The sequence below is a fragment of the Carassius auratus genome, chromosome 18 (genome assembly GCF_003368295.1).
Source record: "Carassius auratus strain Wakin chromosome 18, ASM336829v1, whole genome shotgun sequence".
NCBI classification, from domain to species: domain Eukaryota; kingdom Metazoa; phylum Chordata; class Actinopteri; order Cypriniformes; family Cyprinidae; genus Carassius; species Carassius auratus.
The window spans coordinates 15,324,881-15,579,651 of record NC_039260.1 but is presented as its reverse complement, the minus strand read 5'-3'; the positions used below and the strand labels follow the sequence as shown (position 1 = coordinate 15,579,651).

The following is a 254,771-nucleotide window of genomic DNA, read 5'->3' as shown; positions in this document are numbered from 1 at the left end:
TGGTTTTCATTTTCTTGGATTAACATTATAGCAGCCAGTAGCTAAATTAGGCGCGGTCACTTTAAGAGATGATGAACGCATCCAATATAATACACATCCCATTTTTTCCCCTCAACTGTTTACTTTCACTTAAGAAATAATTGACAGTTTTTTCGAGCATTATTTCCAAGGTGGATATTTTGACATCTTTTTTAACGCAGCACGGTGATGCCGATAACGGCCCACCACAAATATATATATATATAATTGGGGTTTTATATGTGACGCTTAATACAATTAATCTTAAGGTGTGGTTCATAGTGGTTAAATTCAAAGAAATTAAGTTCACCATTCTCATATGTATTCATAATCAAAATCTTTTTTAAACATAGTGTGTTCGATTTCTCTATAGGAAATCAAATAGCATTTTTACTAGTATAGTTATGAATCAATCACCTTTATTTATATAGTGCTTTAAACAAAATACATTGCGTCAAAGCACTGAACAACATTCATTTGGAAAACAGTGTCTCAATAATGCAAAATGATAGTTAAAGGCAGTTCATCATTGAATTCAGTTATGTCATCTCTGTTCAGTTTAAATAGTGTCTGTGCATTTATTTGCAATCAAGTCAACGATATCGCTGTAGATGAAGTGACCCCAACTAAGCAAGCCAGAGGCGACAGCGGCAAGGAACCGAAACTCCATCGGTGACAGAATGGAGAAAAAAACCTTGGGAGAAACCAGTCTCAGTTGGGGGGCCAGTTCTCCTCTGACCAGACGAAACCAGTAGTTAAATTCCAGGCTGCAGAAGAATCATCTGTTTCCTGTGGTCTTGTCCTGGTGCTCCTCTGAGACAAGGTCTTTACAGGGGATCTGTATCTGGGGCTCTAGTTGTCCTGGTCTCCGCTGTCTTTCAGGGCAGTAGAGGTCCTTTCTAGGTGCTGATCCACCATCTGGTCTGGATACGTACTGGATCCGGGCGACTGCAGTGACCCTCTGATCTGGATACAGACTGGATCTGGTGGCTACGGTGACCTCGGAATAAGACAGAAACAGACAAATATTAGCGTAGATGCCATTCTTCTAATGATGTAGAAAGTACGGTGTTATGTGAAGTGTTCCGGTTCCAGTTTACCTAATTAATGCAGCCTAAAAATCCTTTAACGGATTTGGATATTAAAAGCATATTAGTATGTTATGTGTATGCCAGGTTAAAGAGATGGGTCTTTAATCTAGATTTAAACTGCAAGAGTGTGTGATACAACCCTCTTAAAATGGTCTAGGGGTAAAAGGAGTAACATTCAAAATTCTTGTGGTAAACCTGTAAACCTGATGGAGGCAGGAAGAGACAATGCAGAGACACTGGCTGCCAACAAATGTGATTTATTGTACAACGTGAAAATCCAAATAACTACCAAAAAGAATATAAATCATTAAAGAGACAACCAATATATACAAATATTTACAACTCAGAAAACAAACAAAAAGAACACAAATAAACCCAAGAGAAAGAGGACGCTAGTGACGCCAAAAGAAAGAAAGAAACAAAACAAAATCACTTCTAACTTATTTTAAACCTCTAACCTAACTAAAGAAAAAGGCAAATCTTCAGTGCCAGGCGCCATAAACTTCCCTATTCTCAACTAATAAAAAAACCAAACATACAGAGGGTGGCGTTCACCTCTTACCTAGGGTGTCTAAACAGATTGAGTTACCTAAATGTTGCACAATGGAAGATGCACGACATCTTTCCTATCCACCTTCCTCTTGGGTAAGGAGTAAACGTCTTAGAGCCTAAGCTCAGCAAAGCTCAAAGAGCAACGCCATCCAAGTCACAAGGTGACAAAAACAAACAAAATGGCAAATCAAAAAGAGGCAAGGTTCAAAAGAAAAATGGTTAAAACAAGCTAAGTGAAATTTGGCATAAACAAAGAAACAAAAATCAAATCAAGAAACAAGTAACATGACAGCCAAAACCCCAAGAAAGCAAAAAGGTCTCTAGTTCACTTCCTTGCACGTCCTTTTATCTGATGGTGGAAACTTTTACTGGCACTGGATAGGTCGGTGTCACATTGATTAATGAAGACGGACAGCTTCCAGAGCCAATCAGCAGACAAGGGAGGCGCCTAAGAGATTGACAGCCAGGGAGGGAAAAAGCGAGAGAGAGAGAGCAGGCACTCACAGGAATTTATGGATGTAACAGTGTGTCTGCCTCCCGAACAATGTTAGGTAGGTTATTCCAGAGTTTAGGCGCCAAATAGGAAAAGGATCTGGCGCCCGCAGTTGATTTTGATATTCTAGGTATTATCAAATTGCCAATTGAGTTTTGAGAACGTAGCGGACGTAGAGGAGTATAATGTAAAAGGAGCTCATTCAAATACTGAAGTGCTAAACCATTCAGGGCTTTATAAGTAATAAGCAATATTTTAAAATCTATACGATGTTTGATAGGGAGCCAGTGCAGTGTGGACAGGACCGGGCTAATATGGTCATACTTCCTGGTTCTAGTAAGAACTCTTGCTGCTGCATTTTGGACTAGCTGTAGTTTGTTCACCAAGCGTGCAGAACAACCACCCAATAAAGCATTACAATAGTCTAACCTTGAAGTCATAAATGCATGGATTAACATTTCTGCATTTGACATTGAGAGCATAGGCCGTAATTTAGATATATTTTTGAGATGGAAAAATGCAGTTTTACAAATGCTAGAAATGTGGCTTTCTAAGGAAAGATTGCGATCAAGTAGCACACCTAGGTTCCTAACTGATGACGAAGAGATGACAGAGCAACCATCAAGTCTTAGACAGTGTTCTAGGTTATTACAAGCAGAGTTTTTAGGCCCTATGATTAACACCTCTGTTTTTTCTGAATTTAGCAGTAAGAAATTACTCGTCATCCAATTTTTTTATATCGACTATGCATTCCATTAGTTTTTCAAATTGGTGTGTTTCACCGGGCTGCAAGGAAATATAGAGCTGAGTATCATCAGCATAACAGTGAAAGCTAACACCATGTTTCCTGATGATATCTCCCAAGGGTAACATATAAAGCGTGAAGAGTAGCGGCCCTAGTACTGAGCCTTGAGGTACTCCATACTGCACTTGTGATCGATATGATACATCTTCATTCACTGCTACGAACTGATGGCGGTCATATAAGTACGATTTAAACCATGCTAATGCACTTCCACTGATGCCAACAAAGTGTTCAAGTCTATGCAAAAAAATGTTGTGGTCAATTGTTTCAAACGCAGCACTAAGATCCAATAAAACTAATAGAGAGATACACCCACGATCAGATGATAAGAGCAGATCATTTGTAACTCTAAGGAGAGCAGTCTCAGTACTATGATACGGTCTAAATCCTGACTGGAAATCCTCACATATACCATTTTTCTCTAAGAAGGAATATAATTGTGAGGATACCACCTTTTCTAGTATCTTGGACAGAAAAGGGAGATTCGAGATTGGTCTATAATTAACAAGTTCTCTGGGGTCAAGTTGTGGGTTTTTTATGAGAGGCTTAATAACAGCCAGTTTGAAGGTTTTGGGGACATATCCTAATGACAATTAGGAATTAATAATAGTCAGAAGAGGACCTATGACTTCTGGAAGCACCTCTTTTAGGAGCTTAGATGGTATAGGGTCTAACATACATGTTGTTGGTTTAGATGATTTAACAAGTTTATACAATTCTTCCTCTCCTATAGTAGAGAATGAGTGGAACTGTTCCTCAGGGGGTCTATAGTGCACTGTCTGATGTGATACTGTAGCTGACGGCTGAATGGTTGCAATTTTATCTCTAATAGTATCGATTTTAGAAGTAAAGTAGTTCATAAAGTCATTACTGTTGTGGTGTTGGGAAATGTCAACACTTGTTGAGGCTTTATTTTTCGTTAATTTAGCCACTGTATTGAATAAATACCTGGGGTTATGTTTGTTTTCTTCTAAAAGAGAAGAAAAGTAATCAGATCTAGCAGTTTTTAATGCTTTTCTATAGGATATGCTACTTTCCCGCCAAGCAATACGAAATACCTCTAGTTTTGTTTTCCTCCAGCTGCGCTCCATTTTTCGGGCTGCTCTCTTTAGGGTGCGAGTATGCTCATTATACCATGGTGTCAAACTGTTTTCCTTAACCTTCTTTAAGCATAAAGGAGCAACTGTATTTAACGTGCTAGAAAAGAGAGAGTCCATAGTTTCTGTTACATCATCAAGTTGTTCTGAGGTTTTGGATATGCTGAGGAATTTGGATACATCAGGAAGATAACTTAAAAAGCAGTCTTTTGTAGTAGAAGTGATGGTTCTTCGATACTTGTAACAAGAAGTAGAATTTACAATTTTGGCTATATGAAGTTTACACAGAACTAAATAATGATCTGAGATATCATCACTTGGCTGAATAATTTCAACACTATCAACATCAATTCCATGTGACAGTATTAAATCTAGAGTATGATTTCGACAATGAGTAGGTCCTGAAACATGTTGTCTAACACCAATAGAGTTCAGAATGTCTATAAATGCTGATCCCAATGCATCTTTTTCATTATCGACATGGATATTAAAATCACCAACTATTAAAACTTTATCTGCAGCCAGAACTAACTCGGATGTAAAATCACCAAACTCTTTAATAAAGTCTGTATGGTGCCCTGGTGGCCTGTATACAGTAGCCAGTACAAACATAACAGGGGATTTATCATTAACATTGGTTTCTCTGGATAATGTTATATGAAGCACCATTACTTCAAACGAGTTATACTTGAAGCCTGCCCTCTGAGAAATCCTGAAAACGTTGTTATAAATTGAAGCAACTCCTCCCCCTTTGCATTTTAAACGCGGCTCATGTTTATAACAGTAATCTTGGGGGGTGGACTCATTTAAAATAATGTAATCATCAGGTTTTAGCCAAGTTTCTGTCAAACAGAGCACATCTATATTATGATCAGTTATCATATTATTTACAAAAAGTGTTTTCGTAGAAATGGATCTGATATTCAATAAGCCAATCTTTATCATTTGTTTATCCATATTGCATTTGTTTTTTTATTTGTTGAACCTCAATTAAATTGTTAACCTTAACTTGGTTTGGACGTTTTTTGTATTTTCTAGTTCGGGGAACAGACACAGTCTCTATAGTGTGATATCTAGGTGAAAGAGTCTCTATGTGCTGAGAATTAACTGACCTCTGTGACGGGAGGCAGCTAGCAGACGGTCGGTTTAGCCAGTCTGTCTGCTTCCTGACCTGGGCCCCAGTTAGTCAAGTATAAACACTAAGACTATGTGCCATATTTCTAGACAGAAGAGTGGCGCCACCCCAGGAGGGATGAAGACCATCTCTTTTAAACAGGTCAGGTCTGCCCCAAAAGCTCGTCCAATTGTCTATGAAACCTATGTTATTCTGTGGGCACCACTTAGACATCCAGCCATTGAGTGATGACAATCTGCTATGCATCTCGTCACCACGGTAAGCAGGGAGGGGACCAGAGCATATTACAGTGTCTGACATCTTGCTTGCAAGTTCACACACCTCTTTAAAGTTATTTTTAGTGATCTCCGACTGGCGAAGTCGAACATCATTAGCGCCGGCATGATTAACAATCTTACTGTATTTACGTTTAGCATTAGCCAGCACTTTTAAATGTGCCAAGATGTCAGGCGCTCTGGCTCCCGGTAAACATTTGACTATGGTGGCTGGTGTCTCTATATTCACGTTCCGTACAATAGAATCACCAATAACTAGAGCACTTTCATCAGGTTTCTCAGTGGGTCCATCACTGAGTGGGGAGAACCTGTTTAATGTTTTGATCGGAACAGAAGAGCGGTGTTTTGACCCACGACTACGCTGCCTCACCGTCACTTGGGTAAAGTTGGTTTTATATTCGCACATTCGCCACTTTTCCCACATTTCCGCGTTCAATAACTTTCAAATTATATGTGCAAGAAAGTTTTTCTTGGCATATTCTGATCTGCGACATCATTGTGAACCAAACAGAATGGTTTCAAAATCGATCAAAATGTCCAAATATTGTTTTTATTGCATATTTAGAAGCGAATGTCCGCTGAATGTCCAACATAGTGCTGGATATTCGTTAGGGACCGTCTAAAAAGTTCGATGTTTTTTTTTCATTGTGTGCGAACAGACAAGTATTCTTGAGCCAACCACAAATGTGCCAGCAAATATCACTTACATGATGTCTTCTAATGCTATAGGTTTTCCTTGAGCAATAATAGAAATTATACAGATGTTTGAAGATATGTTTAAGAATTAAAAAATAATAAACGTACATAAAGTATAATTTATTGTATAATTTAACAATTCAGACAAGTGGAAAATCAAGTGTAATCTCCTGAACATAGTTAATGGCATAGTGTTCTCCAGGTGTTGATTGGAAAAAATGGCTGAACTCTTTGATGTTTTTCTGTTTTATGAAATCTTTGTTTAACATTGAACTCTCACAATTCATGTGCATTGATCAATGTCTGCAATCCTGCAAAAATTTTACTTTGCCTGGTACTGAATCCATCAGATTATTGACAAGTATTCAGAAATCATGAAAGCAAACACAATGTTGATTTTGGGTGAACATTTCAAAAACTATGGCAAAACTTTCTTCAAGATGGATTATAAAGAAGTTGTGCTTCACATATTTAATTTGACCATCATTGTTTTTATGGGATTCCTCAATGACAAGTCACCCACTTCAACAGCTTTTGAAAGAAGGGAACATGCTGAAGTAGCGATATATTTATGTGACCCAAGTTAACATGAATCCAGTCTTGTATTGTAGATGTATGTAGTGTAGACATTGAAAAAGATCCATACCTATGCACTTGTCCATTGACACAAATTCCAGTTCAATAACTTAAAAAAAGGCTGACATTGATGCAAAACAGGCTGCTAAATATTTATGTGACCTTGTAGAACATATCAGAAGTCTTTAAATACAAGTATTGGCCATAAACCATGCATATGCAGCATCACTGTGTTTCTTTATAGACACACCATAACATCACTTCCAGTTCAATACGTCTGCAAAAAAGGCTCACACTGTTAACAATGAAGTTGCAATTAATCTGACCTTCTTCATCATATCAGAAGTCATAAAAGAACAAGGATTTGCTCTAAATTATACATTTACCGCATCTCTCTTTTGCTTCATAGACACACCATTACTTCACTTGCAATTCAATACCTTCTTAAAAGAGGCTCACACAGTTACAAAACAAGCTGCTAAAGCATTATCTGACCTGGAAGAGCATCCCAGAAGTCTGGAAATACAAGTATTGCCCATGAAACCTACATTTGCAGTATCCATGTGATTCTTCATAGACACAGCATTACTTCACTTGCAATTCAATACCTTCTTAAAAGAGGCTCAGACAGTTACAAAACAAGCGGCTAAAGAATTATCTGACCTGGTAGAGCATCCCAGAAGTCTTGAAATTCAAGTATTGCCCATAAAACCTACATTTACAGCAACCTTGTGTTTCTTCATAGACACACTATTAATTCACTTCCAGGGTAATAGCTTTCCAAAGAAGGCTAACTCTGTTACCAATCAAGTTGCTAAATAATTATCTGACCTGGTAGAGCATCCCAAAAGTCTTGAAATACAAGTATTGCCCATAAAACCTACATTTGCAGCAACCTTGTGTTTCTTCATAGACACACCATTACTTCACTTGCAATTCAATACCTTCTTAAAAGAGGCTCACACAGTTACAAAACAAGCTGCTAAAGAATTATCTGACCTGGTAGAGCATCCCAGAACTCTGGAAATACAAGTATTGCCCATGAAACCTACATTTGCAGTATCCATGTGATTCTTCATAGACACACAATTACTTAACTTCCAGTTCAATACCTTTCCAAAGAAGGCTATCACTGTTACCAATCAAGTTGCTAAATATTTATCTGACCTTCTTTATTATATCAAAAGTCTTAAAACAACAAGTATTTGCTCTTAATGATACATTTACAGCATCTTTGTATTTCTGTATAGAGACACTGACCCTCACTTCCAGTTCAATAAATTTTTAACAGAGGCTCACACTGTTACAAAACAAGCTGCTACATAATTATGTGACCTTGTAAAACATATCAGAAGTCTTGAAATACAAGTATTGGCCATAAAACCTACTTTTGCAGCATCCCTGTGTTTCTTCATAGACACACCACAACTTCACTTCCAGTTCAATACCTTTCCAAAGAAGGCTCACACTGTTACCAATCAAGTTGCTAAATAATTATGTGACCTTGGAGAACATATCAGAAGTCTTGAAATACAAGTATTGGCCATAAAACCTACATTTGCAGCATCCCTGTTTTTCTTCATAGACACACCATAACTTCACTTCCAGTTCAATAACTTTCCAAAGAAGGCTCACACTGTTACCAATCAAGTTGCTAAATAATTATGTGACCTTGGAGAACATATCAGAAGTCTTGAAATACAAGTATTGGCCATAAAACCTACATTTGCAGCATCCCTGTTTTTCTTCATAGACACACCATAACTTCACTTCCAGTTCAATACCTTTCCAAAGAAGGCTATCACTGTTACCAATCAAGTTGCTAAATAATTATGTGACCTTGTAGAACATATCAGAAGTCTTGAAATACAAGTATTGGCCATAAAACCTACATTTGCAGCATACCTGTGATTCTTCATAGACACAGCATTACTTCACTTCCAGTTCAATACCTTTCCAAAGAAGGCTCACACTGTTACCAATCAAGTTGCTAAATAATTATGTGACCTTGAAGAACATATCAGAAGTCCTGAAATACAAGTATTGGCCATAAAACATACATTTGCAGCATCCCTGTGCTTCTTCATAGACACACCATAACATCACTTCCATTTCAATACCTTTCCAAAGAAGGCTATCACTGTTACCAATCAAGTTGCTAAATATTTATCTGACCTTCTTCATCATATCAAAAGTCTTACAAGAACAAGTATTTGCTCTTAATGATACATTTACAGCATCTCTGTATTTCTTTATAGAGACACTTACCCTCACTTCCAGTTCAATAACTTTTTAAGAGGCTCACACTGTTACAAAACAGGCTGCTACATAATTATGTGACCCTCTACATCATATCAAAAGTCTTAAAAGTACAAGTATTTGCTCTAAAAGATACATTACAACATCCATGTAATATATACCATGCATATATATATATATATATATATATATATATAAACCATACAGAATATTGTACTAAGCATTAAACCTGAAACAAACTAGACATTTTTTAAATTTAAAGGAAAACTAGGCTACGTTTTATTTTATGCCACTGTCCATGGTCCTGATGCTACCTCTACCTTAACATTTCCATAATTTTTCAGTATTTGCCCAAGTTAACCCCAAATCACTTTGTTAATAAGCACACTCCAAAGGGCAAACTATACCATGGGGATTGGCTTATGTATTACAGTTAGTTGACTTTGAAAAGCAGCTATGCATATATATATATATATATATATATATATATATATATATATATATATATATATATATATATATATTGGATGGAGGGGAGAGAGACACCAATGAACTTCTCAGCTGCTCTCACTTGCGTTGCAGACAGGATGGTCTCGATGGTGCCTCTGTAGAAGGTGTACATGATCGGGGGTGGGGCTCTGGCTCTTCTCAGTTTGCAGAGGAAGTAGAGACGCTGCTGTGATTTCTTGGCCAGTGTTTCTGTGTTTTCAGTCCAGGAGAGGTCCTCTGTGATGTGCACACCCGGGAACTTGGTGCTGCTCACTCTCTCCACAGTCGCACCATTGATGGTCAGAGGAACATGCTGAGTGTGTGCTCTCCTGAAGTCAACAACAATCTCCTTTGTCTTCTCCACGTTCAGAGAGAGATTGTTGTCTAATGGGACCCACCACAGTCGTGTCATCTGCAAATTTAATAAAGAGGTTGTAGTTGTGTGATGGTATACAGTCGTGGGTCAGCAGCTTGAAAGAAGAGGGGGCTCAGCACACATCCTTGGGGGGCCCCAGTATTTAGTGTGATGGTGCTGGATGTGTTACTGCCGACCGGTACTGCCTGAGGCCTTCCAGTCAGAAAGTCCAACAGACAGTTGCACCGCAAAGTGTTAAGCCTAAGCTGGACCAGTTTGTACTGTAAATGAGCTGTTGAGGGATGATTGTGATGAAAGCTGAACTGAAGTTTATGAACAGCATTCTGACGTATGAGTCCTTTTTGTCTATATGTGTGAGTGCTGAGTGGACTCAGTGACAGTGGCATTATCGGTAGACAGGTTGAACCGATATGCAAACTGGAAAGGGTCCAGGGAGGGGGGAGGGCAGACTTGATGTGGTGCATGACTAGCCTTTCAAAGCACTTCATGAGGATGGGAGTAAGCGCAACATGATGGTAGTCATTGAAGCAGGATGGAGATGGCTTCTTCATGACTGGAATTAAGGATGGTAATTTTGAAGCTTGTGGGAACAACAGCCTTACTAAGTGAGATGTTGAAAATGTCTGTGAAGACATCAGTGAGTTCTACTGCACAGTCTCTCAGTACATGCCCAGGAATGTTGTCTGGACCCGGAGCATTGCGTGCGTTGATCCTGCTGAAGGATCTCCTCACGTTGTCTGGGGTCTGCGTTATCACCTGGTCACCGGGAGGAGGTGGAGTGTTCTGTGCAGTGGTGCTGTTTTGTTGCTCAAAGCGAGGGAAGAAGGTGTTCAGCTCATTCAGCAGAGAGGTGTTGTTGTCACAGGTCTGTGGTGGGGGCTTGTAGACCATCTGATGCCGCAGGACAGGTTGGCCCTGGCTGTTCTCAAGCCCACCTCATCTCCTGCTCTGAAGGCAGTGTTCCATGTCTTCAGGAGTCTGTAGACTTCACCTGTCATCCACGGTTTCTGGTTGGCCCAGACAGTGATGTGTTTTTTTTTTAATTCAGTGATGTCATCATCTCAGTTCAGTTTAAATAGTATCTGTGCAATCATTTGCAATCAAGTCAACGATATTGTTTTAAATGAAGTGTCCCCAACTAAGCAAGCCAGAGGCGACAGTGGCAAGGAACCAAACCTCCATCGGTGACAGAATGGAGAAAAGACCTTGGGAGAGACCAGGCTCAGTCGGGGGGCCAGTTCTCATCTGACCAGACAAAACCAGCAGTTCAATGTCAGGTTGGAGCAAAGCCAGATTGGAAGAAGAGTCATCTGTTTCCTGTGGTCTTGTCCTGGTGGTCCTCTGAGACAGGGTCTTTACAGGGGATCTGTATCAGTTGGGGCTGTAGTTGTCCTGGTCTCCGCTGTCTTTCAGGGCTGTAGAGGTCCTTTCTAGGTGCTGATCCACCATCTGGTCTGGATACGTTTTGGATCCGGGTGGCTGCAGTGACCCTCTGACTTGGATGCAGACTGGATCTGGTGGCTACGGTGACCTCGGAATAAGAGATAAACTGACTAAGATTAGCATAGATGCCATTCTTCTACCGATGTAGCAAATACATCGGGTGTTATGGGAAGTGTTCCCGGTTCCGGTTTACCTGACTCATAAGTAATAATTATAATTGATAAGAATGAAATATTAAAATAAAAGGAACAGGAAAACAGACTCGGGGTTACATCATCTGAATACACCACACAATTTTTGTCTGATTGGTACATGTAAAATGTTTTTATATCTTATGTCCTACTAAGTCAACAATTCCACCCCCCCCCCACCCGTAAAGGTCAGCGCAGGGTTGATATGACATGACAATGAGGTGATACAGATAAGCTCAGTTAAAAATACAGATGCAACTGTGGTTTCTTATCCTACATCCTGTTGAAACATTACTTAATGATAAGAAAATGTACCTTTTATGTGTCAACTGAAGAATATAAATAATATAAATGAGTAATCCTTGAGTACACCAAAAGACTAATATCAAACATAAACCAAACACTACAAAAGTAATTCCATAACATATCGAATACGCAAGACACCTTTATTGCTGTTTAAACACACTTTCAGCATAAGCTCCTATGAGAGCTTATCAAAAAACGCTTGCTTTCAATTTACATATGAAGTCAACAGGCAGAAATGGCATAGTGAATACCCTGGTGCTTTGCTCCTCTGTTTGGCCTTTTTCTGATTTCCCACATACAGAGCAAAACACCTGTTTTGACACTGCAATTATTAGAAGGTAGATAGGATTATAATTAATCTCTGTGTGTCTAACATGGAAATAAACTGTTTGTTCAAAGTGCTTTATACCTGATGCCAGCAAAATGTCTATGGCCAACCTTTTCCAGTAGTGGCACATAATCTCCATGCAAGACAGCACACACATTCAGTACATATACAGGCCACTCTATTGGGTACAACTGTTCAATTGCATGGTAACACAAATTGCTAATCAGCCAATCACATGGCAGCAACTCAATAGATTTAGGAATCTAGCTGAAGTTCAAACCGAGCATCAGAATGAGGAATAAAGGGGATTTAAGTGATTTTGAACGTGGAATGGTTGTTGGTGATAGATGGGCTGGTCTGAGTATTTTTAAAAAAAAGGTGGATCTACTAGGATTTTCACGTCACAAAGCTCAAATTATCTCATACTGGTTTATTGAACATGAAAATAAGTTCACGTAACTGTAATGGCCTCCACAGTCACCAGATCACCACATCATTATGTAGCAGCTTGTTTTGTAACAGTGTGAGCCTCTTTTAAAAAGGTATTGTACTGGAAGTGAAGTTATGGTGTGTCTATGAAGCAACAAAGGGATGCTGCAAATGTATGTTTTACGGCCAATACTTGTATTTCCTAACTTCTGATATGTTTCTCAGGGTCACATAATTATGTAGCAGCTTGTTCTGTAACCGTGTGAGCCTCTTTTAAAATGATATTGTACTAGAAGTGAAGTTATGGTGTGTCTATGAAGCAGGGATGCTGCAAGTGTATGTTTTATGGCCAATACTTGTATTTCAAGACTTCTGATATGTTGAAGAGGGTCACGTAATTAGTTAGCAGCTTGTGTTGTACCCGTGTGAGCCTTCTTTGGAAAGGTATTGAACTGGAAGTGAAGTTATGGTGTGTCTTTGAAGAAACACAGGGATTCTGCAAATGTATGTTTTATGGCCAATACTTGTATTTCAAGACTTCTGATATGTTCTACAAGGTCACATAATTATTTAGCAGCTTGATTTGTAACCGTGTGAGCCTCTTTGAAAGTTAGAAGTTATGGTGTGTCTATGAAGAAACAGGTATGCTGCAAATGTATGTTTTGTGACCAATACTTGTATTTCAAGAATTTGTAACCGTCTAAGCCTCTTGTAGAAAGTTATTGAACTGGAAGGTGTCTCTCTAAAGGCACAACATGCAGGTGCATCTCAATAATTAGAATGTCGTGGAAATGTCCATTTATTTCAGTAATTCAACTCAAATTGTGAAACTTGTGTATTAATTACATTTATAAATAAAATAAAAGTAGTTTAAGTCTTTGGATCTTTTAATTGTGATGATTTGGGCTCACATTTTACAAATACCCACCAATTCACTAGCTTTACAAATTAGAATTCTTAATAGGACCAATAATAATAATAATAAATTAGTACAACAAGTATGTTCATTTACTGTACATGTACTCAATATTTGGGAGCACTGCTGAGGTGATATGGAAGCCCAGGTTTCTTTGGCAGTGGCCTTCACCTCATCTGCATTGTTTGGTCTTGTTTCATCTCAACAAATTAGAATATGGTGACATGCTAATCAGTTAATCAACTCAAAACACCTGGAAAGGTTTCCTGAGCCTTCAAAATGGTCTCTCAGTTTGGTTCACTAGGATACACAATCATTTTTGGCCCCTGCCTGCACTGCCAAAAGCACCAAAAGTTGGTTAAATGACAATGGTGTTGGTGTGCTTGACTGGCCAGCAAACTCACCAGACCTGAACCATATAGAGAATCTATGGGCTATTGTCAAGAGGAAGATGAGAAACAAGAGACCAAAAATTGCAAATGAGCTGAAGGCCACTGTCAAAGAAACCTGGGCTTCCACACCACCCCAGCAGTGCCAAAAACTGATCACCTCCATGCCCCGCCAATTGAGGCAGTAATTAAAGCAAAAGGAGACCCTACCAAGTATTTAAGTACATGTACAGTAAATGAACATACTTTCCAGAAAGCAAACAATTCACTAAAAATGTGTACTTATGAAGTATTCTAATTTGTTAAGATAGTGAATTGGTGGGTTTTTGTTAAATGTGAGCCAAAATCATCACAATTAAAAGAACCAAAGACTACTTCTGTCACGGAGACGAACCACGTGATTCCCTCTACTGGCCAGCAGAGGGCCCCATCTCCGGAATATTGACACTCACGCACTCCCTCACAACTACACTTCCCATCTACCCCGTGCATTGGACTCTGATCACCACTCAGGTGCAGCTCATGAGTACTGCTATTTAAGCTGCACAACCACATCAGTCTAACGCGAAGTCTTGTTTTGCTCCGGCTGACATTTCCAAGCGTTATTTCCCGTGTTTTGATTTCCCGTTTACCAGTTCTGTTTGTTTGCCGTTTCTTGAAACTTTGCCGCCTGCCTCTTGACCTTGGATTGTTTATTGGACTCTGAACATTGCCTGTGATCCCGATCTATTGCCTGTGTTTGACGACGATTCTCTCTACTGTTGTGTTTGCTGGTCCTGACCCCTGCCTGTACGACCACGAGTTGTTTATTAAAGCTTGCAAAATGGATTCCCCGTCTGGTAATGACTCATTACAGAAGACTTCGCCACAACCGAATCCAGCGGCTTACGATCATCTGTGTGCTACAATGGCAGCCCAGGCAAGTCAAATTGCTGCTAATCAGCATCAACTGAATCGTTTGTCTTCGATCACAGAGGAACTGGTAAAGGCTGTTCAAAGCCTCCACAGCACTGCCGTAACGTCACCACCACCGGCAGCTGCCGCCATTACCCACGCGGCAGGAACGCCAACACAAGTTAATCCACGACTGGCTTACCCGGAGAAATTTGACGGGGATTCTACCAAGTGTAAGGGCTTCCTACTGCAATGCTCGCTGTTCGTCGAGCAACAACCCACCCTTTACACTACTGATGCTGGTAAGATCGCCTTAGTCTGCTCACTACTAACGGGAAGAGCTTTGGAATGGATAACGGCTGTATGGCGCGAGGACGGAACAGCGTTCACCACTTTCACTGACTTTCTGGTGCGATTCCGTGAGGTGTTTGATCACCCCAGAGAGGGGAAAGGAGCGGGTGAGCGTCTGCTTGAGTTGTCGCAGGGGAAATTAACAGCAGCGGAATATGCCATGAACTTTCGTACACTGGCTGCTCAAACGTCATGGGTGAGTGACACGCTGAAAGTATTGTTTCGCAAGGGGCTTAATCACAAGCTGCAAACCGAACTCGCTTGCCGTGATGAGGGGAGAACCTTGAATGATTTCATTTCGCTCACTATCACCATTGACAACCTACAACGATCTCGCCGTGTCAGTGCTCAGCGCCTATTCCCCGTTACGACAACACGATCCGCAGAAACTACTGAACCCATGCAGATCAACTCCTATCATCTGACAGCTGAGGAACGCTATCGCCGCATATCTAACCGAATCTGTCTCTACTGTGGCGCTCCGGGGCATCAACGAATTACTTGCCCATCACGTCGCTCTTCTTGTACTTCTAAATCGGTGAGTGCCTCTTTGAATTCAGTCAGTTCCCTAAACTGTGTCTCAGTCCCTCTTGTAATCAAGACTAACAACGATCGTGTGGCTACCACTGCTCTACTTGACTCAGGAGCAGCTGGGAATTTCATCTCTGAAGAATTTGCCAAAAAGAATAAAATTTCTCTAATTTCATGTGCAAATCCTTTGTCTGTAGCCACAATAGATGGACGCCCTTTGGGGTCTGGACTGATTACACACCTCTCTCAAGAACTGCTAATGTTCACCGGTCTGCTACATCAAGAAACCATACAATTCTACGTGCTCCCTGTATCTAACACTCCTGTTATTTTGGGCTTGCCCTGGCTCAGACTGCATGACCCTCAGGTATCGTGGAAAGAGGGACAAATTCTCAGATGGAGTACCCAGTGTCATAAATCATGCCTTCCGACCATCTCTCCCATGCCTGTGCAAGTCGTCACGTTGGACTCGGAGTCCACCAGCATTCCCAGTCTACCCAAGGAGTATCACGATCTCGCCATCGCCTTCAGCAAGGTACAAGCTAACACTTTACCACCACACCGCAGTCATGATTGTGCCATTGATCTAATTCCAGGTTCCTCACCACCCCGGGGTCGAGTATTTCCATTATCTTTACCCGAGTCAGAGGCTATGGCAAAGTACATCGAGGAGGAGTTGGAGAAGGGGTTCATACGTCCGTCCACTTCTCCTGCTTCAGCGGGCTTCTTCTTTGTCCGTAAGAAAGATGGAGGTTTGCACCCTTGCATCGATTATCGTGGACTCAACGAGATAACAGTAAAGTTTCGCTATCCACTTCCACTGGTGCCCTCTGCATTAGAACAGCTACGAACTGCACAGTACTACACCAAATTGGATTTGCGCTGCGCATACAACCTCATCCGCATTAGGCAGGGGGACGAGTGGAAAACAGCTTTCTCAACCACCAATGGGCACTACGAATACCGGGTTATGCCGTTCGGACTGGTCAATAGTCCTTCGGTTTTTCAATCATTTGTCAATGATATCTTCAGAGACATGTTAAACAGGACTGTTATAGTATACATTGACAATATCTTGATCTATTCAGATACCCTGGAGGAACATATCCAACATGTGAGGGCCGTGCTGCAGCGTCTCATTGAGCACCAACTCTATGCCAAGGCGGAGAAGTGTGAATTCCATACCACCTCTACCACCTTCCTGGGGTACGTCATCAGTCCAGAGGGGGTCGCCATGGATGAGAGCAAAGTCAACGCCGTTCTCAAATGGTCCGAACCCAAAACACTAAAGGAACTTCAACGCTTTCTGGGGTTTGCTAATTTCTACCGTCGTTTCATCAGAAACTTCAGCTCCGTGGTCAGCCCTCTCACGTCAATGGTCAAAAAGGGAACCCATCGGCTACACTGGTCAGAGGCTGCTCTCCAAGCATTCCAAGAACTAAAAGGACGGTTTGTGACTGCACCCATACTCCACCATCCTGACCCATCTCTTCCGTTTCTCGTCGAAGTGGACGCCTCCAACACTGGTATCGGGGCTATTCTTTCGTAACGCCAGAATTCTACCGCCAAACTCCACCCATGTGCCTTTTACTCCCGCAAACTCAATGCTGCTGAACGTAACTACGACGTAGGGGATCGTGAACTCCTCGCCATGAAGGCGGCCTTCGAGGAGTGGAGACACTGGCTGGAAGGGGCCAACTTTCCTTTCACTGTACTAACCGATCATAAGAACCTGGAGTATTTGCGCTCAGCCAAGCGCCTCAATCCACGGCAGGCAAGATGGTCATTGTTTTTCTCCCGATTCGACTTTTCAGTTACCTACCGTCCGGGCTCCAAGAACACAAAGGCAGATGCGCTATCCCGTATTCACGAAGAGGAACAGATCTCATCCAAACCTGAATCCATACTCCCTTTCAAGTTAATCATTGCACCTGTACAATGGGACATCATGACGCTTATCCAGCAACAAAACTCTCAACAGGCACCTCCAACAACTTGCCCTCCTGATAAGGTTTACGTACCACCCACTCTACGCGATCAAATACTCAACCACACTGCCCGCATCCGGCCATCCAGGTATCACGGCTACCATTCATCTGCTTCAGAACCGGTTCTGGTGGGAATCATTACCCAAAGACACCACTGCCTTCATCCAACAATGCCAAACCTGTAATGCGCACAAGACTCCACGCCAATTGCCAGCCGGATTACTCCAACCACTCCCTATCCCACAACGACCTTGGTCCCACATTGCAATAGACTTTATCACTGATCTACCTGTCTCTCAAGGTAACACTGTCGTTCTTACTGTTATTGATCGATTCTCCAAAGCCTGCCGCCTTATTCCCCTGCCCAAACTGCCTACTGCCCTGCAAACTGCCAAACTACTCTGTAACTGGGTCTTCCGTCTCTACGGACTACCTGAGGATATCGTCTCCGATAGGGGTCCTCAGTTCATATCTCGTCTCTGGAAAGCCTTCTTCCGAGCCCTCAATGTAAACGTGAGCCTGACCTCCGGTTACCACCCTCAATCCAACGGTCAGGTCGAAAGACTCAATCAGGAACTCGGTTCTTGAGATCATACTGTAGTTCCAACCAAGAGGATTGGGCCCGGTACCTCCTTTGGGCTGAGTACGCACAGAACTCCCTGGTCAAGCCAACTACTGGTATCACTCCCTTCAAATGCATCCTAGGCTATCAGCCTCCCATGTTTCCCTGGTCCGGGGAACCCACCGACGTACCCGCCGTCACGGACTGGTTGCAACGCAGTGAGGAGACTTGGAACCAAGCTCATGTACATCCGCCATCCGTACATCCGGTGAGCTATCCGCCACCAAAAGGAACATGCTGACCACCGTCGGCGTCCTGGGTCTGTATACCAACCAGGACAATGGGTGTGGCTCTCTACCCGAGATCTTCGTCTTCGACTACCCTGCAAGTAGTTGAGTCCAAGGTACGTGGGTCCATTCAAAATTACTCATCAGATCACTCCTGTTTCATTCCGTCTTGCATTACCTGACACCTATCGCATTTCTCCCACGTTTCATGTATCTCTGCTCAAGCCCGCTGTTGCCCCTGGAGAGGAGGGAGAGGGGAGGTCCCGTGAGCAGAGTCCCCAGCCCGTCCAGATTGAGACTGAGGAAACTTACCAGGTGCGAGAACTTCTTAACTCCAGACGTCGTGGACGCATCCTGCAGTATCTGGTCGACTGGGAGGGGTACGGTCCGGAGGAACAATCCTGGGTCAATGCTGACGACATACTAGACCCCAACCTCATCACTGAGTTTCATCGATTACATCCGGAGAGACCGGCCCCTCGACCACGCGGCAGACCCCGACGTCGTCTACCATCTCGCGCCAGGAGTCGCTCGCAAGGAGGGGGCTCTGTCACGGAGACGAACCCCGTGATTCCCTCTACTGGCCAGCAGAGGGCCCCATCTCCGGAATATTGACACTCACGCACTCCCTCACAACTACACTTCCCATCTACCCCGTGCATTGGACTCTGATCACCACTCAGGTGCAGCTCATGAGTACTGCTATTTAAGCTGCACAATCACATCAGTCTAACGCGAAGTCTTGTTTTGCTCCGGCTGACATTTTCAAGCGTTATTTCCCGTGTTTTGATTTCCCGTTTACCAGTTCTGTTTGTTTGCCGTTTCTTGAACCTTTGCCGCCTGCCTCTTGACCTTGGATTGTTTATTGGACTCTGAACATTGCCTGTGATCCCGATCTATTGCCTGTGTTCGACGACGATTCTGATTATCTCTACTGTTGTGTTTGCTGGTCCTGACCCCTGCCTGTACGACCACGAGTTGTTTATTAAAGCTTGCAAAATGGATTCCCCGTCTGGTAATGACTCATTACAACTTCAGTCTGTCTGCATTGAATTTATTTAATACACTAGTTTCACAATTTGAGTTGAATTACTGAAACAAATGAACTTTTCCACGAAATTCTAATGTATTGTGATGGACCTGTATAATACAGAAATGCTGTAAATGTATCTTTTAGAGAAAAAACTTTTCCTTTCAAGACTTCTGATATGTTATAGAGGGTCAGATAATTATTTAGCTACTTGTTTTGTAACAGTGTGAGCCTCTTTAAAAAAGTTATTGAACTGAAGGGGGTGTCTCTATGAAGAAAAACATACAGTATAATACAGGGACGCTGCAAATGTATCTTTTAGAGCAAATAATTGTACTTTCAGTACTCATGATATGACGAAGAGGGTCAGATAATTATTTAGCAGCTTGTTTTGTTTTGAGACTCCTTTAAAAAGTTATTGAACTGAAGGTGTGTAAATAGAGAAACTGAATACAGTGATGGTACTGTACTTTTTGAACATCTATATTAAATACTTGTACATTAAAGACTTAATGTATGTAATTGAGAGTCAAATAAATATTTTGCAACTTAGCACTAGGTTCCTTCTTTCAAAAGCTGTTGAAGTGGATTGTGGAAAAGTCATTGTGGAAACCCATAAAAACAGTGATGGTACAAATTAAATATATATGTGAAGCACAAATTCTTATAAACCATCTTGAGGAAAGTTTTGCCATACTTTTAGAAATGTTCATCCAAAATCAACATCGTGTTTGCTGTCATGATTTCTGAGTACTTGTCAATAATCTGACGGATTCAGTACCATGCAAAGTGACATTTCTGCAGGAATGTAAACATCAATCAATGCACATGAATTGTGAGTTTAATGTTAAACAAAGATGTCATAAAACAGAAAAACATAAAAGAGTTCAGCCTTTTTGCATTTTCATTCAACACCTGGAGAACACTGTTACACTGTTAAGTCTTTATCATACTTAAAATCAGAAAAACAGAGGTGAATAAAACAGCAAGAGATGGGCTTTAGTATGTTCTGTAGTGTCCAGACTAGATGTTCCAACTTGCTTCAGAGAAGTTGACCCATGCTTTCAAAACCTATTGATATAAATCATATCATTGTTAAAACCAAAAAATCAACACAGTTCTTATTCATTTGCAGGCAAATAAATAAAAACAGATGTGTTTTTATTTATTTTTAATAGAAACGCGTAATTTGTAGATAGTCCCTCAGATAGGCGATGACGTCACGACACTCCATAGAGGTAAGCGTGTTCATCAGCGTCTTTAAAACGTCGAGTTCGACATAAAAATGTGTTCTGATATGTACTCATCATGGTCAGTAATGATACTTGACCGAAAGTGTCTTTTTCAAGTGCATATTAACAAAGTTATTGAACGCGGAAGTCCGAATGTCTGAATATAAAACCAACTTTACCCAAGTGTCACCGTCACCCAGTTGCTCTGCTGCAGGGGCTCTGCTGGAACCGGACAATGTACAGGAGTCCCTGAGCTAGACGCATCCAAAGCCGTATCTAGAGCCCTAACATTCTTACTGTCCTCAATTAAAGTTTGGATGCGTGTCTCTAATTCTGAAATCTTCTCTGTCAGCCTAACTATGTCCCTGCATTTATCAAATGTGAATCCCTCATCAGCGACAGAGATAGATAAACTGTACATGTGGCAAGAGGTGCAAATAACGATAGTAGGCGAAGCCATTACTCACCGTGCTTGATGAAATATTCTTACAGCGGTTGTTTGATGAACTTGTGAAAAACTGGAGCGAAAGAGAGGAGAGGAAAAAAGAAAACGCTAATGACAACATGCCCGTAGGCAGGGGGGGTTCGGGTGGTTCGAACGAACCCCCCCCCTCACTGCCAAAGGTCCAGAATTTCAGTCGTTTTTTTTTTTTTCATGTGATTATTGTCATCATTGTTTTAATCAATGCTTATGACATATATGGTTACTGTTTCAAATAAATATGATTATTGTAGCTGGATGTACGTGTACATGTGTGTGCCGCGCGTGCAGTTCAGAGAGAGTTCGAGAGTTCTTCTCGCAATACACTTTTCAAAGCAACGGTGAAGAAGCATCGCCTCTGAATGATGGGGTGGGGGTATTTTTATTAAAAGGTTTTATATATTTTATCCACTCAATAGTCTACAATATAATAGCCATATAAACGTAGCGTAATTATAATAATAAAACATAGTGGGAAATTCAGTGATATTGGCTGTGCAATATCGACTTTTGTGATTGGACAAGACCGACAGACTGGAGCCAATGGAAATGCTTCTCCTTCCGTGCGCATCTTATTCCTCTGAGAACTTGAAAGCAGACCGCTTGAGGTAAATTATCTGGAAAACTCTCACGCATTCACCGTGAGACACACGCAATTGACACTTTCCACATGTTCTTACGTCACACATCCATTTTCTCACGCACAGTAAAATCGCAAAGCAAAGAGGACACAGAGACCGACAGACAAGACAGAGCAGGATACTTAAAAATAATATCAGCTCTCAGATTCTGTCAATTTTATTACAAAATTCAAGCAATAAGTTTTGGCGATTGTAAATGTGACGTGACAGATCCCTATAGTGGCACGTGAACTGATCATCTTTAGCTAATAGTACATAAACAGGAATGAACAATGTTGAAAGATACATTACTTACCGAAATGTATAATCCTCCTCATATCGATCAATCAGTTTTATCAATGCGCAAAGAGGTCAATAAAACTGCTGGAGAACAATTATGTCACATAACATTTACCTCAGGAAAGCCATTTAATTACCATATATGTAGCACGTTAGTTGGCTAGAAAAAGAGAGTTATAGAGAATATTTAGCTAATTATCTGTAGGCCTACTATATTACATATTTATTATATTTTTACTTATATCATTAAATACAGTTGTTGTTATAATAATAAAATGCAATATATTTCATTTGAGTTATATGTAACCTAAAAATTACTACCAGCTGATAGGACTGATTAGGTGAGTTTATTTTTGTCTTGAGAAAAATGAATGCCTATATCTTGTGTAGCCTACCTAATATTTATCCAAATGAGTCAATATAGATTCAAATCACAAGCACTGAACTGAAATCATAAAATTTGTCAAGCACAAAAAACGTGGCTAACCAGAAATTGTACCATGTAAACAATATAACAATTAAACATGTTGTTACTAAACCTAATACAATTCTGCTTAGTTACTAAAATGTTTTTTTTACACCAATCTATCTGAAGTTGGATGTACATACATCTAATGAATGAAATTGGAGTGTTTAATCAATGACAAAGCTTCAAAAAAGGTGTTTTGACTGTTTTTATGTCAGGCGATACAACCAAATAGTGAGTATGGGGTGAAAAGAGCAGGAGAGACAGAAGAGAAAGCAGGCAGCAGCGTCATTGTCGCAGAATATTGAACATATGTTCAAAAAAACTGGCAAACAGGGTAAGGTTGTTATATTTACTACATAACCTGTTATATTTGAAAGCTAACAGTCGTCAACCCCACTGGAGCAGAAGGTAGCTGAGGTTATGAAAACAGTTGGATTCACTTTATACTACATCACTGACCAATGCATATACTGTATATTTACAGATGATTCACAACAGCTCAGGGAAGGTCTAGGAGAAATGCGACAGCTCAGGGAAGGTCTAGGTGAAATGCAACAGCTCAGGGAAGGTCAAGGTGAAATGCGACAGCTCAGCGAAGGTCAAGGTGAAATGCGACAGCTCAGCGAAGGTCAAGGTGAAATGCGACAGCTCAGGGAAGGTCTAGGTGAAATGCGACAGCTCAGGGAAGGTCTAGGTGAAATGCGACAGCTCAGCGAAGGTCAAGGTGAAATGCCACAGCTCAGCGAAGGTCAAGGTGAAATGCCACAGCTCAGCGAAGGTCAAGGTGAAATGCGACCGCTCAGGGAAGGTCAAGAGGACCCACACCCTGTCATGGAAGGTCAGGAGATATTTAATGATATTGGATTTTTCATTCAGGCCACAAAATCGGTTGAAGAAATCTTAGAGAGTGTGCGTAAGATGTCTGATGGCCAGAAATACCATTTACTCAGGAACCACAGCAAGCCTTCTAAAAACTTCATTTTTCCAACACAATTCCTTGCTGGCTGCAATAGGGCATTCAAACTCGGGTGGTTGGAGGAATATGGCTGGTGGTTGGTGTATAGTTCCAACCTTGATGGTCTCTTCTGTGTGTGCTGTGCCCTGTTTGTCAATGCCAAAGAGAGAAAACAAATGGGAGTGTTAGTAAATGCCCCATTCACAAAATGGCACAAGAAAAGCATGGTAATAGGCAGCCATTCAACAAAAGCATATCACTTGGCTGCAGTTGAAAATGCTCAGTTGTTTCTCCAGTCAGTTGAAAAACCTCAGACCCAAATCTCTGTCCTTATGGACAGTAAGAAGAAAGCCAATATCAAAGAAAACAGGCACATTCTCAAGTCTGTAGCAGAGAGTGTACTATACTGTGGTCGCCAGTGCATTGCACTTAGAGGTACATCTGAGAAGCAGAATTCTACTGGCAATCCTGGAAACTTTTTGGCCCTGATGAAACTACTTGCAAACCATGATGAGAAGCTGAAGCAGCACATGGAATGGCCAAAGCTCAGAAATGCCACCTACCTCTCGCCCCAAACCCAAAATCAGATGATTGACGTGATAGGAAAGCGAATAATTCAAGCCCAGATTTGCGCTCTGCCACGAATCACAGGCAGCCACATTGCAACCGCAATTAAGGATGTGCTGAGTCACCTCAACATAGAGATTGGTGATTGCAGAGGCCAGGGGTATGATGGTGCCAGCAACATGAGCAGTGAAAATGTTGGTGTCCAGGCTCTGATCAAGAAGGACGCACCTAAAGCAGTGTACATGCACTGTAATGGGCATTGCCTGAACCTTGTCATTGCACGCTCCTGTGCTCTTCCAGTTGTGCGCAACATGATTGACAAGATGAAGTCTACCATCATATTCTTCACCTACAGCCCAAAGAGGGAACACCTACTCATGGAGGTTGTACATAAGGATGCACACTCTATGGGACAGAGGAAACCACTGACTGACAAATGTCACACAAGATGGGCAGAAAGACATGACGCATACAGCCACTTTTATAGTGCCTTCGTCTTTATTGTGAAGGCTCTAGAAGTCATAGCACTTGGTCTCCATACAGAAGATTACAGCCAAGATGTCACCACTGGATGGCAGGGCAAGTACAAAGCAGAGGCCTATAGTCTCTTGTCTGAGCTCCAAAACTTTGGTTTCATCCTGACCTTCCTCACCGTCTATCAAGTTTTGTCCCACCTTACAGGCATCACAGTGAAGCTGCAAAAAACCTCAGTTGACATCGTGGAGGCATTTAGCATGGTAGATGAGGTCAAGAATATCTACAAGGAGCTACGTGAGACATTTGAGGATGACTTCAACCAGATCTACAAGCAAGCCATGAGGATGGCTGCTCAGGTCGATGTTCAGCCTACCAGTCAACCACGTGTTGCTGGAAGGCAGACACACAGAGAAAATGTACCTGCTGAAACTGTGAAGGACTACTATCGTCGCAACATGGCTATACCTTTCCTAGACCATGTCATCTTGGAGTTTGAATCCAGATTCAGTCCTCTATCTGTAACCGCATCAAGACTCCTGGGTCTAATTCCGTCTATACAGTGCAACTCAGGTGTGACAGTGGACATTTCTGAAGTAGTCCAACTTTACCAAGATGACTTACCTTCACCAGAGCTGATTGACCAGGAACTGAAACGCTGGACACTGAAGTGGCAAAACAAGCCATCAGAACAAAGGCCAACTTCATGTGCTGAGGCAATCAAACAATGTGATGCTCTGATCTACCCAAACATCTTCAAGCTTCTCAAAATAGCTTGTACTCTGCCAGTCACCTCATGTGAATGTGAACAGTCGGCCAGCACTCTCCGGAGACTGAACACATTCATGCGTAGCAGCATGGGAGAGGACCGCTTGTCATCCCTGGCCCTCATCCATACACACTATGACATGGCAGTCAACCTGGATGAAGCTGTGAACATATTCTCCAAATTGCACCCAAGAAGATTGGAACTGACCAGTGTACTAAATCCATAAGTGTCAAGACAAATACAGCAACAAGCAAATAGGCATTGACAGAGAGTCAAGAAATGATGATGAGAAAAATTATTATTAATATTTCAGTAAAGTTCATTAAATCTATTCTGTTGTTAGTGTGGTCTTTAAACTTATGAACAGTGTATGGACTGACAAAGGTGTTACATGAGGAAGCAATTTGACAACAATGCAGTAAATATTTTAGGTGTATCAAAGGTGTATCTCGTTAAGATACCAGCAGATAAACTAATCCAGCAAAAATTAGTGCATAAAACGTCACCAAAATGAAGTATTTGAACCTCATAATTAAATACAAAAGGTGGAGAAAAACTGCAAAAAGGTCCACTTTTTGGAAAAAAAGAACCCCCCCTTTCAATAGGCTGGCTATGAACCTGGAAAAGCTAACGGGTGCTAACGCTTTGCAGGTGTACTGCAGTCATGGAAGAGTGAACGATCAAAGTTAATTTGATAAGATTGATCGATAATATCAGAAATATGGTGTGAATTAAGTTATATTTTACAACTTAAAAAACAAACAAACAGACAGTGATAGTAAGAAAGATTATAGAGAAAAAATATAAAATAAAAACAGCTACACGGAGCTATGATTAGCTACAGAAGGCCAACAGGAAGTAGAGAAAACACTGTCCAAGAGCGACACCAACAGGCTTAGTGTGGTAAGACCCTCGCTCTCTCTCTGTGCATGTGTGAGAAACAGCACTATCAGCGTCCTTCACACAGAGTTTACGGAGTGTCAAATACAGGTGCACTGTGCATCCATTAGTATGAGTGAAAAAGTACAGATCGCTCTACGTTCCAAGATACAAAGATAAGGAGGCATATGTCAGTTGGGCTATACCTTCAGCCTTCATAAGGAGAACTCTCCCCTTTAAGGAGAGATCTCTTTGAAGCAAGAAGTTTAATTTTCTTTTAGTTTTATCAATTATGGGTTTTTTAACAATAATGATTCCTAAGTATGTAACACTACAGAAATGTTACAAATATCTAATAAAACACAGTCTTTAATAGCCATTAGTTCACACATATATTGAGAGTACTTTGGCAACTAAAATAATAATAATAATAATAATATCATCAGCTAACTGACTTATAATAATTTCTCTGTTTGCAGCTTTACGAAAATCTAAAAATAAAATAAAACAATATTCATCAATTAAATATGAATAATCTAATACATCTAAAACCAACCTTATATTATTCAAAATGTCTGTTTTCCATAAAGCCTGACTGAGTTTCCTGTATAATATATTCTTATACATTCTTAATTCTTTTAGCAAATATAGAGGCAATTAATTTATAATCATTATTTTTTTTTAAACGAATTGGAAACAAAGCTTCTTTGAAAATGCTGGATTCAATATATCATGCACCACTAAGATTTTTGACTAATTCCAATTTTCGTACTCATCATTGCAACTTGTATGAGAGTGTTGATTGGCCATCTTTGCACAATCGCAGGCTGGAACACTGGTATATTTTTCTTTTTAAGGCCATACTTGGTAACTGCCTCCTTATGTTCTCTTCTGACTCCAAAAGTCACTACCAGGAAGTGTTATCTTAGATCATATGGCCAAATCATGTATGATATCCCACAAACGCGAACTGTCTTAGGTGAAAGTGCTTTTAAAGTTTTTGCACCTTTTTCTTGGTATAAATTGCAGAATAAGCTAAAATTTGACTATTTACCGACAATGACACAATTTAAAATGAGGATAAAGAACTATTTGAGTACTAAATGCACATGTGCTGTTACTGAGTGCTGCTGGTGAATATGTTGAGATGATGTTTAAATTGCCAAAATGTATTTTTCTGTTAATTGTTTTTATATGTATTTTTAAAATGGAACTATTATTCTGCCGTCTTGGCCAGGATTCCCTTGAAAAAGAGATTCTGAATCTCAATGGGATTATTTCCTGGTAAAATAAAGGTAAATAACAACCCCAGAGTCATGGTAGATCGAAGAAAAGGGGCTAGCTACATGCTCATCAAATAACTTAAAATTCTGAGGTTAGACTGTCAGTTCCGGAAGATTTAATATTTTTTAAGTTATGAATTTAAGTGTTTATTTATTCTAAACTAATAGGTTCATCACACAAATCTAAATAATTATTATTATTTTATCTCTCCCACTGAATTAAAAAAATCATTTGAGGCTTTAGCATCATATGATGATAGTTTATGGTAAAAAGTGGAGCAAACCTCTGAAATCTCTTCAGGGTTTTATGATATTCAATCCTTAATTTTTAACTGATGAATAGTATATATATATATATATATATATATATATATATATATATATATATATATATATATATATATATATATATATATATATATATATTGTCACAGTGTCTGGGTTGTATTCCCTGGGAATCCACTAGGTGTCCTCCTTCCCCACGGTGTCTGTCACTTTAGGAATCACATTCTTCACGTCCTCTGCTTAATTATTGCACCCAGCTGTCACTAGTTACCAACCATCACACTCTATCAATTTCCCATTAGCGTTTGTCTCTCCTGGTGTATTTAACCCGGTCTGTCTGACTATGTGTCACGGAGTCCTTGTGAATTCATGTCCGTCAATCAGTCTTGCCCTTGCCCTGTGTTCATGTTTGTTTATGTGTTGGATGGATGTTTTGGTATTGACCCCTACCTGGACTGCTTAAGCTTTTTGGATTACCCCTTAAATAAAGACTTCCTCGCAATTGGTTCTCTCTCCGTGTTTCTTTTCATCACCGGTCGTGACATATATATATATATATATATATATATATATATATATATATATATATATATATATATATATATATATATATAATAAGTCTTAATAAGTAGGAGGTATTGCCTTCCTTTTTTCCGTTTTTCAGTAAAGAATTATTAAGTTTCATATTGAACATATTGAGAAAAATGTATTTGTAGTCAGTAAGAGGGGTTGGAAATGCGTCACCCAAAATATTATTGATTGCCTGAAGAAATCATTATTACACCAAGTATATGTTTTTTTATTTATATATTTTTGCCTCCAGATGTCTATTAAGTCACATTTCTCCATAAAGGTTTTTAATAGCAAATTACAAGGAGCTTTCTTTGGTGGCATACGATCTAGCATATTATCTGGAGCAATGTTAAAGTCCCTTCCCATACAAATTATACCAGATTTGTTTAGCCTAAAGAAAATTTTGTTTTCAATCACTTCAAACAGAGTAGTTTTCATTTGAAGAATTGTAACAATAAATGTTAATTAAAAAAAAAGAAAAGAAAAGAAAATATTATTAGTGTAAATAACCAAAATAAATTAAAGCTGCAAGCAGTGATGAACGGGCCCTCACACCCGGGCTCACCGCCAGCGAGTGGATTTAGTAAAAAGCTGAACAGTGAGAAATATGCATTTCAAGTCATAAACATAATTGGAATATGTCATTTATATGTCTTATCTTCATGTTGCCAGCAGGTGGCGCTATCATTATACTGGAATATTGGCCTTCAGAAGTGTTCATGCCAGGACTCTTATCAATCCTGTGAAGTTTGGGGAAGATTGAACATTTTATGCCTGAGTTACAACAGCTTATCTTCCTATGGCGAGACATCAAGTTTTGTCACAGCGCCATGGACACGCCCTTAAACAAAAACTCAAGATCTCCACAAATTAACATTGCAAAGGCCTTTAGATTAGACTGACCAAAATAAAAAGTTGATGTCATTAAATTTCTTGGGAGTAGTTTTTACAGCTTAAAACATGTAATTTCATGTTGCCAGCAGGTGGCGCTGTGACTATAACTGAATATGGGCATGTAGATCTGTTCAGGACAGAAGTCTTATCTAACATGTGAAGTCTGGGGCAGATTGGGCATTGTATGTCTTGAGTTACAGCAACTTCCTTTTCTCATGGCGAAACATCAACATTTGTCAGACTGCCATGGACACGCCCTTTAACAAAACCTCAAGATCTTCGCAATTTAACATCGTAAAGACCTTTAGATTACACTGACCAAGTTTGGTGTTGATCTGAATAAATCTCTAGGAGGAGTTTGTTAAAATACAACGCATGGAAATAAATAAAAAAAAAAGACACAAAATTTGCTCATAATATAAAAAAAAACCCGACTTCCTGTTGGGTTTAGAATTTTGCTATCGGTTATCGGCCCTAATAAATGCCCATGGGGGTCACAATAATGATGTAAAACATCACCAGCAAACGTACTATTTCTTGTTAAAACACCTGCCAAATGTTCAGTTCCATGAGAAAACCATGCATCACCTCTCCATTTTGAATTCCAGAAGTTAGTCATTTGCAGTTTAATGAGAATCTTGAAAGAAACAAAAATCGGTATTGTATTTCTTCCCCAAAAGAAAAATAGATTTAAGCTTCACAGAATCTTTCAAATCCCTGGCATTTAGAGAGATAAAAGAAAAAGAAATTATGAACAAGTTAATGAACAAAAAAAGTTACAGTAAAGGCTGATTTATAAAGTACTTCTGTGTTGGACCTACGCCGTAGGCTATGCGTCAGTTTTAATTTATACTTTTGCAGACGTGCAGTGCACATGCAAACTGCTAGTCTGCAGTGTCCACTGGCATGTTGCTGGTGTAACCTGCAGTACCACGACAAAGCCGAAAAAGAAGCGACTCTGCCGAGAAGCATTATAGCCATGACAGTGGCAAACAAATATCAAATTAAATTATTATTTAAAACTATAAAAGGAGACAAAATGGGAACAGGAAATGATGGAGTTCTTTCAATCTCCACAAGGACTTGTACCATGGCAGATCAACACTGTTGGTCGTGCACAACTAGTGATGTATAATGCTATGTAGTATAATAAATGATAAGACACTTTTTCTTTGCTTTGTTTTATTTTATATAAGAAGGTGTAACATTAAAATATATGAAAGTGCACAAAAACACACACAAAACTCAAGTACATATGGAGGAAGGGATTCTATCAGACCAATCACAGCACTTGCGGTCTGTGTAGAATTGATGCGCTGTTAGATTTTTGGAGAGGTGCACATCAGGCCTCAGCTTAAGGGAGTGTGTCTATGTGTAGGCTATGGCGTAGATCAGACGCTTAAGTATAAATCAGCCTTAAGTGCAAAAAGAGCACAAGTAGTGAGAATAAACCTGAGAAACGTAGCTTACCTGATAATACTGAAAGAAAATCCTGCTGTCAAGGCATGACAACTGGTTGCTGAAAGAAAGTACATTAACAAAAACATGAGCTGTAAAGGCTGATTTATACTTATGTGTCAGACCCACGCCAGGCCGATGCATAGACACTCTCTCTTACTCCGTAGCCTAATCTGCACCTCTCCAGAAATTGAATAGCGCGTCAATTCTACACATGCCGCAAGCGCTGTTACTCGGTTAGCATTAATGTCTACCATCAAATTAAACTAGAGAAATGGCTACTTAAGAAAGATATTATTTATTTTTATCTACATTACAACAAATGCTAGGAAAAAATATCTTGAAAATCACTTTTTGGTGATGTAATTCACAATCTTGCTCACAGACACATGGCACTTCACATGTCATCTCAAAATGGAGATTGGAGTGTATGATATGGATGATTTCACCATAGGTTGTTTCTTACAACTAACCCCATGTCACAACACTCCCTGGTCTCCCATATATATTCAAAATTTGGGATCAGAACTATTTTTACAGAGGTTTACAGTATGCTCACCAAGGCTGCATTTATTTGATCAAAAATACAGAAAAAAAAATATATATATTGTGAAATATAATTATGATTTTTTTTCTAAATTCAACATCTAATAAATTCAAATCTAATTTATTCTTGTGATGCAAAGCTGAATTTTCAGCATCATTAGTCCATTCTTTAGTGTCACATGATCCTTCAAAAATAATTCTAATATGCTGATTTATTGTAAGTGCTGGTAATTGTTGTGTTGCTTGATATTTTTTGGAACCTGTGATACTTTTTTCAGAATTCTTCGATGAATAAAAAAAGAGCATTTATTTCAAATAGAAATCCTTTTAAAAAAATCACTACAGTTAAATATTTTGACGTGTTTTTTTTTATTTTTTTTTAAATAACTTAAAACTTTTGTTCAGCATGGATCTGTTGAAGTGTTAAGAAGTGATAACAAAGATTTATATTTTTTAGAAAAAATGTATATATATATATATATATATATATATATATATATATATATATATATTATTCTGTTCTCTTTAAACTTTTTATTCATCTAAGAATCCTGAAAAAAGTATCGCAGTTTCCCCAAAAAACATTTGGCAGCACACTGTTGCCAACATTGATAATTCTAATAAAAAAATCTGCATGTTATAATGATTTCTTAAAGTCCCCATGAAATAAAAAAAAAAAAAAAAATAGTTTTTCGGGGTGTTAACATCAGTATGTTAGTCTTAAGGTTATCTATAAGGCAGTGTGCTCCAAAACAATGACAAAATTCACATTTAGAATATATAAGCATTTAAAGGTTGCAGTTCATCTTTCCCACCAAAATGGCTAAACTATTTTTTTGTCTCTCTTTTTTGATCTTCTCACCAATCAAATGTTCTCTAGAACCCAAAGTGCCTGCCTCCTGCACTTTAAATACAGAATCTGAAGTGCCGGCTGAGAGCAGTCACTTGTTCACAGTGTAGTATTTCCTGTACAGTGAATGGCTCGTAGAGCACAATGTAGCTGATAGGGAATGATTCAGACAGTGTAAAACTGCTTTGAGTAGGAGCAAATGAGGTCTGGTTTCATGATGTTTCACACAAACCACAGCAGCGCACACAGTCTGATTCGGACTTTGGCTCCGGTCTAGACACACGATCACACGGAGTGGATCATATGCGCGAGTTGGCATTTATTAAAAACTTTTACAACTACACAGCCTCAGCATGATTAAGACGACTATTTTGTTTTTCTAAAAGCTTCATATTGAATCTAGGGGGAAATCTTTTAGACTGTGGCTGTCAAATGTGGCTTTACCGACCGAGCTCAATGGCTCTGGCCTGAGCAGATATAAACAAAACAATATTGGCTATTTTTAAAAGGGGGTGGGGCTGCTTGATATGTCCAACCCTCTCTTCCTGTTTCAGTTGAAATTGTCACCACATAGAATAATGTTATGCATATAACTATTGTTCCCAGAAGGAGGAAACCAGGTACAACACGTGTAGCATATCAGACCCGAACCAGACAAATTAAAGAGTCAATTAGGATCGTGGTTGAAACATGAGCCGAATTCCTCAGAAAGGCAACAGGATGTTGTAAATCATTCCTAGTGCCACAAGTCAGAAGCAAGATAACCAACCAACCAACTCTTTCACGGAACAGCTTTCAACATTAACACCATTAGAACAATTATTGACAATTTCAATTCGGAGAAGAGATTGTCAAATTTGGGGCAAGTAATCCAGATTGATGGTCAAAGCGATACACATCCGACCATCACATGTGAACCCATGAGAGTAAATAAGATCCTTGGATTGACTTCCCCCCCACCTAGCAGAACCAGACTTTAACTTTGCTTCTTAGCTTTTGCTATTAGTCATGCCTGATTTTAGCATTGGCTTTTCAGCTGCTGCTTTTAGTGGTTCCAGCGTGCGTCGGCCTGCATGCTGCTACTTAGCCACGATGAGAAAAAACACTACCTAGTCTCGTCAAACTTCTGTTCTTTTACTTTAGTTTCTTTTCTTATCCATTTGGGAGTTTCATGTTCTGAGTTAAGTTTTGTAGCGCAGTGTCTCAGAGTCTGACCTCGAGGGCCCATTTAACTTCAACCAGCCCACACAACTTCGCATCGTCAGCCAACGGCCAACCACGGGCTTCCCAAGACATCACTTCAACAACTACTGAACTTCCAGCCAATCAGCAACCTCGGGAAACCCCTTTTCCAACCACAACAAAGATACTGTTGAAGAGTATGCACCATGAGCAAAGTAAAACAGCTAATGGGACAGGAAAGTGTGTTTTACTGACATCTAGGCTAGTCTAACAACATTTCATCAGACCGAAGTTCACAGTTGTTCTACTTAAGCTGATTTGGCTGCTGTAGCTTTTCCGCGCTCGTTTGACTTGCACCTGACGCTGAGGTGAAGCTGAAGTGCGCTTCTGAAAATTCTCCCGTTTGATGTGGTAATAAAGAGAGATACGGTGTTCCGCATCTTATGCATTTCTTGGTAACAAAAAAAGGGACAAAAACTGCAGTTTTGAGTGGGGTGGACGAAGGGGTGGCCAACCCCTGGCTCCGCCCCTGACCACAGAGGCTTAGTTTGTGTGGGTGTGTGTGTGTGTGTGTGTGTGTGTGTGTGTGTGTGTGTGTGGGCGGGCGGGTGGGTCAACCCTATGATTGAAGGCAGGGAAGTTTACATGTTTGTGTGGCGCGCGAATACTCTCTACACGTTCGAGATGTGTGATGAGATTTGCCCAAGCCACTGCTATTGCGAAGTTGATGGTCAAATATGTGATCTATTTGAATTATTTAGAATAAAAACAGCTGCTTTAAAATGCTATGGAAAAAGTAAAAAAAAAAAGTAGCTTAAAAAGGCAAATAAACTAAAAAGACAAGAAAAGAGGAGAACACTGTCTTGAACCAGCACTAAAATATTTTTAAACTTCTTATTATGACCGGCTTTACTAGAATTTATCACGTTTTATTGTAGGCTTGTTTATTGTGTTAAAACTATTGCTGAGTCCCAATTTGCATACTATCCGTCCTAAATAGTATGCGAAACTAGAATTAGTACGTCCCAAATCGTAGTATGTTGAAAAGAGTATTCCAAAGATACCCGGATGGTCTACTATTTCCGGTTAGAATTCGAAGTGCAGATCAATGCACACTCTAAGTGCTAATATTGCCCACAACCCATTTCGTGCGGGAGGGAGGAGCTTTTCAATGGCTTTGCGGTGATGTAAACATGCGCCCTCAGCTTTTAAGTGTAAGAATTCAAATGTTTAACCCTAATTAAAGTTATATTTTATTGTTTCATAATATCATTGGGTTTATGTTGTGCTAAAAAAGTACCGTGTTTATCTTGTAAGGTCCAATGAAGATATTGAGCGCCTCATCAACTGGCGCATTGCCAATGATGCCCTTTAACTAGGCAACGTTGTCGTTCACGTTGCATGACTTCATCGAAGTATGTCCCAGAATGTGCATACTCTTTTGCTACACACTCAGAAGTATGTACTTTTTCCTCACAAAAAAAGTACATACTTTTCGGTCGTAGTATAAGTAGGCGAATTGGGACTCAGCGTATGTCTAACTTGTTGTAGACTTTATATCAAATAATCTGTTAAGGGAATTGATTTTCCCTATGCTTTTGGAATAAGAAATAATATCAATATAAGAAAATGTTAAGTTAGATTGACTTCCCATGGCATGTTGAATTAGAACATTCTGTCAAACTACCTTACGTGCTTAAATAATATAAAATACATAACATAGTTATATACCATGTGAACAAGTAATTGTTAACTATGATGTTACTTTTATAGCACCAATTTTCAGTGGTGGACAGTAACGGGAGTAGCTTTACTTCGTTACTGTACTTAAGTACATTTTTCAAGTATCTGTACTTTACTGGAATAGTTTTATTTTGAGTAACTTTTACTTTTACTTCACTACATTCCAAAGCATAAGATCGTACTTTTTACTTCACTACATTTCATAAAACATATCGTTACTCCCTATAATATATCACGTGCTCCAACACGCAGAAGCAGTGTCTGATTCATCATGAACGAACTGAGTCTTTTCAAAATATACGCTGAGTCCCAATTCGCCTACTTATACTACGACCTAAAAGTATGTACTTTTTTGTGAGGAAAAAGTACATACTTTTGAGTGTGTAGCAAAAGAGTATGCACGTTCTGGGACATACTTAGATGACGTCATGCAACGTGAACGACAACGTTGCCTAATTAAAGGGCATCATTGGCAATGCGCCAGTTGATGAGGCGCTCAGTATCTTCATTGGACCTTACAAGATAAACACAGTACTTTTTTAGCAAAACATAAACCCAATGATATTATGAGACAATAAAATATAACTTTAATTAGGGTTAAACATTTGAATTCTTACACTTAAAAGCTGAGGGCGCATGTTTACATCACCGCAAAGCCATCGCAAAGCTCCTCCCTCCCGCACGCAATGGGTTGTGGGCAATATTAGCACTTAGAGTGTGCATTGATCTGCAATTCGAATTCTAACCGGAAATAGTAGACCATCCAGGTATCTTTGGAATACTCTTTTCAACATACTACGATTTGGGACGTACTAATTTTAGTTTCGCATAGCCTACTATTTAGGACGGATAGTATGCAAATTGGGACTCAGCAACACTTTTAAATCGGATCGCGAATCGCACCAAACGATTCGTTTACGAATTAGAATGGTCCGATTGGAGCTGTTCTGGAGTCGACCACTCACTGATTCAAATGAACCGTTTAGTGCGAGTCACCAGAAGTAAGAACCGGGAGATCTTGTGAGCACGCGTGCGTCTGTCGTCTGATGTTGCTAAAAGTTATTAATGTCGAAATTTAGGATTAATTATTGTAAATGAAAATCATATTTAGGTCAAAATTGTCAGTTGTTTGGGAACTAAATCCACTTAAACTAACACAGATTAAATAAAATAACTCATGCATGTTCAAATTCCCCGCTGCCGTCATATTATTAAAATGCTACCATGTCCTATGTGACGTCTGTTTTTATATTGTTTATCAACAGTAACGTTATTTTATTTTATATTTTATATTAACGTTGTTTGGATTAACTAGACGAGTAGACAGACTTAAATGTTTATTCATAACCGTACTGAAAATAAGTAAATATTGTTAGCTTATGCTAACTGTCTAGCTAACAAGCTTGCATGTGCTAACTTGAGGTAATTTTTATAAATAATGTCCATTTTTTTTTTATTGAACCACACACACACACACACACACATATATATAAAATATTACATCTGGGGAGAAAAGAAAGGATGTGATGTTGTGATGTAAAACAACAAACTTTAAAATACTTTGTTCTTACTGGTGAAGATCAGATGGTCATCTCTGTTTTCTCTCAGGTACATCACAGTGTAAGCTTCACAGTTAGCTTAGTCCATATGAACAACAATTGAATATGAATATTTAAAATAACTGTTTTCTTTTTTAATATATTTGAAAATGTTATTTATTCCTGTGATCAAAGCTACATTTCTAATATTCTGATATGCTGTTCAAGAAACTTGTTTTATTCAGCTGAGTACATTTTTTCAGGATTCTTTAATAAATAGAAAGATCCAAAGATCAGCATTTAGATGAAATAAAGCTTTCCAAAAGCACAGAGTCGATATTAATTAGCAAACATATTTAAAAATATGACAGGTACATCACAGTGTAAGCTTCACAGTTAACATCACTCTCATCAGTGTAGTCCATATGAACAACAAAAATATATCTTGACTCCATATAGTGGTTATTTTGGAAAAAAATCCCAGGTATTTTGAGCAGTAGGATTATTAAAAATATGTGCTAATATAAAATAAAATTAAGTAGCCTATATAAAATTGCAAACCTCTATCTTTCAGTACAAGTACATACAAAATTTAGTACTTTTGTACTTTCACTTGAGTAAAATTGAAAAAGGAGTACTTTTACTTTTACTGGAGTAATATTTTACTATATGTATCTGTACTTTTACTCAAGTACTTGATTTGTGTACTTCGTCCACCACTGCAATTTTGCAAAGATGACAGCACAAAAGACAATTTCACAAAAATAAATATATAGCCTAAGCAAACAAACAAATAAAACCTTATGAGTGAGCATGACTAAAACTAAAACAGTTCACACTTCAACCCCCAATGTTCAAACCAAAACTACGACCTTGCATACCCCCCACCCCAACTTCTACATAATCTATAGTGCAACCAGGTTGTTCCATTACATCGAAGTGATGTTCCACGAACTTTATTCACATGGCCCTGTGAGGAACTGTACAGACAGTAAGTTTCTCTCAGCCTGCATGAGGAGAGGCCCAATTGCTTCATAACCTAACCTTAAATTATGAATAATAATAGTAATAAATAAGTTATTTAAACAAATACAATAAATAAATGTCGTCTTTGAACACATTGCCAATTAGCTCCACATGATGGCGCTAAGAATTCATTGTTATTCACGACTAGCATCTCTATTGAAGCACTAAATATTTTAAAAACAAATTAGTTTATTAAGAATGACAAACTACAACTAATTTAGTTTATTAAGATTTCCTCTTATTAAGTATTTCCCCTCAAGATTTCCTCTTATTAAGCATTTCCTCTCTCAGTGTCGGAGCTGAGGAAGCCACTCACACTAGCTCGATCCTCGAGCGCATGACGTCACGTGAACTTGGGAGCTCTTTGCCCTCCCTGTCCCTGCCAAACTATTGCACTACTGAAGTCTCGATATGAACACAATCGACAGCGAAATCGTAAAAGACAAAGTTTTTGGAGTTTAGAGCATTTTCATGCTCTTTTTTTCTCTCGAGGGAAAGAGTGCCACGCTGGAATTATGCAGGCAGGAAAACAAGCGTAGAGAGCAAGATTATAACGTTAGTTAATCTTCACAAAGAGGTATGCTCCACTCATTTATAAATCTTTTAAAGTTTAGGTGCGAGCACTGTTTGTTGTTATTCCCTGCTTGAAAGTTACGATAATGGCGCACGTGATGAATTTGTGTACACGATGACGGGTGTTTGTCTTTATTTCCAAATACTTAGAACATTTACAAATCCACCAGCAATACTCAGCAGTGTTGAGTTGAGTTTATTTGACACAAAATGTAGCAATTTACGTTTACAAACGTATTGTCAAGGATAACACAATAAAGTTGCATTGTGGTCCTTGCTTTAAAAAGATATAAAAATAGATCAACAATTTCTTATACATTTTAAGACATCCTATGTGAGAACAGTCTCTTCACCCTTATTCTAAAACCATCACATTATTGTTTTATAATGTCATTATTCAAACCTTACTAACCTGTACAGTTATATTTGCGGATGATTAAAAAAACTACGTCTTCGCGCACAATTTAAAGGAATATTTCACAGGAAAAAAAGTAAGTTTTTCAAACATGTATGACTTAATTCTATGGAACAGATACATGATTTGCTAAATGGTAGTGATTGACAGCTAATCAATAAAAAAAAAAAAAAGAAAATGAAAAACTACAGTGAATAGTGACCGGGACTTTAAAATCTCTTGGTCTTCTGATTAAAGAAAGTCATTGTAAATACACGAATGTGAGTATGTTTTTATGTTTTAAAAGTGAACTATCCTTACAAGCCTTAAACATTTTTTAGTTATACGCGTTAATAGACTCCAGAGGTTAAGTGATCGGTATAGTTTCAGGGCACAGTTCAACTAGCAATCATGTAACTTTTTCTTTTCTCTTTCGGTTCAGACAAGGGTCATAATGATTGCTGAGTGATACGAATGGACTCATTATGGATCTTGGCAATGAAGTGGACCTCTCCAATAACAATATTACTCCTCTCTGGAAAAGACTGAATGAAAATGACATGAAGCCCAAGCCCAGACCACTCAGTTACCAAATAGATGGAGTTCTCATGACGGACTTTCCTGTGGATGATAGGTGTACTTTCACTCTCAAGCCGGCTGAGAAGATTACCACCACTGCGTCAAACACTACAGTGCTGAAACACACTCTCAACAAACCTGTGAGGACGACTAGGGTTGCTCGGAGCATCAGTATTGGATATTTATCGAATGGACTGTTTTCGCTGTCAAAGTTCTCTAAATTGGATGATGAAAAGGATGAGGAGGCTACTTCTTCCCCTAAAACAACATTGGCCAACAAGAATGGGAATGGCCTCAGTGTTTGGCGTGACATAACAGAGCCTTTCAAACGTCTCTCCAGTCAGTTCACTCTCACCTCTCAAAGAGATCAGATGGGGAATGTGTCTCCACTGCCATGCACTGTTTCACCAAAAAATATTGTATCATCTCAGAACTTCACACGTTCACCTCCACTCCAGTTGCAGGATGCCCATGGGTCTCCCGTTGACTTTTGCAGCTCCCCATCTCACAGTTCCACCTCCAGCATCCCCTCCATCTACTCCAACCTTAGCCTCCCCTCAGACCCCCCCACACCCCGCACCCCATCCCCTGCTGAGAGGACAGTGGGCATCTTGTTGCAAAGGCAGAGTTCAGAGTCACCTCAGGGTTTAGAGGGCAAGCAGCCAATCATACTGAGCACCCATAGTCCCACAGCACATAAGATCGGGACCCAGCAGATCATACCTAGGGGTCTGGTCTCTGACACACGCCTCAGCAAACCCTCTCAGATGTTTTTGGACAATGGTAAAAGTGCCTTCCGACCACGAAGCATGTTTGAGACTGGGTCTTCTTTCTCCACCAGTAAGGAGGATGATCTGGATGGAGATGAGAATGCAGGACTGCTGACAAGAGGCCAGCGCTCCAAATCGTATCGCCGAGCAGTGGTCAGTGGTGTAGATATAGATGTGCCGTCTTTAGACCCAAAGGCCAAACGATTGTCCCAGCCTGTGCTAAAAGGAGTCGCTGAGGAGAGACTGTCTTGTGTGAGTCCTTCCAATAGCAAAGTGAGTTGAAAACTAAATGTTGAGAAAAAAAAGTTATTTTACTTCTTCCTGCCAATGGTTATGATGTCTCTGTAGTGGTTAAACTTGAGATAACGGGATATTGCAATATTGACAAAAAATTATACTGAGATTTTGGCCATAACGAAAATTAGACAATATTTTTTTGCTGTTGGATCTTGTGCTCGTTCCTTGTCTGGTTTCAGCCTGTCATGGGTTGTATACATATATTCCCAGAGTCCTATGTTTGGTTGCACATAACAAACACATGATCAATGATCTGTTAACACACATTGAGTATTTTTTTTTAAAGATTAGGATTTATTTTATCTAACCCTAACCCAATATAAAAAGTGCAATTTAATACAAGCTCAACTGAAAAACACAGGTGGAGACGCCTTTAATAATTTACTTGTTGCTGAGAAGGTAGACTTTATGAAGGGCTTTCGTTAAAAAAATAATTGTTAGAGAATTAGATCAGTGCATTAGTTATCTAGACCATATGACAATTACATTTTTGAGTTACTGGAACACAGGTACTGTATTCCCTGGGAAACATAATAATGTGTTCCTTGTGTGCCATATAAATCTGGAGAACACAGGACACTGTGAACATAGTAGCAGATGAACAGATCATAGTTGATCCGTGATCAATACAGATCAGGAGCTTGTAACTTGAATCTGGTTTGGGTGGCTAACCAGATAAGTTTCAGATTAGTTTGCGCTAACTGGGTTTTAGGCAGCAATTTAGGGATGTTCATTTTGGTTATTTTTCCTTACTGACCACCGACGCTCGTAAACCAATTATTAACCGTTAACCGACAAGATAATTTTACATTTGAATTTAATTAAATTAGAAAGGATAAGTGTGTGTGACCTATTAAAAATACTAACATTTGTTTCCTGGTGATACATTTTACATGTGCAAAAAGCAACAAACAACAGAACATCTTCAAATCACACAACACACTTGCAGTGCTTCTGCGAGTGGAGAAAAACATAATAAAAGCTAGGCTATATATAGCGAATAAATAGGCCTATATGAGAAATATATTTTTACTTGAAAAATGCAGTTTCAGTTAATTTTTATGCTGTGCGAAAGGAATCAGACGACAGAAAGCGGCATCCAGATTTTTTTTTTTGTGAATGTACACAAATAAAGGCAAACCGCTTACAATTCCGATTATCTTTTTGATTAAAGTTGCTTCCACTGTTAGATGGAAAAAAAATTAAGTGATTGCTCTGTCACCGCATGCATGCACACAATAGGCTTTGCTACTTTGGCAATGCAGCCTGTTCATTATCATAATCACAGTCAGTCAAACATATGAAAAAAAAAAAAAAAACTGCTCAGTTTAAATATGTAATCAAATCTGTGCTGTTAAGTGTTATCAACGCACAGCCATGATGTTATGCAAAACATTTTGTTTTATGTGAAAATTGGAATGCAAGTGAAGTACTAGGCTATAATAAATAATAATTTGCCATTCAAATACATCGCGAATATGGAAACATTTGATTTTTGTGTCGAATGGGAGACCCAACATTGGTTTCAGTTTCGTTTTAGCCTAAATTAATTTGTTTTAGCTTGTCGTTTGCTATAACTTCTTATTGGCTATTTTTATTCTTGTTATTTTTTAAATAAGCAACTTTTAATTTAAAGGGTTTGTTGTGGACTGAGGGAAACAAAAATAGCATTAGCTATGTAATTAAAAAAAAAAATATATATATTTGTTAACATTTGCATCGGCATTAGGCTTATTTCTGAATGAAATAATAAAATGTAACTTATTAATAGGCAACGCGACATGTTTTTTTTTCTCTCTAAAATAATAAATAATAATTTATACACGTAGCATAGCCTATTTTAACAATACAGCAAACCTTTTTAAATATTTTGATAAATTACTGAAAATAAATAAATTACTTTTTAAACCTTTTAACTGATTATATTCATCGGTCAAAATTCTTAACGGTCGGTTAATGGTTAACCGGTTAAAATTAACATCCCTAGGCAGCATGAAAGTGGTTTTGCATTTAGTGGTGTTCATTGCTATAACATTTTTAGTTTTTCACTTACCACGCATACAATTTTTTTTCTCAAAAACACAATCATGTACATACATCCTGCACACATATTATTATAGCCTGGTATGTGCTGATTACAGTGAAATTAGACTTTAGCCATTTAAGTATTTATAAGACACTGAAAAAAGCACAAATGTCAGGGGATGACAAAACTTCTCCAGGCCCCAAAAATACCCTTAGACTCCAGAGGGTTAAAGTCAGGTTCAGTCTGTAGATTTGAGTTGACAGATTCCATAGAAAATATCTTAGTGTACAGTGTCGCCCACAAATATTGGCACCCTTGGCAAATATGATCAAATAATGCATTGTTAATCCTTTTGATGTTTTATTTGAAAAATTCACAAAAATGTATCCTTTCATTGGATAATAAGAATTTAAAATGGGGGGAAATATCGTTATGAAATAAATGTTTTTATCTAATACACATTGGCCACAATTAATGGCACCCTTTTATTGAATTATTTTTTTAAACCTGTATTTGCCAGTTTAACAGCTCAAAACTGTCTCCTATAATGCCTGATGAGGTTAAAGAACATCTGACAAGAGATCAGAGACCATTCCTTCATCCAGAATCACTCCAGACCCTTCAGATTCCCAGCTTCTCCTCTTCAGTTCACTCCTCTCATTTTCTGTAGGGTTCAGGTCAGAGGACTGGAATGGCTATAGCAGAAGCTTGGTTTTGAGCTCAGTGACCCATTTCGGTGTTGTTTTTGAGGTTTGTGTTTGGATTATTGTACGGTTGAATGATCCAAACATGCCCCATTATAAGATTTCTAACAGAGTCAGTCACTTTTTGATTTTTTATCTGTTGGTATTTAATAGAGCCCGACCGATATGGATTTTTGGGGGCCGATGCCGATTTTAACTCGAAAAGAGCCGATTTATAAGCCGATATTTTGAGTTTGAAAATAAACTGGATATTAGACCCATTTCCTATAAACTGCACTTACACAGCATTCAATAGCAAAATATCTGCCTGTTCTATGTATGTGGGCTGTATAAACCATTTTCCTGAAGGGATTTATGTAAAAAAAAAAAAAAAAGCCTTAGATTACAGTCTCAATGACTAAACAATTGCACATCAAAAGTATATATATATTTTTTAATGATCAAAAAACAGTCTGGTTTTAAACATTTAACACTTTTACTTTCTTCCAGTTGAAGCTGGTCTTAACAGTCTGTGTGTGTACTGTAAATAAATTATAATACTAAAGTTAAAGTATTTGCAGAAGTAGTCCCACACTTTGCTGCTACAGGATTCACCTTTTTCGGCCATCTGTAGGCAGAAAGAGAGACGGAGAAAGAATATGCATGTGTATTAATAATATCACCATGTATCATTACTCATGTCATCATTAGAATTATAATAATAATAAACAGGGATCTCCTACATAGGCAAAAATGAGAATTTTTTTTTTTTTTTTTTTATTTGTTAAGCAATAGGTATTACCTACTTATATTTAACTATATTATTTCAACATTTCCCTGTTATGTCTGTAAAGCTGCTTTGAAACAATATGTAAAAAAAAAAGCGCGTGTTCAGCTCACATTTATTTACATGTCTCCTCTGGTTTAATCATTTCTGACGCACCTACTGTAGTTACTGTAACTACACTATATTTGCTCTCACATACACATTCACAACAGACCCGTATATCTTCTCCTCTTCTCTTTGTGCAGTCTGAATCAAAACATCGTCATGCGCTAGCGAACGTAAAGGTAGCCTACTGTTACCGGAAGATTACGGAATCAATTCGAAGTTGAATGGTTAACGTTAGTGCCATGAACACACCGCTGTCTATTTTGAGAAGAACCACCTTCAAACAAGTTAATAGCAAGCATTTAAGGGGCCTGCTAAAAAGGAAGCTATATTAGCGTTAGAGTAACGTAACCAGCCTGAATTTACCAAATTGTTCTCTGGACCTGAGGGTAGCCTCTTCTTCCTTGCTTTTCTGTTAATTCTCATCAGCAGGACTAGCGCTATCGCTCGCTTCTTACAACGGGACAGATACATGTTTGCTGCTGACCGAAAGGAGGAACAACAGACTATGAAAGAGCTCCCGCTAAAAGTTTTTAAAACTCCGCCAACGCCATAGCGCAGCGCAGCACAAATCGCGTTGTATCTGAAAGGCAACGGCAAACTCAGCGGGCAAGCGCCGTGCAGACCGCGTCCTGTGTGAAAGGACCATTACGCGGTCATTATGTGGGAAACACACAGCAATAGATTAAGAATAAGTTAAATGCTAACGTTATAGTTTGACCTCTTATTAACGTTCGCACTCTTCCACTGATAAACATGGTATTAGCTTTGTGGCTAATCTAATATAGCAATGCTTTAGCGGCTGTAAGTGATGTTGCAGAATATTTAGAAGTGATAATGATAGGACCGTTAGCTAGAACTATCACACCGTTTTTATATACAGTGTATGAACTAAATCTACAATCATTTCACATGACGAAACGACAGACTCACCTGGGTGGCTTGGCTGATCGCTTTCTTCTGTAGTGAATTTCTGGCGCTGTTGTCAACTCTGGAGTTGCAGACCGCCCTCTGGTGGGCAAACTATGCAACACTCATAACATGAGTGAATCATGAGACTCCGTTTCTCATGTTTCATCGGCCGTTATAAACGCCGATGCCGATTTAAATGCAATTAGCTCATATCGGCCGATAATATCGGCCGGCCGATATATCGGTCGGGCTCTACTGGTCATCGTCTGTATAGGCACTCTCTGCGTTTGACCACTTCGTGTTTATTTAGCCGGATGGGAAGGCAGCGCTTTCTTGTACGTGACGGGATGCAAATTCTTGAAGGCTCTCTTTAGTGACGGGTCCAAACAAAGATCTCATCAGCTCCTCTAGCCCTATCGGCGACTCATGCACTTCGAGCCTTCTTAGTGACGGCGCAAGTTGCTGACTGCGCTGGTGGTATATTGGTGAGCATAGCTGCCTTCCAAGCAGTTGACCCGGGTTCGATTCCCGGCCAACGCATGTCCTTTGGCTCGGGCTGACGTTGAAGCAGAACTCCTTCTGTGACCTGTGCCTCCACCCAAAACTTTTGGATGGATCGTTCGGAAGACGAAAAGAGCTAGCTCTCCCCGTCGGGTAATCGAACCCCAGTCTTTCGCGTGACAGGCGGAGATACTGTCCACTATACTAACAAGCTTTACCTGATCCCGTTTCTCCACCAACCGACGGCACTGCACCGAATAATTTCGGATGGACCCATCATTAGCTGAAGTCGCATAACACTTGGAACACTACCCGTAGCAGGGGTCATTGTTTGGACTCTTTTTTTTTTTTTTTTTTTGTGCTTTAAACAAAAAGTATTGTGTCAATGCAACTGAACAACATTAATTAGGAACACAGTGCGTCAATAAAGCTGCTGACTTCCGCCAGTGTTGGTGGTATAGTGGTGAGCATAGCTGCCTTCCAAGCAGTTGACCCGGGTTCGATTCCTGGCCACCGCATGTCCTTTGGCTCGGGCTGACGTCGAAGCAGAACTCCTTCTGTGACCTGCGACTCCACCCAAAACTTTTGGATGGATAGTTCGGAAGACGAAAAGAGCCAGCTCTCCCCGTCGGGGAATCGAACCCCGGTCTTCCGCGTGACAGGCGGAGATACTGTCCACTATACTAACGAGGAGCTGTGCATGCTGCCGTTTCTCCCCCAACTGACGCCACTGCACTGACATAACTAAACAATGCATGGCTTTTTCTGACGCAGATCCAGCCCTAACACCGTAAAATTTCTGATGGACCCATCATTAGCTGAAGTCGCATAACACTTGGAACACTACCCATAGCAGGGGTCATTGTTTGGACTCTTTTTTTTATTTTTTTTTATTGCGCTTTAAACAAAAAGTATTGTGTCAATGCAACTGAACAACATTAATTAGGAACACAGTGCGTCAATAAAGCAAAATGACAGTTAAAGGCATTTCGTTATTGAATTCTTTGATGACATCATTCAGCTAAGTTCAGTTTAAATAGTATCTGTGCAATAATTTGTAATCAAGTCAACGATAGCACTGTACGTGAAGTGTCCCCAGCTCTGCCTGCCAGAGGCGACAGAGGCAAGAAACCAAAACTCGATCGGTGAAAGGATGGAGAAAAAACCCGGTGAGAAACCAGGCTCAGTCGGGGAGACAGTTCTCCCCTTGTCAGACGAAACCAGTAGATCAGCTCCAGGCTGCAGGAATGTCAGACTGTGCAGAAGAATCATCTGTTTCCTGTGGTCTTGTCCAGGTGGTCGTCTGAGACAAGGTCTTTACAGGGGATTTGTATCTGCGGTTCATCTAGTTGTCACAGTCTCCGCTGTGTTTCTGGGCCATAGAGGTCCTTTCTAGGTGTTGATCCACCATCTTCTCTGGATACGGACTGGATCCGGGTGACTGAAGCGGCTACAGGCTGGATCTGGTGGCTACGGTGACCTCGGAATAAGGGATTTCTTTAAAAGACTCTTTTATTCATATAAGATTTTATCCAACTTTTCAGATGGAGGCATGAGAAAGAGATTGCCTTGATTGGGCTTTTGGTTATTGGTGGACCGAGGGGACTTTTTTGAGTTTTACTCCTCCCTTTTGGACTAGGGGGTTGGGGGGTGCTGACGAAACACATGTGGGCAGGCGTCGTCACCCTTGATGACCCTTGGCGAGCGTAGTAGTTTAACAGAGGCAGTGCACAGGCCCAAGGGGTTGGAGACACAGCTCGAGTTTCTCTTCATTGTCGCATAAATCTTTCGCCTTTTACTAAAGATTTCCGTGGAGGGGAACTTTTGCGAGTGACCTGTATTTTTGGGTGCTATGCTCACAGCAGAGCTACATCGAAATGTCAAGAGCAGAATCAATTTGACCGTCCGCCAACACACTGCGAGAGGGCTTGCCACAATAGAATTCATGATGCAAGGTGTGTCTAAACAAGATGTCCAGGACCTCCAGCAGAAATATAGGCCCACAACATCAAAAATACAGCTGTATATTTCATTGTACACATGGGGTACTTTTTGTCCCTGTTTTCACCAAACCCATCTTGAGTGTTTACTGCTAAAAAGCTCATTTTTAGTTTCATCTGATCATAGAAGCCAGTCCCATTTGAAGTTCCAGTCGTGTCTGATAACTGAATATGCTTTAGTCTGTTTTTGGATGAGCTAGGATAATTTTTCTTGAAACCCTCCCAAACAACATGTGTTGATGTAGGTTCTGTTTGACAATTTTTTTAAAGGTTTTCTGAACCAGAAACTCAAATATTTTCTGCAATTCTCCAGCTGTGATCCTTGGAGAGTCTTTAGCCACTCAAACTGACCTCCTCACCATGCATTAGGACGATATAGACACACGTCCTCTTTCAGGCAGTTTTCTAACATTTTCTGTTGATTGGAAATTATTAATTATTGTCCTGATGGTGGAAATGGGAATTGTCACTGCTCTAGCTCTTTTCTTAAAGCCACTTCACCAATTTGTGAAGCTCAATTATCTTTTGCTGCACATCAGAAATATATTCTTTCGTTTTTCTGATTGTGATGGATGATTAAGGGCATTTGGGCTTTGTTTTCCCTCCACTTTATATTTCTGTGAAACAGGAAGCAATGGCTGGATAGTTTCATGTTTATAATCATGCTGGAGTGCTCAAAATTGTGAATATGAATGGGAATATACTTCAGAGATATTTTACTCATAAGAATTTCTAGGGGTGTAATAATTGTGTCCAACGAGTATTTGAGAAAAACATTAATTTCATAATGATATTTCCCCTCCGTTTTAAATTCTTATTATCCAATGAAAGGATACATTCTTGTGAATTTTTTTAATAAAAAATCAAAAGGATTAACAATGCAGATGAATTTTCAGAGCCTTATTTGATCATATTTGCCAAGGGTGCAAATATTTGTGGGCGGCACTGTATGAAAGTTTCAGACTTTGATTCCATCCAGTTGGAGGATAATTTTAAACATTAGATATTTTAAGCTGATTTTAGAACACATATTTATTTTTATTTGTCAAACGTCGGCTAGCAACAAGGTGCATGGTTCTGCGTGTGTATCATTCTCAGTCATGTAGTGTGTGATGGCCAATTTTCCTCTGTCACTATTTACTTTACATACTCTGGTTTAGAGATCTTATACTGAAATTTCTAAACTTTGAGCAGTAGCACAAAGTCACTCCCCCAGTTTCTGTTGCTCCAAATTAAAGGAAACTATACATATTACAACATTTGTACAAATGAAACTGACTTTTAGTGATAATTAATAATTATTTTGTATGGCTTATAATTATTATACTCTCAATCCACTACACAAGCCATTTTAGATTAATTAAATTAAGCTTTTATTTTAAATTAATATAAATATATACAGATAATATGCATAGAGTCTATTGAGTCTATATATATGACACTATTTGAGTATATAATTATCCACCATAATAAACTAACGTCACTAACTAACGTCTAACTTTCACTTTCACTGATATGGCAAGATGTTTTAAGTTGTCCTCTTTCATAAACAGCTCATTTCTTCTTGCTATGTACATGTGTATAAATTGTTCATATTTTTTTTATCTTTTAATCTTTGTCAGTGAATTGCACGGATGAACTTTCACTTTCAATGAACTGTGGATCAAAGCCTGAGAAAGTTGATGATCAGTGTCAAACTTGTGGTCGACCGATATGTATTTTTTGACAGCTGATGCCGATGCCGATATCTTGGAAAGCAGGGCAGCCAATATAAAGCCGATATGATTTTTAAAAATAATTATTATTAATATTTCAGAAATTTGGATTTAAAAATAAAAATAAATTTGTAAAAGAAACCTGCTTATACTTTAGATGATAGTATTTTTTTTTTATAAATAAATATTTAACAAAAATGTAATTAAAAAGTAAGTAAACACTGTAACCAACAGGGCAGTCAGTATTCTGAGAAAGTATTATAATGTTTGCCTTTCTATTACTAATAGGCCTAATATAAAAGCAATTGTTATAATACTTTCCGTATACATGAATTTCTTTGTTTAACCGTTCTATCTGCTTATTAGATATTAGACTTCTATTCATGTTAAGGCAGAACTGTTAATGACGACGACAAACAAGAGAGTGTGAGCACTGTGTGCACTCTGTAACCCTCAACGGACACATTGGCAATTGAATCGCCATTGGATAGTACATTTTTTTGTTTACTCACCAGACTGATATATATATATATATATATATATATATATATATATATATATATATATATATACCGTATATGTCTTTTAAAATGGCACAGCTTTTTAAATACCTGAAAGTACACTCTTAACTGTCAGTTAAGCATTATAATATGAAATCTGGATAATCAAGTATTATTTAATGCTAGAACTTTAGTAATTATAATTAAAACTTGGTAACCCTGTATGAATGCATGGACATTTTAACTGAATTTAGGACTGTTGGTGGTGCTTTGTTGATCATTCAGTGTTTCTGTAAAAAAAGGGGAAAGTAGTAACAATAATACTGATAAGGTGATAACAATAATACTACTACTACGAATTCTACTAAGAAGAACAGTAATGGCTTCATGAATATTAATCAGGATGTCTGCGTTCGGTCAAACTGATTTGCTCAGTAGGTGAGCACCATCCAATGAGATTGCCGTTTGCGTATTTGTTCTGCCCACTACTAAGGAACTCCGTTATTTTTAAAGGAAAATCCAACAAAGAATATCGTTTAGCGTATCAATTCTGCATGTATGTAAGACTCGCTCGCTCACTTTCTCTCTCTCAATTTGCGTGTGTGATAGAAAGCGACGGCGAGTCGTGCGCCTTCACACTATAGCTCACGGTACGTCAAACACGGGTGCACTGCGCATCCATTGAGATGAACTGAGAAATATCACAGATCACTTGATGAGAAAGAACTCTGAAGCGCTAGGCGAGTGAAAATATATGTGCGCTAAACTTCAACTCACACACTGGCAAGTAGAATCTGAGAATTTATTAGCTAATATTAGACATCATTTAGTCACCAGAGTGAAGATTTAGTTGCATATGCAAGTGATTTACTAGCAATGTAGAGGGTTGCTAAGGCACTGCTGCTCTCGGCACTGTCAAAATAAAATTCCCACCTCTAACACATGGGCCAAGCAGAAAACCTTATTGACCAATGCCGATAAATTACCGATAAATTGAAAAATTACAAATATCAGCTATTGGTCGACCACTAGTACAAACAAAGCCAGATTGTAATGGTTAAGTTTTGTTAACTCAAAACTAATACTGTAAAATTGCATTTTCTTCAGTCACCATCATGGTACAAGTCCCAGGCCTAATTAACAGTACCATGAGAAGAGGGGGTCGAAGAGGCTTATGAGAGGAAAAAGAACAAATATACTGACCTGGCAGCTGAAGCATCCCAGAATGGCTGGAAGACTAGCATCTTTCCAGTAGAGGTGGGATGCAGGGGATTTGTTGCAACATCTACCACCAGTTTGGTAAAAAAATAGGGGTGAAGGGTCGCTCTCTCCAACAGGCCATCAAGTCCATATCAAGTGCTGCTGAAAAAAGCAGTAACTGGCTCTGGATCAAGCACAAGGATCCCATCTAGGCAGTAAGGTAGAGTCAGATGGTATGCGGTCAGGCTTAGGCCCGACTCAGGGAGAAGGACACCCCTGCCATGTAGAGCCCATCAGGGACATAGAGGGTATGGCATGGAGGGGGGTGTACCTGGGACGCTGGGTACACTGTTGTGCCTTCCGGAGATGTTGTGGGCTTAAATCAATGAAACGTCGATGAAGCAGGGTTCCCACCTGATGACCCCAGTGACATACCTTACCCTCCCTTTGTTTTGTTTTTTTTAACACCGATTGCTACTATCAAGAGTTTCCTTCTAAAAGGATTGAAACATTTAGTTCTATTAGCTTTACATACCAAGCCCCAGGCCCTATAGATTTGTGGATTAGTTGCAAAATTTAACCATCATAGAGTTAATATTTATAACTTGCATGTGTTTTTAAGCTTTACCATTTTTGACGTTTAATATATGTATCAATATACTGCATCTATAAATTCGGTCTTAAAGTTACAGCAGCATTTGAAATTAGCTAAAATATGAAAAGTAAACTTTTACAAAAAATAAATAAATAAATAAATACAAAAACATTTATGCAAGCGGATCATGTCCACAGCTAAAGTCATTTATTCAGCTGTCTTTATGAACTTGTCAGTTGTTCTCTAATATATGGAAAAAAATAATATTGAAAAATGTCTTAAAAGAAAAAAGGACGTTGAATTGCACTAATTACGTTAACATTGCTTGCATTTTAATTCATTGTATTTTCAGGGTTTGCATTTTTAGGCGCTGAAATATAACATAGTTGTATATTTAAGCTGTGTATTGCGTTATTTCACAAATATTTTCATTATTAAAAATTCAATAAATGATATTCAACTTCTAGTGTTCACTTCCAAAATATTCAGTCTTTTAAAAAAAACGATGTATAATATTTGACAGGCAATTTTAGGTCCATTTCATTTCACTTTAAAAATTTGTTCATAAGTTTGGATAACACAAGAGATCAGAGACCATTTCTTTATCCAGAATATCTCCAGACCCTTCAGATCAACCCATTTTTGTTTTGATTTTAATGTTTTTTGATCATTGTCCTGTTGGAAGATACAGCCTGGTCCCATTATATGATGTCTAGCAGGCATAGTCAGGCTTTAATTGTTTTTATTTTTTATCCGATGCTGTTTGATTTTACACATACTTTTTACACATACTTGTTTTTTTTTTGTTTTTTGTTTTTTATCCCTGTGTGGACCAAACCTAACTTGAATGTTTGCTGCTAAAAAGCAATTATATATATATACAGTATTGTTCAAAATAATAGCAGTACAATGTGACTAACCAGAATAATCAAGGTTTTTCGTATATTTTTTTATTGCTACGTGGCAAACAAGTTACCAGTAGGTTCAGTAGATTCTCAGAAAACAAATGAGACCCAGCATTCATGATATGCACGCTCTTAAGGCTGTGCAATTGGGCAATTAGTTGAATTAGTTGAAAGGGGTGTGTTCAAAAAAATAGCAGTGTGGCATTCAATCACTGAGGTCATCAATTTTGTGAAGAAACAGGTGTGAATCAGGTGGCCCCTATTTAAGGATGAAGCCAACACTTGTTGAACATGCATTTGAAAGCTGAGGAAAATGGGTCATTCAAGACATTGTTCAGAAGAACAGCGTACTTTGATTAAAAAGTTGATTAGAGAGGGGAAAACCTATAAAGAGGTGCAAAAAATGATAGGCTGTTCAGCTAAAATGATCTCCAATGCCTTAAAATGGAGAGCAAAACCAGAGAGACGTGGAAGAAAACGGAAGACAACCATCAAAATGGATAAAAGAATAACCAGAATGGCAAAGGCTCAGCCAATGATCACCTCCAGGATGATCAAAGACAGTCTGGAGTTACCTGTAAGTACTGTGACAGTTAGAAGACGTCTGTGTGAAGCTAATCTATTTTCAAGAATCCCCCGCAAAGTCCCTCTGTTAAAAAAAAGGCATGTGCAGAAGAGGTTACAATTTGCCAAAGAACACATCAACTGGCCTAAAGAGAAATGGAGGAACATTTTGTGGACTGATGAGAGTAAAATTGTTCTTTTTGGGTCCAAGGGCCACAGGCAGTTTGTGAGACGACCCCCAAACTCTGAATTCAAGCCACAGTACACAGTGAAGACAGTGAAGCATGGAGGTGCAAGCATCATGATATGGGCATGTTTCTCCTACTATGGTGTTGGGCCTATTTATCGCATACCAGGGATCATGGATCAGTTTGCATGTGTTAAAATACTTGAAGAGGACATGCCCTTGAAATGGTTGTTTCAACAAGACAATGACCCAAAACACACTAGTAAACGGGCAAAGTCTTGGTTCCAAACCAACAAAATTAATGTTATGGAGTGGCCAGCCCAATCTCCAGACCTTAATCCAATTGAGAACTTGTGGGGTGATATCAAAAATGCTGTTTCTGAAGCAAAACCAAGAAATGTGAATGAATTGTGGAATGTTGTTAAAGAATCATGGAGTGGAATAACAGCTGAGAGGTGCCACAAGTTGGTTGACTCCATGCCACACAGATGTCAAGCAGTTTTAAAAAACTGTGGTCATACAACTAAATATTAGTTTAGTGATTCACAGGATTGCTAAATCCCAGAAAAAAAAAAATGTTTGTACAAAATAGTTTTGAGTTTGTACAGTCAAAGGTAGACACTGCTATTTTTTTGAACACACCCCTTTCAACTAATTGCCCAATTGCACAGCCTTAAGAGCGTGCATATCATGAATGCTGGGTCTTGTTTGTTTTCTGAGAATCTACTGAACCTACTGGTAACTTGTTTGCCACGTAGCAATAAAAAATATACTAAAAACCTTGATTATTCTGGTTAGTCACATTGTACTGCTATTATTTTGAACAATACTGTATATATATATATATTTTTTTTTACGACTTTTTTTTTTACTTCGCTGACAGGAATGGCACCCGGTGTAGTCTTCTTTTGCTGTTGCCCATTTTCTTCAAAGTTCAGCATGTTGTATTTTCTTATGCATTCCTCCATTGTAATGAGTTGTTAATTGAGTTACTGTTGCCTTTCTGTCTGCTCAAAGCAGTCTGGGCATTCTCCTCTGACCTTTGGCATCCACAAGGCATTTTTGTATGTATGTTAAGTATGTTAAAGGGACCACTGTTTCCTAGAAAGTCTTAATTTGTCAGTCCCAACTAATCAGTCACCTGTGCTTCCTGCAGAATGTGGAGAGGAAGAAAGGCCTCCTGACTCAGCGGACATTTGACAGTGAGGGTAAGCACTGGTCATCCTCCAGACCTTTCTGTGTGTTATTTATATAGAACACACTCAACAGAGACTTATGTGAACATCCTCAAAAAAAAAAAAAAAAAAAAAAATCCCATAAGGAGACCATTTCCATGGATGTTTTTGTAGTCACAGTTTCTGTGTGTGTGTGTTTTTATTAGAGGAAGAAGTTCTGTACCAGAATTACCAAGAGAAAGCCCTTCACAATGATTCTGATGAGGACACTGAACCTAAACAACCTCAGCCAGATGAAAGCATTGTGGTCCAGTACAAACCCATCCGTACTTCCTGGAGTCAACTCAGTGTGGTGAGGAACTATAGAGGCACATAGGCATACCTATTTTGAGTTTTGATGAGCACAAAGTTGTTTCTGAATTTCAGAACATTCTTATCAGTGTTCAGGAATGCTGATATTCATAGGAATGTCATCCATCTGTGTTTTGCTGGTGTCCCAGCCCCAGTTTTGCTTCATAGAGAATGAGAAAATGAAAGCAGGTGGTTTTTATACAAATGTGGGAGGGAAAGAGAAGGAGAAAGAGTGGGCTGTGATAAGCTCACCTTTTGGGAAATGGTCAGGTAGTGTGCCTTGGAAAATACTGGAGAATTCTTCCCTATGGGAAAATGTAAGATGTAGATGGATGAAACGGTGTAGTGACTCCAGTTATGGGATTATGTAATACTAATATCACGGTAGTATTAAATAATAATTATTTATTAAATAATACTTTAAGATAAAACAATACCTTAAAGCTAAAAACTGAAATATTTTACAAATAATCATTCCGTGTTCATTCATAAAGTTCTGAGGTTTTATTTCTAATTATTAAAGCTCATATTATATCATGTCATATCATATTTTAAGTTTATGCTTTCAAATGATGTCACATGAAAGTAACTTTTTAAAATATATAACAAAAATATACATATAAAATTTGTATGTGTGTCAAAAGTCTGTGGGGAAAAATAATATTCAATAGTCAATTCTTTTGGCAGCGTGTATGTAGAGAGTTGTTGCTTGATAATAATTGGAACAAGAATTTATAGGGAAAAGAATATTGTGAAGATATCCTCCACTACTGTGGGGGATGGAGTACTTCTTCAGAAAATATAAAAATCTAAATCTACTAAAGAATATCTACTAATATCTGCAGAGAGGGTTTTAGCCATTGGACGATGTAAAGTCTACAGAATAAAGCCATAGTGTCAGCAGTAACCTTGGAGTGTTCAAAGAGTTGTGGTGGCTTGGGATTGTGAAATTACAAAATGTGTTAAAAAGACTTGTTGACTTGGCTGGATTCCTTTGTAATGCACAGGTGTTTACAAGAACTAGAGCATTTTATCATAAATGATGTAACAGTCATGAGACTTCTCTGCTGCTCTCTGCTGCTCTCTGCCAGCCATATTCCCCGTAAAACTGGATGTAAACTTTAGTCATCTGCTGCTTTTCATTTCAGTTTTCCTTGGTTTCTCAGAAGCCTTTCAATTCCTTATAGCAATTCAGAGAGATAGTGCCCCTGGCAGGTTTGTACAGGAACACTGAAGAGAGAAATATGGGTGGAGTTGTTATCAGACATTTCACCACTCTGTCTCTCACTGTCACAGTCAACCCTCTACGCACACCTTGGCAATATAATCGCCATTGGCTAGTACATTTTTCATGTTTTCATTTTTACACACACACACACATATATATGATTCCAATCAGCTTATCTTTGTAAAATGCCACAGCTTCTTAAATCTTGTCTTAATCAGTCAGTCAAGCATTATGGTATGAAGCATTATTTAATGATAGAACTTTAGTGATTAGAAGTAAAACTTGGTAACTATGTATGAATGCATATTTGTCATTTTAACTGAACCTAAGACTTGTGGTGATGCTTAAGATATTGTTGGTCATTCAGGGTTTCTGTAAAAAAATAAAATAAAAAATAGTAGTAATAGATTATATTAATTATTATTAAAAGATATTATTACTACTAATTCTACTACCATACTAACAATATACAATGCACTACGGATTGATGAACTGCTGGGTTCATGAATATCAGTCACGTTGTCTGTGTTCGGTCAAATTGATTTGCTGAAATCAAAATTCGCCATTTGCGCGTTAGCTCCGCCCACTACCGAAGAAACCGGCTTATCTTCTGCATGTTCTGATAAGCTGAATAATTTTAGATGAAATCCATTATTTTGACAGGAAAATATGCCACACTATGTGGATAATTCTTCTGTGGTGACCCCTAATGGTAGAGAGAGTGTGTGATAGAAGAATCAATATTAGTGTCAAATAAATTGCGCTACCATGCTTTTGTTACTTTGTTTTTCTGACCTTAGTAAGAATTTGCCTTACTTTTCAGAATGTGCCTTAGGTGTTTTGTTTTATAATTAAGATGACTCATTTTAGGTAATGTAATCTAACTCATTAGATGAATTTAAGATTTTTATTAAACTAGTTTTAACCTTACCTCGAGAACGAGTCAATCTTTCGTTCTTTATCTGGCTCTGCATTCATCTTCAGTTCTCTCTTCACAGCAGTTCAGTCAGTGAACTGTTTGAGTAAATTAATTACTCTGGGATATTGGTTTGTTTCAACTCTGAGGGAGTGTCAGCCACATTAAAAAAGTTAACAACTTAAGTCATTTGTGGATGAATGTGGATTAATTAATTTACAGGTGTAAATTAGCACAAGTGCTACAACCTGGTAAAATGCATATCTCCTTTTAAGGTTAATGTATATTTTACACTGTCCCCGTTTAAATAAAAAAAATAAATAAATAATAATAATTAAAAAAAAATGCTTATTGGAGACGCAAACCATTTCAAATGATTCAGTTCGATTTGGTTCAAGAAGATCCGGTTACATCGAGTGATCCATTTGCGAACCGGATATCACTAAACTGCAGTGTTTTGAAAGTGCACACAACAGACCCGGAAGAGAAGACAATGCTGAATAAAGTCCTCATTTTTGCTATTTTTGGACCAAAATGTATTTTCGATGCTTCAAAAAATTCTAACTGACCCTCTGATGTCACATGGACTACTTTGAAGATGTTTTTATTACCTTTCTGGACATGGACAGTATACCGTTCATTCAAAGATAACAAACAAGGTTTGCTGTCTGCAGCCTTTGTCTGTGCTGATCTTCATTTACAAACATGTCATTCAAATGAACTGTAACTCCGTGAATACTCGACGAAGAGACATGAGAGAGATATCTATTGAAAACCTGACATGTCTACTTTTTAAACTAAACAAGTGCTGCTGAAAACAGATATTCTGTGATAAGTAATCTATATGAAAACAACGCGATGTCTGTTTTTCACGTCTCCCTTCATTGTCTTCTAATGCGACCACGTCCCCGTGCTGAACGCACTATTCAGATTCTAATGTTTCACTGAAGTGCGCGGCTTAAACACGCCAATACTACAGAAGACAACGCAGCAAGAATATCCTTTAAGTTTTTATATTTTACTGTTTGATTCGCGATGAGAGGAATAAGACATAATTCACCTCATTCATAAGTCAAGTCACCTCTATTTATATAGCGTTTTTAGATTGTAACAAAGCGACTGAACAGCATTAAATTGGAAAATAGTGTGTCAATAAAGCAAAAAGGCAGTTCATCAAATTATGTCATCATCCAGCTCAGTTCAGTTTAAATGATGTTTTTATTAACAAGATTCGGGAGGAGCACGTCAGATACTTAGCCTAATCAACACAGGTGGCTCATAATCAAGTAATCAATCCCATAGTATAAATATCGCTGACTTACCTCTATCCATTGACGGTTTACCAGCATCCCTCCTCCACCCCATCTCCTCACTTTGATTTCACCTTATAAATAGACGGGTAAGGGGGGGTACTCTAGGTTCGGGCCATTCCCGAGCTCGGAGCCCTTCCCCGGACAGCACGCCAAATACGCATACCATACCTAAGATAATTATATGTAAGCGTGAACTAGTGAAATAGTATCTGTGCAATCAAGTCAGCCAAAACCCTGGTAATTAAATGCCCCAACTAAGCAAGCAAGAGGTGACCGTGGCAAGGAACCAAAACTCCATCTGTGATAGAATGGAGAGAAAAAAACCTTGGGAGAAACCAGGCTCAGTTGGGGGGCCAGTTCCATTTCCAGTTCAATTCCGGGCTGCAGCAAAGTCAGATGCAGAAGAATCATCTGTTTTCCTGATGGCCGTTTAGGAGACAAGGTCTTGACTGTGGATCTGTCTCTGGTCTCTGGGGCGCATCTAGTTGGCCTGATCGCCGCTGACATTCAGGCCTGTAGACGTCCTCTCTAGGTGCAGATCCACCATTTGGGCTGGATACGTACTGGATCTGGGTGACTGCAGTGACCATCTGACCTGGATACAGACTGGATCTGGTCACTACAGTGACCTCAGAATGAGAGAGAAACAGACTAATATAAGCATAGATACCATTCTTCTAACGATGTAGCAAGTACATCGTGTGTTATGGGAAGTGTTCCCGGTTCCGGAGTTCCCTAATTAATGCAGCCTAAAAATCCTTTTAACGGATTTGAATATTAGAAATGTGTTAGTGTGTTATGTGTAAACAAGGTTAAAGAGGAGGGTCTTTAATCTAGATTTAAACTGACAGAGTGTGTCTGTCTCCCGAACAATGTTAGGTAGGTTACTCCAGAGTTTGGGAGATAAGTAGGAAAATGATCTACCACCCGCAGTTAAATATGATATTCGCTGTATTATCAAATTGCCAGAGTTTTGAGAAATGCAGTGGACATGGAGGACTATAGTATAATAATAGCTCATTCAAATACAGAGGTGCTAAACCATTCAAGGCTTTATAAGTAATAAGCAAGATCTAAAAATCAATACAATGTTTGATAGGGAGCCAGTACAGAGTTGACAGAACCGGGCTAATATGGTCATACTTCCTGGTTCTAGTAAGAACTCTAGCTGCTACATTTTGGACTAGCTGGAGTATGTTTATTAAGCCTGCAGAACAACCACCCAATAAAGCATTACAATTATCTAACCTTGAGGTCATGAACGCATTAATTAATGTTTCTGCATTTTGACATTGAGATCATTTGTTTTAATTTATATATATTTTTGAGATGGAAAAATGCAGTTTTACAAATGCTAGAAATGTGGCTTTCAAATTGAAAGATTGCTATCAAATAACACACCTAGGTTCATAACTGATGACAAATAATTAACAGAGGAGTCATCAAGTCTTAGACAACGTTATGGTTTATTACATGCAGAGTTTTTAGCTCCTGTAAATAACAACTCTGGTTTTTGTCAGAATTTAGCAGTAAGAAATTACTCCTTATCCAGGTTTTTATATCGACTATTCATTCCTTTAATTTTACAAATTGGTGTGTTTCTTGGGTCCTAAAAGAAATATAGAGTAAAAAAAGTGAAAGCTAACACCATGCTTCCTGATGAGGTCTCCCAAGGGTAACATGTTAAGCGTGAAAAGTAACAGCACTAGTACTGAGCCTTGAGGTACTCCATACTGCACTTGTGATCAATGTGGTACCTCTTCATTCACTGCAACGAATTGATGGCGGTTAGATAAGTACGATTTGAACCATACTAATGCACTTCCATTAATGTCAGCAAAGTTTTCTAGTCTATTCAAGAGAATGCTGTGGTCAATAGTGTCGACTAAGTGGTCAGCTAAGGCCATCCTTAAAAATATTCTTGTTTGCCGTAACCCGACGGACCCTGTCAATTTAGGACCGACTCAAATATATATTATTTTTTTTGGCTTTTAGTCCGACGACATGTCGATTGTACATCTGCGTTAAGACCGACCAATTTTTTTTTTACTCTTCAAACAACTAATACAAAAGCAATAAAATTATATTAATTATATTTTAGTAAGTATTGCAAATATATAAATTGTCTAGGCCTACATACAAATGAAGGCTATGTTCTTCCTTTAAAAGAAAACCAATGATGTCCTCTATGTTTACACTATTGGTTAACGGATGTCACACTATGGCCTGTGCGTTCGCTTCATCTCATACTTTTGAGATGTTGGTAATGATGGCTGTGGCTGCAGTAAACAAAATGTTTGTGGTCACTGTTCAAAGTCATACAGGTTCGGGCACCATAATAAATAAAAAAATTCATTAAAACAGCTCGACACTACTTTAACTTGGCCCAGATTTTTTCCCATCCGTTCTCCTGTCTAGTCTAAAACCATGACCGTGTCAACTGTCAGTTTATGTTGAAAAATTTATTGCACGAATCGATTGGACCAACCAACACAAGTTTTGAAAAATGAAAATAGGAAATTGATTTTAACGACCTTCTCTCTGAGCGCGTCCAGTTTCTTTAAAATTTTTTTTTTGGAACACACATCACACAGCAACTGCAGCTTCGGACACACATGCATAAAAGCAAATAATAGTTTTGCACAATGTTTCTCTTTTTACAACAAAAAATTTGAATTCTGCCGCTATGCTATGCCGTCTCATGCATACAGATTCGGACTAGAATCGCCTATGTATGTGATTTTTTTAGTTGTTGTTGACATTTCTAATCGTAAACACAGCCATGTTGAAGCCTGCAGTAAATGCAGGGCCATTTCTAGCCTTTTTTGCACCCTAGTCGAGATTTCTACCAACCCCCCCCCCCCCCCCCCCCCCACCAAAGATTAGTACCATAAATTAAAAACTAAACATAGCTGCAAGGAAACCATTTATTGCATAAATATTGCAAAATTTGTCCAAATCAGTGTTAATTTTGACACAAAATTTTAATTTAGTTGTAGTCTTAGTCTTTTGACTATAATTCTTTTTAGTTTTAATCAAGTTTTAGTCATCTGATTTGTTTTAATTTTAGTCTTATTTTAGTCGACTAAAATTGCTTGGACCTCTGCCATGACTGGCAGGGCCTACACATCTGTGGGCCAAGCCGCTTCATCTCTGCACACCATGGCCATATTGCAGGTGTTCCAGGCAAAGCTTCTCCGTTCCCTGGATGAGTCTAGCTCTAGTGAACCTGCTTTCCGTGACCTCCGCAGCGCCACTGATTTGGCTCTGCGCGCCACGAAAGCCACGGCCCAGGCCATCGGACGATCCATGGCCAACCTGGTTGTGCTGGAGCGCCACCTCTGGCTCAACCTAACAGAGATTAAGGAGAGCGACAAAGTGGCCTTTCTCGATGCCCCAGTCTCTCCATGCGGCCTCTTCGGACCAGCGGTAGAAGGGTTTACAGAACGCTTCACTGCAGCACAGAAGTCGTCCCAAGCCATGCGACACTTCCTGCCCAAGCGCTCCACCTCTGCCCCGAGTCGCCCCAGGACTGCGCCGACTCAGCACCAGAGCAAACCTGCCCCTTCGTCAGGGCCCCCGGCAAAGGATTGTGTGCTGGACCCGACGCCCTCTAAATCCTCCTGATCGTTGGGGAAGAAAGAGGAAGGGGCAAAGTCCCGCCGCGGCCGGAACACCCCAGAAGCTCTCTCGCCTGTCTGCTGTGCGACCTGGGCCCACTGTTGTTGCGTCCACGCAAAGCGCAGTTGTTATGGCGAACACAATAAATATTTCACATTTTCAAAAAGAGAGCACTTTTCCTCTTCCACACTCGTCAGTGTTCAGGCCCCTGATCAGCGGTCTGCCATCCGACACTATCCAGCCCCTTGTCACGCGGGCCGAGGCCTGGCAGGCCATCCCCGGAGTGTCCAAGTGGGTGTTGGGGATGACCTTACACGGATACTCACTGCAGTTCGCCCGAAGACCCCCGCGTTTTCGCGGAGTGATTCCCACCTCGGTAGAGCCGGACGATGCTCAGGTCCTCCGCACCGAAGTGATGACGCTGTTAAGGAAGGGAGCCATAGAGATAGTTCCTCCCTCAGACAGCGGGTCGGGGTTCTACAGCCGTTATTTGATGATATAAAGATGGCGGTCTCAGACCCATCTTAGACCTCAGACACCTGAACCTTTCCCTCATGAAACGGAAGTTCAAGATGTTGACACTGAAGCAGATCCTCACGCAGATTTGCCCCGAGGACTGGTTCTTCTCGCTGGACCTGAAAGATGCTTACTTTCACATCCAGATAGCCCCCCATCACAGACGATTCTTGAGGTTCGCGTTCGAGGGTGTGGCTTACCAATATACAGTCCTTCCCTTTGGGCTGTCTCTAGCTCCCCGCACTTTCACGAAGTGCATGAACGAGGCGCTCTCCCCTCTGAGACAGATGGGAATTCGCATTCTGAACTATCTCGACGACTGGGTCATTCTTGCCCAGTCACGAACCGAGCTAGACCACAACAGATCCATGCTCCTGAGCCACTTACAGTGCCTAGGACTCCTAGGAGCTCACTGCTCCCCAGCCAACGTATTATGTTCCTGGGAGCAGTTTTCGACTCCGTCAATATGAGGGCGGTCATATCACCAGAGCGCGCTCTTGTACTTCAGCAGCTCGCGGCCTCTGTCAAGAACAAAGCCTGTTTCCCTCTGAAGTTCTTTCAGAGGATGCTAGGGCTGATGGCTTCCGCCTCCCCAGTTTTACAGCTCGGTCTCCTACGAATGCGGCCCTTGCAGTACTGGCTGAAACTCCGGGTCCCACCTCATGCTTGGCGGCACGGCCGCTTTCGCATCAGGGTCAACCAGGCCTGTCTAGCAGCCCTGGAGCCTTGGATGAACCCTGTTTGGTTCAGTCGTGGAGTACCCCTACAGGCGGTTTCCAGAAGGACGGTACTCTCAACAGATGCGTCCAACCTGGGTTGGGGTGCTCTGTGCGAGGGCAGACCAGCCTTCGGCTCGTGGTCGCACGGAGAAAGCCATCTTCATATCAACTGCCTCGAGATGCTGGCAGTAGAACGAGCCCTTCAATCCTTTCAGGCAATCTTGGAAGGGCGCCACATCCTAGTCCAGTCGGACAGCATGACAGTGGTGTCCTACATAAATCACCAAGGCGGCCTTTCGTCCAGCCGCCTCTGCACACTGGCAAAGCGCCTCTTGGAATGGGCATTACCCAGGTTGCGATCGCTCAAGGCGACACACATACCTGGCAAGACGAATCTGGGAGCAGACATGCTTTCACGGAGCAATGTCCCCTCGGATGAGTGGATGCTCCATCCCCAGACAGTTCTCAAAATCTGGGAGATTTTCGGGAAGGCAGAGGTCGACCTCTTCGCCTCAGAAAGCAACTCTCATTGCCCAACTTATTTTTCAAAGGAAACAGATGCACTGGCCCACAACTGGCCCAGCCTCCTTCTTTATGCTTTTCCCCCGATCGCTCTGATCCCTCAGGTCATCAGACGAGTCAGGGAAGACAGACACAGAGTCCTCCTAGTGGCCCCACTCTGGAGGACCCAAGTTTGGTCCTCGGAGCTTTTCAGGCTTACCATGAAAGCCCCATGGCCGATCCCCCTGAGGCGGGACCTCCTCTCTCAGGCGAACAGGACAATCTGGCATCCACAGCCAGAACTCTGGGCTCTGCATGTATGGTCCCTCGATGGGAGCCTCTGAGCCTCCCCGGGGATGTACTACACACCATTGCTCAGGCAAGAGCCCCGTCTACAAGACGCCTCTATGCCCAAAAATGGTCAGTCTTTGTTGACTGGTGCTTAGCACAAAACAAAGACCCTGTTGAGTGTGATGTATCTCCGATACTGTCATTTCTCCAGGAGCGTCTAGAAAAGGGTCTCACCCCTTCCACACTCAAAGTGTACGTAGCAGCCATTGCAGCATTTCATGCTCCTATTGCTGGCCAATCAGTGGGTCGACACAGCCTCATTGTGCGTTTCCTGAGAGGTGCTAGGCGGTTGAAGCCCCCACGCCCTCTTACCGTTCCCACTTGGGACCTTCACACGGTCCTTGGAGCACTCAAAGGACCTCCCTTTGAACCGCTGCGGTCAGCTGACCTTCGGCCCCTAACGCTCAAAACCGCTCTGCTACTTGCTCTAGCATCGGTCAAGCGTGTTGGCGATTTGCAGGCCCTCTCGGTGAGCCCTGCATGCCTTGAGTTTGGGCCCAATGACTCTAAGGTCATTTTAAAACCCAGGCATGGCTACGTACCTAAAGTGCTCTCGACGCCATTCAGAGCACAGGTAATTTCCCTCTCAGCTCTGCCTCCGTTGTCAGGTGAGCGAGAGCTGGATTTACTCTGCCCAGTGAGGGCTTTGAGAATTTACATTGAGCGGTCTCAGCCGTTCAGGCAATCTGACCAGCTTTTTGTCTGCTTTGGTGACCGCACCAAAGGGTCTTCGGTCTCAAAGCAACGCCTCTCGCGTTGGATAGTTGAAGCTATCGCTCTGTTACTCCTCTATGGGCCTTGAGTGCCCCATAGGAGTTAGAGCCCACTCTACTAGAGGGATGGCCTCTTCATGGGCCTGGTCTAGTGGTGTCTCTATCAAGGACATCTGTGAGGCGGCCGGCTGGTCCTCGCCGTCCACTTTTGTCAGGTTCTATAACTTGGATATCCCGACCTTGCATGCTCGGGTTCTTTCGGTTTGATACGACGGCCTCTAGCAGACTCTGTCATCATACCACCTCCAGGGAGCTAGCTCCCTCTCAGCAGTGTAGCGTCAAGGGTTCGATGGCTCCGGCCCTCTCACTTATCCTCTGGACCCCAGGGTGTTCAAGTTAAGTCTTGTCGTTCCCTACCGTGGCACGGCGCGGTTGAATTCGTTCCCCATACGCAGTATGAGTGAAGTATCGAAAGGGAACGTACTCGGTTACGAACGTAACCTCGGTTCCCTGAGATACGGAACGAGTACTGCGTTATATGCTGTGCCACGAGGCTGCGGGTTCAGTGTCGTCGCTTCAGTCGTATGACCTGATTTCCTCTGGCGATTGCCTGCTTATATAGCCATTCGCCCCGCCCATTCTGGCAGGCTTTGGCGCGCTGCATCGCCACAGGCTCGCGCAGCTACGCAGCGCTGTCATTGGTTTAAAAAAGTTTACAGATTAAACCAATGGCAGTGCAGTTGCACTGCGTTATTGAAAAAAGGCTTCAGTATCGAGGAAAAAAGGAGCTTTTCCCCATACGCAGTACTCGTTCCATATCTCAGGGAACCGAGGTTACGTTCGTAACCGAGTACGTTATCAGCTACATATTAGCTATACAATAATACACAGCAGTGTTGTAGGCGAGTCACCAACTGTCGAGTCCGAGTCGAGTCTCGAGTCTCAGTGTTCGAGTCCGAGTCCAAGTCCGAGTCACCAAAGAGGAGTCCGAGTCGAGTCCCCATTATCAGAGTTTGAGTCCGAGTCGAGTCTCGAGTCCCGTATTGGAATTTTTTTGTTTGTTTTTTGAGGAAACAATAGCAACCGAGTTGGTAGACATTGAAGTCCATTATATGAAGAAAACATCCTGAAATGTTTTCCTTAAAATACATAATTTAAGAAAAAACGCCATGGATATCCTGGATGGCATTGGGAGGAGTAAATGGTTAGAAAATTTTCATTTTTGTGTGAACTAATCCTTTAACACTGTATATAGAAATACACTCGGCGAAAAAAAGGAATTTGCACATTACAATGAGTGTGTGTGAGAGAGAGAGAGAGTGTGAGTGTGTGTGTGTGAGAGAGAGAGAGCGTTTGTGTGTGAGTGACCGAGTGATTTAGCGTGAGAGCGTTTGTATGTGTTCAAGTGAATGTGTGTGTGTGATAGCACGCGCTTGGTCAGAAAGAAACGTGTAATGTCGTGCTTGGTCAGAAAGCAAGGGCCATTCAAATATCGCGTCTTTTTCACGCTAAAGTTCGTTATTTCCAATGTACTGTAGGCGCCCGGTATGCACGCTCATAATGGAAGCGTATGCACGCTCATAACGGCAGCATCCAGGCGCGTCCTCACCGCATCAAGTTAAAAACATCTCAACTTTTCAGAATTCCGCGAGCGCACCGTGGGTAATGTGACAAGAACTAACCAATCAGCTTCATCCTTTCCCGCAAGTGCCCGAGCGCTTTGGAAAAAAAGTAAAGTGAAAGTAAAGTGAGTGACGTCAGTGAGTGTGTTGTCAAGCAAAGGGAGCAAGCGGTAACAGTGTCTGTGAGGGAAAAGAATAGATCGCGGCTGGTCTTGGGCACGAAACATTTTTTTAATAACATTTTCAGTCAAAAACAACGTGATGAATGCTCAAGTCCGATTTTTGGTTTGCTCGTAGTGATGATGGAGCTTGTAGTTGAACAATTTGTAACATGCCTGTATATTTTGCTTTCTTTTTCTCATCTTCTTTTTTCTTCTTGCGATACTGAGCCCCTGATGGCTTTGACCTTTTCATGATGATGAAACTCAAACATTTACTTCAAGTAACTTTAACCACGGATGACGATGTTGAAAGGCAACGGCTTTCTGGGATTGTATTGCGCATGCACGACTTTAACATGACTCTAACGGCAGCAGCCACTATCACCACCAATGAGACTTACTCAGATAATCGCAAGTAATCATAATGCTTCGATATAGCAAAAGTATGAAAATATAATATGACCTTGAAATAATAATAATAATAATATTAATAATATATTAATATTATTAATATATTCAGGGCCGTTTTTAGGCATAGGCAATGAATCTAAAATATATGAAAGTTTAATTTTTATCAGTACATTATGGAAAATAATGAATTTTTATCACAATATGCAAATTTTTTGAGAAGGACCTGTATATCTCCTAATAGTATCGATCTTGGAAGTAGTACATAAAGTCATTACTGCTGTGCTGTTGGGAAATGTCAACACCTGTTGATGCTTTATTTTTTGTTAATTTAGCCACTGTATTGAATAAGCCCAGGTATCAGAATCGGTATCGGGAAGAGAAAAAGGATATCGGAACATCTCTACTTTTCTGTAGGATAGTGTACTTTCCCGAAAAGCAATTTCTTCTAATAACCCGAAATGAACTTAAATTACACTTTCAGTTTTGATCGTACAGATAAGAGCTATACATCAATAGAATCTGTAAAGGAATCTGTAATAGAATCTGCATTTTTGTATACAGACATAATAACAACAAAACTTTGTGCATTAATAAAATAAAGATAACAAACAAGGTGTGCTGTCTGCAGCCTTTGTCTGTTATGATCTTCATTTACAAACGCGTCATTAAAAGTAACTGTAACTCAGTGAATACTCAACGAAGAGACATGAGAGATATATCTATAGAAATGTCATGACATGTCTACCTTTAGACTAAACAAATGTTACCGAAAACAAATCTTCTGTGATAAAGTAATCCATATGAAAACTATGTGATATCCATCTTTCACATCTCTCTTCATTATCTTCTAATTCGTCTACGCCCCCGCGTTGAACGCGCTACTGAGATTATGGGCCCTATTTTAACGATCTAAACACTAAGTGTAAGGCGCACGGTGCAGGTGCACTCAAGGTGTGTCCAAATCCATTTTTGCTATTTTAACGACGGAAAAACGGTCCGTGTGCAGGGGCGCATTTTTGGAATGGGTTGTGCCTATTGTCTTAATAAGTTATGGGCGTAACATTCAATAAACCAATCAGAGTGTCATCTCCCATTCCCTTTAAGAGCGAGATGCATGGCGGATCGCTATTTACATGGTGGAAATCGTTGGCGGAAAAGCTGAACGCTTCTCAAGCGAAGAAACTGATTTACTCATGTGTGAAGTTAAAGCGCTTGAGCAGATCATCTACACGACAAGCAGGAATCCACCAAAGGTTCCCGAGGTGAAGAACGCATGGGATGAATTAGAATTTCATTCATCATTATAAGTAGCAATAGGCAGAATTGTAAATAGGTAGCCTAATTATAATAAACACGACTATCCATGATTACATTGTTATATTTATGTGGCCTACACAATAGTATTCTTTACACTGTAATCCTTTTGTTTTTAATATTTGGCATGTTTGTGTGAGGCACATCCCTGTGTGTAATAAGCAAAGTCAACGCACACTGTGGACCCGCCCAGAAGCGCATTTTCATTGACTTTAGACCAGGTTTTAGTTGGTCTGTGGTGCAGTCTGTTTTCAGCTCCTTAAAAAAGCAATGCGTCTGACAGGGGCGTAGCCATCTTTTCAGAAGTGAGGGGGACAAAAATTACACACACACACACACACACACACACACACACACACACATATATATATATATATATATATATATATATATATATATATAAAATATTATGATATAACATTTCTGTAATCTATATAGCCTACTAGTCAACAGTTTTTTAACAGTAAGATTGTTTATGTTTTGAAAGAAGTCTCTTCTGCTCACGAAGCCTGCCTTTATTTTGTCCAAAGTACAGCAGAAGCAGTAATATTGTGAAATATTTTTACTATTTAAAATAACTGTTTTCTATTTGATTATATTTTAAATGTAATGTATTCCTGTGATCAAAGCTGTATTTTCAGCATCATTCCTCCAGTCTTCAGTGTCACATTAATCAGAAATCATTCTTAATTTGCTGATTATCAATATTTAAAACAGAGGAGTACATTTTCTTCAGCATTTTTTGATGAATAGAAGGATCCACAGATCAGCATTTATGTGAATTTTTTTTTTTTTTTGGTTAAATAAATGATAGAAATTAATACTTGTATTAGCAAGGATTTTTTTTAATTGATCAGAAGTGATGATAAAGACATCATTTTACAAGAGATTTCTATTTCAGATAAATGCTGCTCTTCTGAACTGTCTATTCATCAAAGAAACCTGAAAAAATTATACTCAGCTGTTTTCAACATTATCATAATACAAGTTGTTGTATTTTTAGCAGCAAATCAGAATATCAGAATTATTTCTGAAATTTTCTCTAATCTCTAGATTTTAATTGGCTTAGAAATCTGAAGATTTCAGTTTCAGTTTAGTTTCAGTTTTCTTACAAAACTGCTGGACAATAACAAATAATAATAATAATGATTTGTTTATATACCTACTACACACACTTGTTATCACATAATAAGGCAGAATAGTTTATATACTGCAATAAATGCTATGTCAATTAGCACTGCATTGTTCATATTTTTATTACTATTACATTTTTTGGACTTGAAAAAAAACAAAACCGAAAATGCATGCGCAGACTATCCTGTCTCTTTGAGTTTAAATCTATATTTATTCACACCATTTATTGAAAACCTCTATACGAACACATTTGCCCGAAAAAGTGCGGGGGACGAATTTCCGTGATGATAAAAGTGTGGGGGACACGCCCCCCGCGTCCCCTGCGTAATCTACGCCCCTGGCGTCTGAACACACCTCTTTTTTAGACCAGCACACTGATGGGCGCACAAATGGGTGCAAATGCATTTGCTAATTGCTAGTTAGATTTTTTCCAAACTGTAATTCCTGGCTAAATGTATAATTAAAGTGAAACATTATGAAGTTTTAATAACAATATACACTATTCAATGTATCAAAAAAAACCTGATCAAATATTCTCAGCTCTTTTCCACATTTATAATAATAATAATAATAATGATACTAATAATACTAATAACAATAAATGTTTTTTTTGTAGAAAATCTGTGTAACTGGAGCAGTGATGCTAAAAATTCAGCTTTGAAAGTCAGCTTTGATTTTTCTTAAAGGGGGGGGGGGGTGAAATGCTCGTTTTCACTCAATATCATGTTAATCTTGAGTACCTATAGAGTAGTACTGCACCCTTCATAACTCCAAAAAGTATTTAGTTTTATTATATTCATAAGAGAAAGATAGTCTGTACCGATTTTTCCAAGCGTGTACGTCTGCAGACTGCAAGACGGGGGTGTAACTTGAAGTGGGCGTAACTTGAAGTAGGAGGCGTAACTTGAAGTTGTCCAAATCACACAGAACCACGCGAGACCTCAAAACGATAAGTTAATGGCAATATGGCGGCACAGAGTAGAATATTGATTACGTTTTAAGGGAGGCAGGGGTTTTAGGCAGGATTTGATTCATGATGTGTGTGTAGATATTAATGTTAGGGGACAATGTGAGAGTGTACGTTTTAGTAGGAAAACGTATTATCTGACCCACACTCCGGAACAGAAGAGGGCGGTAATGCACCAATAAGCTGGATGCCAACCGCCGTTAAACTGGAAAGAAGACGAATATGACAGCTTGCTGTGAGAGACAACGGTGAGAATCTTATTTTTTTCCGAAATAATTATTTAAAATGAAGTGTATAAGTCATTTTCATACAGTGGTATTGTTTTTGGAGTTAATAATTTATTAAAACTAAGGCGTAAAGTAAGCAACATATAAGCAAAAAAAGACGCTATCCCCAGGTATCACAGGCTCAGTCTGTCTGTGACCTACATAATATAGCATATTTGTGATTTAGCTGTAAACATGTTTTATAATGCATAAATAACAGGGGAGCTCCATTAAGTACACGACTCAATAGTAGATTTACATAAACTATATATACTTCTTGAAGACTAGTACTAAAATGTCTATTTATCATCTGACTGGATAATGTTTGATAAGTATTGTAGATGAGCACATCCAACAGACATGAAACAGGTGTCTGAGTGATATGTGTGTGTGATATTGTGTAGAATTCACTTTTGTCAACACTGCTATAGATGAATGTGAGTCATGTAAACAAACAAATCTACATAAAGTAACTAAACATAAGTTATCTATTTTATTTGTCCATTTGCAATATTGATAATTTAAGGAACATTTGTGTTGGATAAAAAGTGAGTTACATCAGTTATTAGTTCAACATGTAAATGCAGTATATCACAGATATATAACAGAGGAGACTGACTCTTGTCTGGATGTTACAGGGACAGATGAGACACATGTGTGTTTATCTGCTGTAGAGTAACTGATGAAGGAATGCTACCATCAAAGGATTTGTGTAAGTACACTACAAAAATAAATGAAACATTTTAAATCTTGAGTTGTATTTTATTATAATGTAATTTTAAACAACTATTACACCTCCTTTCTTATTCTTGATTTCTGTGCATTTGCTGCAGATCTTTTGTGGTGGAGCAGGACCTGCAAGGAAAGGTGAAAAAGAGGGAAAACCTGAAACAAAAGAATAATGTAATGACTTTTTGTATTGTGTATTTTTGTAGGACATGAACATGTCTGTAGACTGGTGTGTGCACTGAGGATGGAGAAGACCACAGCATCATCCTGGAAATGATCGAGAGTCACAGATGAGATGCTCCATCACTCCAGCTCTTACCGTCTCATCAGGACCAGATGCTGCTGTGGTGTCTTCATCCTCAGTGACCCCAGAGCCAGTGAGAGCATCTAGAGAAAGACCACAAGACACTGAGGATGTGATTTTGGTAATGTTTGTTCAGCTGGTTAATGTTTAAACAATGAAGGCTGACTTTCAGAAGCTTCAAAAGCATCATCAAAAAATGTGATGGAGCTTTTATCTGAAGTGATTGACAGTGCTCTTATAACAGGGGCCTACAATCCCCTGATCAACCTGGAGAAGAGAGCCTTGCTCAAGGACACACTGGTGTTCCTGTGGCTCAAGGGGTAGAGCATTGCGTTAGCAGTGCAAGGTTGTGGGTTCGAATACCAGGGAACACATGTTAGGTAAAAACTAATAGTCTGAATGCACTGTAAGTCACTTTGGATAAATGTATAATTTATTTATGTATTTGAACCACTTCAGTGGTTTAGCCCACTACAAAAGTAATAAATCATGTACTTGTAAACTCTGTGTAAATGTTTTTCAGGTAGTCGTGCTCATGGGGTGCAGGCACACGAAAGTTTGGAGCAGACACAGCAGTCAGATTGTCCTGCACGTGTTCCCCTGCTCTAGCTTCAAGGTTGTGTGGTTCAGAGAGCCGTCATCAAGGTCTTCCTCATCCTGTTGCTCAACGACATCCCCATTGAGAAGAGTGCGATTGTGAAGTGCAGCGGCAGAACTGTATCAGCTGTGTTCAGATGGCAGGAGGATGTTGGGTTCACCATCTGTAAATACTTGATTGTTAGAACAATAAGTTTGAATGAAGCTTTGTATCATGTGTTGTTGACTTGTGCATGTATGCATTTATTGTGATGCTAACTTTTATACATTATTTTAATCATTTAGACATATTTTTGGTTGTCAGTAAATAAAATATAAATATTTTATCCATTAATGTATTAATTGCTTGATTGAAAATGGATGTATTCACATCGACTGCATTTATTTAACTAGTGTATATATTCATGTATAGCTGTGTCACAAAAGAAAATACATTTGGCTTCTTTTACTAAAATGTAATTTTAAGAAAAAAAAAATTATATAATTATTGGTTGGCATTTATCGTTATTATTGCATGGTAAATGTTGGGGTGGGCAAAAGATGCAATTCATTATGGGGTAATGTTAATTTTCGAGTAGTAATACTTACATTTTTAGAGTATCAAATCAACAGTCTTCTCCAAAGATGAGATCTTCAAGCAGCTGATCGAAGTACCCTTTGTGCAGATATTGCAGTCGCTGTGAGGTGTTTGTGCACCTGACCCACTTTTTTATTATTATTGCCAAATTATTACATAAAAGATCATGGTAAGAGGTTGTATCTGACAATAAACAATCATAATGCCATAAAACAGTAAATAAAAAAAATTATGTGTTCATAGTATGAGATGCTATAAAAGAAAAACTTTTTTCACGTAAAATTATTTAACAAATATTCAAGAGATAACGATTTTGGGTTTTCTAATAAAAAACAAATGTTTTAAGGATAACACTTGATCACATTAGTGGAGTTAAAAATATATATATAAAAAAATCTACAGTATTGGCTATACTACAATCACAAAATAAAAAGGCAGCCGTTTCTGCAACGTTCTTCATTATCAAGATAATTACAAATACAATAATTAAACCTGTCACTTATATCTTTTACGTTTTTGTGCTTGTTATAACTTTGTAGGTCACATGATCAACATAGCGGATGATGATATACAATTTGGATTCATTCTTCATACATACGCATTTAGGCTGTAGAGTATAAACTCTTTTAGCGCTCCTTAAGTTAGTACTTATTGAAATTAAGTGCCTAATTAAAGGGTATGCGGTTTCGAACGCATCCCGACAAAATCTCGTTTTGAGGTCTCGCGTGGTTCTGTGTGATTTGAACAACTTCAAGTTACGCCTCCTACTTCAAGTTACGCCCACTTCAAGTTACGCCCCCGTCTTGCAGTCTGCAGACAGACCCTTCTCGATTTTTCCCGGAAAAACACGAGCGCCTGGAGGCGTGACGTGTGGGCGGAGCTAAAGAATGTGCAAACACTTGCACAACTGCGTTGATGCTCTGTAAAAAATAAACTCCATCCACTGGTCCCTTAATGCTGTTTTTTCTTTGGTAATCTGTGCCGGTTTTTTTGTCCTGGCAACCAAAAACACACTCCTTTTGTGACATTTTGCGACGCTCTCGCTCTGATCAGTGATTGTCTGTGCACAGCCTCTCTCTGCTCTGCTATACGGGAGCGCGCGCTCTTCCGGCAAATGTGCCCTCAGGACCCATATAAGGAAATTCCGCTCCATCTAACGTCACACAGAGCCATACTCGAAAAAAACTTTCAGAAACTTGTGACAAACCGGAAGGAGTATTTTTGGAACAGAAATACTCCTTCAAACGTACAACTTAATTTTTGAAACTTTGTCCATGTTTAGCATGGGAATCCAACTCTTTAACAGTGTAAAAAACTCAGTATGCATGAAATAGCATTTCACCCCCCCTTTAATAAAGTGTTTAACTGCACTCGCAAGTGAATATTAAATTATTTTTTGGGATAATTAAATATTTTCTAAATAAACTACAAACATATAAATTTATTTTGTCCTCAGATTCTTTCTTGTAACTCTTCACTCTGTCATACACCTGACTGAAAGGCTCATTATGCAGCTAATTACGTGGGTCTTGTCTTCTCAGGTGTAAATCACAATGATATTCATGATAGTTGACGCCTACTTGCATATGACTAACCAACAAAAAGTGTCTTTGAAAATTTAAATCAATATATTGTTTTCTGTGAGTGAGTAAAGATGATGATTTTCACATAATTTAGAAAGAAAAATTCTAGGCTACAAGCTCCAGTTCTCAAAAGTCCTAGGAATCAATGTTCTGTATGTGTTTTATTGCCTTATTCAAGTGATTTAACATTTTTTGTTTTTCACTAACCACACATAAACATTTTTTTTCCTCAAAAACACAATCATGTACAGTACATGCTGCTCACATATTATTAAAGCCCAGTTTGTGCTGATTACAGTGATATTAGACTTTAGCCATTTAGATGTTTATAAGCAACTGAAAAAATGCACAAATGTCAGGGCATGACAAAACTTTTCCAGGCCCCAAAAATACCCTTAGACCTCAGAGGGTTCATCTTCCTTAAGCGTAAATGAGCAACCGTATCTAAAATGCTAGAAAAGAGAGAGTCAATAGTTTCTGTTACATCATCGTTTTTCTGAATTTTTGGATGTGCTAAGAAATTAAGATAAATTTAGGAAGATTAAAAAGGTTTAAAAGCAGTCTTTTGTGGTATAAATGATGGTTCTACCATACTTAGTAGGATACAAGGAGTAGAATTTACAGCTTTAGCTATATGAAGTTTACACAAGACTAGATAATGATCAGTGATATCATCGCTTGGCTGCATAATTTTAACACCATCAACATCATAACATCAACATCATAACATGGGGAAGTCGTGACCTAATGGTTAGAGAGTCGGACTTGCAATCGAGTGGTTGTGAGGTCGAGTCTCGGGCCAGCAGGAATTGTAGTTGGGGGGAGTGCATGTACAGTGTTCTTTCCACCCACAATACCACGACTGAGGTCCCCTTGACCAAGGCACTGAACCCCCAACTGCCCCCCTGGCGCCTCAGCATAAATGGCTGCCCACTGCTCCGGGTGTGTGTTCATGGTGTGTGTGTGTGTGTGTGTGTGTGTTCACTTTGGATGGCTTAAAAGCAGAGCACTAATTCTGAGAATGGGTCACCATGCTTGACTGTATGTCACGTCACTTTCACTTTCACTTTCAATCAATATAAGGAAGATGAGTATATCAAGTAAATAAGGCCATTCAACTCTGTAAAATTCTTCAGACCCCCGACGTATGTGGCAAGGCATACAATCTATCACAGACTACAAAACACCTAACACTGAGCCCCCCTCCCTGACGACCACAATCACTTTTATGCTCGTTTTGATTGAAATAATGAGATCTCACTCAAAGCTGAGCATCAACCTAGTGAACTGCCACTCTCCACCTCAGATGTTTACTCCACTCTGTGTAAGGTGAACGCATGGAAGGCAGCTGGCCCTGAGAGAATACCTGGTCATGTGCTTAAAGCCTGTGCGGAGCAGCTGGCTGAGGTCTTCATGGACATTTTCAATCTGTCCCTGGCCCAAACAACTGTCCCCACTACCTTCAAAACCTCTGATCTCCAAGCTCAGCCAGCTTGGAATCAGCACATCCATCTGCAACTGGATTCTAGATTTTCTGACTAACAGACCTCAGTCTGTTAAGAGGGGAGGGGGGGGGGGATGAAATGCTCATTTTCACTCAATCTCCTGATAACCTCTTATCCTCCATCATCACTCTGAACACCGGTGTGCCACAGGGCTGCGTACTGAGCCCTCTCCTGTTCTCCTTATTCACCAATGACTGCATTCCTGTTTATGGCTCCAACAACATAATCAAATTTGCAGATGACACCACGGTGGCAGGTCTGATCAAGCATGACAATGAGTCAGCCTACAGGGATGAGGTGCAGCACCTGGCTGAAGACAAGGAGATCATTGTGGACTTCAGGCAGACCATGAGCCATGCATACACACCCATCTACATCAACGGAGCTGCAGTGTCGAGTTTCAAAATCCTTGGCATCCACATCTATGATGACCTCACCTGGTCCCTTAACACCTCCACCCTAGTCAAAAAGGCACAGCAGCACCTTTACTTCTTACGGAGCCTTAAGAATTTTCCCAGGATCCTTGTGGAATTCTACCGCTGTACCATTGAGAGCTTACTCACTAACTGCATCTCAGTATGGAACAGCAATTGCTCCGCATCTGACCACAAAGCAGACTCTAGTTGGTAGTGAAAACTGCTCAACGGATCACCAGCACCCAGTTAACTTCCATTGAGAACATCTATCACAAGCGCTGTCTGGGCAGGGCAAGGGACATCATCAAGGATGCCTCTCGTCCTAACCATGGACTTTTCACCCTCCTTCCTTATGGCAGGCATTACAGGAGCCTACGCTCTCGCGCTAGTAGGCTCAGGGAGAGCTTCTTCCCCAAGGCTGTGACACTTCTGAATGCCACACCATCAATCTAACCTGCACCTGTTCTCTTACTGCATATATTTCACATGTATTGCACTACTCATGTTTTGCACAGACTGCACATTGTTCAAGCCATTACACTGTAAACTGTCTGAAGTTGTTACTGTACAAAGCACAGTAAACTATTTCTATAAAAATATCATTGCACTACTATTATTTTGCATTGAATACATTGTTTAACAATATTATTGCACACTCATCCAAATGTTTTTTTGTGCTGCTGTTCATAATGCATATATAATCCTTCATTGCTGCTGTTCATAATGTACATATTCCACTCCTATTTATATTCTGTACATACCCTGCTTTACACTGTATATAGCAACTCCAAAAAAAATCTCTCTTCTGCATCTAATGATAAAATACATGTATCTTTAGAGCCATTCATCTTATAAATGATATTCAGTACTTACCTAATCTTATGGAATGCCTGTATATCACATCACTTTCACTATTTCGGACAAAGCCATTTTGATCCATTCATATTAGTGAAGGTAAATGAGATTCTGCAGTATATAACTGGTATATAATTGGAAAAATTTTGTAAAGGTTTTGTTAATCTCCATCTGATGCCATATTACCATATTGTCATATTGTATAAATATTATTAATTGCTTTACTTGATTGTAATAATTTAATCTGCATTGCTAAAAGTCTGCCTGACTTCTCTCTATACTCATATATAGAAGATATTTGTTTGAGACTAATTAAGCTATTCACCATCGCCGAGGTGTGTTCTCTCCACTGTCTACTCTGGTCACCCCATCCGGCAAGTGCACTTCCCGTTTGCAAGGATTCTCATTCTCCATCCATTTACTACTCGTTTTCATATTCTACCGGTCTCAGTAAATACCAGTTTATTGAGAAATACCAATGAATTCGCCCAGAATTCCCTCCGCCAGCAATCCACAGGTTTTACACCATTTCAGTGCGTACTTGGTTACCAGCCCCTTCAATTCCCTGGGTCTGGAGACACCTCTGATGATTCTGCTGTTGAGTACTGGTTACGGGAGAGCAAGAGAGTTTGGGATGCAACACACCATCACCTCCAACTGGCAGTGCGCAGACGGAAGATGGCAGCCGACCTGCATCGTACACCTACTCCCACCTACCAACCGGGACAGAAGGTCTTGCTGTCCACTCGCAAGATCTGACTGTGCCGGCCCTGTAAAAAACTGAGTCCCAGATTCATCGGCCCCTTTGCTATCCAGGAATAAGTCAACCCATTCACTTACAGACTCCAACTGCCTCCTCAATACAAAATTCACCCAACCTTCCATGTCTCACTCCTAAAACCTTTTCACCCTCCTTTCTCCACAGAGCCTGGACAGAGGAACCCCCTCTCACATTACTATTAGAGGAAAGAGCCTTCTTCAAGTTCAAGTCTGCTTTATTGTCAATTTCCACATGTACAGTACATACATACAGAGAATCGAAATTGCGTTACTCTCAGACCCCGGTGCATACAGATAACATTAACATTAAAGCCTAAAAAATAACTAGATCAAATATACAATGTAGATACAACTATACAATAAGGGAATGATAAAAAAAGACATATAATAAAATTAAAAATAAAGTTACAAATAAAGTTAAATAAAGCAGCGCAAGACAAATGACAGATATAGTGCAAATCAATGAAGTGAACAACAGTGCAGTTAAAATATTTTTTAGTGCAAAAAATCACTTATTAAGAATATCTTAAGTCTGATTAAAGTGACAAGTGACAATTGACCAAGAGCAGTTATTTAAATGACTGATGAGGTAGTGGAATGACGTTCCATGCCGAATGAGGTAGTGAGCGGTGAGTGAGCAGACCAATGCTGCACAAGTGACTAGTGCATGCCATCATATAATGGGGGGGGGGGGGGTTCATAGTTCAGTGGTGCCTGGGGAAGAAGAGGGGGGGGGGGCAGGTTTGGGAGGGAGTCTTTCAGTCTGTTGGTCCTGGCCTGGAGACTCCGCAGTCTCCTCCCTGATGGTAGCCGGCTGAAGAAGCTATGTGATGGGTGGGTGGGATCACCTGCGATGCAGAGGGCTTTGCGGGTGAGACGTGTTCCATAAATGTCCTGGAGGGAGGGGAGGGAGGGGAGGGAGACACCAATGATCTTCTCAGCTGCTCTCACTATGCTTTGCAGAGTCTTTCGGCAGGACGCGTTCCAGGCGCCATACCACACAGTGATGCAGCTCGACAGAATGCTCTCAATGGTGCCTCTGTAGAAGGTGTACATGATGGGGGGTGGGGCTCTGGCTCTTCTCAGTTTGCGGAGGAAGTAGAGACGCTGCTGTGATTTCTTGGCCAGTGCTGCTGTGTTTTCAGTCCAGGAGAGGTCCTCTGTGATGTGCACACCCAGGAACTTGGTGCTGCTCACTCTCTCCACAGTCGCACCGTTGATGGTCAGAGGAACGTGCTGAATGTGTGCTCTCCTGAAGTCTACAACAATCTCTTTTGTCTTCTCCACGTTCAGAGAGAGATTGTTGTCACTGCACCACATGGCCAGGTGGCTCACCTCACTCCTGTAGTTTGTCTCATCTTTGTTGCTAATGAGACCCACCACAGTCGTGTCATCTACAAACTTAATAAAGAGGTTGGAACTGTGTGACGGTGTATAGTCGTGGGTCAGCAGAGTGAAGAGGAGGAGGAGGGGGCTCAGCACACATCCTTGGGGGGCCCCAGTGTTCAGTGTGATGGTGCTGGATGTGTTGCTGCCGACCCGTACCGCCTGAGGTCTTCCAGTCAGAAAGTCCAACAGCCAGTTGCACAGCGAAGTGTTGAGCCCCAGCTGACTCAGCTTGTAGATGAGCTGTTGAGGGATGATTGTGTTGAGTGAAGGAGTGAAGGAGATCCTGGAATCCCGGCGACGTGGTGGTAGATTAGAGTACCTTGTCGGCTGGGAAGGTTACGTCCCAGAAGAACGCTCCTGGGTCCCTAGAGACGACATCCTAGGCCCTATACTCCTAGAAGCATTCCATACCTCTCACCCAGATCGCCCTGCTCCCCGAGGCCGAGAAAGACCACCACGTTGTCGTGCTTGATTCATTACCCACTGGAGGAGTGGATAATGTCACAAGTCTGTCAGGCCCATCACAACACACTCACGAACATCAGACCAACACGACCTCTACATATAAAACAAACGATAAAAAGCATATTCTGAAATCTGAATTTATTCAGAGAAATAACTGACTATATAAAGTACGGATTTCAAGACATAAAGCTATATTTCCAAGATAGTAAGCTAAGCTTTTCATTTCATTATAGAGTAATATTAACAACATAATTGTATTATTCATTCTAATATATTCAAATCCATTTCTGATACTAATACGTTCATGTTTAATAATTCCTGAAAAATTATGTTCACAAAGAAATAATCTATATTTTGTGTTGGATCAGTTACCTGTCGTCAGTGCGCAGCAGACACACTCAACCTAAACAGTTTAAATATATCGCTTATCCTGCCCTAAAAGACCATAAACGCTGCAGATAGCAACTGAAATAAACACTAATTTGCATACACATGACTTAACTTTTTATCTAGGATGCATCAAGTGGTGACTTGTGTGAACCTGAGGCAGCAGGTAACTCACAATGCATTTCGAACCAACAAGTGAGGATTAATGGAGGAGGTGAAAACCTGCATTATTTTCAAAATATTACAGTTATTGTGTTATGAAATGTAGTTTTAACAATTTTTCAGGCAAGAATGTAGTTGTTTAAAACTCAAATTTGTGGTTTATTTATAAAGATAGCACCTATTTGAAAATCTGTATTGCCAATTTCGGAGCTGTGAGCTCCATGGCGATCAAGGGGGCATATGGCTCCCATGTATCCTGCCAAGAGCAGCCTTACTTCGATTAGACATTCTGATATTTGTTGCTGGCTCTGATTACTCTGTAGTGGTTAAACATGATATATTATTTGTTTTGGGTATATATAAAAGGCAATCTTTGGTCCAATGAATCTATTATTTGTTCCTGGTCATATTGTTTTGGCTGAACACAAAGTTTCATAACTTTATATTTATCTTTACCATCATGTAGCGCTGACGTCTGCATGAATTGTTTGCTTATGTCTTTATTTCCTACTATATAAGCCTCTTATATTTCATACTTCTACATGTATGCATACTTTTAATTTAAGTGATTTTAAAATAATCTTCACAAACTATTTTATATATGCAGAAACTATACATATTAATCTTTATTCAAGCTATAAAAGTTAATCAGCGACTAGAACAGTCCAAGGATTTATATTTTTCTTTTGTTCTTTGATTAACATCAATGATGTTTGAAAAAATCCAGTCTCTGTCTGTGTCAGTTTGAGTCTTGATAAAGTTTTAAATCCCTGCCACCAAGATGATCCTCTGTCGTGGATTTATTCACACACTTTTAAATATTAATTTGAAGCTTCTTATTTTCAGATTCTTATTCACGGCTTTATCATAATAGGCTGCATATTAACTTATTGGAAGAAAAACGCAAGTTCTATGTGAAATCAGACATTTGAGCCCCCCCATATAGTCAGAATGGCATAATCAATAACACCCATGAATATTCGACTGTGAGATTGGTAGTAGCATCGAATCGTTGCCTATTCAGGGTCACCCCTAAACTATGTACTAAAATGTTGTAGCCATTAATACTATTGTAGGCACAAATATTGCACGACTCTACTATTTTGTCTGCAGTTGTTATAAAAGTAGTCTGCCCTAACCATTAGAAGAAGATTAACCTTGCCTCTCATGCTTAGATTTACTATCAATTTCCCCCAGCACAAACCCTCTGTTGATGTTAAAATCCTGTTAAAATCAGGATTTGCTGATGACATGCAAGTAGTACTTTCAGACACAAATTTTAGGGGAATTATGCAAGGTCATTTACTAAGGTTTGTGGTAATTTACAGGTATTTGCACCATTATTTAATGCCCCAAAATCATGTCGTCTTAATCATGTTTGTGCCTGTGTTGTTAGTAGATTACCTGCACTGTTTATCACTTTATCCTGAAAGGTGTTTTTTATGTATAATTAAATTACTTATTGAGGTGCTTATCCTCAATTTTGTATTCCAGGTTAAAAAAAGTGGAAAGTTTGAGAAGTTGAGTCAAGAAGAACGAAAGAGACAAGAGGTAAGGTTCCACATGTCGGCATTCCTGACTTTTTCATTCTCTCTTTTTTGATCTTGGTTGGTTTTGCATTAAATTCCACACGTCATATTTGTTCTAGAGATGCACTGATAGGATTTTGGTTCACTCCGACCAGAATCAGTATTTGAACGTTTCTGTTCTTGTGTTCCACTGTGAAACTGTGTTGGAAAAGTTACTAATGTTATTTAAAAATGATTTTTTTTTTTTGCCAATAAAAATAATAATAATAATAATAATAATAATGTACAGCATTTAATTTACTCAGAAGAGAAAAAAAGTCTTGGGGCCCTATCTTGCACCCAGCGCAATTGACTTTGTACACAGACGCATGTGTCATTCCTATTTTGCACCCGCGCAAAGCGCGCTTTTCCCTCCACAGAAGCACGTCGCTAAACTAGTGAATGAACTTGCGCTCCCTGGGCAGTTCAGCGCAAAAAAGGAGGCGTGTTCCGGCGCAAACAATCCCTGGTGCTATTTTGCTGTTCCATTAAACAATTGCGCCACTGACCAGAAAAAACCTAGTCTAAAGTCAGTGGCGCGTTGCGCGTTGTTCATTATGCTATTTTAAGGGCGCATGCTTGACCATAATGTATAGCGTGCACAATGCGCATACACTTTGCTCATGTAATCTACACAGATGCAACAGTTATTTTTGCAAATCATAAATTGTTATACTAAAAAAATATTAACACATGAGATGACGGAAATCATTGTGGTGTGCCACGAAGATGTGAAAAAAATAGGCATAAATCTAGCTTACAAATTATTCAGGCTAATTATTCTCCCATCCCCATACAACACAACTTCTCTGTCTTTCACTGCTCTTACAAGAACATCAGTCTCCTCGGCTGTGAACCGCTCCTGGCGTGCGCCTGGTAAATACGCCATAATAATAGCAATCCATAATGGAACTTGCGCACCTGCTTTTAAAGGGAATGTTGGATGACGTTCTGATTGGTTTATTTCACGTTACGCCCAAACCACACCTATGAATAATGAAGCTACTTCAGACCAACCCATTTTAGATTTGCGCCGGGCGCAAGAGCCATTTATCCCGCCGGGAAAACAGCAACAGCGCCAAGACCCGCTCACAAAGTTACTTGTGTTTCGCCCTTTGACACTTGCGTTTCAGATCGTTAAAATAGGGCCATTGATCTCTTAGTCACAGCCAATAGAGCAGCATCTTTTCTAGATTAACCAACGACCAAATCTACAGTTAGGCTATTTTAGTTTTTATCTCTCTACAACAGATCCTCTAAAGTTGTATTTAGGCTAGTCATAAGCATCAAGCCAAAATGAATTAATTTCAAAACTAAACTGAAGCCTACCTCTCTCATTCTGCACAAATGGTTTCCATATTTGTGAAATATCTGGATGCTAACCTACTGTATAAGGTTACTACAAGCTTTGTTCTTCACTTGCATTATCGACGTAAAAAACATCATCCTTTACCTATAGGCTATATCAGCAGTGAGGCGCTGGTCACACTGAATGGCACAGACTGTACTATGGATTACGGTATTTAAATTGACCAGTGTAACTTTTTATGTTTCTTTAACTGTATTTTGTTTTTGTTTTTTGATAATGAACAGGCTGTGATGTCAAATTAGAAAAAATTGGGCTTGAGGTATCGAGGTGATCACTGCGATGTTTTCCCAGCTGTTACTCCGTAATTTATGGTCATACCAATGCTGCTTTGTCATACAGATAGATGAAAAACATAATTCAAAATTGTAATGCTTTTGTAAAATAAAGGAAACTGCTTTCTGACATTTTTTTTTTTCATGACCTTCGGAGCATGTTACAATTATCCAAAACTTTTTTTGTTTTTGTTTTTTAAATCTGTTAATGATTTAAGTGAAATATATTTTGTGTATAGGCCAGTATATTGCTTTTTATGTAGCCTGTATAGTTTTCTGTTTTCTCCATTCACAGAAACACTGCATGTGCATGATGTGACCTTGTGTGAATCCATGTTCTACACTGGTTTCAAACAAAAAGCTGAATATTACATGCTATTCATTTTCACTTAAATGTAGGCCTAATTCTTGGTGGTTCATGGCATATCTTCAGTTAAACTGTTAACTCTAACGCATTGCCATTGTGACTTAACTAATGATGAATTTACAGCTGAGAGCAGGCATCTCACTTGTTGGATGCTTCAGCATCACGTTTGCAAATGGCTGTACTATGCTGCCTGACAAACTATATTTTGTACCGGTTTCATTTTGTTTTGGCAAGTATTTAATTATTTTGCCCTGAAAAAAAAACATTGGATCATGCAACACACATGGAACTCGTTGTCTCCATTCAGTTAATTAATAAACCATCCGTATCAGACCTTTTCATGCCATATCCAATATGCAGATAGCTTTAAAATAATCATAAATCGGCCAATAAATATCGGTGGCCAATACATCGGTGCTACCCTAATTTGTTCCAAACACATTAGGCTGATAAAGGTTGATCATATATAAACTTGGACAAAACAGACCATTAATAATAAATAAATTTAATGTTAATTAAATGAATGTTTTTACTGTGTTTTTGCAAATACATGTTGTTATAGAAAATTTTATTGAGCATTTCCTCAAGTTTAAGGCAAGTACAGTTTACATATGAAAGAAAGTTCCAGATATGTAAAGAGAATTGTGCCAGCTGTCACCTGTTATTATCCTGCTTTTTGTCAGTTAGGAGAGATCCTCAGGAATATGAGCACGATATATGTAATAATTGAAACTAGAAAGCTGTAATACAATGCCTAAATTACGTTTCTTTCCCTTAGGCCATATTTGAGGTAATTTCATCAGAGCACAGTTACTTACACAGTCTGGAGATCCTCGTCCGTCTCTTTAAGAACTCAAATGAGCTCAGCGAGATCATTAACAAAACGGACCATCACCACCTCTTCTCCAACATTGTTGACGTCTGTGATGCCAGCAAAAAGTAAGAAATTCCTTTGACCTCACCTGAGATAAATGTATGAAGTTTGTAGCTTTTAGCTCTGATAGTTTTCTGATATGGTGCTGCTGTTATAGGCCTTGGAAGATTAAATTTGCCATTTTCTCAATGAATATTGGGAACCTGAGTGTGCTGACATCATACAGTATACTGATGAGCTGATAATATTGCCAAATTAGGTATTAAGTCTTGTCCTGGCATGTTAGCTAACCCCAAATTTACTGGACTTTCTCGAAGTGCTCAAGAGAAATTAAAGATTGCCAATGCATGTTTAATATTAATAGGTTTTATTTTATTTTTGATGTGAAATGCTCTAGACTGCTCTCAATGAGTTTGTAACAACCTGAACTAAATAACTGGTTTTATTGGGATGGCTTGGAGTGGTTTAAAATCAATGCAAAATGTTAGTATTATTCATTTCCAAAGCTGTTTGTAAATCGGAGAGATGTCCTTTCCACCTGATGCTTTAGGTAATGAAGGAAGCTGAAACTTGAAACCATCACTTTTGCAGAGACAGATGATATTTGCTCTGCCAACAGTCTGCTGCTCTGAATGCATCTCCTGGGAACCTCTTACTTTATCTTGCTCATGTCCATTTTCAGTTGACAATTTGTAGCATGTTTAGTTCAAACAGCTGCCTAATGTCATCATTGCTTAAATGTAATGTGATTAGACTTGGGCCACATTTAAGGATTGTTGATTGAAACTTTGGATTTTGGGGTTTTTGTGTGGATGGGAAATTTAGGAAGATTTTGGCTCAGCTGAGAGCAGTGATGATTAGCTCAAACTGTATATAAACATTTGTTAATATTGATTGAATTGTGAGGTAAGTAGCTCTGACCAAAGTCTGGTTTATATGGTGATATAGCTCAGCAAAGTGCTGATAAAAGAAACACAGGAAGCCACCAATAAAAGTTTTGAAGTTGTAATACTGTTTTTATTTACTTTATATTGCACATTCAATTTGCCTTTTGGTAGTTTATTTTATTTAGTTTACTTGCTGTCTGTTAATATAGAAAATTCATAACCAGATGCACATCCAAGATCCATTATTGTATAATCACAGTTCCACAAGGGATCATTAAGCCGACCCCTGTCTTTCTTACCGTTGTTTTTTTTTTTGTAGACATTGTCTCAGCACTTCACCCATCCAGTCAGTGAGGAGGAAAAGGAATAAAATGACAAAACTTATGTTTGCCTATGTATTACTGAATGTTTGAGTGCATATGTTCTTCCCATCAGTGTTGTCCATGTCACATTCCTACACTCATATGGCCCTGATCCCTAAAAATTTAGGATAAAATTTTCTTTGCCTGTTGTTCAGCAACATAATTTATATGGGCTCAGTACTGTTGTTTCACATATCTTATGAGAGTTACATCATGCTATTCTCTTTTTGAACTCACACAAACCCTCTCTATGTATTCAGGAACAGCATGTCTGCTTACACGACCATCCATTACTATGGGTTAGCTTAAGAGTGCAGCTTTGTGTTTTTGTGTGTGTTAACGAGATGCCCTTGTCCAGAGCTCTGATGTTGATGACAGTATACTCGTCTTCAAAAATATCCCTCAGACATGTTCACATCTGTGGCCAGTGCACGTCCAAACCCTGCAATTAAAGTCCAGCAGGCTGGAATGACAGCAGTAACCACCCAGTGTCCACATATATGGATTAAATATTCACTAGCTGTCTTCAGGGGAGGGGTGTTGTAAGGTTTAGCTTTCAGCAGATTCAATAAACAGGAGTATGAAAATGGGTTAGGCTCATTTGCATGGACACTTACACATTTAAAGACATCTGGCAGTCACCTTTATTTATATAGCGCTTTAAACAAAATACATTGCGTCAAAGCCACTGAACAACATTTAATAAATGCACACTATTTAACTGAACAGAGATGACATCACTGAATTCAATGATGAACTGCCTTTAACTATCATTTTGCATTATTGACACTGTTAAATAGTGTCTGTGCATTTATTTGCAATCAAGTCAACGATATCGCTGTAGATGAAGTGACCCCAATTAAGCAAGTCAGAGGCGACAGCGGCAAGGAACCGAAACTCCATCGGTGACAGAATAGAGAAAAAAAACCTTGTGAGAAACCAGGCTCAGTTGGGGGGCCAGTTCTCCTCTGACCAGACGAAACCAGTAGTTCAATTCCAGGCTGCAGCAAAGTTGTTTCACGATGAAGGCTCATTTAACTCAAGCTGTGCTTCTGAAGAACTGATGTGTACACCCTGTAATAAATCTGATGCTTACGTCCTAAAACGCAAGGAGTCTCTCCCATTTAAAAGAAATGATGTTGATTAAATATAAATTAAGCCCGACAAACAGAGAGACACACAGTCACAGAGAGACATACTGAACTGTTTTGTGATAGCTTACTTTACTTTTACTTTTGGCATAATAAGCATAATCAATAAGTGTTTCAAATAAACAAACACAAATACTCATTTACAAATAAACACACGTGGAAACCTAAAAACAAGGACATCCAATAGTTAGCTCTTTTGAAGGAATTAGTTGATGTGTTATTGATGTCATTTCCGCTGTCCAGAAGTATAGTTGAATTATATAGGCCTTGTACACAAAATAGAATTTTCTTTCTTGTCCGCCATGATTCCCGAACCAAAAAAAAACAAAAAAGACAAATGAGTCTGCTTTGAATAGACACTTGGGCTGTTATAAATGACACACACACAGATAAGAATGCACAGTTGCCTTGATACTGCACCAGAGCAAAAGTTCAAAGCATCCCTGGAATGTCCTGCTGCATATATATATGTGGAGTGTGTGTGTGGATTGTATTGTCTGATGGATTTCTCAGATTCCTCCACTGTGTTTCCTTGTATTACCTTGGACAGATAAAAAGAGAACACAAAAATGTATTTTGCCCTTTTAAAACTGACACAGCAGCTGAAATTTGTTGAACTAGAAGCTGAAGTTTTTGTGAACCAGACATTGAGGCCAACTTCAGTATTTCCAACTGAAATTTTATATAAAATAGAGGGATTTTATTTAAACACTCCTCTTCATCTCGCTCAAAGCAAGCTAACGGGTGCAGTTTAATATATGTTAATGCTTCATTTAAAACACACACACACAAAAAAAAAAAAAAAAAAAAAATTATCCAACACTCAGTCTGTTCTCCATGAATACTCATATGGTTTCCTTGTTTTATGAAGCCCCTTCGGGGTTTATGTAAATGTCTGGGTTTGTGATGTCACGAACTTGGTAAGTAACTCTTTGTTATCCTACAAACTGTTTTTTGTTGGCATTAAACTGTCATAATTTTAAAAGACATTAAGCCCTTTCACACATACAGACTTTTCCAGAAAATTACTGGTGAATTGCCGTAAAGAGATCATGTGTGAATAGGATCTTTTAAAAAATACAGGTAAATTCCTTTCGGCAATTTAACGGTATGAGAAGTTGTAACATTACCAGTATATTGCCGGAATTCTGTTGTGTGTGAACGCAGAAGGAAAATTACCGGTATGAGCACGTTAGAGTTCAGAACGCGGTGACGTAAGACGTCTACTCCGGGCCAATCATAACGATGTGACTCATTCATGCACTGTTTAAGAAAATAAAATAAATGTCATCCAACGGAAGCGACAGTGAAATTAAAGCGCTTCTCATTATTCGGTCGGATGAAAAAATTTGTCGTCATCTGAGAGAAACTGTTAGTGATGCAGTAACGTATGATAAAATAACTGCTAACTGTCACTGAGAGCAATGCATTCACAGGACAAAGTCAGGTCATCAATAAACTGAAAACATTGCATCTTAATATAAAAAAAAATAAACGACCATCACAAACGAAGTAGTAATGGAAGTATTTTTTGTTCCTATTATGACATTTGTCAGTCTATTTGGGGGTCCTGCTACTCCACAAATCCTGTGGCTCTAAACCAGTGGATCTCAACCCGTGGCACGTCATGAAATGACACGCTGCCCAACATGCCGAACACAATAAAAAAATAATAATAATAACTTTAAGTATTACAACTTAATTTTAATTTTAGTTTTTACATAGGGAAAAACAGATACAGGTACAAACGAGAAGTCGGAGCAGTGAAGAAGAGTGCTGGACATTCTGCATCAACTTTCGGTTTGCCCCGCAACTCACTTGAGGATGTTCTCCCAAAACACTACTGTTTCAGCTATAAAAATAGTTCAACTTTGTATGTTTGGAGCAGTTTTTGATCGTTAAACAGGCCTATAAGTTTTGTTTTTAAAGCGGCCAGCACAGAGAGAGAGTTTACATAGCTTATGTTTATATAGTTTAGCCTTCTCAAATCATCACGAATTGTCTAAAATAAAATCTAAAGATATAAAACAGTTCAAGCATGTAACAATGTTTTAACATTAAACCCAGATACATGTACGCTATATCGAATATTTTGTGCGGAGAATGCAAGATAAAGCACGCTTTTTTGGGACGTAGGTGCCAGCGCGATCATAATATAAAATAAAGAAATATAAAATAAAGAAAACAAACATGCTTTCTGCCGTCTCGTCTTGAACAGGAGAGCTTATAAAAATAAACCGAAAGTGAATACATGCCTCACAGACATGATAAATATATCTATAGAAAGCTTTTAATTACTACTTAACGAAATAATAAAAACAAACAACAAAAAATCTCAATAGGCTACGATCATAATCCGTTTAGGAATCGCGTCTAATGAGGAGATGACGATTCAGGCAACTTCATCCTTGGGACACAGACTCAGAAAACACTAGTTTATTAGTAAATAATTCAAATATATATTTTACTATTTCCCTCTGTCACATTCATGGTAATTTTTCCAGTGCTTTGGGACATCTTTTGAACTCAATTTGAACGCCGAACTATTTATCTGCGCTGATAGACTAATTGATATGAATTTGGATCAGCATAGGCTAAATTTGTGAACGCACCTTTTCTGCAAAGTGCGTCTTACAGACTGCAACTTACAATCACAACTTCATTAATCCTTTCAAGCAGATTTTCACTAAATTGGTCAACTCCAGACAGCATCGGGTGTTTTATTAATGGTGAGTAGGCTATAATTATTCAAACCAGTTGTCTATTATAACAACAAAAGCAGTTGCATGAATACTAAAGTTTGAAACAAAAAATGAAACCATCAACAGAAATACTGAACACGTATTACCCTCCATGTTTAAAAATACAAGTGCAGCTGATTAGAGATTAATGACGTCACAGAATTTACCGGTATTTTGGAATGGAAGTGTGAATGTTGCTTTTCTGGAAAAAAGACGGAATGACGTTGACTGTGTGAACAGCGCATTTTTGAATTTACCGGTAAAGTCGTTACGCTAATTTTACGGTGTGAAAGAGGCTATTATCTCAGTTTGCATTGAACTTTCAGAGTCATAACTGCAGAAATTGTTTATTCCCAAACAGCAACATTACACACCAGCTAAAGTTTAAAAATTGAAATCACAATCAAGATTTCCAAACATTGATTTTATGTGTTTAATAGTTTTGTAAAAAAAAATATTTTTAGTTTGGACTTCATCAGTTAACTCTTGTCCCTGTAAAGTTAATAGGGCCCCAAACACCTGTAGGAAGGTCCTGGAGTCAAGGCCCTTGTGCTAACAACCTGACTGACATCACTTCCAGATTTAGCCTTCAGGTTGTGTCTTTCTCTGATCTATTGTGAGATTGTGACCAGAGGTCATGCTGGGTTCCAGCACAGATGGCTCTGAGCTACATCCTCTGGATTACTGGAAAATTGTGAATACCCTGCAACTGAAGCCATGATGTGTTTGTCCTGTCAGGAAGATCATTCACTGCTGGTACACTTGAATTCAGTGATGTCATCTCTGTTCAGTTAAATAGTGTGCATTTATTTGCAATCAAGTCAACGATATCTCTGTAGATGAAGTGACCCCAACTAAGCAAGCCAGAGGCGACAGCGGCAAGGAACCGAAACTCCATCTGTGACATAATGGAGAAAAAACCTTATGTTAACAATTTTTTTTATTATTTTGGATGGAATTAATGGTAATTAATCGTTTGACAGCACTAGATGAAATATAAGAGCTTTCTGACCCTGCCATCTGATTTTCATGCTGCCATCCCTGCTTGGTCATTTGAGGGGTTTTGGGACATCATGTGCTCTAATGTGGTCATAGGCCTGGGAAAGGTGTTAGAACACCTTCCTGGCTTTGTATTGAATATGTGTATGTGTGTGCATGTTTGTGCATGTGTAATGACTAAAACAGGGTGCTCCCTGCAACAGCTTTGACTCGTGTTGATGTTATGTGAGACATGTCATGCATGCTATTGCTTTCATGCAATTATTTATCTCCACTTTCTCCTTCCAGGTTCTTTAAGGAACTTAAGGATCGGCACCAGCAGAACATTGTAATTAATGACATAAGTGACATAGTTTTAAGGCACGCCCAGTCAAACTTTGACCCCTATGTGACATACTGCTCAAATGAAGTGTACCAGCAGAGAACCCTGCAAAGGCTGCTGTGAGTAAACACATACTGTCACTGCTCTGTCACATTTGGCTTATATCATTTAGCCCTGCAGATAAGAAGCTTTTTCTACACAGATCAGATTTGTGTAAGGTATTTTCTACCTCCAGAATAAAAATAAAATGGGTAGTTATGAAATTTAAAAAGAAAAAAAAAGTATATTAAATAAGAGATAAAAAAAATTGCAGTGTGAATAATAAAATTGTTAGTTACAAGATCACAATTCTGTTATTAATTACTCCCTGTCATGCTGACCTTTGTTCATCTTTGTAACACAAATTAAGTTATATTTGATTAAATTAGTGCTGTCAAACAATTAATCGTGATTAATCAAATCCAAAATCCCAAAAAGTTTTTGTTTACACACTTACACACACTTGCATGTATATATTTCAGAAAATGTTTGTTTGTATATTAAATATAATTATATTTATTATGAATTTAATGAATATAAATATATGTAAATACATTTAAATATTTTCTAAATATATATGTATGTATATTTATATATACACAATAAATAAACACAAGTCAAGTCACCTTTTTTTTATATAGCGCTTTAAACAAAATACATTGCGCAAAGCAACTGAACAACATTCATTAGGAAAACAGTGTGTCAATAATGCAAAATGATAATGCATTGAATTCAGTGATGTCATCTCTGTTCAGTTAAATAGTGTGCATTTATTTGCAATCAAGTCAACGATATCTCTGTAGATGAAGTGACCCCAACTAAGCAAGCCAGAGGCGACACCGGCAAGGAACCGAAACTCCATCTGTGACAGAATGGAGAAAAAACCTTATGTTAACAATTTTTTTTATTATTTTGGATGGAATTAATGGTAATTAATCGTTTGACAGCACTAGATGAAATATAAGAGCTTTCTGACCCTGCATGACAGCAATGCAACTGAAATGTTCCCAGACACAGAAAGTGATAGTAAGGACATAATTAAATAGAAATATTTTCATGTTACTAAGATGAACAACATGTAGGTATTACTGTCAGGTCAATATCTTAGAGTAAAAGTCTGTTTGCAAAGCCTGTGCCGAAGCTGTGACTGATTTACCAAAGAATACACTGTGAAATTACCAAACACATAAATATTTACTGAGACATCCACATAGTTAAAAATAAATAATCACATTCCTAGGAATAAAATCCGTTGGAAGATAATGTTATTTTTAGTCCAGTGATGTTATTAACACAACAGTGGTAGGGGCCAAAGATGTGATAATGTCAAAGTAGTTAATATAATTCTGCAGAGGTGATGCTTTTGTTGCACTATTACATCACAAAGTGAGAAAATCTGAAATGGGGGAAATTGGGTTCAATATAAGCTGTTTTTGGACTAATGAGGATGTTTTGATCTCTGAAACTTAGTGTTTTTATAATACAGTGAATTCTAACAAACCAAAAGGTGAAGGAAAATGTTATTTCTCAATTCATGACCCCTTAGAGAATCAGTCACAGTTGTGACATATAAAGTTTAAATTGTGTGATATAATAACTATTAAGTGAAATAAACACCCAGATGTAAAGTCGCAGATATATTTATAAGATATAAAGTCAATGTGAGATATAGGTGTGACTTAGAGGAACAGTCACAATTGCAACAGATTTTGTCACAGACATGAGCTATAAAATCACTTTTTTATAATTGTGATGTATCATATTTATAAGATATAAATCTGTAAGATATAAAGTCGCAATTATAAGGAATAGAAGTGGAAATTACTAGAAATCAAGATGCAGTAAAATTTTTATTTGTTGCATAGTGGGATAGTTTTTTTTATACTGTATATCATAGGAATCGCATGACACTCTGTAGTCAATCACTAGTTTAATAGTCCATTTATCCCTTCAGAAATAAAAGCCCCTCAATTAAGGAGGTACTGACAAGGATCGAGGCCCACCCAGACTGCCGAAATCTTCCAATGATCTCCTTCCTCATCCTTCCCATGCAGAGAGTCACACGGCTGCCCCTGTTGATGGATGTGAGTGACATTATACCTCGACTTCCCCTTTAGACCCAGCCTGAGCTCAAATTTACACTCTTTTCTGTCCTTACAGTATCATTCAGGTTTTAGCTTTTAGGGCCTCCCTGTTTAATGGTAAAAAATCTGTTTAGATGTATTTATTATTGCATCAGACTTTTCTACAGTATTTCAGCATAAATAAAGGGGTTGAGTTGTATTTAGGCTTTATACTGTATTTCAGGCATGGTTTAAAAGAGTTGGCGTTGTTTCCTCTATTGTATTCCTCTACTAGTCTCTATCCTTCCCTCCTTCCTGTAGACATTTTCTTGCTTTCTCACCCTCTCATCTTTCCATTGCTTTGTCGCTTTGTGGGTCCCCTGAGGTGGCAGTGGGCTTCCTAGTTTAGTACAGCTTGGCTGGCTGACTCTAAGCATGTGCATGCTGGGGTTGCTTTTCTTTCCTTCTTTCTCTCTTTCTTCCCACAGCTCAGAAACAAGTTAAACTCTAGCTGGGAAATATCACACAAGTGTGACAAAATTTTTAGAGCCCTCCATCAGAGATAAAGTGTTTGAAAAGCTTCAGGAACAATAAGCCAAAAACTATTGTACAGGAAACAAGTTCTGATGCAAGTCTATTTTAGATCTACAGCATATTAAACTGTGTATTCAAGCACCAACAGTTCAAAGATCATTTTAATTTCAAATGTTTTTGTCTTGTAGACCATATGCCAGAAGACGCCCAAAGATTCTGCCTCTTATGAGGCATGTAAAAAAGCTCTGCATTTTCTCAGCAAGGTGAGAAATGCTGAGAATTACCACAGTAGGTTTTACTAGTGTCGTCTGAGAGAGCCTTAGTTAATAATCACATTTTTTTCCCCTGTATATGTGTTTATATGCAGCTTGTGAGGAAATGTAATGAGGGTGCTCGTACAATGGAAAGAACAGAAATGTTGTACACCATCAATTCCCAGTTGGAGTTTAAAATCAAGGTAAGATAATAATACAACCTTTGAAAGGAATTTAACGATTCTATTGAACAACTGATGATACTTTTAATACTTTTTTTTTAAGAAAGCACCTCTGATCCACACTGTATACTACTATGGGATATATAGTGTACTATATACTAATGATTTATTAAAGCTGCAGTAGGTAACTTTTGTAAAAATAAATTTTTTTTACATATTTGTTAAACCTGTCATTATGTCCTGACAGTAGAATATGAGAAAGATAATCTGTGAAAAAATCAAGCTCCTCTGGCTCCTCCCAGTGGTCCTATTGCCATTTGCAGAAATTAATCCGCTCCCGGTAAGAAACAACCAATCAGAGCTGCGGTCCGTAACTTTGTTTGTGTTCAAAATGTAGAAAAATGTATATAATAAGCGAGTACACCATGAATCCATTTTCCAAACCGTGTTTTTAGCTTGTCCTGAATCACTAGGGTGCACCTATAATAAGAGTTTATATTCGGACTATTTTAGATTGCTTCGGGGGTACCGCGGCGGAGTAAACCAGTACCTTTGTGATTCTTCATAGACATAAACAGAGAGAAGTAGTTCCGGCTACGATGTTCTTCCGCAAGACGCAAGCAGTTCTGTTTATTAACTGCTAGAGCGTCAAAAGTTACCTACCGCAGCTTTAATGAAAGTACCTACAAAAAGGAAAGTTATTACAACAAAGCGTTCTCTTGAATGTGTCATTTTCAAAGTGAGTTTCTAGGCCAAATTTAATTTTTAAGCAAGTTTCAAGCATCTTCTGTCTGTCTGATCAAACAGACGCTTTGGTTGAGTCAACGTTTTGATCTAAGGCACTCATCAAAAGTAGAGAATGGAGACATTCCTTTTAACACCTGCTTTTTAAATCAGTGTGGCGAGTGGGGCGGGGACGGAGGCGTGGGAACGAGGAGTGAGGCCAGGTGTAGTGATTGGAGATGAGCTACACCTGCGCCCCACCGCCAGTATCGAGTCCCACGTAGGAGATGGAAGGATTTAAAACTGGAGTGACGACCGTGAAGGACAAGAGAGGACCAGGCCTGGGACATTAGTTTATGTGTTTACTTTTTATTTGTGCCGTTTTTTATTTACTTTGAATATTAAAATTATGTTTTTGATTGTGCGCCGGTTCCCGCCTCCTTCTTCCAGATGATTAGGAAGTTTGTATCGTTACAGTGGTGAAACCCGGGAGAAGGAGGGACGCGCTGCTGAAGATCCCTCGCCGCTGTGGTGAATCCGCGGTGCCCTCGAGCAGGCGAGGTATGTGCCGCCAGGGACGCTCGAGGCGGTGGGCTGGAGCGAGTTGCCGGGGACGGGCGAGCTCGCTGCCGGCCACCCATGATATGGAGGGGCTGCTGCCGTCCGTGAGGGAGCGGAGGAGTCGGTGCCGTTCGCCAGGGGGCCGGAGCCTGCTGCCTCCGCGATTGAGTCCGGAGGGGCAGGGAACGGGGGACTCCTGCCGCTGCCCAAAATCGGAGGAGCCGTCGCCGTCCATCGGGCGGCGGAGGAGTGTCGTGCCGTCCGCCGAGGGCCGTCCAGTGCCACCGCCAGGCACCGCGGAGGAGATCACCCAGCTGGTGGAGGGCCGAGCAGCAGTGCGTCTGGGAACCGGAATTTTATTTTTTTTCCTCTCTCCCCTCTCTCGTCCTTGTCGCTCCTCCTTCCATCTCCTTTTCTCTCGCCTCGTCTGTCCTACCCCCAGGTTCCTGCAGGTCCCCGTGAGCGGTCCCCCCCGGAGGGAAGGGGGGGGGTGAGTAGAGCGCAGTCTCGAGGGTACCCCCCGGCCTGCGAGGGGCGATGGGGGTATGTGGCGAGTGGGGCGGGGCCGAGAGGCGTGGGAACGAGGAGTGAGGCCAGGTGTAGTGATTGGAGATGAGCTACACCTGCGCCCCACCGCCAGTATCGAGTCCCACGTAGGAGATGGAAGGATATAAAACTGGAGTGACGACCGTGAAGGACGAGAGAGGACCAGGCCTGGGACATTAGTTTATGTGTTTACTTTTTATTTGTGCGCGTCAGTCGCCGTGAGGGGCTGACGCGCCGTTTTTTATTTACTTTGAATATTAAAATTATGTTTTTGATTGTGCGCCGGTTCCCGCCTCCTTCTTCCCGATGATTAGGAAGTTTGTATCGTTACAATCAGTCTCTTTTTTCCACTTTCAACCACTTTCATTTCCAGTTCTTTGAGGGGAGAGTCTATGCGCGAGTGTACATATGGGCCTTTTCTGATCTTTTGATCTAATTTTGCAAAATAAGCTCTTGCAATTTACTTATGAATGTGAAAGCGTACAATTGGAAATGATAAAGAGAGCAGGAGTTTTGCTCTGAAAGGGTTATGTTAGAATCAAGAATTGTACAAGAACATAGTGAAAACTTTCACACCAAACTTACAATTTCAGATGATTTTAAATAGTTTGAATCACAAATTTTAAATCCCATTTGACTAGTGCACTTCAACATCGTCCCATCTTTTTTAAGGATTAGGTCCGTAGGCAGAGAGGAGGTGGTTTTTAGTGGCTGTTCGAAAGCAATCAACCATATGAGTGTCTACACCACAAAAGCATTCTGGTCTAAGTTATTTTTGACTACCTCTAGAAGTGGGAATCAAAAAATTGGACAAGCTCAGATGTTTCTGACCCTGTTAACACCTGTGTTTAGCATTGTCCATTTATGATCAAATTGACAAAAATCCATCTTAATACCAGCTATAAACATCGATTGCTAATCCAGTTACACATACCTGTGTCAAATCTTGTCAAATTAACAACCATTAAGTCATAATACTGATTTTTGTTAATATCATAATAATTAAGTTTTGTTAGCCTGAAGTACAGGTAACAGTAACAGTACACACGTGATTCAGTAGAGATAAATAGATTATAGATTTTTAAATGTTGGACACCACTACCTGAACATAACAGCTGTTTTCTGCTCCTCATCTGTATAAAGTTGCCCCCTAATATAATGGCAGGAGAAACACTGCAAGAGGGAAATGATCTGGATCTGGTTAAATGTTGATCTCATAGCTTCAGCAACAGTTTAGACTGTCAACTTAATGTAGTACCTTGTACCACAAGAAGCAAGTAAACTTGTGGGTTTTTGCTGCTGTTTATTTTACTTGTAAAACATGTTCACACATTCTTACCTGATAAACACATGCTGCTCACTCACTGTTGGTCTTTTTCATCATGACATATTTTTCCCTACATTAAACATACTTTGAATGCACGGTACACAGCGATGCATTGGACACACTCTCTAATGCAAACATATGGTACGGGCAGTTGTCTAGAGGGTTCTGCATAGTCACAAGACATTGCTTAGTCCAGCTGTTAAAGGTCAGTAGCTCTCAGAGTTCTTTATGACTTTATTTCTAGCATTTGCAGCAGTACGTATCATAGTGTGATTTTATTGCTTATTTTAAACTTTATTTTACAATAATCAGACTTCCATAGAAAACAGTCAGTGGATCTCATGTACGAGCCATGTGATATCTGCACGAATGCTTTTCAGAACAAATCACTCCCCGATGAACATAATAAAATTGTGCTCTACATTTTTCTTCTCATTTTTTAACATTATACTTGTTTATACATCGCATCAGATAGGAAAATACAGTTGCAGCTGCAGTTTCAGTACCAATTTTAAAACGTTAGTTGTGTTTGAACTTGCTTTGAAGATGGAACACTTGCCATTTCTCAAAGATATTTTGCATATCTTATTCATTTATTTATTTTAAAAGATATATTTCTTATTCTTTAGCAATTACAAATAAACAAAATAAACATCCCTATCTAATTATTTATTTCACTTTTCTCAATGTCTATACTTGTTTTAAAAAATGAGGTCTTGTTAACTTTCTTCATGTCAATCAATTTTTATTGAAACTTTAATGATTCTGTCTGGTTCACATTTTTTTTCCTTTTACACTTTCTTTCTGCAGCCGTTTCCACTGGTGTCATCCTCCCGGTGGATGGTGAAGCGTGGTGAACTAACAGCATTTGTAGAGGGAAATGGCATCTTTTCCAAAAAAACATCTCGCCAGCAGGTCTATTTCTTCCTCTTCAATGATGTCCTCATTGTCACACGAAAGAAAGGGTGAGCTGGAGAACACAAATGAGATCTCTCATACTGTGTCCAAATGTACTTCTGTTCTTTCTCTGCTATTGTTGTGCCCTGGGGAATACTATAGAGAACAGGAAATTATTGGGCTAACGTAGATGGATGTGGAGGTAAAGCTTGCATGTACAGGTGGGTGTGGATTGTTGCAGAGGTAAGATAAAGTTAGCTACATCACTCATACCAAAGAAGAAAAACAGAACCTAAAAATTGTTACAAGTAAGTAAAGTAATTGAGAGTACATAACCTTTGTTTTTAAATAATCAGGTGATGAGAATTGGCCTTTTAGAGCTGAGACCTTTTGAGAAAAGGTCTGACATAAATTTTTTCTGCATGGGAGACATCATACAACCCACCAAAAGACGTCCGAGCATCTGCACTACCTTCCAGACTGTATATGTGATCATCTTTCAACTGTAATATACAATGTTAAGCGGCATTTTGATATTTACTGTTGACCAGTGCTCTACATTGATTTCGAATCTTACTGTAAATCTTACTATATTCTAATGCAAACTATAGCAGATGGCACACTAAACTCGCAGTGCTCCTCGTTTTGTGTTTTGTGAGTTTTCTGTCAGCAGATTGAGATTAAGATTAAGATTGTGACTGTTCAAATTTAAGTTTTCTGGCTGCCACTGTGACTCAGTTTTAAGCTTTTGTTGTGGTTGTCCTAGACAAGTTGCACAAATAACTAAAATAGAGACCAAGTGATCAAACATTATCTTCATCATGCAGCACTGTCTGGTGTTTTGCATGTTCATTTGAGAATATATAAGATGGTATTGTTTCAATACAGAGTAATCTGTGTTTGTGTGACTCAAGGTTTTTAGCCCATTTGTATAGTGACTCCTTCCTGCTGTTACAGTCATTTTGTGAGTGAATCATGTTGTAAGCAGAGCTCACATTTTTTCTTTCCTTCTAATGTTTGGGAACATTCTGCATGCTATGACAAAAGGGACGACCTCCAAGAAAACAAGATGGTTTTTATTTCTACTCTATTTTGGCAAATACGGCCCACAAATGCTCTGTTTGGGATTTAACAGAGAATATAGAAAAAGGAAAAAGAAAAGGTTTATTCAATAAACGGCCAATTTTCATTCTGATATGCAACCTGTATAGTATGTGTTAAGAGTCACGCTACTCGCTCAGATCTGAAGCAAAACAAACCTGTGCACGGCATCACAGTCTCCATTCTGTCCCTCTTCTCATTTCCTCTCTCTCTCTTACTCTGTCTTTCCGCTCCACTGTTTTTTACTCATTTTATCTGGTTATGTAACTTGCTCTTAAAAGCAGCTGGTTATTTTCCCTCCTTTTCTCTTTATTTTTGAATCTCTCTTTCTCACACATACACATTCACACAGAAGTTTATTTAGTTTTAACCATATCCATTTTGGAGAATAATAATGTTTATCAGCATTATAAACAGTAGAAAAGGACATTATGTTCAGTACACTGTTTTTAGGTGTCAAATGATTAAATTATTGTACAAGCACACAGGGATGGTTATCAAAGTGTACAAAAAGCTTAACAAAAGTTTCTGTATCATAGTCAAGTCAAGTCACCTTTATTTATATAGCGCTTTAAACAAAATACATTGCGTCAAAGCAACTGAACAACATTCATTAGGAAAACAGTTAGTCAATCATGCAAAATGACAGTTAAAGGCAGTCATTCATTGAATTCAGTGATGTCATCTCTGTTCAATTAAATAGTGTCTGTGCATTTATTAAGTCAACGATATCGCTGTAGATGAAGTGACCCCAACTTAGCAAGCCAGAGGCGACAGCGGCAAGGAACCGAAACTCCATCGGTGACAGAATGGAGAAAAAAACCTTGGGAGAAACCAGGCTCAGTTGGGGGGCCAGTTCTCCTCTGACCAGACGAAACCAGTAGTTCAATTCCAGGCTGCAGCAAAGTCAGATTGTGCAGAAGAATCATCTGTTTCCTGTGGTCTTGTCCTGGTGGTCCTCTGAGACAAGCTCTTTATAGGGGATCTGTATCTGGGGCTCTAGTTGTCCTGGTCTCCACTGTCTTTCTGGGATGTAGAGGTCCTTTCTAGGTGCTGATCCACCATCTGGTCTGGATACGTACTGGATCCGGGTGACTGCAGTGACCCTCTGATCTGGATACAGACTGGATCTGGTGGCTACGGTGACCTCAGAATAAGAGAGAAACAGACTAGTATTAGCATAGATGCCATTCTTCTAATGATGTACTAAGTACATCGGGTGGTATGGGAAGTGTTCCCGGTTCTGGTTTACCTAATTAATGCAGCCTAAAAATCCTTTAACGGATTTGGATATTAAAAGCATATTAGTATGTTATGTGTAAGCCACAGTGTTGGGAGTAACGACGTTTAAGTATATGGTGCGGCAGTGGCTCAGTGGTTCATGTAGGTACACTTTTTGTAAATAATATGATAACTGATCATAATATAGATGTGCTCTGTTTGACAGAAACTTGGCTAAAACCTGATGATTACATTATTTTAAATGAGTCCACCCCCCAAGATTACTGTTATAAACACGAGCCACGTCTAAAAGGCAAAGGGGGAGGAGTTGCTTCAATTTATAACAACGTTTTCAGGATTTCTCAGAGGGCAGGCTTCAAGTATAACTCGTTTGAAGTAATGGTGCTTCATATAACATTATCCAGAGAAACCAATGTTAATGATAAATCCCCTGTTATGTTTGTACTGGCTACTGTATACAGGCCACCATACAGACTTTATTAAAGAGTTTGGTGATTTTACATCTGAGTTAGTTCTGGCTGCAGATAAAGTTTTAATAGTTGGTGATTTTAATATCCATGTCGATAATGAAAAAGATGCATTGGGATCAGCATTTATAGACATTCTGAACTCTATTGGTGTTAGACAACATGTTTCAGGACCTACTCATTGTCGAAATCATACTCTAGATTTAAAACTGTCACATGGAATTGATGTTGATAGTGTTGAAATTATTCAGCCAAGTGATGATATCTCAGATCATTATTTAGTTCTGTGTAAACTTCATATAGCCAAAATTGTAAATTCTACTTCTTGTTACAAGTATCGAAGAACCATCACTTCTACCACAAAAGACTGCTTTTTAAGTTATCTTCCTGATGTATCCGAATTCCTTAGCATATCCAAAACCTCAGAACAACTTGATGATGTAACAGAAACTATGGACTCTCTCTTTTCTAGCACTTTAAATACAGTTGCTCCTTTACGCTTAAGGAAGGTTAAGGAAAACAGTTTGACACCATGGTATAATGAGCATACTCGCACCCTAAAGAGAGCAGCCCGAAAAATGGAGCGCAGCTGGAGGAAAACAAAACTAGAGGTATTTCGTATTGCTTGGCAAGAAAGTAGTTTATCCTATAGAAAATTTTCTTTAAGAAGGAATATAATTGTGAGGATACCACCTTTTCTAGTATCTTGGACAGAAAAGGGAGATTCGAGATTTGTCTTTTTTTAACTAGTTCTTTGGGGTCATGTTGTGGTTTTTTGATGAGAGGTTTTATAACAGCCAGTTTGAGGACATATCCTAATGACAATGAGGAATTAATAATAGTCAGAAGAGGATCTATGACTTCTGGAAGCACCTCTTTTAGGAGCTTGTTTAAACAATTCTTCCTCTCCTATAGTAGAGAATGAGTGGAAATGTTCCTCAGGGGGTCTATAGTGCACTGTCTGATGCGATACTGTAGCTGACAGCTGAATGGTTACAATTTTATCTCTAATAGTATCGATTTTAGAAGTAAAGTAGTTCATAAAGTCATTACTGCTGTGATGTTGGGAAATGTCAACACTTGTTTGAGGCTTGTATTTTTTGTTAATTTAGCCACTGTATTGAATAAATGGAGTTATGTTTGTTTTCTTCTAAAATAGAAGAAAAGTACACTGTAAAAACTGTTACTTAAATTCAACTCAAAAAAATTAAGGCAACATTTTACAACTATTTTTTTGTAAGTTTAGTGAACTTTGTATTTTGAGTTGGTAAAAATCAGTATTATGTATTATTTTACTGTATGCTAAAAAAATCAAGTAGAATCTACAAGATTAAGCAAAACATTTGAGTTTAACCATTGTGACAAAGAGCAGTATATTAACAAAATCATACTTAGTTAAAATAAGTAACATTTAAAATAAAAAATAAACTTTTTGATTTTAATTAATTTACTCTTATTAATTTAGAAAAAAATATTTCACCAATCCACTTGAAATAATTAGTTAGCATTGCCATAACTTTAATAAATAATAAAAGAGAGGTATTCATTTCCAGTTCCAACTTTTATTACAAACAATTGGGTGAACTAATTTTCTATAATACATTTTTATGTTAATGTAACACAATAATGGTAATGTAAACATTTTAACATTAAACATTACAGAAATTTCTGACCTCATCTTTAAGTGCATCATGGAACACCTTCAAAGTGCAATCTGTGTACTCTTAACACTGACATTAAAATACAGTGATTCTTGACCTGAGCGATTTAAATAAAAGGACTGACTTTAGTGCACAGTACAGTACCTTTTCATATGTATTAAAACAAATACAAGAACAAGTTTTAAGTACAATCTGTGCCATATTCTAATAAAACATTTGACAATGAAATAAAATCAAGGGCCTCTGACCTCAGCATTTGACATAACATAACTGAGTCAAGGGCTCAACTGTCCAGCAGCTGGAGGCTTACCCAGGAACTGAAAAAGTCTGTGCTTGACTACCACCTTTTTATCAGTTAAAAACTGCCCACTTGGATTCCCTCAATGATGATGCCCACTACATCTGGTTCACGGCAGACATATATCTGCATATTGCTCATTTTCAAGTCCTCGTGGACACTGTTCTTTGTTTTTCCCTGTATGAGACATAAACAGAACAATAAGTATGGCGTTATTTTTGTGCTTCAATCCTGAGCGAGTAATTGTACGTTTTGAGCACAGAGAACTGTATTTTGCAAGCACATTACATTATATTTTGAACAGAAATTAACAATCGCAAAAAATTTAGCTTGAGCAAAGAAAAAACGATTCTGTGCTCAAATGTATTTGCTTGTTTGCTAGTATCCATATTAACGTGCTGTAATAAACCCTCTCACGCAGTTTACTCAGGTGCTCTCTCACAAACGTTCTCTATCTCTCTACCTCTTAATACTGTGCGCGCTCAACTCTTGACAGAAGCTCGCTCACCTTACAACAGTGTGCCACAAAATCAAACAATCGGAAAATTAAAGGTCAATTGTGATTGGCTGTTGGTCTCCAATCAAATCGCTAGTAGAACCAAAGCCCTATCATTTCCTATTTAGGGTTAAAAATGGCTTGTTTATTCGTTTTTCAGTTTAGTTTAACCAACGGAAAATGAGTTTTTGGCTCTATCTCATTTTGTCGTTTGGGGTTTACAAATCGGTTTATGGCTTCAATATTTAATTCATGCGCACTTTTGGGCGACGCTGAAACGCTGCTTTTATCTGATTGGTCAAATCACTCCACCTTCAGCACGTCTTTTCATTCTTTCGGCAGAATAAGAGTCAGTGCGAGTTCAACACTGTAATGTCTGAAGCCACCACTCAGTGTTAATTAGAATAATATTTGAAACAGATGTGGCTGGGCATATAATTCGTGCTGCTGTGACTTGCAAGTGACCCCTTTAAATTATTGCTAGGTTATCCAATTTGATTGGAGACCAACAGCCAATCACAATTGACCTTTAATTTTCCGATTGGTTAATTTTGTGGCACACTTGTAACGCTGTTGTAAGTTGAGCGAGTGTGTGTCAAGAGTTGAGCTTGCACAGAATTAAGAGGTTGAGAGAGAGAGTTTGTGAGAGAGCACCTGAGTAAACTGCGTGAGAGGGGTTATTACTGCACGTTAATATGAATAATAGCAAACAAGCAAATACATTAATTGAGCACGGAATCGTTTTTTCTTTGCTCAAGCAAAAACATTTTTTTGCGATTATTTCTGTTCAAAATATAATGTAATGCTTGCAAAATATAGTTCTCTGTGCTCAAAATGTACAATTACTCGCTCAGGATTGAGGCACAAAAATAACACCATAAATAAGTGGCAACAGAGAACGATCTTCAAAAGCCTTTAATAAAATCACACATTAAAAGTTCACAAAAGGTTTTAAGTTTGTTCGAGTCAGCTCCTGCACAGAAAGCCTAGCCTGTTGAACTGGCTTCATAGTACAACTTTCAGTACAGTCTCACTTGACACAACAAACCTGCTAAACTACATCACATACACAATTCACCCCCAAAAGCCTAAATCCTTAAAGGGGAGAGGGGTTCAGCTTGTAACACATAGGTGTGGTTAAGTAAAAGTATCTGAAAATGCCACTCTTACAGTTATATTATCAGATGATTCCCACTAAGCAAAGTTATGTCCAAAAGATGTCTTTTCAACGTCTTTGTCACCAGAGTCGTACGTTGAAAAGACGTCCACTGAGGATCCAGAATGAAAGAACTTCTTACCCACATCATGAATGACTGCCTAAAGCCTTGTTTATACTTGCACTGCGGTGCCAAGCGAGCCTCCGCTGACTGTGTGCGCATATCTCCGAACGGACGAGGCATTTAATTGACGTTCAGACTGAAAACCAGATCATAACACTGATTTAGACGATTCTGACTACAAACCTAGCAGTTAACGTAACTTTTAATGTTAATGTCACAACCAGCAACACACCTATGTACCATCCTGACCACTGTACTAAATACAGATAAATCTACTCTAACTTGAAGATCTAAATAGCTACACAATTGATATGCTAAATAGATGCTATAATAGTCTATCCTGATCATTTTCAAGACTTGTAATTCCAACTCCTGACTCACTACAGTGATTTTGACGGAACAAAATGTTTTTATACTGCCAGGGGCGTGGTAGCTCGTACCAAGAGGCGTGATGAGCTGGAAACTGCTTATGTCACCTGCCACCGCTTACTTCACTTGCCACTGCAACATCCAATAGGAAAAATCAACTGCAGTAGCCACCGTTCAACCTAAAGAGGGCAGCACTCAGACGTTTTTACACCATATATTGTAGAATTAAAACACTTTATACTCAAATGTAAAAAACGTTACTTGAATCAATGAACAGCACTAATTAAGCCCCATTCTTATAGATCATTAACTAAAAAAAGTTGGTTTAGGGTTTAGTTACTCTTTAAACGAAAGGAGCAACTGTATTTAAAATGCTTGAAAAGAGAGAGTCCATAGTTTCTGTTACATCATCAAGTTGTTCTGAGGTTTTGGATATGCTAAGGAATTTGGATACATCAGGAAGATAACTTAAAAAGTAGTCTTTTGTGGTAGAAGTGATGGTTCTTCCATACTTGTAACAAGAAGAAGAATTACCAATTTAGCCTATATGAAGTTTGCACAAAACTAAATAATGATCTGAGATATCATCACTTGGCTGCATAATTTAAACACTTTCAACATCAATTCCATGTGACCGTATTAAATCTAGAGTATGATTTTGACAATGAGTAGGTCCTGTTGTCTAACACCAATAGAGTTCAGAAAGTCTATAAATGCTGATCCCAATGCATCTTTTTCATTATCGACATGGATATTAAAATCACCAACTATTAAAACTTTATCTGCAGCCAGAACTAAATCGGGTGTAAAATCACCAAACTCTTTAATAAAGTCTGTATGGTGCCCTGGTGGCCAGTATACAGTAGCCAGTACAAACATAACGGGGGATTTATCATTAACATTTGTTTCTCTGGATAATGTTATAAGAAGCACCATTACTTCAAACGAGTTATACTTGAAGCCTGCCCTCTGAGAAATCCTGAAAACGTTGTTATAAATTGAAGCAACACCTCCCCCTTTGCCTTTTAGACCCGGCTCATGTTTATAACATCATACAGCAATGACATCATTCATCTCTTAGATTTAGAATTACCTAAATACAGCATTCCTTTCATACCAGCACAGGGGCTTGTTTGTGTGTTTCCAAGAAAGTGTGTGAATGTTTAGTCCTGGTGCTGGAACATTTCTTGGCAGCTGGAGAGGATGTCATTACAGTAGTAGGAACATCTGATTGCTCAAAGGATAGAAACTCCATGTTGTATCCTGTAATTTGTGCAGTAGTTGTAATATGTGATATGTTAGGAGCAGACGGTAGTGTAATTGTCCACCACTCAGTTTGTTGATTGGAAAGCTGGTTAAAATTGATTAGTGCCAGTCCAGGTGCCCCTTGGGGCCAAGACTGAGACAGGTACATATGGTGGGTATCTCTTAAAAGATTGCTAGGGGGGCCTAAGCTAAATATAAATCTGCAGACAGCATGATTGTTATACTTTGTGTGTACACATCATCAAAAACAAAATCTTATTTCACAATAATTAAATGCATTGCAGTATAGTTATTTTATTTATTAAATTGGACAAATACAGTACAATTAATCGAAAATACAAATGAAAAAAACAACAATATTATATTTTCCATAGGGTTTTTAAAAATGTAAACAAAACAATATAACATAAACAAAGTCAGCCAGTTACGAGGAGTATCACAACATTACAACCTTTTCATTTGAAGCAAAAAGTTAAATGAAAATTTGCAAAAAACATGCAATTTTAGCTCTTTTATTTAAAGAAGAATCAAATATAAAGATTTGAATTGCTTTAATTGAACTGATTCCAAATTTAATTAGTTTATACTTCATCAACGGTTCATCCAGTGAACGTTAAAATCTGTGTATCTTTACAATTCTGTTTATACAGTATTGTTCAAAATAATAGCAGTACAATGTGACTAACCAGAATAATCAAGGTTTTTAGTATATTTTTTATTGCTACGTGGCAAACAAGTTACCAGTAGGTTCAGTAGATTGTCAGAAAACAAACAAGACCCAGCATTCATGATATGCACGCTTTTAAGGCTGTGCAATTGGGCAATTAGTTGAAAGGGGTGTGTTCAAAAAAATAGCAGTGTCTACCTTTGACTGTACAAACTCAAAACTATTTTGTACAAACATTTTTTTTTTCTGGGATTTAGCAATCCTGTGAATCACTAAACTAATATTTAGTTGTATGACCACAGTTTTTTAAAACTGCTTGACATCTGTGTGGCATGGAGTCAACCAACTTGTGGCACCTCTCAGCTGTTATTCCACTCCATGATTCTTTAACAACATTCCACAATTCATTCACATTTCTTGGTTTTGCTTCAGAAACAGCATTTTTGATATCACCCCACAAGTTCTCAATTGGATTAAGGTCTGGAGATTGGGCTGGCCACTCCATAACATTAATTTTGTTGGTTTGGAACCAAGACTTTGCCCGTTTACTAGTGTGTTTTGGGTCATTGTCTTGTTGAAACAACCATTTCAAGGGCATGTCCTCTTCAGCATAGGGCAACATGACCTCTTCAAGTATTTTAACATATGCAAACTGATCCATGATCCCTGGTATGCGATAAATAGGCCCAACACCATAGTAGGAGAAACATGCCCATATCATGATGCTTGCACCTCCATGCTTCACTGTCTTCACTGTGTACTGTGGCTTGAATTCAGAGTTTGGGGGTCGTCTCACAAACTGCCTGTGGCCCTTGGACCCAAAAAGAACAATTTTACTCTCATCAGTCCACAAAATGTTCCTCCATTTCTCTTTAGGCCAGTTGATGTGTTCTTTGGCAAATTGTAACCTCTTCTGCACATGCCTTTTTTTTAACAGAGGGACTTTGCGGGGGATTCTTGAAAATAGATTAGCTTCACACAGACGTCTTCTAACTGTCACAGTACTTACAGGTAACTCCAGACTGTCTTTGATCATCCTGGAGGTGATCATTGGCTGAGCCTTTGCCATTCTGGTTATTCTTCTATCCATTTTGATGGTTGTCTTCCGTTTTCTTCCACGTCTCTCTGGTTTTGCTCTCCATTTTAAGGCATTGGAGATCATTTTAGCTGAACAGCCTATCATTTTTTGCACCTCTTTATAGGTTTTCCCCTCTCTAATCAACTTTTTAATCAAAGTACGCTGTTCTTCTGAACAATGTCTTGAACGACCCATTTTCCTCAGCTTTCAAATGCATGTTCAACAAGTGTTGGCTTCATCCTTAAATAGGGGCCACCTGATTCACACCTGTTTCTTCACAAAATTGATGACCTCAGTGATTGAATGCCACACTGCCATTTTTTTGAACACACCCCTTTCAACTAATTCAACTAATTGCCCAATTGCACAGCCTTAAGAGCGTGCATATCATGAATGCTGGGTCTCATTTGTTTTCTGAGAATCTACTGAACCTACTGGTAACTTGTTTGCCACGTAGCAATAAAAAAATATACGAAAAACCTTGATTATTCTGGTTAGTCACATTGTACTGCTATTATTTTGAACAATACTGTATTACTTCATGGACAATGAGAATACAAACAGAGTTATAATTTATACGCCACAAGCTAGGTAGCACAGGATCTGGGAAAGTTTAATCTTTAAATACACCACACAAGACAATACTTCTTTATAAATGAAACAAGAATGTATTGAGCTACTCTATTACATGGATCTAAAACCTAATGAACACACACACACACAGTTACTCAAGAGGATAACGAAGTTATTCATTAGATCACACCAAGAAAATCACCAAAGCAGAGATGTGTCTTATCTTTACTGCTTAAAATCAATTTGCACTTAGTTCTGCAAGAAATTAAGTTTGTTCGTTTTACTTGCATTTGTGCTGAAAAGCGGAGCTGAAGATTTTCTTGTTTCCTCATCTCAGGGAATCCCTGCACCTCGAATTGGCTGCCGATCTAACGTTTGGATGACGTCTTTTGGGAAAACCCTCCTGGTGATTGGTTGGTTGCCTGGTTACGTAGAGTTTAGGAAATTCTTCGGGTAGTTTTGCTAGTTTCTGAGTGTTTTTGAGTTCTGGATGACAAGAGCAGCATCTTGAAGTAGGTAGTTCAAGCCATGGCAAAGGAGGAACGCGATCTTCCAATCGACTTGTTGCAAGGCGGCGCATGCATTCCTTAACATGATGCTTCAACTTATCACATGGGGCAATATCTTTGCAGGCTTTTGTTTAATAAATTCTATAACGTGTCACACAACATTCAAAATACCATCTTTTCATTCATTTCACAGTCTTGCAAAGATTGCGGCCATTCGTTCAACACTAAACTTTCCATATCTTACACACATTTAATAGCACTATCTTCTGTAATAAAAGATTGGTTAAAGTTGCACCGATTACCTTGAATACATCAAACATATACAAGACATAAAACATTTGTGAATATAGTTAAACCTTCAGATTTCTCAGTGGTTGTCCTTTTGAGATTATATATTGAAAAGTTCAGTTTGTAGAAAAATTCACAAGCAAGTCATGGGACACGCTGTATGGATCCTTTGTTGGGGTCCATTAATTATTGATGATTCCTGCGGGATAATTTAATCAGCTCCTTTTTAGGAGATAGCAGCACGGCTGACAGGAAACCGAAAATTTGCTGCTTAATCTTTTGTGTTGTTCATTCACATTGTTTCTAGATTGTCACTGCCAATACTTGTAGAAACAATGTGAATGAACACCACAACAGCTTAATTAGCAAATTTTGCTAATTTGGTTGGTTTCCAACTGTGCAGGGATTAATAGTTTTAATTGTGATTAATCGCATGATATTCTGTATTATATTCATATTCACATTATGTACAAAGTTAAATAATCAATTAAAAAGTAGTGTACTGTGTGTACTTTTTCATTTAAAAATACTGCTATATAAACTGCTATAAATGGATAAGGTGCTTTTTTACAAGCAGTATTCCTTTGACATAGTAACAGTAGAAATATTTCTTGTAAATCTCAATTTATAACTCTAATGTTGGGCTTGGTATTGTTCAAATCTTTAGATCCGTTGCCAATTTCGATACTGGTTCCTAACAATTCTTTTTTCGATACCATATGTTTTAAAATCCATTTCAACATCAACACAAACAAAACTTTTATTTTTCACCTTTATTAAAACAAATTCTGGTAACACTTCACACTCAGGATAACATTATTAATACAACTGGTTGTGCTTTTTGGATAGGGGTGCGCCATTCAGGGGCGGACTGAGACCAAAAAGTTGCCCTGGACTTTCTGGCCCAAAGCAGCCCACCACATCATAACGCAAATAACCCTGTTTTAATGTCATTTATTAATTTAATATTTAAGTAAACAGTTTGGGGATTTTTACCAATAGGGCAACTGATCCTCTGTTGAAAAAAAAAAAAAAAAACAGCAGCTGTTCATTTAGCGACTCCTAGTTAACGATACATGATCATCAAGACACAAACATTCTTCTAGAACTCACACTTTGCATTCAATTAGCAGATCCATACGAGTCATGCATGAAATAGAAGTTTATAAACTCAAACGATAGCTTTATGTGCTTTACAGATGAACTTGAAGTCTTTATTCATTCGAGATGTTCAATAATAGATCATCTTTGGCTCGGTAATACAAGTACTCGGTAATCCGATTAGTGAACCGATGATTCTTTTGAATCAATCTTTTAAAATAATAATATATTTTGTTTAACGAAACTAGTGTGGAAACCAGTGTTTCACAAACTGGATAAATCTGAGGTGCAGGGCTCACAAAATCGTTAGCCCCACGTCCCGGGGCTATTGTGTTTTCCAGTCCGACGGGCTATCGTGAATAGTGATGTAAAATTCCTAACTTGATTCGCGTTGTTCACTCACTTGAAGGGGTGAAACGGATCGTAGCTGATCGTTTGCACTTGTTTCTAAATATTGCTGATTCAAGCGTTTTAAACAATTTGCGCACGTTTGGAGCTTGCGCTCACTCATTCAAAGCACACGCTGCGAGCAGCATTTCAGACAATGCTAACTTCTTGTAACTTCTGAATGAACACATACACACACAATCATATCAAAATAATTGTCTCTGCAAGTATTCTCGTAAACACAGTCGGTTATGTTTAAGTGAACGTATACAGTGGCCTGCTGCTTAGAGAAATTCGCTGTACCGGATAAATCTGTCTCTCTCTCTCTCTGTTTTTTAGACGACGTGAAAGGGGGCGTGTTTCAAGATACGCAATGGAGTAGACCAAACTAAACAGGGAGGGAGGGCAAAACACTCATCCAAACAAATGCTTCATTAACACCGGCTTTGGTTGCAATACTCTTATCGCATATGTTGCACTTTGCTGACTCGGCATCCACTTTTATAAAGTGTAGCCACACTTTAGACCTCTTGGCATTGTAAAACGGAAACGTTTTGAGAAAAAACAACTACATTGTGTGACTGGGAGTATCTTCAGAAAATCCTCCCCGTCACGTCACGTGGTGGTGGACACCAATCACGGCGAATTTAGGTCCTTACATGCACGTATGCTACAAGCTCACACAGACACAGCCGCTTGGCAAAAAAAAAAAAAAAAAGACACGACCGCTTGGCTATTGAGAACCAAAATTTGGCACCGAAAGATAAATAATTTTACGATACTCATAGTATCAAAGTTTTTCATTCGATAGGTCCTATAATTAACACCTCTGTTTTTTCTGAATTTAGCAGTAAGAAATTACTCGTCATCCAGTTTTTTATATCGACTATGCATTCCATTAGTTTTTCAAATTGGTGTGTTTCACCGGGCCGCAAAGAAATATAGAGCTGAGTATCATCAGCATAACAGTGAAAGCTAACACCATGTTTCCTGATGATATCTCCCAAGGGTAACATATAAAGCGTGAAGAGTAGCGACCCTAGTACTGAGCCTTGAGGTACTCCATACTGCACTTGTGATCGATATGATACATCTTCATTCACTGCTACGAACTGATGGCGGTCATATAAGTACGATTTAAACCGTGCTAATGCACTTCCACTGATGCCAACAAAGTGTTCAAGTCTATGCAAAAGAATGCTGTGGTCAATTGTGTCAAACGCAGCACTAAGATCCAATAAAACTAGAGAGACACACCCACGATCAGATGATAAGAGCAGATCATTTGTAACTCTAAGGAGAGCAGTCTCAGTACTATGATACGGTCTAAATCCTGACTGGAAATCCTCACATATACCATTTTTCTCTAAAAAGGAATATAATTGTGAGGATACCACCTTTTCTAGTATCTTGGACAGAAAAGGGAGATTCGAGATTGGTCTATAATTAACTAGTTCTTTGGGGTCAAGATGTGTTTTTTTGATGAGAGGCTTAATATCAGCCAGTTAGAAGGTTTTGGGGACATATCCTAATGACAATGAGGAATTAATAATAGTCAGAAGAAGATCTATGACTTCTGAAAGCACCTCTTTTAGGAGCTTAGATGGTATAGGGTCTAACATACATGTTGTTGGTTTAGATGATTTAACAAGTTTATACAATTCTTCCTGTCCTATAGTAGAGAATGAGTGGAACTGTTCCTCAGGGGGTCTATAGTGCACTGTCTGATGTGATACTGTAGCTGACGGCTTAATGGTTGCAATTTTATCTCTAATAGTATCGTTTTTAGAAGTAAAGTAGTTCATAAAGTCATTACTGCTGTGGTGTTGGGAAATGTCAACACTTGTTGAGGCTTTATTTTGTGTTAATTTAGCCACTGTATTGAATAAATACCTGGGGTTATGTTTGTTTTTTCCTAAAAGAAATGTGAAGTGTCGGAGCTCGGAACTTTTGATACGTGCAGCATGAATGCTTGAACATTTCTGCAGCAGAAGTTATAGATCTGTAAAGCAATATTTTGTAAGAGGGCCGTGTGTTACCGCATCCCAAAGACTCAAAATAATAAACTACAAAGTTAACAAAATTATGCACTTCACTGTGCTGAGCGAGAGCACTTCTCTTCTGCCTTCAATTGCTATCGGAAGCTTCCTATTTCCAACTTATGAAGTCATGAGTGCTTCACATAAGCTTTGCAATGCTGCAGTCTTAGGCTGACCCCAAATTCTCTCATTGGTTGAGACATGTGATGACACCCATCCCAAGCCAATGCTGATTAACATCCCACCCCTCCTGTAACTCATGGTTTGTTTGTATGCGTATTCAGAGCCAATAAGCAGCAGATTGTCATAATAATAAAAACTGTGTTAAAGGGCAATAAATTAATTGTCTGCGTTAATCAAATAATTTGTTAATGGGAAAAAAAAACACATTTACTTCCCCAGACCTTATATATATATATATATATATATATATATATATATATATATATATAATAAATATATATAATTACAAAATTGACTTATTTTAGTTGGTCGTATAGCTTACTTTAGTTGGTCTTTCTTTGTCAGTGTGACTTCAGTTTAATTGTAATGGTCCCTCACTGTCTATAGAATCTGTTATCCTCTGCCTGTGGAATGCAAATGGCATTGTAATTGTGTTGGACAGAGCCCAGAGGTTGTCCAGGAACTGAACAGGAGGATCTGACTCCACTTATTGAATCATCTCTACATAAACACAGTTAATTATCAGCTGCAGACATGCTGAGTAATGCCACACCACTTGCATTTATTTGCTTTTATAAATATGAACATGCAAATCCAAACAGTCAACAAGTCAGTGTTAGAGGACAGACTTGGTCTCAGATCATTGTTTAATAATTTTTTTTTTTCAGCTTTACTGTTGACAGATATTATATACAGTTCAATATATTGTATAGATGTGCTAAAGGATGTATAGTAACAACAACAACTAGACATTTATCAAAATATATTCTGTTTTGTTCACCTATATTCTCCACCATGATCTGTAAATGATAACTTAATTTGAATAGTACAAATGTGTAAGTACTGTTGTGTGATTTAACCTTGAATATTTCTTTAATCTCTTGACTCTCTCCGTCTGTCTTTTCTCAGTGAGGAGAGTTATACAGTTATAGACTACGCACTGAGAGATCAGATATATGTGGGTTCATGTCAAGCAGAGGACTTGAATCTCTCTTCAGTCCGTGGCACTGCAGGAATGCTGACGTCACGGCAGAACATTGCCAACCATCTGTTGCAGGTCAGATTCCGCAGCAACCACTCTGGAAACAAAGTCACCATGATCTTGGGGGTGGAGCTACCGTAAGTATTTGCATATGAGTCCAGCAGTAAAATAATAATAATGATAATAAATATAAGGTCATACTTAAATGTGGGGATCAATTCTAACTATTCTAATTATTAACTTTTTATCTAATAAGGCATTAATACTGTATGTGCTGCATAAGTACTAACAAACAGCCAATATGCTTGTAATATGCATGCTAATAAGCAACTAGTTAATAATGACAAGTGGTCCCTAAACTAAAATGTTACCAATACGGATAATGCAATCTAAAAATTTATTTTTTATTTTTATTGAATATCAAAATAATAATAATAATCAGAAGTCATTCTAGTATGATGATTTTGGGCCACTTATTATTATCAATGCTATAAAAGAAAATATTTATTCAATAGAAAAATCATGTTTATTTAAAAATAGAATACTTTTTGTTACTTTATCAGTGACTTCACTGCCACATATTACGGTGTCATTGCTGAATAAAAGTATTATTATTATCATTATTTTAATCTTGCTGACCCTCAACTTTTGAGTGGTTGGGTTATATTCATTGGTCAGTGATCTGGGAACTCTGACTTGCATTTAATTTGCTTATGCTCACATCAATATGCTTATTCATTAAATTATGTCATTTGATGAATTATGTGATTCTGTATCTGTCTGAAGTTACCGAATTAGATGTGTACTGACATACCCTTTAATTTAAATTACAGATTTTAACTGGTCATTCAAAGGGAGTTTCCACTCCATCAGTCATTACACTGCAGGAGTGAATGTACCAGCACAAGATTTATCAAAATGTAATCCTCTTTCAGGCATTTGCCCAGTGCACTGAACAAACATGAGCAAATATATTAAGTACTGATTTGCTTTAAAGATCTACTTTACCCTTTGTGGTTGGTGGTTTTGAATAAGGGTTTGTTTGAAACTTTAGCTGTAGGTGATGTGTTAAGCCACATTTATTTACATAGTGCTTTTAACGATACAGATTGTGTGAAAGCACTTAAATAGTGTCAATAATGCAAAATGACAATAGTAAACACTAAATTTTCAGGTAAAGGCAGTTTGTCAGAGAATTCAGTGATGTAATAATCCAGCTCAGTTCAGTTTAAATAGTATCTTTGCAATCAAGCTGACGGTTTCACTGGATATCTAGTGTCCCCAACTAAGTCAGAGGCAAAATCGGGAAGGAACCAAACTCCATTGATGACAGAATGGAGAAACAAACCTTAAGAGAAACCAGGCTCAGTTGGGGGGCCAGTTCTCCTTTGGCAAGACAAAACCAGCAGTTCAATTCCAGGCTGTAGCTGTTCTTCTTCTTCTTCTGCTCCCAAATGAATCACATTTTTGAGGGCTTAATCATGCTCAAAAAGTCATTAAACTTTGCACACGCGTCAAACCTGGTGAAAATTTACGTCTGATATAGGATTCAGAAGAGGGTGTGGCAAAATGGCTCGACAGCGCCACCTATACTAAAAAAATCAACAGCCTTCCAGCTATGTTTCACGTACATGCACGAAAATTTGCAAAAAAGACTCTTGGAGCAAAATTCTAAACCCAACAGGAAGTCGGTTATTTTTAATATTATGAGCAAATTTTTAGGGATGCACCGAATGTTCGGCAACTGAAATTATACTAATAAATAAGTAAAAAGGCTGAATAAATTTTGCCAAACAATGATGTTTTTAACCCTTTGAAGTCGATTAACGCATATATGCGTTTTGAGTCATTTTCTCCGGATAACCCCGAAAAGAACTTAAATTACACTCTCAGTTTTAATCGTACAGATAAGAGCAATACATCAATCGAATCTGTACAGGGGCTACTTTTTTTGGATACAGACACAATAACAAAACACCTTTGTGCACTTATAAAATAAAGATGACAAACAAGGTGCGCTGTCTGCAGCCTTTGTGTGCGCTGATCTTCATTTACAAACACGTCATTAAAATGAACTGTAACTCCGTGAATACTCAACGAAGAGACATGAGAGAGATATCTATAGAAAGCCTGAAATGTCTACTTTTAAACTAAACAAGTGCTGCCGAAAACAAATATTCTGAGATAAAGTAATCCATATGAAAACAACGCGATGTCTATTTTTCATGTCTCCCTTCATTATATCTAATGTGACCACGCCCCCACGCTTAACGCGCTATTCAGATTCAAACTGAAGTGCACGGCTTGAATACGCCCACAAAGAAAAAAAAGCAGCCAGACTGTTCTTCAAGTTTTTATTTTATTTTACTGTTTGCTTCGCGATGAGAGGAATAAGACATAAATCACTCCAAAAAGATGTGATGTGGTTGAGGATTTGAGAAATGGATTTCCTCAGAAAAAAGAATGAAGCACTTTATTCAGCAGAGATCATAAACATGAGTGAGTCTCTTTTTATTTATTTATACTTGTACTAGTTTTCTCATAATGTGTAAACATTTTACTAGTTTACTAGTTTTTCCAAACTATAATTCCTGACTAAATGTATAATCAAGTGAAACATTATGAAGTTTCAATAACAATATACAATACTATACTATTCAAAAGCTTGATGTAAATAATATAAATGTGACAAATAGAGATAACTCTAACAAATGTAAAAACAATGCAGTTCTTTCAATTTATTCCCCCTAAAAAAACCTGAAAAATATTCTCAGCTCTTTTCAACATTAATAATAATAATAATAATAATAATGAAGATAATAAATGTTTGTTTTTGTTTTTTTTGTAGAAAATAAGATTGTTAAAAGGATTTCTGAAGGATTGTGTGACTGGAGAAAGGATGCCAAAATTTGTTTGAAAGTAAGCTTTGATTGTCCCTAATAAACTGTTTAACTGCTCCCCCAGGTGGATATTAAATTATGTTGTGGAATAATTAAATATATTCTTAATAATCTACAAACATAAAATTATATAGATTTATTTTATTCTCACATTCTTTCTTCCCTCAGTGGCACAGCTGAATGAGAGGCTCATTATGCAGCTCATTATGCAGGCCTTTGTCTTTTCAGGTGTAAATCACAATGATATTCATGATAGTTGACGCCTACTCGCATATGACTTTTACCAACAAAAAGTGTCTTAGAAAATTTAAATCAATATATTTTTTTCTGTGAATGAGTAAACAAGATGATTTTCACATAATTTAGAAAGAAAAATTCTAGGCTACAAGCTCCAGTTCTCAACAATCCCGGGAACCAATGTTATGTAAGGGAAACAGGTCAATTTAGCTCAAAGGGAATCATTTAAGATTTTAAAGGGAATTTGAACAGAATCACTGTTTCACGGCTGTTCACGGAGACGCGCCTGCGGTTCAGTGAACGAGCCGTTTAACATCAAATCTGCGCTGGATACTAATATCCAAACTATAGTGAAAACACTATCAATTAGCACAGTAACAAGATCGGCAGTTTAAGACATTAACTTGTAAGCACAAAACACAAGATACTTCTCTTTTCAATATGAATAAGGCTTTATTAGATAAATCTAAGACATATAAACTAATCTAACACATAAACGCACGCACACACACATTCACACAAGTTGCAGGAAGGTCGAAAGTTAGGGAAAGATGAGTTTAAGAGAATGGAAATATGGAATCCCAAGTTAACAGCAATACGTTAAATTGCATAAACATGAACAACCATCAATCACGTAATTAGCGCTCGCATTGAGTTCCTCAATGAGGTTAAAATTATATTAGATACACCAGTAAAGGTGTCTGGAGGTAAAGTTACTTGCATCTCCTGTGAAGAAGGAGCCTCGGTGAAAGGGCTATCCCGAGGTCGTTGATTGGCTGGAAGTTCAGTCTCTGAAGTGACGTCTTGGGAAGCCCGTGGTTGTTGGGCGTTGGCTGAAAGTGCAGAGTCGTGTTCGCTGGTTGAAGTTGAACGGACGTTACAAAACTTAACTCAGAACACGAAACTCTCAAACGGAAAAGAAAAGAAATAAAGTTTGACGAGACTAGGTTGTGTTCCTTCTCATTGTGGCACAGTAGCAGCAGGCAGGCACGCTGGAACCACGCTCAAAGAACAATGATGACTAACCGCATGGCTAGATGCTACAAGCTAAAGCTAGGTAGCAAAGCTACAAGCTAAAAGCTAAGAGCAGGCATGACTAATAGCATGACTGATAGCACGAGCAAGGCTGGAACTAAAAGCAGACTAAAAGCCGACATGGCTAATAGCAGCAGCTAGGGACTAAAAGCAGACTAAAAGCAAGGTATGACTGATAGCACAAGCAATGCTAGAACTAAAAGCAGACTAAAAGCAAGGCATGACTAATATCCAAAGTATTTAAACTTCCTTGTGGGCCACCCCTCAAATGTTGGCTTGACCAATCAGATATGGTCTTGGGTCTGGGGTCATAAATCATTTGTTTATCTTACCAAGCATGTGGTTCCTGCCTCGCAGGATCTAATTTTGGACATGATTCCTATAACACAATTATGATATATTTTACAAATAAATGATTGTCAGGACAATATCAAGCAAGAAAATTCGATTATATCTATACTAGTCATGACTATGTATCCTATAGTTATCAAAAGACATACACACTAAGTGATTATACATGATAGTCAAATGTGTGGGTTACACATAAATGAATATGGAGTTAAGCAATGGAACGATTCATTTATAAGTCTTTTTGAGTTCATTCTGGTCCATATATAATGTACAACAAGCAGTTTCTTTGCCATTCTCTGGCAAAGGGACTTTTCTGTGAAGACATTTACATTTACATTTACATTTAATCATTTAGCAGACGCTTTTATCCAAAGCGACTTACAAATGAGAACAATAGAAGCAGTCAGGTCAACAAGAGAACAACAACAGAATACAAGTGCCATGACAAGTCTCAGTTAGTCTAGTATAGAACGCATAGCCAGGTGTATATAATTTTTTTTTTTTTTTATTAAATGAAAAAGACAAGAAGAGGAAAAGTACTGGTGTTAGTAGGTTAAGTGCAGGCGAAAAAGATGAGTCTTTAGATGTTTCTTGAAAGTGAGTAAAGACTCCGCTGTACGAATTGAGATTGGGAGGTCATTCCACCAGCTGGGCACAGTCCAGGAAAAGGTCCGTGAGAGTGATTTTGAATTTCTTTGGGATGGCACCACAAGGCGTTGTTCACTTGCAGAGCGCAAGCTTCTGGAGGGCACATAGGATTTAACCAGTGAGTTTAGGTAAGTTGGTGCCGTGCCAGTGGTTGTCTTGTAGGCAAGCATCAGTACCTTGAATTTGATGCGAGCAGCTACTGGTAGCCAGTGTAACCTGATGAGGAGGGGAGTAACATGAGTTTTTTTTGACTCATTAGCCGTGTTTCCACTATCGAGCTAGGACCGGGCGTGCTAGTGCGTGCCAGGGCCAGTCGCGTTTCCACAGTCACTTCCGGGGCTTGATCGTGCCTCGCCGGGGCTTCCTCGGGGCCAACGGCCAGGTTTTTTGGCCCGACGAAAACCTTGGGCCAAAGCGGGCCAGCTGGGGCTAGAGGAGGGGTTATGAACAAAGGCGGAGTTTCTCCGTGTCTAGAGAGCATCAGCCGCTGATCATTTCAGAAAGATATCAGCTTTAACAGCAGCATTAAAGACTTTTAAAATAAGTTGAGCTCAAAACTCACTCTTAGTTAGCAGCAAGTGTTTGAAATAACTTGATCCGATGTGGATTATAATCACTAAACAAGGCAGAAATATTTATAAGCGATGTAAAAGATTATGCACGGTAAACATTAACGTTACACAGTAAAGATGTTAAATATGACTGCTTGGAGAAATCAGACGTCAGCTTCTTATGCTCTATCACAATTGTGTATTTATTAAGTAACATTTTATCTGTCGTCTCCTTTCAAGAGTTTAGCTTCACGTTGCATATCATCAAAATATAGCCTAGTAATGATTTTTGTTCGGGAGCTTTTATAAAAATAGCGAGACTGCACTGCGGATCATTTCAGAAAGATAACAGCTTTAACACCAGCATTAAACACTTTTTTAAATAAGTCGAGCTCAAAACTCTCTTTCAGTCAGCAGCGAGTGTTTGAAATAACTTGATCCAATGTGGATTAAAATCACCATACAAGGCAGAAATATTTATAAACCATGAAAAAGATATGCACGCTAAACATGTTACCATAGTAAACATGGTAAAATATGACCTCTTGAAGAAATCAGACGTCAGCTTCTTATTCTCTATCACAGTCGTGTATTTATTAAGTAACTTATATTATCTGTCACAAGCCTCGTCTCGAGAGTTTTTCTCACGTTGCCTATCATAAAATAATATAGCCTAATAATATTTTTTGTTCGGGAGTTTTTATAAAAATAGAGATATTATCATTAATTCTTAATGTGACGGCTACTGTGGCTAATAAACAGAAACAGACTCGACTGAATAAGCAGGCTATTTTCATAAGCGTTAAAAATAAATAAATAAATAAAATAGATATAAGTGTATTTATGTGTGATTAATTTTGAGTCCTGATAAATTAAATCAATTCTATAGTTAAAACATCCATGCTTTTGAATTTGAATATATAACAAAGCATGCAAACACACTGCCGCTTTTATTATGTTTGTTTTGTGATCGCGCATGTTCCAGTGGCTTATTTCTTAGTTTTCTGATAACTTCTCTTTGTTGGTGAAATAATGAGGTTGCATGACGTTGTTCTGAGAGGCGTGTAAAGGGCGTGTTTTAGTGACGTGCAGCGGTGCTTCAAGCTCCTCTGTGGAAACCCTGCGCTATTCTGGCCTCGTGCTACTGGCCCGGGGCTATGAGCCCCGCCCGGCCCGCTTTAAGCCCTGGCTCGCACTGGCCCGACAGTGGAAATGCGGCTATTGAAGACAACCCTCGCTGCTGCATTCTGGATCATTTGCAGAGGCTTGACAGTACATGCAGGAAGGCCCGCCAGGAGAGCATTACAATAGTCCAGTCTGGAGAGAACAAGAGCTTGGACAAGAAGTTGGGTTGCTTGCTCTGACAGGAAGGGTCTAATCTTCCTAATGTTGTATAAGGCAAACCTGCAGGAATAAGACAAAGGTTTAAAGCCCTTCCCCCTTAGGAATTTCAGTCTGGTTCTCCCTGATGGGGGAAGTCAGTGCAAGTATTTAACATGATCTCCTGGGTTTACATGTGATGTCCAGCGTTGCATTTCAATCACGAACAATACATTTGACAATCTCTTCTTCGAATTAAAATTGTTAATAATTGTTCTATTGGTGTTAATGTTGAAAGCTGTTGTGTGAACAAGTTGGTTGGTTGGTTATCTTGCTTGGTTCTTGTGGCACTAGAACCGATTTATGACTTCCTGAGGAGTTCGGCTCTCGTTTCAATGCACACAGCTCTAAAAGACTCTTGATTTGTCTGGTTTGAGTCATTTCTGCTACAGTTATGTATGTGTTTTATGGCCTTATTCAAGTGATTTAACATTTTTAGTTTTTCACTAACCATGCATAACATTTTTTTTCTCAAAAATACAATCATGTACATGCATGCATATTATTATAGCCCAGTTTGTGCTGATTACAGTGATATTAGACTTTACCCATTTAGATATTTATAAGAAACTGAAAAAAGCACAAATATCAGGGCATGACAAAACTTCTCCAGGCCCCAAAAATACCCTTAGACTCCAGAAGGTTAATGACGCAATCAAATAACCCGCGTAGAGCGAGAGGCGCGCGCTTTATGCAGCAAACATGTCAGCAGTGTGGAAGCACTTTAAAGTGTCAGAGAAAGAGGCAAAAACGACCGTTTGCAGACGTTGTTCTGGATTTGGGAAAGCCGATAGGTAATGGAGACGGTCAGGTGATGCACAGCGCAGGAGATGAAAACAGCGCAGAGAGTAAATGGGCTCGTACTACAGATGAGCCGCGCACAGTCTCGCTGTCTGACATGTTCGATGAGATCCTCCAAGAGAATAACCCATTTGCAAGACAGAGGACAAGCTCGACCGCTCAACAGTTAGATGGGTTATCTCTCAGAAGTCCCCATCCCCAGGGGCAATAACCCTCTCGAATTTTGGAGGACCAATCAAGGCCGCTTTCCCGACCTGGCGCAGATGGCACGCAGGTAGGCTACTTGTATGGGAAATTAATTTAAGATTTTATTTATATTTTGGATTATGGTAACACTTTATAAGTAGTTTATATTTTTAACATTAACTAACAATGAAAAACCCTTATTAAAAGCATTTATTAATTTTAATGTTAACATTTACTAATACAGTATTAAAATTGTATTATCACATTTGTAAAGTTGTATCACATTTTTGATAAAAAGTATCAAAAGTGGTAGGCCTATTTGTTAAAATTGTTAATGCACTTATACTAACATGAACTAAATATTTTTTATTATCTTACATTAACGAAGATTAATAAATACCATAACAAATGTATTGCTCATTGTTAGTTAATGCAATAATGTTAACAAACATTGTAAAGTGTTACTACCTATATTTTATATCATGTATTTTGTGAAAATTTAACTTTTTTTCAGTGTAGTAAAATAGTAGGCCTACACTGGGTTTCAACCATTTCATTATCTTGAAGACATTGTTCGTTTTGAAATGAGCAACTGTCAGAAAACTGCAATAAAATTTTAAACTATTCTGCAGGTACTTGTCTGCTCCATGCACAAGCACCGACAGTGAGAGACTGTTTAGTGCTGCATCTCATGTCATCGATGAGAAGAGGAACCGACTTTCATGTGAGAAAGCAGAGAAGCTACTTTTCATAAAGAAGAACCTGCCACTTTTCCTGAAGAAGTAGGCTAAGTAGGCTTATGTCTAGGACAGTTATTCATTTCTTTTGGGTTCATCCACATTTTTTGCACTATTCAATGCACATTTGTTGTTGTAGACATACAGAGTTTCATTCTTTCCGCAGTCAATTATAGGCCTAACATAGGCTATTCAAGAAGGGGGGCTTCAAAGATTTTTTTTTTTTTTTACAAATTTATTTATTTTGAGTTATATTGTGCTTTGTTTGTATAATATTTGCTGGAATGTTCAAAAATGTTCAGTGTTAAATAAATATTTTGAAATTGTATTTTTGTTATTTGATTTATTTATCTGAAAAGCATCACAAAATATTAAAAAGCAAATTTTTAGTATTTAATTATTGTAATGGTGAAAAAATTGGCAAAGTAAATGGAAAAAATGCGAAACACCGCGTTCGGTATTCAGCCTTCGGACAAGCATTTCATTATTATTCGGCTTCAGCCAAGAATTTCATTTCGGTGCATCCCTACAAATTTTGTGTAATTTTTGTGTAATTTCCATGCGTTGTATTTTAACGAACTTCTCCTAGAGATTTATTCAGATCAACACCAAATTTAGTATGCCTAATCTAAAGGCCTTTGCCATGTTCAATTGTGAAGATCTTGAGTTTTCGTTGAAGGGCTTCGCCATGAAAAATGAAGTTGCTATAACTCAGACATACAATGTCCAATCTGCCCCAAACTTCACATGTTTGATAAGACTCCGAACCTGAACAGATTGACTCATGGCCCATATTCAGTTATAGTCATAGCGCCACCTATTGGCAACAGGAAGTGACATATTTTACACTGCAACAGACTACTCTTAGAATTTTTTTTACATCAATGTCTTTTTTGTGGTCAGTCTAATCTAAATGCCCTTTCAATGTTCAGTTGTGAAGATCTTGAGCTTTCGTTAAAGGGCGTGTCCATGGCGCTGTGAAAAAGTTCAAATTCTAGCTATGGGAATAAAGTTTGTTGTAAATCTTTCCCAAACTTCATATGTTTGATAAGAGTCCTGGCCTTTTCCTGGCCTTTTCCATCAGGTGTGGCAAAATGGCTCGATAGCACCACCTATACACTTTCAACAGAGTGCGTCTCGAGATACGTTTCATTTACATGTACAAAAATTGGTAGACACACGTAACATTTTCAGTGGTTGTACTTTAATGAAGTCCTCCTTGAGATTTATTCAGATCTACACCAAACTTGGTCAGTGTAATCTAAAGGCCTTTGCGATGTTAAATTGCGAAGATCTTGAGTTTTCGTTAAAGGGCGTGTCCATGGCAGCCTGACAAATTTTGATGTTTCACCATGAAAAAGGAAGTTGCTGTAACTCAGACGTACAATGTCCAATCTGCACCCACATCAACATTTTATTTTGGTCAGTCTTATCTAAAGGTCTTTGCAATGTTAAATTGTGGAGATCTTGAGTTTTTGTTAAAGGGCGCTGCTTGCAGCTTTATTTTAACATTAAAATAATTTCTTTACTCTCCATCTCTCAACAAATAAATTAAATAGCTTTACATAATCATCTGCCTCCCCTCTTCTGACCCTTAGAAATTAAGACCATCTTCTTCTGTACCTTAAAGACTTCTCTATGTAAATAGCCCGTTCACTTACAGTAAATATAGTCTGTCTGGCTCCACTTGGTCTGTAAACCCATTTGCTTTAAAAGCTTCAGGAATGATACAGACCTTTAAAGAGCAGTTAAAGACCTTTGTCATCTAGTTAAATGAGTGATATGCTTTGGTTCCATGCAATTTTATGATAAGATCTCAGTGCAGTGTTTGGACAGATAAAACGCCTAGAAATGACAGTTCAGAAAGACAAGAGTCATATCGAAAGACCAGAATATCAGAGAGACTTTGTCAGAAAGTGACCACCTAACCACCCAGAACACCCCAGCAGCAGCATAGCAACATGAAAACCACTCAGAACACATAATCAACCATATAACTCCCCCTTGGCAACGACTCAAAATCCTCTAAACATTGTAATGCCGAGTTTACATAAGCGAGCACCACACTGTCTGCAGAAATTTTACTTTAAGACTGAACAATATTATTTTTTTTCCTCTCTATTCTCTATTTTCAGTCTCTATTTCTTTCTTTTCCCCTTTACCTTTTTTTCACTTTCTCTCTCTGATAACATTGTATTCTGTAAAAGAAAAGATTATATATTTTTTTTCAAATAAGCATTTCAATTTTAAGGATCTTCTGAGGATCACATAACATTGAGCAGAAGTTAGATCATTACTTTCATTAAATTTAAATTTGAATGCTTTTATAATGCCCAAAGATGCTGTTTTAATAGGTTTTGAGACACAGCCATAGATCGTGACGGTGTGTTCGTGTAAGTGAGATAACATGTTATCTTTTGCTGAGAGTGTAATTATAGCTTAGTATGTTGCAGATCCACTTACATAACAGAGATGCCTATCTACTGTTGTTCTTGGTGAAGAGTCAACATGACTGTAGTTCTTCCTAGGAACCTTCGTCAACACAAGACAAGTTCCCCCACATTTCTGGACCTCTTTCAGGCTCCACCCAGTTGAGTGTCTAATAACACAGCTCGATACCGCTAAACCAGTTCTTCACTTGAGTGTCAGTGCCACAATTGTTCCCCATAGTGGGTATGCATAAGTGTTATTGATATGGAAAGCCCCTGACACTCAATTTCTGAGTAGATGATTTTTTTCCCTTCATCAGAAGTTATTATTTTATATATATTATATTATATTATATATTATATTATATATATATATATATATATAGATATAGATATAGATATAGATATTCCTCTGTTTCCTTACTGTGCTTCAGGGTTGAGTTTGGATAGTTACTTCCAAACAAGCTTTCTAATGGTGGTCTGATGCCTTCATTGACTTTTCACCTCATGTAAACTAATCTTTAAAGGTGAAAGGTGTGGAATTTTGGCCTTTAGCTGTAGGAAACTTGTGGGAGAGTGCTGAAGCAGTGCAGCATGCAGGATACCAGACTGGAGATGTGAGTTCTTCCTGGTGCTGCTTGCTTTCTGGTGTTTGGAAAGATAAGGTTTGGTAGATTCAAGTTATTGAAGTTGGCAATAAATGTAAAATCACTTTATCTATTCTTTAAATGCATGGAAGAGGACTGGGAAACATGCACTATTGTGGTGTTTTAAGCGTCCAACCTTAGAATACATTAATACAACTTTTGAGTAGTCTCTAGTGAAATTCCGTCTATAAAAACATCTTCCAGTTGTTTCAGATGTTGAAGGAAGCAATCGGCTTCCCACTGTTCTCTCCAAAACAGTTCCCAGTATAGTCAGTTTTATAGTCAGGTAATTAAGCTGACCAGAACAGATGATGATGATGTTCATGTTGAAGGTCTAACTGTCCAGGTTTAATGATCATGACACAATCTTAGTTTTTTTCCCATTGTATGTGATCAAAGTTTTAGCAATGGCATGAATATTTTTAGTAGCACATACTGTGTGTGTATATATATATATATATATATATATATATATATATATATATATATATATATATATATATATATATATATATATATAAAACCATTAAAAAACAATATTTAAATGACATATTTTTTGACCAATAACTTTCAATAAATCATGTGAAGTGCTGAATTGCTAGCCAGTTTTTATTATATATATATATATATATATATATATATATATATATATATATATATATATATATATATATATATATATAATAAAAACTGGCTAGCAATTCAGTTTATGTAATGCAGAGCAGCAAGAAGGCATTTGGTACCTGTTGTGATCATGTGTGCTCAGATTCCAGGAATGTGAATAGACAGCTGCCCTTCCCACGGTAACTACACACCCTGCAGAACGAGGCTGAAGGAGATGGGTTCAGCTGAACATACTTGTTCTCATAGTTTGCTTTACGTATATTTAATGGACATGCAAGGGGTGTGTACATGGTTGTCACATGTCACTGTCATGTCATTTCAGGCACATATTGATGATTTGATTGCTTTCATACAAGTAATTTTTTTTGTTTTGTTGTTGTTTTAAGAAGTCTTTTATTCTCACAAGACTACAGTAAAATCAAATAAAAAAACTTCAATATTACAATTTAAAATAATTATTTTCTATTTTTAAATGTCATTAAAATGAGAATTTTCTGCAGATCATATGATCCTTCAGAAATTATGCTAGAATGATTTGTTGCTCAAGAAACTGGTCAGTCATTTTAGATCAGTTACTATTTGGAATCACTTATATTACATGTTTAACTGGAGTTCAGCCTTAAAGATTTCCCATCTTCTTTACTACCCTCTTTGTCAACGACTCTATTAAACACTAATTACTCTTTAAACACTAATTGGTCAATGAATGAATCACACGGCACCCAAGCTCATTAATGATCCCAGTAGTAGAACAGGCTAGAGGCCTTTGTGACCCCTTCAGCTTTAAATGGGACCGGGATGAGCCAAGCGTGACTCATGCAGCTGGTCAGCTCATGCTGTCTGCTCAGACTATGAGACTACTAGACTGGCAACTGTGTGCACTTCAGTTTGGGCTGAGAATCACACAGCCCGACTGACTCACTACAGGGCAGCTCTGAAAATTCCCTGATTTTATGTATTTTCCCTCGCAAGAGTATTGATTTTCTCTCAATACTCTGTTATGTTTGTTGTGGGATATTTGTGCTGAATTAGATGCAGCCCCATCTCTTTCAGCCTCTAAATCTCTTTTCTGTTTCTTTTCATTCTTTCTGTAAAACTGGTGGCATGTTCTCAATGAAACTGAACAAAGGAGCTCACAAGAATGAACAGACCCTACTTGTCCTGAATGAATGCTTCAGCCCTAAGGTTAAATTTCACCTAGTAACTTTACCTGCTGTTGTACAAGAGTCTAGAGGTGTGTCTGTGAATGTCCAGAACAATAAAGGAATGGCTTCTGTGTTGTTTGGTTTTAACATTAATGCTGTAATTGGCTATAAGTTAATGCTGTATGTTTTTTTTTTTTTTTTTTTTGTGACAGTAACGAGAGAGCCCGCTGGATCAGCGCTCTGGGACAGATCAATAGTAACGACAAGAATAACAGAATGAGTACGTATAACCAGCCTCAGCGAAACAGCACCACCCTCTGGTCATGCAGTGTGTTACAGCGACTCTCTATTATACTATTATACTATTATACTATTATACTACTATTATTAAGCTTATAACCCTAAACGCACATGAATGTGAATGATACCTCACGTCATGCTGCATGTTGAGGTGTAGCTGGGCTATAAGCTTATGGTTTTTGTGGATAATAAAATGATAAATTAAAAAAATCATAGGCTTACACTTAGGAAAGCAATTGTAGCTCCCTAACTGTCAGGGTGTTTAGTAATTAATTCATTTATTTTTTCCTTCATTAGATACCATGCAGGTCGAGGTGACAAGGACATATACAGCCAGACAGCCGGATGAGCTCTCTCTACAGGTGGCTGATGTGGTGTTGGTGTCCCAGACAGTAGACGGTAAGAGCATCCTCCTTTTTTCCACATTCTTCACTCTAAACCAGGGATCCTCAAATCTGGCCCACAAGATCCACTTTCCTGCAGAGTTTAGCTCTAACCCTAATCAAACACATCTGAGCATGCTAATCAGTGTCTTCTAGATCATTAGAAAGTCACAGGTAGGTGAGTTTGATCAAGGTTGGAGCCAAACTCTGCAGCGCATTGGCCCTCCGGGACAAGATTTGAGGAACCCTGCGCTAAAGGACTGTTCACACCAACATGAAAATTCAGTTTGGTTTTTACATTTGATTTGTCTAAATTTCCATTCACTTTTTTTTTTTTTTGATATAACGGATAAACAAAAACAAATACAAAATTCAGACAAAGGAATATCTGGGACAAAAAAATAAATAAATAGAATAGAGTAAATTAAATTGCATGTTGTGACTGAAAAATGTAAGGATTTATGATAGTATGTAGGAATTAGGTCTGTCACTTTTGTGGAAAAAAAAGAATAAAATTTTTTAAGACATAAGTGTTCATTGAATCGATTGTAAAATCGATTTTCCATGTCTAAAAAAAAAGACGTTTCCATTTTCAACGAAAAATAACAGATGAATGTAAAGAGATTACTGGAAACGCATTGCAGAGTGGACTGCTGCCATAACATAAATGAAAAACATAAATGAAAAACATTACTAGGCAGCACTAGGCAGGCAAAATGAAATGTGCAAAAAGGCTAGACCCATTACAAACTATTGGACAAGTAATGTTAAACAAGTCAATCAATATTCTCGGGGTCCAGAGCAGAGCGTTTTTTATTCACTATATGTCCAGCTGTTGAGAAGACGCGCTCCGACCGCACTGATGTCTCAGGGACAACTACTTCATTGCCAGCTGCACAAGGTGGGGGTCATGTGTACTGCCAATCTTCCACCACAAAAGCTGGTCACTGTCGCTGTCAGCTGGTGGCTCCTTTTCATAACTCATCATGCCGTTGTCCTCCATTTTCTTTGAAAGCACTAGATGCAGCGATTGAAACCGTGAAACTATAGGTGCGTAAAATTGCTGGGTATTTTCTGTCTAGCTTTCGCAACGCCTACTGCACTTTCGGAATTCTTTATTTTATTTTTCTGCTTGTTTGTGAGTTTTGTTACATCTATAATTTAATTCCTTTAAAATTAATAGTGTACATATTTGGTTAAAATCGATTCCCTATTTTCGTTTTAGAAACTTTTTTTGGTTGGTCCGATCAATTGTGTAATTGATTTTTGAACGAAAAGTGACAGCCCTAGTAGGAATGAAATGAGAAATCTGGTCTCTATGTATAAAAGGAATGAAAATCTGGATGAAGGTTTAATTTAGATCTTACAAATGCTATACTGTACGTTTTCCATATTGCAGTATGTTGTTAGCATATCTCTTAGAACTGACTGATTTTCTTTTTGATTCTGCTAACTAAATATGTCTCCATGGACCACAAAACTAGTCTTAGGTGTCAATTTTTTAAAATTGAGATTTCTACATCATCCATATGAAAGCTGAATAAATAAGCTTTTCATTGATGTATGGTTTATTAGGTTCTGACAATATTTGACCAAGATACAACTTTTAGAAAATCTGGAATCTGAGGGTGCAAAAAAAAAAAAAAAAAAATCTAAATACTGAGAAAATGGCCTTAGTTCATAGTTCTTAGCAATGCATATTACTAAACAAAAATTTAGTTTTGATTTTTTCAAGGTAGGAAATTTATATAAAACATATTTATATAAAATATCCTTTTATTAATATCCTAATGATTTTTGGCATAAAAGAAAAATCTATAATTTTGACCCATGTTTTTTTGGCCATTGCAAAAAATATACCCCAGTGACTTAAGACTGGTTTTGTGGTCCAGGGTCACATATGTATTAAAAAATAAACCTGGAATATTTAAGTGAATTTGGTTAAAGGTCATGAACATAAAATGCACCAAATTTTCACACAGAAAATTCATTATGGAATGAATCAGTCTTACAATTATTTAGTTACATTAAATGTAAATGAATTTTACCAGTTATCCAGACAACAGTTTTTTTTTTTTTTTTTTTTTATGTGTTATGATTATTGTCCCAGAACGAGTCATCCTATAACCACTTGGATGTGTTTTAATATGTCATGGCTCAGCTGAAGGTCTCAGTTTTGATGGTGCTGGTCATAGGTTCAAGCAGTGGTTTCGCTGGCTGTTTCTTGTTGGCTGGCTTTCATGTTGAAAGGCCAGGGCTCATGGGATAAAGCTTCAAAGGCCCTGTGAATCTTTTAATGGCCATTAAATATACAAAAGACAGTTGAAAGCAGGCTATTTTATTTTTGAACATTTCATTCTGCTCTAAAGAGATCTTTTATAAATTATCCACAATATTTATCAAAGGAAAGCAGTCTGAAATAAACATAAGCTTTGTCCGGATGGTAATTGTTTCTTAGGGGGATGTAAGTGATTTTCACCATTTACAGGGGGTAATGGAGTGCTTAGACCCTTTTTGAGCACTCCCGAACACGTAAGGTACATTAAAGTGTTAGTTCTCCCAAAAATGAAAATTAGGCTGCGTCTGTTTTACTCACCCCCGAGGCATCCTAGGTGTATATGACATTCTTCTGTCAGACAAATCCAGTCAGAGTTATATAAAAAATTGTCTTTGATCTTTCAAGCTTTTTCATGGCACTCAACAGGTGTTGCATTCTTCCAGTCCAAAAGACGTGAAATAAAAAGTGCCCTTCAATAAAAAAATAAAAGTGTCTTACATGGCTCCACGTGAACAAAAGCCTCCTGTAGCAAATTGAAGCGTTTTTTTTTTTTACAATTTATACAATTGTAGTATCAGGCTGCAACATAACAAAACTGAAAAAAGTGAAGGGAGTCTGAAAACTAAATGCACTGTTTGTTTATGTAAATGAAGGAGGTATATCAAAAGCCACATGAGTAACAATTTGCATGCTTTTCACCGCCGTTTTCAATAAGCGCCGTTAACGGCAGACGCCACCACGCGTCAGATTTAGATTTATTTATTTGCTTATCTATATGGACACACCTTTCATGGCTATGAGGACTCTACGGCAAGTTGCAGCATCCTGTTTGCAAGAGGGTGAAGATGGGAAGGACAGCCCTTACAATTGTAGATATAGGGGGAAAATGCCCCTGAATGAGCTTTTGTCAGTTATCACACGAATGAGTGCACATTTGGAAATTATTTTTATTTTATTTTTATTGTTATATTATTATTATATAATATTTTGAGTAGGCTATCATTTCAGTTAAAAAAAATAGTTGGGCATAGTAGTTCCATTTACATTTACATTTACTCACCTCGATGTTATTTCAAACCTTATGTCTTTATTGCTTTTGAACATAGGAAAATATTTTGAAGAATGCTGGTAATCAAAGTGTTTTAGTCTGTAATATACATGTCGATTCAGCTTCTGAAATAAAAGTATAGCATGCATCCTAAAATTAAATATGAATTTTTAAAGCTATATTTTGTTAGCTTTTTCTCATTCTTTGCTTTTCGTATTTAACACAACTAGGCTATATGACTTTAAAATATCTCTTGAGGGTACTTTTTCTTCCTTTTTTAAAAACTTAAATTATAGTCAGAGCATGAATTAAGGGGGGTCCCCATAAGAAGCAAAAAAAAAAAAAAAAAAAGACTTAGAGGAGTGCCCCCAGATGTTTTACATTAGTATCAACAACGATGACAAATCTGAAAATAAAATAAAAATCTTGCAGTTAGGATAGTAAATGAGATTAAAGGGGTGGATTGAAGCCAATAAATGCTTATCAGTGTACCTCAGATTATGAAAACCGATAGATTCAGTGTGCAGTGTGGGGAGCTGCAAAAGTTAACTGCAAGTTTGGCTGTATGCCTCAAGCTGACCTGAATTTCCCCCCGCAAACATTTCAGCAGTTATTATAGGCCTGTGTGTCCCGTATTTCTGTCGACTGAACCAGCCATACATTTTATTATGAATTTATCAGTCATTTGCATGCCAAAGTCAATTTCTGCATATAGTCTAAATTTTACGCCAAATAGAAGCAGAAAATCATGCTATACACACTTTAATGAGATTGCGTTATCGCCCCACAACTCTTAATGCATCTTGTTTCCTTCTGGAGCATCAGTGAATGTCTGAACCTTTTTTTAATAGTTGTGTTTGAGTGCCTCGATTGTCCTCAGTGTGAAAAGATGCATCTCAAAATCATACAGTCACTGCTGGGAAGGGTTCAAATATGTGAAAGAAGCTGGAAAACTGAAGAACCTAAAGGACCTGAAGGATTTTTCTGAAGAACAGTGCTCAGTTTAATTGTTTGGAACAAACAAAAAGACTCATGAACAACCATCAAAAAAAAAAAAAATCATCCAGGTAACCACACAGTATTAAGAAGGTTTCCCAAACTTTTGAATGGGGTTATTTTAATAATTTCAGCAATTTCTTTGTGTTGTGGACTAAATGTAAACATCTTTTATTTACAGTATCTTACTCAGGACTGTACTAAATAAAAAATAACATGCATTTAGTATGATCTCTCTTATTTTGTTAAAATTATTCAAATTTTTACAGATTATGCAAGGGTTTCACAAACTTTCGCATGCCACTGTAATAATACAACTTTAACTTTATAACTTTATGAGACAAAAGCTCATTCAGGTGCATTTTCCCCCTATATTTAGTGTGTGTCATTTAATTAAAGGTGCAATAGGAGATCTTTGAAAATGTTAACATTAGCCCAAAAATAGCACCAAAAGCGAATGTCCCACCTTCCCTGCAATCGCTGTCCAAATGCAAACCCCCTTAACGCATTTATGCTCACAGACCAGAATACCAGAGACAATATTACTACATCAGCCGTTCAGAATTCCAGCCCATGTTCTGAAGTGAAGTAAACCCCTGCTCAGGGAGTATGGAGCAATGAACACTTTGTAGGGACCGTATCGATCGGAGTTGATTCACGTAGCTCACTTCTAATGAGTTAGTGAACACACCCGATTCAGATTACCAAGTGAGACATTCAAAATATGTGTGCAAGGACTGTAATTGGGAACTGCTGGGCTACATCGTGTCATTCACCAAAGAGAAAACTTTAAAAGTACTACAATACCAGGAAGGAAGACCTGGTTATTGATGTTTGTCTGTCATTCTTGCTGTGTCTGAAAAACGTGGGTGAACATGCTGATGACATGTACTGTCTGCGCGAACAGGGTGTGCAGAGGTATACAGATACATACGCTGACAGGCAGGTAGGAAAGCCATTTAAAATGCTCGGACTGAGCGTTTTGATTGGACGTACATATCCTGGTCCTACGCCTTCCACAGAATATATAAATACAGATAAATATATTGACCACTTAACTTAATGATTACTATAGGGATGTGAAGAGACTTTCAACCAGCATAACAAAAAATATTTCTGTAGGCAATCATCTATTGCACCTTTAACGTCGGTCGGCGTGTGGTGCAATTTTAAAACATGGAGGCATCTACCGTTAACTTATTGCCTAACAGTGCTTATTTAAGGCCTGGCGGCGTTATAAAAATTGAGTTTTAATATTGATACGGTGGTGAAAAGCATGCAAATTCTGACCCATTTTACTTTCTATAAGGGAATGGGAAAAAGAAAAGGCACGCTTTTCCAGTGTGGCATGACTTGGTTCGGTTTGCGTTTCCACTGCAGTTTAGTACACTTAAGAGTGAGCGGGATTATTCACCTCATTATAGTTGCACTGCCTCTACTGCCATGACTCCTGAAAAACATTTTCATTCCACGTCACCCCTTCAAGCTCTTGCTGGATCTGCTCCTCTGCTATCAATGAGAGGAACATCTGTACTTCCTCAACAGACAATGAAACAGCCATTTTTTGGTTGTTTAAAAAGGTGTGCGTGTTCAAAACAGTTGCATTCGATCCTTCGATTGATTTAGCTAAAGTCTAGGGGGTTTGTTGTGTCACGTGTCGCAAGTTCAGTGACACAGGTAGTGACGATTTTCCCCGGCCAATCAATGATCAGCAGAGTTTACACATCATGTTTTGCTAACAGTAAAGTTCGAACGTTTGGAACCACAACCAAGGTGGTACTGAAAAAACTACCAGGTACTGTATCTAGTGGAAATCCCCCCCAAAAGTGAACCACACCGTACCATACCATACCATGCAATGGAAAAACACTGTTAGTTACAGCTAAGTAATGGCTCTGACAGCAGATTGTGTTTCATTTTAGTTGAAATATTTTTTCTTTGATCAGTGACTGGTTTATGTATATGAGGCAGAAAACTGATGTATGGATGTGGTTTTAGGCTGGTATGAAGGAGTGCGTCTGCGGGATGGAGAGAGAGGCTGGTTCCTGGCTGAGTGTGCCGAACTTATCACCTGTCAGGCGACCATTGAGAAAAACATGCAGAGGATGGACCGTCTGCAAGGCCTAGAGACCAATGTCTGATGCTAATGTCTGGAGCTCACCCTCCTGAGGAATGTACAACACATGAAGATGAATCTAACCACTACAAAGCAGGAACAACTTTAGTAGCTTGATACAAAGGACAGATACACCATATGTTTTACCCAGTAGCTTTTATCTGAGCTCAGGGCTCATTATGAAACATTACATTTTGTGAAATTGGAGTACCTGTTTAAAGTGAAGGAAAGTTTTATAACAGCACAAAGTTTTTCACTCTTTGAATTTACTCAGGGAAAATGTAAACATGAATTATGCCATGTACATATGTATTAGATATCTGTAAGTTGTAAACTTTTATATTCACCATATCAATTTATTTGAGATTATACAAAGGATATTTCATTGCCCTCATTATCATGTCCCTTAGCCTATATGTGTGCAGTGTTGGGGAAAGTTACTTTTAAAACTAATGCATTACAATATTGCATTACTTCTTAAAAAAAAGTAAATAATTATGTTACTTAGTTACTTTTTTATGTAAAGTAATGCATTACGTTAGTTTTGCATTACTTTTTAAAACTGGACAGGGCTTGCTTGCTTGCTTTTAAAATATACAAATTATATTTTTGGCAAATATTAAAGCCTTTTCACACCAACAGTGAAATTAATACGCCTCAGACTGAAACGAAAGTACATTTACGTCCATACAATAGAATGTAGAAGAAATTTAAACGCACTTCAGCATTAAAAGAAGACACACAAATGTTTTTCAAGAGTAATTTTTGCTTAGTACGGTTGGACCGGATAATTGAAGGTCAGAAGCAAAAACATTGGTTTATAGAATGGGATTAAATACATAAAGGATATTTATGTTTAACATTTAATTTTTGCAGGTTTTTATGTCATATTCTGAGTTGCATTATTTTTTATTAATTTTTGCAGGTTTTTATGTCATATTCTGAGTTGCACTATTTTTTTTATTAAGTTTGAGGAATCATGAAAAAAAAATTAAATTTTTTTGAGTGAGATGAACTAATGCATATTCATATTTATTTTAGAACTACAGCAACGACTTATGATTTCTCTCAACATGGACATTGACAGGAGAGCTGTCAATCAATAAATTGAAAAAGAAAAAAAACTTGAACTCCGATATTCTCTTGTAAATTAAAAAGTAATGCATTATTTTACTACTTACTTGGAAAAAAGTAATCTAAATACATAACTTGCGTTACTTGTAATGTGTTACCCCCAACACTGTATGTGTGAATATAGAAAGATTAAGAATGGAAGTCCTCCACAGACAAATCGATTGCATCATGTCAAATTTAATTACTGTAAAGAAAAGCTTACAATAACTCAAGCCAATGCTAAAATAATAATAATAAAAAAGAAATGAACAAAAATATGTTTCTTATTTCTAATGATGTAGGTATTTACTCAATAATACTGTTTCTCTGTACTCTCTGGTGCTTGTGTTCACAGAGCTGTGAAAGCATATCACATTTCTGTATATGACAGTTGAATGTCATTCAAATAAATAAGCCCCTATTGGTTGGTGCTCACTGGCGGGCTCCAGCAGGGGTTTCTTCTGTTGTGATGAGGTCAATTATAGCAGAAAGAACAGCACAATCTTTAGAACCCCGGTCACTCCAGACCACAGGATGTGGACTTTTTATCTTCTCCTCTAGTAACACGTCAAGCTCCTTCCTCAGGTCCTAAATTAAATAAAGAATAAACTCAAAGTATAACTGCAATGCATCACTGAGTGCTCTGCAGCGTAAAACAGTAATTTTAAACAAAAATTTCAAGGTAACGCTCACCTTGACAAGGTGAGCAATGCGTGCTGGGGACTGAAATATGATCCACACGTCTACAGCGATTGTCTCTTGGTCCTGGTCCTTCTGGATGGAAACATCCCCTCCAAAAAACAACAATGAAAATGGAGACACTTCGGTGCAGTCGTAGAGGAAGATCTTTAAAAAAGAAAAAAGGGAGAAAATAAATGACTTCATACAATTCAATCCTTGTAAATAAAATATTTAAAAAGTAAAATTACTTCTTGTTTTTGATTTCAAATATTAACAATAATAGTAATTTGTCTGCAAAGTAATTTATTATCAACATAACAGTAAATAATTTTGTTGTCATGAAGAAATATTACTTGATGGTTACACCACTTGAAATGTTTGCAAGGCATTCAAACAACCATTTCCAGAAAAGTAGTGTATACATTTTCAAAATAGATTAAATCAAGACTAATATATTACAATTCAAAGAAAGAGGAAGAAGGGCCTGTCTTCGGCTCTTCTTTATTGGTTTAACACATTACTAAGTCCTAATCAGGAGCCCAGGGGCCCCAGTGGGGAGGTGTCACAGGTCACTCAGCTCTGTGGACACTCTTAGTTCTCACTCTCTAGTATCTTTAGAGAGTGAGAGTGAACATGGAAAAGATTGACGTAAGACTTGGACAAGAACCAAATGGAGACATTAAAATTCAGTTCACCTCAATACACTTTGGCGAATCAATCTTTCTCAATCTTCACCCATACCTTTTAGCTTCCAGTCTGATTGTTGCAATCTATGGTCTCATTCTGCCCCCTTCTTCAATCTCTCCATACACTGGTTTGTTCAAACTTAATTCACTATTTCTCCTTCTCTAACTCTTCAATCGTACTACCTGCCACTTTGCTTCAGGCTTCTCCCTTGTCACTCTCTAGAAAATATTTCTCCTCTTTTTAACATGAAATTTCCTTCTCTCTTCTGGTGTTCCCAGCATTGCCATGCAGGACCGCCAGAACTGCTGAGAAGAAGACTTTGCAAAGACATAAACTAAAGCAATAATGTTGAGTCATAGTCAGAGTTGATCAGGACTCCCTAAGTTATTTATTACAGGTCAACATATTAAATAAATTAGCATGAAACATTAATTTTAGTCTTAATTATAATTATAAAATAAAGAAACCACATATTACCTATAGCTTTAGCACTTTCTCACTCTTTATGTCTAACTTTAGTCTTTACAGTGTCATATTATCAGAAAAAGACAAGACAAACATGCCAAAGTTTAACCCTACAGGCACTGGTGCAAAAGACTAAAGCAGTGATGGCACCAAAATTAATACTGTTTTACTTCTTTTTCTGGCAAAAACAGAGGCATATCTGTGTGTGTGAGTCACTGAGCAAGTACAGAGACCCTAGAAATGGTACTCCTTGATTCAGAAAGGAGCTTTGATGTCTTTTGAGAGGCTGTCAGTTAAAAGGCACACAGAAGCTGAATAAAAGATGGACTTAAACTAGAAGTGGCATCAATTTGCAAATGAACATCTTGTCTTGCAACTAAACAGAGCTCTTCAACAAAATGATATACAGTAGCCCTTCCCTTTGAAATTAGTGAATGAATACACTGTAGGAGTGTGTGCAACTTCATTGGGGACAATTTTGTTAGCTAAAGCTGACAAAACCTTACTTTGGGGTAAATAAAAAATTTACTTACACTAGTTGTCTTCATCTTCAGGTGATAAATGAGCCATGTGTAGTGGAACTGAGTTTCCTCTGCATTGACAGATTTAGGGTGTATACACACTTTCCCATCAGCCTTAGTGTACACCTTCACTGGCCTGCAAAAACAATTTCAAGATTTAATTTTTAAAAATGTTGCAATTTTACAGATAAAGCTGGCCAAACAATGGACCTGATTTAAAGTCTACACACAGCTTTAAGACATTTCTTCTCAGAAATCACTTTGACGTCATTTAAATGTGGCTCTATACTGGGGCTATTGTTGTGTTATCAACTTCAGATTTTCCCTGCCCAAAACTTATGACATTTTTTTGTAAGTAACTTTACATCTTGGGTCGATTCCTGTCTTAAGAGGGCAGTTTTAGGCTAGAATTATTTTTGCTTAATTGGACAATTGGCATACAGTCTGGTCCACTTTGCACATTATTCAGATCCTGAGCTGCCCACTTAGAAGTGATGATCTGACCAATATGTAAAGCAACAAACCAGATTTAATTTTGGTCCAATACGCCATTTAAGGACAGATTTAACTAAAACAAGAGAAACAATTATAAAAGTATAAAAAATGAATGAATGAATGAATTAATTGAATGGCACAAGAGTTCCTGTCAACAGTCACTTGTACAAAACTTGTAAGTGGAAATACAGTTGAATGCTGGTGATTTTGTGAAATCTGTACTTTTGTAAATTCTGATCACTAGATTACCGTTCAAGATTGGGGTCAAGTAAATGATATATGCTTTTGTATCATCTGAAATGTTTTTTTGAAGCTCAGCTGTTTTCAACACTGATTATAGAAGAAATGTTTCTTCAGCACAAGCGTTGGCCCGATAGACAATGCTATTTTCCATCGCTGATGGCTTAAAGACTTAATGATGTTGCGCAAGTTGTTGTGATGTCGTTAACTGTAGACTTCATTTGATGCCAAATTTGAAGACATTGCCCAACTCTATTGAGCACCAGAAATTCAAGCAAATTAAAATTATTTCAGAAATATCAAGTGACACTGAAGGCTTTGCCATTAGAGGAATAAATAGAATTTTAAAATTTATTAAAACAGAAAACAGTTTATATAAATTGTAATAATATTTCATAATACTACTGTTTTTACTGTATTTTTTATCAAATAAATGTTACCTTGGTGTATGGTAACTTTTTTACGGTATACATTTATAATAGATATTTTTGCTAGACTTTGCACTGCGAGACAAAAGTCTGGCTTTAGAGACTACACTCATGCTAAATTAAGTAACTCATGAATATTTCAATCTAGCATCAGAGAAACTAGACAAGAGCTTCAGTGTGACAATTCACACACATTGTGGTGCAGCTGCCTATTTGTATTCAATGAGGATCTGCTTCTGCAACTCATATAAAGCTGCGTAGTGAAGTTGAATGGAGCCAGGCTGAATGTAAAGGTCTGAATTTCAAACAGAACAGTGTAAGAATAATGGACAGAATGAAGCTGAAAGGAATCCATGTAAAAAATGGACAGATTGAGTGGTGTGAACAAGGTGCACAGTGCTTGGGGCTGTGAAAGAGTGCTGATGTACTCTGTGTGTGTAAAAGCTGAAATCAAAATGTCCCTAGAGGACTAGGGTGACCGCTTGGTTATTGCTCTATTGCAGGACATTGATTTTGTCCCACAAATCAAATCTATTATCAAATGGCATTCACATTTTATGTTATATTTCCTATTGTGATATTGTAATTTCAGGGAAGAAAAAAATACAAACATAGTTCAAGTGAGGTACACTCCTCGCATTTTGCAGGATGCCTGGACAAATCTCACAATTTCGGGACAGGTGACCTTACTACAATACACCATCTCAGCACTGTAACAGTGATAATGTAAAATAACTAATAACTGAGCCCAAAAAAAAAAAAAAAAAAATTATTTATATATATATATATATATATATATATATATATATATATATATCTCTTAATATCAGTGGTTAAAACAAGAAAATTACACAATAATCAAGGTTTCTCTACTAAATTTGGTTGAAAAAACTAAGCAAAACAAAACAGGTCTTTCATGCTGCTTCTATCTTCTGCGATTGATCTTTAGCTTTTCTACCCTTTATCTTTCCCAACAGAACAAGTGTCTGTAAAGATGTCTTTATTGGGATAAAGCAATCAGCATTAAAATAAGATAGTAAGTAAATATTCAGTTGGGGCTTAGACATTTCAATGAGCTACAGAATGGAGTCCACATAATCCGAAAACAGAAACACAAATGATAAAAGAAATACCTCCCACTTACATTGGTCTCTTCTTACTATGGTTGGGGCGAATCTTGGCCACTTTAGGATACAAACCTGCCACGATCACAGCCTTAATCAGCTTCTCATTCTCTGAGTAAAATAAATAAGAGAGAATATTATGTGTTTTTTATTTATTTTTTACATTTACAATTTTTCCTAAGGTGCACTTACAATGTTAATGAAAATTTTACACCATAAATGGTCATAATATAGAAAAAAAAGTCAAATGTTAACCCTTACGTTAGTCCTGCTTAGTGCAATGGTTCGTATACTTGGTAAACAGCTTTAGAGAATTTGATGTTTCGCCATTCAAAGATATACAAGCTGTACTTGCATAACTGAAAAATAGCTACCCTAAGGTATGGCTGTCAAGTGCAATGACATGCCCTAAAGGGACTTTGCTATAGGAATTACACCTACAGAGATGATCAAATCATGAAAAGTGTTGATTACAACATTATATTTAGATCTACTACTACTTCTAGAGCGGAGCATTTTAGCCAATCACAGTCCCACTCTGTTGGCCACATTATTGCAGTGATATCGCCATTGCAACTAGATTTAAAGGGGAGGTTGACTGTTTTTTTTCTAGGCTTGATTGTGTTTATTGGGCGCAGTCTAACATGTTAATGCTTAATTTAAAAAAAATAATAATAATAATAATAAATTCCCCTCCTAGCCTTTTTAATGGGGGTAAGAAGGTGTTGGTTGTCAGCAGTTCAGAAGATGTGAAATAAAGTGCGCGCATTCATAATAAAACGTCCCTCTGTAACAGAAATGAGTCGAACCAGACAAATTAAAGAGTCTATCAAAGCTGTGCGTTGAAACACGAGCCGAATTCCTCAGGAAGTCATAAATCAGTTCTAGTGCCACAAGAACCAAGCAAGATGACCAACCAACTTGTTCACACAACAGCTATCAACATTAACACCACTAGAACAATTATTTACAATTTCAATTCGAAGAAGAGAAATTTGGTGTCAAATTTGTTGTTCGTAATTGAAATGCAACGCTGGACATCACATGGAAACCCATGAGTTAAACACTTACATTGACTTCCCCCCACCTAGCAGAACCAGACTGAAATTCCTAAGGGGGAAGGGATTTTGTCTCCACAGAAGTATTTGTCAAGAGAATGGCAAAGAAACTGCTTTTTGTATATGTATATGGACCAGAATGAACGCAAAAAGACTTATAAATGAATCAGTCCATCGCTTCACCCCATATTCATTTATGTGTAACCCACACATTTGACTATCATGTTATAATCACTTATTGTGTATGTTTTTTTTTTAATAACTATGGGATAGCTGAAGGATACATAGTCATGTCTGGCATGTGTGTGATTGAATTTTCTTGCTTGACATTGTCCTGAAAATCATTTATTTGTAAAATATATCATAACCTGGTTATAGGAATCATGTCCAAAATTAGACCCTGCAAGGCAGGAAAATTCGGACCACAGGCTTGGTAAGATAAACAAATGATTTATGATACCCCCGAGCCAAGACAATATCTGATTGGTCAAGACAACATTTGAGGTGTGGCCAACAGGCCACTTTAAATACCTAGGACACCATGACCTCTGGCTTTTTGTCTCTGCTATTAGTCATGCCTGCTCTTAGCTTTTAGCTTGTAGCTTTGCTACCTAGCTTCAGCTTTTAGTCTCTAGCTATGCTGCTGCTATTAGCCATGTCTGCTTCTAGTCTCTAGCTATGCTTCTGCTAGCTTGTAGCTTCTAGCCATGCTGTTTAATCATCACTGTTCTTTGAGCGCGGTTCCAGCGTGCTTCGGCCTGCAAGCCTGCTGCTACTTAGCCACGATGAGAAGGAACACAGCCTAGTCTCGTCAAACTTTATTTCTTTTCTTTTCCGTTTGAGAGTTTCGTGTTCTGACTTAAGTTTTGTCACGTCGAGTCTCCGACGCCTGAACTCGGGTGCCCATTCAACTTCAACCAGCGCACACGACTCTGCACTTTCAGCCAACGCCCAAGCACGGGCTCCCCAAGACGTCACTTTAGCGACTGAACTTCCAGCCAATCAACGACCTCGGGATAGCCCTTTCACCGGGACTCTTTCACAGGAGACGCAAGTAACTTTACCTCCAGACTGTGACCTTTGTTGGTGTATCTAATATAATTTTAACCTCACTGAGGAACTCAATGCGAGGGCTAATTACGTGATTGATGGTTGTTCATGTCTATGCATGAACGTATTGCTGTAAACTTGGGATTCCATATTTCCATTCTCTTAAACTCATCTTTCCCTAACTTTATATCTTCCTGCAACTTGTGTGAATGTGTGAGTCCGTGCGTTTATGTGTTAGATTAGTTTATATGTCTTAGATTTATCTAATAAAGCCTTATTCATATTGAAAAGAGAAGTATCTTGTGTTTTGTGCTTACAAGTTAATGTCTTAAACTGCCGATCTTGTTTCTGTGCTAATTGATAGTGTTTCACTACAGTTTGGATATTAGTATCCAGCGCAGATTTGATGTTAAACGGCTCGTTCATTGAATCGCAGGGCATCTCCGTGACCAGCCGTGAAACAGTGATTCTGTTCAAATTCCCTTTAAAATCTTAAATGATTCCCTTTGAGCTAAATTGACCTGTTTCCGTTACACCTCATACAGCACCAGGAACTTGCATTGAACTTTCTGCATTGTAACTTTGCAAATACTGTTTATGCTAATACAGCAACATTACGGTTTTTAATCAATCAACCATCCCTTTAATCATAACACAATGCAGACACAATGTAAATAAGAGATTAACTGTGCAGTGTAGATAACAGCATTGTTTATGACAGGAGTTTTAGCAAGAGTGCAGAAGTCAGTCACTGAACTGAAGTGATTGACAGGTCCAACGATTATAAAGGTGTATCATATTGCATTCTGCATTTTATGGTATAATGACCTCTTATATGCATTAGATATTATGAACTAACAATAAACCGTGATTTAACAGCTTTTAGTACTCTATAAATGTAACATTTTTGCAATAACTAGTGTTGAAAAAAAAATGGTTGTACAACTGTCAGCTGAACAAGCCAAATGCATTAAATAATGTTGTGAAATATTTGTATTTTTGGGAGAAATTGTGTGTTTAGTTTTTCGCTTAGAAAAGATAATCTCTTTTCAAAGCTACACTGACAAAATCATCACATTCAGACTGCTCAAATCTTTAAAGATACCAGTGGTGTCAAAATGACAGACAGCTAGATATGTGAGCAAGTGGACAGCTGGGATAAAGGACAAATATTTAGTTAGATGGACAAGTAAAGTCAGAGTTACCTGAATTTATGTTAGAGCTGGGATCTTTAGGGTCCTTACTATTCACAAAGCCAGCTGCCAAAAGATGCTCCGCAAACTGACCCTTCATATTATGAAGCATCTGGTAGGAACAAGCAAAGTAGGTTTTTTGTTTATTAAAGGGGTCATATGACATTTCTAAAAAGAACATTATTTTGTGTATTTGGTGCAATGCAATGGGTTTATGCAGATTAAGGTTCAAAAGACACATTTTCCACATACTGTACATTATCATTGCTCCTCTATGCCCTGCCTTTCTGAAATACGTACATTTTTACAAAACTCTTCTTTCTGTAAAGAGAGGTGTGTGCTGATTGGCCAGCTATCCAGCGCATTGTGACTGGCTGAATTCCTCAAGCGTGTGATGGAAATGTTACACCCCTCACCATACTGTCGTCCCATGTGTCCCAGCACGATGAGACAAAAACCCATTACAAACGAGGCATTTGTTGCATCCAGTGGGGACATCATTACTGATTATATTGACTTATACTGTCTTTTTACATGTTGCGTATAACACTTGCGTAAACATAAAACCACGTCTGCATTTGTGATCGGAGAAATGGCAAACAACAAGCACTATTCTACACTCCCCAAAACTCGCGTTTGAATCACCAGTGGCAAATCTTTTACATATGAAGAGTTACTTACAGACTATGAGTCAGAAGCACCAGACTGTACTTGCAAAGTTGGACCTGCCCCAGTTTATAAGAACAGACACTGGCATTGTATGCTACTCTCACAGGAAACAGTCCTCATCCTCCAAAAATGCGCTGCACACATTTGAATATTTGGGTTGAACTGTTCCGGAACAGTGTTGTAAACTTGTCGGAAACAGTGTTGAAACTTAACCACTGTTTCCTAGTTGTGTCCTCTTTCGGAAGGCCAAACAAAGTAGCTTCACTTTCACAATGAAACATAAAGTGACTCCATAACATGGCAGTGGCAGCAACAGCGAGAATAAAAGCTAACACCTTTCTTTGCATGAGCATTTGGCCGGCGTTATGCAAATCCTCCCAAATCTTGACGTAGACATGTAAGTGTGTGTTAGAATGAGCCGTTTTAGGTATGAGAGGTATCTTAGCTTTTATAAAATTTCTGCAACTTTACAGATCTTCTTTATGCACCAAGAGCTTGTAACACTCCAAAGAGAAAGGAAATGTTGAAATCACATCATATGACCCCTTTAAGTGCATATCAAAGAGTCTAATTTCCTCTTCGGTGTTCAACTGTTTGATCTGTGGAGAGTTAAGACTGACCTGTAGGGTGTTGGCAGAAAGGAAGTTTTCCCAGCAGTATTCCTTCTCAAATCTGCTGCCCTGTTTCTTAGCATCCTCCCAGCCCTAAAAAATAAATAAACAAATGGATTGTCACACACACATATATACATATATATACATATACATACGTACATACACACAACACACACACACACACACACCTAACATCTAAGAGTGACTTCTTAATGAAGATGTACTCTTTAAGACTTACCCAAAATGCATTGACAATAGTGAGATGATCACTTCTAGAGTTTTGGGAGAGCATTTTCCTCCTCCGGTCTGCAAATTTCTCCTTTCCCTGAGATAAATTAATCCATCAGTCAAACAAGCCTTTATTAGAGAACACCCTCTGGGTTTGCTCTAAATGCTCTGCAAGATTGATGACTGGTGGGTGCCAAGTCAAGTCACCTCTATTTATATAGTACCTTATACAATACAGATTGTGTCAAAGCAGGTTTACAACGTTAAACAGGAAAAAGGTGTGCTGATAATACAAGAGGACAACAGTAAACAGTTTTTTTTCCGTTAAAGTCAGTTCATCATTGATTCAGTGATGTCATCATCCAGCTCTTCAAATAGTGTCTTGTGCAATCATGTGAGCAATATTGGCAGAAATTGTGTATCGCTTGTGATCATGTAAAAGGGTGTTTTTGTACCAGCGGTATGAAGAAGGGATCTTTAAAGCTAAGGCTGGCCGCAATAGTAAGAACAGGGTCCAAACAGCCCAGAAGAGCCCCGAACAGAATCATTTTTCCTATGTGAGGCTCCACAGGCATTCGGGCAAGATGAAATCCTAATGGAGTTAATTCTTCATTCCGGTTTAGAGCATTCTATAAGATACAAAAAGAGAAAAGGTTGGCTCTTCCAAAAGACGTTTGAAAATATTGTGCTGCTGCTGCTAAGTACTTTGATTTTAGACATCAAACCTCTCAATTACACAGCTTTCTGGAACACTTCATTCTGATCAATCACAGCATGTCACTGTCAAATAATTTAGCATAATAACGGTATGATAATGGACCATTGTCATGGGCCATTGATTTCCTATATCCCTGTGTTTCACACTTCTTATAGCACCCTTCACTCTTTTCTCTCACAAAAAGAAGGTTCAACTCAAATGTCCATTTAATTAAAAGGAAAGGAAAGGAAGTGACATGTGGCATCCCATACTTGGAATTTGTGCTCAGCATTAACCCATCCAAGTGCACACACACAGCAGTGAGTAGTGAACAAACATGCACACACCGTGAACACACACAGGAGCTGGGGGTTCGGTGCCTTGTTTAAAGGTCTCACCTCAGTCATGGTATTGAGGGTGGAGAGAGTGCTGTACATTCACCCCCACTACAGACACAAACTCACAACCTTCGGGTTACAAGTCCGACTCTCCATTCATTATTCATTTTTCCGTGATAATGACTTTAGATTATGCCTTAGCTAGTTTGCAACCCTCAAAGTAATCTATCATGTGCATTTAAATGACTGGTTAAGGAACCATGTAGCTGCTTTTTTTTTGCTGGGTTCCTGACTACCCAATTTATTTTACAATAATGGCAGACTGTAAATAATCCCTTACTTATTTTTAAATCCAACCTTCTTTTTTAATTCTATAATTTATTCTTCTCTTCCATCTCTTTAGCCTCTCACCAGGTCCACCAGGTGTGTGATGGCCAGCTCTATTGCTTTGTCTGAGGGGGGGTCCATGGTTTTTCGCAGGAAAGATGCAATGGGTCCCAACTTCAGTATCTGACAGAAAAAAAAATATATAGAAAAAGAGAGAGAAATGGACCACGCTGTTAATAAAACCTTTTTACAATTTATGCATACAAATGTTTATATTAACCTCAAGGCTTTGTGTGAATAAATGATTATGATGAATATTTATTTGTGCTCACTGTACTGCCAAGCATCAGAGAGAACTGGGACTGGGCAGCCATGTGGAGGTGAAAATGACACAGCTAAAAGGCCTCGTTACACAATTACACTGCCTCTCAGATACAATGACAGTGATTAATGTCCCTTTTAATCCATTAGTTTGTTTGTGGGCTCGCTTATTATGGTCACCGGAGACTATTTGTGAAACCTATGCCTTGAGGCCCCATTAGAGCCACACAGATTCAGGAGAAAGAGGTTGAGTGTTTGTGTTTAATGAAGAGAATGTGTGTGTGTGTGTGTGTGTGCGTGTTGGAGAGCATGAATGAGTCACCAGTGGAAATGTCCAATTTCCTAAAACCACAGCAGTAAGAAGTTCTCTCTCTGAGAACTGCCAGCAAGCATGATTCTTATGCATTTTCACAGTATACACACCTACTGCTGACACCAAACCTGTGTAGTGTGACTCAGACATAGCTACTGTACATCGATTTATACTTCTGTTGATCTCTTAGGGGTAATTCAACCATTTTAGTGAATTAATTATGCTCTGAGTGTTTGATTGAATACCTTTATTTGCAAGCAAAGCTCTTCCAGTGGAGTGCGTTGGATCTCAGGTAACTGGTAGTTATCCAGGAGGCTGGCCCTCAATCCATTATACAGGTGATAGCATTTCCCAGGAGACACTCTGACCAGACACACACACAAACAAAGACGGAGGAAACAACGTCATACCACTTAAATTAGGAATGTCCTTTTGATGAATGCAAATTGCTACCAGCTAAATTTAATTGAGAACTCAGGCTTATAGTTTAGATTTATATGTATTCATTTAGCAGACAATATCATTGACGTGACTCACCTATATTCTACATAAAACAATAAAAAATTAAATAAATACTTCATTCGTTTAACATAAAATCATTAGTATTTCATTTATACCAATTTGATTTATTGCCCAATCTAGGTGGGGAAGGAGAAAAATAACAGAGATAGATATGCAGGAATGAATTAAGGCAGATATCAAGAAACATAGAAGATATGAAAGAAAAAAGGAATTTACATATTAAGCAGAAAGTTAGAATAGAAGTTAAAATGGAACCAGAAGGTAGGAATATAGTATATGAAGACAGGAAATGAGTTAGATAAGGAATACAGATTAGAAGGTAGATACTAGGGCTTCTATGGACTAGTCGAGTAGTCGAGAGTTCAACTACCACTTTTCGGCGCTGTCGGAAACAATCCACTAGTCGAGCATGCGTACAAAGAGTTTGCAAGTACGACATGAATTTTAGGATTACAAAATTGCGTGTAGCTGTTACTTTTTATGAACTTATCTATGTTGCATATAAAACTTAAATATGTAATGTAATAAGTAGGGGTGTGCCTGAAGCCGAATTCCTTATTCGGAATGGCACGGATAATGGCTTCAAAAATGAAAAAAAAAATAAATGTATGCATTTAGCAGATGCTTTTATCCAAAGCCACTTACAGTGCATTCAGGCTATCAATTTTTACCTATCATGTGTTCCCGGGAAATGGAACCCCCAACCTTGTTAACGCAATGCTCTACCATTTGAGCAACAGAATAACAGATAAATAAATTCAGAATAATTCTGCCTGTATACTCGGCTGAAGCTGGCACAGTCCGGAGTTCGCTAGATAACAGGTGAGTCGGGGGCGATCAGAGCAATATTATACAACAGACCTCTAAAGTCACGAGTGTGAAGTGAATGAAAGTTAACTTTATGAATGAAAAGAGTGCAAATCAAACAGAGCATTGCAAATGTCTCTCCGTGCATCTCTCAGAAATCAGAGATTTGCAAGAGTAATTTCACCTATAATAATACATCATACACGTTGTAACACTAATGAGCTGATTGTATTTCAGCCATATTAATGAATCCTGACTCTAACACATTCTGCACTCAAAGACCAGAAGGTGAGTAAACAAGGACCTTCGTTTGACAACATAATTCACCATTTTGGGTGCCCTAATGCCTGGCCTGGCGCTAGCCTGGCTGGATTTAAATTATTTACGACAAAAATTCCAGAGTCACGTGGGCGAGCCTCAAAGGGGACATGAAACCCCCACATTTCACCCACACACATAAGCACACACACAAAAAGAAACCTTTCTTAAAGTTCTTTATCTTCGTCATTTTATTAATATGTATTTTGAATGTTTGTGTATTGCATAGAATGGTTAATCCTTGTTATGCAAGGATTATAATTTTACTATCTTATAAGTTGCAAATGTTTCTCCTCATTTTAACTTTCTCAAATAGTCATGTTTCTGTAACCCCACTCCTGACCAGGTCGTAAAACTTTATGACCCCACTGGGAAACAGGACAGGAAATCGAACTCTTAGAAAGAAAATAGTAAAATCTACTCAAATGTATTCTAAATGTATTAAGTATTGCTGTTTGGTTCATTAGATGGATCCTCATATAAATTGGATTATCTGCAGTTTATATTGTGTGTTAATAAAAACATTAAATGTGTGTAATTCTGCATTTGAATGTAACTTCGTTTTTCTATCAGCTATATATGTACTGTTTGGTGTTTTTGTAATTGTCATGTTGTGTCATGGCTCCTCCGGAAGCTTTCGTTTTCATTGTTTTGTTTTCTTTTCTTTACTAAGTTTATTCGCCTATTCGCCTCTCCACATGAGGAAGACGAATTCTGAAACACTGCCTTGTTAAACCTTTGAATACCGCGCGATTCCGCAGCAGCCCGGAAGATGAATGAACACCCCTTGCCACAAAGGACCACGCTGCTCCACGCTCACGCCATGCTCCAGCGCAGCTCACACGCGCGTCACACGGTCTCCAGCTCACGCACACTGGACACTTTGCAAGTATCATTTTTCTATGGAGATTTAAATGCTGCTTTAAAGTTGGTCTATGATTTGATTCGTGTTGGCGCCTAAGGGTTACTGTCTGGGATTTTCATACCTGAGCTCATTCATTCTCTCTCTCTCTCTCTCTCTCTCTCTCTCTCTTTTTCTCTCTCTCTCTCCCTTATTTGGATTCCGTTATGTCTTGTACAAAGTTTACTGTCTGTAGTGTCATACGCGTATTTACTCTGTGTGATTTGTAGTTTGATGTATTATTAGTTCAATTATTAAAAACCCATATATTCATGATTGCCTTTGCCTCCACCCCGCTCACATTACGAGTCACTGAGATGTCTGATCTAGCTACAAGCTTTATTTTGAGAAACTAAATTTATCATAATGATAGGATAATGTTTTCATGGCCAGAGAATATTTTTCCTTGAATTATAAGAAGTGATAACTTTATTGAAAATTGATAAGTTAATCTTACGGCCGTTTGCTGGACAAACCACTGTTTGATTTGCAGTAATTTACAGTAAGAGATATCACTATAATTGATATGAAGAATGGAATATTGACATATGAGTAAATTACAGTGCCCTGTAATGATTTATTGATGAATGCAATTGAGCTATTTTTCATAATCAATAAAATTTAGTGTAACTGTCATATGAGATATATATTAATCATATTCCTGATTAATTATTCAAATTCCCTATATATCATTTGAGTTAATTATTATGTACAACCCAGTGCAGTTACAGATTTGGTGGAGATAATGCGCACATTTCAAACTTAGTTTGTGAGCAATCAATCTGTGTATATGGTTTTTAATAATTTCTGCACGTGCGCTATGAAATTATGTACTTGTGAGATAAGTCGCAAAAGGCGAACTCACTCCTAACTGACTGAGGCAAAAAGCTGATCAGTCAGCACGTTAGGCATTTATAGAAACTTAACAGTATAGTCACTGTTATTTTGAATGAAAGTAAACTGCAGTATAACGTTAAAAGTCTCCTGTTAAGAAAGACCAAAATCTTTTTACAGTAAGAACATTTTAATATGAATAATTAAAAGATGAAGAAAAATCTTTTATTAGTTGCAACATGTAAATCTGAACATGAGTGATGTTCCTCTGATTCAGTTAAAAAGGCCTTGCTTATTAAATATCGTTATTGAATTTGTGGTAAACCACAGTGATATTCAAAAATAAACTATAAAAACTCCTAGTCTAAAATTGGCTTAGCTACCCGATTTTAAACCTAAAACATTTAAATCATAAGTGCTATTTTGATAAAGGTTTATGGGAAGTCAACAGATGTAAAAATTCCTGTTTTTCACATTTGTGTCTTGGCAGTGAAACGAATCCTGTCCTTACACTCTTGTGTAGTATATAGCACCTCAGAGATCATAAAACCTTTTTCTGTTTGTTACTTGTGATTTTTGATGCAGAAAATCAGCCTGACAAACGATCAGATTCTAAGTCATATTGAAATTGTAATTCCGCTATCTAAACACCAGAGGGAACTCATGGTTTAGAAGTTTCAAGTTACGCCTTGCTTTCTGATTCCAGCTTGCATGAGTGCAAGTCCGCCATCCCGTGGCCGTTTCAGATAATGAGCTCTAAGTGCTAATGTCTATTTCCACTGTGAGGTATTGAATTAGCTGTCTAAATTCTCGATGATTATTTGCATTTACAGCTTTGCTCGTGCGAATATTATTACAGGGAAACAAAAGAATTTTCCCTTCCTTTGACTGTTTACATTTACTTTGAGTTTGGTTCAAACATGATTTGAATTAAAATGTAATTGTTTAATAGTGGAAATCTAGATGTTTCAGGTCAACTACTGATTGACCCACTTAGAAGGTAAGCCATCTAGTGGCAATCTCCTGTTAAATCGACTAACAGACCTCTGTCTTTTCCATTCTGTTTTGAATTGCATGTCCACTTTTACCCTTTTTGATTAATCTCACCCGGTTTGATTAATTTCATAATTATTAATGATAACTTACAGCTGTCGTTGGTTATTATAGGATATTATTCAGATTTTCCTTTTAATTCTTACATGCTTATTTTAAATTTTGATTTAAACCAGTTTTGAATTTTTTTATTTGAATTAAGTTTTCTGCTCAGCAGGTTAAGCACAGAGAGGCAGTGCTCCCCCCCCCCACCTGTGGTGAAAACCAGCTACTTCTTCTCCCTTGTTTCATTCCTGTCTTTTATTTTGATTTGTATTATTTTTCTTCTCTCTTTTGGCTTAGGTTATTTTGATAATTACCATTATTATCATAATTCCTTTGTTTTGTTTTATCATTATTAGGTAAAGCTGTTACCTCTCATTTCTACATATATATTTACTCAATTGATGTCAAACAAACAAAACCTTAATTAACTTTAAGTTTCTTTTGTTCATCCTTTGTGTATTTGATTGTGGAACTCCCTTGGCGATTGGACCGTCATCTCAGGTTTCCAGTGAGCAAGGATGCCCGACCGGTGCCCGACCACTGGCTGCAAGTGAAACTCGGTTCCTCTTGTCTCTGTCCGTTAGCAGCACGCAGTGGGACATCAGCAATTTGGGACTCCAAAGGTTGTGTTAAAAGTCACAAGCTGTTCGAGAGGGCGCAACGCCAGAGTAACGGAGGACCGGGGACACTGTGGTTAGTCTAGATGGAAATAGGGGTCCACGCGCACCCCTCGGCTTTTTTTATGCCACCTGATTTTTTAAAATCCTTAAAGTGTCTATTTTCATAATCTGCCAGGTGCCAAGCTGAAATAATGTCCCAAAGGGTTATTTTTTAACCCTTTGCTGCACCCGACCGGAACCCGAAAAATCTAAAAGTGATATAGTAAGTGGCATTACATTAGAAGTAAACAACATACAGAGACAAATGAACACATTTTTCCATACAATTCTGACCCCAGGAATTTAATGGAATGGTTATTTTTGACATTTGACAACATATTGACCTTATTTCTGGACAAAAATAGCAAAAAATGTGTAGAGTATCAACTATTTTTTCGTTTTCTCAAGCACATAGGGTGATTTTTTTTTTTTTTCACAACCTGTTATTTCTTTATCATTCAAGTGTCTATTTTAAGATTAAATTGGGTACCAAGCTGAAATAATGTCCAAAATGCTTAATTTTTAACCCTTTGCACCAAACCCGAAAAATCTAAATATGATATAAAGTGGCATAACTTTTGATGTAAACAACTCACAGGAGACTAATGGACACATTTTTCAATACAATTCTGACCCCAGAAATTGTTATATGTCATGTTTTATAACATCTTGACCATCTAAGCTCAATAAGAGAAAAAAAAAATTCATTTGACAGCGTTTTCATTATACTTAGCAGCCTGAAATAGGATTTATTTTAATCTTTTACTTCACCTATCCTGAACCTGAAGATATTTAAAATAGTTTTACTTTTGAAGTAAACAAAACAAAGCAAATTAACTTAATAAATAATAAATAAATAAAAATAATAATAAAATAAATAAAAAACTACAGAAAAAATCCAAAAAGGTCCAAAAAGTTAACTGAGCATAAACTGCAAGTTTTTTAATTTTGGGGCTTTGCAGTTGGTGGTCGTCGGTTCGTACCTGCAGATCGCCATCTCCCACTGCTCTCTCTTTTCAAAATTTTAGTAAGTATTTGAAACTATAATTAAGATATACCTTTGTAGTCATAACTTAATGTGATTTTTCAACAGTTTTTACTATAATCAGAGGCTTTCGGAAAGCGAATCTGTATTCTTGACTAGCAGTGTTGGTAGCTTAGTTGGGTGGGGGATATGGATATGAGACTCTGTGAAGACATCAGTTCACCATACCACATGAGGGATATTTGTGAACAGATTCCATTGAAATTAGAGGACTTGTCTTTCAATTCAAGTTTATTTTTATTTGTATAGCGCTTTTTACAATACAAATCGTTACAAAGCAACTTTACAGAAAATTATGTTTCTACAATATTTGGTAGTAGCTTATGGTGGTGACTGTCAGTTTGTGCACGTTTGACAGGATTTTTTTAGAAAAAATTCATACAAGACGTAGTCAGCTAGATGATGAACATTATTAATATGATTAATTAATAATTATTATATGATGCAGTCACACATGTAGCAATAATTGTTAGCTCTGTTTGTCTTTGGATACAATTGGCTATCACCAATATTGCTATAAAAGCTTTACAGGGAAAATAAATCGTTTACAAGTGTCAAAGGCTTCTATATCTGGTGAACATCCAACTGCTTCATCTACAGTAATGCTGAGCTGTATATGAGGTTCGACTTAATACACTCATGTTGTTGCACCTTGGAGAATGTGAGTTCATGAGAGAGGTCTTTGTCTCCCTGTAACCGTCTTGGCAATTTCTCACTGCGGTATTCAGGATTTGGAAAACCTTGATTTTTCCAATGTCTTCATGTACAAGTTGCACATGGATCTTAGCTGGACAACCTCTTTGCATTCAATCACATTCCTAAGAGTGTAATCCTTTACAACACAATATGACTTGTTATGTGCTGCTATCTTCTGGGCCTGCAGGCTGTCAGTGTTGTCTGCTGCCTTTTCTACTCTCTCCTTTCCACGCTCATGGGTTTGGTACTCTGTGTTGAAGTTGTTTCTGCATGATGGATAATACTTAGCTTCCATTACAAATAGGTCCTTGCCCTGCACCTTCGAATAAAGAGCTGCTTTCTTTAATTCTTGTGCCGTAGGTTCAATAACTTTCCAGCCTAGTTCATTGTGTTTCCAATTCTGAAACTTTGATTTTGCTTTGTCACAGAAAATGCACTGATTGGGAAACAAGAAGGAACACCTTCTTGCAGCTCCTTCAGATTGAACTGACAGTGATTTGACATGGCGCAGAGAGTCCCTTTTCAAATGATAATGATTCACCAGGTGTAGAAGCCTTTGACACTTGTAAAAAATCTACACTCACCTAAAGGATTATTAGGTACACCTGTTCAATTTCTCATTAATGCAATTATTTAATCAACCAATCACATGGCAGTTGCTTCAATGCATTTAGAGTGTGGTCCTGGTCAAGAAAATCTCCTGAACTCCAAACTGAATGTCAGAATGGGAAAGAAAGGTGATTTAAGCAATTTTGAGCATGGAATGGTTGTTGGTGCCAGAAGGGCCGGTCTGAGTATTTCACAATCTGCTCAGTTACTTGGATTTGGAAAAGGGAAAAATATCCAGTATGTGGCAGTCCTGTGGGCGAAAATGCCTTGTTGATGCTAGAGGTCAGAGGAAAATGGGCCAACTGATTCAAGCTGATATAACAGCAACTTTGACTGAAATAACCACTCGTTACAACAGAAGTATGCAGCAAAGCATTTGTGAAGCCACCTTGAGGTGGATGGGCTACAACAGCAGAAGACCCCACCGGGTACCACTCATCTCCACTACAAATAGGAAAAATAGTCTACAATTTGCATGAGCTCACCAAAACTGGACAGTTGAAGACTGGAAAAATGTTACCTGGTCTGATGAGTCTCGATTTCTGTTGAGACATTCAGAGGGTAGAGTCAGAATTTGGCGTAAACAGAATGAGAACATGGATCCATCATGCCTTGTTACCACTGTGCAGGCTGGTGGTGGTGGTGGTGTAATGGTGTGGGGGATGTTTTCTTGGCACACTTTAGGCCCCTTGGTGCCAATTAGGCATCGTTTAAATGCCGCGGCCTACCTGAGCATTGTTTCTGACCATGTCCATCCCTTAATGACCACTATGTACCCATCCTCCGATGGCTACTTCAAGCAGGATAATGCACCATGTCACAAAGCTTGAATCATTTCAAATTGGTTTCTTGAACATGACAATGAGTTCACTGTACTAAAATGGCCCCCACAGTCACCAGATCTCAACCCAATAGAGAATCTTTGGGATGGATATGGTGGAACAGGAGCTTCGTGCCCTGGATGTGCATCCCACAAATATCCATTAACTGCAAGATGCTATCCTATCAATATGGGCCAACATTTCTAAAGAATGCTTTCAGCACCTAGTTGAATCAATGCCACGTATAATTAAGGCAGTTCTGAAGGTGAAAGGGGGTCAAACACAGTGCTAGTATGGTGGTCCTAATAATCCTTTAGGTGAGTGTATTTTCCCTGTGAAGCTTTTACAGCAGTATTGGTGAAAGTCAATTGTATCCAAAGACAAGTCCACTAATTTTAATGGAACCTGTTCACAAATATCCCTCATGTGGTATGGTGAACTGACGTCTTCACATTGTCTCATATCTCATATACTGTGTAGATATGACAGCTTCTTGCTTGCCCTCCCCACCTGCATGTATTGAGTGTTGTAAAATTACCATACTCAGAAAGAGTTGAGACATGTACAATATGTGTTAGGGAACGAATCCTCTTTGGAGGCACTTGAGCTGTGTTACAATGTTTAATTTTCCCCTTTGTAAGTATGTATGAAGTATTGAGCCTGAAAAAAAGAAGAAAAAAACTTTAGCTAGCAACTACCAACTAAGCTACCAACACTGCTAGTCAAGAATACAGATTCGATTTCTGAAAGCCTCTGATTATAGTAAAAACTAACTATGACTTAAGTTATGACTACAAAGGTATATCTTAATTATAGTTTCAAATACTTACTGAAATTTTTCCAAAAGAGAGAGCAGTGGGAGATGGCGATCTGCAGGTACGAACCGACGACCACCAACTGCAAAGCCCCAAATTTAAAAAACTGGCAGCTTATTCTCAGTAAACTTTTTGGACCTTTTTGGATTTTTTCTGTAGTTATTTATAAAAATTTTAGTTAATTTGCTTTGTTTTGTTTACTTCATTGCTTTGTTTTGTTTACTTCAAAAGTAAAACTATTTTAAATATCTTCAGGTTCAGGATAGGTGAAGTAAAAGGTTCAAATAAACCCTATTTCAGGCGGCTAAGTATAATAAAAACGCTGTCAAATGAACTTTTTTTTTTCTCTTTTTGACCATAGATGGTCAAGATGTTATAAAACATGACAAATAACAATTTCTGGGGTCAGAATTGTATTGAAAAATGTGTCCCTTTTGTCTCTGTGAGTTGTTTACATCAAAAGTTATGCCACTTTAAATAATATTTAGATTTTTCTAAAGGGTTAAAAATTAAGCATTTTGGACATTATTTCAGCTTGGTACCCAATTTAATCTTAAAATAGACACTTGAATGATAAATAAATAATATGTTGTGAAAACAAATAACCCTATGCGCTTGAGAAAACAAAAAAATAGTTGATCCTCTACACATCTTTGGCTATTTTTTGCTATTTTTGTCCAGAAATAAGGTCAACATGTTGTCAAATGTCAAAAATAACTATTCCATTAAATTCCTGGGGTCAGAATTGTATGGAAAAATGTGTTCATTTGTCTCTGTATGTTGTTTACTTCTAATGTTATGCCACTTTCTATATCACTTTTAGATTTTTCGGGTTCCGGTCGGGTGCAGCAAAGGGTTAAAAAAAGAACCCTTTGGGACATTATTTCAGCTTGGCACCTGGCAGATTATGAAAATCAGGTGGCATAAAAAAAGCCGGGGGGTGCGCGTGGACCCCTATTTCCATCTAGACTAGGTTGAGTGTTTGGGGAGCGCCGGAGAGGTTGACCAAGCCACTGGTTTCCACCTGAATGACTTCAATTCACCCAGGTGAACCAAATGTGATAAAACCCATCCACTTATTATAAGCACCAGAATATTAGATATTCCCCCAGATATATTTTAAGTGTTTGACCCTTTTGCTTCTTTAAGTCACACCATATTTCTAGGTTTCCTACCCAGATAGCCCACTCACCTGTTGGCCCGATCTTAAAACCTAACAGTATGCTTAGGCCTCCTTATTCTCACTAATACATTGTGTTTCTATTGTTTGTATCTCATTCCAAGTGTTGTTTCACTGTGATCTTTTTCTATCCTCTGTTCTGTTGTGATTTGTTTCTTTCATTTCACATAGAGACAGTGACCTGTGAGAGCCACCAAGAAAGCTAAATAGCAGAGCAACAACCAGCAGCCGGTGTCATCACATGACCCGCTAGGCTACTGCCTGTCAAATCTCCATTTCAGGTCCTTCGTTGACCCAAGTTAATTGGCTACTTAACTGTCTGACTGTTTGCATCAGTTAGCCCCAAAATTCTCATTTAACGGCACAGCCCGTTTGAATATAGCTTGTTAACCGTAGAACGAACTTGCATTGGTCTTTTTGTGTGTGCGTGCTGTGCTTCTCTCACTGACAGAGTCAGGATGTTCCAGTCATCCAGTCCAGCAGTCCACGGGGGCCACCTCTTGACATGGTTGAAAGCAGTGACGACCCCCTTCCTGCCCAAGGACGCCAGTAACCTGCAGCACCCAGAGCAACTAGACACCGAGCTAGATGAACTGATGGCACGCGATCTAAACCAAAGCTACTACTACAAAGAACTCGCCAGGATCTTCGGAAGCCTAGTTCACATTCTCGTCGCCCAGGCACGGCTCAGTGAATGGAGCAACATCGCGGAGGAGGCCTGGACGGTCACAGCACAAGGTGACAGCATCAACCAAGCTCCACAGCTGACAGCTGCACACCCTGAACGAGACAGCACAGGTCCTCACACCAGGTACCACAAACACAAGGTACCAGAAAATGCTGTTTTGACTACCTGCCTTCGCAGCGAGCTACACAAGACCGCTCCTCACCACCCATCAATCGTCACACCTACCTTGATGCCAACATTCCTGGGCAGCCTTGTCAAAAAGGGGGTGGGCCGAAAAGGAGTCAGCATGGAAGACCTGATCGACACAGGATTAAACCTGACGGTGATCTCATCTCACCTTCTCAAAAGACTCCAATTTTAAGCTAAGAGACAAGATCGAACTCTTAAACCTCAAACTTATGAACGGAATGTACAGGCGTACAGACAGAATGACATCCGGTTTGAACAAGTTGTTTCCATTCACCTGACAATCGTTCTGATGGGTCTAGTACATCCCATGTATGTCTCACCAATGAACACTCATACATTTCTCATCAGCAAAGACCTGCTAGACCACTTGGACCCTTTTCTGAACATCAAACAGCTAAAAGACTTTGCTCAAGTGCGGCTCAACCTGCAATGTGGTCAAACCTTAAACCACATGCTGGGTTTCTTCCAATCCTCACCTGAATGTGTGGAACTCGGACTCACACTTGCAAACAACAAGCATGTCAAACACCAACACCTGTTCCAGCAATGTGATAACATCACAAAAACACACAATGTGACAGTGTACTGGAGGAAGGTAAAAGGACACTCAAAGCTACTAAGTCTAGACAAGGACTTAAAAGACTGACACCCTTGTTAAAACTGGCACACTGAATAACATTCTGTGGTCACTCCCAACCCACCCAACCACCCACATTCAAGGTTGAAGTGATTACACACAGCATAAGAACTTTACTAGCTAAACTGCCTACCTCAGAATCGCTTACACTGGCTCCTGAAACCTCCATAAGGACTTTGCTTTACCACCTCTCAGACCCCTCCACCCACCCTGGCAACCAGTCTACAGTCACTGACAACCAACGCCCCAGACCACTGCATGATACACAAAACATGCTGCATGCACAGAACAATATTGTGGGTTGTGCACCGTCTGACATCACAATGCCAGGGCTTGTAATGCCACGGAGCAAAAGGGGGATAATGCCAATATATTTCCATGACGCAGCATGTGCTGCACCACGCAGCACCAGAGCCACTGACAAAACACTGAGGCAAGCGTCATGCTAAAGCGTCAGCTAAACCCAGTCGCCGCCCACTAAGCAAAGAGGCTGCCCTGTCCAACCAATACAGCCCTCGTTTGTTTCTTTCTCCCCTTTCTCTCTCTCTCTCCATATTATCTGTACCAGGATGCTGCTGTGGTTTGCCGTGCTGTGCTGTCAGCCAAAGAGAGGACCACTGAGACTCCTGATCACCGACGACAGGGCACACTACCCCAGCACTGTAACCGAACAGCTGTACAGCTGTACAGGGATCCGATGGAGAGAGGACTCCCTCACTCACACTGAGGCCGATGTCAAACACATGTTCAGCCAACATGAGAAAGTGACTGTTACACAAATGGAGTTAAGTGGACACCACCACCGCTCAAAACAGTTTCCGAGGGCTTTGCTCTGAGCCGCCAGAATGATTAACATTGTTACATCCAGTGTCAATGCAGCGAACCAGACCATAAACTCCTTGAAACCACTGTTTACTGTCTTCCAAAAGGACTTTACCCAGACTCAGCTGTTTACAGCGTTAACAACAGACATGCTGTGGGAGGTTATCTCCTCCAATTACAGCCTAACCACGGGTAAAACCCCACCATACATGATACCCTTAAGCCTTGTGCTAACTGTGCTGTCTTACGCCATCACCACGCCAGCTGACCTGCTACAAATACACCTGGCCAACTCTCTGGATAGTGCCTTCCTACGGCACGTCAACCCCAAACAGAGAGAAGTTCATGTGCTCCTGAACCAACTCATCAGCGAGTCAAGCCAAGTCTACAGACCTAAAGACATTGTCAGTGTCAGGATGTGGAAAAGCAACACCCACACCAAGACACACATTCCAGATGTGGTGGCCTACCACGACAGCGACACACAGCTGTACCTGACCCCAAACATGCACATGTGTACTTTGACCAAAGACATTAATTATCTTTGCCTTAGCAAACCCTTCCTAAGACACAACGTTGAAGGAATCTGCGAGTTCCAACCCTGGGTCAGCGATACGCGCTGCCCCGCCGAAGTCACAGAAACGCAAGCAGAGATTGTAGGTGACAGATGGCTCGTCAACACTCCTGTGCGAATAGCTACACCCTGACTCTTGGCGTGACCATCATCCTATACAGGAGACTCAACGAGATGCAAACCTCTACAGCCAAACTCACGACAACTGTGGCTGGAGGTCTCCAAAGGAATCCCCGGAAAGGGGGTGCCAAGTCAAAGACAACACCAAACCTCATCAAGCTGAATCCTCAGCTCCAGGAACCACCTCCCATCTTGAACCACCTGCCGTCATGATTCACCTTTCATCTGCCCATAGTGATGATTGCCGTCCGATGATGTCCACACAGGGACTTCATCCGACGGAAAAGGGGGAGATGTAACACTAATGAGCTGATGGTATTTCAGCCATATTAATGAATCCTGTCTCTAACACATTCTGCACTCAAAGACCAGAAGGTGAGTAAACAAGGACCTTCGTTTGACAACATAATTCACCATTTTGGGCGCCCTAATGCCTGGCCTGGCGCCAGCCTGGCTGGATTTAAATTATTTACGACAAGAAATTCCAGAGTCAAGTGGGCGAGCCTCAAAGGGGACATGAAACCCCCACATTTCACCCACACACATAAGCACACACACAAAAAGAAACCTTTCTTAAAGTTCTTTATCTTCGTCATTTTATTAATATGTATTTTGAATGTTTGTGTATTGCATAAAATGGTTAATCCTTGTTATGCAAGGATTATAATTTTACTATCTTATAAGTTGCAAATGTTTCTCCTTTTTAACTTTCTCAAATAGTCATGTTTCTGTAACCCCACTCCTGACCAGGTCGTAAAACTTTATGACCCCACTGGGAAACAGGACAGGAAATCTAACTCTTAGAAAGAGAATAGTAAAATCTACTCAAATGTATTCTAAATGTATTAAGTATTGCTGTTTGGTTCATTAGATGGGTCCTCATATAAATTGGATTATCTGCAGTTTATATCGTGTGTTAATCAAAACATTAAATGTGTGTAATTCTGCATTTGAATGTAACTTCGTGTTTCTATCAGCTATATATGTACTGTTTGGTGTTTTTGTAATTGTCATGTTGTGACCCAACTATTCCCCTGTGTAAAGTGTGTGTAAAATGTATTAATCTTGAATTACGAACTTGCTAGAATATTACTGCTGAAATCTGATAAGCCCTAAATCATTAGGTTGGATGTTTCCACAAAGACAAAGGAACTTTTTCCCGCTTCAGATCGCGGACGTTCATTGGTTGTTCACGCGAACCGAGGCGTGAACCATCTCAAGCCATAAGAGCTGACCGAACAAGGTCCGCCCTCTCTCTTCGTTCTCTGACACGCTGCTCTACTGTCGAACCTGGTCGCTTCCGCTCGTCCCTCCGAGCGGCCTCGGGCCGCTCTAACATCGCCGTCCCTCTCAGCCGGGAGGCTGAGAGGCGGAGAGAACAGCCATTCTCATGGATCCTCCGGAAGCTTTTGTTTTCGTTGTTTTCTTTTCTTTTCTTTACTAAGTTTATTCGCCTATTCGCCTCTCCACATGAGGAAGACAAATTCTGAAACACTGCCTTGTTAAACCTTTCGAATACCGCGCGATTCCGCAGCAGCCCGGAAGATGACAAACACCCCTTGCCACAAAGGACCACGCTGCTCCACGCTCACGCCAAGCTCCAGCGCAGCTCACACGCGTGTCACACGGTCTCCAGCTCACGCACACTGGACACTTTGCAAGTATCATTTTTCTATGGAGATTTAAATGCTGCTTTAAAGTTGGTCTATGATTTGATTCGTGTTGGCATCTAAGGGTTACTGTCTGGGATTTTCATACCTGAGCTCATTCGTTCTCTCTCTCTTTCTCTCTCTCTCTCTCCCTTATTTGGATTCCGTTATGTCTTGTACTAAGTTTACTTTCTGTAGTGTCGTACGCATATTTACTCTGTGTGATTTGTAGTTTGATGTATTATTAGTTCAATTATTAAAAACCCATATATTCATGATTGCCTTTGCCTCCACCCCGCTCACATTACAAGTCACTGAGATGTCTGATCTAGCTACAAGCTTCATTTTGAGAAACTAAATTTATGATAGGATAATGTTTTCATGGCCAGAGAATATTTTTCCTTGAATTATAAGAAGTGATAACTTTATTGAAAATTTATAAGTCAAACCACTGTTTGATTTGCAGTAATTTACAGTAAGAGATATCACTATAATTGATATGAAGAATGGAATATTGACATATTAATGAGTAAATTACACTGCCCTGTAATGATTTATTGATGAATGCAATTGAGCTATTTTTCATAATCAATAAAATTTAGTGTAACTGTCATATGAGATATATATTAATCATATTCCTGATTAATTATTCAAATTCCCTATATATCATTTGAGTTAATTATTATGTACAACCCAATGTTGTTACAACGTTCTATTATTTGTATATGTTTAAAAGGCAATGATTTAAAGCTTGGGATACAATATGATACGAATTAATGGAATAAGCACAGCGCGCTCACCAATCAAACAGCCACGCTCCGCATCTTAGTCTCTCAAAAACCAAACCAGTTCTAACAGGCTAATAATCAGCTTCGATAGGGATACATTTTCTACTTGGTCAACATGTTTGCATCTTTATCTTTTGCTGGTTTGTGCGGCACATACACATTTGTTTAGTGAAGTTCACTAAACATTAAGACACGCTTAAAAAGTTCTGCATAATGAAAAGGTGCGCATTAAATGGATTCAGTCGTGTTCAAATGATCACTAAACGTTTGTCATGACATCTCTCTGCTTGCATGATAAATGTTATTTTATTTTTTCGGTTCCTTGATGCTGTCTTTTTTGGCTTGCTTAGTCTGGGTCACTTCATCTACAGTGATATCGTTGATTTGATTGCAAATGAATGCACAGACACTATTTAAACAGAGATGACATCACTGAATTCAATGATGAACTGCCTTTAACTGTCATTTTGCATTATTGACACACTGTTTTCCTAATGAATGTTGTTCAGTTGCTTTAACGAAATGTATTTTGTTTAAAGCATTATATAAATGAAAGTGACCATTTTAGAAATTATAAATTGCTAAAATTATTAATTATTAATATAAATTGACGTGAGCGTCAAAGTGGCCAGAAGTCATTAATTTTCATTTTGAGCCTGCGTCGAGCAGCAGCAAAGAACGACGCGGCGCGGCTTGGTCATTGAGAGAATCGAGGGGAGTTGAAATCAGGGCAACTTCATGGTAATAGGCTATGACACGGTTGGGCAGCAACCAGTCAGAATGTAGAAGTCCACCACTTGAGAGAATTCCAGAGAACGCAGCTCCGACAACATTAGTTCTCAAGCACAATATAGGACAGGTTGATTTTTGCTGTGGTGAGTTTGCAATTATCTATGAATCCCTGTTTGCGTAGCCTACAGGGACATAAAAAAAAAAAAAAATTAAGTGGACCAAGGTGTCTGAGATTATTCATGTTTCTGGTGAGTTGCTGATGTGCATTAACGATATAATAATAATAATCTAATGATATAATAAATAATAGTAGGCTACAGTAGTCCCAGTTTACTTTTAAACAAATTTGCTTGATTATACTTACATTAAGTAATGCTTATACTTGATTATATTTACTTAAGTAACATTTTCAATGCAGGACTTTTACTTGCATCAGAGTATTTTTACAGCGCTTTATATATTATTAGGTAAAGGATATTAAAACTTCATCCACAACAATATTTCATGAGGTTAACTTATAACATTACTCTCATTGTGGTTAGTCTGCACAAGATCAACAAGCTTGTTTGCTTTGCAGCCACTTTAAATACAAGATAAGCATTCAATCTCAAGAATCTTTCTCTAGCGTTGTGAGCAGGTCGGCCAGAGCGATTTTTGACGCTGTCGATACCAGCGGTGTGAATGCGGAGTAAGTTATTACTATTGTTAACTGATAGTTTAATAGGAGTATTTATGCCGTTTAAACCTAAATCACAGCAACATCTATCTGTGAAGGACATAGATATATACAAGCGTTAGCTAATCATAGCAGTGGGCATTTGGTATCAAAACAGGACAGAACATAGACAATTACTTCTAAATTATGATGTTTTTTGGTAAAAGTCTTGATAACATTATAAGTGGACCTCAGAGACCAGTACTAAATGAAAAACAGAGGCGGTTCTTGGCCTCTTTAATAGTAAATAAGACGCAATATGACAATTTTTGAATAAAAAAACAAAAAAACAATAGTGGTCCGTTCACACCAGATGCAAATAAAGCATTGCAAGCTATGACGTAGCAAGCTGAGGCAAAGCAGATAGTCTCCGTAATCTGCGGAACACATTTTTAAATAGGCGGTGTCTTTATAAATAAACCGCATATTTGAGTGTAAAACAACTACATTCTCGCCTGAAATTCTTTTAAAACTACATTTCGTAACTAACGTAATATTTAGAAAATGATTCGAATAAATGGTGGTTGAAATCACAATGCTGCGTGAACTCAACTGGCAGAAGCAAGCAAGCAAATATTATTTATATAGCACTTTTCTAAGCAAGTTAATGCAATTCAAAGTGCTTGACAAGGAAACAATAGAAACAGCAATTAGTAAAATTACAGGAATAATTAAAAAGTAAAATAGATAGACCCATTAAGATAAAATTTAATTAAAAAAAATCAAAATATGAATAGAAATAAATAAAAATGCATCATTACAACAAAGCAAAGCACACTATAAAAAGATTTCAGAAGATTTTATAGGAAGGCCTGACTAAAAAGATATGTTTTTAATTTAGATTTAAAGCTATTAATGTTTTCAGCACATCTTATGTTCTCTGGAAGATTGTTCCAGAGGTGAGGAGCATAACGGCTAAAAGCAGCATTACCAAGTTTTTTAGTTCTACTATAAGATACATTTAAAAGAAAAGAATCTGAAGATCTTAGAGTCCTTCTCGGTTCATATACTGTAATCATATTTGAAAGATAGTCTGGAGCAAGTCCGTGCAATGCCTTATAAACTAATAAAAGATTTTTAAAATCAATTCGAAATCTAATAGGTAACCAGTGTAATGACTTTAATACTGGTGTAATATGATCTCTTTTTTTGACTTTTGTCAATGTTCGAGCAGCAGTGTTTTGGATTAATTGTAATTGGTTAATTGTATTCTTTGGTAGACCTGTAAGAAGGGCATTACAATAGTCAAGTCTGCTAGTCATAAATGCATGCATTAATTTTTCTGTATTGCTCAGAGAGAGAAATGATCTTACTTTAGCAATGTTCTTTAGATGATAAAATGCTGTTTTAGTAATATTGCGTACATGAGCTTTAAAATTAAAATCAGAATCAAAGACAACTCCTAAGTTTTTTGCCACTTGGCTTGGGTTTAATCCGAGTACATTTAGTTTAGTGATCAATTTCTCTCTCTGCGTTTTTGATCCAATAAGCAAAACTTCTGTTTTATCTTGGTTAAGTTAGTTGTAAGAAGTTCTGTGACATCCAATCATTTATGTCTTTAATGCAATTTACTAGGGAATCAATTTGTACAGGGTTATCTGGAGACACAGCTACATACAACTGTGTGTCATCTGCATAACTATGAAAAGAGATGCCATGCCTCCTGATGAGTTGACCAAGAGGTAACATATATAGATTAAAAAGTAGTGGTCCTAAAACTGATCCCTGAGGAACCCCACATGGTACTTTATAATATTCAGACAAGGTATTATTAATGGATACGACAAATGTTCTTTCACTAAGATATGATAAAAACCAATTTAAAACTGTTCCAGATAGACCAACTAAGTCACTTAATCTATTTAAAAGAATCTGGTGATCTATTGTATCAAATGCTGCACTCAAGTCAAGAAGCACCAGAACTGAAGGCCAATTTCTGTCAAGGTTTATGTTTATATCATTTACTACTTTAATAAGAGCGGTCTCTGTACTATGATATTTTCTAAACCCAGACTGAAACATCTCTAGTTTCGAATTTGCATTTAAGAATGTACTCAACTGATTAAAAACTATTTTCTCTAGTATTTTACTTAAAAATGTAAGATTTGAAATGGGTCTATAACTACTAGGAGTTAAAATATCTAAACTCCCTTTTTTGTGCACAGGTTTTACTAGGGCAGATTTAAGGTCAAAAGGAAAAATGCCAATATGCAGGGAGTGATTAACTATCTCAAGGATATCAATAGATATAGAATCAAATATACTTTTAAAAAGAAAGGTAGGAATAGGATCAAAGGAGCAAGTAGATGGTCTCAATTCTGTTACAACCTTTCTTAGTGTCTCAACATCAGCAAATCTGCAGGATTGGACAGTTTTAGCATTGTGGTCTGAGAAAGTCAGCTGATCATCAATCATAACTCTAAGGCTTTTGGCTGTTTTTGAAGGATTTATGGTTGATGTGCCTAACTTGATTGTGAAATTGTGATGAAACAATGGGTTTGCTGGAATCACAAGCAGTTTCTAAACAACTACATTGTTGTGAATACGGTGGTTGAAATGCAATGCAGCGTGAACTCAACCAATCAGCATGTTCAGCGTCCATGTCCCACCCCCCAAAAAATGGAAATTTTTCTACCTGGAACTTTATTTAGATCCTGGGTCCTGTGGTGGAAACACACAGAATACCGGCACAAAGTCGCTAGTTCCTGGGGAAAGTTCCTGCGGTGGAAACGGTTCTATAAAGACTTTCTGCATCTTGGCCATGCTAAGTTGCAACTTTGGATCAAACTTTATGCCAACAGTCAAAGGTTCGTCTATGAAAGACTTGTCAAAGCTTGCTGATGTTAAAGTCAATTTGCTTTTCCATGAATAATGCAGCACTATGGAGTGTTGAGCGTCGTGTCAATGTGTGGTACAATGAGAGGGGGCATATATTTTGGTGTTTATGAATGAATATGAAACTGAAATGGTGTGTCATAGTCTGTGCTGAGCAGCAGGGTAGATTCATGTAGAAGCTAGTGCCTGACTTATTATCCTCCCTCTTTCATACAAACACACACACTCTCACTCACTGTCTAAAAAGCATGAGTCACTGTGCCAATTTAACCTCCAACACGTAGACACCAGACAAAAGCGCACTCTGCCTCACTCACACACACATACCTGAAATCAGTTTAGTTTGCCATTTAAATACACAACAAAATAAATAAATAAAATAAATTACATATGCATCATCAATTTACAGTATACAGAACAAAGTGAAAGAGCCAAAAGGATCTGAGATGTGAGATATGTATGCATGTAACAATGATAATGAAACTATTCAAGGCCACATTCTTTCTTCTGTGTGGACATACAAAAAGAGAGAGAGAAAGAGACAGTGAAACCTTGAGAAAAGCAGTCAGGGCTCAGAGATAGACAGAGAATAGACAGACTTACAAAAAAAAGAGAGAGAGAAAGACAGTGAAACCTTGAGAGAAGCACAGTCTGGGCTTTCAGACCTTTCATGAACACATACTAGACATGAATACAAAGGGAGAAGTGTTTTTAGTTTCAGTCTAATTGGGGTTTATTCACATCAAATGGATATTTTACCTCAGATGAAAATATGGTCATTATTTAATCATGTTGCCAAATGTTGTTCAAAACAACGTATGACCTGCATTGATTTTTTTCTTCAGTAGAAAAAAAATGGGAAAATATTTTATTTTAATTGAAGTTTACAGTGTTATATATACTAATAATGACATGACTTTCCTAATTCTGCAGAACACAAATTAAAAAAAAAAAGAGGTAAGTAGTTATACTTATATAGTTATATATATATAGTTATATATATAGTTATATATATATATATATATATATTTTTTTTTTTCTAGAAAAAAAAAAAACGCTTTGATCTGCGTGAGTGGGGGGAAAAAACACATGCAAATGATTAATTTTATCCCACAGCATTTTTGTGATACAAGCATATACTGCATATTCCCAGAGGTTTGATATTCTTCCATATTCTATATAAAGGGTGCAATTCTTCTGACTGAAATTGGTTTTGATACTTGTGAATGCATTGAAGAAGAGTTGCTGATATATAGAAGGAATAACACATAAAAGAGGATGAGTGAGGGGAGGGAGAAATATATGTACCTGCCAGCACGGCCTTTCCTCTGTTTGGCATTGGCTAAGCTCACCCACTCTGCTGTCATGGTCCTGATGTTGTTCTGGGTGTCAAAATGAGTTTCTTTAATCTTCCCTCCATCTATCACATACACGACATCATCTATTGTGATACTGAAAGAGACAGAGAATAAAGAATATTGAATGTTGTCTTACTAAGTGTAATTCACCTTTTGGGAAAATTCTGGGTGGGAAAACCTAAAATAATTATAATGTGTTGATAATATAATAACTCATCTTAGTATACATAGAATCAACAGCACATCTTGACATGGCTCAGCGCTTTACTGCAAAGCAAGTACATAATCAAAATTTGTTTTAAGGATCTGATGAAGTAGCAAACAAAATTTAGATAGATGATAGTTAGATATACATTCTGTGTCGCTAGACTTGAATATGAAATAATGATTGCCGAAATGTTCATGTATTTAAGGGTAAAAAGAACATGCAATGATAGTGTCAACCGAGTTATTATATTAGATATTCGTGCAAATGCAATGTAACGGAAGTTTAATCTTGTCTTCTGCAAACTTTTCAAAACCATATATTAGTGCTGCACAATTGATCTAATATCTATTCGTGATTACAATTACGGATGCTACAATTACATAATTGTTCAAAGAGGCAAGTAATCGTTGAAAGTCCACTTATGTTAATCTGCATGCTTAAGATGTCAGATGTTATCTTAAGGTCTTTCCATTGTTAATTTTTTTTAGTATAACATTATAATACCATTCATATTTGTACTATTTATAATTCAAAGAAGAAACCAATTCGATGTATATTTGACATTTGAGATATATTAAATGTCTTAATTCTATAGAAAAGCACTAACTGTTAAGAGTGTTTTTAGCTTGTATATTTTCATATAAATATATGGCTGCAGTTGCATCAAACAATTATTAAACATCATTAAATGTAAATTGTGATTATCATAAATTAATAAATCACAATTACAAGTTCAAGGGAATGATCAACAATTATGATTATTGTCATAATCTTGCAGCCCTACCATAAATGATAAAATGAAATAGGATGACAAGGCTGACATAACTGTAATGAAACTCTAATAGCTGATAAAAATCCAACACCGTTATAGACTCAAATGTTTATTACCAGAGACCAAACATTCCAACGGCAGAACAACATGATGATACTGAGTGCAATTAAAAAGAAATTTACTCATGAATTTATTTATGAAACCCCATCAAATTCTGTCTGCTTTCAACTCATTGTTGAGTTTGTTTGTACATACAATGTTTTGAAGCCTGTTTTAAAGCTGTGTGCTAGTCAGTTGAGCTTTAATTAGCTCGCTCTATTGCCAGTTGGCCATTGCATGGTCTCAACTTTTGCATACTGATGGCGCTAGCTAGAAAAACAGTGAAAACCATGTTAATTATTCATTACCACACAAAACTGACAGATGGTTATTTGAATTTTGACAGAGATTCATCATACAGTACAAGACACAGAAAAGCACAAAACACACAGAGAAAAATAACAACTGTACAAACATGAGCACACTCAAGCCCACCTGGTTTCTGCTATGTTGGTAGCGATAACAATCTTACGCATTCCTGGGGGTGGCTTTTTGAACACCTGAGGGGAAAGAGAAGCGAAGTGTCATTCATGAACATAATAGCATTACTGAAAGTTTGAGGCGCTGGACTTCACATGGAGCCAAGTAAATTCAATTCAGCAGTCAGATGGAAGGGAAAGATCGCATTTGTGAGCTTAACATAGCTGTCTACACTTACCTGAGTCTGAGACACTGTGGGCATCAAAGAGTGGAGGGGGATGATGATAAACCGATCTGAAAGAGAGTCGAGATTTGAGGAAGTCAGAACTCAAGGTGCTGTGGCTGCTAGCATACATGTGTCTGTTGTTAAATCTGTGTAAAGACAAATGATGCTGTGATGAATGTAGATTAATTTTTATATTCCTATAACAACTAACCCTCTACACATCGCAAGTAAATCACTCATCACCAATCAACATTCATGTTTTCATTATGACAATGTTTCTAGAATATTTCTTCAAATGCTGAGGTAATGTCTGGTATGACTGATTTCAATTTCCAAGAAATGTTGAGATATAAAACTATATCTTCATAATTATTTACAGGTAAAAAGTAATATTACAAACAGGGGTTAAGGGACTAAAAGACTGAAACATCTACCTGACTTAAACATCTGGTCAGCCATGAGAATATCATTCAGGGTGCTGATGTTGTCCCATCCAGGAAGAAACACTAGAATCGCTCCATGCTGCAGGAAAAAGCAGCGTCAATGTGTCTATAATTGCACACTCATTCTTTTTTTTTTTAAGAAGTTTACAAATGTTGGTTCATTATGTGTCTATAATTGCACACACTCATCCAAAAAAATTCACTCATTCCAAAAAAATATTATATTAAATATTTACAGCAACTAACTACACATTGAATTGATCAAAAGTTACACTAATAACATTAACAAAGTGACAAAGATTTTTATTTTGAATAAATGCTGTTCTTATAAACTTTCGATTAATCAAAGCATCCTAAAAAAATACACTAAAATGCTAAGCACAACTGTTTTCAAAAAATGTTCTTGAACAATGAAGGATTTCTGGAAAATGCTTAAATGTACAGCAGTATGCTCATTGGCTCAGTTTTTGCCAGGCAGTTTTGCACTGTAAATATGATCAATTTGCATTAAGGACTAGTCAGCCTGTGAACCATCTAGAGTTTCATGGCAGAACTTGGCATTTATTTTTTAAGATATTACTGTTTTTACTGTGTTTTGGATCAAATAAATATAGCATTTGTTGGCATAAGAGACATTCAAAAGCATAAAAAACATAGCAACCACTATAAACCATGAAGAACACACTAGCAACCGCATTACACCTTGGCAGGCAGCTGCAATAGCCTAGCATCCCATGAGCTCCGCATCTCCATGTGTCATATGATTGTTGAAGTGCCCCTATTTTGCCATTTCCAATATTGCCTTTCCTGCAGTGTGTAATGTAGCTTTGTGAATGTAAACGATCTGCAAATTTGTAAAGCTGAAAGTGCACGATAAAGTCATTGTCTCCCCCAAAAAAAGAAATCGACTCTCTACAGCCTGGACGAGTCGTTAGTAATTCAGATCCCACTTCCGTGATGGCTACACATCACGGGGCAACACATTTGCATAACGCGTGCCTATGTTATACCCTCTCCATTCGCGAACAACTTGACCACACCCACAAACACCTCATTCTACTGAAAACTGCTTCTTTAATCTCTAGGAGTTCACAAAATGCTTGTTGTTAAAAGATGGTTTAGTATCCTCTTTATGTGGACCGGCTTCTCCACTGAATCACAACCTGCATGATAAATAATATGTTTATACTTTCTATAGAGCATACAAAATACAGAACTATTGTATAGGCGTATTGTTTCCGACACCGGTGTACTCCTTAGACCAATCACAACAGACTGGACCATCTGACCAACCAGAGAAGAGCAGACTCATGGAAAGGAGGGGTTTAGATAGACTGAATCTTTGAACTGCTTAGAACGAATCGTTTGAGAATCGCTTGAAAATTAGGTTATATTAAATGCCTATTTTGAGAAAACAAAAGCGTTTTTTTGACCTTGCATGCATGTAATCCTATTGAAGGAGACTCCCAAAACAATATTAGGAACTGTAAAAATGGCATAATAGGGGCACTTTAACCACTTAATCACTCCACACAAAATTACTTGCACACAAAGACACAATTAATGAACTCACAATAATGAAGTGCTTTGCATTTTGTATAATTAGGCAAGTTCAGAGAAAATTACATTCCCACACTGTGATCTGAAGGGTAATTTCTCCTAAAAAAGGAGTCGCCTACCAATGTCACGAAGTGAATCAAATATTTCACGTTAGCAAAAGCAATCTAAGAGGTCTACCCTCATAAAAATGCAGTGTTGATGGAGGGGAGGGGGAGATAAAACATGAAGTGCTCCCAGGCGGCCCTGGTTCTATATTTAACAAACCAAGCAACGTCACATCAATGCTACATGACAAATTAAGCAGAATCTACTTACTCTTGCAATGTGTGCATGCACATGAGCGTGTCACTGGTTGTGCATGCCAAAAGGAAACTGTGTGTGTATGTATGTGAATGCATTTTAGAGCATTCTGTGACCCAGATTCCTCTGTGTAGAGCAAAACAAACCTGACGTTAAAAAAGCTTGAGTATTCCCAAATGTTAAGATTAGGCATACTTAATCTCCCTGTTCTGCTGTGACATCCAGGATTGTGACACTGATAAAGAAAGTGCCCCTTTTCTACAAAAACAAACTTGCTCTTGATCCTCCTCCCCCAAACAAAAAGAACAGGCAGACACAAGAAGGCTGATGTGATGGGTCTATTTTATATTTCATGATAAAAAGAGTTATTTACCCGCCATTTTAGGGGTTACCAGACCTTATTTTTCTTCTTGGAAACAAAAATTATTGACTTTAAGTTTAGTAAAGAGCCAGTCAGAAGATAGTGAAGTCAACAAGCATGCTTAATCTCCATACAACATTAATTAAAACTCCTTTTGATTTGTGATTTCATGGTTTGGCTTCTTAATTAGCCAATCGCAAAAATTTCCTCCTGAAAGGCAACCCACACTGCTGTATCTGACAGTGGCAAATAAACAAGCTAAACTCTTCTCTGATTTCTCAGCTGCACTGTTCTAGTAAGGGTCAGAGTAATTTAAGCTTCTCATACAGCATTTATATTATTTGTTTTTTTTAATGTAGCATTTATGTAATAAGTTTTTGACTGCAAAACTCAAATTTTGCAACGTTTTATTGACAGCACAGTATGGAGAAGACTTGAAATGATGAGAAGTAGAGTGAATGAGAAACGATCCAAGTTCAGTTAACCAACAATGGAATCATTGTGTCATAGAACATGAACATATATATATACACATATACATATATATATATATATATATACATATATATATATATATATATATATATATATATATATATATATATATATATATATATATGTTTATGTATCACTATGCCACATCACTAACTAATTACAATCTGGAAAATTACCTACAATAATATAATTATCTGCCTTCAGGGACATTATATACATGTTTTACATTATATCAGTGTTTTACTAAGGACTCTTCAGCCCAAATAAAAATTTGGAATTGGTCTTATTGTATTAATTCGTTCCAAAGTCCCTTTAAGGCAAGTCATTTAAGCCGGTGGCCATCTTTAAAGCAAATTGTGTTAAAAAAGCTTATTTTTCAGGCTAGACCAGCCAACGCTGAATGTTTCTATAGCAACCAGAACTTCTAATGGCAGCTGCAGTGACACAATGACTTTACCCATAAGCAGCTGGCTCTTTTACTCAGAAGGCAGGACTTTCTTCGATAGAGTGGCCATATTGAATGATGCATTTTCCACCATACAAAACTATACGAGTGACACTTCTTGGGCATTCTATAGTCTTTATTTGTGCAACAAAAAAGACTATAGAAAATATATAGCGCAGAAGCTATTTTGGTGTAATATTCATAATTTGTTTAAATGGAAATCACTTTTTTTAATTGGACAAATTAATAAAATGAAGTTAAACATATAATCATATTTAAATGAAAAAAAAAAAAAAAAATACACTAATCAGACACAAAATTAAGACCACTGACAACTGAACTAAAAAACACTGATTCCATCATTACAGTGGCATCTGTCAAGGGGCAGGATATATAAGGCAGCAAGTAAACAGTCCTTGAATTTCATGTGTTGGAAGCAGGAAAAATGGGCAAGCAAAAAGATCTGAGTGACTTTGACAATGGCCAAAAAGGACAACTTGTGAACCGGCATCAGGGACATGGGCACCCAAGGCTCACTGATGGACATGGGGAACGAAGGTTACATGACCTACATCTCCAAAGTGTGACTTGGAGGACGACCACAAGTGCTGACGATGTCATTTGAGACAGTGCCTTAAAGGCACAGCAGCCCATTTGTGTCTAAGGGTCAGAGATAGGAATGGTTTTAAGCTAAATCATGACTGACATAATAAGTGCACCACAGAGGGGGGAAAATATAAAAATAAACATGAGCCCTTTTGGTGGTATAATAGTAGGTTATAATTTTTTAGTTATATCTCTCATATTTGAGAATTCAGATCAATTTTATTCATGTTGGTATGAATATGTAATGTTATGAAAAGAATGTGAATGTGGTATTGAAAAAGAGAGATACCGAACAGAACCTCCTGTTTGGAGGCTTTAATCTCACCCTCTATGACATTTCTCTGCAATCATATGATACACGTGCCTATATTTTTCCACATAAAAGAGCTGGATGTAGACAGAAGCAATCCAAGAGGTATAAAGAGAAGTGAAGTTCAATTCATGACAGTTCAGAAGAAAGGAGAGGAGAGGAGAGCATCTGCTATGCAGGCCTATTAGCACACATTTCATGCCAACATGTTTCTGCTTTACAGGAGAATCACCATCTATCCCTGATTCGGCCAAGTCACATGGACACACACTCACATACACACAAAAAAAAAAAAAAACGTCCAGGTGTAAAGGGAAAGCACTCACATCCTCTTTCATCACGATGTGTCTGATCAATGCTACGATAAGCTCCAGATTGATCTTGTCATCATCATCCATCATCTCCAGCGCATCAATGGTGCTGTCTGAGTACCTGCCAATCACACAGCAGAGAGGTCATGCTACATCACATCTCAGTGACTCAACAAACACTGGTAAATATTTGCATTTAGAATTCACCTTTATAAGCTCCAAGACAAACATCAACAACATGATATAACTGCAGCCCCACCAATAGCTTTATACTTAAAATGCACTAAATAATTTTGTTATAGTGGCTGGCGTGCAGGTTTGTAAACGTAATGCCTTAACATAGGTTGATTTATCAAAAAGTTAATTAACTTTAATGTGCTTGCACATCGAGGCATAAGATGGTGGTTGCGTTCTTTCAATATGGGAATAGATTTAGTATAGCCTTGGGAAGTCGTGGCCTAATGGTTAGAGGGTTGGACTCCCAATCGAAGGGTTGCGGGTTCTAGTCTCGGGCCGGACGGAATTGTGGGTGGGGGGAGTGCATGTACAGTTCTCTCTCCACCTTCAATACCACGACTTAGGTGCCCTTGAGCAAGGCATCGAACCCCCAACTGCTCCCCGGGTGCCGCAGCATAAATGGCTGCCCACTGCTCCGGGTGTGTGCTCCGGGTGTGTGCTCACAGTGTGTGTGTGTGTGTGTGTGTGTTCACTGCTCTGTGTGTGTGCATTTCGGATGGGTTAAATGCAGAGTACAAATTCTGAGAATGGGTCACCATACTTGGCTGAATGTCACTTCACCTTCACCTTTAGAACACCATGAGATTGTTTATCAAAAAAGACTGACCGGTCTCTGAGTGTGCGGGCGAAGCAGGGCCAGCTCTCGTGGTATTCATCCTCCTTCTGTTCTTTCTCTGGCCGTACATTCTGGCCGTGCATAAATCCTCTCCTATAGCGAGGTCTGCGGTCCTGATGTTGTGGCTTGAACCTAACAACCATAGATACTCCAATTAGATACTCCTAAGTTCAGTCAGTCAAGCTTACTGTAGAGCATGTACCGCAGTCACTGAGCTACAACATGATGGGAAAATATAAAACGGAGATAACACCAAGTCTGAAGGAATTTTTTACCCAAAAATGTCAATCCAAACAGACATAGACAATATAAAATGATAAACTGTATAGAAAAGAGCTGCTTAATTACTGAATTTGATTTATGTTTTATTTGTATGAAAACAACTTGGATCAGCTTGAACCATGTAAAAGCTGATATCTTAAGTTGGTTTTAGCTGGAACCAGCAGTGCAGCGAATATAATATGAAATACACCCTATCATTTAAAGGTTTGGGGGGGAAAAAAAGATTTCTAAATGTTTTTGAAAGAAGTCTCTTATGTTCACCAAGTATGCATTTATTTGTTTAAAGGGTTAGTTCACCCAAATATTAAAATTATGTCGTTCCAAACCCGTAAGACCTCTTAAGAAGTTCATCTTCGGAACACAGTTTAAGATATTTTCAATTTAGCCCGAGAGCTCTCTGTCATATGTACGGTATACCGTAACCATAAAAGTAGTCCAAGTGACATCAGAGGGTCAGTTAGAATTTGTTGAAGCATCGAAAATATATTTTGGTCCAAAAATAACAAAAATTTTGACTTTATTCAGCATCTCCTTCTCTTCTGGGTCTGTTGTGAGTGCCTTCACAACACTGCAGTGGCGGTGCTGATGTATGACGCTGATGACGTGTTATCGTTGTTATTGGTCGCACCAGAAAACATGTCAGCAGCGTCGTACATCAACAGTCACACTCACAACAGGCCTGGAAGAGAAGACAATGCTGAATAAAGTCGTAATTTTTGTTATTTTTGGACCAAAATGTATTTTCGATGCTGAATGAAAAAAACATTTAAATAGAAACAGAAATCTTTTAGTCAATTGAATGTATCCTTGCTGCAGGAACGTATTAATTTCTCATAATTTCTTACTGACCCACATTTTGAATGACACTTTTGTTAATATTCCAGAAAACTGTAAATGAGCTCACCTAAGCAATTCCACCACATCCTCCAGTAAGTACTCTTTCACTGGGTATGTGTATCCAGGAATATGGATCATGGAACAATTATCTGTAGGAGTATAAATCTGTCACATGCATGTTTTTTCTTTTTGCTTGGTTGGATTTAAATTTTTCATAATATGACTTTCCCCCTTGAATGCTAAAGCCATTATCTCAGTCATTACCACTACGCTAGGCATATTGTGTTCCTTTAAAGAATACAGAGAACTTTTATTATATACACATTATATTATAAACAAAGTTAAACAAATGCTGCAAATCAATCAATCTTAATGATCTGAAGACAATATGTTATTTCTCTTACTGAAATATTTGCTGAATTTCTCAGCATTAAGCGTGGCACTCATGAGGATTACTTTTAGGTCTTCTCGAGCAGTTAACAGGTCCTTCACGATGGTGAGAAGAACATCAGACTGAAGACTCCTCTCATGAATTTCATCCAGGACCAGATGACTTATGCTTGAAAGATATCTGATGGAAAGAAAAAAAAGAGAGCTTAAGAAAAGGACAGATTTTTTTCCATATTTGTGAATGGGAGAGAAGATATAACTAGAGCAAAAACAAGAAAGATTCCTGAAGCGCTGATGATCTGAAGCGACCCACTCCTAACTGACAACTATGATATATCCTGAAGGCCACACATGGTTAAAGGCTTTATGGATACTGCAAGAATCAAAAACAATATTCATTTCAGTTACTACAGACAGTATTCGAGCCATTCCTGTAAGCTTCTTTCTGAACAGGGAAATTTGAGTCGCAGCTGTTAGAAAACACTGTTGTCAATCCCAAACACTGACTCTGTAAGTGTAACCAAAGTGACAGCATTCAGATTCCTAACAAGCTTCTATCTGGGACTTCTGTGTGTATGAATATGTCAGCAGTAAAACAGAAGGGATCAGAGAAAAAAAAAAACACGACAGTGCATAATATGTTTTCTATGTGGGTTGCAGTAAAAGCTGTCTGAGTGGATGAGTCAAGCTAAGAGGCATGGTGAACGTTACTGTAGGCATCTCCCCTCTGCAGCTGCTGAAGCAGAGAATATATGAGTGAGTCAGTCAATCATACTGAATGTATGTGCAATTATATGTTTGGCATTGCTTTGAGTATGTATAAGTGCATGCTGCACCCTGCACACTGACTGATTACTGATTAAACACCGACTCATCGCACAGGGTAAAGACAAGTCAAAGCAGACAGATAGAGGATGGGGGGGGGGGGGGGGCAGAGTGGAGTGGAGAAAAAGAGGTGTAGAACACTTACGGATCTGAGCGGAGCCACTGAAGAATAATGCCTGTAGTACAATACAACACTGAGCCTTGTTTCCGTGGTAACCGACTGCAAAGCAGTGCCAGAGGATGAGGGGGGAGAAAAGGAGGAGGCATAAAATGGGAAAAGTCAGAGTAAAAATGAATTTCATTTCAATTTCAATATTAAAATAAATTACGATTCTAAAAATCAACATACTACACACCATAAAAACATGAACATATCCTACTTAAATAAAGATAAACCAATGAATGAATAGGCTAAATAAATAATGAATGAATTAAATTAAAAATGAAAATAAAAATTAAATTTTTAAATAATTAACAAATACATTAAATGTTTTCAATAAATTCTAAAAGACAAGAAAAATGCAGAATATCCTGACCACCATTTTTGGCATAATGAAATTTATATAGGACTGTCAAACTTCCAAAAGCAACCATAAAGCATCTTAATAGTGGTCTATACAGCAAGTGCCATATAATACAATTTAATTTCCCTTACGAAAACTACAATTGCTTCAAAAGACTTTGAAAATATATGTTTCATATGAAACTAATAAATTAAATCTGTTGTTTTAACTGCATTGAAAAGACTATGTGTTTCCCCAGAACACACAGTCCTATAAGTAATCTGAAATGACCCAACGGTGAACAAAAAACGACTGAATTTTTTCTTGAGGTGAACTACCCCTTTAAGAAAAAATGTCTAAGGCACATTATTAATACACATAAGACTTGTTATTCTCTCATAGAGGAGGAAGAATCAGCTAAACAATGAGGTTTGTGAATTAATTCTCTGTTTTACATAACGCAGATAACCCCTAACAATTCAGAAGATTTCAGAAGACTATGCTAAATATTCTCACATACCACAGACACTCATATGAGGGCAATAGGGAAATGTGCCTGTTAGCACCAAAAGCTTTAGATTGATATATAAGTGAGGAAGAGAAGACAAAAAAAAACAAGAAAAAGTGAGAGGTCCTGCACATATTAACCTTTCATGGCCTACAGAGGCCATTCACACCTTTACTTCTCTTCACCTCTTTCCTTCTCTATTTAAAGTCCAGTGCGGAAACACTTGAAAGGAACTTTGTGCCCCTCTTTTAAGACATCTCAAAACATCTCATCTCAAAACAAATGAGAATCTATAGTTACGAATGAGAATAAAGGAGAGAAAACATTCAAATGCATAAGGGGAATAAGAATTGGGGAGTAAATGTGAAAATGTCACAATACAATATATTTATAACTATCATATATATTTATGAGTACCATTCAAAGATTTGGGATCAGAAAGACCTTTAATGTTTTTTAAAGAAGTCTCTTATTCTCATCAAGGCTGCATTTATTTGAAATCTCAGTAGTGTGTATTTATCCTTTTGTTGTCACCGATTTCTGAGTGTGATTTTTATGCAGCTTAGTTTCAAAAATTTGTTTTATAAAAAGTTTTGAGTTCTGCAACTCAATTGAGTTTTTTTTTTATTTTTTGTCTCCCTGTCAAGAAGGGAGAGATGCAGGTGGTGGTGCACCATATTTTATACTGCCTCTCGAGCTCTTCTGCATTTGCCCTATTTCAGAGCTAATTAAATGTTACAAATACTAGCTTTCAATTATACTGCAATGTTGAATGGATATACTTAATAGGGAAAATTTAGGGAAAATGCACCAGCAGGACAAATTTAAAACAGTGTAAATATGTTTACTTATTGTAGTAGTAATAGCTGCCTGTTTTATATATATATATAATATATATATACATACATACATACATACAGACAAACACACACACACACACACACACACACACACAATATATTTGATCATTTCATCAGCCATTGGCAGATTCGGCAAAAAATTTGTTTTAGGCCCTGCCTTTAAGAATGATCTGCAGATCTGATTACTCACCTCTGCAGACGGATCTGATACCCACAGGAATTCCCCTCTCCAACAGACTCTGCCCTTTCTGCAGCCACTCTCTCTGCAACCTAACCAAAGTATATACTCTTAACCATACATTGTTCCAAAAAGAAAAAAAATGAAAAGAAAATACAGATACTATACAAAATATGTATGAAGAGTGGGATAAGCTGTGCCACTTTTTACTTTAAGTTTTGGTCTAATCAAGGAGAAAAAATAAAAAAAGGACAAAATAATTTAATTTTAAATAAATGCTTTTCCTTCCAGCATTATATTAACCAAATAATCTAAAATAAAGGTTTCATGATTTCCACAAAAATATAGATCAGCACAACTGATTCAACGCTGATTCTTCAACATTGACAATAATAAGAAATGTTTCCAATTCAGTGGGAATAAATTACATTCTGAAATATATTAAAACAGAAAAAAAAATTACTCACAATATTACTGTATTAACTATATTTGTGATCAAAGATATGCAGACAGCATCTTGTACTTACAGATATGGCGCTGATACGCCTTGGCTGTGTGCAAACCACCCTGCAGAGAGAGCCCATGCCCTTCTCAATGAAGTCATCAAGGATGAATTGAGTAACCTGGGTGGTCTTCCCACAGCCAGTCTCTCCACTGATTACCAGTACCTGATTAGAACTGATCAGCCTAACCAGCTCCTACAGTAAGACAAAGACAGAAAGGGGCATCAACTACAAACTATAACTTCCAATGGGTGATAGCTAACTGCTATTACACATTAAAACTATAGACTCAAAGAGGTTAAAACATACCATTCATACACATACAGACCCTGTTTATGCACAAGCAGCAATCACAAAAGGTGATATTTACCTCTCTCATTCCATAGGAAGGCAGCTTCTCTCTGAATTTCTGAAAAAGGAAATGCCACAGTAAAGCTAGGCCGTTGGCAAAAGTGTCAAGGATTAATAAAAAAAAATCTGTCTCACCAGCATATCAAGGTATCTAGCATTATCGTTTTTCTTCTTCTGATCTTTCTTGAGCTCCTCATCCAGGGAGGGTATCCGCCCAACATCTTGGAATAAGTACTCCAAGTCAGTCTCATTAAGTTCTTCTTTCACACTTGCTCCTGACTCATCCTTATTCTCCTGTTTCTCCTCTTTAGGCTCAATTTTTGGCACTTTTACAATGTTCTGAGGTTCTGGTGGATCATCTCCATCAAAGTAACTGGAAGGCAGACACAATTCTGTTAAGTCTGGAAAAGGCAATTGTATAATTATTTAATATATCCATGATTTCCATAAATATATGTTAACCCTAATGATTATGCAATATTTGCACCTGTGGCCACTGGGCTCCTGCTTCACCCTCCAGCTCTGAGATGTAGAGGGGTCCGCATCTCTGCCTGCATCTCTCTGGACAGAGTTCAGCAGCTGAGTAATGTGCTGCTCTCGCTGTTCATCCATCTGAACAACAGCCCTCTGAAATGACACACCATACTCAGACGTTCTCATGATCTTAAAAATAATTTTGATTAATAGGCTTTTGCTTAAATACCTGAAATTTGTTTTCAAATAGAAACTGTGCTCAAGCATGAATTTCTTAGAAAACTGACCAATGTTACAGTATACATGATGACCTCCTTCTGTAATGTTAATCGCATAGTTATTTTTTTTTTTTTATAATTCAGACCTTTTGTGTCCATTTATTTGTTATTGATATGCATTACAAATATCTTATTATGCCAGCCACTGACTCATGTTGCAGCTTTCTAATAGCAATATTATAAAACACGTTATCAAGTACTGTATTTCAACTAACTTATATTGCTTAAAATATAACAAATTGTTCATAATAATCAAATAATTTTTGCAACCGCATCCAACTCACAGATGTCCTCTCAGCCTCGGATCTTTTGATTCCACCCCATTTGGCATACCACAGTCCTATTTCTCGACCCTTCAAATGGGGTGGATGTTTGCCTCTTCCTCTTCCACCTCCACCTCCAGCTCCTTCTACTCCATGTCCCTGCTTTTCCCTTGAGTCCCAGTCGGAGCTCCTCGTGTATCCTCCACCTCCGCTGGATCCAGCCCCTCCATCCCACCTGGAACCTCCATCTCCGAACCTCCGACTCCCTCCTCTCCGACCACGTCTATTACCATACCCATGATTCATGCCGCTGGACTCACAAAACACCGGACAGTGATCCTATTAACTGGAGCCGCTGTTATAGTTCTGATGCAGGTTCAAAGATGATAAAATGTTAAGATGCCACTGAATGTAATTTATTACTATGTTTTACACACCAACATAACGCTATTTTCTCAAATATCTTTACTGTCGTACATTTATGACGAACAGGTTTTATCCGAGGCGAGGAATAATGACGTCTTGCAGTGCGATTGGTACTGGCTGCGCATGCGCTGTAAATCGAAATTCAAACCAATGCTACTGTCACTTGATTTTTCCCCTTCTCCTTTCCCAAATCCTAATCAATTATAGATAGACTTGAGGTATATATATATATATATATATATATATATATATATATATATATATATATATATATATATATATATATATATATATATATATAATTATTATTATTTACTTAATCATTTAGCAGACACTTTTATCCAAAACGACTTACAAATGAGGACAACAGAAGCAATCAATTGTAATATTAAAACAACTAGAAACAGATCCAAAACTAAAGCTACTAAATACTACCTAAACATTTTAAAAATATAGAAATTAAATGAAAATTACAAATGCATACAACAAAATTTCAAAACGTAACATTTAAATGAAAAACTGAAAATAAAGCTAACAAAAATTCCAAATATTAAAGAACAAAAGGTTTGAGTATAATAAAGATCCTAACATAACACTAAGCCAACAAAAAAAAAACTACATATGTGTATGTACGATCACATACAAACACACACATACATACAGAATATATATATTATTTCATTCACATTTAGTTTGTTGAAATATTAAAATAACACAAAATAAATTAAACTAAAACTTAAATATATTAAACAAATTACCTATACATAAATTCGGGCATTATTTAACTAAACTGAAAATAAATAACAAATAATATGAATCAAATGGCAGTAGTTTATCAGTAATCATTAAAAATATATATAATAAATAAATAAAAATAAATAACACTGCCAACACACTGTAATATATATATATATATATATATATATATATATATATATATATATATATATATATATATATATATATATATATATATATATATATATATATATATATATATATATATATATATATATATTACTTATACATAGTAAGAAATGGTTATAAAAACTGAAACAGAAGTGAATCAAGTATAATTAAATAATTTGTACAAATATTTAATTTACTGCTTAATCCAGCCCAACATAGTTTTAGCTAGTTTTAACATGTCTCCCAGTCTGACCAGAAGTGGCCAAAACTAGCCAACAGATATTAAGTAGCCATGTTTATTTATTTAAAATGACTGCAAAGAAAAATATATAATTAAATAAATAGTTTTTGTTATAACATAAAATTACACACAAAACATATGGCTTCCCAAAACAGCAGTGTCATCGTGAATACGTGTAATGTTCATTTCAAAACCTAGATACATGAATTATGTTCACACAAACAACATTGATTGTGTAATCTTATAAATCCAAGTAGAAGAGAAGTTATTTCCTGTTTCCTGCTGTATTCCAGAGCAAAATAATAAATAAATAAATAAATAAAAACAAACCTTGGAATTAACAAAATTAGCTATGTTTACCTCTTTTGAGCATCTGGCTTCAGGCAGTTGTTGAATGCTACTCCAATTGGCTTATGCACATAATATCATTATTGTTTTGTTTAAAGGCAGAAAATTATACAAAATTATTGAAATAAAAGTGTACATTCATTTTAAAAACTGATTTTAAGATTGTATGAACAGCCTGCTAAAATACTAGCATAGCTGCTCACATGCTTTTTTTTTTTTTGTTTTTAGATGATTTTGGAAACTGTCTGGGAAAAAAAAAGGAAAGAAAAGATCATCTTCTAAAATATAACATGTATAATTGCTAGGATACTAGCATGTGTTTTTTTCTTGAGAAAAAGATTTACACAGTGGCTAACTAGGTTTACAGTCCACCCACAGACCAATGGTATTACTCTGAGGCACACGTCTTTACATTATTAAGCAGTCAAGGGAGTTGGGGGTCTCTGACACTGATGTCTTTGACAGGATGTGACAAGCTGTGAAGAGAGTGAGTGAGTGTGTGTGTGTGTCATGTCTGTCAGTGAGGGATTAAAAGGTATTATTTTAGGATAAATGTGGTACAGAAGCAGGAAGTAATAGGTTGTTCCAGATCTTTTTTATTAATGTTGTGGAGCATCTTGTTCTTACTTTACTCTTTAATCACCACCTCTGTCACTCTCTGCTAATTTAACACCCCTATTTTCAGTAGCCTGTCAATCTTTCTCTCACTATAACATCTACTGATAGCTTTAGATGTAACTCACAGTTAATTGCTTTAAAAACTCAATCTGAATGTCAGGCACTTGTAAAGATTTTAGAGGGGGTGGGGGAATAGCTGAGATGAAACACAAACATTTGTGCAGTAGAATGTAACTTTGTTTAAAAGAAGTACAATTTATTAGCCTTTAAAAGAAAGGGAAAATACTTAAACTATGTACTTTTTTTAATGCACACTGAATGTAATATTTTCATTTGTAATTTTAGTTTAAATACAATAAGCTGAATGTTGTGCTTTTTGGCCCATAGGACTTGCCATGGGACTTAAATATATCTTTATATGTAATTTCATAATGAGTTTTATTGTCTTAAAATATATTTCAATGTAATTTCTGTTAAAATTGTGTCATATATTTGAATATTTTCAAATACATGACACAAGTTCAACAGAAAATTAAAAACAGACAATTGTAATTACACATTTATCATCATGAAGTTACAATTTAGTATATTTAAAATGTAAAAACAATTTTGTTATTAAACACATCAATAAATGTATACTTAAAAGCTTGACTTTATAATAAGCAAAAAGATTATTAAAATAAATAATGTTAAATGTTAAAATTAAAATCAGCTTTTTAATTTCACTATTACAAAATTGTACTTTTCAAAAGAAATTTTCCTGGTATTACATTATCTGCAAGAGTGTTTTTTAATAAACTTTTAAGATTTAAAATACAATACATTTATTAGAATTAAATTCATTTCTTTTTCAAAAGAGAATGACTGAAAACCTTTTTTAATAAGTGAGATATCGACTCTGAGAACTAGCCCCATACTCCCCTACACTAAGCAAATAGTAGATTATTTTACTATAGTATGAAAAAAAAAAAAAAAAAAAAAAAAAAAAAACAAGGAGAAAAATGCAATTGTGGATATTGAACTCTTTCTGTTCTTGCACAAAATGGAACCTTTAACTTTGCAAGAGTAGTTTGCGATCTCAGAAACATTCAGACTTGGGTATTTCTGTCCCATTTGCAGATGTGGATAATTTATAAAGAGACCATGGGAGTTGTTTCAGTGAAGAGCTGTTGCACATAAATGGGAATAAACCCATCTAAACTCTTGAATGAGGCAATTTTCTGTGAATAAATCTTTAATGAGAACACAGGATTGATGAAAATATTTTATAGCATTATGCCTTAGCTATTTTGCTGCTTGAAAACACAAGGCTAAGACAAATAATCTGCTATTCTAAATACATAACACATAGATAAACACTCAGAAAGACATTGGACATTTCAAAATGACAAGAAATTATATCTACAGTAAAATATTAGATATTAGAGTTATTTGAGCTACATGAGCCTCCACGAATGGCTTTCGCAATTAATATTCACACTTTTAAATACTCATATTCGAGTATTCATATTCACATACTGATACAGCAGAGCTCAAATCAAAATTCCACTGAATCGTCCATGAATGGTCCATTTGAGAGCTGAATATATGCCACTATTAAATGCAAGCGAGTGGCCAGGATCATGTTTCTGATTGCAGAAGCAGTGCGCTGAAAATTCCTAAGTGGCTCAAAAATTAGCACATTTGCACACAAATTATAACCTAAAATAGGCTCATGCATCACGCTCAAGTGTACATTTGTGGAATGTTTCATTGACAGAATCTCTTTTGCTTTTTCTCAGCAGTCATGTTGGGAATGCATATAAAAAAGAACACAAGTTTAGGGCTTTAGTACAACAAAAAAGATGTAGAAATACCCACATACAGAAGCAAGCATATATACAGCATTTACATATCCATACTAAGATTACAATTAAAGGAATATTCTGGGCCTAATGCAAGTAATCAACAGCATTTGTGGCATGTTGAATAATTAATTAGAACTTTTTCCCTAGTTTTCTTTAAAGGGGATGTCTAATACTATTTCATGTGTTCTGACTTATTTACAGTGCAGAGTTGGATTCTCATGCTAAACATGACCAACGTCTCAAAAAAACGAGCTGGACGTATTTATATGCCAAAGACACAATTCAGGTTTTGTATAAGTTTCATATAGTTTTTTGGCCCTGTATGACATCACAAAGGTCTGGATCTGATTTTTAGCCATATTAAAGTCAATTAAGTTTTTATTCCTGTTACGTTTATGTTGATGTCACTGCTTTGCAGATGATTGCTTCAAATGCTTTGCATGCTTGTGACTCTTTAGCTCCACCCACGGCACGCCCTCAGAATAGAGGTCTGCAAGCCCGTCGAGTCCATTTGGACCAGGCTCGGGCCATTCTTTTTTTTTTTTTACAGATCGGGCTAGAGCTGATTTAGCTCGCTCCTTTTATTGTACCCATTTACATGCAAAGCACACATAGGCTACCTTATGAAATACTGTTATAATGATTATAGGCTATTATAAATATTATACATCGTCAATGCAATACGCAACGCATATACACACGCATTAGAATATAGGTGACAGTTAACCATGCAGAGCATCAGGGAGAAGTTGGAGTGTGGGGAGTTATTAAAAGTTCCCAATGCTTCAGGAAAAGCTGCATTTTGAAAGAGATTTGATTTGATTACCATGACAAACAACGAGCCAATTGGTCATGTGCAGTACTCGCTATCTCCTCATTAGACACGCCTTTAAGAAATGCATCTATATGGGATTATAATAAAATAGTTTTTGTTTTCGATATGTTTTATTTCATTAAGTAGTAATTTAAAGCTTTCTATAGACATATATATGTGTCCATGATGCATATTTTCACTGAGTTTCAGTTTATTTTTGTGAAGCGCTCCTATTCAAGACCAGACGGCAAAAAGCACATTATGTTTGTTTTCTTTATTTTATAAAAGCACAACCTTTTGTTGACATTGTGAGTGAACTAAAATGAAAGTAGACCCTTTACAGTTATGACTGATGAATTTCTCTTTCCTTATGAGCAAAAATGACGGTGTATCCACGGAAAACATGCAAAGTGATAATGCTGGTGACTCCATGTCCTGCAAAGCGCCTCACAAACTATTGGATATAGCGCACATTTATCTAGGTTCAACTTTGAACATTGTTATACATTAACTGTTTTAGTATATGTATAGATTTTATTTTAGGCAAGTTGTGATGATTTGAGAAGGCTAAATTGATCAAACATATGATCAGCTTACTGTCTGCCGCTGGCTACTTGGTCATTACTTTAAAAAACAAAAACTTATATTTAACGAACAAGAAAAAATAACTTTTCGAAAATTAACTTGATAAAAAAAACGAAACTAAATATAATCACTTTGCTATTACATGCAAAACTGAACTATTTTTAATAGCTGAAACAGTAGTATTAGCAGTTTTGGGAGAAAGAGCGGGCTCGGGCTGGTCATTCTGATAAGCTGTCGGGCACAGCTCGGGCCTGAGCATCATGGTTCGGGGCAGGGCTCAGGCCTAAATATGGGGCCCGTGCAGGGCTCTACCTCAGGATCCGGACTGCTTGATTGAGAAGCAGTATATCTGTATCTGTCTTTTTAAAAATCTTACAAAACTAAAGACTCTTCAAAGATATGAAGAATGCAGTATTATACTACGGGGCTGTTAAATGCTCGGCTGATGAACATTCTGAGGCGTGCAATTATTTTTAGGGGTACGGCAAACGTAGTTCCAGTCAGCTCTCTTGACCGCATTACAGTTCCATATCACTTTGGATAATTATGTAATAACTAAAGACTATATAGAATACCCAAGACATGTCACTTTTGTTGTCGTCTTGAAAGGGCAAAAATGCAATGCTCGATATGGCCGCTCAATCACAGGAAGCCCCGCCTTCTGAATGAAAAGCCAATCTCTAATCGGTAAAGTCAGCTGGTCACTGTAGCTGCCGTTAGAAGTCCCGGTTGCTATAGAAACAGTCAGTGCTCTGATATGTGCGCTCAGGACTGTGCATGCACACTGGCTGATCTAGCACTGTGCTGATGATTTTATCAGTTAGCCTATATAGTGTAGCAACTTAAAGGTTACACAACACTTCTCACTAGCGAGGTAATAACTGTTGCTGTTTAGAGACGCACAGATTTAGCCTAATTCACACAAGCTCTCTCTCTCTTTCTCTTTCACTGTATGTCTCTGTCTCTCTCACTCACTTTCTAAAAACTTAATTAATAACTGCATTAGAATGCAATCAAAATGCATTAGAAAAAGAAAGCAGACCCGAGAATGTGATGCGGTCACGACCCGAAGCGTTACATACTCTACAGGTACACGAGATCAACACGAGATTGGCAGAAACTGTGTGTGGTATTTTAGCTTTGTGAAAAATTACAAAAATTCTTTACAGTGAAATTTACACAAAATAGATTTGTCTGTGTTTTTGATCACATGGTTTACTTTTTGTTTGATTATTTTTTACATATACATTTTTACATTTACATGAGTATAATATATACATAACATGAGTAAATATATATACTCTTTTTTTATCTCTCTGTTATCATGATGTCTGCTTTTTTAAAATGAATGGGAGGGCAAAATCAAAATTGTACCACAAGTGCAAGTTAACTTTTGCTTAACCCAGAACATTCCTTTAAAGTCACACATACATTTGAGACACAGTCAGGGATACACCTTGACTATTTTATGCAGAGCAACCTAAAAAAAAAAAAATGCAATGTACACATTTGGAATGATTTATTTCAGTATGCCATATGGTTTCTGCCTGAGCTGGAATACTAAAATGTATTTATTTTATTTATTTATTTTCCTTGTACACACGCCCTCGCAATCCTGTTCGTTGTCGGTCTCACCACAAATGCACATACAGTGCTCGTGACAGTATTTATCCTTCTCTATTGAGCTCTCTTCTGAAGCTTTTCAGTCTATGCACTTACATTTGCATTCAATATATGACAGAATATCTGAGAAGCGAGTTAAGTCCATTCTTCCTACTTTGTACCCAATAACCTTCATTTCAGCATATACGTCACTTTCATCCACTCAAGTGTTTCAGCTTTATTCTCCGGAGCTTCATTCAAAGTAAGACATCTGAGAGTAGACATTACTGCAGTAACCCCCAATCTATCATTCTAGAGGCTTGAAATCAAGGGCAAATCCAAACAAACCAACACTTTGTCTCATCATGAGATTTGTTGCCTCTCTGATCACATTTTAGTTGCATGTTATAAAATAAATCACTTTCCTTTCCAAACCTCCAGCTCTTCCTTATGGCATGCTAACCTTGAATTTTAATTCTAAAGCCATTTACATCTCATCATGCATCATTTTAATCCCACAATTGCTTACTAAAACAAACAGTTTAGCACACTAATATCTCTCATTGATTTTCACATTGCGACTGATCGCTGCTAACTCTAGTTGTGCTTAGATGATAATACTTTTGAGTCTGGGTGCTTTAATCTACCTTGACCTTACAACACTATGAGCCTTCATCATAATATTTCATCCAAACCTTCTACACTTCTTCCTAAGGATTTCTTAGCCAGTTGGCCTATCCTGGTGTTTCTGGTTACTTCAGTTCCCCTGATCACCTGCCTGCCTCCTATAGGCTTCATTAAGCAGCTGTATCTCTTCCTGGTAACCTCCAGCCTCCTGGTGCTGTCTTCGGCTGTTCTGTCTGTGTGCTTCCACTGTATCTGGAATGTGGATGTTAATGTTGTCCGCATCCGGGTTACTTGTAGGGATCAGCAGCGAGTATGAGGCTGTTTCACCTAGGTCACACGAGACAAAGCGGTTCTCGCGACGAGAGTAGCGTAGTGAAGGTGAGCGTGCGTGTGTGGATGATTGGCTGATATTGGAGACAATAGACACACTGTCCATGGCCTCCTCATTGTCGCAGATCTCCAGAACCTCCAGGTGAATTTTTACGTTGGTGTCTGCGACTCCGCACCCTACTCCAACTCCACCACCCCCAGTGCTTGAGTTACGCTCTTCAGCGCTAGGTTCATGACCCACCGATTTGGAGCGGTACACCTCAACTTTCTTGGCATTGTTTGGGGAGATCTTCAGGCCATCGCTGCTGACTTCATAGGTGGAGAGGGACAGTGTTTTTCCTGTGGGGGCATGGAGGGAAACGGTGCCCTGGAAGGCACATAATGGAATGGCTAACCCAGCTGTGGATCTCTGTTTGGAAATGAAAAGACAGGGAGACATGCTGTCAAGTCAAGTGCCAAACAGTATGCAGGGGTTAAAGCTAAAAAAAATCCTAAGCCTCAATTTTTTTCAGGGGGTTAGGGGTTGAGGAAGTGGACACATACACAGGGTTATTTACCAGACAAAAAAAAAAAGACAAAAAAAAAGAACATTATTTAAAAATAACTTGTAACATATCTGCCATTGCCATGAGCCCTTGACAGGCCCAGGCTACAGATTATGGCAGGATATTTGAAAAAAGCAACACCAAGAAAGTTTACAAACTACAATATGGTGCAAACACGTGTAACATGCTTTTGATATAAGTTTTACTGGTTAGCTTTGTCGTTGACGGTACAAGGTGACCTACAATCTAAAACATGAAATTTGTAAAGTTGTTTTGTTCAAAAGAAATAATGGTAAATTAAATACTGTGTAATGCATATAAAATAGGAAATATACAAACAACAACAAAAACATTAAAATGGTCCAAGAACTGGTAACTTAAACTAGGTTCATACAGATACTGCAGATACTTTTTTTGGTTTTCAAGGACTAAAATCAGATTTCACTTATCAATCAATATTTTTATTATCTTTCAGATTCTAATAAAAAAAATTAACTAATAAAATAAAACAGACACAAATATAGTGCAACACATTCAAAGAATGCAATAACTGTGACAACTTTAAAATTGGATACTATGACAAAGTTATCGCTTTCCTTATTCAAACTCTTTTTTTAATTATTAAAGGTGCTGTAGGGAACTTTTGTAAAAAATATTTTTTACATATTTATTAAACCTGTCATTATGTCCTGACAGTAGAATATGAGACAGATAATCTGTGAAAAAAATCAAGCTCCTCTGGCTCCTCCCAGTGGTCCTATTGCCATTTGCAGAAACTCCATCGCTCCCGGTAAAAAATAACCAATCAGAGCTGCGGTCCGTAACTTTGTTTGTGTTCAAAATGTAGAAAAATGTATATAATAAGCGAGTACACCATGAATCCATTTTCCAAACCGTGTTTTTGGCTTGTCCTGAATCACTAGGGTGCACCTATAATAAGTATTTATATTCAGACTATTTTAGATTGCTTCGGAGATACCGCGGTGGAGTAACCCAGTACCTTTGTGATTCTTCATAGACATAAACAGAGAGAAGTAGTTCCAGCTACGATGTTCTGTTTATTAACCGCTAGAGCGTCAAAAGTTCCCTACCGCAGCTTTAATATATGATTGAAGAGTTTGGTGATTTTACATCCGAGTTAGTTCTGGCTGCAGATAAAGTCTTAATAGTTGGTGATTTTAATATCCATGTCGATAATGAAAAAGATGCATTGGGATCAGCATTTATAGACATTCTGAACTCTATTGGTGTTAGACAACATGTTTCAGGACCTACTCATTGTCGAAATCATACTCTAGATTTAATACTGTCACATGGAATTGATGTTGATAGTGTTGAAATTATTCAGCCAAGTGATGATATCTCAGATCATTATTTAGTTCTGTGTAAACTTCATATAGCCAAAATTGTAAATTCTACTTCTTGTTACAAGTATCGAAGAACCATCACTTCTACCACAAAAGACTGCTTTTTAAGTTATCTTCCTGATGTATCCGAATTCCTTAAAATTCCAGATAAAATTGCAACCATTCAGCCGTCAGCTACCGTATCACATCAGACAGTGCACTATAGACCCCCTGAGGAACAGTTCCACTCATTCTCTACTATAGGAGAGGAAGAATTGTATAAACTTGTTAAATCATCTAAACCAACAACATGTATCTTAGACCCTATACCATCTAAGCTCTTAAAAGAGGTGCTTCCAGAAGTCATAGGTCCTCTTCTGACTATTATTAATTCCTCATTGTCATTAGGATATGTCCCCAAAACCTTCAAACTGGCTGTTATTAAGCCTCTCATAAAAAAGCCACAACTTGACCCCAGAGAACTTGTTAATTATAGACCAATCTCGAATCTCCCTTTTCTGTCCAAGATACTAGAAAAGGTGGTATCCTCACAATTATATTTCTTCTTAGAGAATAATGGTATATGTGAGGATTTCCAGTCAGGATTTAGACCGTATCATAGTACTGAGACTGCTCTCCTTAGAGTTACAAATGATCTGCTCTTATCATCTGATCGTGGGTGTATCTCTCTATTAGTTTTATTGGATCTTAGTGCTGCGTTTGACACAATTGACCACAACATTCTTTTGCATAGACTTGAACACTTTGTTGGCATCAGTGGAAGTGCATTAGCATGGTTTAAATCATACTTATGTGACCGCCATCAGTTCGTAGCAGTGAATGAAGATGTATCATATCGATCACAAGTGCAGTATGGAGTACCTCAAGGCTCAGTACTAGGGCCGCTACTCTTCACGCTTTATATGTTACCCTTGGGAGATATCATCAGGAAACATGGTGTTAGCTTTCACTGTTATGCTGATGATACGCACCAATTTGAAAAACTAATGGAATGCATAGTCGATATAAAAAAAATTGGATGACGAGTAATTTCTTACTGCTAAATTCAGAAAAAACAGAGGTGTTAATCATAGGGCCTAAAAACTCTGCTTGTAATAACCTAGAACACTGTCTAAGACTTGATGGTTGCTCTGTCAATTCTTCGTCATCAGTTAGGAACCTAGGTGTGCTACTTGATCGCAATCTTTCCTTAGAAAGCCACGTTTCTAGCATTTGTAAAACTGCATTTTTCCATCTCAAAAATATATCTAAATTACGGCCTATGCTCTCAATGTCAAATGCAGAAATGTTAATCCATGCATTTATGACTTCAAGGTTAGACTATTGTAGATTTTATAGATTTATAGATTTTAAAATATTGCTTATTACTTATAAAGCCCTGAATGGTTTAGCACCTCAGTATTTGAATGAGCTCCTTTTACATTATACTCCTCTACGTCCGCTACGTTCTCAAAACTCAGACAATTTGATAATACCTAGAATATCAAAATCAACTGCGGGCGGCAGATCCTTTTCCTATTTGGCGCCTAAACTCTGGAATAACCTACCTAACATTGTTCGGGAGGCAGACACACTCTTGCAGTTTAAATCTAGATTAAAGACCCATCTCTTTAACCTGGCATACACATAACATACTAATATGCTTTTAATATCCAAATCCGTTAAAGGATTTTTTAGGCTGCATTAATTAGGTAAACCGGAACCGGAAACACTTCACATAACACCGTACTTTCTACATCATTAGAAGAATGGCATCTACGCTAATATTTGTCTGTTTCTCTCTTGTTCCGAGGTCACCGTGGCCACGAGATCCAGTCTGTGTCCAAATCAGAGGGTCACTGCAGTCACCCGGATCCAGTACGTATCCAGACCAGATGGTGGATCAGCACCTAGAAAGGACCTCTACTGCCCTGAAAGACAGCGGAGACCAGGACAACTAGAGCCCAGATACAGATCCCCTGTAAAGACCTTGTCTCAGAGGAGCACCAGGACAAGACCACAGGAAACAGATGATTCTTCTGCACAATCTGACTTTGCTGCAGCCTGGAATTGAACTACTGGTTTTCGTCTGGTCAGAGGAGAACTGACCCCCCAACTGAGCCTGGTTTCTCCCTAGGTTTTTTTCTCCATTCTGTCACCGATGGAGTTTCGGTTCCTTGCCGCTGTCGCCTCTGGCTTGCTTAGTTGGGGTCACTTCATCTACAGCGATATCATTGACTTGATTGCAAATAAAAACAGACACTATTTTCAACTGAACAGAGATGACATCACTGAATTCAATGATGAACTGCCTTTAACTATCATTTTGCATTATTGAGACACTGTTTTCCAAATGAATGTTGTTCAGTGCTTTGACGCAATGTATTTTGTTTAAAGCACTATATAAATAAAGGTGATTGATTGATTGATTGACCTTAAGAATGGAAGCTATATTATACACTTGGAAAATTATGAGCTTTTTCATGCTTATAGACACTAGGGGTGTGAGATTACACTTAGCTCACAAGGTGAGACAAAAATATATACATGATGACAAGATGCTTGGTTCACTAGAACGAGACAATATTTTAAAGGTCCCATGGTTTCTGATGTGTAGCTAATTATTCAAGTTCACACAAACTTTCTTTCTAAATCGTTTAATACTGTTTATGCATCAGTGAATAAGCAAGTGACTAAATTATCAACTTCACTTTTTTATTTCTTTAATAAATGGTAAATTTACTATTTACCATTTATTAAAGAACGCTTCCTTTATATTGTTCGGAGCTATCAATCACACATCACGAGTATCTCTGCACACTTGCCCAAAATGCCGTTATAATGAATGATGGTGTTATGCTGCACAACAAAGCTCTTACTGTATTCTTGTCGATATTGTGTTTGCTGTTAGTTGTGGTGAAAGCATTTTGTGAGAGAAAACGTGTTGCATTGTTGAGATCACTGCATCCATGCAATAAACAGACTCTCTCTACTCAATGCTCATCATTGCAGCTATTCATGTGATGGGAAAAGATCTAAAAAATAATGCTATAATCAACACCTCCATGATTCATTAATCTCGAAGGGCAAAAGTAGTATTTGAGAGGGGTTCCACATGTAATACGCATTTTGAATGCAAAAATGTCAGCCAATAACAACAGTTGGCGTTTACTTTGAGTCTCACAGCAGACACGCCCCTTCACACAGAGCATTCAAGCCAGAGGGCTAAAATCAGGATATAAAAATTCCTTTATTTCAAAATTATAAATGTAAAAATCATACTAACAATATAAGTACACCTCAGGAAACATAAAAAAATAAATAAATAAAGAATCCACATAATGGGACCTTTAATACTTTTTAAATGACAAAATATTTGTCTTTTAATCACAAAAATTCAAACAACGCAGTTGTATTTTTAAATGTTTGAACTAATCTAGGGCTTTAAATAATGATTAGTTTGCTAATCAAGTAATATACTTATTTTTACAAGCGAGTAATGTAATGTTTTTTAGTTATACAAATAGAACTAAGTGAAAAACAGTCTTTAATATAACTATATTTATATATAAAGGCAAAAATGATGAGGCAATAATGATTGGCCTCAAATAAATCAAGATCAAAATCAAGGACATGGTTTTATTGGACAACACAGTTAAATATACAATGCAAAATGCCTATATTACAACAAATACCTGCAGAGGGTGCCAATGGCCTGGTGATGTTTCATATGATTCAACATTAATATTTGGCCAGATGCAAAGTCAGATACTTGTATTTTGAAATAGCGACGTACAATAAATTGCATTTTTAGAAATATGTTGGTGTAGTCTCCTTTTTTGGCAAAGGTTTAAATGATTTACATTACAAATCAATTGAGTTTTCCCAGGTAAACGTTAAGCAACCCAAACTCACCACAAATGCAGAGGACAGCCCCTTTTACACATACAGTGTTTACTGGTAAATTGCAGGTAAGAAATCATGTGTGAACAAGACCTTTTCAAAAATTCAGGTAAATGCATTCAGGCAATCATATTATTCTTATGGAGATGATGTGATTACAAAGCCCTGCTGCTTTTTAAATAGCTTTTTTATGTAAATATGATGCTAGATTGAAAACATTGACCATCATACCTTGCAGCTTTTCAATGTGCTGTGCTTGAGACCCAGGCTTCTTTTCCATTCATCAGCTGCGACTCTGCAATTGGATACTATTATGTGTGTCTCGTGTTTATAAGAACAAAAACTTATAATTGGCTAGTTATGTTAGTTTGGTTAAGAGTGAAGGCTGTGTATTGACAAGTGTTTTTAAATGTAGGATGACTATCTTGTTTTTCTGGGCCCCCGAACACCGCACGCCGGAGATCCAGCACAGTGCCAGAGAACTTTAAGCCCCAAGTATGATACACAAACACACACAAAATGGAAATTTAAGTTCAAAGGGTTTGTTCGCCAAAAAATTAAAAGAAGCCCATGTTTTACTTGCCCTCAAGGCATCCTAGGTGTTTATGACTTTCCTCTTTCAGACAAATCTAATCTGAGTTTTATTAAAAATTGTCCTTGCTCTTCCAAGCTTTTTAATGGCATGGGCGGGTGTTTTTGTTCAACTGTCCAAAAGCAGTCAAATGAAGCGCACCCATCCATATTAAATGTGCCTCACACATCTCTCCAGAGGATGAGTAAAGGCTTCCTTTTTGTAAATCGATGGATTTAAAAAATAAAAAATAAAAAAAATAAAAAAAAGATCCACATCTTAACCAATGTAAACAGTTTTGTGTAACTTCCTTTAACTATCATACATGCATTCATGAGAGACTGCCTTTCCGGCGTATGTGCCAGACGTAGCCGTAACACATGTGCTTGTGAGCTTTGTGCAAAGCAACATTTGTTTGCAGGAGCGAAGGAAGCAAAGTTTCCTTACTTCAAATCCTGATTTTGTACATCTAAATCATAACCAGCTTTTTGTTTTGCTTTCTCTTCACTGCACTTCCACCTTTGTCACTAATCACGGTCACTTGAGCTACGCCTACATCATCCATCAGAATGGCTTCCACGTATGACAGTTAGCTGAAATGAAAGAATGGTGTTTATAAAGTTTATGGATATGGGTATATAGATATTTTTCTTACAGAAACATCGATTTGCTATATGAGGCTTTTAGTCACCCCCCAGAGCTGTTGTGAGGCACGTTTTAATAATGATGGATGTATTTGACTACTTTTGGACTGTTGAACAAAAATACCTGCCCATGCCATTAACAATCTTGGAAGAGCAAGTAAAAGATGTTATATTCGGATTCATCTGAAAGAACAAAGTCATATATACCTAGCATGCCTTAAGGGTGAGTAAAAAATGTACTTATGTTCATTGTTGGGTAAACTAACTCTTTAATATTGAAAATACTGGAGAAAAAAAATTCAAAGAAATGTCAAAGTTACAGCTTACAGGGAAAGACTCATCAATTTAATTAATGATAAACATCAAGTATACACTATTAATACTCAAAATTGATTATTTAGAAAAAGCAAAGCCATATTTTTTAAACGTAATTTATGCAATTTAAACAATATTTTATAATAATTATTTTAACATTACCTCTCTCTGTAAATTGCATGATTGTCATAGGTATATTTGGTTGGTCCAATTGAGTAGCACCTTTAAAAAATATTTGTTATTATCTACCCACCCTCCAAACATGTGACTTTTCCCATGGAAGTCGTGGCCTAATGGTTAGAGGGTTGGACTCCCAGTCGAAGGGTTGTGAGTTCTAGTCTCGGGCCGGATGGAATTGTGGGTGGGGGTAGTGCATGAACAGCTCTCTCTCCACCTTCAATACCATGACTTAGGTGCCCTTGAGCAAGGCATCGAACCCCCAACTGCTCCCCGGGTGCTGCAGCATAAATGGCTGCCCACTGCTCCGGGTGTGTGCTCACAGTGTGTGTGTGTTCACTGCTCTGTGTGTGTACATTTCGGATGGGTTAAATGCAGAGCACAAATTCTGAGTATGGGTCCCCATACTTGGCTGAATGTCACTTCACTACTTTTAGAATTATGGTTGGTTTGACAAAAGAAACAAAAGAGAAACTTGGGATATCATCCCAGATATCCTTTTTCAGGCTTCACTCGAAAAATCAGTTCATTACAACCTGGTTATAATATTATGAAAACATTTCTAGTGCAGATACAATATGTGCAAACAAATATCTGAAGTGTGCCAGCTATGTAACTAGCAATTATATTATTATTATACACTCTTTAATCATTAAATGAGCTTGTAGTTTATCTGGGTAAATGGCAACACATTTTATGAATGTGGTCTAGTGCAATGACGTTAAAATGATTATGAAATTTGGCCTAACAGAATGATACTATGCTGGACATGGAGACATACTATATATATTATATAAAAAGTGGTGGCCTGTCAGGGCCACAGGGCCTTCTCTGCTTGCCCTGTTAAAAATAAAATTATTTGTTTTTATTATTTTTATTATTATTATTTAGGTATCATCTTCATTTGTGTAATGTCCAAAAAAAGGCCTATTAAGGCTGTCACTTTTAGTTCGAAAATCAACTGCACAATCGATCAGACCAACCAAGGAAAGTTTCGAAAATGAAAATAGGCAATTGATTTTAACCAAATATGTACACATGTACACTGCTTTATTATTTGACGAGTATTGAATCATGCACATTGTTATGGAGGTGTACTTGGTGCGTTGATAATACAGTGGTGTGTGGATATCCAGTATTTGTAAAGTTTTGCTTCTGTGGGTGCGTCGTCATTTTAGAGTGACGTGAATGTTCATAGTGACCAGTGTATCGGAAATTCTCTTAATTTAAAACACCCCCATCTAGTCTACTGTTGAAATTGTTGATCAGCTGTCATTGTTGTTGAGAGCCTTTGTGCGGCATAATATGTGAATTATATGCATATTACTGTGTTAGCTGTTACAGAGATGTGTAAGATAGATGTGTAAGGGTATGTACAGGTAGTTTACAGTTCTGTACTGAAGGCCCTGATTGAAACCCCACGGTACGCTAATGTATATAAATCATAATACAATAAAATTAATTTTAAAATCCAAAGCTCTAAATACACACAAAGTCAATGACATTTAAACAGCAGTCCAATAAATGTAATTCTTTTCGCCAGGTGTTTTCTGTGATTTAATGAGCCCTGTGTATATATCAGACTTGTCGAGAACAAAAGCTCTGGTCAAATTATGACAAACACCCATAGTTCCATTTTGCCATCTTTCTCCCGTCAGGATCTTCAGTTATATACAGTAACGCAACACTACAGAGAAATTCAGTTTAGTGGCATTGTTATTATCATTGATATGCTCCTTTCATGATAAAAAGACACAGTCGCATGGACCTTGTGTGCAATAGATTGAAATGCCACACTTGACTGAGGACTGTGAATAATTGAAGCATTTTGATCTCATCTGACCATTCAGCACAGCAGCCAAAGATAAGGCTCTCTTTTTTACATTTTGTCATTGCATCTTTCTTGTTACATTATAGAAAGGCTAAGGTATGAGATGTCAGCAATATTATGTGTGCCTCAAGCAGGCTTTCCCCAAAACACAGCATTATCATTCAAATGAAATAATGCTCATTAGAGGTTGTAGAGATCATATGACTGTGGAAAGGGTATAAAGCTGCATGTGAATTCACCCACTGGATGAGTTAGAGGCACTGGGGCGAAGAAGGATAATAACCAAATCAGGGTCGAGGCAGGAAAGCATACAGATAAAATGGCAAATGCAAACAAGACCCAGGCCTTTTATGATGTTTATTATTACACGTGTGAGTGGCCTAGTTTTTCTATAATGCTGTAAAAAAAAATGGTGGAAAACCAAAGAATTTGTGGGACCTGAAGGATTTTTCTGAAGAACTGCAGGCTGTTCAGGACAAACAAGGGGACTCATGAAGAACAATCACAAAAATACAACAACAACATCACAGTATTAAGAATCAGGGGGATGGGGTCATTTTTACAAATTCAACTATTATTTTCTCTTTTGGACTATATGAAAGTGAAAAGTGAAAGTGACGTGACATTCAACCAAGTATGGTGACCCATACTCAGAATTCATGCTCTGAATTTAACCCATCCAAAGTGCACACAAACAAAGCAGTGAACACACACACACACACCCGGAGCAGTGGGCAGCCATTTCTGCTGCAGCACCCAAGGAGCAGTTGGGGGTTCAGTGCCTTGCTCAAGGGCACCTAAGTCATGGTATTGAGGGTGGAGAGAGCACTGTACATGCACTCCCCCCACTTATAATTCCTGCCAGCCTGAGACTCGAACTCACAACCCTTCGATTGCGAGTCCGACTCTCTAACCATTAGGCCAGGCCATGACTTCCCCCTTAATGTAATGTAATTAATGTAATCTTTCATCTGAAATCTTATTCATGTCAGTACTATATAAAAAATAACAGGCATTTTGTATGATCCCTCTTATTTTGGTAAAATTACCATTTTGCTGATTCTGAAAGGGGGATATAAACTTTTGACCTCAATAGTAGAACCTGAATACTCAATATACTCACAATTACTAATCTGCCCCAGGTTCTAGGTTAGATCTCTCCTCCTACTCTGGGTCACTGCCACCAGAGGAGTTGAAGGCCTAAAGGCTGATTTATACTTCTGCGTCAGATCTAAACCATAGCCTTTACGGCTTAGGCTATGCGTCAGTTTTCATTTACACTTGTGCCCCATTGTCCATGTTGACGTGCAGTACACATGCAAACCTCTAGTCTGGAGTGTCCAATGGCATGTTGCTGGTGTAACCCACAGTACCGCGACAAAAGCCGAAGAAGAAGTGGCTTTTCAGAGAAGCATTATAGCCGTCATGGTGGCAAATAAATATTAAATCATTATTTAAAACTACAAAAGGAGACGACAACGGAACAAGAGAAGATGGCATTCTTTCAATCTCCACAAGGATTTGTACCACGGCAGATCAACATTGTTGGCCGTGGACAACTAGTGATGTATAATACTGTGTAGTATGATAAATTATAAGACACTTGTTCTTTGCTTTGTTTTATTTTATATAAGATGATGTATAATACTGTGTAGTATGATAAATTATAAGACACTTGTTCTTTGCTTTGTTTTATTTTATATAAGAAGGTGTTACATTAAAATATATTAAAGTGCACATAAACAAACACAAAACTCAAGTACATACGGAGGGAGGGTGTAATGATACTACGTTCGTAATCATCAGGAAGAAGGAGGCGGAACCGGCGCACAATCAAAACATTTTAATATTCAAAAATAAATACAAAACAGCGCACCAGCCCCTCACGGACGACTGGTGCGCATAAATAAAAAGCAAACATAAAATAATGTCCCAGGCCTGGTCCTCTCTCCTCCTTCACGGTCGTTGCTCCAGTTTTAGATCCTTCCATCTCCTACGTGGGACTCGATACCGGGGGTGGGTCGCAGGTGCAGCTCATCTCCAATCACTACACCTGGCCTCACTCCTCGTTCCCACACCTCTCGGCCCCACCCCACTCGCCACAGAGGGGTTCTAGCAGACCAATAACAGCGCTTGCAGTCCGCATAGAATTGATACGCTGTTAGATTTTTGGAGAGGTGCACGTCAGGCTACGGCGTACTACACATAGCCTACTGCGTAGGTTCGACACAGAAGTATAAATCAGCCTCAAGTTGTGATCTAGCTTCCTGCCTTCAGTAGCAGATACACAGCGACAGTCTTCTGTGCTGAAAAAGCCCAGTGGGGTTTCCAAGTCACAAGAGAGTATTTTATAAACCTGCTGTTTTGGCCCCAAACATAATAAGAGCCTAAACTATCCCAACTGTATTTTTTTCATTTTACAACTCCCAATTACCCACTGTTTTAAAGTGATGGCTTGCAGTAGAGCCCACTGCAGCAGGGTACATAGAGGAACTGCTTGTTGTCATAAATCCTACAATATATTCCTCATAGCAAAAGGCTTTTAAAAACAGAAAATTGCTTTCATCATACCAACTGGTACCAAAAGAAGGGAAGAAAACAAGACTGCTGAAGAAAGATCAGCTTTATGTGTTTAAATGGGTCATATAATTTAACAAATTTTCTCAGATCTTTTAAAATAAATTGATTTCTGTACTGTGAAAACTAATAATTTCCCCATTACAAAAATACCTTCTACAGAGAGACCATCTAAGCTGACTACATTTGCCCATTTACAATAATTGCGTAATTTTTACTGAATTACCTGCTCTAATAATTTGTTTACAGTATATTAAATCAAGATCACAAAAAAATGGATGGATATATGTAAACAGACGGATGCACTATATCAGTGTTACTCATTGCAGGTGTTATACATCTGTTTGATCTTGATGGGGTCTGTCTTGGACTTGTTGTCCAGGAGCACATGACCTTTTGTTTTGACGGCTCGCCATGTGTTCCACTGTCATCATGATGTTTACTCTGCCACTCTTTTTATCCCTGTTAGCTAATTCTCCCTCATCTGCACCCTGTTTTGTCCTCATTATCATCCCTTTATCATGCCCTTTTGTTTGTTGTCTTGTGTCAGACTGACAGACTGAAGCTCTTACATGTTTCTGACTCTGAATCTTGTTATGTTTATTTTTCTAGTCTAGTTGGTCTGGTGTTCCTGTTTTTGGTCATCCCTCCTTTTTACCCGCCTGTCCCTCTAGGATTCTGGTCAGCTCTCTTCCTTGCCTCTCTATGCCTTCACAGCAGCCCCATGCAATTCCTCTCTGCTCACACTCGGTGGAGCCTCTGGAATTCAGTGGAGAACAATTGCTGGTTCACTGCTTCTCTTCACCGCTGTCTCGACAGAAGCCGGATTGACTACACGCTGATCTAGCTTACTGATTACTGGTGGTCTTGCTATCCAACTGATTAATCGGCCACCAAGCCAGCCAGCTCTCATCCACCACTCAGAAGGTGGAGACCCTCACTGCCAAAATGGCTGAATTAAGCGTCCGCTTCCACGAATTCCGAAGATGTTCTGTCGTCCTCTACTTCTGTTGTTCCCATGTCTCTCTCTTACCACAATCACGAGCACGAGCCACAAGCCAATAATCCGCCATTGTATGATGGAGATCCAAATTCATGTTGGGAGTTTTTATCTCGGTGTGCCCTAGTGTTCGCGCAAAAACCATCCAGTTATGCCACAGAACGATTAAAGGTTGCTTAAGTCATTACTCTGCTGACAGGAAAGGCTTGTGAGTCGGGGACTGCTGTTTGGAATGCAAAAGCCAGCTTCTGCGCAGACTTTGAAGAGTTTTGCTGTGAAGTGACAAGGCTTTTGGATCACTCTGTTAAGGGGGATAAAGTGGCATCGAAATTAGCACGACTCTGTCAATGAGCCCTTCTGTGACCAAATATGCAATCCAATTTAAGAATTTAGCAGCCTCTTGCAACTGGAATGAGGGGGCGCTTTGTGCTAGGTTTCGGGAGGGGCTTTACTTCAAAATCCAGGATGGAATAACTACACACAATCAACCCCATAACCTTGAGGGCTTTATCAATCTTGCTACTCGAGTCGAAAGCAGTCTCCGTTTGAGTCAGCATTGCTTGGTTCCCCACTCGTCCTGGGGGCTAGAGGAGACCCAGCCTTTTAAGGGCCGCCCAACAGCTCAATTGCCACTGCCTGTACCTGAGCCCATGCAGTTCCAAGAGAAAAAAGGCTGATCCAGGGCCTCTGCCTTCACTGTAGGAAGGCGGACACTTTTCTCAGTCTTCTCCTTTAAAAGCCAAGGCCCACTAGTCAACCGGGGAGTCCTTGTGGGCATTTATCCTATTATCTCTCCCTCAGTACCGCACCCACCATCAGTTACTTTACTTGATTCTGGTGCCGAAGCCAGCTTCTTGGACTACAGCAAGGCCAAGAGCTGGGGTATCCCTGCCACTCCCCTCTCCTCTCCTGTCATTGTGTTGGCATTAATGGAAGTGCATTAGCATGGTTTAAATCATACTTATATGACCGCCATCAATCCGTAGCAGTGAATGAAGAGGTATCATATCGATCACAAGTGCAGTATGGAGTACCTCAAGGCTCAGTACTAGTGCTGCTACTCTTCACGCTTTATATGTTACCCTTGGGAGATATCATCAGGAAACATGGTGTTAGCTTTCACTGTTATACTGATGATACTCAGCTCTATATTTCTTTGCAGCCCGGTGAAACAAACCAATTTTAAAAACGAATGGAATGCATAGTCAATATAAAAGCTGGATGACGAGTAATTTCTTACTGCTAAATTCAGAAAAAAACAGAGGTGTTAATTATAGGTCCTAAACACTCTGCAAGACTTGATGGCTGCTCTCTCAATTCTTCGTCATCAGTTAGAAACTTAGGTGTGCTATTTGATAGCAATCTTTCCTTAGAAAGCCATGTTTATAGCATTCATAAAACTGCATTTTTCATCTCAAAAATATATCTAAATTATGGCCTATGCTCTCAATGTCAAATGCAGAAATGTTAATCCATGCATTTATGACCTCAAGGTTAGATTATTGTAATGCTTAATTGGGTGGTTGTTCTGCACGCTTAGTAAATAAACTACAGTTAGTCCAAAATGCAGCAGCAAGAGTTCTTACTAGAACCAGGAAGTATGACCATATTAGCCCGGTCCTGTCAACACTGCACTGGCTCCCTATCAAACATTGTATAGATTTTAAAATATTACTTATTACTTATAAAGCCCTTAATGGTTTAGCACCTCAGTATTTGAATGAGCTCCTGTTACATTATAATCCTCCACGTCCGATACGTTCTCAAAACTCAGGCAATTTGATAATACCTAAAATATCAAAATCAACTGCGGGCGGCAGATCCTTTTCCTATTTGGCACCTAAACTCTGGAATAACCTACCTAACACTGTTCGGGAGGCAGACACAATATTTCAGTTTAAATCTAGAATAAACACCCATCTCTTTAACCTGGATTACACATAACATAATAAAATGATTTTTAGGCTGCATTAATTAAGTAAACTGGAACTGGGAACACTTCCCATAACACCTGATGCACTTGTTACATCATTAGAAGAATGCATCTACACAAATATTAGTCTGTTTTTCTCTTATTCCAAGGTCACCGTAGCCACCAGATCCAGTCTGTATCGAGATCAGAGGGTCACTGCAGTCACTTGGATCCAGTACGTATCCAGACCAGATGGTGGATCGGCACCTAGAAAGGACCTCTACATCCCTGAAAGACAGCGGAGACCAGGACAACTATAGCCCCAGATACAGATCCCCTGTAAAGACCTAGTCTCAGATGACCACCAGGACCAGACCACAAGAAACAGATGATTCTTCTGCACAATCTGACTTGCTGCAGCCTGGAATTGAACTGCTTGTTTCGTCTGGTCAGAGGAGAACTGGCCCCCCAACTGAGCCTGGTTTCTCCCTAGGGTTTTTTCTCCATTCTGTCACCAATGGAGTTTCGGTTCTTTGCAGTTGTCACCTCTGGCTTGCTTAGTTGGGGTCACTTCATCTACATCAATATCGTTGACTTGATTGAAAATAAATGCACAGACACTAGTTAAAATCAACAGAAATTACATCACTGAATTCAATAATGAACTGTCATTTTGCATTATGGACACCCTGTTTTCCTAATCAATGTTGTTCAGCTGCTTTGACACAATGTATTTTGTATAAAGCGCTATATAAATAAAGGTGACTTGACTTGACTGTCGGGCTTCTCTGGCCAGCCAGTAGCCACTATCGCCCACACCACCCCCTGTGTAAGTCTCGTTGTGTTGGGCAATCACCATGAGTTGGTTCAGCACAACCCTCATGTGGATTGTTCCCACAGCCAGATTGTGTTTTGGAGTCAATCTTGTCATGGATGTAGCCTAGCTCTCCTCCTGTGTTTGTGTCTCCTGTGTTGCATGTTGAGCCAGCTGATTTCACTAGGGTGGTTGGTTTTCAGTCCCGGGCCACCTTGCTACCTTCCCACCGGCCGTTTGATTGTGCCATTGATCTCCTCCCAGGCACTTCTCCGCCCCGGGGTCATCTCATTTCCCGGTCGGGGCCTGAACAAGAGTCTATAGGCAAATACATTCAAGAATCCATAAAAGCTGTTCTCATAATCCACTCATCTTCCCCTGCTGGCTCTGGGTTCTTCTTTGTTAAGAAGGATGGCTCTCTGCATCCTTGCATTGGGTTAAATTACATTACTGTTAAGAAGAGGTACCCCTTGCCTTTAATGTCATCTCCCTTTGAACTCTTGCAGGGAGCCAAGGTCTTCACTAAGTTAGACCTCAGCAACGCCCATCATCTCATCTGCATTCATGAGGGCAATGAGTTTAAGACAGCCTTCAATACCCCCACAGGACATTATGAATACCTGGTCCTTCCGTTCTGCCTTACTAATGCTCCTGCTGTCATCCAGGGCATGGTAAGTAGCATGTTGGAAGACCTGATAAACCAGTTTGTCTTTGTGTACCTCGATGAATGATATTCTCATCTTTTCTTCATCTCTTCAGGAACACACTCAGCATGTGCGTCAGGTCCTCCAATGGCTGCTGGAGAACCAGCTGTATGTCAAGGCGGAGTAGTGTGAGTTCCATGCCAAGTCAGTCTCATTCATGGGCTTTATTGTGTCAGCTGGGGAGATTAAGTCATATCTGGCCAAGGTCGAGGCTGTCGCCAAGTGGCCAGTCTCCAACTCCAGGAAAGCTCTGCAGTGATTCTTGGGTTTCGTCAGCTTCTACCAGCGATTCATCAGTAACTTTGGCAAGGGAGCTGCAATGGCACTCACCTCTATCAAGGTACCATTCACCTGGAATGCTCAGGCTCAGGATGCTTATGGTAATTTAGAGTCCCAGTTTATCTCTGCTCCTGTTCTCTCCATTCCAGATCCCGACCGGCAATTCATTGTTGAGGTGGACGCCACAGAGATCAGGGTAGGTGCAGTCTTGTCCCAGCATTCCTCTAAGGATGGGAAGATGCACCCCGTTTATATTTCTCCCATTGCCTCAACCCAGCTGAACATAATTACAACATTGTTAACTGGGAGCTGTTGGCGGTTAGGTTGGCCTTGGCTGAGTGGCGTCACTGGTTGGAGGGGTCTGCACAGCCAATTCTTGGTCTGAACAGATTATAAGAACTTATATCGGAGAGTCTGAGTTCACGCCAGGCCTGCTGGGCACTCTTCTTTGACCGATTTGACTTCACCCTTTCGTACTGGCCCGGGTCCAAAAACATTAAGCCCAATACTCTATCCTGATTGTTTGAGCACCTGAGAGAGGAGACTCCTGCTGATGCAATACTATCTGAGGGAGTTTTGGTAGGAGCCCTCTCCTGGGACATCAAGCAGAGGGTGGAGGAGGCCAGATGAGGGGAGGAAGTGCCAATTGAGTGTCCTGCAGGTCAGTTGTTCATGCCGGCAGCACTGTGCCCTGAGGTCCTTCAGTGGGGTCATGAATCTAGGGTTGACTGCCATCCTGGAGTCAGGAGGTCTCTTGCTTCCATCCGGCAGCAATTTTTGTGGCCTGCTATTGGCCAAGATGTCAGGCAGTTTATGTTGGCTTGCTCCGTTTGTGCTCAAAACAAGGTCTCTAATCCTCCTTCCATTGGTCTATACCAAACCCTGCCTGTCCCCTTTTGTCCCTGGTCACACATTGGCTTACACCTTTTAGGAGGCTACACTGTTATTCATACGGTGGTGGATCACTTATCTAAGGAGGTTCATTTCATGCCTCTACCCAAACTCCCCTTTGCCAAGGAGACAGTCCAACTGGTAATTTACCACGTCTTCCGGATCCATGGTCTTCCGGTTGATGTGGTCTCTAATAGGGCCCCCAGTTTGTCTCCTATTTTTGGAGGGAATTTTGTCGACAGATCGGGGCCTCTATGAGTCTGTCATCAGGCTTTCATCCCCAGACCAATGGACTGCCAATCAGGATCTCAAACGAGTTTTCCACTGCCTGGCATCCTGCAATCCTGGCTCTACATAATATTTTTGCAGAGCAATTCAATTAGAGGACATTAACCTTGCAATTCATAGGCCTACTATACAGTTACGCACATTAAAAAAAAAAAAACTCTAGATTATTTTAGGATTTTTTTCAGCATTTCATGCTAGTCAGCTTGTGTTATATATGGACTGAAAATGGATCGATTTCTTATTAACAAAGTCATGCACCAAGTGGACAGCAACAAAGAAATGTGACCGTGTGAAACAAGGGAACTACAGTTTTGTAGAATTCAACAACCACAAATTGAAAGGAAGATGATGGAGACAGGGTTTGTGGAGAGTCAACTCCTGATAAAAAGAGAAAGGTATAAGCCCTACAATATGAGCATACAACATTTCAAGAAAAGTGGACAGAGGAATTTTTATTTGTGCTCCATGGATCAAACCCTTTGAGTTTACTATGAAAACAAAGCTGCTCTGGTTTCAAGCGAAGTAATTGGGAGCAGCATTTCCAAACGACTCAAAATTCTATGAAAGTTGTCCATCTGTAAGTGAAATAAGGAATAAAACAGCTTTCCTCCTCTCTTTCTGGACAACATAGGCTCTAACACAGAACATATTCTACTGCTAACGTACAACTGAGGCATCTTTTGAGATCGCATTTTTGCTTACAGAAAAAAACCCTAGAAGAAACCCCTAAGAAATTGTGAAAGATTGCTTTTTGGCTTCAGCAGAAATATTGTTTGCTGAGTTTGATAACTAGTAGGCAATTGTAAAGCAAAATTAAGGATTACAATTATCCGATTCCACCATAATGAGGTGGAATGAAAACATCTGCAAAGATGTTGCTCTTTGCAAATTCATCAGCAGTACCGTGTTTCAGCATCGTGCTTGATGAAAGCACCAACTTCACAAATGTTGCTCAGTTGTGTGTTTGGGTACGATTCCTAAAAAGAAGTCTTTCCAGGAAGAAATGCTGTGCTTACTTCCACTTGATGGCCAAACGAGAGGTAAGGACATTACGAATGCACTTCTGGCATTTTTTGATGAAAGAAATCTCAGTTGTTCAGGACTAGCAAGTGTGTGCACGGATGGCGCCCCTAGCATGCAAGGAAAGGAGAAGGGGTTTGTTGGACTCATGAAAAAAAGCAAAGAAATACCAAAGTTTATCGGTTTCCACTGAATCATCCACCAGGAGTCACTGTATCAAAGCTGAGAAATAATACATACCAAAACCTGATGCAAACAGCTGTTTGTGTGGTAAACTTCATCATCCCCAGAGCAATGAATCACAGACATTTCTAACAACTCATTGAGGACTATGACACAGAGTATGGTGATTTACTGATGCACAGCCAAGTCAGATGGTTGTCCCGTGGAAAAGTGCTTTAACAGTTTCTGAGCCTCCTACCTGAGATTTGCACTTTCCTGGACAAACGAAATGCTGGATCACACAGCTGGCTTTTCTTACTGACATCACCTGTCACCTGAACACTATTAACTTGAAGCTTAAAGGAAAACATAAGCTTCCAAGCAACATGCTGAATGCAATCATAGCATTTCAGAACAAAATAACTGCCCTGTACAAACCTGACAGAGAATTAATTCACTTCCCCAAACTCAAAGATTTGCACGCAGTGTACTCACCATATCCTGGGACTACAGCTTCCCTTTTTCTTGTGTTGGTTCAAACCATTTCTACTAATACAGAGGGTCCTTATCCCTTGGTGATGTAAAGATGTCTTATGGTATAGTTTATATTTGGTTTATGTAGAAGAAATGCATTTTTGCATACTGCTTAACGTGTCTATGTAGATTTTGCTGCCTGTAGCAATTTGTTTTCTTTGGCCGTTTATATACCAAAGTTGGCACTGGTTTAAGTGTCTATTTGTTTTGTAAGTTTTTGGGTTATTTTGTAAATTTGTTTGAATCTTTTTTCTTTCACCTACTGTGAATATGTACATCCCTACTTCTCCACTGGCATTTAATAAAAGTCCTCTTTGGATGACAGCTGGGTTCCTAGCCTATCTACCACCTCCTCTTGATCACTCCAGGACATGTTATGACAAATGGTGGCAGAGGTGGGATCCAGTGCAGTAGAGGGATTCAGTAAGACGTTAAGATGCCACCCAAGAAGCAGACTTATCAGAGGACACTGGAGGAAGATGAAGATAGTGATGAGTCAAGGATGGACCAAGAATGTATAGGGTCGGTGGTAACAACTTCAGTTATGGCAGACCCAATGGGGGAGAAAATGGATCAGCTTAAGAAGACATTGGAGAGCTTTATGCAGACACAGCATACCAGAGAGTCTCTTCTAGAAAAGGAAGCACAGCGTCAAGAACACAGGTGGCGTACTCTTCAGCATCAGTTCGGGCAGTTGCAGACGGAGGTACAGAAGGAGCGTTGGGAGCGCCAAACATTGGGAGGTGTGTCAGAGCAAGCCCATCCCCCTTCAACTTCTTCACATAATGCAACTTTGCCTCCACGTCTTCTCCACAGCAGGCAGAATAGTGAAGAGGGGGAGCCAGAGATAGCACCACATGTAACTAGCCAAGGAGTGGCTTCACCAGAATGGATGGGCTGGCAAGGCCCAAAGATGTTACCTCTTCAAGATGATGACGACACAGAGCACTATCTGAACATTTGAGCGGATTGCTCAAGCCTGTAGATGGCCAACTGAGGATTGGGTGTTACATCTAATGCCACTGCTGACAGGCAAGGCAAGAAGCAGTGTACGTTGCCATGGAGCTTGAAGATACTTCTGAGTATGTTAAGGTTAAAGAAGCAATCTTGGTCAAGTTCGAGATTAATGCAGAGACCTATAGGTGACGTTTTAGGCTAAAGGCCCTCCGACAAGGGGAGACTCCCAAAGAGCTGCAGGCAAGATTGAAAGATCTTTATGACAAATGGATAACACCAAGGCATTGGACTAAGGAGGAAATCGGAGAGATGATTGTTTTGGAACAGTTTCTGGCAGTGGTTAACACTGAAATCAAAACTTGGATCTGTGAGCACAACCCCACCTCTTCGAGACAAGCAGCGGAGCTGGCTGAGACATTCATTGTTGCTAAACGATCAACTTACCAGCTGGGTCACAGTCAAGGCGGCATCTACAGTGCAACTGGTAAGTCTGGGAGAGGGTTTGGTAGTGGTCAACCATATAGCAGCACTAAAAGCTATAGTTCACAGACTCCCCAATCCAAAGTTTACCCTAAAAGTTATCAGCAGTCAGAAGGTCAACACAGAGAGAAGCAAGTGATTATCTGTCATGGATGTAGCTAAATAGGACATAATAAGGCTGAATGTACATTGCAAAGAGTAAAGCGTGCCTTTGTTATATCCCCAGACCATCTCAAATACTAGGTGAAGCAGGTCAAAATATATACAGTGGTCCCGGTGAGGATAGGAGGTAAGCAGTTCATGGCTTTGGTAGATACTGGATCTAGTCAGACACTGGTAAGAGGAGTGTGTTCGAGATCTACCTATGTCCAGTCAAGGTAAATTAAGGGTATGTTGTGTCCATGGAGATGAAAGAGAGTATACTACTGTTGAGTTGAAGATGGAGATTGAGGGACAACCCTACCTTTTGAAAGTAGGCATTGTGGACAAAGCCCCTTATGCAGTTATTTTGGATAGGGATGTGCTGGTACTGGTTGACTTATTGCAAAGACAGACTGGAGTAGCTGATGTCAGAGCAGTTACAAGAGCAAAGGCAAGATGGGTAGAAAAGCATAAACAGACTCTTGACTTGTTACCTTTTGCAGAGGACCCCAAAGCTAAAAGGTCCAGAAGAGAGAAAAGAAGGGAAAAAGTCAGGGGAACAGTTATGGCTGAGCAACTCCCTGAACCAGACAGAGATTACTTTTATGACATACCTCATGATATGGCCGATTTGCAGAAGCAGGATGTTACACTTGAAGGTCTATTTCAGAAGGCTGGTAGTTCACATTCGGGAAACCGATTACAAGATAAAGACCGGTTTGTGGTGAAGGATAACATGTTGTACCGACAAACAGAAAATGGTAATCAGCTTGTTGTGCCATGGTCAATCAGGGCTAACGTGTTGCATTTGGGCCATTCTATTCCTTGGTCAGGGCACTTAGGGCAACAGAAAACAGCGTTTTTGGCGCATCTTCTCAGTTAACAACCGCTCTGTGTAGTAACAGCAGCTCTATGTGAAATCACGCACCTGATGGAATTAACCGCTGATTAGACAACCGGCTTTACTGACAAGATGCGCATTAACGATTTGCCGATCGTGATTGGAGCACCCCTAGTGAATGCCCTTGTGCAGTTGTTTTCATGGGAATGGATACCGGCAGAAATCCTTACAGATCAAGGCACGAATTTCAGATTCAGATCAGAAGACAGATCAGAGAAGTCCCTTCACTGTTAGGCATACAGGCCATTAAGACCACTCCATACCACCCCCAGACTGATGCCATGGTTGAACGGTTCAATCAAACCTTAAAGGCAATGCTCCACAAGTTTGTATCTAAAACTGGCTCAGACTGGGATCAGTGGCTGCCATACCTTCTCTTTGCCTATTAAGAGGTTCCTCAAGCCTCAACAGGCTATTCTCCATTTGTATTGCTCTATGGTCGCCAGGTACGTGGGCCGCTGGACATTCTGAAAGAGGCCTGGGAGGGAGACAAGCCAAGAGAACAGGTGGATGTTGTTTCATATGTCTTGAAAATGAGAGAAAAAATTGACTCGATGGCAGAACTGGTCCACACCAATATGGTTAGGTCCCAGTAGCAACAGAAGTCATGGTATGACCAGTCGTCCAGGAAAAGAACTTTGAACCCTGTCCAAAAAGTGTTACTTCTACTTCCAACATCAGGCAGTGGACTACTCGCCAAGTGGCAGGGCCCTTATGAGATACTGAGGAAGTTGGGACCTGTCAATTATGAACTATACCTGCCTGACCGACAGAAAAAGAATCAAGTCTTTCACACCAACTTGACCAACTTAACAACTAAAACCCTGGCAGGATAGATCAGGGCCACTGTCAGATCAGCTGTTTGCACTGAAAATTGAGGAGGAAGAATCCAACGAGCAATACTTCCCGACAGCTATGAATTCTCCTGTCTTTTCTGAGTTGAGTCATCTGACATCAGAGCAGCAGGAAAACCTTCAATCATGGGTCCCAGAGGGTCTTTTCAGCGACCGACCTGGTAGAACAGAGGTAATGCAGCATGACATCCACCTTCTATCACCTGGTCCAATTCGACAGACCTGCTGTAGGGTTCCTGCAAGTCTCATCCCAGAGTTAAAGAATGAAGTAAAGGTAATGCTGGAAATGGGAGTCATTGAGCAATCGAGAAGTGAATGGTGTAGTCCAGTTGTCTTGGTGTCGAAAAAAGATGGCACATTACGATTCTGTGTAGATTTCTCCAAGCTGAACACTATTTCTGCCTTTGACCCTTACCCCATGCCAAGGGTTGATGAACTCATAGAGAGTTTGGGAAAAGCCAAATATCTGAGCACACTGGACCTATGCAAGGGGTATTGGCATATTCCTTTGATGGACACTTCCAAGGAGCTAACTGCTTTTAGGGTCCCAAGTGGGTTCTATCACTTTACGGTCATGCCGTTCGGCCTTCATGGGGCCGCAGCCACTTTTCAGAGGACTATGGACTGTGTATTGAGAGGTACTGAGGACTTTGCAGCAGCCTACATTGATGATGTGGTGATTTACAGCTCGTCATGGGAAACCATCTGGAGTACCTGTTGGCTGTATTTTCAAGAATTTATGATGCTGGGCTGGTGGTTAACGCCACTAAATGTCATTTAGCAAAAGCCTGAGGTGTCTTATTTGGGGTATGTGTTGGGAGGTGGGGTAATTAACCCTTTGAAGTCGATTAACGCATATATGCGTTTTGAGTCATTTTCTCCGGATAACCCCGAAAAGAACTTAAATTACACTCTCAGTTTTAATCGTACAGATAAGAGCAATACATCAATCGAATCTGTAAAGGGTCTACTTTTTTTTGGATACAGACATAATAACAAAACACCTTTGTGCACTTATAAAATAAAGATAACACACAAGGTGCGCTGTCTGCAGCCTTTGTGTGCGCTGATCTTCATTTACAAACATGTCATTAAAATGAACTGTAACTCCGTGAATACTCAACGAAGAGACATGAGAGATATATCTATAGAAAGCCTAAAATGTCTACTTTTAAACTAAACAAGTGCTGCCGAAAACAAATATTCTGAGATAAAGTAATCCATATGAAAACAACACGATGTCTATTTTACATTTCTCCCTTCATCTAATGTGACCACGCCCCCGCGCTTAACGCGCTATTCAGATTCAAACTGAAGCACGTGGCTTGAATACGCCCACACAGAAGAAAAAGCAGACAGACTGTTCTTCAAGTTTTTATTTTATTTTACTGTTTGCTGCGCGATGAGAGGAATAAGACATAAATCACTCCAAAAAGATGTGATGTGGTTGAGGATTTGAGAAATGGATTTTATTCACTTTATTCAGCAGAGATCATAAACATGAGTTAGTCTCTTTTTATTTATTTGTACTAGTTTTCACACAACGTGTAAACATTTTACTAGTTCCACACTATAATAATAATAAAAATACTTTTTCCAAACTATAATTCCTGACTAAATGTATAATCAAGTGAAACATTATGAAGTTTCAATAACAATATACAATACTATACCATTCAAAAACTTGATGTAAATAATATAAATGTGACAAATAGAGATAACTCTAACAAATGTAAAAACAATGCAGTTCTTTCAATTTATTCCCCCTAAAAAAAACCTGAAAAATATTTTCAGCTCTTTTCAACATTAATAATAATAATAATAATGATGATGATGATAATAAATGTTTTTTGGTTTTTTTTGTAGAAAATAAGATTGTTAAAAGGATTTCTGAAGGATTGTGTGACTGGAGTAAGGATGCCTAAACATTTGTTTGAAAGTCAGCTTTGATTGTTCCTAATAAACTGTTTAACTGCTCCCCCAAGTGGATATTAAATTATGTTGTGGGATAATTAAATATATTCTTAATAAACTACAAACATAAAATTATATAGATTTATTTTATTCTCACATTCTTTCTTGTAAGTCCTCACTCAGTGGCACAGCTGAATGAGAGGCTCATTATGCAGCTCATTATGCAGGGCTTTGTCTTCTCAGCTGTAAATCACAATGATATTCATGATAGTTGATGCCTACTCGCATGTGACTTTTACCAACAAAAAGTGTCTTAGAAAATTTAATTCATTTTCAGTGAATGAGTAAACAAGATGATTTTCACATAATTTAGAATGAAAAATTCTAGGCTACAAGCTCCAGTTCTCAACTTTTCCGGGAACCAATATTATGTATGTGTTTTATGGCCTTATTCAAGTGATTTAACATTTTTTTGTTTTTCACTAACCATGCATAACATTTTTTTTTCTTAAAAATACAATCATGTACATGCATGCATTTCACATATTATTATAGCCCAGTTTGTGCTGATTACAATGATATTAGACTTTACCCATTTAGATATTTATAAGAAACTGAAAAAAGCACAAATATCAGGGCATGACAAAACTTCTCCAGGCCCCAAAAATACCCTTAGACTCCAGAGGGTTTTAAACCTCAAGTTGACAAAGTGGAGGCTGTACGTTCTTGCCCACCTCCAACAACCAAAAAACGGGTGAGGTCCTTTTTAGGCCTAGTAGGCTGGTACAGACGGTTTATTCCCAATTTTTCCACCCGAACAGCCGTACTCACAGACCTCACTCAGAAGTGCAGCTCCCAAAAGGTTGTGTGGTCACCTGAGTGTGAGGAGGCCTTTCAAGACCTCAAGGACTGTTTGTGTCAGGGGCCAGTGTTGCAAAGCCCCAAGTTTGATCTTTCTTTCACAGTGCAAAAGGATGCATCAGGAGTAGGTCTAGGAGCCGTCCTGTTGCAAGGTGACAGCGAAAGTCGAAGGCCGGTGCAGTTTATTAGTCGGAAATTGTTCCCCCGTGAAGTGAGGTATTCTAATGTGGAGAAAGAGGCACTGGCTATCAAGTGGGCATTAGATTATTTGAAGTATTACCTCATTGGTAAAGACTTTACATTAGAGACTGATCATCGCGCCTTGTGGATCCACAGGATGAAAGACAGCAATGCCCGCATTACCCACTGTTTCCTTTCGCTGCAACCTTTTAAATTTCAAGTCAAATATAGGGCTGGAGCTCAGAGTGTTGTAGCTGATTTTTTGTCCCATCCCTATGATGAGTGACAGGCTTAAGGGGTGGGGTGTGTGATGACGGATGCTAGGGTGACCTCATCACTACTGCGATAGCAGCAGCATGTGGAGTCTGTATAAACAACTGTTTCATGTATCTTTACATTTGCTATTAATGTTTGAGTAATTCATGTGACTGTTGTAGTTTATTAGGTTTAAAATGTAAGTGTTTGCTCTGGTTCATTATGCTTTAATATTTATTTACAGTTATCTGCACATTGCAAACAGCCTCCTTGCACACAATGTACTTACCATATCCTGGTCCGGTGACTCCTCAAAGGAGGAGGCGGGACTACAGCTTCCCTTTTTCTTGTGTTGGGTCAAACCATTTCTACTTATACAGAGGGTATAAGGGTGAAGTTTAAGGGTTTAAACGGTTGAATGATCTTGTGTCTGCTTCAAAGGTTTTGGGCATTGATGCCCCTGCAGTTGGTATGGGATTCGATGTAATGAGCCGGTCTTAGGCTATATAAGCCAGTCTAAACTGAACCTTGGGGAGAGAGGTGAGGGCATACTGCTTAACGTGTCTATGTAGATTTTGCTGCCTGTAGCAATTTGTTTTCTTTGGCCGTTTATATACCAAAGTTGGCACTGGTTTAAGTGTCTATTTGTTTTGTAAGTTTTGGGGTTATTTTGTACATTTGTTTGCATCTTTTTCTTTCACCTTAATATGTACACCCCTACTTCTCCACTGGCATTTAGTAAAAGTCCTCTTTGGATGACATCTGGGTTCTGAGCCTATCTACCACCTCCTCTCGATCACTCCAGGACATGTTATGACAATATTATTATAAAAATGGGAGAAAATGTAAAGGGTGGTTTGGTGATTTTGGTGCTTCTAAAGGCAGAGAGAGAGAGAGAGATCGCTTTTTTTGGCTCACGCTTTTCTTTTCGTAATTTTACAAGTTGCAAGTTATAAAAAACACAAGCAGTGTTTGATCACAGCCGGGTGTTCTCCGAGTCCGATGACTCATTATCAAACAGGTATTACACACAATGTTAAACAGAACCGGGACCCGAGGTAATAGATTCGGACCCGAGCCGGACCCGGCTGATCATTTAAAATATAGACCCTAACCCGTACGGGTTCCGGGTCGACAGGTCTTGGGTGCACTGTGAAGACCTCTAGCTTGAGCACAAGCAAATTTTCAACTTTATTGAAAACCCCTTCCATGTGGATGTGTCATCTCTCACTCCATCTATCACTCTGCTCTGCCCTACTCTGTGCTGCTCTAGAAAGTGAAATGGTAGAGTTGCATACAAAAGACAATTTCAAACTGGAACTCAGATCAGGTGTTTCGTTACTTATGTAGTTTGGTGTCTGAAGAAGATTTTACCACTTTGAAGCCTCTTGTGAAAAAAGTTATGTCCTTCTTTGTGAGCATACACACTTGTGAGTCAACATTCTCAACCATGAACACCATAAAGAGGAAACAGAGAAACCGCCTCACCAATGAACATCTTGAATGCCTCAAAGGATTGCAACAACAAGATACAAATACATTTATTAATTTACATTTATTCATTTAGCAGACGCTTTTAACCAAAGCAACTTACAAATGAGGACAATGGAAGCAATCAAAAACAACAAAAAGAGCAATGATATATAAATGTTTATATATATATATATATGCAATCAAAATTATTCCACCCCCTTGACCTGCAAGACATTTTGCTGCTGAGAACAACATTTTAGGAAATCAATTAAACAAAGGCATCAGTAAAGTATTAGAAAGAGTTGATTCATACACTTTGAGTGATTCTGAAAATGGAACATTGATAAATCATGATAAAATTCAAATTGGCTCTAAACATGCATGTTCAAAATTATATTTGTGGAGAATCTTTTCTTCTTTAATATCACCAATAAACGCTGTCTGTAAGTGTTTAGAAGCTTCTGTCATCTCTCTACTATAGTCTTGGCCCATTCCTCACCTGAAAAAGCTTCCAGATCACTGATAATCTTTGGTTTTCACATTGCCACTGCTTTCCTCAAATTCAACCAGATATTTGCAATGAGAATTAAGCCTGGAGACTGAACAGGTCACTCAAGTACATTCTATGACTGATCCCTGAACCAAACAGTAGTATATTTGAATGTGTACTTTGGGATGACTGTCCTGCAGGAAAGTCCATTGATCATCAGCTTCAGTCTTTGCACCAAAGGCATCACAATTCTTGTCAAAATGGCCTGATACTTCAAAGAATCCATGATGTCCTTCATACAGTCATGATTTCCACTTCCTTCTACAGTAAAGAAACGCCATAAAAGGACTGATCCACCTGCAAGTTTGACGATGGAGATGGTGTTCTTCTGCTTATGAGCTATGCCTTTTTTGCAGCAGACATACCGCTGATCCACAGGTCCAAAAAGTTCCAGTTTGGTCACATCACCCCATAAAACATTACTCCAAAGCACCACAGGTCTACACAATTGAATTTTATCAAGTTCAAGTTGGCTTTTTGTTCTTCTTGATCAAGAGTGGTATTCTGCAAGATGTCTCAACATGAAGCCCATTCTTGTCTAGTGTTCTTCTTACACAATTCATTGAAATGGTTTTCCTCCTTTCATCGGGTAATCTTGCAAGTCTTTGGTTATACATTGCAGGTTTTTCTCAGTTGCTCTGATTAAACATTTGCACGGGCTAACTGCATGTGTAACAGCTCAAACTAATTCTGTTTTTAAAAGAGTCTCTAAAGGCTTAATTGTGTTTTGAGACTGTTTTATTCGCCACCATGCAAATAAGTGATTTAAAAACAGCATTGTTGAATAGGGTTTGAATAATTATGACATAGCAGTATTATTAAAAAATCTTATAACTCAAAAATATTACATTATATATTGACTATCACTTTTAATATGCCAGTGAACTGTTATAGATGCAATTTTTATATTATCCTGGATCTTCAGAAAAGCTTGTATTTGTAAAGTACTGCAGTCTCTGAGGGGTTGAGTAATTTTGATTGCAACTGTATACACACACACACACACACACACACACACACACACACACACACATATATATATATATATATATACAGTACAGACCAAATGTTTGGTCACACCTTCTCATTCAAAGAGTTTTATTTTCATGACTATGAAAATTGTAGATTCACACTGAAGGCATCAAAACTATGAATTAACACATGTGGAATTATATATGGAATTATATACATAACAAAAAAGTGTGAAAGAACTGAAAATGTCATATTCTAGGTTCTTCAAAGTAGCCACCTTTTTCTTTCATTACGGCTTTGCACACTTTTGGCATTCTCTTGATGAGCTTCAAGAGGTAGTCACCTGAAATGGTCTTCCAACAGTCTTGAAGGAGTTCCCCGAGAGATGCTTAGCACTTGTTGGCCCTTTTGCCTTCTGTCTGCGGTCCAGCTCACCCCTAAACCATCTCGATTGGGTTCAGGTCCGGTGACTGTGGAGGCCAGGTCATCTGGTGCAGCACCCCATCACTCTCCTTCTTGATCAAATAGCCCTTGATGCTTTCAGTGTGACTCTACAATTTTCACAGTCATAAAAAAAAAAGAAAACTCTTTGAATGAGAAGAGAATGTTTGAATTGTTCCAAAAATACTCCTTCCGGTTTGTCACAAGTTTCGGAAAGTTTTTTTCGAGTATGGCTCTGTGTGACGTTAGATGGAGCGGAATTTCCTTATATGGGTCTTAAGGGTCTTCTGCCGGAAGAGCGCGCGCTCCCGTATAGCAGAGCAATGAGAGGCTGAGCACAGACATTCACTGATCAGAGCGAGAGCATCGCGAAAAGTCACAAAAGAAGTGTGTTTTTGGTTGCCAGGGCAAGACAACCCTGCACAGATTACCAAAAAAAAAAACAGCATTAAGGGACCAGTGGATGGAGTTTATTTTTACAGAGCATCAACGGAGTTGTGCAAGTGTTTTTCAAGATTAACAGGATATTGAGTAAAAACGAGCATTTTTATAATATGTTTTTAATTTATTAAATACAATTGTTTCAGACCCACTTTATATTAAGTGGCCTTAACTACTATGTATTTACATTTTAATTAATAATTTAGTACAATGTACTTATTGTGTACATACATGTTTTTACATTGTACTTATATTTAAAAAACCCAACACTCCTTAGCCTTTCCCCTTTCCCCTACCCCTCCGTTTTGCGCGTTCGCGTGAAGGGGTAGGGGTGTCTCGATTCTCTTTTGGTTGGAGGGGAAGGGGTAAGGGGAAGGGCCAGATAGCCCTTCAAATGAAGGGGTATGAATTATCTCGGCAACATGACTGCTACAGCGAACAAAACGTTTTTTTTTTAGCATAAATAAAGATTTTAACGAAAAGTAATCATTTGTTTTATGTTATATGCAATTGTGAGTTCATATTACTGGTCATGTTACTGTAAGAAATGTTTGCAAAAAAAAAAAATCGCTAATATTTGCTAATGTCATATAATTACAGACTGCATGATAGTGCCACAGCATATGTCTGATCAGGGCGATTACTGCCGTAGACATTGATGGGGGCAAGTCCCCCCAATAATAACAAATCGCTTAGCCATTTTCTCAAATATTGCCTATTTGAGAGAGAGAGAGAGAGAGAGAGAGAGAGAGAAATGGAAGTTGCGTGTATTCGCGTCTGTGCATTTATCTTTTTTGAGTGAGTTTACTTAAAAACAGCGATTGTATCCTCTCGTCGCTGGAAAATATAATGTAGTGATTCAGTATTCAAACTGTATTTAATAAAAGTCGTGGGGCAGCATTGACAAGTTTATTTTCTCCTGGATGTGTGAGCTGCGCAATTTCCGATGTGTGTGTCAGTAAGCAGCTCATTAATACAGAACGATAATTAAAGGCTCTAATGCACACCAGTATATGTCTGTGTTGTAAGAGCTAGACGACGAATGATGGCATGTGACGTTATGGTAGTGGTGCCCAATCTTTAGGGGAATATTTTCTCCCCTACCCCTTGACACTCTGTTTCAAGGGACAAGGGGAAGGGGTAGGCAAAGGGGTATAAATTAGAATTGGGATTGGGCCTTGTTAGGATGTACCGGCCGCCTGGTGTAAATAAGATAATAGGGAACAAATTGCACAGTTCAGAGTGATTTTAATCCCCAGGGTGCAAAAATAGTTCTCCAGAGTGCGCAATGTAGCAATAGTCAAAAACAAAGCAAAAAAGAGCAAAACAAAAAGTTATTTACAATATACCAACAAATGTAAATTTGGACTATGCCAATATCTAGGCCCAAAAATACAGGTGTAATTCAGCCTCTCCATACAACCCACCTCTCCCCTGAAATGGCTGCCTTTTAAAGCTTTGGCTCCTCCTATATTTGGAACATACCATGTTAAGGGGGGGAATTCTATAATTTACAATCAGGTGATAAGATAAAACCATAATAACATCATTATAGTTTGGCTTTACAACATACATCACCTATATCTATAACAGTTTAAAATGCTCAAAGACAATAAAGATATGACTTACAAGGAGACACTTACATACATGGTGTTCTCCCTCCCATATGAGGTCAAAACCGGATGGAGAAATCTGCCATGAGCAAATGTTAGCTTAAATATAGCTACTTCCCATGTGGACAAGTTTGCCAAAGTGAGGAATGCAACAGAAGGTATGTCTAGCTGTTTGAAATGTATTGAAGTTACCTTGATAATTAAATTAAATGAAATAAACACTTATGTAAAGTATTCTGGTCTTCTTTTCTTGTGCTGAACACTAAACATTTAAACAAATAACATTTAACAGACAAAAACAAAACTAACTACTTGAGGTGAAAACTGGGATGTCACAACACCAAAATTAGCGCTACACACATACAACTATACAAGGATGGTATATTTTTGCCGGCATTTAGTTTGTATGTGTAATGGTGGAAAATGTTTGTTGTGTGCACATGCCCATACTCAATCCCTTCACAATAAAAGTCCTAGGTCACAGTCAGTCTGTGACAGGCCTAAAGCTGTATAACAACCTCCTTCCTCCTAGGAATGGATTTCTCTAGATTTTGGAGTGGTTCTGTGGAATTTTTTTCCTATTCAACCAGTAGAGCATTTATGAGGTCAGGCACTGATGTTGGACGAGAAGGTCTGGCTCGTAATCTCAGAGGTAAGTTGGCTCTTCATATATTTACTATTGTGTTAATAAAGGTGATTATCTGAACATGCTAATCCTGAACTTTGCTAATTAAACATCATTTGATGGCGTTGAGGTCAGGGCTCAAGTTCTTCAACAACAAACCCATTCAACCATGTCTTTATGGACCTGGATTTGTGTGCTGGGACAGAGTCATGATGAAATAGGAAAAGGCATTTTCCAAAATGTATTGGTATGTTAAAGCATTAAGATTTCCCTTCTGGAAGTAAGAGGCCTAGCCTAACCCCTGAAGAACAGCCCCATGCCAATATTCATCCTCCACCAAACTATACAGTTTGAACAGTGCAGTCAGGAAGGTAACATTTTAATGGCATCTTCCAAACCCTAGACTCATTCATCAGACTGCCAAACAGAGAAGTGTGATTCATCACTCCACGTAACACATTTCCACTGCTCCAGAGTGGCAGCATGCTTTACATCAGAGGTCTCCAACATGTCGCTCGCAAACTACCAGTAGCTCATGGCCAAGACATATTCTTCATCCAATCAGAGTGAGATAATATAGACAGATGTCCAACCCCCACTATTACAAATAAATGATCTGTTTAGACATATCGGCCGTGAGGTTATTTTAATAATGTAGTTTAGTATTTTAATTATCATTATACTTGTATTCAGTATAAATTTGTAAACCCATGTTTGCTCAGTGTTAAGCAAAGTTAGTCAGAGTCCCATTTAGGTGCAACACATTTTTATTTCAATGTTTATGCAGACAAAATGTTCATAGCGCTCCAACATAAAACTGATTTCAGTGTGTGTATCAGTAGTTTTTGAACATTTCTAGAACATTTTAACATGTATAATACCATGTTATACCATGTATAACAGTTTGGATTGATTAATTATTTAAGAAATTTAGGTATTGTATAACATGGGTAGCTCTTGTCCACTTTCATATTGAAAAAGTAGGTCTCAAATGAAAAAAAAGGTTAGAGACTCCTGCTTTACTCCAATCCATGAGATGCTTGGCATTTTACTTGATGTGAGACTGAAAGATGAAACGATTAATTGATAGCATTCTATTATTACAGTACCATGCTTGAATTTACATGAAAACTAAAATTTCCCAGCAGATGCCCAAGCTCAAGCAGACTGCAAATGTGGCCAGAGCAATAAACTGCAATGCCCATAATGTAAGATGCCTAAGACAGTGCAGCAGGAAGACAGGTAGGACAGCTAATTTGCCCTTGCAGACACTAAGATAAATATGCCGGAATTCAAATAAGTTTAAAATAAAGAGGACATTTATAATATAACACAACCAAGAAACACATGACATCATGATAAAAAAAAATTATCTTTTTACTACTTTAATTACTTTAATAAAAATTATCTTTTTATTACTTTAATTAGAGTGTGCCTGCAAGGTGCCTCCAAGGCTAATACATATATCAAAATGATGTTAGTGGAGGAAGAAAGTCAGATCAACGCCAGTCCACATATTCATAATTCACAATCTATGAACCTTTAATACATAGGCATAAATCAAAGTAGCATCAGTTATTAATTAATTTAACTGTCCTTGTCTGTTTACATTTACAATAGAATTGTCCCAATACTGGAACAGTGAACTGCATGTGTGAATGGTTAGACCATGCCTATACAAGCCAGCAAAGCAATTCTTAGCAAAACAGCAGTCAATCATGTCAATGTGTCTGAATAAGAGCCTCTGCCTGTCTCAGTGTGCATTGTGTTAATGACACTACACATTCAGTGTGGAAATACACATAAATGGCTTGTTTGTGTGTTGTAATGAAAATAATCTACATAATAATTTGTCCATTTGTAGGGATTGTCTACGCATTAACACTATTGTAATGTTAATTGAATGGCTTCCTTTCCATGGTTCTATTGTAACTGGATAAATCTGTTTTGGAAAGCATGCAGTAAATTTATTTTCTGTTAAACTCATCAGCTCCATTAACACTCAACATGAATAATCCTTTCACTTCAGCACAGTCCAGCTCCTGCAGAGCAGTGCATATCTATGCTTTATGATTTACCCAGGTAAACATTAAATAAATCCGAGATAAAGCCAATGCAGCTATCTTTTAGTGATTCAAATACTTAATAATAACCATTCAGGTTGCTGTGGTGGAGAAAATGTAGTTTAATGTTATAAGCAATTCAGAAGTGCCAGAAGAAAAACAATCATCAGTAGTACTGGTTTTAGAATTTATTTTTGTTACACTCAAATTAATGTGTAGATATGTCAACAGACTCACAGTATCGGTCTAAACATTACAAAGTCAAACATTTGTACATGTGATGTGATCTAGAAAAAACCCAACACATGGTGAAATTTTACCTTTTTTAGGTTTTGATACCATATGAAAGCTAAGTTCAAGCCCTTTACAAAACTCTTTTCATTTTGTCCGTATGTTATGTTATCCAAGTTATGGCTATCTAAAGTTGGAATTTGAGAAAAACGGGTTTAAACTGAGATGGGTTTCACTTTCACTTCTACTTAACAATCGATGTCTGTCAGGAGTGCTATACTGCATCATTACACAAACAGACTAACATTACCCTGAAGAGGACAGTTTTCAGTTACAGGACAGCTGAAATAAGTTGGTTTAATCAACTCTAAATTGACTGACTCTGAGTTAAGCTCGTGCACCACAACTTTAAAAAAACATTATCAATGGAGCGCCGATATTACGATTCACCATGGCAACAGCTCCCGCCAAAAAGCTGTCTGCATACTTCAGACTCAATACAAATGTAATTCTTCTCAGTGTTATAATATCACAGGTGAAATATCACCCGTTGGATGTGGCGCTGGGACATTTTCAGGAAATTCAAAAAATGGGTCATATGTAAAAAAAATTTTCAAAATTAGGATTTCATTCAATTATCATTAAGAATGATAATTGAATGAAATCCTAATTTTGAATTTTTTTTTTACATATGACCCATTTTTTGAATTTCCTGAAAATGTCCCAGCGCCACATCCAACGGGTTTTTCCAGATCGCATCACACACACACACACACACACACACACACACACACACATATATATATTGTGGATGAATCATTCACAGTAAGATGCATATTCCTGTGAATGTGCTTCTAATTCATTAGCCAATATAGGTAAATAACTAGAATAATAGTGGTTGTGTCTACTATTAGGTTAAAAATTTGGTGGATAATATGCATTGACAATAGATTTAGGGCAAATATTACTTTCATGCAAACCTTCCTGTAACACATATGACTCACATATTTAACTGTAAGCACCGTATATAGTAAGAGCAATAAAAATGTATTGTACTTACAGTGAAGCTGAGAAAATTCGTTATTATTATAATAATTCTATTATTATGATTTAGATATCAAAAATGAAGATACAGAAGAAAAAAAAATTATATATATATATATATATATATATATATATATATATATATATATATATATTTTAAAGGTGCCATAGAATGCATTGATACAATATTTTAAAATTGTTCTCAGATGTCCCCAGAGTGTGTATATTAAGTTTTAGTCTCAAAATACCCCACAGATACTTTTTTGTAGCTTGTTGAAGTTGGCACTTTTAGGGTATGAGCCAAAACGCGCGGTTATTTGTGTTTGTCCCCTTTAAATGAAAATGAGCTGCTGCTCCAGCCTCCCTTATTAGACGAGTGCGGAACCGAAGCTACGGTTTAACTGGTCGTGACCATGTTACCGACTACACTTGTTTCCAAATGCAATTTTTTAACTACCGCATTGCTATTTACGAGCATTCTGGTAGGACATGAATGCAGCATCAGTGAAAACAGGCAGAGACAATGGTAGCTTTAGCAACATTAGCCTTATGTTGGTATTGATCCCTCTTTCAGAAGCAATCTTTGCACAACTCCAGCGCTGAACTGACCCTCGTTTGTGAGGCAGTTCGGTGTAAAATGTTAGCACAAATGTATAGGACTTTTCAATTTTTTTCCCGGGACATTTCCTTCGAAAATGAAAGTTAACCACCGTGTTGTCAATGGTCTATGGAGACTCCTATGTTCACTGGTTCATCCCAACACACAACACTTTTAATGGCTCTTTGGCATTGACATTGTTTCTCCAGCAGCTACAGCAAGAGAACAGTAATGGCGGACCACTGTTTCTCACTCAGGGCAGTGTATATGCTAATAGGGCAGATAGCGTCACAGGTGGGCGGGACTTTCACTAGTTTCACTTTTTAGTAACTTTCACTTTAGTTTTTTATAACATCTTTATAAAAAACTAAAATGATCTGATATTTGTATGGGCGTCTGCAATGACATACACAATATGATATAATTTCCTGTAATTGTAGTTTTCTTGTTACCTGACAACAAAATGGAGTAACTCCCCTTAAATCTCTTATGTCTGTTAAATGTGTGTGATCTTACCTGTCTGGGTGTCCTTTCTGATTTACTCCTGCACCACTCCCAGTCAGACAGCTCGATTTTACGACACTCCTCATGGGACAGCCTCCTCTCAGGACCATCGAATACAGATGAGTTGTCGAGGTGAAGATCCTCACAAACGCAGGTAGAGACATGAGGGGAGACACTGCATGGTCCGTCTCTTTCTGTGGAGCTCTGAGGCTGGCTGTCTGCTCTCTCTTCAAGCAGCAGCTCGCTGTGGAGGGAGCTGTCCTCCACTGCCGTGGTGCTGAACTTACCGATCTGACCACTGTCCAGCACTGCCACTCTGCTCTCAGAGAAATCGCAGCTGTATAAACTGTTAAAAGATGGTTTCTCAAAGGAAGGTGTCTTGATGTGGGAGATCTTGTAAATGTCATAGCCTTGCTGGAATGAGAGGTTGAATTCAAATTTCCTTTTTTTAGCTGCAAAGAACACATAAATAGTAATGTGGCAATGTGGAAAGCTATTTAGATTTTATTTCTCACACACATATAAATAAGTTATTTCTGGAAGACATATACAAAAACATACCATTTATAAAACATTTTAAATGGATTGTTTAAAATAAACCACCAGGTTATTTCAATAAACCTATATAAAAATCCATAAAAACAAAACAGTCTACATGAGGCTAATGGGGTTATTTATCAGTGTACAAACCGTTGGAAACCTCTGATCCTAAGCTTTGACGGCAGTTGATGAAGCAGCCACACGGCAGATGGATCCAGCGCTCAGAAAGCATGAACACAGGAGTGACCGCCGCTGAGAGCAAGGTCAGGAAAAAACAGAGAGTCTCCAAGGACGAGCTGTGCATATCAACAGCATGACTCACCAGGATTTGGGTCTGCAAGGGCAACATTGCCAGTAAAAAGTATTTATGAAAATTATTTCAGGATGTTTCAACAGGCCAAATAATAATAAAACAGAAAAATGAAATTTAAAGAAACATTTACAATGGCAGGATATACCGAAAGGTCAGTCTATATCATTGCCTTCAATGAAGTTGAACAGAAAATATATCTATGAATATAGTCGAAGAACACATTTTAGACTGCTGCACTTTCTGTGGTTTCTAAGATTTCAAAAACTAATAAACCTAACGAAAAGCACAAGGTTCTCTTTCAAAAAGGCCAGTTCTCTGAGGAACTTACATCATGAAGCTCCTGCTTGCAGTCTAAAAGCAGTCAACAGTTTCCCCAGTCACCCACTGTAAGGGCACAGCAAAGGCTTTGAGGCACTTGAAATATTAAATTCCTTGACTTCATAGGAAGAACTCCCATCCAGAGTATTCTTCCAGTGTAGCAGTCTAAAGTAGAAATTTTGGTGTGATCGCTTTTGGACCAGTAACTGATATGGGATTGGATCTATTTTTTTTATATATATTCTTCACTTTTTCGCACAATAATCAATGATCATTAGACTACAACATTAATCCATAACATTCATTATGAGCATACTGAAAAACTAAATATTGCAAACTTGACTATCATCAGTGGTTGTTGATCTTTTTTCCTAAATGAGGTCTGCATTTTCTTTTAGACAGTGTAACAATAATTAATAGCTCAGTGTTACAAATAAATTATTTTTCAAGTGGAAAGTAATTGTTTTTATATATCTCACCATCATTGGCATCCACAGAATAATTCGTGCCATGGCCAGAATCATCGAGAAGCGCTTCTGAGAGAAAAACACAGGGGAATGTCGTGAACTATGAGCTTCATCTTTCTGGAAATGACCGGTTGCTGGAGAGTATGAGAACGAATACGTCTCCGTTTTGTTCTTAAAACTGTCAGGGTTTGAGTTGAATTCGTTGTAAGCTCCCAAACTTTTCTCCAAGCTATCCCGTGACAGAGAGGGGATCTCACACAGTGGAGCCGACCCGGCAATTTCAAAATAGCTCGGGTAAATTGTTCTCAGGGCCTCCGTGGAGCACATGAGCTGGTATATGAGAGGAATAGAGCAAACTACCAGCCCACAGAAACACAGTGAGTAAATGGCGAACAGCAGTAGCACGTACAGGCTGTCGTTCTCCGGGAGACAGCCGAGAGAAGCGGGGGCGAAGCGACCCCAGCCACACACGGGCAGTACGCTGACCGCGAGACTCACAGTCCACACCGCCACCACAGCCACAAACACCCCGAGAGGTCGGTTAGCCGTCTGATACACTCCAAAGCGTTTTGTCACGTAAAAAGTGTAGGCAACTATGAGACAGGCTTTCATATTGCTTGACAACCCTTGAAAAACGTAAAGGAGACCAGAAAGAGTGCACATTGCGCCCGACCGGTTCGCATCTCCGCTCCTCCATTGCAAGATCATGAAGAGCGTGAGCGGAACGACGCTGATCAGGTCGTCTATTGATAAAGAAGCCACTATCAGACAAAGGGAAGACTTGCTTCTCATCCTGAGCAGCGACATAAGCGAGTACAAACCTCCCAAGCAAGTTACAGTGGCGATGGCGAAGGATAAACCAAAGATAAGCTGCCAGTTGCCCTCGACCGCTTCCACGTCCTCATATTGGTTGGTTTTGTTGGACAAAGGTGAGGCATGTGTCGCCGACATTTTCCCTCGGTCTAACTTTCACGACCTCACTCGTCTCATTCCCTCTCAGAGGAACCGGCGATCAGACCGAACGCATGGAAGTTTCCTCCAGCTACAGCGTTCCACAAAATGTAATAGTTCTCCATCCGTTGGTCTTTACGCACTTGTGTTCAACAAACGTAGTGCATAATATAACAATTTTCCATTCAGCCTGCTACTTGTACGACGGTGGCATTGTGGTTTCTTCTCCGAGCATGTGTGAATAGATGTGTCGCGCGCTTAGGTTTCTTCAGTATGAATGAGCTCTTAGATGGGTGATGTTATACAGGGGTGGAGCCACCTTCATCTGTCACTGCTGGACGAGGAACATGCGTTTTGTGTAAAAGACTAATACTGTAGGCTTTGGCTATATTACATTTGTTAGGTACCACAATAAATGATCATAGACCGGGAGAGCCACAAATTATTCAAATCCTATGCAGCCTACAGAATACTCATATGCATGTATCATACAGTATTTCAGCATTAGGGGATGCCACTGTGATATCTGTGCGTTTTTTAAACGTATAGTAACAGTGCCCCAAATCTACTTTTCATTATATATATATATATATATATATATATATATATATATATATATATATATATATATATATATATATATATATATATATATATATGTATGTATAAAACCACCATAAAATTACACATCCAATTAGGCCTTTCATTAAGTAGTGACACCATGTAATAATAATAAAAAATAATAATGATGATGATGATAATATGCATACAAGATAAAAAAAAAATTGCAAGAAACATAAATATTTTGATTAAATGTAGCAAAATGTAAAGTGCCAGGGAGGGATCTCTGGGCTAGTCCTTTTATTGGTTTGCATTGCCTTGCTTTTTGCATCCTAATTTATTTGCATCTAAATTTAGATCTACATGTTCTGAATGCCAAAATGTATAAAATGTATTTTAGACTTAATGTGGTTAAATATAATACAATGTTTCACCATAGTAAGGTATAAACCACATATTTAAATAGTTTTTCCCCCAGTTAAAACAACTAATGCTTTTCAGTGAAAATTGTGATCTAAATTACTGATATTTCCAAATTAGCTATGACAACATTTCTAACTTACCTGTTAACAGAATTCAATTTCTGTGATTCTGAGATAATTCAAGGCAAATAAATAAAATAGGATACAGTTTGGAGTGTCCAATAAGTTGCACTCTTAGGATAAGTTCTGTAAATAAAAAATGCTGCTACTGATCCAAAATGTCTCCTTAGGGAAATGTATATGCACTGTTTATCATACATCAGTCTTTTGCTGTATTGTTTACATAATGGTAGCTATGAATTAGCTGTGTAGACCTGTGTTAGGTTTCAATAGTTCAGGAGACTAATTACATATTTCATTAGTATAATAATAAATATGCAGCTACTATAATACAAAAATATCTTTAAAAACATTGGAAAATCAGTGATTTAATGTCTGTCAGTCTCACAGAATTAAGATAAACAGTATACAATATTAGTAAGTTAGTTAGACAACTCTCAAAACATGCCTTGCCCATGTTATTTAAAAACACCCATATTCAAAATGTTTTTATATGAATGAATGAATGAATGTCTATGAGTCAAACAGATATCAAAATCTTAATTTTGATCACCTTTCACCTTCAATATACAAGCTTAGACATCCACTTTCTATTTGTCCTTGAAGCAAATAATCACCGTATTGTTTTCAAAACAGACTCCTATATCCAACCTTAATCAATTTAAGGGGGCAGTGAGAGAACTAAGCATAATACATTCCTTCCTAAAGCTGAATTTATCCACTGAATGTTTTGTTATTTCATCTGCAATTAATGTAATACAATAATTGAAGCAAATGCCAGTCTGCATATGTGAAACAGTATGTATTGTAATATGATTAAAGTCAGTCTCATGACCTCTACAGGCAGACCACAGACACAGCTGGATTAAGAGGAAGAATTGATCAGCAGCTTCACTTAGAAAGCTTGCTTACATTGACTGGATTTATTATTATTATTATTATTATTATTATTATTATTATTCTGCATGAGATTGTACCAGGGTATGTTCGTAATCTAACCTTGGTGAAAAAGAATGGGGAAAAGTTTCTTTAAATGGCCAGTATTGTTTATTATTGTATAAAGCAAGGAAGAGAGAGATATTTAATTAATTAGATGTTGTCATGAAATATCTACAGTAGTTCATTATTATTGAATTTTACATATAATTCAATCAAAGCATGTAGACATCAGATTGACATGTAATGTGTTTGGTCAGGTTATGTATTCAAGGGTGAACAGCGTTGTGTGTGTAAGCATGGCCTTGTCCTCTGTTACTGACATGCTCAAGGCTAAAGCTCGAGTAATGTGTTTTTTCAGCATTCAAGTAAGAAAAAACGGATCATTTCATATTATTTGGAAGTTTACTTTTATTAATTTAATATAATTTTAAACATTATTTTGTTTAGATTATTTTGTGATATTTTTCACTGTTCCTGCAATTTCTTTTTAAAATGCTGTTGTTTTTATTTTGTTGTATGCCTGGAGATGTTTTATTTCAGTTAACATGTCACTCTCAACGTCATGTTGGTGATGACTGACGAATTGGGATCTCGCCGGAGAGACCAATCCACTTCTATTGTAACTACACAAGCCAATGAACATTGGCATGCAGATTTCACATCTGGCTGCCACAGCCTGCAGAGCAGGTATAAGAGGCAGCAGGTGCACCATCTTTAATTCCTCTTTTAGCTTCAGAGCTGAATTATTAGATTATTATTCTATTAGAGCAATCTCTAAAAGCAGACCATGAGTGATCCTGTCTTTTTAAAGATGTCTTATGCATTTCTGGGTGCGGTCGCTTTCTGGTGCCTCGGGCGTTGAGCACGCTAAACAAGCGTTCATGGATGGTGCATGTTCTATTTGTGGGGACATTACCACCTTGAAAGACTCTTGTTGTGTAAACGTGGCGGGGTCCCTCTGCCGTGATCCAGTGTTCATCCTGGCAACTGGGGCAGCACCTAGTCTGGTGGAGTCAGAGGTGATTTGAGGATCACTGTGATGGCTTCCCCAGAGGGAGTTTGTCACCCTTCAGGCACTCTGCAGCTTCGAAACTGTGTCCAACAGCTGCTACCACTCTGTGTCTGTGTTTCCCCTCAATGGCCTGAAAGTATTCGTCAGGGCTAACTGGCAGTGCTTACAGACCTTGTGGGAAGGCGGCTTCTGCCCTCCATGCCATGGCGCTACTGCAGGTCTATCAAGCCATTGCCCTGAGAGACCTGCATGAGGGTGGCCACGACCTGGCAGTTCTACATGAACTGTATGCTGTGACAGAACTTGCGCTTCGAGCAATGAAGGTGACCGTACAGTCTCTGGGTTGTGCAACGTCCACTCTAGTGGTCCAGGAGCGCCATCTCTGGCTGTGCCTGGCCGACATGAAGGAGCATGATAAAGTGCAGACTGCCCTTTTCGGCAATGCTGTCGAGAGCTTTGCCCAGCAGTTCTTGGCGGCACAGAAGCCGACTGAGGCAATCAAAAACATAATGCGCCAGAGTAAACCTTCTGCTTCTTACCCGGCTGCAGCCCCTCATCCTGCTCGTCACTATGATCAGCTGTCGCAGGCAGAAGGCGACCTAGAGATGGAGGACACTGCTCATCTGGAGATGGTGACGACACAACTCCCTCCTCCAGAGGAGGGCTGGGTGGAGAATCTTTGGTTGCATTTTATTTTTGTCCTGCCACTTGTCCAGCAGCCAGTGGAACAAGTGTAAACCTCAGCAAATGAGCGGTTTCCTCAGTCTCCGGGTCTCAAGATGAAGGGTCTCACTTCCATCATCCTCTTTCACCAGCGGGCAGAAGTGGGTCGCCCAAGTGCACCCCTCCTGCCCATTTGTGGAACCAGGTAAGGAGTCCCTGCTTCATGTCATCAAACACCGAAGGAGCCTGGCGTCAAACCAGGCTCCTTCATTTTCTCTTGCAGGAGGAGGAATCAGGTGAGTGTTACACTTCACATCCAGACTCCGCCCGCTGCCGTCACAGGCCAGGCCTTCATAGACACCAGGCATTGTCCCTGTGTTCCACCATGCTGCCCCACAGTGTGTACATCACTGGCCCTGTTGGTTCCTCTGGCACGGTCTCTTAGAACCTGGTTAGCTTTCCCCAGTCAGTCTCGGTGGCTACTGCGGACCATCAGACCAGGTTACATGATTCAGTTCGCCTGGCATCCCCCTAAGCTCAGGGGCATCTTGTTCACTCCAGTCAAGACTGCCGATACCCGTCGTGCATGTGGAAATTGCAGTCTTGTTGGCGAAGGATGCGATTAAGCCGGTCCCTCCAGCCGGTTGGGGTTGGGGGTTTTACAGCCCATACATCATTGTGCCCAAGAAAATCAGTTTGTTTTGAACCGTGCACTTCACAAGCTGCAGTTCAAGATGATGGGAAACAACTAACTTGTGCCAATGCAGAGAATCTGTAAAGATCTCTTTTCTCGGCATGGAATCAGATTCTGTCAGCCAGACAGCATGCCTCACCAAGGAACCTCCTCAGTCGGTGCTGACCTGCCTCAAGACTTTATCAGGCAGAGTGGCAGTCCAACTAAAATTCTTTCAGAGGCTCCTAGGGGCATATGGCTGCAGCTGCAATGGAAGTTTAGCTTTTTCTGCTCTCGAGTGCCCCTGAAACAGGTATGTTCATGAGATGGGTAGGGCTGTTGCAATAGTCGATAAATCAATTAATTGCACAATAAAAAAATTAGCTCGATAATATTTTCGGCCGCAATATTTTTTTTCTATTTTTATTTAAATAATGAAGCATGTCATGATGTGATGTGGGGTTAGTCTGGAGCGCAGCCTGTTGACAGCCTGTGGCAGGAAACACCCTCTCCGATGGTACAGATGTCCCGGGAATGAAGAGATAATGTCTTGCTAGAGTGACCAGCTTTGGGAAGCGCCTTTCAATTGCTCATGGATGTTTGCGTCGCAAGCGATACAGCATTGTACTTGCACAACTATTGAACTTCATTTTAATACCGTGTAACATATTTTGCAAGTAACCTTGTTGCCCTTTCCGTCGAAATTGGCCTTCTTTTTGCTCGCGTAATTTGGCTTCCTCAGCTAAGTATGTCTGTAGGCGTGTGGTTGCATGTGTCAATGTACCCAGTTAACACAAACACGCGCGCGCGTCTTTATCTCAGCGCTCATGCAGTTGTGCCCCTGAGGCGTCTGTCGTTGCTAAGCATCCATCAGCTGCGATATCCGTTACAACAAGGAAATTTCAGTAATGGATTTCCACCATCAAAAAACCCTTGCTGTAACTCTGCTACAAGATTTATTTACGTTTTCAAAAACAACAGGTATTTTCACCCTGAAGGAAGCTGATTGAGTCGGTTCTTTTCACATGACCTGGTGCGCTTGCATCATTCTGAAAAGCTGAGACATTTTTAATTCCCTTCATGGACCAGGTAGTGAACCTGTAAGCACTGCCTCTGGAGGAGGCAGACTCAGCCCTAACTTTGGTCTGTCCGGTATGTGCACTGCGACAGTACATGAAACCAGGTCCATCTCAAAAAATTAGCATATTGTGTTAAAAGTTCATTATTTTCCATAATGTAATGATAAAAATTAAACTTTCATATATTTTAGATTCATTGCACACCTACTGAAATATTTCAGGTCTTTTATTGTTTTAATACTGATGATTTTGGCATACAGCTCATGAAAACCCAAAATTCCTATCTCAAAAAATTATCATATTTCATCCGACCAATAAAAGAAAAGTGTTTTTAATACAAAGCAAGTCAACCTTCAAATAATTATGTTCAGTTATGCACTCAATACTTGGCCGGGAATCCTTTTGCAGAAATACCTGCTTCATTGCGGCGTGGCATGGAGGCAATCAGCCTGTGGCACTGCTGATGTGTTATGGAGGCCCAGGATGCTTTGATAGCGGCCTTAAGCTCATCCAGAGTGTTGGGTCTTGCGTCTCTCAACTTTCTCTTCACAATATCCCACGGATTCTTTATGGGGTTCAGGTCAGGAGAGTTGGCAGGCCAATTGAGCACGGTAATACCATGGTCAAACCATTTACCAGTGGTTTTGGCACTGTGAGCAGGTGCCAGGTCATGCTGAAAAACGAAATATTCATCTCCATAAAGCTTCTCAGCAGATGGAAGCATGAAGTGCTCCAAAATCTCCTGATAACTAGCTGCATTGACCCTGCCCTTGATAAAACACAGTGGACCAACACCAGCAGCTGACATGGCACCCCAGACCATCACTGACTGTGGGTACTTGACACTGGACTTCAGGCATTTTGGCATTTCCTTCTCCCCAGTCTTCCTCCAGACTCTGGCACCTTGATTTCCGAATGACATGCAAAATTTGCTTTCATCCGAAAAAAGTACTTTGGACCACTGAGCAACAGTCCAGTGCTGCTTCTCAGTAGCCCATTTCCTGCACACGCCTGTGCACGGTGGCTCTGGATGTTTCTACTCCAGACTCAGTCCACTGCTTCCGCAGGTCCCCACAACTTTTATCACAATATGCTAATTTTTTTAGAAGGACCTGTAGAAATCTCTATCTATAGCTTTAGGACCTCAGAACAACTCTTTGTCTGTTACGGAAGATAGCAAGGGGAAGACTGTCTCCAACCAGAGGATGGCCCACTGGCTAGTGGATGCCATCACCTTGGCCTACGAAGCACAAGGTGTACCCTGCCTGCTCAGGCTGCATGCTCACTCAACTAAGGGTGTTGCATTATCCTGGGTACTGGTGCCTTGCTAGCAGAAATTTGTAGAGCTGCGGGCTGGGTGACTCATAACATCTTCACTAGTTTCTATAACCTGACTGTCTAACTGGTTTATGGGTACTGGCACTCTGTTCAGAGTCGGCTTGCAGCGTCCTGGATGCCTAGTAGGACGCCAGAAAGTCCCCTCACTAGGCAGACCCTGTCTAGTCCTCCAGTACTCCGACCGCCTGATGTGGCAGAGCATCTGTCACCAGGCCTTTTAGCCAATGAATTTCTGAAATGTGAAGAGCAGACCACATTCTGCCAACTCTAAATGATGCAGCCATGAGCCATCTCATAGACTTCCATGTGCAGCAGGGCCCCTCAGAGTTACTCCATGTAAGTAAATGTCACTTAAAGCTGCTGTCGGTAACTTTTGATGCTCTAGCGGTTAATAAACAGAACTGCTTGCGTCTTGCGGAAGAACATCGTAGCCGGAACTACTTCTCTCAGTTTATGTCTATGAAGAATCACAAAGGTACTGGGTTACTCTGCCGCGGTACCCCCGAAGCAATCTAAAATAGTCTGAATATAAACTCTTATTATAGGTGCACCCTAGTGATTCAGGACAAGCTAAAAACACGGTTTGGAAAATGGATTCATGGTGTACTCACTTATTATATAAATTTTTCTACATTTTGAACACAAACAAAGTTACGGACCGCAGCTCTGATTGGTTGTTGCTGGGAGGAGCCAGAGGAGCTTGACTTTTTCACAGATTATCTGTCTCATATTCTACTGTCAGGACATAATGACATGTTTAACAAATATGTAAAAAATATATATTTACAATAGTTACCTACTGCAGCTTTAACCTCCTATTATATCCATGCTGTGGGGTGTGGCAGCCAGATGCGAAATCCTCATGCCAATGTCCATTGGCTCATTTAGTCTCTCTCCGGTGAGATCCCAATTTATCGGTCATCAATGACGTGACGTTCTCTTGGCTTATGTAGCATTCAAAAGGACCAAACAGAAGTTAGTGCCAGATATGCCTTTCATATTTTGTTATGTCTCAAATTTCAGGTGCAGCATTTCTTGGCTTTGTGAACATCATTTCAGAAAGGGTGCAACCTACTGTGGCTGTTTTTTATTTATTAACTTAGTTTTGCTAGAAACTGCATTAAAGTATATTTTAGTTTACCCGAATGGTTTGCGGTACATTCAGGAGTTTAAACTATAATTAATTTTTGTTTAATTGTAAGTAAGATTCAGTTAAGTGTCTGAGAACATTGCATTCAGATTGTACAGGGGCCTGTACCATGATGGTAGCTGAACAAATTCAGAGTTACAGGATTAGTTTTGAGTTGACAAAACCAAATCTCTCCAATCCGGCTTTGTTGGTACCATGATGCTGTTCATTAACTTTCTTCGTCAATTCAGGATTTGATCTTGAGTTTGTGGAGCGCATGCACATGAATGTGTGATATCACTGGCGAACAGCCAATCACGAGCCTTGCAACACAAAGCAAGTTTGATTTACTTCTCGCGAGAGACCCAGCGAGAATCAAAACTAAAGGTTAAAGGTTTTGCTAAAGGTTAAGAGATTGAAGAATATGACCAATTTAAATTTCATATGAAAAATAAAGGAGGACTAAGAAAATAAATGATCTTGTTCCATCAGTGTAGTCACAAGTGAAACTCGTTAACTTAGTTTATACATTTGAAAATATATGGTGATAGAGACTTGAACATTTAAGTTCAGATTTGTAATTTTTTAAATAGTTCAATCTTTTGATACTACAGCTTATTTATATCACATGATCTGTATACATTAATATTTATTAAAAATAATTTATAACTGTTAAACTAAAATTGTTTGTGTGTAAGAGATAAAAAATAATATGAATCACAATAATTATATAAATCATAAAATGATGTTATTATCATTAAAGCCAGACTTCTATTAGAGAGAATAAAGTATACTATGTGTCAAAAATTTGATTGATGAGGGTCATAAAAGCCATCTGTTCTGGACACCTGTTTGTACACCCCCTCCCCTCCCTGTACACCCCGGTGACCTAGATATGAACTTAAGACCCTAAGAAGGAATTTCGGTGAGGGAGGGGTAAAATGTGTTGGGATCTATGTGCTTTTTTGTTAAACTGTGGAAAGGGGATGAAATCATGAAAATGGTATAAGGGAAGTTTTTATTAAGGTTTTAAGTACACAGTGCATTTCAAGAAAAAAGGTTATAAACACATAGGAAATGGAAACGATGTAATGATTGTTTTCGTAGTTGGAAAAGTGTAAAACGTTGTTAAAGTTGTAACAAATAAAAAAGAAAAAAAAATAGGTTACTGGTTATCTAAAACAACTAAACAAGTCAAAACTATCAGATGTGTTTTCGTTAAAGGTGCCATATGCAGAAATTGAGGTAAAAATATCCATAACATGACCTACACGCATCAAAAGAATGAGAAGAAATAAGGGCGATGATGTCATTAAAAAAATGTCAAGTTATAGTGCTGCAGAGATATCAACCTTAATTAGCATTAGCATTACTAGCCCCGGCCCGGCAGGTGTTGTAATACCAGTTTCGGCCATGGGAGGGGGTATGCGGGCGACATAACCACCAGCCAACCCAAGTATAGGTCTCTGCAGGAAAGTAATGGGAGTTACGAGATCAAGGTGTTTTTACACCATGATACCTGATTAGTTGATGTAATAGTGACGTTAGGTTTAGGGGTGGGGTTGGGTAAGGGGGATCATTTAGATTGCATGATTCAGAAACACCCAGCAGTTTTAAAACATCCACATGGTGATAAACGCCCACTTTTACTCTGCAGAGACCTAAGTCTCAGCCAACCTGCAACGAATACACGAATAACTCGCAGGGCGTACCTGAACCTGATGTCAATCGTGTGGAAAGTACAGCCCACTACTTTCAGTTTAGAGAAGAGAGCGGAAGGATAGCTGAAGCCCTTGGCATCTGATAAGAATACCAGAGTAAACATCAGCACTGCTTTTAATCGCTGGAGACAACTGATGGACCTGAAAGAAATGAGGTTCGACTCAGAACTTGCAAGTTAGATGCTGTTAGTATTTCGCTAGAAGTTTGTTTTATATGTTTTTTTGTATTTGTTTTTGGGAAGCTATAACATAGAAATGTATCGAAGGCTGTTCGATAAACGTGCTAATGTTAGCGATGGCTAACCGTAGCTGCCTTTGATAATTAGCTAGCTATAACTTAACGTTACCCATTTTATTATATAGGGCTGTGAATGTCTTTACTCATGTACACCTCATCAGTAAAGACGCTCCTGTGTTCAGATCAGGATTGCCAGGTTTTCACAACAAATCCTGCCCAGTTGCTTCTCAAAACTAGCCCAATCTCGCTTCCAGAAGATTCCCCGATTAAACATTGCTTCCTGGGGTTAAAATATAGTTTTTTTAGCAGGGTTGCCTTGGTATAATTCGCATTTTAGGGGCTTAATATCACGTTATTTGTATTGGGGTCGCTGTGACCAGCGGACATGAAAAACAACCAACAAAACTTGTTGGCATTTACTACACAGCTGTAATTCACAGACAATCTACACAACATCGATGTTAAAATCGCTGGCGATTCTTTGTCGATTTTGAAAGCGATTTTGTGTTAGTTGTCGGTAGACTAAGGCTCTGTGCAGTTACTGCCGCTCCACCTGAACCAGTGTTGCCAAGTCTGCGGTTGTTTTTCATGTCCGCGGTTTGAAGCAATCCCAATACCAATAATGTGATATTTACCCCCTAAAATGCTAATTTTACCAGGGAAACCCTTCCCAAAAATTTATTTTTTAACCCCGGGAAGCTATTTTTATCGGGGAACCTCCCGGAAACGCGATTGGGCTAGTTTTGGACTAGTTTTAAGAAGCAACTGGGCAGGGTTTGTTGTGAAAACCTGGCAACCCTGATCTGAATGCACATGCTGGAGATATACTTCTAATTACAGGAGCATCTTTACTGATTAGAGGTGCATGAAAATCGCATTCGATTTTTTGCACAGCCCTATGTATCATAACTAACCTGCTCTGTCTAGTCTGTTGGTCTCCGTGTCCTCTTTGCTTCGTGGTTTTTCTTTGCCTGAAAAAATTGATGTGTGGCGTGAAAGCGTGTGAAAAGAGTCAATTTCGTGTGTCTCACGGTGAATGCTTGAGAGTTGGCACATTAGTTCTCAAGCAGAATAAAGGACAGGTTGATTATTGCTGTTTAGCGTTTGTATTAATCTATGATGTGTCCCTGTTTGCCTACAGGGACATAAAAAATAAATTAAAAGTGATACGTGGACCAAGGTGTCTGAGATTGTTCATTTTAAGTAAAGGATCACAACAATATTTAATGAGGTTATAACTCCTTGTGGTTAGTCTGCACGAGATCAACAAGCTTGTTTGCTTTGCGGCCGCTTTAAATACAAAATAAGCATTCGATCTACATTAGAGCATCTGAGCGCTCACAAATCTTTCTGCAGCGTCTTGAGCAGAGCGGCAAGATCGATTTTTGCACAGTTTTGAACGCACAGTTAGGCTTCGGCTATGGCTGTAGTGTTGTTGTGAAAGTAGGGGCGGAGCACAGAGACTATGCCGTTTCTCGTTTGTTACTCTAGAGTAGACCAATTCACTTTATTGAGGCATACTGCCCCCATCTGTTATGGAATGTGGAGTATGACTTGATTTTTTTTGCCAAACATTACAGATGGCATCTTTAAGCAACACGTGAAAAGATGTGAGAGCTTGTAAAAATTTAAAAAGATGTTTTGTTACCAGCTAGAAAAGAAAGCATTTAGCATTTGTACCTTACCTCAAACTGAAAAAGAAATGAATGTAAAGCGGCGATACAAACCAGAAAACTTGGTGTTTGTCACGATGTTATAAAAAGTTAAAAACAAAAGAAAAAAGATGGTAGGCATTACGCGGATCAAAAATAAAATCCATCAGACAAGATACTTCAAATCAAATCTATGTTGTACTTTACCACTAACTACAACTTTAAAAATCTAGACTATTACTGACAGAGAGTTAGACGAAAGAAAATAAGATCTCACAGCAAAGTGTCAAGGCATCTCCGTTGAGCGATCCTGACAGCATCGCAGACACACTTAGAATGAGGCTCGGGGGGAATGCTCCGGAAAAAAAACCACGCCTCCAGCGCTAGAGACTGCCCCCGCTGTAGGCGTGATAGCAGCGTCAAATAGATTTAAATGTTAAAATAATTAAACTAAGTAGTTTTTAATAAATAGACATCAGTCCTTAATTAGTGAAAACTTTAAATCCGTTTAAGATCAGTTTGTACTTTTTAAATGATGTAGCTTTATGCGATTTTTATTTACTTTTAGTCTTAAAAAATACAAAATAAAAAATAATAATAAAAAACAGCATTGAAAAAGCATTATTTGTTTTTAATGTATTAAGTTAATTACTCTAATCTACGACTAGTCTAAATTTAGACTATTGCCGTCGATATATCTTTTATTTTTGTCAAGCTTAATTTCTCAAGCTATGACAATTAACACACACACAAACACACTTTCCTTCTGTCCAGTTTGTAAGTTTGTGTCGCGTTATCTAGTAGATAAAACAGACATATGTAGTTAAAAGTAGTCAGTTTAACAATATGGCAGGAAAGAGATGTCATCTCAACATCGAAACGTGACCTTGCTGGGCATCTGGTGTCTGTGTGATTACTGGTACCTACATATCAGTTAGACATCAAACGCCTGTAAAAACATTGTTTTTGGGGTTGCAACTCAACTGTAATCTAATTAGTTTTCCGAGGTTCTGGTGTTGTAAATGGTGCGCTACAGGTCAGCTAAAGTTAAAAAAATTTTTATGTATTCACTGATCAAAGGGAGACAATTTAAACTTTATGGCTTAGGCCTGTGATCGTGAGGTTAGCTTAAAGTTCATTTACTGGTCAAATGGACGTGAAATCTTTTAACAAGTCAGACCATATAGGAATATGTAGTTTAATTCGAGTTAATTTAGTTTATTTTAGTTACATTTATAATTTTTATTAACCCCTAGATCTTTCAACCTCAACATAAATGTACAGAGAATGCAAACAAGTACACAAACACAACCACACAGACAGACACACACACACTTTCCTTCTGCCGAGCTTGTGTCGTGTTATCTAGTAAATAAGCCAGACATATGTAGTTAAAAGTAACCCCGTTTAACAATATAGCAGGAAAAGAAGTATCTGGTCTCAAATCGAAACGTGACAAACTTCGTAGTGATTCTTTAAATCCTGTTTATCAACTCTTTGAGATGCTTAATCATTGAAACATTTCTATAGTCACATCTTTATTTAACATTTTCTAAAATGAGATCTGGTTTATTTCTATATTAAGTGTAATTAAGTTGTATTCTTTCGTTGTCATATCTTTTACATTTTATTAAAATAGGTTCAACTGATTCAGGAAGATCACATTTAACACAAAGTCCAGACACATGTTTTTCCTCTTATAAATAATGACTGATTAAGTGCAATGTGTCCAATTCTATGGCGAGAGCATCCTTTCTACCCCCAAAATTCTCCTTTCATTAAATTTGATGTCTGACATTTTAATGTTTTTATCTGATCCACTACCTTCTATTCCTATATGTGCAGGTATCTATACAAAATAAATATTTGTTTTTGGTTGTATTCTGAACAAACTCTGTAAAATGAATCACAAATTGTCTTGTTGAAGATTCGCCACATTTTAAACTTGATAGTACTGAAAATGAGTCTGAACGTATGACTACTTTAGGTATATTAATGTGTTCAACCCACTGAAGAGCCAAAAAATATGACAATCATTTCTGTAGTATAAACAGACGGATGATTAGATGTTCTTTCTGGTATTCTATACCTACCCACTTGGAAAATATGTGTCCTGTTTCAGGATCTTTAGATACATCTATGTATATGAGTTACTTTAAAACTATATGCTCTTTATTTTTCATCTAAACAAAAGTCCTTGATATTTTATTTTATTTTAATAAGCCACTCACACTTACTTTAGTAGCCTAAATCATTGAATATGTATTTTAAAAGGTTGGATAATAATTAATAAGCAACATATCTTATATCTGATATAAACTAGGATGATATAATGATGTTGAGTAAACGTCTCGAATGAAGACGATGTTTAAAGCAATATTTTAATACCCAAATCCACAGAAATATTGATTTGTATGAACAAAGAGACCCACTAACACGAGAGCAAAAACTAGAAAATACAACGTATAAGGCCCTAAGCATAAGACCAAACCATTACAATTAGGATGGTGAAAACTGCTGTAAATAGATTCAAACAGAAAGAGCTAACAAAGTCATGGAAACATATCGTTCAAAGTGTAACGCTATGAAAAACATTGCGGTTTATATCTATTTATGTGTGTGTGTGCATGTGTGTGTGTGTGTGTGTGTGTGTGTGTGTGTATGTGTAAAGACCTCTAACACTAGCTTGCTCTATACTTTTTTTATTCAATCTGTTTTCTTTTTATTTATTATATTATTTTAAATCCTATGCTACGTGTAGTGTGTTAACCTAACTGAGACTTGTTAAAACATTTATATATCATTGCTCTTTTTGTTGTTTTTTGATTGCTTCCACCGTCCTCATCTGTAAGTCGCTTTGGATAAAAGCGTCTGGTAAATGAATAAATGTACAGTAAATGTAAATATCTCACCGCTCTAGAAAATTTTAGGTATACTTAGCAGGGGTTATAGTGTTTTTAGGTTATATTGTACTTGTCATTATGAATATTTGTACGCTTATTTTCATTTCTGCATCTTAATGAACACTTACACAATTTGTCTTCGTTTGAGTAGCTAACGTTACTCGACGGTCACATTTAAGTTTTCACCGCTTACACTTTCAAAAACACCCGAAACCTGTAACTCTGTCATAATTAGGTTAGTTAAAAATACAAAAACTTAATGCCTGACACTTTTGTAACTGACTAAAAACTGATGTTTAAGCTAAACAACGAGAGAGACACTGTGCATAAAACTGCAAACACAAACATCACTAACTTAAATGAACAAAAGACAATAACCACCAATATGTGTTCACACAGTTAACTTTACTTAGAAGATTCAACATTAACTTAAATGAACAAAAGATAATAACCACCAATGTGTGTTCACGCAGTTAACTTTATTTAGATGATTCAGAATTAACTTAAATGAACAAAAGATAATAACCAACAATATGTGTTCACACAATTATATTTATTTAGATGATTCACAGAATTAAAAATGACTCTTCAGTTGTTAGAAGAAAAAATGTGTACTGACGTAACTGCGAAAATTACTTAAGGTCCCTATGAATCGGTTCATTGAACCAAACTGTCCAAATGAATAATTTTTCAGAAGTGAATCGAACCTTCATCATGAAATGATGAACCCATCATTAGACCCCATTCTGGAGATTGTGTGTATGCTTGTTTATTTTTACAGACATATTTCATCATAAAACTAGGTAAGCAGGGCATTGTAATAATATGGTAAACATGTGATAAGTCGGTCCATCGTACATCCAGAGTTTATTTTACGGCGTCTCTATAATACATTTCTGCAATGGCTATACTTGTTACGGTGCTTTCAAGTCGGGGGTACTGGGTTTTTTTATGAACAAACCCTTGTTTGTGGACATTGTATGCATTTTTTAAGTTAAAGAGGTTAATGAACTCTTTCACCATCTATTATTGTTAGAATGCATAATCAGCGTTAGGGGTCAAATAGTTACATATAGCTCAATTATATCATTTGATTACAAAAATAAATGTAATCTGTTACAGTCACTGAGAAAAAAATAATTAAATTGCGGTTAATTATGAAAATGTTACATCTGAATATTTTTTTCACACACGTACAGATTTAATTGATATATTTCATAAACCGCCTTAACTACTCTAAAATATGAGTCAGATGTTTCAGGAGTTAAAGACGTATGCTTATTTCCTATTTGGCCGATGTATATTTATTTGTTAAATTGAACCGATTTACCAACCGTTGTTAGATGCCACGGCATTTCCCTTCATAGCTGTGCAAAACTTGATTTCAAAACCGTATCATAGCTGTTAAACTTACTTGTTGTGTTTTTTTTTATATATGTATTTAATCTCCAAGCAAATCAGATTTTGTGGTGGTTGTGCTTTAAAATGAAATGATCACAATCCTAATTTAAGTGATGAAGGATTTTGAAAAGTCTGACGGTCATTAGATGTGCCCACTAATGTTAACCCCATACTGTTTACATGTTTCAAAAGATTAACGGTTGAAAACATTACAAGTCTTAAAACATGTAATCAAATGTTATCCGTTACATTACTTTTTTAAAGAAATTGATGTAGTTGCACAACCTTTTAGATTTTAAATGGGGTAATTTGTGATCCATAACCTATTACAAAGTTCATAGTAACCTCCCCCAAAACTGTGCGTAAAATAATTCCACCAAGGACTCAGCTACAGCTAAACGTTAAAACAAAAACTTAAGGTCCTTGTTGGCAGTTTTGTGAGGTGTTTGTGTGTGTGTGTGTGAAAACAGCATGGTTTGGAAGAAATTTTTTTTAGCTTATATATGTGATTTTACTACAAACTATAAGCATTCTAACTAAGAAAACACAATATGTTTTTATTTATTTTTTTATTTTCCAACCAAACCGGTTGTTTGCAGTTGTTAAAGTCGTAAGAATGTTTATTGTTATGAAAAGAAAGTAAGTTATGCTAGATAAATAAGTCTTTTTTTATTAACCACAATGCGTTTATGAGTTATGTATTTGTTCTGCTTCATGTATGCAACGGTTACCGTACACACATTCAAGAGAAATGCGTAAACTCAATTGTTTTAAACAATCTAAACCATTTAGTCTATCCTTAAAAACCTCTTACATTTTTTTTTCTTCACACATCTATTTTCATCTGTCTCTGGACTCTTGCTAAAAACATTTGAGTGCTGACATGAATCCTGCATGAAAGCTAAAAAATAATACTTTTTTTAAAACTATTTTAAACATCATGGTTAACAACACCATTTGGAAAGAGAGAAAGGACGTCTAATCTATTGTATACATTTCTGTCAGACATTTGTACCAACAAACACTTTTGGTTTCAAAGAAAACTTATGACAACTCATTTTCAATCTTATATAGATATGTTCGGGTTTGTGACCTATTTTGTTTGTTTGTGTATTTTTGTACTTGTTTGTACTTAATATACTTGAGTGTATATTAGTATTTATTTAGTTTGCATGTTCATGTTTTCTGTAATGTTTACATTTGTGTGTGTGTGTTTATGATTGTATGGTTGTGTTTGTGTACTTGTTTGCATTCTCAGTACATTTATGTTGAGGTTGAAAGATCTAGGGGTTAATAAAAATTATAAATGTAACTAAAATAAACTAAATTAACTCGAATTAAACTACATCTTCCTATATGGTCTGACTTGTTAAAAGATTTCAACTTTCAGCTAACCTTGCGATCACAGGCCTAAGCCATAAAGTTGAAATTGTCACCCTTTGATCACTGAATAAACACAATTTTTTTTTTTTACTTTAGCTGACCTGCAGCACACCATTTACAACACCAAAACCCCCGGAAAACTAATTAGATAACAGTTGAGTTGCTAACCCCAAAACCTTTAGATGTTTTACAATCTTCACTGACATGTTTGTAACAGTAAACACAAAGACATCAGATGCCAGACACCAGACGCGTTTCTACGCACTACTTGAGATGAAATATTTAGCCTTTCCTGTAATGTTGTTAAAGTTTCTTTGGCAAGAAAATCAAAGACATTCCAAAACATTTCATTCCAGTTAGATTTGTGTGTGCCTAAACGCATGTTTTAATTGATATAGCAACGATATAGCAATGATAGAAGTTAATACTGACAAAATAAAAGACGTATTCAAGGATTTAGACTACTAAAGTATGTGTGAGTGACTTAATAAAATGAAATAAAACAACAATTTTTTTTTTCCAACAAGGAATTTTTGTTGAGATGAAAATAAAATGGTATAGGTTAACCTAATTTTAAAGTAAAAACATCGGTCTAATATTAAAACCAGGTAGAATGTTTTCATCAAATAAGAACTGATGTGTTTTTATTAAAAACGTTACTTTGTTTAACTCTTTTAACATCCATTTAAACCTTTGTGACCAACGTTATTAGGGTGGTGTTAGGGGGATGTGTTAGTGGGTGTTTTTTTCTTTTTTATTCGATGCTTTAAACCAGTGTTAATTTTGACACGAAATTTTAATTTAGTTTTAGTCTTAGTCTTTTGACTATAATTCTTTTTAGTTTTAGTCAAGTTTTAGTCATCTGATTTGTTTTAATTTTAGTCTTATTTTAGTCGAACAAAATTGCTTGGTATTTTAATCGACTAAAATTGCTTGGTATTTTAGTCGACTAAAATAAGACTAAAATCAATAACTGATTTACTAGACAATTTTTTACAGCTGGTATAGAAAACAAACTTAACCAAAATATATAAAACACAAATTCAACTTTATTTCAACACAACTGTGTCTTTATTTCGATTCAAAAGCTTTTATGCAGCAACAAACACTGTCATGATAATGTAAACAATAACTAGCTGCCAATTGACCATCAATAAAAGAAAAATAACGTTAGGTCCAGGACCTTAAAGCTTACAGCTGAGCTGAACAATAAGTGCATACATTTAAAGTAAATATTTAATAAGTTGGCAGCTAGGTGGATAAAAAAAAGTAACAAGATTTTATAAGGTATTCATTTGTCTAGCAATATTGTATATTTTAAATACTACAATATTGCTAGATTTGTATGTATAATGATAGGATGTGAACATTCATGTTTCACATGACTAATATAGAAATATTTGTGATATTGTCAACAAGTAGAACATTATAAAATATACTAAACATATATTTTAGTATTAATCAATGTATTTATCATGATATTACGTATTAGTATTGTGCTCTCATCTAACTTGAAGAAGGGGCTATTTTACAGTACTTTTCAGTTCGTAATATTTAATGCTACAACATCTACGCACTGCACTATTCCAATTTTGCTTAGCTCAATAAACAAAAGAACATCGTTGTGAAATTACATTTGAGAAAATGTCCGGGTGGCTCGTCTGTAAATGTCTTTTCAAATTGGTTGTGTTCTTGCCACGAATGAGCGCTCCACATGCTCTACAGTTTGTTTTGTTTTGTTCGTCGTCAAACGTGAAGTGAGCTGTGGACATTTTGTCGCTCTTTTAGACATCACCTCTTCGAATGCCGTCTTCCCGGGAGCTCATTTAAAAACTGAAAACCTTCGCTTCACGTCTCAATAAGTCAGGCTCGGATTGGTTCTCTTCTCTCATGCAGTCTCGCCTGTTGCGTTTTGTCCGGTTCTTTTGTTCCTTCCTGGCATCTCTCCCGTCTGCTGATTTGATTTTCGTCACAGTCTATTTTCGTCTCATCCTTTATTCGTTGACGATAATGTCAATCAATTTAGTCATAGTTTTAGTCTCCATCAGTGCCTTCTATTTTAGTTTTCGTTTCGTTTTCGTCTGCAAAAATATATTCGTGACGAAAATAATGACGAAAATATTTAGTCAACGAAATTAACACTGCTTTAAACATTAAAAACATAATGGCGTACATTACTGGTAGATTTACAAATACGGTCTGAGATTACACTCAATTTTCGTTCACACTCTGTACATCATAAAACAAAATAAAATGTAAAATAAATCAAACAACACTTAAAAAATAAATAATAAATAAAGATAAAGTAGGGGAGTAAGAGATTTTCACATTAAGAAACCAAAATCCCCCAATGAAGAATACAAAAATCCTGCTTTGAGACTTTTCATTTCTTTTAACGTCTCCAAATACATCACAAATTCCTCTTTAAATGCCACTAAACGTGAGGATTTTGAAAAACATACATTTATGAATGTAGAATTTCGTGCCAGAAGTTAATATTGACAAAATAAAAGACATATTCAATGATTTAGGCTACTAAAGTAAGTGTGAGTGGCTTATTAAAATAAAATAAAACATCAAGGACTTTTGTTTAGATGAAAAATAAAGAGCATATAGTTTTAAAGTAACTCATATACATAGATGTATCTAAAGATCCTGAAACAGGACACATATGTTCCAAGTGGGTAGGTATAGAATACCTGAAAGAACATCTAATCATCCGTCTGTTTATACTACAGAAATGATTGTCATATTTTTGGCTCTTCAGTGGGTTGAACACATTAATATACCTAAAGTAGTCATATGTTCAGACTCATTTTCAGTACTATCAATTTTAAAGTGTGGCGAATCTTCAACAAGACAATTTGTCATTCATTTTACAGAGTTTGTTCAGAATACAACCAAAAACAAATATTTATTTTGTATAGATACCTGCACATATAGGAATAGAAGGTAGTGGATCAGATAAAAACATTAAAATGTCAGACATCAAATTTAATGAAAGGAGAATTTTGGGGGTAGAAAGGAAGCTCTCGCCATAGAATTGGACACATTGCACTTAATCAGTCATTATTTATAAGAGGAAAAACATGTGTCTGGACTTTGTGTTAAATGTGATCTTCCTGAATCAGTTGAACCTATTTTAATAAAATGTAAAAGATATGACAACGAAAGAATACAACTTACTTACACTTATTATAGAAATAAACCAGATCTCATTTTAGAAAATGTTAAATAGATGTGACTATAGAAATGTTTCAATGATTAAGTATCTCAAAGAGTTGATAAACAGGATTTAAAGAATCACTACTAAGTTTGTCACGTTTCGATGTTGAGATGACATCTCTTTCCTACCATATTGTTAAATGGGTGATACTTTTAACTACATATTTCTGGTTTAATTACTAGATAACGCGACACAAACTCGGCAGAAGGAAAGTGTGTGTGTGAGTGTTTGTGTGTGTGTGTGTGTGTGTGTGTGTGCGTGTGTGTGTGTGTGTGTGTGTGTGTTTGTGTGTGTACGTTGAGGTTGAAAGATCTAGGGGTTAATAAAAATTATAAATGTAACTAAAATAAACTAAATTAACTCGAATTAAACTACATATTCCTATATGGTCTGACTTGTTAATAGATTTCACGTCCTTTTGACCAGTAAATGAACTGTCAGATAACCTCACGATCACAGGCCTAAGCCATAAAGTTTAAATTGTCAACCTTTGATCAGTGAATACATACAATTGTGTGTTTGTGCGTGTGTTAATTGTCATAGCTTGAGAAATTAAGCTTGACAAAAATAAAAGATATATCGACGGCAATAGTCTAAATTTAAAAGTAAATAAAAATCACATAAAGCTACATCATTTAAAAAGTACAAATTGATCTTATGTTTAAACGGATTTAAAGTTTTCACTAATTAAGGACTGATGTATATCTATTAAAAACTACTTAGTTTAATTATTTTAACATTTAAATCTATTTGACGCTGCTATCACGCCTACAGCGGGGGCAGTCTCTAGCGCTGGAGGCGTGGTTTTTTTCCGGAGCATTCCCCCGAGCCTCATTCTAAGTGTGTCTGCGATGCTGTCAGGATCGCTCAAAGGAGATGCCTTAACACTTTGCTGTCAGATCTTTTTTCTTTCATCTAACTCTCTGTCAGTAATAGTCTAGATTTTTCAAGTTGTAGTTAGTGGTAAAGTACAACATAGATTTGATTTGAAGTATCTTGTCTGATGGATTTTATTTTTGATCCGCGTAATGCCTACCATCTTTTTTCTTTTGTTTTTAACTTTTTATAACATCGTGACAAACACCAAGTTTTCTGGTTTGTATCGCCGCTTTACATTCATTTCTTTTTTAGTTTGAGGTAAGGTATAAGTGAAAAATGCTTTCTTTTCTAGCTGGTAACAAAACACCTTTTTAAATTGTAATGCTACAAGCTCTCACATCTTTTCACGTGTTGCATTAACGAAAACACATCTGATAGTTTTGACTTGTTTAGTTGTTTTAGATAAATAACCAGTAGTTTTATTTTTTATTTGTTACAACTTTAACAACGTTTTACACTTTTCCAACTACGAAAACAATCATTACATCGTTTCCATTTCGTATGCGTTTATAACCTTTTTTCTTGAAATGCACTGTGTACTTAAAACCTTAATAAAAACTTCCCTTATACCATTTTCATGATTTCATCCCCTTTCCACAGTTTAACATAAAAGCACATAGATCCCAACACATTTTCCCCCTCCCTCACCTAAATTCCTTCTTAGGGTCGTAAGTTCATATTTAGGTCACCGGGGTGTACAGGGAGGGGAGGGGGTGTACAAACAGGTGTCCAGAACAGATGGCTTTTATGACCCTCATCAATCAAATTTTTGACACATGGTATACTTTATTCTCTCTTCTATTGTTTTTTTTTTTTTTTTTTAAGCATAAGTGACCTTTAATTAGGAGCAAGTTAAACTGGAGTGACTTTGTGTCAGACATGTGTCACTTCTCTCACATCTGATTGGTTCACCTTCAGTCTGAGATCTTGAATCCAGAACATAACCTGCCCCGGAGCAGGTTAGCCGTGCAGCGTAAGATACCATGGCAACGAACACCGATTAAAGCAGAGCTACTTTCATAGTACCTAAAACCCAGGGTTGGCGGAAACTAAGCTGAAACATAGCTGGCTAGCCACCTAATCCAGTTTCATGGTACAGGCCCCAGATATTATTTCTTTAAGCGAAGTTGTAAAAAAAAATAAGCTGATGCTGTGGTGATGTTAAACATTTCTGTGTTTTTTTGTTTGTTTTTAAAGTAAAAAAAAGTGTTAACTTAAAAATGTGCTTCATGTGGTAACACCCTTGTAAGAAAGTACACTTTAGTAAACTTGCTTGAAGAGTAGGCCTACTTAAAAAATGATCATTTTTATTATTATTATTATTATTATTTATATAGTCTCTAAGATGGTTCTTATCCATATCCATTTGGAAATTTATTTGTCTGAGAGTATATTCAATTCATTTACATGTAAGTGAATTTGGATTTTTGTAATTTCCTTTAGAGTGGTTTTCTGGCAAGGTTAAGTCTGTTGGGGGAGATAAATGGGGTACAGCTCTGTCCATGCCATAGAAACACCACTTCACACACAGACATGATTCACACCTACTGTCCCTGTGGCTGGAATACATTCTGAAGGTTCCATGCAGTGTGTGTGAATCGAGACATCCTGAAGATTGTAAATATTGAGTGAGAGATCTATTCATATAAAAAATTGCATTAACGTGAAGAGATTTCTAAGTAAACTGTAGGACTGTTTTAAAAAAGCATCTTTTTTTAACAAATGAATCCCAGCATGTAGGAGCATTCTTGGCCATGTTAACCATAACAAATCTGCTGTAAAATGTCAGATAAAAACTAGGCCATCATGAAACATCAATGTGTATTTGAAAAAAGTTTAACTCCTTTCAGGTTGCTAAAAAACAATTCTCTCTTCTTTTGAACATCATTGTGAACAAAGAAGTCTAAATTAGACATAAAGCACATCAGTGTCTCTCTCTGCACACTGTGTGAGGGTGCCAGTGTGCATCTTCTTAAAGAAAAAAACTCTGCTTACTTCTACAGCTTAAATGACAGCGTAATAAAGGTCCTGCAATTTTCTGCTCACAGTCGAGCACTTCTTTTTGAATTAAGCATCTCTGATGGAGAAATCATACCTAGCTATCACTCTCTCATGGTCTCATGTTTCTTTTATTTATCCAGAAGCTGTTCTTACAGCTTTCACTGCTTCACTGAATATGTGACCCTTCACGGAAACCAGTGACACAAGTCGGCAGCACAACTTTCGAGCAAAATGAGCTCGAATTTTTCTTTGTTCAAAATTGGTGATTTTCGTTTTTTTGCAGAATCTGTTAGTTGAGATCACGAAGAAGCCTCTCCATGTTTGAGATAGCAGTATTGGATTATTTAAAAGCGTACATTTTGAGGTTGAAATTGGCTTGTTTTTCGGAGATTCTAGCACGCAGTAGGGACGTATGATTGTCTGTGTGTATTTCCATACTGGATAAGCCGTCCTTTGTTTCTTTTGTTACTGCCCCCGCCTTCCAAACTACTTATTTCATTTCGAGGCAATGAGATCTGCAAGAATACTTTTCTGTTTCTTATGGGTTGAGCTTCCATAAACATCAAAGTTTGTCGTTTTGTTGATAATGTTTTATTTTGCAAACACTTCATGGACTATGCTTGATTTACGTTAGTTACTTGTGTTTCTTTTGTGTACTTGTGTTAAGTGTTTCCCACGTGAGGTAATTTTTTGTTGTACGTTGCCATGATGTTCACACGCGCACAAAACTACTATGGTACCTCAGTGTTTCACAGACAGACTGTGAAATGACTGGTTATGAGCCTAAGCTCTTTTCAATAAAATCAATGCAAAATATCAGATCATTTTAGAATACAGTATAGGATGTACCGAATATTCTTAAGTTTTATGCAAAACAGAAATATGATGAATAGAATATCAGACCTCTGTCATATGGCCAAAAATAAATACAAAAAAAAAGCCTTTTGCATAGTTGTGTTTGACACATGAAAACTATAACAATGTATTTTACAAGGTAACGCGATGTAACCTTGTTCCACTAGAAATTTAGTCCTTGAATTTGAGGGTATTGGTCCTGTAAAGTCCTTGAAAGCTTCTTGAATTTGAAGTTAACCAAGCTGTGGGAATGCTGTATTAACAACTATCCAAACTGTTTTAGACCTAAACGAATCTTTGTAGGCCTATGTTATGCTTAAATGTCAGAGAAAAGAACATAATCAGAGATAAATTTTTTTCTTATAGAAAATTGGACTTTGCATACTATAAAACACATAATTATAGTTAATTTTAGTTTAGCATAGTTGATCATAACTAGAGATGAAATGGCATGAAAATTTCATTTCATGATTATAGTGAGCAAAATTATCACAGTTATCACAGAATCCTGTTCAAAAAGTCCTAATGCTACACAATGAAATCAGTTCACCATGTTTTATGTAGAAAACCAGCAAATAAACTTTTTGTTTACATAAACATTTAAAATAATAACATTAAAAATTAT

The 254,771-nt window shown here is 38.2% G+C and overlaps 3 protein-coding genes, 1 long non-coding RNA gene and 2 other non-coding genes across 8 annotated transcripts; 3 read left to right on the top strand and 3 right to left on the bottom strand.

The window, feature by feature from the left end:
• The first annotated feature begins 37,947 nt into the window (after window positions 1–37,947).
• On the top strand, window positions 37,948–135,842 carry LOC113118538 (rho guanine nucleotide exchange factor 26). 2 transcript variants are annotated; one of them, XM_026287782.1, is made up of 16 exons: window positions 37,948–38,208; window positions 39,041–40,220; window positions 54,081–54,132; window positions 54,306–54,451; window positions 81,447–81,503; window positions 84,307–84,467; window positions 90,831–90,983; window positions 92,858–92,987; window positions 93,689–93,763; window positions 93,868–93,957; window positions 97,904–98,058; window positions 113,905–114,114; window positions 127,861–127,928; window positions 128,246–128,347; window positions 129,164–129,232; window positions 134,652–135,842. In XM_026287782.1, the coding sequence occupies exons 2-16, from the start codon at window positions 39,084–39,086 to the stop codon at window positions 134,792–134,794; spliced, it is 2,748 nt and encodes a 915-aa protein (XP_026143567.1). In that variant the 5' UTR covers window positions 37,948–38,208; window positions 39,041–39,083; the 3' UTR covers window positions 134,795–135,842. The 2 variants fall into 2 exon arrangements, with proteins under 2 accessions (XP_026143567.1, XP_026143568.1); XM_026287783.1 differs by lacking the exon at window positions 129,164–129,232 and having other exon boundaries at window positions 37,956–38,208.
• On the bottom strand, window positions 45,880–45,951 carry trnad-guc (transfer RNA aspartic acid (anticodon GUC)). The gene has a single exon. It is a non-coding gene; the product is annotated as a tRNA-Asp (tRNA).
• LOC113118839 (U5 spliceosomal RNA) lies at window positions 47,013–47,127 on the top strand. Its single transcript, XR_003294390.1, has one exon. It is a non-coding gene; the product is annotated as a U5 spliceosomal RNA (small nuclear RNA).
• Window positions 69,821–72,159, top strand: LOC113118539 (uncharacterized). Of its 2 annotated transcripts, none has more exons than XR_003294333.1 (4): window positions 69,821–70,185; window positions 70,842–70,915; window positions 71,037–71,616; window positions 71,760–72,159. It is a non-coding gene; the product is annotated as an uncharacterized LOC113118539 (long non-coding RNA). The 2 variants fall into 2 exon arrangements; XR_003294334.1 differs by lacking the exon at window positions 69,821–70,185 and adding an exon at window positions 70,242–70,640.
• Window positions 135,843–136,060: 218 nt separating the features above from the next.
• dhx36 (DEAH (Asp-Glu-Ala-His) box polypeptide 36) lies at window positions 136,061–182,922 on the bottom strand. The gene is made up of 25 exons (XM_026287781.1): window positions 182,426–182,922; window positions 181,877–182,016; window positions 181,525–181,762; window positions 181,409–181,447; window positions 181,063–181,233; window positions 180,548–180,627; window positions 178,632–178,706; window positions 177,676–177,842; window positions 177,339–177,420; window positions 176,144–176,284; window positions 175,315–175,420; window positions 170,903–170,990; window positions 170,481–170,536; window positions 170,258–170,322; window positions 168,694–168,837; window positions 147,577–147,694; window positions 146,782–146,880; window positions 145,791–145,964; window positions 145,346–145,432; window positions 145,114–145,197; window positions 143,837–143,936; window positions 140,544–140,634; window positions 138,249–138,372; window positions 136,576–136,728; window positions 136,061–136,470 (listed from the first exon to the last, which is right to left on the bottom strand). The coding sequence occupies exons 1-25, from the start codon at window positions 182,708–182,710 to the stop codon at window positions 136,315–136,317; spliced, it is 3,063 nt and encodes a 1,020-aa protein (XP_026143566.1). The 5' UTR covers window positions 182,711–182,922; the 3' UTR covers window positions 136,061–136,314.
• A 3,292-nt stretch (window positions 182,923–186,214) lies between these two features.
• Window positions 186,215–230,229, bottom strand: LOC113118536 (probable G-protein coupled receptor 149). Its single transcript, XM_026287780.1, has 4 exons — window positions 229,013–230,229; window positions 228,053–228,236; window positions 227,375–227,814; window positions 186,215–191,160 (listed from the first exon to the last, which is right to left on the bottom strand). Exons 1-4 carry the CDS (start codon window positions 229,949–229,951, stop codon window positions 190,552–190,554), a joined length of 2,172 nt encoding a protein of 723 aa, XP_026143565.1. The 5' UTR covers window positions 229,952–230,229; the 3' UTR covers window positions 186,215–190,551.
• Between the last annotated feature and the right edge of the window lie 24,542 nt (window positions 230,230–254,771).

Coding starts and splice junctions, on each gene's coding strand:
- LOC113118538 (XM_026287782.1), top strand. CDS start 39,084: ATGGATCTTGGCAATGAAGTGGACCTCTCCAATAACAATATTACTCCT. Junction 54,452..81,446: donor CCTGGAGTCAACTCAGTGTG/GTGAGGAACTAT, acceptor TTTGTATTCCAG/GTTAAAAAAAGTGGAAAGTT. Junction 81,504..84,306: donor AAGAACGAAAGAGACAAGAG/GTAAGGTTCCAC, acceptor TCTTTCCCTTAG/GCCATATTTGAGGTAATTTC.
- dhx36 (XM_026287781.1), bottom strand. CDS start 182,710: ATGAATCATGGGTATGGTAATAGACGTGGTCGGAGAGGAGGGAGTCGG. Junction 181,234..181,408: donor CTTCCTATGGAATGAGAGAG/GTAAATATCACC, acceptor GTCTTACTGTAG/GAGCTGGTTAGGCTGATCAG. Junction 180,628..181,062: donor GGCGTATCAGCGCCATATCT/GTAAGTACAAGA, acceptor TACTTTGGTTAG/GTTGCAGAGAGAGTGGCTGC.
- LOC113118536 (XM_026287780.1), bottom strand. CDS start 229,951: ATGTCGGCGACACATGCCTCACCTTTGTCCAACAAAACCAACCAATAT. Junction 228,237..229,012: donor TTCTGTGGATGCCAATGATG/GTGAGATATATA, acceptor TTGCCCTTGCAG/ACCCAAATCCTGGTGAGTCA. Junction 227,815..228,052: donor AGGATCAGAGGTTTCCAACG/GTTTGTACACTG, acceptor TGTTCTTTGCAG/CTAAAAAAAGGAAATTTGAA.